Here is a 250,072-nt window from a genome sequence, read left to right as displayed (position 1 = left end):
ACGCAATACTTCTCATACTTCCTTTACTTGTCGCATTTTTATTTAGAATTTCTCAGATTTAGATTTGCACATTTATTCTTTTACTGTCTGTTGTTGTTGCTAGGTTCTGCTCTCTGTACACCAAGTCAAATTCCTTGTGTGCACTCACTTGGCAATAGAGTCTTTTCTGATTTCTGATATTCACACAACACAGAAGATAAATCTTAACATTTGTGCTGACTTCTTGACTTCTTCTTATGGCAAATTTTCACATATCTGGGGAACGTATAGTGACATAATGACTTTTCCTCAGGGCACAATCAGGAGGTCAAAATTTTCATTTTCATTCTAATGACGCTTCCATCTGCCCCAGCTATAGCCTCCTTTGGGCTTAATGATAATTAGCATAGCTCTGCACTTTTATTCTTATTTCTTGTGCTAGTTAAGATCATTCAAATCTATTCTTTTGGCTGTTTTTCTGTTATATACAACTAACCACGTATTGCTCCTAATTTCTGTCCTTTTTTTTATTTATCGTGGACATAAACAACATATATGACTGAAATCATTCTTTGTTCTTAACCATTCTTTATATCCGTTATTTACTGCCAGCTAGAAATATACTTTACATGGTGACACTCGCTCTTTCAAGAAGCAGATAAATAAACTCTGTATTTCAGCAGCAGCTTGCTGACGCCTTAAAACTCTGCGATCACTGTTCTGGATAGCTCTCTCAGATTTATACTTCTTCAGTCCCACAAGAAATTTACAACTAAAGCTGCAAAGAAGTGCAGTGTCCTTTTGTTTTCTGTTCAGTCCCCCAGTCTGAGGTGAGGAGGAAGACATTAACACACACTTTCTCCACACATACACACTGCATTTCCTCACAGTAAGCAAAGGCAAACATCAGAAGCTGTTACTGTCAGGGCTAGTTGCTTAATGCCCTGCATCTGTGAGGGGTCAGCTTTTGCAGCGTGAAAAGGTTGTCTAATAAACGCATGCTCTCTCTCTGCAGACATAATGTTCTCTGTTGTGCTGGAAGGCAGAGATAAAATGCTAAGTGAATTAGAAAGGCCTCTATTAGGACAACAGGGCAGCAGAGCCAAACACCGGTGCAGGTGGTTATCACATCAATATTATTGCTGTTGATCATTTTAACCCTCATGTTGTCCTTTGAAAATGTGGGAAAATATACATTTTCACAGTGAAACTTCTGATGTCCACATTTTCATCATTTTTGGGAAATCTTTGAACATTTTTTGGTAGAAAAAAGGAAATGTTAAAAATGTTTCTTTAAGAACATTGGCATAAAAATCAACCAAAATCCAGTGAAATTTGCTGGATTTTGGTTGATTTTTTTGTGAATGTTCTTCAAGAAAATATTAGAAATTTCACTGATACATATGTAATCATTTTAGATATTTTTAGCATTTTTTGGAAGATTTTTACTCATTTTTTGAAAATATTTTCAAAACTTTTCTTGCCACATTTGGGGGATTTTAAAAAATAAAGCTTTTAAGGGAATTTTTTAAGTAATTATTGGAATTTTCTTCAATTGTCAGAAATTTGGGGAATTTTTTTGCTGTATTTTTGGATTTTTTTCAGACAAGGAAACAATATTTTTTGGTGTCTGTAAATGAGGACAACAGGAGAGTTAATTTTAGAGACATCAAACACGTTTCCAGTCTAGAGAGAGAGAAAACGTGTGTGTTCCTGCAGAAACCATATCTGAAGGCTTTGCAGCACCAGATCATGTTGCTGTGAGGTTGTTTTGTTCATTTAGCATGCATGATAGCGATCACCACTCAGAGACTTGGTAAGCTGCAGTGTAATTGCTCCGGGGGCTCGTGCTTTCTCCTTTAGAAAATGTCCAACAGAGACATTTACTAGTAGCCTTTCAACTTTAACAAGCGCCACATTATGGTTTACACTCCCCAGCCATGGAGATGGGGAAGTTACAGTGTGTGGACTATTAATCTCCTGCTTAAAATTTACTTACTGCCAAGATTAATCAAGTTGTGGACATGCAGTCAATAGGAGGAGGCTATTTAGATAAGTGTAAGCCATTATAATTACTTTAAAAGTCGGAGGCCTTAAGGTGTTATAATTGATTCTGTTATCACTGTTTTGTCAAGCACTGCTGCAGACTGTGGAGGCACAAGAACACCTTTTTCAGAAGAACACCACATTTATTACACTGCAAAAATTCAAAGTCTTACCAAGTCTATTTGTCTTATTTTTAATAAAATTGTCTCATGCCACTTGATTGAAGATAAATTCTGACGTTTCGGCAACATAGAGGGACTTATCTGAAGACAATGCATCTTAAATATCTTGTTAAGTCAAACAATGTTGAAATGATCTTGTTTTGAGTTGTATTTTACAAAAAAAATCAAAATAAGTTTAACCCTCGTGTCATACTGCGTGTCAAATTAACCCGTTTTAAAGTTTGAAAATGTTAAAAAAAAAAAAAAAAAATCTATTTTCACAGTGAAACTTCTGATGTCCACATTTTCAACATTTTTGGAAAATCTTTGAACATTTTTTGGTAGAAAAAAAAAGTTAAAAATGTTTCTTAAGAACATTCACTAAAAAAAATCAACCAAAGTTCACCGGATTTTGCTGGACTTTGGTTGAGTTTTTTTGAATGTTCTTAAGAAAAGACTAGAAGTTTTACTGATATCTTTGTAATCATTTTAGATATTTTTAGGATTTTTTTGTAGGATTTTTACTAATTTTTGAAAACATTTACAAGAATTTCTTGTCAAATTTGTGATATTTTTTTTAAATTAAACTTTCAAGGGAAACATTTAAGGAATTATTGGAATTTTCTTCTTGAAGGTTTTGCAAATTTTCAGAAATTTGGGAAATTTTTTTGCTGAATTTTGGGGGATTTTTTCGGACAAGGAAACAGTATTTTTTGGTGTCCATAAATGAGGACAACAGGAGGGTTAAAACATCTAAAATTAGGAGGTTACATGAAAGCAATAATCTATTTTTGAGTGAAAAATTGCTAATTTTTTTTAGCATGTGTTTCTTATTTTAAGACACCTAAGCTTGACAATCCTGGTAAAATAGAGCTGAAAATAAGCTTTCCCAGCTAATTTTGAGATCTCAGCATTCTAAATATCACTTATTTCAAGGTAAAAGTTCCTTGAAATAATCATTTTCCTTGTTTTGAGAGGGGCATTTTTTCCCAGTGTATTGTATTTTAAACTGTAGAAGCTAAAATGTTGCTAAATACAATATTAATAAGAGGTAGCAGGTTAAAAAAAGGAATTATTTGCAGGATAAATTGTGGTTTTAGCTGTATGTGTGTGTGAATGGTGTGTGCAGAAGGAGGGGGAAGGGCTGGCAAGCGGCCCGCAGTCAATATCATCATCATCATCATCATTTCATTAGACTTGCCTCACACAATGGGAACGTCAGTATCTATCAGGAAGCTAATGTGGCAGTGATTCCCAGGGGCGGGAGATGTATCTGGCACGTCGGGAAACCACTGACAAGATTCATAGATGTATAAGAGAGAGGAGTAACACAGCTGAGGAGGGATAGATGGGGGCGAGCCGCCTATTGTGAAAGTTTTACCTCGAAATATTCAAGCAAACCAAAAATGTGTCAGTTATGGAAATGAGACGAGCGCAGGGCGAGGTGTTATGCAATGAGCCCCATAAATGTGAGCGTCTTTGTTGCAGATGCGGTGTTATAATGAATCCTTTGTGTGTCTGTGCCAGGTGTGAAATGGAGGGTGAACAGACTAGTGCAGAGACAGACATTAAGTGTTTCACAGTCTGGTGTTTCAGCCAACCTCCAGAGACTGCTGCAAAAACAGAGCTGCTTCTTCGCCCTATTATTTTACAGCCCTGATCTCCACTTTATCAACTTTAATTATGACTGCAGTTAAAATTGATGGAGATACTGATATCAGATTAAAGTGTCTTCAAACACTAAATATTGATCTTACAGCCTAAATCAGCTGTAAATCTACTCTCTCCATACATTTTTCCCCATCACTATTGCCAGCTTAATTAATCTGATGTAATATTTTGCATTTTTCCGAATAAACCGGCTGATATTCTGCAGGAGGTGATTGATCCTGTGGCTGTGCTCGTGGCCATTCGTTCACGTCCAGAGTTACTAGACTGTGACAAACTACAGGAGCTGAAGACCGGGTTTCATTTGCATTCAATCATTGGGATATTCTCCAGCACCTGCTTCCAAATTAGCCACATTTTTAAGCTTTGGCACTTTAAACCTTCAGTGACACCACTGCCCATAGCAGACAAACAAAATATCAAGCAATAATCAGAGGTTATTATTCCTATTAGACCATTATGAGCGGTTATTCCTCTAATCCTCTGTATCCCTGTAACTTCACAAAGCAGCCATTGACATCGGGTCTGTAATGATCGCTGCACTGAAGCATGAAACAAAGAAACAGCGTCTGCCTGGTGGAGGAAGGGAGGAGAGCTGCTGAAACAGTCAGTCTTATGGCTGCGCTGAAATAAAACACAGCCAAGCACAGCCTCGAAATAGGCTCTGCGGGAGGAAAAAAAATGTATAGAGATCACAGTCTAATGCATTTTATGAGAAAAGTGTGAGTAATGAGGGAAGCGGAGGGATTGGCAGGAGGTGCTCATGAAATCTCAGCTGTGAGATGATCGGCCAATAAAAAGTCCCTTCAGGGTGATTAATCTGACCAGTGGTTGGTGACAGCTAAGTGGATTGAAAAGATGTACCAGAAAAGAGAGAAAGGGAAAAAAACGAAGTTAAAATAGATTACATGCACATTTGCTCTGACTGCAGGATTCTATAGATGGGGGACAGATTAAAGGAAAAACCAACATAAAGTGCCACCAGAACTCTGAAACAAAGAAGAGCTTATTTGGTGTTTGGAGCAAAATCTCCCAGAGGTGCTCATTTGGTTGAGATCTGGTGACTCTGATGTGATTCACGCCTTCTTCCAGTGACCCCTGGTGCCCTGTGGATGTCACATGTGTGGCCGCCCCCATCAAATGTTTCATCAGAGGAGAAAAGCGATCACTCAGATTAGCTTTTGTATTGATTTGCAGAGATCTTTACCTCTAAGGGCACAAGCTGACCAAGACTGTACCATAAAAATGTCCCCCACAGCATAACATAGCGTTTAGGCTTTTCCTTTAATTTGTCACACGTCTGTATATAGACAAAGACTGATTAATGATATGACCAGCTCACTGCTCTTTCTTTATATACCGAATGTAATTGTCTAATGATTGGATATCAGCACAGAGATGATCTTCTATTGTCAATTTGTCCGAAGCTCACCCATGTTGATATATTCAAACTGTCAACCAAGTCTGAATTTGCCAAATCAGAAAGTAAAATGAACATTGTTTAATCAGCCTGATGGGTGGCACAAAATATCTGTACAGCGATATATTGTATCAGATACTGAAGCACCAAATACTGAGATTTTAAAAACATGCAGACACCCTAAATGGATTGGACTTGCTAATTCAGGAGTCCTCATCGTGGCACTTACCAAATGACTGAGTGTAAAGTGGAGTTAGGTTAACTGACTTGCGATGAAGAAGAAGCTCATGGAGTAAAAATGGCAGAGATTATTAAAAACTGAATACACACAGACATCACAATGCAATGAGTTGATACATAACTCCCGCTTCTTGCCTGTTCAGAAGTATCATTTCATCTTCAGCTACAAAGATACTGTGATAGATGATAGTCTTCAATGTATCACAGAGTCACTGTATTGTATTGTGATACTATATTGTGAATTCCTCTGTGATTCCTACAACAATATGCTGAAATTATGACATGAAAATGACACATTTGATGTATCTAACAGTCCTTTAACTGACCTGAATGTAGCAACACTAATCAGGATGGGATTTTTTTTGTTGTTTTTTAAATCTGTGAGCTATTTTTTGGCAAACAAAAGGAAAGGGAACAGGATCAATGTATAATTGAGGGACTTTTGAATACATTTGTCTTGAAAGTACAAAAACCTAATATTTTTTTTATGTTCCTTCTGATCATGTCTTTGCAAACTGCATAATTATTTATTCTGGAAACAATCACCAATTAATAAAAAAGACCAGATATCACTAAAATGTTCACTAAATAACCGTCCTAATTTAATAACAACCACCTTCTAATCAGCTAAACAATAATAAAATTAGCTTATTCAAAAATAGTTTTGATCGTGTTTAAGCTGAGATAATCGTGACAGATATTTCTTTTTTGGCAATATATCAAATTTTAGATGGAAAATAACTAATTGTATCTGTGTCCAAGAAATCACTTTTAACTTAGTTTCCCCATTACAAAAACACCTCTCAAGGAAGTGTGTTAATTCCAGATCACATGACCTGCTCCACATGATGTCATTTCCTCCTGAAGAAATGACTGGCAAGAGTCCGCTTTCTTAGTCATTTAATATAAAGTAGTGTGTGAGTCAAGTGTGGATTTATCGCATGGCAACAGGTATATCTTTACAAATAACTTTCAATTTTACTCAATTGTACGTATATTGTAGAAGAATCTTTCTGTAAAAATGCCATGTGGTGTTAATTTTAGGTCTGAAAACAGCAAAAATGTCAACTACGATGCAAAAAGAACTGCAGTTATATATTGACCCAACATATAAACAAGGCATTATGGTCATTTCTGGATTTTGTTTCTGTATTTGGTTGCTATAAAGCAAAAAAAAAAAAAAAAAAAAAGGTTAAAAATTACTCTTTCATGTAAAACTGTGGATTCAGTGAAACCTCAAACAAGTCACTCAAAATTAATTTTAACTCCTCTCCCGCATTAGCCTAGCCGCGCTAGGCCCAAGTTCTGAAGGCACAAGGGTCTAGGACCGCTCGACAGGGAGGGAGGCGGGCTAAAAGGTTGTCTATCAAATCACTCTGCAGCAATTGGGTAGGTATAGAAACAATCAGCACAACGAATAGGCTGACGGAGTTCCTAGAGCGCCGGCGGATTGTGGCTAAGTCCCATTAGCTTCCCCAACCAGCGGAGCCAACTGGTATATTAAGGATTTGCCATATCCCATCGGCATAAGTCCAAATACGTCTTTCTTCTCAATGAAACACTTCAGTGCCGTCCTTTGTTTATCTTTCAAGTTGAATTTTAGCTTCAAATCTTTAAGGGCTGTGGCCAAAGCCGAGTCGAAAGATAACTGTTTATTGTGCACCGGTTGTTTCTGTCAGAATTGTCGCGCCTCTGTTGTCACTTAGTTACGCCCGCCTTCTGACTCTACACTTCATGGTGATTCGTCCGGCCAGTTTTAGGAGAATCCAGCCTCGAGCCTTATGGAGGGTAACTAGACCCACCCTGGCAGAGAATTAAATTTGTTGCCGTGGGTTGTCTAGCACAGCTAGGCTACTCCCGCATGCTTTCACATCAGTGTTGTTCAACTCACACATTTTATTTGTGAAGCTCCAAAGTCTTTTTTCACAAACTGCAGACGATTGTGCCACAGATGTTCTACAGCTCATGTCTTTATTAGTGTCGTGGATACACCAGCAATACTCTGTAAATGATTCGTTAAAGTGCCTACACTGAATGCAACAAGGGACGTCTCATCCCGCTATTTCAGGAATGTACAATTGTTCAATAAATCTTATTACAATTGCAAACTCTGTGCATTTCATTGTTCAAGCAAAAAGGCTTAATGATAAATTATCCCAGTTTCTCACATAGATTTGGTCAACAGAAAATTGTGCCCACAGTTAGCATGTTAAGACAAACCAAAATTTTGCATATTATAGTATAACTCCACCTAACACGTTATAATACAGACAATCATAAGTCCCTAGAATAAAAGCTGCCCCATGATCATGGTTTAGCGTTGTGCTTTTTATCATTAATGAAGCCCACATGTAGTGTCTGGACAACATTCAGTCAGCGAATCACAATGACATTGCACAGTTACACAACATAGATTGCACTTAAAGTTAAAGGCGGTAAATTAAGTACTCTTATATAAACATCTGAATCCTTCCTTAAGGGAGAATAAGGGCCATAAATGTAACTTTGCCCTTCTTTGGTTCACAAATACACTAAAAGATGTAAATGTTCTTCAAAACATTGCGATATAATACAGCGGAGTTTCCAAACAGCAGGGAGGTTACGTTACAAATGGAACCGAATAGCAGATATTCACAATTATAATCTCTCCATATAAATAGTGTTTAATCTAGCACATACTGTACTGTATGATCCATTTACATATAGGAGTTTCTCACTGGAAAACTAGGACACATTTGGCACAAAGGCAAGTTAACAATACTTTACACAGTCTACACAAAGATGTCTAAAAACACAGCATTCGAGTACAGTGACTGTGCTCTATGTTCCCATATATGGAATATCAAAGGGAAAGAACAGCTACAATGTTGTGGTGCATTTATTATAATAATTAGCTTATATCAATGCTGTTTATGTCAATACTATGCTGTTTCCTACACTGTGCTTTGTGAAAAAATATTTGGATTTTATTCTGTTTTTAATACCGACCATCAGTAATATTTTATAGCTGCTTGATACAGAATCAACATGTTTAGATATTCTTGCTGCTCCATGTTCCCATTAAACTCATCATATTACCACTCCACATAGCAAGAATACCACTGTGCTTTGTTCTTTTTTTAACCTGTTGTGCTAATGTTTGAAATATACGTCACTGTTGCTAAAGACAGAAAAGACGGAGACACACAGGGCATATCGTTATTTGTTGTGCGCTGCCAGAAAAGAGCAAACATCTCAATGTCTTTATGAGACAAATGGGACACGAAGCCAAGCTCAGGGCTCTTCGGAGTTGGAAAAGACAGATGTTTGGAGGGGGAAGAAAAGGTTTTATTACACAGGTGCGGCTCTTACAAGTCGTGGCCCAGTCGCTCGATCTCCTCGACCAGGAAGTCGATGTCAGACCTGGTGGCGGCCGGGTTGGAGATGACCATGCGGAAGAAGTTGACTTTGTCTCCTTGTGGCTGGTAGCCGACCATCGTAGTCCCAGACTCCATCATCATGGCCTTGATCTTTGGGGCCACCTGTTGCAGAAAATGTGCAGAATTAAGAAAAAGTTTGCTTTGACCCTCGTGTTGTCCTGAGGGTCAACACTGAACCGTTTTAGTGTGAAAATGTGGGGGGAAAAAAATTCACAGCGAAACTTCTCATGTCCATATTTACAACATTTTTGGGAAATCTTTGAGCATTTTTCGGTGGTAAAAAAGAAATTTAAAAAAACATTTCTGAAAACATTTACCAAAAAAATTATTTTTTTGGAATGTTCTTAAAGAAAATAGAAGTTTAACTGATATATATGTAATCACTTTAGCATTTTTAGGATTTTTTTTGGAAGATTTTACTCATTTTTTGAAAACATTTACAAGAATTTTCTTGCCCAATTTGGGGGATTTTTTTTAATTACTGGAATTTTCTTCCTGAAGGTTTTGTGAATTTTCAGAAATTTGGGGAATTTTTTTCCTGCATTTTTGGATTTTTTTTCAGACAAAGAAGCAATATTTTTTGGTGTCCCTAAATGAGGACAACAGGAGGGTTAACTTCTAAAAATGCATAGGCTTTATACTTTACTGTACAAGTCCTACATCCACGCATTGATATACTGTATAGGGCAACTAGAAATTGACTATAAATGAAGCTTAAAAAGGAGATTAACGAGTCATTACCTTGTGCAACCTCTCGCGCCTCTCCTTACCATCAGACAGGCCTCGCAGGCTCAGTGGAATGTACCAAAAGCAGACATTAGTGTGCTGCGGCTGATAAGAGAAAATGGGAACAACATTTGCGGTGAGCGCTGACATAAAGCCTTCTGTAACTTCAGCATTTTCTTGTCAACGTGTCAGCAAACCAGAATGACCCAATCAATCGTAAAGCCAAGTCAAGACATGAAGCACGACATAATGTGGTGGTAAAAATCTGTGTTTTGTACGGCAGGACAGCAGCTCAGATAGAAACGGTGTAATTGTTGCTGCAGCTCATTATCTCGACTCTGCATCTCACCTCTCCGTTGAACACCATCTCAAAGCCCTCTCGGTTTTTTATTTTATCGTAGAGGTACGCCGACAGATCCAGGCACTTGTCGATATGCTGCTCAAATCCTACTGTTCCCTTTGAGGTGGAAAAAAAAGAATTATCATCATCGTATTCTGCAGAGCTGATGGAAGCAGTGAGTTCACATGTAGCCGTAAATAAATACACACTTTTGCCTTCCACATGAGCCAGAACTTGAAGATATCAACATGACGCCCACACTGGATGGCCTTGTCGCCTGTGTCATAGGTAACATCGTACTGCTTGTCCGGCTGGAAAAGGTATCCAGCACACATGGAGTTGCAGCCTTGTAGTAAGCCCTGCAATGCAAACAGTCGTATTGAGAGATATGCGCAGGATGAGGGGAAAAGAAACTGTGCAGAGGCGGTGCTGTGTGGAGCAGGAAAATGAAAATCTCACCCTCTCTCTGACCAGGATGGCAGAGCACTGCAGCGGCACTCCCATCATCTTATGAGGGTTCCAGGTGACTGAGTTGGCCCTGTGCAGATATTGAAACAGTAAACACAGCTCTGTGAGGGATGTGTGCAGGTGTGTTTATCACGTCTAGGAATGGAGAAGGTAATCTAAGAAGAAGTCGATCCTGTCAGGAGCTGATTCAATTCAAAAAACTCTGCATGTTTGTCTTTTCATAGATAAGGTTTAACCCTCCTGTTGTTCTCATTTATGGACACCAAAGATATTGTTTCTGTGTCTGAAAAAATATCCCAAAATTTAGCAAAAAAAAAAATTCCCCAAATATCTGAAAATTTGCAAAACCCTCAGGAAGAAAATTCCAATAATTCCTTAAAGTTTCCCTTAAAAGTTTTATTATAAAAAAAATCCCCCAAATTTGGCAAGAAAATTCTTATAAACATTTTCAAAAAATGAGTAAAAATCTTCCACAAAAATCCTAAAACTATCTAAAGTGATTACATATATATCAGTAAAACTTCTAATATTTTCTTTAAGAACATTCACAAAAAAATCAACCAAAATCCAGCGAATCTCAGTGAATTTTGCTGGATTTTGGTTGATTTTTTGTGTGAATGTTCTTAAAGAACCATTTTTTAGCTTTTCTTTTTTTCCCACCAAAAAATGTTCAAAGATTTCCCAAAAATGTTGAAAATGCAGACGTCAGAAGTTTCACTGTGAAAATATGTTTTTTCCACATTTTCAAACTTTAAAATGGATCAATTTTGACCCGCAGTTTTACTGATATATATGTAAACACTTTAGATATTTTAGGATTTTCTTGGAAGGTGTTTACTCATATTTTCAAAATATTTGCAAGAATTTTCTTGCCACATTTGGGGGATTTAAAAAAAAAAAAAAAAAAACTTTGAAAGGAAACTGAAGGAATTCTTGGAATTTTCTTCCTGAAGGTATTGCAAAATTTTCAGAAATTTGGGGAATTTTCTTTTGCTGAATTCTTGAATTTTTTTTCAGACAAGGAAACAATATTTTTTGGTGCCCGCAAATGAGGACAACAGGAAGGTTAAAGTCTCCACACTCTACTGTTGTTGCTGTGTCCTAAAATGATTTGTGTCACTCGAACTCTGAGGCTTTGTCTTCTCACGTGATGTCTAGCTTATCAAACCTGATTCAGAAGGAGACAATATCAGTGAGTACTACAGCGTTAACATGATCGCCAGCCTTCACCTCTCTACTCCATTCAGCTTGTGTCGGTGTTTCCTGGACATCAGCAAACCTCCTCCCCAGGCTCCCTGCAATCAACCCAACACGGATCCTCATATTGATCACAACAGCACGGCAGAGAGCTGATATTGATAGGTGGTGGTAATTTTTTACATTACAACTGATCAGCGTTCTCTTACGTCTACATGAAGCCACATGTTGTACTTTTCGCAGATGTCTGCTATTTCATTGATGGGATCAAAAGCTCCGTAGACGGTGGTACCGGCGGTGGCGTTCACAAACATGGGAACATACCCCTGCAAGGCAGAAGTGGAGAAAAGAACAATTTTGAGTTGAATTCAAGTGGTTATGTTGCTGTTCTCCCTGTGATTGTTGACATCAAAGCGACGGGTTAAAACACACTGCTCAAATAATGCACTCTTCCCTATTGTTGGGGCTGAATTGCTTTCTCATCTCTGCTCGTCATCACCTTTGAAGAAAGACTTCCAGGAGAGGTACTTTAGACCAGAGCAGCTTCACATGTGAGCAGACAGAAGCATTAACCTTATAGAAACGGCCTCGCTGCTCCAGCACACTGTTCCCTCCACGGCTCAGACTGTATTAGAGTCTTTCATTGTATGGAATAACTGATAGAAGGGAATATTTTAGTCAGAAAGGCGACGTCTGAGTGCTGCTGACATTTACCTTTTGCTTGGCCTCTATTACTTTGGCTTCCAAATCAGCAGGAATGACTCTCCCTCTGGGAAATAAGAAGACATAAGTCATCCAGATTATTTAATACTTTCTCAAGCGGCGGTGCTTGCAGGTTAAACTCAAAGCAAACCTCTCATCTGTGTTCAAAAGAATCAGGTTCTCTGTTCCAAAGCCCAGAGCTGCACTCGTTTTCTTGATGGAATAGTGGCTCTGAAAAAACAGAAGGTCATCGGTCATGCTGGAGGTACGTTAATTGATGTAAATTAGGATCGGTAACGCAGAGCCGGGGTTGGACTGACGTGCTCTGAGGTGAAGAGGACCAGTCTGGGAGCAGCTGCCATGCCTTTGGTCTTGACTTCAGGGAAGAACTTGTATCTGGCGATCATCACGCTGTACATGTTGGAAATGGCTCCTCCTGTAAAATACAACAAAGTACTGCAATGAAGTTCACATTTGAAGTACTTTATGCTTCTTCTCCTCTACATTTTAGAGCCCAAATGACACTTTATATTCCGCTGCTGTTGTCTGTCGGCCTTAGATACCAGCTTGCAGATTCATTTAGATATTACAAAATCTAATTAAGAAATAAATTCTGCTTTATTATAGATGAAATTACCCAGCAGTATAGTGAAAATTACCTCCACCTATACTGGCTGCTACATTAAAGTGATGCATCATCCAAATACATGGTATCTTTACAAATAACCTGACCTAACCTTGTAGCAGTGGATGCTACAGATCCACAGCTAAAAGGATGGAACATATGGTAGCTATCTCAGTTAAAGGATGGCAAAATAAGAGGGTGGCATGTTTGCATAAAGGCTTCGATCCAATTTAACTGGCTGCTGAGCTCCTATTACAAGCTGATCACTGGTTGTTTTTCTACCTGGAGAAAATATTCCATCACCCTCTCCAACCGGCCAGCCGATGATCTCTCTCATCTTTTTCAGTGTCAGCTGCTCCATTAGCACGAAAACAGGAGCGATCTCGTAGGTAAACCTGGAACAAACAAATAAACAGTTTAACGATGTGAAGCAGGCCAAATTCACTCTCGACTCTACAGGCTTCACAGCATATTCTGGTTTCGCTTTAACCCTGCAAAATAAAAGCTACTGTTGCAGAAACGCAACTTCAGTTTTACTTATTTTTTAATAATATTTTTCTATTAAATAGATAGTTTTGCAAATTTTTTCTATATTTGTTTTTTCTTTTATGTTTTTCTGCTCATTTTCTTCGATATTTTTGTTTGTTTTTATCTTTATTATTATTCTTTATTTGTTTTGCTTTATTTTTAAAAAAATAATTTTCTCTCTCTCTCTCTCTCTCTCTCTCTCTCTCTCTATATATATATATATATATATATATATATATATATATTGCTCTTTCCCCCCTCATATTTGGGTGTTACAGGGTTAAATGGACAGTAATAAATCCTTCCAATTAAATTCTCCTAAAATCATCTAAAGTTAACCAGAGAGACTGATATTCAACAACTTGCATATATCAGATTAATTACTACAGCATCAGAGCATTTTTTCCTGAAAATTAGCAAGAAATGTCAGTCAGATAAGAATATTTCAAATATAATCACTGCAAATTTAAAGGGTTTATCATTTAGTGTAATTATTGCAGAAATAACAACTTGCTGTTAAACTGAAAAAAACCCACAAAGTTGTTGCACGTGCCATGAATTTCTGTAATGTTTCATCCTTTTAGAGTGCATAAGTTTCTCCATATAATCATTAAAACAGTCCGCCTCAGGGCAGAGCACAGTCAATTTGGGATTACAGCAGCGGCAGCCTCATCCATCTTCTCCAGACCAATATTCTTCTAATTACATAAGTAGCTGTCTATTCATGCAAAGAAAGTAAATGAATCAGTGGAATATTACAGTATGTCGCATTGTGCCTCTCAGCATCTTCAGCATATATACAGAAACACGGCAACATGGAGGCAAAAACCAACGAGTCAGATGTCACCTCACAGATGTCGCACATTAATTTCACCACATTCATTCATGCAGACGAGGCTCACAACAATCTGATTATGTAAGACCTGGATGTGATTGTCAGTTTATTAATGTCAGTCAATATCTGCCAGGGGTAATTAGGGTTGATGGAGTAATTAATAAAGGTAAATTAGAGTGTAAGCAACCTCCACCCTCTGGTTCAAGTCATCCACGCTCATGTTGCGATAACACACGAGGTAACAGCAGCAGTTTTCTAAGGAGAAGCTTTGTGGTGAAGCAGCAGGAGGGAAGAAGAGTCAGAAAAACATGCGAGACGACTGTTTGCGTGAGCAGAAGTTTGAGGATAATCATAGAGGCTCGTAAAGCCTGAGCTTGTTAAACTTTTAACATTCAAATCTAATCTTCAGTTGATCAAATAGTGAAGGAGAAGCTGTATTATTGATTAGAAATTGATTTAGTGACAACAAGTAGATCCTCTGCATTTTTTCTCCAGAAGGTAAAACGCCTCACAGACCAGTAAGTCACAGGAACTCTTCAACCTGGCAACTCATAATTTATTCTTTTTAATGGCTTTTAATTAGGGATGAACAATGAGGTCAGCTGAGAAAAGACTTCAAAGTTTAGAGTTTTGTTTGAATATTTGACATAAAATAAAATAGTACATTTCACATGTAAGTTGATGGAGTTTTCCTATTTTGCTCCATAAATGTGTAGATTTAAAAAGCATTTAGTTAATTAATATGTTAATTCAACTGCACTCCAAAAAATACCTATCCTTTTATTTATTTAAGTGCAAAGCTGCAAGATAAAATTCCAGGTTAATGAGTTACATAAGATAACTGAAGTTATAAACATTATTTTTGATGTGTTGCAGTGACACAATAATGCTAGTAATTACATCAAGTTAAAATTGTGTGCAGGTTAAACTCAAATGTCCACATTAGTTGATTTAAAACTAAATTTAACATGAGGTAGCCTAATGAAACTGAAATGTCTTCACCTTGAATTCAGGATTTCAAGTCCCATCCCCAGCGACTGAACACTGGAGTTTTATTTTGTCAACTTAAAACTTCAGAATTATGCGACACATCACACAAAAAAATCTGCTTAAACAATGTGGAAAAACTAGCTTGAGCAGCTATGGTTTTATGGATAATCAACTTAAAGACTTGGTTTTATTCTGGCAGTCATTCTGTAGGTGGTAATTAATAAAACTTGATCAAACAGAAACAGCTAATTCCCTTTGCTCAGTGTGGGTTTTTTTGGTTGAACAGAATTTGTCATTTTGTGTCATGCTATTGTCGTTTTGTGGCTCAATTTTGTCATTTTGTGCCTCGTTTTTGTCGTTTTGTGTCTCGTTTTTGTCATTTTGTGTCTTGTTTTTCTCATTTTGTGTCTTGCTTTCGCCATTTTGTGCCTTGTTTTTGTCATTTTGTATCTTGTTTTGCCATTTTGTGTCATTTTTGTCGTTTTGTGTCTTGTTTTTGATATTGTATGTCTTGCTTTTGCCGTTGTGTATCTCGTTTTTGTCATTTTGTGTCTCGTTTTTGTCGTTTTCTGTCTTAGAAATTGTCATAACTCGAAAAGACTGGTACAAATTGTTGCATTGATATTTCTTGTTGAGCCTAAGCATTATCTTTTAATGTGTCCAGGAAAGATTTTAACTTGGAAATAACAAAATCATGTATCACTATTGGCATCAACAACAAGACAAATCCGGCCTGAAAATATCGACATATTGGATATCTGCAAAAATCCAATATCATGCATCTGTAGTTACCACTGATCTATAACAGATTACTGGAAAATGATTTATTATAACTATTAAAGGGTCCTTAATTTTGAATGTGGCACTAAATGATTTTCACAGACTTTTAGACATTTTTATGTAGCTTTATAATCATATAAATGGTTTTGACTCATGGATGGATGTATTGAAATCTGCAAAGAGTGCGTGTTGTTTTTACTGCTTTCAGTGAAAGATTATAGTATGTGTAACTTGTGTGACCCAAGTTCTTTCCAGCTGTTTTCTTCACCTTTAGTTGGTGGTTTAATTTAGAGATGAGAGAGGCAGCTTTGTGGGAGAGAGACAGGAAAGTCATAAAACAAGGCCTCCGACTGAAACCAAATCATCACAGACTCCTGGCCAAGTGTTATCTACACATCATACACTGAGCTATGTATTTATGAGTTACTAGCACAATAAAACATAATCTCTTACAACAGCTTTGCAGTATTTGTTATATTCCGTCACATTTTTCTCACAATGGGAGACAAAATCTGACAAATACCTCATATTATATTCAACATAATGTAATATAACACAATAGCTCCACAAACTCCAGCTCCAAAAGTGACCGCCTCCAACAGCTTCTCAATAAAAAACTAAATACAAGTTTCACAGGCGAAAGATTTATTGCAATAACAAACTCTGCTCAGATGGCTGCTCACATTAAGCCCAGATGGTCTGAAGGGAAGAGGCTGTTTTTCCGCTGCTGGCATTGTTATGTCACAGGAACTGGCTTTACATGAAACAAAGACACCATGTAAACTGTGAATGCTAATCAATATGTAATTTAGTTTGCCTGCAGGGCTGAATTATGTGACCACAGCCTGAGTGCAGGCCGACGCTGACAACACTGCCGGGGTGAAGCTGCACAAACGTCTTCTTTTGTGCTCCTTGCTTTCTTGCTTGATTGACAATCTATTAGAGCATGCTGGGTATTCCTCAGCCAAAGACAGTAATTACTGCGTGTCACTTCAAGTATTTCTCTAACTGAAAGCCTCTGCTATTCATGGGCCATTGAAACACAGCGAGGACAAAAATGGCTTCGGAACAAGAAGAATAAAATGAACCTAATGACTTTCAAAGGGGCGTCTAATTGTCAGCACTCACATGTTGGTGTTTGCTGTGGAGGTGAGCCACTCTCCTGCCAACCCCACGATGTCTAAGCCGGTGGACAGCTGGTTAAAGAACCTGGGGTGACCTGCCATTGATAAAGAGACAAGAAAGCAGCGCAATCCTCAGAAAACAATTCATCATTTGAGGGTTGGGAGAGTAAACTAATGAGGGTTATTGATCGGAGCTGCACCTCTCCGGCCTCCTACCTGTCCTCACTCCGTACTTCAGGGTGTCCCTGCAGTCCACCAGGATCTGCTCCAGGGACTCTGGCTGGTCGGAGAGCTCCAGGTTGAAGCCCTCCATCCCCTCCAGTAGCTGGTGGGGGTGGTGGAAGTCCAGCACCTTGGTGGATCTGTCAAAGGTCTTGCGGATGTAGTTGGTGAGGATTTCCACGACCTCCAGCAAGAACTGCATGGTTGGTTCCTCTCCATTTTTGGCAGGTAGTAGATCTATAGAGATGAATAAAAAGCAACGTTTGTTTGGATATTCTGGTTAGTTTTCTTATAGTCTTTAACCAAAATTTAAAGGTTGATTGGTTTTTGTAAATTCTGTTTATTACAGTTTTTGTTTTTTAACACAAGACAAATGAACAAACAAACAAAACACAGTAAACAAACATCAACAGTATAGGAATGGTGTTGCGAAACCGGTCCTTATGATCGAGGACTTTGTGGCAATTGAAACACAGAGAGCAGTATCCTATATTATGTGGTGAAGTATAACAATTAATCAAACATGTGCCCTCTGTATATTCAAAAATATGGCAACTGACCATCATATTACAATTTAAGTCCAGGTTATAGTCAACTCCTAAGAGTCTCAGTGTCTTCCTCCATTTCTGCAGAAAAAGATGAGTCCTTCCATTCCTATAATGTCCAAGTTTTTCCAGAGTCACAGCCTCTGAGATCAGAGATTTCCACACTGAGATAGAACCCACGTTACCAATCTGGCTTTTCTTGCTGACATTAAAAGCAAATGGATTCTATTTTCATTTGCTTTAAGAGAAGCAGGAACCTTCCCAAGCAGACACAGCAGTGGGCCTACAGACAAAAGGTTGCTTTTAACAGTTTATTGTTGAATTTTCTAGTAATCTCTCGGATTCCCAACAGGTTGATGGTTATTTTTACTTGTTTTTAAGCATCAAGGAAATAATACTCACCACCAAAAAGCAATAAAGATAGTTCAAACGTAAAGTGTTACATGATACTCAATGCTGAATAATAATTTTGGCAACCACAACTCTTTTTTTTTTTTAACATTACTTGAATATTTTGGTTGTTTTTGCTCAAATTGATGCTAGATTTCTTGGATTTTACGCATACAATAAAATGCGTAAAATCCATAAAAATCTAACATCAGTGTGAGTGTAGATGCATTATATGTTCTGTGTTATGTTTAAGAGTTAAATGCATTTAATTTGCAGATCTTTGTCTCCAGCCTACCTCTGGCGAACAGATTGGAGAAGTCGGTCTCTGTTCTCCTGAAACGCGCGTCTCCACCGATGTTGTCGCAGGACAGCAGGTTTTTGGCTGCGCGCTCCTTGAAGGAGCTCACGATCCTGCTCCTCTCCTCCAGACTGTTGTTCTTCTGCAGGAATCCTAAACGGTTACAAGAAGAAGAAGAGTCCGGAGGATGATCACACTTCCCATACATGATGAGAGCTGAGCTTTATCCACTGCAGGCCAACTGGAAGCTACTGCTCCTCTCCCATTTCTCTCATTTATCTCCACTTTCTCTCTTTCTTTCTCTCTCTGAGGATCTACTCTGTACTTTCTCTGTCTTCTTTTTTAATGAGAAAACGGTCCCATCCTGACTATTTATGGGCGGAGGACTCAGTGGGAGGTTGAGCACGGTGACATCAGCACCAAACTCCATCCGAGCAAAAACAAATCGCTGCCATGTAACGGCTGTAAATTCCTATTAAAGCTCCTCCGGCATTGTGCACATCAGTGCGCAGGAAGAGATATAGGCCAGAGGCGCATCTGAGGAGGCCGCGGAGATGTTAGGATTTATCAATAAAGCCTGCCTGGATGGAAAGAAGAACCAAATTTTACGGAAATCACATCTGAAAATTGCGCAAAATCAACTTTTTAACACCTCTTTGATATTAAAAACAAGACAAATCATTATTTTGATGTTGTTTTTTAAAAAAAATACGTTGTGCAGTTTAATATCCAGGATAATTAAATGGCTTTAATTAAACCACCGGAACGTGTCGGTCAAAATACCAGAAAATTGCAGCCTAGCGCGCACTGGTGCGTGACATTCACCATTATGGGAGATGTCAGATCGTCCTTGATTGGTTACTATGACACTGGAATAGACTCTCAACGTGGAAATCGGAAAATCCATCTCACATAATTCCCTATTTAATTCCATCAGCTCCAACTCAAAGGATAAATTGACCATTTTGGCAGCTGATGCGTCTTTTACTATTTTGGTTGAGGAGATCAGACGTGGTTTAATAAACTAAAACAACATATTTGTTTTTTTGGATGATATTTAAATCTTAATTCGTCCACTTTGTTTCCAATGAGCTGCTGGTAAAACGATGCAGGCCTTGAAGATACTTAAACCAGATCTCTGTCTTATAATTCACATTCTGCACAATTTTCATTAAAAACAAAACAAAAAAGCTTACCACATATCTTCATTCCCAATTTTCTAGTGCATCCATGAGCAACTCCACACCATGCGTCATAGCCTGGCGTCATTTAGGACAAAACAAACAAAAAAGACATTAGAAAATGTTTCACAGAAACCAAATTTCAGTGCTTTTAAAATGTTTCTCTTTTTTTTTGCCTTGAACATTTTAATAAGAAAGAAAACAAATGAAGAAGCGAATGAGGTCGAGTGATGCTGAAACAGAAATAGGGCTGTCTGGGGGATTATTTGAACATTTAGCCGCACGCTGAGGGCCCCTGTGCGTCTGGATGAGCTATTTCCACTGTGCACCACCCTGCGTGACCTATAGGCGAGGACTTCAAATTAATTAGCCGTTTGACTCGGTGCCAGAATAAAGATCTAATTGAGTGGAAATAAAAAAAAAGAAAAAAGATGCCGTTTTATTTTAAACGCTGGCATCAGTAGACATGAGCCGGCTGGCCGCTGACAGATAGAGAATTACTGCGTTATCAAGGGCTTCCAGCCACAGAGGGGATGGGGCACCTTGGATGGGAGGCAAAGGCGAAATCCTCAAAGCAGCAATTTGGGAGGGAGGGAGGGAGGGAGGAGGAGGAGGAGGGAGGGAGGAGGTGATCAGTCCCACATCCCAATTTAACCCTAGATTTGGATCATTAGATAAATCATTGCCCTCACAGCTCTGCTCACTGGGACACATTTCTTTTCCTCCTCTCCAAAAAATGGAAATGAGGAAAACAAGAGCAAGGAAAATGCATTTGCAGATGCAGCTTCTAATATAAGACAATCACTGCTATTCATTGTCTAACAATGCAAAATCCAAGAGAAATAATAAAACTTGCAGCATAAATTAAACGCATGAGATTTAATGCATTTTTACAGGCAAAATAAAGAAAAAAAAGTAGCATTTTTATCTCCTGTGTGTGTGTTTCTACACCTGTCACATGATTTTAGACCTCTGTTGATTGAAATGATCTTTTATTTTTTGCAACCAGCTGACAGATAAAGGACTGTGGTGGCTACAGTGGCCCTGCTTGAAGGCTACAATGCTTAAGTGTGCCATTAGGGGCAATTTAATATGGGTGAATTAACAGCCACTTCAGGGGCAATTTTCTTTTCCTTTATTTTTCCTCCTTTCTTCTTGCATGCAGGCACTTCATTCTAACAGAGCCAAAAAAGGTGAAAAAAGGAATCACAAAAAAGGGAGTGCATCATCCTATCACACCACAAGCACCATAATAATGATAATAATAATAATATAATGTTAATAATAAGATGCTCCGGTGCTGCAGCTTGTTTTCCAGCCTAATTGTCTTCGTAGGAACGTTAGCAGAGGACATCATTTGGTGACAGCAGCAGCATCAGTGTGTCAGCAGAAGCCGGGAGGTCTGGATGTGAATGAAATGCAGCCGTGATTTGTGGCGAAGGAAGCTCTCACAAATGGCAGCGGATTTTTCCTCTCTCTCACTCTCTTTTCTCTCTCCCCCTTTCCTCCTCTCTCTCCACCTCTCCGTCTCTATCTCTCTCCCTCTCCCTCGATGAAAAATGATTAATGGCATTGCCCACAAAGTAAATAGCACACGTGAAATAGCATTTTATCTGTGATGGACCTACTTGAGCCCGGTGGCCGTAAATTTGTCGAGTTGGGATCCGCTTCACCGCCGGAGGAGGAGGGTGCAGACGCCGCCATCACTCCCGAGACCCTGTGCCAAAGTCCTCACCTCAAAAAGCCTGCTCACTTTTTTTTAACCCCCTATTTTATTTTTATTCCTCCCCACCTCTATGAAAAGTCAAAACAAGGAGGCATGGCTTTTAAAAATGCGCCTCTTGCTCTTTAACATTAAAAAGATGCTCAACTTGCAGACCTGTGGACGACAAGGACGCAGCCTGTCTCCCAAGTTGAGATTCAAATTCTCCCCACAGCATGCAAAAAAAAGAGCACATTCTGGAACTAAAGTCAATCCAAATCCAACCTTTTAACAGGAGCAGATTATTTCATGATGCTGCTCAGGATGGATGGTGGTAAAAAAAAAACAAACAACAACAACCTGAGAGTAAACCTGAAAAATCACAGCTCAAACTGTATTTAGATTTGAAGCCATGAGAATAAAAAGGGCAGCAATAATTTTATCTCATCAAATTAATGTCATTTTCCTCACTAATCTGACTTTTACTCCACGAAACTTGAAGGATAAATAACACTTCAAGGTGATTTACGCACCGGTGACCGTGATGCAGGTTAAAGTCACCCACTGGAAAAAAAAACATCTTTTACCAAATTATCAACCATATATTTAAATAGTTTCATTAAATTCTGATCATCTTAAGAAAAGACACAATTCACATGCAAACTACCCACCAATCAGACCACTTAAATGTCTCATTTTTTCAGACAGCACCTATAAAACACCTGTTAGAGCATCTCCAATGACAATAAAGAGGAGTTTAGTTGGGATTAAGTTAAAGCCCACAGATGGAGGAATGAATGAAAGGAGCCTCTTACCGTGGAGGTGTCCAGGTGAACAGGTGCAGTCCACGACAACCAAAGTGAATTTATCAGCAAATTAAATCCTGAAGGAGAGACCGCTGCGCTCTTTGGTACACTCCAACAAGGCGAGGAAGAGAAAAAAAAAAACACAAAGCCGAGCTTCAGTTTCTCCGCACACAAGGTGACCTTGCTTTTGTTCAAGTAGCTTTGATTTGCTGACATTTAAAGGAAGACTTGTCTGCTGGTCTGTCACTGCGCACGGATGAGTCACGGTGAGTGGACTCTACCTCCACGGTGCTGCACGTCTGAGGAGCAGAGCAAACCGTCTGCAGGTTGGACACTGAATGGCGCCTCTAAAGTGTGACTTTGTTTTTCTTTTTTGGGGAGGTGGAGAAGAAGAAGAAGTGTGGATTGTCTCCGGATCTACAGAGCTCTGGTTTGAATCCTGGTCACGAACATGGACTTGAAGTTTGATGCTATGAGCAACACATTACGTGAGGAGGGATCAGGATGGAGGAGGAGGGGAGAGCTGGTTTTGTTCTGGTGGCAAAAAAAACAAGAGGACATTAGAGAAAGCGCCACAAAACACTCCTGTGGTTGTTATTCTTTATGTATTTCACCTCCTCTACAGTGTCATAAATGACTGAGCAGTCTAGCATTATTAAGAGACCACCAAAAACAAAAATTAACCCTGCTCATCAATAAATGCAGATCTTATTCCCCCCACTTTCTGTGCGCACAGTCTGGTAAAGATGTAAACCTACGACATCACTGGAGGAGGAGAGACATTTAAATCCACAAGGTGGCAGTGAGAAACCAAGAATGGTCCTGCAGGGGCACAAGTGGTCCACTTCCAGAAATACTCCATGAATCTAATTATAAGGCGACCCATTAATCTGGAACACGTCAGCATCACACATGAAGCAGAGACATGAGTGGACACGAGGGCCCGCAGCCCAATCAGAGCCTCCCCGGAGGTTTGTTATCTGTGTTCAGCTGGTGATGGATCATCTGGATACTGATGAAAGGTCAAATCACAAACACTGTGTCACAAAACTGCGACTTTGAAAACTGTATCTGAGTGTTTTCAGCACTGGATAGCTCCATCACAGTCATTATTCTGGATATTACTGCATCTCTGGCCGCTGTCCAGTTCTGATTCAACCACAGAGGAAAATCCCTCTACACTGTAAAAAAACTAAAGGTTATCAACAGCTGTTAGTTGTAAGTTTTATTTATTATTTTGGAACAGTATACTGTTATTTTACAGATGCATCCTGTTTTGTTGAATTACATATGAGTACTAGTAAAATCACAGAATAAAGTGTTAATTTAAATGTTAACTGTAAAAACACAGGCCAAAAACTGTACCAAAGTCTTTATTCTACAAATAGTGATTCCTTATTTTATAAAATCTCTAAAAATCACACTATTTTTGCTGCATTTCAGTCAGAGAAAAAAGATTATTGCTATACTATTTTTTTAGTGCTGTATACATCATTTGCCAATATTTCAATGAGAATTAGTATATTTCGGATTGAGAAACGGTAAAACAAAAACAACTAAATGTTATTTTTAGAAAATCACCAGACTGTAAATATCAAAATCTAATTTTACAAATAGTATTTGTATTGTTACATTACATTGTTTTTGCTGTAATGAGACAGTGATAATGTCTTATTTCACATATATTTGCAGTTATTTTCCTTTTCTAAGTTTTTTTTAAACTTACAGTTTTCCATATTTTTAAAAAAACAAACTACACTATTCAAAAGTTTGGAGTCACCGAGACAATTCCATGCTTTCCATGAAAACCCACTTTTATCCACTGCTAAATATAACTGCACAAGGGTTTTCTAATCATCAATTAGCCTTTCAACACCATTGTAGTGTTGTAATGTATTGAGTTTTGCAGGATTACTGTTTACCATCATCATCATTAGCAGTGTATCATGATAGTATTAAATCCAGTTACGCTGATGTTCACCTGCAGATCAGCAAAGAAACACTAATTCTGTACGAAAAGCACATAACTTTAGACAGCACTGACTGGTATTAGAACACATGGGGAAATGCCAAATGCCTGCCTTTGGAATTGGTGAAAAATGTCCAATCAGAGAATCACAAAAACAACATTTCCAATCATCACCCTGCGCTAATGAACTAAAAAAATTTATTTCATGTGACAACTAATTGTTTTTCATAATAGTTTCTCTGTGATTTTCAGGAAATGAGGGGTAATATGTTTCTCAGGTTTAGAGAAAATGATCTGTTATTTGGTATAAACCAAAATTATGAATTATTGTCTGATAAGGGAGAGATACAGTGTGGAACATGATGTGAAGTATGCTTTTAAGCAAAACAGAATGTGCACAGCCACGTTCAGCAAAGTTAGCGTTAGCTTTAGAGACTGGGAGGTTTATGCTACTCCAGAGAAGGACAGACTTTGTTTGCTGTGTAATTTAGTGAAGTTGAGACTGAAGACATTTGTATGTTTACTATCCTGTTATAAGAAGATATCAGGGTGGTACTTTCAGGAAGATGTTCTCTGTATATTTTTGATTTCTTTTGGTTGGATAACCGTGAAAACTAGAGTTAGATTTTACAAGAGGAACCTTTTTCATGGCAGAATTTCTTTGTCAGACCTGAAATAAAAGGCAACATATTTTGTTTGAGAACTGAGCAGCATGAGTAATGTGTGTTTATGGATGTATAGCTGTAATGCTAGTATGTTGATCTCTTGTAGCATGACACAAAAACATATACTATATATGGGCATTTCTGCATTTCGTTCAAGACAGGCCTTTAAAAAATCCACATCTATCCTTTAAATTGGGTGCCTTTCAATTTTCTATTCTGCTGTAGTAATATACAGGTAATCAAATATCCAATAATGCAGCTGTTTTCTTCCAGCCTTGTGTATTCTATAAACTCATCACATGAACTGCGTTTCTTTCTCTTCTCCACCCCCCTGTTGTTCACCTATTCACTGCCACGAGGTCTTTGTTATGAGGCTTCTGGTGGAAATAACGCACAAGCACCATTTTGTTATGTTTGCACTTCAGGCTGTGAAGGAGGGATTAAAAATACAAACAAAGGCTGTAAAAATCCAAAGAAATAGACTGAAGTTGATTTCCACCAGGAGCCACATGCAAACCATCCACAAGGGGGAGCATAAGCAAATTGTAGGGGCTGAGAGAGAGAGAGGAGGGAGCTGCCAGGGAGCCAGACTGTTCCTGTGCTTCTGTTTGTGACATTGATTATTTCCTGCAGCCTGTAGCCAAAGATCGCGCTTAAGTTGTCTGTATCGGCAGTGGCGTGGTAAGAAATATAGAGAACCTCTTTGAGAACACAAAACAATGCCTGTTGTTTCTCTGTGGGGCTGTAGCTGTCAGAATTTCCCTCAGCTGTCTCACTTCAGTCATTTTATAAGGTTTTGACCTCTGTCTTTGAGTCAAGACCAACACAGGGACAAATGTGAACGTATTATGTAATGTACAATCGTAGTCGTATTGTGCATTAAAGCATCTCTCCACGCAACAATGACATATTTACATGTCTTAAAGGTTATATCCGAAATCAGGACAAATATGTGGCCTCCAGCAGACAAACAGACACCTGCTGAGAGATGAAGCAGGGTGATCGTTCCACTCTTAAGCCTGCAGCTCAGTGCTGGGGATTAAAGATAAAAAGGCCTAATGCTGCACTGTGTGAAAATCCCTGTTTTGATCTTATTAAAGCAGGTGAAACTATGATACCATCAGCAGCAATCATGAAAGTTTCAAGGCCGTAGCCAGAATTTTTGAAAGAACTGAGCAATGAGTCCCCAACCACCCTTCTCCATCACCAGAAAGAAAGCTTTCAACATTAAGATTTCGTATCCTTTCCCCAATTTGTTCAATCTGTATACAGTAATCGATATGAAATGCTACATAGTTTATATAGAAGTAGTGAGGAACAATTTAATCACTCAACGAAAGCTAATAAGAAAGCTCCTGAATTACTGTAGGGAATACGTAGAGCGATCAAGAAAGTTCTGGAGCTAGACGTGAAATTTAAATCGTACCTGATTTAAATGTTACCACTGTCATCTTTTAAGTTGTCGTCTTGTGCAGAGATGCACTGCTCCAAGTGCTTCTGTCGCTTTTGGAACAATCCCTGGAAGTCCTGTTACACAAGTACCATCTACAATTAGTGCTGGATCTCTTTCACTGTGTCCAAATGACAACCCTTCGACTTTAATTGGAGCCTGGGGAAGAGGAAAAGACAGACTGGGGCGGGACAGACAAAAGGAGCCGCCTCCAGAGGACAGCCCAAAGGCTGGGCAGGCCAAGGTTGAACAGGCTGGGGCAGGACAGGTAAGAGGAGCTGCTCCGGAGGGCGGCTTGGGGGTGGACAGACGGGAGGGACCGCTCCGGAGGACGGCCCCGAGGCTGGGGCAGACGGGAGGACCGCTCGGAGGACGGCCCCGAGGCTAGACTGGAAACTGGGTTGGGAGCGGCGGCGGTGGACCCCTCCGGGGGCCGGGCCGGTGGCCGGACAGAGGACCGGCAGAAGCGGACTCCTTCCGGCGGTGCAGGATCCAGGGGACCCTCCGGGGGCGGCGCAGGAGGCGGGGCGCCGACCCCCACGGGAACTGGAGGCGGGGCGCCAACCCCCACGGGAACTGGAGGCGGGGCGCCGACCCCCCATGGGCGGAACTGCGTCTGGGCGCCGACCCCCATGGGCGGAACTGCGTCCGGGGACGGAAGCCCCTCTGGGGGCGGAACTGGATCCGAGAGCCCCTCCGGGGGGTGGAGCAGATCCGAGAGCCCCTCCCGGGGCGGAGCAGGATCCGAGAGCCCTCCGGGGGCGGAACCGGAAGCCTCTCTGGGGGTGGAATCGGAGCCAGAGAATCCTCCAATGTGCAGGGCTTGGCTGGGGACCCCTCGGGGGCAGTACCGGGTAGGGCTGTGTACCGGGGGGAGTGTCTAGGAAGTCCTGCATTTCCTTCGGTAGGTGACAGATCAGCCCGGGCCTCTGGGCTGCTAACCTGCACGCCACAGTTACAGTGCTGTCCTTATGATCTTCCTTCCAACTCCACCAGAGATCACTTAACGCGTAAAAAAAAAACCCAAAAAACAAAACACTGTTCTCCCTGCCAGAAAAGAAAAAAACATTAAGGGAAGAGTCTGAAGTCTGGGTCGGGATCTGGTTCAGGGGAACAGAGGATTGGGTCTGGTTCTGGGCAGCTGAAGACTGGGTCTGATTGGGGGGGAACGGAGGTCTGGTTCTGCTGGATTGAGATCTGGTTCTGGGGGCCAGAGGGCTGGGTCGGGGTCTGGGTCTGGTGTTGGTTCTGGAATCAGAAAAACTGGATCGGGGTCAGAGTCTGGTTCTGGGGGCCGGAGGACAGGAAGATGGTCCCCATGTGGACAGGAAGCGGAGGGTCGGTGTGGGGCAGAGGAGCGGATGGGAGACACAGAGACAGAGGAACAGAGAGGCAGAGAGACAGAGGAACTGAGGGAGAGAGAGGAGCAGAGAGGGAGAGGAAGAGAGGAAACAGATGGGAAACGGGGTATTTGGGATGCCAGGTCGGAAGGACGGGGGTGAGGAGGGAGCCCTGACAGATGAAGGGCGTCTATCTTGCATGGCAGCCTCTCAGCTAATGGTGTAAAACACAGCTGACACACTAAGACCATCTTCTATTTCATAGTTGACCTGCTTTTGGTGATCTTGGTTGACTTTGGACCATCTGACAAACTGTCTCTCAAGCAGCAGGTGATAGTTTGTGTTTTCTAAACAGTTGCTTGCAAAGATGATTTGGGGATTCGTAGCTGCTTTGAAATGCCTCAAAGTCACTAACTTGTTAAAGTCAATGATTAGTTACTTCAGATCTGTATTGAGCTCCTCCCACTGTAGCATTTGTGGCTGAGTCTGATTAGTGAATCAAATGGATCCTATTTAAAATGGGCTTAGAGGAGTCAGCAGATGTAGTAGTCACTCGTGAGAAGTTAAAAGGCCATGTCATGAAGAAAATTTGTTTAACACAACTTTCTACATCACCAAAAGTGAGAATTCAAGTTGCTGTACGTATAGCAGCAGATGTGTCATATTTCCAGATGATTTCTAATATTCACGAAAGGACCAAAATACATTCATGGTGACATAGACGCAATGATTCCATCATAGAAAATTATGAGTTATAAGAAGTCACCAGAACCTCAATACTTCCATGACATACACAGTCTTTATAAGTGTATTAAAGTTTTGCTCACAACTTTATATGTTGATTGGTGGGAAGACATTTTGAGATTCTAAAACTAATGAAATTATTTTAGTGACACACAAAGATCTGAAAATCTCAATACATCTTCTACTGGGATGTAAAGAGGAATAAGTAAATATTACAAACTCGCCACCCTTGAGCAGACAGAACAGACAAAACATCACAAACTCACTCATTTGTAATTACTGGCACTTAAATATCAGTCACTGTGTTAGTGCTGGCTCAGGTTTCCTAGTTATCACTCACTACTTCACATCAATTTACATACTGTTCTCTGCACAACCTCATCCCTACATGCTCTTCTGCAGCGCTTTTAGTTAGAAATGTGTGAAAATTCAAAACAGAAACAACAAAATTATATAAATGGAATAAATTAGCTAATTCTATTCCAAAATTCAGAGGATGTGAGCAGAAATAGACTAACTTTAAACTTACTTCTACACCATAACGCATGTCCTTCAGTGATTCTGCAGAAACTGCATGACAATATCACACAGTAGTGAGACAAAATGTAACATTTAGCCACCAGGAGCTGCTGAAAACAAGCTAAACATGAACAAAAATGTGGAACAGGACAACAGGGTTTGTAGTTTTCCATTGAAGATTGTTATTGTGAAAAATTCTGTAAAAAGCCAGTTGATGTGTGTTATTTTTGTACTTAAAGGATTACAAAAATCCTATATGATCATATATAATGGTAAGGACAATAAACCTGCAGTATGCGACAACAGTAAGTACATTAAACAAAACCATGTACATGTATTATACTTGTTTATATTATTGTGGCTTTTACACAACTACATATAAGCAACAGTTTTAGAGATTACTTACTGACATATTTAACTACTTTAATTCATAAACTGCATCATTACCTTAAAGATATAATTGACTGTTTTAGATTAAATCACCCAACAGCAGTTAAAACTTGCTGGTATTCAACTAGATGCAGCTTTAACAAACTGCTGAGTCACAAATGTATTAATATTAATAACAAAAAACCCAATTTTATAACGTTAGTACTGTTAGTTTGAGTATTAAACGGAGAGGAGCTCTGATACTTTCAGTACGTTTTGCTGATACATGTAGTGCAGTATCATTTTGAGTTGTAGTTGCTTTGTATTTATAATAGTACTGACAAATAGAAAATATTTATTACAATTCTTCATTTTTTCATTTGCTCCTAATGTGTTTCTCAGTCCGTTTTTCTGCAAAAAAAGTTGTAAATGTAACATTTAAATGGGTTAAGGTCTGCTGGAAATATACTGAATGAATTTATTTTTTCTGAGAAATATTCACTGAGCTCGGCCACATCTGCACAAATGTTGTGCAGAGCTTTTTTGTTTCTTCTGTGAGAAAACCACATGTTGTTTCACTGTCAATCACAACACAATAGGGCTTCAGTTTTCAAAATATTTAGCTAAATCAGAAAAAAGCAACCGATAAACAACTATAAACAAAGAAAATAACCCCCTAAGAAATCAATAATATGTTTTGAAGTTTTTTAAGGAATTTTGGGAAACACACTTTCTGCCTTTATGCGTCTCTAGACTGTAAAACCTGGATTTAAGTGGAATCAGCAGGTCTTATCTTATTAAATTAATGCACATGTATGAGTTAATTCATCTTTTGATATCTCATGTTGAGACCATGTTAAATTTATAAATATTCCAATTACCTTTCGTTTTTGTAGTTTGAAGAAACATTCATGAATTGGAACTTGCTGTGGCGTCCTTATTGGATATTAAATTAAGTTGTGGTTGTTTCTGGTCATCATAATGAACAAAATGAAATACATTCATTATTTGGGTCAATATATAATCTGCGTGACTTTTTGTATCATTGCTGACATTTTTGCTGTTTTCAGGCCTAAAATCAACATGGCCGCCTATAACCCAAACACCAACGCGGCATTTTATAGAAAGATTCTTCTAAATATCACATGTACAATTGAGTTAAATTGAAATTTAAAGTTATTCATAAGATATTGTAGTAAACCTGTTGACATGCCATAAATCCACATTTGAGTCGCCACACTACTTTATATTAAATAACTCAGAAGCCTTGGAGTCTTTCCAGTCTTTTCTTCAGAAGGAAATGACATCATGTGAAAGCAGGTCATGTGATCTGGAATTAACACACTTCCTTGAGAGGTGTTTTTGTAATGGGTAACTTAGTTGAAAGTGATTTCTTGGACACAGATACAATTAGTTATTTTCCATATAAAAATCTGATATATTGCCAAAAAAGAAATATCTGTCATGATTATTTAACTTAATAAAAAGAACACAGTGAAACTATTTCTGAATAAGCTCATTTTATTATTGTTTAGATAATTAGAAGGTGATGTTACTAAATTGGAATATTTATTTGACATTTTAGTGATATACAGTCATTTTTTCATAATAAATGATTATTTCCATAATAGATAATTATGGAATTTGTAAAACATGATCATAATGAACATAACAACATTATTTTTATTTTAATAAAAATGTATGCAATACATATCCCATGGACTTGAAAATTATATTTTGACTCATTTAATGTCAATGACGAACATACAAGAAGAAAGCAATTTGTCTGTAAACAGTGACTAAACAATTAATTCAGTTTAATATCTTAAGTTTACTGAGTTTATTTTCTCAAGTTTAGTTAACTTCTGATGTTTGATGTTTGCAGAATGATGACTTTAAACCTACTGATAATTCTAAGGTCAGTGAATTCATATTTTTAAGGCAGCAGAGGAACCTATGCAGGAACCTAAAACATGTTATTTACTGTACTGAGCTTTAGAGTTGCTGGGGAGGCAGATCGTGTTCCTGGACAAAGTCAGACTAGTGGTTTCTGATCTTTATAGGCCTAAGCTAACAGCTGCTGGTCAAAGTTATGCTTAATGTACACACAAAAACAGTGATGAACTTCTTATTTAACTTCAGATTCAGTGTAGAGAGATGGCACAGATAGAATATGAATAAATTTCACTTTTTAAAAGACAGGAAAAGTCCTTGTTCATTTGAGGTTCGGAAAAACCAAACTCTCAAACTAAAGTCAAAGAGGGTCAAGGATTAAATAACAACAAGGTCGATTTCTGATCGCTGAGGGGATAAAATAAGTCTGCAGGGTTTAGCTGGGTCAAGTGTTTGCTGTGTTGTATTATATGTGTGGCACTGAGCAGCTACGTAAGGCTCATCTGCATCTAGACGTATTTATGAATTATATATTGTGTATAAAGAGGGAGAGAAGGGGGAATCAGTTACAGAGGAAATGTTTTAATTACGTTTAATCACTGTGTACTGATGTATTAAACACAAATCCCAGCGTGGGACTGACTCCGTCTGACCCCTGACACATAAATCTCCATTCAAGAGCTGCCATTTTAATCAGAACTGGCATGAAATTTCCTCTTTATCCCGACACTTTTATATGTCTAGATATAACAAGTCAAAGTTAGAATCCAATTTAACGGATTTTTCATGGTTTAAATACCCAATACCCCCTTTTCCTTAAGAGCCAATTAAAATGGACAAAAGTACAATCCTTTAATTTTCTCATAAAAATGTAAATGACTGAAAAAAAGCCTGGTTAGAATCAGAGAAATTATTTAACACCAGGAAATGAATCTGAATGTGTGCATGAAACTGTAAAGCAAGGACATCTGTGTGTTAGGTAAAGAACAAGATGGACGTTCTGGTGTTCTGCTTTGTAAATGGGCTGGGATGCAGTGTGAGGTCATCCCGGTTACACTCCAATATGAGCTTTATTGTCTTCGACTGAGTGAGTCTGTTGTGTTGATATAACCACTGGGTGTAGTTTTAATGGGTCTCCTGTGAGACATGAAAATCACTATCACCTTCTCGCAGCTAGAGACACTTAAAGCTCGACTGTGAACGAGCAGAACTGCTGAGCTCGAGTCTCTTATGTGGTTCACTTCAAAGAGCGTCTATAACTCTGCAGCGGTTACAGGTGCCAGCAAGCATCTTTCCATTTATTCATAGAGACGTAGCTGCAGGGTAGAAATTAGGAATCACTTTGGATATTCTGATTGTTTTGTTCAAAGATTTGTAGTTATTCCTGAGTTCATTTATTTTTAATCTAAGCCATGTTTGTCATTGTGCAAATTCTCTTGATGTATTCAATATGTTTACTTCTGTTGAAACAAACAAGTGAGGCCTACTATCTAGAAAAACACCGACATAATTTCATAATGTGCCGTCTTCAACCCACAAAACTGTTACAGATCATTGCTGAAAAATAAATCAGTTTTATGATGTGATGCTTGTTAATTAGAATTTGGTTTGATAAGTTTAATAAATCAATAAACTTCCTGGTTAGACTCCGTTTTGATTAAAATCCTTGCTTATCTAAGGCTCATTGTCATACAAACAACAGTAAACACACTATATTCAATGGTACAGAAGCACTGAAAATAGAAGAAAGATGTTATTCAGCCAGTTTAACTTCAGCTCACAGGTTCAGAATCTATCAAATGTCCAGATAAACCTTCTCCACTTGCTGAACTAAATGTAACATCAGCTGTAAATTTTCAGGCAGCACATTAGTATCCTCCTTTGAGTGCAGCGGAGTTGTTGACATCAGGTATTCATTCAGGCCACAGTGAGCGAGTGATTTTATTTTTTAAACCTCTGCAGAGCCAAAGTGAGGTGAAGCACGATCGTGTCTGATGAAAACAGACTGAGGCTACTTTTATGGTTCAATGCAATTATAACAGCATCACCATTAATGCATAAACGCATATAAGTTAGGGATAACCTCCTTAAACAGTATTAATTTTTGACAGTGTGATCAATGTTTGCACAATATTTCTGTCACTGAAATAGGAAATGCACTTTTAAGATCTATTTTACATTGAATTTTTTGCACAAAGTTACTTTTTCTTAGTTACTTTTTTCTTCATGAATTGTGTCCAACATAATGTAACAGCAGAGAGTTAAATGTGTGGTAAAGCTTTTACTAACTGTCCACTGTGACTTGTCCTTTACAGACAAAATTAAATCTGCATTTATTTAAAACTCACGAGTCCATTTTGATTAGCAGCAGGTTTTGACTGAAAGTCCACTTACTAGAACGTATCTGGAGCTTTAAGCTGCATCCTCAGGACTTCATCAGTGGATCCTGTTAGTTGTCGTTGAAAGTGAAAAAGAATGAATGAAGAAATTAATTCTTATTCATATAAAATATGGAGCAATACAGCACATGATTGTGACCATTTAGATTATATAATGATTCCTTATGTTTCCAAACTACAAATAACTGGGCTACTTGACTAATAACATATGTGCTGTTTTGACCCAGTGTTAAAGACATTTTTTAATACTACTGTTGTGTAATTTTACCAAACTGGTCAATTTTTCCCACAATGAGACACAACAAACTGAAGTTTTATTTTTAAAATTGTCATAAATGTATCATTAGCTGTACAAAATAAAGTGTATGTGACATTCAAAGCTACAAATGAGACACAAGTTATTAAAAATTCGAATAAAACGATGAGCTAATGTGGATAGCAAACATGCCATATTTCAGTTTGGATAAATAATCCAAAAGTCAAATAAAAAACAACACTAGCACTGGGTGAAAACAGCCTTTGATTGATTTCTATGAATAAACACAGTAAATGAAACTATCTATATGCTATGTCTAAATGTTCTGTAATGGGGGTTGACTTACACACTAACATCCTCTGCATTAGCTATGCTAATAATGTTTTTCTATAAATCACAGTGAAGGTTAGGAAAAAACTGGAGTACCATTCGGACGGGGCATTGGTAATAGAAAATTCAGAAGTTTTTAAACCCTTCATTCAGTTTCGCAAAATAAACTTAAGCCACAACACATTATGTGTTCGCTGCGAACAGCTAAGCATTGCGGCCTCCAGCAGAGTTAAAGAACAGTCGCTCTATCTCGGACAATGAAGCCAAATCTTAGCCTTTGTGAGGAGCCAGCCTGGGAGCATTCAACGCATCCATCCATAGGCTTCGTTTATAATAGGATCATAAAATGTGGATAAAGACTTTACAGTTCAAATGGTCACATCTCACCCTATGCTGTAGTTTCTTCCCCTCATTCTTCTCCCTCTGTGATGAATGTGATGTTAATATCATGCAGATTCTTTAGAAAACTGGAAATAACTCACAGGCTCACTGGAACATGTAGAAACACATCACAGGTTAGTGCAGAATAATGTGTCAAAATGTGCTTAAAACACTAAATAAAAACAGCATTAAACTGAAACAAACAATTCTAAGTGTGTGTCTGTAATTATTGACCATCTAAATCCGTTGTCTTTTGAGCCACAAATATCACAAATGTAAAGAAATTTTAGACAAAACTAGCATAAGAATCTGCTTTATATTATTATTCTGCAAGGGCTTTCCTGCTGGGATGAATTTTTGATGAAGATTTTAGCCGGCACCAAAGGAAACAATGATAAGAAGTGAACAAATACAGTGAAAAAACAGATTTTGAAACCAGTTTTGTTTATCAAATGATCTAATAATGCCCAGATTTTTGTCCAGTAAGACACCACAAATGCAAACCAATCATGCTTGGTCAACTCTCGGCTTTTGAGTTTGGAAAAACCCTGTTCTACATACAGCAGATGAATAAATGAAACACATATGGCGTATTTATCTGAGGCTAATATTCACCTTCCGTCTCTTGGTCCGTCAGTTTGAGAGTGATGGCACGTCCAAATCCTGAATTTTGAATTTTGGTGCATTTGCAATAGTTGCATTTTGAAGTCAACAGATAAAATAAAAACAGTACAGGATGATAAAGTGAACTAAACTGGGGCAAAAAAGGGCAAAACTTTGCAGCTTTACCCTACAATCATAAAGATTGGGCAGTACAACTTGAACATGTGCACCAAAAACGTGTACATGTTAAAGCTTCTAAAGAACAGAAGCAGATCTTTGAGAATAAATATAATCATCTCACCTTACTGTCATGAGCTACATTTCTCAGAATAACATCAATCTGCTCAAATAAACCACTGCAACTTACAAAAGGGGGCGCTGTTGAGGCAGAGAACCGCAGCTTAGCATTCCTCTGAATGGCAGCCCTCCTTCTTTTCATGCTGACATTTTCAGTGATCCCACATAAGACAGACAGACAGCAGTGTGACCGGTGGCGTTACTTACTGAAAGACTAAACTGGAGGCTCGGATCACTGTGTCACCATTCAGAAACGTCTGAAGAGTTCATCGCTGCTTCTGTGCGTTGATTAGTTTCATGGAAGGAAGAGCCTCGAGGTTAGAGAGTCTCAGAACACTTTAAATCCCCACTCACAAAACAAAAATTATGGATGGAGGAAGTCAACATGAAATACTTGCAAACAGTAGAAAACAGAACAGAGTGAAAAGTCTTTGAGCAAGGCACTGCTGCGGTGAAGATGGCACATAATGTAGACTTTCGGTCAAAAGAGATGCAACCGGACTGTCATCAAGTGTCCATTAAAGCTCTAAACTAACTCAATCACAAAAGTAAAACCTGCTGCACATCCACATCGGCCACCTGTTGTAACACGAATAAAGCTATAAGAGTTTGTTATTGGCTCAGATCTCAGTCTAGTGTCACTGCAAAGCAAAAGAACAAATAACACACCTCTATTAAGAGTGCATTAACACATTAGAGCATCCCTACAGTTGACTGAAATGGCAGAAAAATAACCAAACAGTGGAGAAAAAGTTGCTCAGCTGTGTCTTTTTTTTTAAAGCAAACTGTTTGAATTTAATTCTGGATTTTTTTTCTATGAAAGGAGAAAAAGTTTCTATTCTGAAATATAAAGTATGGAGTTAAACTAAATTAAATTTCAGGATATTGTCACGTAAATGCACCTTTGAAGCGCTCATGATGAAGAGGAATTCCTCATGTTATATTATTATTATACTTGCATAGCTATGCTTCCCTGTCTCACACTAAATTCTAAATTTGTTTTCCAATTATTCCTGTGAAGATTTCCAAATACACCCCCCACTATCCCAACTTCAGCCCCATCCTCGCTTGAAGATGACTTGATTTTTTTCTGCAAAAGGTTAAACAACAGAACAAAATGAAATTTTCAAGGAATTACTTTCATTTCTAGAACATCCAAAATAACAAACAGTGTTCAGTTTTGGTTAAATTGCTTCTTTTGTTGAGCAGAACCAACAGCTGGAATCTAAATATTACATTTTTGCTGCTGATTTTGAATTTTTACTCAACAAAAAGCTTGAAAATGTACGAGTTGATTTCAAACAGCAACGGTTGGCGAAGCACACACACCTTATTCCAGGTGAAATGTAATCCATCTCATCTAACTGAGGGACGTTAAAATGAATTCTTCTGAGATGAGGGAAAATGTTATAACTTTTATTCTCACACAGTATTTGGGTCATATCAACAATAGCAGATCTTTTCAAGAGCATGCTTTTTAAAAACACCCCATATGGAGCAAAAACAGACACTTTCATTCAACAAAAGCTATTAAATATAATTTACAGGGGAGTGAGATCTTCCACCGAAGACAACGATCAAAACACAAGTTGAAAACTTGTCTTCCTTGATATGATATAGACAGTGAATTCAAACTTATGAGCTTCCTCCATGGTCCCAAATTAACTTATGAAACTTTATATATATACAAAAATGTGCTACACAGACCAGCAATGTTAGAAACTATTGTCAGGATGTAAGAAATCAACCAACAGAATTAACAGAACTCCCTCTAAGCTGCAGCTCACTGGATAACTAATGCAGACTGACTGTATTGCACTATTTAAAGTCTACTGATCGGATGAACTGTTACAACATATTCCTCGTGTCCTCTCTTTTGACGTGATCGAGTGTCTTGTCGTGGCATTTGCTCTTTTTGTTCTGGTGAGTTTTGACATGTTTTGCCAAGTGGTCACTCCTCATGAACCTCTTGCAGCAGTCCGGGCAAACAAAGCGCTTCTCCCCAGTGTGAGTCCTCAGGTGTCTCTGCAGCTCGTCCGACCTGGTGAAACTCTTCCCACAGAACAGCCAGTTGCACACAAACGGCCGCTCCCCAGAGTGCCACCGCAGGTGCGCCTTGAGGTGAGAAGTTTTCCCGTAAACTTTCCCGCAACCTGGTATGTGACAGATGTGCTGCTTCTTCTTGCCCGGCTCGTCGCTGGACGTGGAAGACTGACAGTTCGGACACCTGCACCTCCGGCACCGCCGCGCAGTGGCGAGCGGAGACTTGGTGTGGAGCAGCGCCGCGATCTGCGTCTGGTACTGCGCAAAGTCCGAGTGTCCCAGAACCAGACCTCTCTGCAGCTGGAAGCGGTGCGGGGCCAGGGAGGACGAGTGGCTGACGTGGTTCCCCTGCTGGAGGCTCCACCACGGAATATCCTCCCCCGGGTTTGGGGACAACTGTCTCTGCTGCTGGTGGACAAGGCCGGACGGTCCCGTGACAAAACTTGGCATCGCGGGCGGGATGGGGGTCGGCGCTGCGTAGCTGACGGCCGGGACGTAGGTGGGAGGGCAGGTGGACTGCAGGGACTGCATGGAGCAGGGCAGCATCTTCACCGGGGAGAAGTCATAGGGGTACGAGGGGTCCGCCGGAGGGGTGAGGGGCAGTTCGTGGTGCGAGCTGAAGGAGCTCTGGATGTGCGCAGACAGCTGGGGCTTGGAGGATAGTCCGAAAGTGGAGTTGCCGGCCAGGCTGCTCTGAGGGTTGCCCTCGTTAGTCCACGGGTGAAACAAACGCGAAGGGGAGCCCAGAGTGGGATCGTAGGGCACCTGGAGGAAATCTGTGGGGTTTGATCCGTGGTGGTGCCCGATCCGGTTACAAGTGGCAGCCAGGAGAGCCAGCGGAGAGTGTTTACAGTTCTCTGGAGAGGAGTTGGGAGTGCGGTCCTGGAGAACAGACATACACATTCTCTGTTATTTAACCCATTTATGAGGTAAAACAAATAACCTGACACTTTTTTATTACCGAACCGAGTGGTGAAATTGTTGCAAATGCGTCCAATCCAATAGAAAAGTTGGCGCTAACAGTAAACGGAATCACAAAACAACTGCGCCATCAAACTTTTATCTCTTAAACATAAATCAATGAGAAGTTCACAAAGTGGTCAAAGTGAGGAGAAAGTTGCGCACAAACCTGCAGAAAAGCCTGTAGTGTTTCATTCCGCAGTACAGCCACTGCTGCCATGTCCTCCTCCTCTCGATGGAAACAAACAAAAATAAAAAAAAGGCGCTAATTTAGATAAATATGTGCATTCGCAGTCAAATATGTTGCGGAGCGAGTCTTCAGTGCGCGCTGGCTCCTCTCTCCGATATATCCTTGGTCTATCTGAAGAGTGAGGGATCACTTCTTAGAATTTGATAAGGACTTTGGTGGGCCGCCAGCCAGTCAGAAATAAGATTTATTACTTTGAAGTTTGCCGCTGCCCAATCATCAAAGAATAGCGGCTCTTTGAGAGGGGAAAGCAAATCCTTTGAATCCACAAAGCTCCTATGGTGTGTTTGTTGGTCTGGATAAAGGAGCTGATTATTAGGGGGGTTGGGAAGGGAGGAGATAAAGGCGGGACAATTAATGAAGTAATCACTATGTGGGAAATGTATATACACAAATAATTGGATTTTCTTGATCAAAGACCCCCATGCCGCCTGGAGACCCCGGTATTGGATGCTGTAGTCATCTGATCCTCTTTTTGTAATTAAGGATTTGTAGCAGAACCCTATGTGACAATGTGACATTGTTATCTCTGGAGATCTCCAAGAGCTGCCTGTTTGATGGAGGAAAGAGAACCAAAATCAAGTGACTCAACACAAAGTTCCCATCTCGGAAGAATCTCTTTTACATTTCTAATTTGAATTCTAATTTCTTTGTTGTGCCTTTGAACTACAACACAGCATTAAACACTTAATTATGCCCTCTCTGAATTATTTAAATGCTTAGTTCCCCTTCACTCATTTCAATCAGTTGTTTTATCACAGCCTCACTCCAAATTTAGATTTTTTTTCAAAAACACCTTCTCTTTGTTGAGCTTTAAAATGAGCTGCAACTAACATGTAATGTTAAGGAAACCTCTGTTTTAAATCAGGTGACAAAAGCAGCACTTGAGATCTCTCAATTAGTGTTTCCTGCATCTAAATAAAACACAGGTGAACTATAGCACAAAGACATGGTTGGTTTCTCAACATTTAATGAAGGCAAAACTATGCAGTTTTAAATGAGATATCATCCAAAAAAACTTTAGTGACAGAGCTGGAGAAATGGAAGTTGTAGTTCAAACTCTCTGATCTTTATCTGGCTTCCCTGCAGAAACAATCACTGTCCTCTCAACTAGTTTGGAGCGGCAGATTTTGAATTAGATCTGTTCCTTTGAAGGGATTAATGTTCCCAGTCCTCTCCCACGGCTTTACACACAGTCGTGAGGGAAAGGGGGAGTCCTGCTGGGCGGCACTGGAGCCATGTTAAACTACAACACCGGCTACAGGAGTAGTGGTGTAGTTACAGTGGCTGATTTAAATCAAAACTAGCGCAGATTAACCTTGTTATGGCTGGTTATGGTCGCCGAGGCTGATGTTGATTAGGGAAATGTGCTAAAATTGAGCAAACAGGAAGGTCAAGGCTTCGAATCCTGAGTCTCATTATAATATTTTCTCAAAGCATGTGTCTACTTTTGTAGCAGCTGGTTGGAAAATCACCTTATAGGTGTAGAAGCCCCTGTTTGTGAACATTTTAGGAGTTAGAGGCTTGGCCATAAGACGGCACAGGTTTGGAGCCGTCAAAACAGTTGCTTTGTTAATGGTTAACACATCTTTTAATGGTTAACACATCTTTTAATCAGCTTTGTTCTTCACTTAGAAGCCATTAATATGAAAAACTGGGTTACCACAAACATCCCCTCATCATCCACCTTCAACATGACATGATGTTATTAATTTATCAGTCAGATGATTTGATGACTTATTAACCTGCTACCAAACTGAAAGAATAAAAAAGAGAAGATGGATTGTAAACAACCTGGTACCCAAAACTCTCTAAGACAATATGAAAAGATGTCATCCACTAATAAATATGTGAGCAGCAACTCAATGATGAACATGCTTTCACTTTGTGTATTTGCTAAAAACGGTAAAAACAGAATTAGCTAATGGCTCAGTGAGGATCAGTGGGGTTTCTAGGTTGTGAAAAATGCATTTGATTTGTGTTTATCCTTTCTATTTGGCGATCATGCAGTTATAAATGTTGGCAAACATTAATAGACGCAGAAAAACATTAATAAGCCATTAATAAAAGGGTTTTTTGCACAAGTTTAGTTGATTGGAAAGATAGAAATGTCATGTTTGTGGGAGATAAATACCTTCAAAAGAGTTTATTTTTTTTACAAGTTGACAACCTCAATGTTGTTCTTGTTTACTGCAGTTGATTTATCAAATATTTGTAAATGGTTTCTAAGGTACTTATAAACCTGTGACAAGTTAAAAAGCCTTCACAACAAATACCTAATGACAAAGTGACATCAAAATAAGACTCATGCAGTTTTAAGGTGGATTGTACTTACTACCATCGTACTACTTGACACAAAGTACCTGAAAGCAGAATTTTAAAATGACTAAATGCTGTAAACTTAACCAGCAGATACCAGACCCCTCAAACATCACCGGTAAACATTTTTACAGTCCACACCGTAAAGTTTGTATTTGTGCTGTCAGCTAGTTTTTGCTTTCAGGTTTAAATGTCAGATAAATGTCAAATGTTGTAATCTGCTCTCTTACTGTATGTCAAACCAGACAACTGTTAAAGTAAAGGGAGAATCTACACTTAAACAAAATTCTGATTTTTCTGTGATCCCCAGCAGCAGCAGCAGCAGCAATGAAGTATGGACATTAAAGTAGCAGATATTAATTCTGATTTAGGCTGGATTTTCAAATAAATCTGCTTTACACGTGAGCTGTCATGCCATGCAAGGCAAATTTCAGCCATACATGACAACTGCATGAATTTTGTGAGCCATCAGCATTAACAAATTATTGATATGTTCCTTTGAGATGCTCGGTTCAGCCCTAAAAGCAGGTTCTTACATTTTAATGCATCTCAATAGGACTCCAGCTGAGGGATGGATTTGGCTGAGCAGGACTTTGATATAGTTTGTAAGAAATTCATGACTGTGTGCTTGACACAATGTCCAGTCCCCGAGGTAATTTACTTGCTCCAAACCTGTGCCGTCTTATGGCCAAGCCTCAAGTTTTACAGGGTTACCTCAGCAGTGGTTTGGCTGAAGGAAAATTTTTCCTGCAGCATTTGATGGGAAAATTAAATTGGAGGAACCTCCATTGCAATAGTTTTCTGCCAGTATACTCAAAGGTTTGAACATGGAATCAGTCAGAACCATCCAAGTATTTCATCCAGTCCTTTAAAGCAGAAAGCAGAGAGTTGATCAACAGAGGTGCTGCTAAGAAGAGCAAACGTGCCCAAAGCTGCATTTAGGGAGATGCAGAGTATTAAAAATTATGGAATGGTTTGTGATCAAAGAAAACAAGGAGGTAAACAAGAACGGAAGAATCGGTGTTTCAAAAAATATATATCTGCTTTAAAAAGTTCAAGAAGTGACTCATTCTGGTAAAGTTTGTTATTTTCATCCCATTAGTTGGTAATATATGTGTAAATGACAGCAGGTGTTTATACGATTCCATTAGTTTTAACGACAGAAAGATATTTTCTAAGTTAAAGAGAGATAAAAACATATCAAAGTTTGAGCCCTTTATGACCTACGTAATAGTGTGTAGAAGAAATGACCGTAAATATCTGTATCATAACATTTTTCACACAATGGGAAAATATCAGGAGTCACCAGGGATCATAAAAAGAAACACACTGACAAACAATAGTAGTAGTTTAAACACATTTATTTGACTCTTAAAAACAGCAGTTTAGTAGAAATAAATAAAAATTTACAATAGATGTCAAGTGTGATGTTGAGATGCAGTTTGTTTTGGTCCTGTCCGAAGGAGAAGAAGGCAATCTGCAGGAAAGACAGAAAAACTACATTATGCAGCACACGTAAAACACTTTCCACTCCTTTGTTAAATTTTGCATTAGGATCATTGCAATAACACCTTATTCTACTGACCCACAGTGGATGTGAGAAGTGTGTACGATCTTGATATTCTGACAGTGAGAACTGTAGATCTGACAGAGTTGTGGAGCAACGCCACAACGTGAACCCTTTTTTTTTTTCTTCTAACTTTCCATATTCTCTGGACAGTTGGAGAGAAAACAGGTTCCACATCTGTCTCATACGAGAGATATCAGAGAATTGGGGATGGGAGGGGGGAGGGCGGGGTGAGGGGGTGTGAGAGTGAGAGTGAGTGTGTGGGAGAGACAGAAAGAGAGAGAGAGGGGAGGAGGGGGGAGGGAGAGATGCTTGAGGCTACTGGGTACTTGAGCCGCTATAATGGTGTCTCGTATGAGAAAACATCTGTGAATTTCCTCAGTGATCTACAACAAAGTATAACTCAGAGCAGTCACTCAGCAGACCTTTGAAGTTGCTGTCTGACAGAAAGCTGCCATTGTTCGCAGCCCCCAACACACAGAAACTCCAACTTTGGTCTCACTAATTTTCCCTGCAACGCGATACAACTCGTTTTTTCCCCCTTTTCTCTCTTCTGAGCCTATGAAGCCGGGGATCTCTGCATATTCAAGAGCAAACAGCAAAGCCTCGGCAGTGTGCAGGGTTGGCCCGGGGTCACGTAAGGCGGGACAGGTCATTTTACCTTCCCTCAGCCCACCCTGGATGCGTTAATCCATCCTTAAAGAGGAAAATGCTCCCCCTCTATGATGATGTACAGGGTTACAGCCTGCAGTGCTCTCCCAGGAAAAATTACAACAAAAAAGGCATCACCTCCAATCATCAAACTGAGACGCTGCAGACAAAACAACCCTGAGATGTTCAAGTGCTGTCAGCTTTTAAGGGCAACTTGTTTATCATGCTTGGGTTTTTAAATACTTGTTTACTACATATTTCTGGTGCTGGAAAAGCTTGTGTTTTGTTGCTGCTCCGGGGTGATTGAGCAAAACAGGTATTGCTAAAAAAGAGCCTTAAGCTTGTGCTGCTGTGGAGCAGGTGGCAATGACATAATGTGGGAAATCTGAGACACTTTTTTTTTATCAATAGACACTTCAACATCAGAGGAAATTGTCAGAAATAGGCAAAATAACAAGAGTGTGTTAATATTTGCGAAAATATTTAGCATCAGTACAGGTTTGTAAGCATGTTCTGACATTACAGCATTTAATGATGCACATTGCAAAACATTTTTTATATTAGGGAGACGATTACTTGGATTTTTGGGGCCAATATGAATTTTAAAGAGTAAGAAATTCTGGCATAATTAATTGTTGAAACAATTTTTAAAAATGTTATATATATTGTAAAGGATATATGATGGGGTCATTTATATTAACAATCCAGCAACATATTTCACAAACTAGTTAGCAAATTACAAAGACAAAGCTTGAATCCACGCCATCTTCTGCTCATCTATGATATGTTCTCTGCTACATGTGCTGCTGACAGTGCTGAATGCATTATAAAAATAGAGTCAGAGCTGCTCTGCTGGACAAACTACATGAGATCATTTCTAAATGTCCTCAAGCATGTATTTCTGCATTGTGTTCTGTAAGAGACAGTTTTGATCAATATATATCAGACAACACATAACCAGTGATACGCTGGGATAGTCCAATAATTATCGATAATATCAGCCAACTGATACATTGGTTGGACAAAACTATAATTTGCAGAAATGGCAGAGGAGTCAAGGTGTTCAGTTCAGAACTCTACAAGACCTTTGGCAGATATGAAGGTACTTCTGAAGAGCAGCATTAAGTGATTTTTTTTTTTTATCTTTCTGTTTGTGAGGATGAATTTCCTTTCATTTCCACTGTTGAAGAGTCATACATCTGGAAAAGGTTAGTTGAAGATTCCTAATCCGATTTGATCAATGTGAAGCTAATATGTTGAGCCGGCTCTTTAATGAGAAAATCTTTGTTTTGTCAAAATTAATAGAAAATGCAGCCTCGGTTACTTTCAGAGATACAAAAAATAAGAGAGAACTTAATGGAAAACTTACCCTTTTGTTAAAACTGTATGAAAAATATCTCAAACACTGCCAAACCCCACCACAATTTTATATATATGTACTCAACCTGTTACTGAAAAACACAATTTGTGTATAAGCACTATGTAGCTCTTTAATAATATCAGTAAATGTCAATGGAAAAAAAGACAACTGCAACATATTAGTACAGTTGTGGTTGTGGCTGGTGATGATTATCTTTGGGGAAATAGAGCGAAAACAGAAACAGAAAATAGACAAAACCAAGAATAACTGAAATAAGAGACCTATTATACACATATTAAAATACTTACACTGGACGCTATTTTAGTTTGACCGCAATCAAAAGGTCTTCTGGTTGAACACCAGGTGACCGTTACAGTCCCTCCTGGCGGTAACAAAAAAGACAAGCTTTCTGTTGTGCATCCCAAAACTGAAACAAGGTCGTAGTAATTCTCACACTGTTATCAGTCCAGCGTTTATTCAATGGCAGCTGGTCCCACCATCTGGGAAAGCAATGCTGGGGCAAAACAAAACAGGTTACACCTTTGGCCATGCCAAGTCTGCTAGTGCCCCGCTCCGTCTACAAACTGAGAGAGGCTAATCATAATTTCACGCTCTGATTTGTCAAATCCCATTCCAGCACCGGAGGCACCAAGAAAACTTTTAAGTCAATAAATTTCATGGCATACAGGATAACAGCTTTTCCAGATTGTTTCTATTGTTCTATGTAAGCCTTTTCTAGCTTTATCCCTCTTTACAGCGGGAGGAAACTGAAGGGTTACATGTGTCTCCTGCAAATGAAAAGGAAGCTGTAATTCTGACCAAAACATTTGGCCACCTCTTAAGATTAGCAGCCGGGAAGGAACTCTTATCCCCACATGCATGCATTTTATAATCATGCAAATGTTAACAACAAAACAGTGCATAAAGCGCCCTCAACAAACTGCAGGTGAGAGGAAGCTGAAACAAAAGCCACTGTAACCCTAATGGCATCCCTTGTCATTAAGAGACCTTTGATGTATGTACTCAACAGACTCTTTTATCTCCTCCTTCCTCTATGCCTCTTACTCTGTGTTGCTACCCGGCTCAACCAGTTTCTTTATTAATGCCGTCTTTAGGGAATGTTTCTTTTGCTCAGAGCCCTCCACGTACATCTGGCATCTGGTTGACGCTCATGTGTGTCACTCTCTTCAATCATTAGCCAGCAAACAGCATCACAATGCTGAGTTTGTAGCTATTTTAGGTATTTGTTCGTCCTCTGTAATTGAAGTTTGTGGGAACAAAAAAACATCATGAAACAAGACCTGGCATTAATTCTTTCCTTACAGAAAGAAACTATGCAACCAAAATAGAGTGTGATATATTCTAGTGTGGTGAAAATCTGACACATCTGGGTATCAAAAGCACGTAAACTGCATTAAAACAGTATTTGAAAAGGCTGCACATGAAATGCTGTATTGAAACTCTCCCTTTGAACTCAAAGGATATAGAAACAGGACAATGTTGGCCTAATCGTGTTCTCTCTTTGAAGTGAGACATCACTATTAGGTGAAAAGGTAAGTATGCTTCTTTAGAAAATAAAAGCTTTTCATCATTTGTTAAGGCTGCAGCTCGAGCGATTTTCATGAAGGTGGTTTAAAACTTTGGATAAGAGTGTTTGGGGCTGCCTTGGATGTAGCTTTAATGAAAGTGCGGCTCATGAAGCAAATAGCTAAAATGGCAAGAATAACACCAGCAGTAACGTTAGCCACATTAAAGAAGTGCTCTCCCGCACACCAGATGTTGTCAGATTTAATGAGGGAAAACAAGAGGGAGCTGGATTTACGAAAAAGTATTAAAGAAAACACAGGTGTCAGGCCTCGAACGCTGACTTGACACTGCGTCTGTTCCTCGGCGTCCTGCCTGCAGACCCGTAAGACAACCAGGAGTCCGTGCAAAACACAGAAGCTTCGGTTCATCAGGTCAGAACATCTTTCATTTGAATGACGACAGCATTTCATAACATTTGCCTTTTGCAGCGCATAATCAGCTATCCAAGCCAATTACATACACACCTCTGCTCACCTCCTCTCATATGCTAAAGCAGGCAATCAGCCAGGGAGTTAATTTGGCAGGGAAAAACAGGAGAAGAAACACCCACTCTGGCACCATTTGTCACCACAGTCCAACCTTGTTATTCAAACTAGCGAGCCTATTTGAAATTCCTCTCTGTGGTAAAACAGGGCCAAAATAATCAAGGGAGCATGATCACACTTAATTGATTCAGTGTACTTTTAAGATGCACTACAGGGTGCTGGGGTGACCTATTTCAGACTGCTCTTCAGAGGAACCAACTATCCCAGCAAGGGAGTAATGCACAACGAGGATTTTAATTATTGCAGGATCTGTGGCTACGACCGGAGGTGAAATGCTTCTGAACTAACTGTGACACCACATTATAACACTGCCAGTGGTCTGGGGTATTACTCTTTGAATTTTTGCATGTGACAATAAAGTGAAAGGGACATATTTTAAAAAATCGATTATGTGTAATTATGCAAACTCAATTAACATAAGACAAGAATGTAGCTTTTAGATCAAAATTATTTTAACATTTAATTCAGTAATGACGGATTTTTCTGCCTGTGTAAGAAGTACATTTACTCAAGTACTCTTCTTATGTATGGAAACTTTACTTATGTAATTCTATTTAATGCTATTACTTTATACTTTTACTTTACTATATTTCAGTTTACTCCACTAGATGTATTAAACAGATGCAGTTATTAGGAACAAAACCTAAAATAATAGCAAAAACAATGCATTGTTGTAGATTAACTGCCAACACTTGAAATTTAAAAAAATGAACTAGTGATAAAATGCTGCTTACACATCATGCATTATTGATTTGAGTCCAATAATATAAAAATGACTGGAGTGACTTTCTGCATAAAGAGTCCATACTTTGAACTTAATTTTCCTGCCATCACTTTGGAATGTACTGCAGGTCTCTTCATTGTAATGCAGTACTTTTAAATTGTTGTATATCTACTTTTATCAATGTAAAAGATCTTTATACTTTGTCTAATACTAAATAGTCTGTTTTACTTCAGGAGATGTGTCAAAAGACGTTTCAAACTGTCTGAATTAACCGCATTCACTCTACAAGCATTGTGGCTGTTTGAAACAACAAACAGCATAGTTATGGTTGGAAAATTACAGGGTTAGAACCACAATGTTGTCAAGTGACAAAACCAGTGGAGTCAAAACCAACTCAAATTTCTCTTGTAAGAAGTTTTACCTATAATAAAATTTCAGAAGATCTGGACTTATAGTTGGAAAAGAAAGAAAATAGCACATATGATCAGAGATGTTTTGGTGATGAGTCAGTCGTCAGTGTCTCAACCTGAGTCTGACCCTCACAGATCTGAGCTGCAGGACTTGATGAACACTTTGGGCCTCTTTAAACCCACCAGGATTCCTGCGAATCTGAACCTAAGTGAAGCCGGTCTCGCTATCAAGGCAGAGCTCTAATGTTTTCCCCGCTGAGTATAAGGAGGATGAGATCCTCAGTCATACCACCCTACTCTTCCTATTAAGATCAAAATCTCCTCTCAGGCCCTCGGGTGTCAACAAAGGGAGATGCAGTAAATGATATGCAAATTGAAAAGAAAAAAAAAAAAGCTCTACAAATCAACTCGCCAGCCCTGCATTTCCGACACTTCACATCTTAAAAGAAAATTCCTGTATTTAGGGTGAAATTCAAAGTGAGGTCTAGCTCTGCCTCTGTGAAGCTCTGTGTGGTGATTCTAGCACTCAGACAGCACAAAGCCCCTCTAACTACAGGCAACTCGCTGTGGGAGAACTCGTCGAAAGAGTTTTGGGTTTCACGAGGATTTGTCTCTGGATCCGTCTTAGACAGTAGACATAATGCTCGAAAATTCAGATGTTTCCACGTCAGGTTAACAGCGCTGAATTTAGAAGCATCCAGCCTGCAAAATGAGGAGCTCCTTGTTGTGAATGTAGAGCAGCTCTGACATAATGGGCCAATTATTCCATTAGCAAAACAACAGAAATGAATAATAACAATTACTATTAGTGAACCCCAACTCTTGGCTTGCTTCAGTTCATGTCGTTATAAACTGGATTTCTTTTTTAATGCAAACCAGACAGACGAGGAGACAATTTTATCACTAACATTTGTCATTATCTTAACGTCATACATTAAATAAATGTATCAATAAAGCCATTAACAGATACATGGATGATTGAAACGATCGCTAAAAATCTGGCACAATATTTCAGAAGAGTGGATGCTCTAGTTCAAGTGTTTCATTGTGACTTGGCAAAATGTTTTTATTAATGAGTCCCCTCCTCCCCTCATAAACCCCACGATGGTGCATTCTTTGTTATGTCTATTGTCATTAATTTATTTATTGATGCAACATCTGTACCATTTCACAGCAGTTTGTACGCTGAATGGCAATTTCTTATTTAGTGCAGGATTTCAGCCTCTAGAAAAATGACAAAACAATGTGATAAATTTTGCCACATGGTAGAGGCTCACCAGCAGCATGAAAAGATTAGAAGTAAGTTTAGTTTTCTACATGAAAGAGTGGATTCTTGCAAAATTTGAGCAAAAAGAAGAAGCTATCATAGTTTACTAGAGAGAAAATGGCACAGTGTTTATAGAAAACTGTTGTAATACTCCCACTGACCACTTTGCATCGCCTGCACCACTGCTGCTTGCTCCACATACCAAAGCACATCCAACACTGAGGATGTTCTTTGGAGTGTCTGTCTACACGTCTCATGCGTCTGTCTTACCGGCTGACATGGTTGTAAGGCTCAGCTCTGACTGACGGGAGGCCCACTAGAAAGGGTGGGAGTGGGGGGCGGTCGCGTACTCTTCCTCAGGGATTGACTCCACAGTTGACAGTAATTTGTAGTACTCATCTTCTCCATCCAGCACTTTGATTTGACTGTGATGTGAAAGAAGACAAGAATGTGGTGAGAAGTTACTGGGATACAGAACAGAGAGATTCAGTTAAATACTAGACGTTTAGAAGAAAAACAATATTTGCAGATGCAGCAATGAGGCGTTCAGGCGTTTTCTTAAGCGTACCGATCTGAAGCGGGGTGTCATTTATAGTACAAATACAAATCAGACCTTCAACAATTAAAATTAGCATGCTGACAAAGGCCTAATATGTAACCCGTTCTCTAATGACGCAGAGCATCTCCTCATAAAAAGCCTGTTATTTTCGGCTCTCCATTTACATTATAAGAAAACAACTCCATTTCTGGATTCTCCTATTCCACAAAGGGCCTGCTCTGTTTAGAGTTGCTGTAAGTAGGAAAGCAGTTATTTACCCAAGTTTTCTCGGCTTCCTCTTGCTCCCCTGGTAATCCAGAGTTCTCTGAGGAAAGGGCCAAGAGCACACAGTCAAAAGATGAGCAGAGAGTCATTAATTTTTAATTCAAAGTGATTTTGTGTTGAATGCGAGCAGATGCTGATAATATCAGAAGTCACAGCATAATTTTTTTCTGATCAAAGGGCTCAAGTGAGTCTGATGAAGCATGCATCTTGCTCAGCTTTGATAAACCACATCAATTATTCACCGTGAAGGCAGACATCCTGACATGAAAGCAACAGATAAAGAGCATAAGCACATGTTCAAGACAAGAGGCAGAGAAGCGTGGGGGTGGGGCTCCAGGGTCTGGCACAGGTAGGTTTAATTGTATTATCATGTGGAACCAAAGTCAGACAAAGGCCTTTATCGGCACTTTGAACTCACATTTAGCTGGTTGTAGTACAGGCTGTCTTCAGGGCTGTTGAGCAGCTTGGGCTGCTGGCCCCGCCGGCGAGGAGTTCTCTGCTGCAGCTTCATCACTGGACCTGCAACAGAGGAAAAATGAGGGCATTGATCCAACCAGGCAAAACAACAACAAGCACCAACATGATACTGACGATGACGACAGCAGCAGTAAACACATTCTGCCCTCGACTTTCTAAATCTGCACCCTTGCGTGACAAGGAAAGTCACAGAAACACTTCAAATTTACTTAAGTGAGATTATGTAATTTCATTGATGAGATGACTCAATACGGGCTTAATATTACCCACATATAAACCACATCTAATTGTATCTCTGCACACAGGTGCACAGCAGACCATGTTTAAATTTGCCAAATTGCTACAATGGAAACAGGAAGAAGTGAAACTAATGAGAAGACTAATCAAATCTTTTTACTGCCTTTGAAAAACCCCACAGAAAGATAGAAAGATACGTTCTTACAGATCAGCTTTTACCATCATACTATAAATTAACAGCTGTGAGTATCTTATAAACCTTCAATGTTTTAGAAAAACCACCTACTGAGATTAATACTCAGAGACACAATCATTTGCTGACAGTCCCGGATAAGTGAACCTCACAGAGTGATGACACTGAAAAAGTGGGTCAACATTAAAAAGTGCAGATAATCTCATTTATTGTATTTCCGTCAGGGTGTCCCGGGAATTGTAAATATTGTATGGATGTGTGAGTTTAACACATCAAAATGGAGCATTTGAGGTTATAAGCCCTGAGAGTAAACAGACTCTTTAAATAACTGTCTTTGCTGGATGAGACATCTCAATGTATTTAGTTTAAGATGAGGAAATATATTTCTTTTACTGCATATAACATTTGTCTCAGTATTGAGTTGCATGTCCATATTAATTGTAACTGCAGCAGTAGTCAGTGGAGGATTATTTAAGAGCCTGGTCAAGAGCTGTTGTTTCATTTTTTGTCTTTTAGAAGGAGAGGTTTTCTAGCCGAAGACACTTTTCTGTAGGTAGAACGTTTAGCAACACAGAGTACTGTACATGTAGGGTTAAATATTTGTGGTGTAGGGTGGTATTTTTCTGCGACCTAGAAATGCACAGCAGTAAAATTCAATCTGGCTCTGGTCAAGCAAAAGCACACTGAAGAATCCAAAAGAAAACAAGGGTTTGTGTTCTACAGTGTGACAATGCAAGAAACACATCAATATCATTACTAGTTTTGTATTTAAACATGAAGCTACAGCAGATGATTAATTTAGCTGATCATAAAAATATTAGTAAAAGGTAGCTAGCCTGTTTTTGTCTATAAGCTTCTTGAAGTCATTAATTAGCAAGCAAAGATGACCCTCAGCGGCTTCATATTTTGCACAAACTGATGCAGTCTAACGTCAAAATGTGTAACGTATTAGTTTCATAATAAACGAATGCAATAATGTGAAATATTACTTTTTTTGGACTATTTTGTCTTTTAAAGTGGCCTGTGCCCACATCATGACTTGCAAATTTATTTCACCTTACACATAAAAGGTGCAACAAAGTCCAAATAAGCAGACTGGAGGCATAAATCACAGGACTTACACCCATGCAGGGTTGTGTCTGGTGTGGTTTGGTAGTTTTACGGTGTTTAACTCGCTGTTCGCTTTTTTCATCTGTTTGGCCTTGTTTAGACACCAGAACTAGTGGGTTGGGTTTGTGAAGGAATATGATCAGGGTTAAATATACTTGTGCAAATACTGAACACAAAGCTCTGTTTGTTTTCTATGCTGCTAGGGTGATGAGTCTTGCCCTAAGAACAGCTCCAAAAAAAGGTAGGCATCTCACACATTTTAGTTATAATAAAGAAACAATGGAGCAATGCGCTGACTACATTTCTGTTTTTGTGAGACTGGACTGCATAAAGACATAGTTCTGTCAATCTCCAATTCTTAGAAAATGTCAAATGTTCCTTTAAAAGATCAGTTTACCTAAATAAATAACTATAATTTCTTAATTGCCCACTGTGGTCTTCAGTCGAGCAAATAGTTTTCGCTTTTGCCTTCTTCCAAGATTTTTGCTGCCAACCCAATACACTGGAAGTAAACGGAGTTTAATTTGAAGCAATATTACTAGACTGCCCCTTTTAAGTGAAGTGAAGTCCAAGTACTGGCCTATCAAACATACATTTCTAACACTAAGTAGATCTACAGGGCTTTATATGTAGATTTTCAACCTCCCACCTCTGACTCACTTCAGAAACATAAATGTGAGCTGTGTTAAATCTGTTAAACAGAGGAAAAAGCTGTTCAGCCATTTAGTGAATGACTTCTCTTTTCTTTCTGCTTCTCCTCCAGCAGTTGACTGAATCTTTGGCAGTGAACGGTTGTTTTCCCTGATTGTTCAAAACAGTGTGTATCAAAGAATGAATTATTCATCGCACCGCAGAAAGTGAAATCTTATTGACGACTTACCCAAGATAATGAGCTATGTGATAACGTGGTTATTTAAACATAAGATAATTACGGGCGCTTACTACGTTCTCGTACAAACGCTCACCCCAGGTTTCAAAATTCATAGGTTACAAAAGTGTGTTTTAAAGCTGAGACACCTTTACAAGGAAGCATCTATATTTAATGTCTGATAACGTTTCATCTTCTTTGCCTGCGTTTCGGGTGAGACAGGACATTTCTTCATCATCTCTTGCTACCTCTGCTTCTCTACCTTGACTAAAGCTGCATTTGCTTTTTCCATCTTAACACTACTTTGTACTCACTTTGAACAGACCTCATCACATCTCAATCCTATACATCAAAGAGCAGGGTCCCCCTCCACCCCTTCAATCTTTCCTCGGCTTTCTTGATGTTATTCAAACCAGCACAGGTTTACTAAAGTCACACTTTGTAAATGCCCAGAAAGTTCCTGTCAGTTCTGAGATATTAGCCAACTTTTACCGTGAATCTTATCCATCTATGCCTCAGAGGTGTCAACTCTCCACTGTGAGAATCCTTGTTGCCCCAGAATATTTGAGCATATTTGCAGGAATCTCATGCATGGAGGAAAATAGCTCTGAAAAACAGCTGTGCACGTTTCTTCTAAACAAAATAGCTTTGTGTGCATCAAAAGCATTTAGGACTAAATCCTAGGTTGAGACAAATTGTACAATATGCTGCTGCTCAGCTTGTGAAACCTGAAAGAGCTACTGTATCTGCATGACATGCTGCCGTGGAAACAAAACAAATCAGCACAAATAAAATGATTGCACCTTGCATCTTGTTAAACAACGTATGTAGGACATTGTTCTGCTAATGATGCAGAAATGGTTTTTGATAAGCAAATGTTTTATTCCCCTGAAATTGCATCAAAGCACTCAATCACAAATAACGAATCCTAACGTCCTTGAAGGAAGTTTCAAGTTTAAATCATGCTGCACTGCATAGTCTGTTTCTGTTTGTACCAACATATGTGTTGTGTATCTTAAAATAACAGCAAATTGACAGATTTTTAAACATGATGCACTCCTACCTGCCTTCAATGCACACGTGTGTCTGTTTGCTTTGGGCTTGACAAGATCTCAAATGTTTTCACGTTATGTTTTGAAAAAGTTGGGAGGATTGCGATTTCCAATTTACAAGGGCCCCAATGTTAATCTTAACTACTGTCTTTAAGTCTCTCTCTGGCCATTGATTAAATCCCTTTAATAATAACTTCCATGACAAAGTTGCATATTTGAAGTTTGTTCCATGGAAAGAATCCCTTTCTATGTTAAAATGGCATAGATTTAGATTTTCTATGAAGTACTTGCCTCCCTCTCCATTCAATGCTTTGGCATTTGCTGCAGCTCAAGCACACCAGCTCACCTATGACTCTGCAAACACTGTTAATCTACTCTACACTACGTAACAGACTGGAGTGATTCAACCATAAATGTTCACCTCTGAAAAAAGTGATGATACAATGACCCGTCAGAGAGGAATCTGTAAGAGTATCTTTAAAAAAAACTGTTGCAAGATAAAGCTAAACCCTGTGACTGGCTATTTTGATCCAGTAAGTTTACTCAGCTGCAGCCTAATTAACATTAATTCTGTGAGTGTTCCAAACAGCAAAATGTTGGCTGTTACCAGATTATCACACCTGCTGTAAAATGGTGTCTGTACACAAATTAAAATGGCTTTCCAAAAGAAGAAACATCACTCTGTCCTTTTGTAGTCATGTTAGCAGCACTCTGGGGCTCTGCTAGTTTGTCCATTCACCTAAATCTGTCTCTATCAGACGTATTACAATAAAACTTCATACAATCATATTGAGGTCAAGATGAATCTCTCGAATCTCTTAATATTTCAGAGAGTATCATCCACTGTCAGTCTTTATGTATCATATACTATCCATATACACCATGTAATGTTGCTTGCATCATGTACATATGCTACATGTATGTTAATATGCGTCATCCTGATGAACTAATTTGCTTGTTTCCGATTTTCTCTTTTCCTTCTCTCCTCCCTCCTCCTCCGTCCCAACCCCTCTTTTATCTATCTGTCCGCCTCAAGCAGATGCTGCCGGAGGGTTTTTCCTTGTCCATTGCCACTTCAGAACTTGAAGGGGGCTGAGATCTGTAAAGTGTCATGAGAACATTTTGGGATTATATCAATAAAACTGAAGTAAATCATCATGTAAAAATATAATTGGTCTGATACTAAATGATTAAATACCCGAAAATGTAATTCCATAAACATATTAGCATAGCTCAAAGCATAGATATGCAGCCGTAAAATGCTGCTACAATAATTGTGAACTCTTTGACATGTTATTACGGAAAACAGGCCAAGTTTATTTATAAACCGCAAATCCTCTAGGTCCTCTGCACATTTAAACTGCATTATTTTAACTGTTTCTATTAATACAGAGATAAGATGTTTGATTAAAGGCCTACAGTTAAGATCTAGAACATGATTATACTTTAAATCACAACTGGAGAACTGGTTAAGAAAAAAACAATTAAGTGTTTTTCCAAAATTGCTCGGCTGCTGGATTTACTACTGGTAGAAGGTTCAGATTCACAGTTTATCCATTGTGACCTGCAGCGATTGGAGCATGTAGCAGATCAGAGGATGGGTCAGTCCTCCCATCTCTGTGCCTCTTATTTGGGAAATCACTGTCATTTGATCCAGGTCAGCCCCAGAGGAATGCTGCTCCTGCAGATATATTACAGGGAGGGAGGCTGCCAAACTGGCTTCTGGCATGGGAGTGCAGCTTGGACATGGGCAGGCAGAGCTGGGAAGGGGTCAGACAGTGGCTCACACCAGGGGTTTGCTAAATGATCGTGGGTAATGTCTGCTGTTTGGGGTGGGGAGGAATAATGGTCAAGTGGGAATACAGAGGCAGTGCGTTTCATGCAATATTGATTTCTCCCTATCAAAAGAAAGCCAAGCAGAGTTTGCTCTTCTTGGTGAGAGACTTACATATTGTACATGTTTGCTTCTTGAGATAAAAAGGGATAGAATACTTTTTTTGGAGATAGGTGCTTCTTTCATTTTCAAAGAGCAGCAGACGAGTCGTATAACATCTCTAAATACCACTTTGAAATCCCTTGAAAATCAGAATGCTCCTCAGAAAAAACATAAAAGAGCTGCTAAAAGGGATTTTTAGTGGAATAAATTAGAGATGTATTGATTTACTTCTCAAATCACGTGCTGCGATCACCTGACTTCTCCCAGACCACAGAGAACCACTTGGGCTTTGTTTATTCAGATGGAGGGAGCAGAGGCACCAAAAGGCATGGATTATAAGGAAAAATCATCAACAGGGGCCTTTGATGTCTAAATGAGGCATGTGCAACCCAGACCCCTCTCTTTACCTCACAAATGCCTCTTCACACACACGCACACATAAACCCTGATACACACAAACACGTGCACACAAACGCACTCGCAAAAATACAGACATTATTCTTCAGAGGCAAACAAAGAGCCGCAACATATTTTCAGCTGAAGAGGATTTCCAGAACTTTACAGGGAACATTTCATCATTCTGGACATCATTCTTAAATAGGAACTCATGTGCTTTAAATTAGTGGACAAACTGATCAAGTCCTGCAGATAATGCCGACAAGGGGCAGTTCCTGCATCTGTTTTCACTAATGCAAGGAGAGGATGTTGTTACTTACAAGCAATTTTTCACAGTGAAATCAATCATTTCCCCTGACAGCAATTTTGGAACTTTGACTCCTGAAGAAATGTTTGCATGGAGGGGAAAACTCTGAACTTTGGAAGCCAATCATTTGTCAGAGACTTAAAACTATGACATAGCAGGACGAGTGAAAAGTAAGTAGCGAGGAAAGAATCATGAATGACAAGAAAGGCAAGCCAAAAATAGATTCCACATGCAAATGAGAGGTATTCAGCCTTTTCTCCCATGATCGGTAGAATCCCCAATAATTTTATTTATTAAAATATAATTAAGGATTTTAGACTTTTCACCAACAACAATAACAAACTAATAATCTGTTTGGAAAAACTTTGTTAAAGTACATCAAGTGACTCAATCTGCATGTGCAAAATCAGTGAGAACTCGGAGTATCATTTTCCACCTTGATTTTATGTCTGAGGAGATTATTCTGTTGGAATTGTGATGATGAGTAGTTTGGAAGTACATCCTGTTAACTACTCCCACTGACATTAAGAGGATTACGTAGGTAGCGTCAGACAGAGGCAACTCCTTCCGTTAAGTTGAGTCTTTCCTATCCCTTCCAAATCTCTGCTGCCGCTACGTCGAGCCTGTAATTTGCCTAAAACTGAAGGCATCCGTTTGAGACGCGGCGATATGTGGAGACAGACAGATAAATCAAAAGGCTGAGAGACAGCGAGAGGGAGGGAGAGTATTTGTCTAGAGAACATGGAGAGGGTGGATCATTTGTCTGGCAGATGCATGTTGATACTGTGATGCTGCTGCTGCTGCTTTGGTGGTGGTGGTGATGGTGGTGGTGGAGGGCTGTGGAGCAGCACCTGGTGGCTGTAAACCTTGTGGGAGGACATGAGGGAAGATGTTGAAGAGCTGAAGGAGGGAGCAAAAGGAAAGGAAAGTAAGATGTACTTGTGAGCGAGTGTGGGGTGACCTCAGAGTGGGTAAAACTGCGCCCACATTTCCAACGAGCTCTCTCAGCTGCAGCTAATAAAGCACAGAAAGCGCTCAGAGCGACAAAAAAAAAATCAATTCTTATTGACTGTACCATGTTATGCACTGAGGGGACGTAACTATAATCATTAAGCCAACATCACTTCAACTGTTCTCCCCCTTTTTACTCGTCGTTTCATCCTTTCAAAAGACCAGGTTAACTATCTTCTAAGGCACAGAGGTAATTGGGCTCTGTGTTGTGGCTCCACTTTATCACCGTCTCTCTCTTGACATGTATGTTTACCACAACTATAATCTTCAAAAAGCCTGTTAACATAAGTAGCTCAGCTTTCATAAACCATAAAGTCAGCTCTGACTGATCCTCGGCACCATCCTGTTTACCACGCTGAGGAGCATAAGCAGCCCTCTGATCATATCTGCTGCTTGCTAGCAAAGGCTTTCTTTCTGCACACATCTCTGTGACTCATTTCCAAACATGTTGTATTAATATTCAGGCTCTGGAGACAGGTGACGAGAGGTGACATCGTCTTGAGTGTGCAGCTTACATGAATACGCTGTGTATGTGTAACTTTTTCACTGACAAAACATGGGAAATCAAAGGTTGGTGCAGCAGACAACTGAGAGAGCCTGGAGTACAAAGTGTCTTAATGCTCTCTTCCTACCATAAAATGCAGCACTATGGGTATTTGCCTAAAGAGTGACAACAGTCACCTCGCCTGGTGTCAGACATACAGTGAAACAGATCTATCCCAGTTGTCTCTGCAACTGTTCTGTTTTGTTTCATACATGAAAGAAAACTGGGCAAAGCATGTCACTTGAGAGCAAGGCTTTGGTAAATCATGTATAAAAGACCCGACGTCCATCAAACACATTGAGAGGTTCCAGGTCACGCCCTGCTGTTTTGGCATTAATGGGAGCAGGGTGTAGAGAGTGTGCACGTGTCTGGAGGGGTGGAGTAATTCGATTTCCATGGCTAATTTTCTGTTTTCTCCACTGGTGTCCTGAAACACTCCAGGTCGAGCTCCAGCCCAAGAGAACTGACACGATCACCAGAGGCGACAGCAGGATGAGACACAGGAAGGAGCCTGGTCTCCAAACATCTGGCAGGGCAAGGCTTCCATGACTCGCTCAACCTCGGCATGAAAAAAAAGACCCTTAGATCTGCAGGGATCAAAGTGTGCCCTGGGTGCCTGAGCCACCGTGGCCTCCCTCATCATATTCAAATGGGGTTTCCTGAAAGACGTTGGTGCCACAAGCAGACCTTGGAACATAAACGAGGCAGGAAAAGAAGCGACCTGAAAATACCTGAAAATCTGTGCGCTCTCCACACAAAATATCTAAAGAAACCTATTTTTTGTCAGGAAATTTGAATATAACTGAGCTGTCAGATATGAAATGTTTTTCACCTGCCCAGGGCTAATTTAGTTGGTGCAGAGACCTTTTAGTTTACCAGATAATAAAACACAGTCTAATAGTGTTTGTTGTCAATGACGCTAAAATGGGCTTTAGGTTGCATTAGATTAGAAGGTCCTAATGTGGGGATCAGGACCCTCTCTAGAATCCCCAAGATTAATTTGAAGGGTCATAAGATCATTGCTAAAAAATGAAAACAGTTTAGGATGAAGATACTTTCAGATTACGAATACAGGACAATGAATGCAAATTGAAAACATCAAATTGTCTTTATTGCTTGTAACTTTTTTCACCATTTGGTTATGATTTTTATACATGAAATGAAACATCCTACATCCTCATTCTAGGCCTTAAACTGTAAAGAAAACAATAACAACAATCAGTCTTTCAGCTGTCATTCCAAAATTTCAAAAAATGTGTCAACTGACTGGAGGCTCCAGTGATGCAGGACAAAACACATTTTTGAGCAAAAATGCCCTTAAACCAGCATTCACTGCAATGCTTCCCTCCATAATCACTCTGACATTATAAATTCATCAAACACTGCCTCCCTTCAGCAGCCGTGACGCCTGGGAGCGGGGGTCACCTGTATGCAGCATTACCGAATTAGCCGCTATCTAACCCAGACCTGCTGTGGCGTGCTGACACTAATCCTGGGCCTGCTGGAGAGCCCTGTCTGTGTTACATTATCATGTCTAATCCCCATAATCTCTCAGCCGCACCGCTAAACGCTATTCCACCTCCATCTCTTACCTCATACCCCTCTAATAACATTAATGAAGGGCCGGGCCCCATTACCAAGTCTACCCTAGTGGTGGGCTGGGTGACGGCCATAATCGGAGGCCCCCTGCACAGCCACCCACTCAGCCTTCCAGGCAGCAGGAATTAATGTAATTCATCGCCTGGGGCAAAAAGCAAACCAAACATATGTTCAACAAATCAGGGTTTGTGTATTTTCTTGTCACTGTTACTGTGCAGGTCTATTAGAGTCACTGATGAGATCCTTAGTGAAGGGCCCGCCATGCGGGAGAATGAAAGCTTTGAAGTGCTCATGCCACTTTGAAAGCCCCCCACTTGCCATGAGACGTTTATGATGAGCTGACCTGGGTTATTAAAATACCGCAGAAATGATCACCCATAATGCCTCTCTCTTTTGCTGTCAACAAAGAATGGCAGCAGAGGATTGGCTGGGATGAAAGGTTGAAAGGGGTCTCGTATTAAAAATGCCACTTTATCCATTAAAGCAGGATTTCTGCTGTCTCTTTGTGTAATTACCTGCACCCGCCAGCTCTGTGCTTGGGCTTACCTTGTTTACACTGCATGTCTCGCAGTCTAGCTGTCTCCCTGCAAGGCTTCGTTACACTGTCTTCTGCTCTGCCTTTGTCTCTCTTGATGTCTTTCACTTGTCTGTCTTGGCTGTCAGGGCCAACCTTGAAAGAGGAGGCGTAAACACACCCAGAAGAGCAATGTCAATGAAAGCACTGGATGAATAGATACAAGTTAAAGCAAGCTCTGTAATGTGTTTTTTCAATTTAGTCATGTAGATGTTGTATTCATTTATTTACAATTTACAATTTGGCACTCATATAACTCAAACCCATTAATGTGCTTTGCAATGTTAATCAAATGCTAATGCAATTGCATATCCCCCTTTACTAGCCCTACCTCCTAGCAAACAGCACCACACTGACTTAATTGTGAGGGTAAAAAACAGCACATACAGACTTCCTCTCATATTTAATTTTATCTTTGAATAAAAGAGCTATAGGAAAGTATTAATCTGCTTAACATTTCTAAGTACATCCTCCAAAGGATTTTGCTTTTTTAATCTTACATATGCTCAGCAGAGTTACTGGCAAAAACTGTACATTTTCCTCATTTCATCCTTTCAACATCAAATGGTGAGCAGCAAAAATTGGATCAGACTTCAAAGACTGTGATGTGCTCCAAGTCACGGAGTGGCTCTTCTATTTCACATATTGAATCCGAGCAGGATATCAAAGTGCTACCAAAGAACCTCAGGTCTTTACTAAAAAAGGGGTCTAACATCTGTAGAAAGAGGAGCGCAAAGACAAATCACCTCAGGGAAGAGCGAGCATTTATTCTCAGCCGTGAATTTCCAGCCTTTTGATTCTCTCGTTCCTGTACCACCCTGTCTTCTCCGCTGAGATGGAGGTTGGAGCAAGAGAACTCTTTTGTCTCAAGGACTCAAAAAATTCCCAAAGAATAATCTGGGTTAAAGCTGCTTTGTGGCAGAGCAGCATTTTACATACTCGGCTAAAGGAAAGCAGAGGAAAATGCTCATTGATATTCTGTTACTTACATTTCCTTTATGTATGTAATCTGTCTGTGCCTCTTTACTCTTTGGAATGTACCTGTCAAAGAAAGAATCACTTTAAAGCAAAATCAACATGAAAATGATCATTTTAAAACAAACAAATCAGGAATCTGCTTAATAATCAGCTGACGACGATTTGTATTTGTCTTTTTGTTTCACATTTATGCAATTTGCGCAAGACAACGCTATGTTTCTCATGGTGCATTATTTTAAAAAGCAAACACCAGAGAGACAACATATGCACACACAATGCTGCATGCCAGTTGCGGTTATGCTGCGAGTCTAGAAAAACAAAATCTCATCCAGTTTGGAATTGGTGATGCAACTGAAAGCTCTGCTGTTTGGATGCAAACACAGAATTCATGCGTGGCAGAGAGGAGGGATATCAAACGGGAAAAGAACAGCATGTAGGTGAGAACATAGATCTTACAGGAGGAAAATGGGCCAGATCATGTCAAAACAAATATATATGGAGAGATTCCATCACTGATTAAACAGAATTGTTAAGTGGAGGTTTGAAGTTTCTCTCACCAAGGAATATGATTGTAAACATGGAGAGAAAAATCCCCAATGAGGCTCAGCTCAGTTTGAGTATACAACAAGCATATCATTTTCAGATGTGTAAATCTAGTATTCTGGAGTGAGGAGCCTGCAGAGAAATGCATAACGTTGACCAAAAGTCACCAAAGATTTAATCGAGATGGTTCTTGTTTGTGTGAATTAAGAAGTGCATTGATATGCGATGTAATTCAGCACACAGTCATTTATTTGTATTCTTTTTAGGAGCTAGTTTCATCCAAAAATCACCCAAGAATGTTTAAATATATTTTGTTTGTTAAGTCAACTTGTAATTACCGGTACTCATTTTTGTGACTTGAGCAGCAGTGAGAAGCTGAACACAGAGCTACAAGCTGCCATCGACACCTCATGTGCTGCTGTTCAGTCAGTGGCTGCTCTCCTGCTTAGCACATAGTTTCTTAATGACTGGCCTGCCCATATGCTGAATAAACACAAAGTCCTCAGCTCGTACATCTGGAGACCAGTGCAGCGCCCAACCCCATTTGTGGTCAGACAAGTGTGCTATCTTGGTGGAAAGTTATTTATTACATTTATAAAACCGAAAGAGGTGGTGCACAGGGAGGAGCTTTCTCCCTAGGGTGAAACAACAGTACATTATAGGCTAAAAGTAGGCTATCCAGCAGGGCTGAAGATGAATGACAGGTATGTAAGACCTCTTGATCAGCAAGTCATTTTTAATAGTGGCCTTATTTGTAGTCACATTTGACGACTATTTTCAGTACAACATGAAACAAAGAAATGAAATTCCAAAAAAGTGCGGGAAAACATGGCATCAATAAGCACAGATCCTGAAGGACAAAGGATGCCAGAACTCACCCCGTATGCTCCTCCTTGGTGGTCTTTCCTCCAGCCTCAGGGTGACATCTGTGCCTCTGGGGTTCTTGGTCCCGACGCACCCGATGGCCTCTGTAAGCTGCGCAGGATATGAATGTCAGACTTGCTATCACACGGTCAGAAACCATTTTCCTCCCGCTGTCATTCATCCAAACAACGTGCATGCTGTTTGCATTGAGGCAAGTATTAAATATAATTAAAAGCAATTAACATAAGTTACAGCAATTTATCAAAAGCTCTCTGCTGTTCTGAAATAAAACCAGTGCATTTGCTTGGAGGAAGTGAAATGTGTTTAGCATTCAAAAGGACTGCAGTGCAGCAGTGGGAAAACATTGTGTGATTATTGAGACATAGTGGGCTCAGATGGATGGTAAATGGAGCCTGCTGACTTACTCCGTCAACGGGCTTTGTGTTTTTCTGGTAAAATTATATGCACAGGAAAAGAAAACTCAAGTACATTGTTGAGCAATGGTTCTATTTTGCATGGTCTAATCTGATCGATGGTGAGCATGTCCCCTAGGCCCCGCTGAGATCTGAGAAGCCACCAGGCTCATACATTTGAAAGGCATCTGTTTATTTTCAGAATGCAAATGCAGCCCACCTCAAAGGCTATAAGCTGCAGAGAACACACAATGTGAATGTGCTGGAGTGCTCCGCCGGGGGGCTGAGGCCCCACTTATGTCAGGTTCAGGTTCTCCCCCCGTGAACCCCGGCGGCCACACACAAACACACTTCTCTAAAAAGAAAGACAGCGGCGACAGGGAGGCTTTCCTCACACCAAAACCATGTTTACCCATGCTGCAGCTGAATTTACAAGGGTTTAATGGAGGACATTTACACAAGGTGTGCAGGCGACTGAGATGCTCCGTGTGCCAGATGAGGGCAGCCCTTAGGAGAGCCAGGGGAAACAATGCCAAATCTCCTCCCCCTGCCCTCCTCTCTCCTGCCCCTTTTGGCACCCTCCCTTGTCCTCCAGTGAGAGGCTCCAAGGAGGGGGGGTGGGGCCGGGAAGGTTAATGTGCCCACTTTGATCTTCGTCAAGGCACACTGAGTAAGAATTAATTTACATTTCAGATGAAAAGGTTGACAGTATAAAAAGGCATCTTGTTTCTGGTATGTGAGAGCTGTGTAATAGGCCAGGAATTTGAGAGAGGAAGTCGTGAGGAAACAGAAGGGATAAGCCCCTCTCTTGCCTTTACTGGGAAAGAGATGAAAGGAAAAAGGGATCTCAGTATGCACTGTTCTTCTGAAACATGGGGACCAAATGCTGCCCAAACTTTCAAAAGCTTTTCTGTATGCATTATTAATTAATTATTACTATTTCGTAGGCCACTCATGGAGATCAAAAAGGTGTTTCACAAAGATGCAAGGTTTTCACGCCTTTGTCTTATTTCCTTTTAAAATGTGTGGAAAAAGTGGTGCGAATTTTCACCGGTCATGGCACATTCAACACTTTTGCACTTGAATATATGATGAACTTCATTAGAAAACATAAAATTATCTTTACCTGACTGTATACGGACAGCGGCCTCTTCTTGCTCTTTTTTTGTTTGCTTGAGGTTCTGCCGAGCAACATAGCCCCTCCAGGCTAAAAAATGAGAGACATTGAGTGTGTGCGAGAGATTGCTGACCTGCCTCTGTGAAACAAAATAGACGGCACATACTACACAAGATCCCACTTCAAAACACTGCTAGACCAGGTGGCAGAGGGATGGATCCCTTTGAACTCTCTGAGGCCTTTTTGTCTGCTCTGAAGCGTTGCTCTTAACCCTCATAGGTCAAGCTGTGGTTATCAAACTCATCTCTTTTATGAAGACTCACAGGCACACAATAGACTACAGGTCATTAAGAAACCAGTAGTCAGATTCACACCAAATATGCACCTGTTTCATCATTATGCAACAAAAGAATACATCAGAACTCCTACTCTCATTAACATACTTTTTATTTAAGTTTGAATAATGCCTTTCCTTGTTTACCGTTCAGTTACACCAGCGTACCTGACTGAATGATGATGGCTCCATGGCTTCTCTTCTCCTTCTCTTTTCGGTAACGTCGTGCCCCCAGCCAGCCTTTAGTATAAGCTTGCATCACCACAACTCGAGCTATCACCTCTCGCAGCAGCAGGTTCAGCTGCTCCACATGGTAGTACTTCAAAAAAACCTGACAGGAGATGCAGCTCTGGTCAAAATATAACAAATATGATTTTTGGTCGACGTAAAACTTAAAAATATCAAGTTGTGCTTCTGTCCATTTATATGATCTCATTCTGTTTAATGAAAGTTTTTAATCATAAACGAAATCATACACAGTTCAATGTGTTCTACAAAAACAAAATTCTACATCATTTGACTTTTTGGTGCAACAATCACGCTACCTTTGTCTTCCCCAGCACCCAGTCTTCTAGTTTGGCCCGCTGCAGTATGGCAACAGCGTTCTCTTTGCTGGTTTCAGGCATCTGGTGAGCCCGGAATGCAAGATAGTAATATCTGTGACAGGAGACGAAGGGGAAAACAATAACTAACATGAAAATTTTAGTTAGTAACACTTGAAGTTGCTGTGTAGCTGATATGGAGTAATCAAGACTTTGGATAAAAAAGTAAAAAGAGGGTGCAAAAAAATTGTGTAAAATCAAAAAACCTTGAAAATTACTTCAGTAAGACACACCACAAAATAGCTTTTATGCATGATTTGTTAGCTAAGTTAGTGGTTGCATTAAAATACAATGAAGAGACCCAAATTTTGCAAATAAATGATGATGTACATGGAAAAATGTAACGAAAATGGATGCTTCTTCTCCACTGAACACAATAATGTATATTCTTATCTAACTCTAACAGCAATTAGCAGGTAAATATACAGAGGCATCCTTAGCTTAGTGCATGTGAGTTCCTCACTTTGAGATCGTTGGCCCTGCTCCGTTTATAAAGACACTGAGAATAACCACACATACAGAACTGTAAAAGCAAGAGCCAGTCACAATCAGTACCTAATTTATCTAATTTAGGTGCTTTTATTTTAGTTCAGCTCAGCGTGAGTTTCTCTACTGCTGTTTTCCTGTTTTTTTCTGCTTTCCCTTGCCTCTCTCTGGTCTCATCTGCTGTATGTCCACGATGAAACAGACACACACTGACTGGAGTGGAGCAAAGGGGAGATATTTGTTCTGCAGATAGCATTATTTGAGCTGACAACTAATTGTTATGGCTATTCAAAGTATTTTATAACGCTAGAATGGGCTAATGGGTGTGGTTGGATTTTTATTTTTTGTTGGCTTTTGTGTGCACGATCTTTCTGGTTGCAAATGGAACGTGAATGGAGGGGGGAGGTGTGGCTGATGCACCCATTTGTTTGGTCTGAGATGTATGGGTGTGACTGTTGTACAGAGACCCCTTCAACTAATTTTGTGTTCATGTAGTGAAAAACAGAATACTTTATAGTGAGTAAACCACAAATAATCTGGGAATATTCTGTTTTGATCCCTTTATTTTGGAAGTCCAATTTTGTTTAGTTTTTACCCATGGGCCATCAGACTTCTGAACTCAAAACAAGAATGCACAGTGTCACTTTTAAAAATGCTGCTCTGATCATATTTATTCTATGTTATTGTCTTTTATTTGATCTCATTACCTCCTCAGTGTACTGTACATATCTTTCCTCTTTTGCATATGTTGGAATTCTTAATATAGTTTTGTTTTACATGAACATTCGATTTTTTAAAATTTATTGTCGTTCATTTTGCTTGTTTCAATGCACCATTTAGTGGCAGCTACTAACATTTTTGTTACGCCCCCATGTATGATGACAATAAAGCTATTCTATTCTATTCTATTCTATTCTATTCTATTCTATTTGATTAATTATAAAGCTGTAGCTCCTATTTAGTAACTGAAAAAGAAATTTACTAAACCCTACATTAGAAAATAGTCTATAAATATTAACACCGCTGTTATGAGTATTGTAGTTCTAAAATCAGCTGCTCATAAAAATCAGTCTGAGGCATGAGGCCCTTCAACAGAGGCCCATTGTTGGAGTTCTTTTGAATGGATCGTCGTCTCTTATTTCAGCGGCCTCAGAAGATGCCCATCAGCTCCACTGCTGTTTATTGCTCACATTGTTTGGATCCATCCACTGAGCCTCTTGTTATAGTTTACAAAATACCAGCATAGGACAGAGTGGCTCTAACTGTTTGCTCAGGGACATCAAGGCTCCAAAAATACTGGTTCATCTCTCGTGTTCTGGCGTTGGTCAAAAAGAAGAACAACAACAAGAAGAAAAACTTCTTTGAACTCCCCTCCCCGCCTTAGTCTACAGCCTTTCATTCTAATTCCTGTTGATACCTGTTATTTCTTTGATGGTAAATACAAAGCACTGCAACATCAGACGAGCCTTTGATATGAGAGCACAAATTTAAATCAGTTTTCACTAAAGGTGCAGTTTAGCCATTCGGTTCTGTCTGTTCGACTTCTGCCTGGCTCAGGTAGGATGATATGGATTCAATAGCAAGGTTAAAACATAGTAACATGCTCTCCTGTTCACACAGTCACATCTCATGCACAGGCGCTGCAGAGGCAACAGGAAAATGATCATGTCAGGTCATGTATGATCTTCTAGTAATCACTCGTTAATACTGGAAGGAAAAGTAGGACATGCTAGGAAACACTATGTGGCCATTCAAACTTTTAGTTCACCAGAATTAAGCACACATTTTTTAAAACTTCCCTTAAGCAGTGAGACTAACCAGCCATCTCAAAGATTTTTTTTTCCTACAGGCCAGAAGCCCAAGTTAATTAAATTTTATATCATCTTTAAGTCTCCACATTAGAGGTGGCTGGAATATTTTTCAAAGGAACACTGATCAAACGTTAAGTTTTCTGGCATTTTCCCACTGACTCGTCTAAATATGCGTCCTTTCCTTTAAATGACTGAGGATGTTTAGGTATATATACTCTGAAATCTGGGGTTGGACATTTGAATAAGAGTGTGTAGTGCTTAGTAAGAGTTATTAGATCCTGTCCCATATTTTTAAAAGCAAAAACAACACCCTTACGTAAAGTCCCCCTAATGATGAAACTCGCTTTAATTGTGTTCTAATGCAATACCAATGGGACAAGGAGACTACATTTCAGCTTTTCCAGGTCACTGAGTGTAAGAACAAACTCTTTATGAATAGTAAAAGGAAATCTATTAAAATGCATCACCCCTTATAATCACAGTTCCTCCCTGTTTGAATTTTATCCATATTTTCCAGTCTGGAGTATCCACCCAGTTAAAAGAGCTGTAGGATTTAGTCTTGCACTATCACTAATGACTGCCAATTAGTCAGCCTCTTGCTCTGCTCAACTTGCACCCCTATCTAATTAAAGAACCCGTGTTTTTGTGTGATACGGAGCACGGCTCACTTGTTCTGCACTATCTCTGGGGTTGTGTCGGCACTCAGCATGCTGCAGAGTGGAAGTGCTGCGTGCCTCAACTCCACTCTTACCTGTTGACAAACTCTTCAAACAGGATGCGGTGGGAGTAGCCTTGCCGGCGGATGTTCACAGTCTCCAGGATCCCCGTGTAGCGCAGCTGCACCATCACCCTCTCCTTGCAGAAGCGCAGTGCCTGTCTGTCGTCGTTGGGTTTGATACAGCGCACAAAGTGTGGCTGGCCCACCACCATCTTAGACAGCAAGTCCATCAGGGAGTACTGCAGAAACACAATAAGACAATGATGAACAGGGCAAAGAGGCAAGGCAAGAACACCAGAAAGCAGGTATTATAGGAATCATATTATCAAAGTCCGAGACATTTGAATTTGTACTTCAAAGAGCATCCAACTTATTCAGGCTGTCTGTCAGAACAAGCTGGATATGAATTGACAGTATTAATCAGCCCCAACAGGATTCTCGCAACAGACACAAATAACAGAATTACCTGAGGATATAAATAAAAACTGCGATAGAATTGTGCAGTTTTTTGTACCATTTTGCCATACTAATTGTGGTAATACTAAAAATCGGAACGCAAGAATAGAAGAGATTACAGCTGTACTCACTAACTTTTACCCAACTGAGAGCAGCACATCAATCCGTAAACACCATATTTTATCATCTTAAAAAGATGTGTCAGACTTGTTAGCAAACAGTCACGTATTCACAAACACCCAGCAGATACAGCACAACATTATCATTTGGTCAGTATACATTTGGGCCACATCTACTCTCGACTTCACTCCATTTTATTTTCCACCAACACCTGAAGAAAAACCTTGTCTCTTTAGTAATAGTTTTAAGTCCTTTCTGGACATGGGATGTGTAACACTGCTGGCTTCATCAATCCATGTAAGTGACAGCATTCTGTCATTCAGACATTTTCCATTAATGTTCCTCACAACTTCATTCAGACATACCCACAACAGTGACAGAGAACTGTGGTACAGATGCAGTATTTATCATTCAGGCGACAGCAGATAAAACATCAAGTGATGTATAATGGATAATACTGCATTAACAAACAAAGCAGTAATCAGAAGCAATGGTAGCTTATTAAATTGTTTAAATAACAAACAGCTCAGTTTATTTTTGCTAAAACAGTGAACCCGAAAACTGTGGACTCAACCTGTCTCCATTGTTGGGGATAATTTGTAATCATAACTAACGGATGAAGATGCTACTGTTGTTCCATGTGTAAATCCACACAGCTCTCTGACTTTGGAGACACTCAAATGGACCCTGCTGCTGTCTAATGCTGAAAATATTTGATAAACTCTGAGGATTTAGTCCAAACAAATCAAAGTGCTACTGCTTGTGCATGTTGAGCTGGTAATGTGACGTTTCAGAACAGAGTTGTGCCGTGTTGAAAGTGATACAGAAATGTTACTGCCGACCTCGTAGGATTGACAGCAAGACTTTTACGAAAAAGTGACCAGGGTGCACATTTAGACATGAGAGACATGTTCAGTTTGAGTCAGATTAATGGGACAAAATGCATATCTTAAAGGCGCTTTAACAATTAATTAATATGGAAAAGAAAGCAAACTAGAATTCATCAACCTGTCAGTAAGTGCTCGTACTTCTGTCTGAAGGGGGAAACGCGATGAGTGTGAGGTTTTTGCACTGAAAGAGATATTGATGTAAAAACGCAGATAATGCTGATGTATCATTCAAGATATTTAATGAAAATTTTAAATATCAGTTTAATAAATTTGTAGAGAATTTTTTTATACGGTAAATATGATTTCTGTTCTTTCCATTGGTTGTGCAACATTGTAGGTTTCAGACAGTCTATGGCTGAGCTTTTGAAATTAATTAAAGGTATTTTAAACATTTTCTTTTCCTTTCCTTTAAATTAAATAAAAATGTGTTTTTACTGATACATTGAATTTAACCAAATTTGTATTAACTACTGAATAAACAGTTTACATATCGGAAAGGGGTGCATTCATAAAAATATACTGACAGATTAAAAATTAAGCTTAGCAAAAGAATACAGCAGTTATTTCTAAAAAAAAAAAAAAAAAAAAAAAGACAGTTTGCTTGTGTCAATACAGTTTTAATCTTTTTGATTGTAAAGAAATGGAAACACCTACACGGAAGTAGGAGGCCACCGTCTGTCTCCTCATGTTGGTGGTTTCTTCTGGGTGACGCATCATTTCCATCGTGTCCACCTGAACACAAACATTTACTGTGAACACACTGCATCGATAAACAGGCCAGACACAGGCCAGGAACATCACTGTAAAATGCAGCACATTCAAATGAGTTTATTTGCAACATGACATCCTCAGAGGGCTCTGCAGACATAAAGGTGTTATTGCAGCAGGTCTCCTTCCTCTAAATGGGCCAGTTGGGAATACACAGCTGTACTAACTGTGCCGTCTGTATAACATAGCCCCATAAACACTTAAAGCTAACAATCTAGAGAATAATTCTGCACTGCTGTGGGGCACAGGAAAATTGCAGAGCATTCTGAGTAATGAGACTAGCCGTCACCAAGCAGACAGCCATCCTGATGACGACGGATTAATGAGGACACAATATAAGCTTTCTAATGGCCCTCGCAGTTCATGGCTTCATCAAAATTAATGATGCAATAGATATTTTATGGTAAGTCTACGTAGCAAAGTGCATATCTTAATACTTCATCCTTGCACAGAGAAAGAAAGGTACGTCAAACGTACCCTGAGTTACATGAACAGAGGAATGAGACGCTCTGACAATTTGCTATTCTGAAAGCAGATCATACAGAAGTACAAACGGCTATCGGAAACTCACTTCCAGTATTTTAACAACCATCACAACTCTTTAATCTGGCTGTACGGGTAACTTTTTATAAGTCAGTTTCTGTCAACTTTCTCCAACTCTGATTGAGAACATGACGGCATACATATTAACACCAGTCACTCTGAGCTGTTATTAAGATGTCCTTTCTTGTTGGAGAATAACTGAGTAGATTCTTAGTGGAAGTTCAAAGTAGAACTGTTGCTCCAGTGTTATTCTCCCCGTGTTTGTGCGTCACATTAGCTAATTCTATATTCTAAAAGACACATCACGGAGTATTTGTTTACATTAATGACGCAGAATTGTTGCTGTGAGGAAAAAATAGTTCAAAAGAGATCATTTACATTTTCCAAAGCCAGGCTGTGATTGATGTTAGAAGAGTGAAGCTACACACAATTCAAGTTAGTGAAACACAGCTTGAAGTTCTAATTTTGGACTACATTAATGTTCAGTTGATTTCAGTGAATCGCGTTTCTCCAGAACTGCTTGACATTTGGAGCTGGTCTTTGATTCAGGAGCGGAACATTTAGGATTCAGAAAGTTTCACCGTTTTTAACAGAAGTCTTACCTTCAATAGGTATTTGGGAGACTTTGAGTAGAGCGCATGTCGACGAATAACATGGAAATAAAGGAAGAGAGAAGTGGATAGACAAGAAGTACAGAAGCTGAAATTCACCTTCAAAGGGTTTCTACTGTAAATGTGATTTCAGAGGTCAAGTAACAATATTTTAACAATGGATGAATATTTTCATACATTATCACTTCACTAAATGCTGTTCCTTTAAGTAAAATAGACACTAAAATAAAATGAAACGGTTAAAGTGTACAGAAAGACGTAGAGAGTCAGTGCTATTCAGAAATCTTTTTGGTGACTAGCACAGTACTGGTAAAACAGATTGAAGTTGTGTACAACACCATAAAAAGTATGCAAACAAACAATGCAAGAACCTTAGAAGGAACATAACTAATACAGATTATTCTGTGCAAATTGAGAAATTACACATAGAGAATTATTATGAAATATTCATAACCTATTGCTGATGCTGCCATTTTAGCTGATTTTGGAGAATCTACAACTATAAAGCTGAAATTTACAATTCTTTACTACCCGTTAACAACAAAAAACATTCGTAAGTAAGTCTGACAAACTACTTTTATGTTGTAGACACCAAATGCCAGATGGCGATGCTGCATCACCACAAGCAACACAGCAAACATAACAGGGTAGTCAATTAATGTGGCTATGCTTCACAGCACAGGGTTTTTACTGGGCTTCTTATGGTGCAATGCCTGTGAGCAACAAATAAAAAACATTATGGCCTTGCATGTGATGATTTGTGCTACAGGAGCGGAGGCCTCACCTTGGTCCGTCCTGAACCGAGCTGCGGTGGCAGAGATCTGGAAGCAGCCGTGACCCGAGCCCTGGATGTCGCAAGGTTTCCTGTTGAATACAAAACCAAAAGCCACGAGGCGTTTAGACTTTCTAATATCACAATGTATTCAAGGCTTAGAGAAGGTTTGAACTGCCTGATGTAACAGAGAAAGCAAACGATTATTGAGAGTGAACTATTAAACACTAAGTTGCTGTAAACACTTTGAGGGTCTCTTTTTCCATTTTCGAGAAAAAAGGAAAACAAAGTGAACATGGCACTATTATGTTAGTGTTCATACAGCAGCACAGTATAAAGGACGGTTCAGAACAAGTCTAAATCTGAGATGAATCCCATGGACTCAAGAGTGCAGCTGCGTGCACAGCAGTCCAACAGCCCCACACACAGCGGAAAGGATATGAACATAGCATATGCAAGACAGTCTGAACATTTCAAAGTTTCTGCACAAGATGTCCAAATGTTTTCTCTGGCTATATCTTCAGAGGCTAAACTGTGATTAATAGCAGTGAAAGAAGCCTTTGAAGCAGGATTGGTGACATCAAAGTCCTAATCCATGGGTGGCAGGATTTTTATAATGAGTGGGAAGTATCTTAACACATTTCAAAGGGTTTACTCCATGAATAAACAATAGCTGCACAGATGTGCCACACACACCTTTAGAAAAATACGTCTGCAGACACAGGAGGCAGCATTACCCAAGCAGCCGTGTATGGCAAGGAGGAAAACCTTTGTAAGTTTTTTAAGATAAAGCTGAAGTGACAGGCCAACAATTGTTCTAGATTTTCTACCGCACACAGACGAACTTCGAAAATGCAAATATGCAGTCGACGTCTGCAATATAATTTCAAGACTCACGTCAGTTGTTAGGGACAACGTCTGACAGCAAGCCAAAAACTTAAACACTGGATCAGCGGCTGCCTTTCTCAGAGGACTTTGCACTATCAAATGTGTATTAGCGGCTTCAATCAAACACTTGTGAGATCAAAATCAATTTATGATGGATTAATTAACAGCCTGACCACTTCTAACTTTAGACAAAGAATGTCCTATTTGTGCCAGAGGTTTCTCACTGAGCAAAAGCAATGTGGTGTCTCATGGGACAAAAACACAGACACACACACACACACAAATATGTACACACACATGCTGCTGTAGTCAAAACAACCCAAAACATATGATGTGAGAGCACTTCAAAAGACTCTTTTAAGCTAGTAGTGATGCTGCTTTTAGCATTTGACAGTTATCTGCTAATTTTTATTTATTTATCTACTCATTTATTCAGCTATCAACACATTTTTTTTTACATTTGGCAAACAAGCTAAATTCTAGACACTCTGTCATATTAAAATATGCACTTTTAAATTTTTTTGAAAATGTGTTTAGAAAAGTAACCCCACATTCAGAATTAGAACCTAAAAATAGAAGAAAGGAAAGTGTAAAATATGATAAGATGGAAATGTAAGCAGTTAATTGCTCATTATGAACACATGTTTTTGAGAAGGCCTTGTGTTTAGGATACCGGGAACAGATTTTACAGCCCCTGACGGCCCTTCGGCACAATCTACACAAAAAAAAAAAAAAAAACACAAAAAAAGTATGATCTTTGAGAACAGGGGCTGTTAAACTGTGTCGGGTATATTACCAGCACACAGGCAGGGAGGGCCCTGCTCCAATTAGCCCAGAGTAAAGCTGGATGGATTAATTGGAGTGGGTCTTGTGCAAATGAAGTGTGCTCTCTCCTCTCCCCATTAGTGCTGCTGGGCCAGATCATCTGAGCACATTTGTCATGATGAATTAGCGGCTGCGAGTGGAACGGGCTCGTGGAGTGTCACTGTGCTTTCACGCCTCTCACTTCCATGACACCATCAAGAGGAGATGAAGGGGCTGCGCCACGATGAGAGAAACTATGACAGTTGTACCTAAGCCTTGCAAATGGACACTCGCTGCTTTCTTCGTGTATTCCTTGGCGGGTCGTATTAATTCATTCTTCTGGCGGGTTTCATATCCCCTACTGACTAGATGATTAGAGCATGGGTTAATAGTCAGTATCCTCAAAGATTTCTGCCTCCTGAGACATGAAACCAAGGGAACACCTGTGATGTCCAGCCTAAAAGAAGGCCGCCTAATTTAGATAGAGTAGGGAACGTGTCTAATGATGTGGATAGTAATTATTCAAACACAGAGGCGAACAAGAAAAAGGAAGATTTGTTCTTTGACAGGGGATTCAGTCAAAGAAAAGGCCACATGTGTTTTTAGTTAGAGCTGGAGACAGTACTTACTTCTGTCAGTGCTCTCAAACGACACGAAGAAAATGGAGAGAAGAAGTTGTAATGTATAAGATTAATAATTAAAAGAGCAGAGCAGGTGAGGGGAATATTTCCCATCAGGTCATTCAGTCTTGAGAAACAGGTGGAGGAGCTCCCTACTGATCGTTTCTGCTTCACGCATGTTGCTCTTGGCATGGACTTCCAGGACAAACAGAGAGAGAGGCAGAGTGGCGTGTAGGGAGGGGGGCAGAAAGAGGGGGAAAAAAACCCTTCCCTGGCATCTGTGCGTTCACTTTGAAAATTAAGCCCAGCAAGAATCCTGTAGGAAAAAAAAAAAGCTCAAGCTGGCAGTTGTATTGGGGTTCTATTGACAAGAATAGTCAATGTGCTTGGGATTAAAAAGCAATCCCACGTTCAATATGACACCTCCCTACATGCTTTTATGAGTGCCAGTGTGCGCCTTGTACTTCAGAAGCTGTGGATCGAGCTGTCGACACAGGGGACAATCAAAGTTGTAAGAGAGAGCAGCCTTCCCGAGCTGAGTGAGCAGAGGCTTGCTGGATATCTCCGCCGCTCTCCCGCTCTCTTTTTGAAAACATGTGATCTAGAAACTCAAGTCAGCAACCAAGCAAATTAGATTAAAGCACCCATAACCCCCGCTACCCTCCCCACCCTCCATAACCACCACCGTTTATGCCTAGAGATGGCTCCGGGGGCTGTTGATTTAAATGCCATCCACCACTGTCAAAGCAGATCAATCATAAAAAGCATGGTGTAATTGGCTTTTAGTGACACAACACAGTGTTGCATTTATCAAAGGATGTCGTACCATGTGACTTAGGAGAACCGGCTTCCTGCTATTGATGTGCGGGGCCGTCAAAAATCCCACTGCTGACTCAAAACATTCTCCAATACCACGATTAGGGGAGAAATTGAACAAAAGTATTACTTGGTGAGTGTCTCTCCTGGTAGCCACAGTGTGTGGAAGTCTGGTGAAAGACTGTAGCATCTGCCCACTGGGATGAAAAGGCTTCGACTGGGAGAGAACAAAGAGCCAAATGTGTCAAATCGCTGGGAGAAGCCTGTCATTTCCACACAGGAGGATCTCCTCACATGAAGGGAGACGGACGGAGGGAGATGCAGAGGATGGGAGAACTGCAACGGTGGCTTCATGTGAAGATGTAAAACCAATATGTAAATTGTTCCACACACATGATGGTCTTGAACTGATTAACCTTAATTTCACAGAGGATTATTATGGTATGAACTCGTTTCATTAACTGACACTATTGTGGCTGTAAAAATGTAAGTAACTCTACATGCCAGAAATATTTTTGTTGAAAAATGTAAGACCTGAGATTGTGGACATTGTGCATTATATCTTAAAACCTAAATGAGTAGTCTGTGTACTATTAAAACTGCAATGTAGCTAGTTATACATGTAAGTGTCAGACGAATCCAGTAAGGTAAAAAGTACAGTGCATACTTCTAAAATGTTGTAAAATAGAAATATACAGTATTGTAAAATGAAAATACTCATGCAAAGTAGAAGTGCTTAAGGTAATGTGCTTAGTTATTTTCCACTGCTGTCAAATGTACAGACTAAAGCTATGGTTGTCTGTTTTTATGGCTTTAAGAAGAAAACACTGATTGTCACAAATGCTAAAAAACATTAATACCTACAATCCCAGGGAGGAATTTTGAGCCTGATAACATTTTCCAAAGCGCCAGTGGTAAAATGTAAAATATTATGAGTAAATCTCCTTCCCTCCACACATACACGCAACAGTAAATCTGACTTTATATACATACATTTGCCACTGCTTAAGTTTAATCACGAGAATTTTTCGAACTCGACTTGCTTACTAATAATTCAAAATGGCAGCAAATTACATCAGCGCAGGTCTCGCTCACACCACTTATTTTTCACCCGACTATGGCAGACCTTTTAAAGTGTTTAAAACCATAAAAGATTTACGATGCATTTCAATGAATAAAGGAAAAATACAAGAACTTTAGCTTAAATAGAGAGACACATTGATTCACAATCACTCCATTTTCAGTGTGCTTTGACAAAGAACTGGCAGTCGAGATTTGCAGCGTGCAGATGTTCCATGCTACAATCAGTAGGGCCAGGGAGCCCTGAGGCCACACACACACACACTTACTGTGACCGCAGGCTGCCCAGGCCCTGGTAGGCCCGACTGAGCCCAGCCAATTCAAACACTGTGATCCCCCTGATCTGGGAAAGGCCCTGGCTCTGAGGAATTTGTCCATGCAAATACATCCCATTTCCTCTGACAAAACACCACCACATGTCCAAGCCTCAAGGACCCGCATTCTGCAGGGCTCAAGTGGCCTCGCTATTCACCGCCTGGGAGCTTTTTACTTTCCGAGGCCTTCCTACTTCCCTACCGCTCTCCAAACATGAACTTCATCGATGCTCAGACCGTCACATTCTGGGTTGTGAAAAAAAAACAGGTATTCTCCAAAATATAACAATGTCCACTGTATGTTTGGTTTACTCTTTAAACAAAATATTAAGTAAAGGAATATTATCTGGGCTAGATTACTTCTGTTTCTGTGTCACTGCAGTTTGATATGTGGGCCAGCAGAAACATTAACACCCGGTAGAAGCGTGTGTGAGCAGTTTGACATCCCAGATCCATTATTTTACTTCCACCAAAGCTGCAGGTCTACGAGGGTGTCCCCTAGTGGTGACACGCTGAGGAAACGACCCCGAGTGTGAAGCCACCCTGGCGTAAAACAGATTTCCATCAGATCCCACCAGATAATGGTAATTTCACAGATAACAGTGAATCTATAATGTGAAGTAAAATGCAAATTAAATCCCCCCACAAATTTTACCCTGAAGAATAGATTCATAATTTTCTTATGCTGTACTGTATCTCACTTTAAACAGTGCTCCATCTTTTCCAGAATGATAAGCTGGAGTGGAGTGTTTCATAGCTTTTATCTAATAAGATGATCTGCAGTCTCACAAATTGCAGAAAGAAAATTGGACCTCCAACTCCAAAGAAATGAGTTGACTTCATACTGCAGATATGCCACCACTAAATGAACATGTAAAAGAATATATACACCGACTGCAAGCTTTTGCAAACCCTTTCAGAATATAAAAGGTTCAAAGGGCACAATGGAGTAACAGTTTATTCTCCGACAAATCAAAACATTAACTTGATCAACCGAACTGAATGGCAGGACAGACAAAAACGCGATCGAGCAAAAGCAAATAAAGAAGCTTTTAGACCTAACTGACACTATGTCAGCAGCAGTAAACATTATAGCACATCTTAGTTTCTATTCAGTGCCTTTGTGCATCGAAATTAAGTGTTCACTGAATTTGTTTTTATAGTGTACTCCTCTGAAGCCGTTAATTGCAGAAAGGAAGTGGCTGAAGGCTCCCTTGTGCACAACCTGCAATTGAAGTTTACAGACACATCACACAGATTTCTACAGGAGTCTCAGTTAAGGTGTCTTTTGTGAATTGAAGCTCATTTTAATGCCACTGGGAGTGAAAGCAGGCATTTACAGGTCCCTAAAAAGGAGGAGAATCACATAATGTGGCTTAGCTGAAATAAAGTAGGAAGTGGGAATCTGATAATTTAAGACATCTATTAGCATTTCAGTTAAGTCAAATGACCAGGAGGCCTCAGCCAGGGCTAATGACAAGCACATTACTCTACCTTCATTTAACCAACAGAAAAGAGGTGGGAAGAGTTGCTTTTGTGTTCTCTAAATACTGTTTCTTCATCCCCTGGGTATTTAGAAACCTTATCATAAAAATATCCCACTGCACCCACAATCTGTAGATAGCATTCAGCAGTGGGAAACCAAGAGGGACAGCTTAGTGAAAATAAAAACAGAGCGCCGTGCAGAGAGCTGAGCCTCTCAAGAGATAATGGAGACTGCAGATTTATCCGAGCACGGCACACAGAGGCTTGAAATGAAGGGGGACCAGTAGATGCCTACGAGCCGCGTCTTTAAGAAACCCACTTACCTGAACATTTATGGAAGCAGCACAATTCACTGAGTAATACAGTACCGGAATTGTTAACAATAGTTTGTCTCAAAGGAAACTTTCTTTTTTTTTGCTGTGGTTAGTGATGGTATAATGTTCCTGTTGGAGGCTGAGATTTTCCCATCTGCTGTATTTTGCATTGAGGAGTGTATCATAGCAGCTGGATAGCTCAGTGACAAACATCTCTGACTTTAGCACAGGAGATCTTTGGTTCCCGGTCAGGGTACAGTTGTCCAGTGAGGTCCTGAGCGCTGCCCCACCTAGCTACCTCATTTTGCATCTACTCTCAGATGTACGCCGCTTTGGATAAAAGCGTCTGCGAAATGAAACTGTAAATTGTATCATGTCATACCTGTTTTAGTTAAGGGGCTGGAAAACAGCTGCTGCAAAAGTTTGTTCTCTGATGTTCTCAACACCACAACGATGTCTGCAGGTAGAGTGTCTCTGTTTTTCTCCAGAAATCCGTTCACATCGTACATTACCTGTGGAGTAGAAACACACACAAACAGTGTGTTTACAATTCAGGGAGTCACTCATGAATTACTACTAGCTGCTGACGTGGCTCAAATTAATATTACAGCTTTCACCGAGCTTTTTCAGACGTTTAAAGTATAAAACCAAGATTAATTTTTTATGGCCTCTTCACATTCTAACATGCCAACAGGTAAAGCACAGGCAATATATTTGACAATGCTCATGGCTGAATACCATTTAGCCGCTTCAATTCCAGTTCTTGGTATAGTGTGTGGTGTTTCGGTCAAATTGTCAGAGCTTACTACTAAGTGATTGTTAATATTACTAGTAACATCTGCGTTTTTCTTACATGACAAGTCTGTTGCTGTGCTGTAAGAAAGGCCTTTGTACTGCAAAATTAGATCACACATGTAAAAACTAATCCTGTGAGCTTTTAATTAACATTTTCTTGAAATCATTAATTTGAACAACACTACATGATCGTATTGAAGTAATTATTGCCCAGCTGAATCATGAATATTCGCAAGTTAAGTCAAATTTAAATATGCACTTATTCACATTATCTATTGGACATTAATTAGACTTATATGGACACTTTTCAAATAATATAATTATTCGGTAAAGTGTAATTAAAGCTGAACCTTTTTCTTCTGACCAAGGGACAAGTGTTTTACAAGCATGAACTCATGTTAATACACTGTTAAACGTACTTTCTCTTCACACCCACAAACAAGACAGGAGGTCATTTCAAGCACAGATCCAAGCAGTTATTGATACCTTTCCGGCATAATGTTGAATTCCAAAACAAAGCTCCACACGTTTAGGTATCCAAAAATATTTGCAGCGCAAGTTGTCCTCAAATTTATCTGAAAAAAACCACAAACAAAAGAAAAAAGACAGGGAAATGAAAAGATGTTTTATGCACGACTTAAGCTGCTGGTGTAGTCTTTTGTCATTATAAAATTCAGTTTTCATGACTTTATGTTTGATGTCTGAGCATGTTCCAGGTGCAGTTCTGGTCTTACCCACTAGGGTCTGGTCAGTGGCTTGAGGGAATCGACTCTCTTCATCCAGCAGGGACAGCAGACCCATGGGTTTCTGCAGGAACATGTCCAGGATGGGCCTGTTGTCCTCGTACTCCACCAGGCTGGCATCCACTCCCTCGCTCTGGTATTCCATCTAATTGGAAACAGCGAATGTAGAATAATCTAGTTAATGGTTTCTCTAAATGACCCAATTAAACAATCTGGGCTAAATATGATTTGTGTGTGTGTGGGGGGAAAAGAGTTTCTAATCAACAAAACCAAACAGTTGCAGCTGGCTGTGTGTGTCTATGGCTGAAGTTTACAGCATTATAGTCCTTTACTGAATGCATAAAACAGAACAGCACCAAAATAACAAATAGAGCCACTTACTTATTCATAATTTATTTCGATGTGCAAATAACCCAGAGTCATATCACATTATTGCATCTATTTAATTTCAGATCAAAAAGTTGTTTTAAATATATATTTTACTAATAAAGTGGAACCAATGAATCTAAACCATCCTCATGTTTAAGTCATTAACTCAGAATAATCAGTTTCTGTGTACAGCAAGACTGAAGACATCCACACCACATAAAAATCCCTTTTCCACTGAGCACCAGCCCGACATCAGGGGAGAAAGTTTCCCACAAGCTTAAGGCCTTATTTTCAATGATCACTGCAGTAATTAATGTGAAAAGGGTAAATATATCTTCAACAGTTCTGGTCCTGGAGAGAGCTAAAAATGTAAATGAATGAACAGAGGCTATTATCAGCTCTTATGCTGGGTGGAATCTGGCCTCAATAGATGAGCGAGTTTGTAATTTTCTTAGCCTATTCTTCTGTGTATGTGATGAGGAATGCAGCTTGAAGTAAAGCGGGCCGAGATTACTTGGAATAAAATGTTCTATGTCAATAAAATTGCACTGCTTTGTCTTGTAACTCCCTTAAAAGGACTATTGCAAAGATAATGCAAACTAAAAGGCATTATGGCAAAATGGTTCTTGATGAATGTCTATTCATTTCCATCAAGGAAAATAAAGACTTCTCACAGTTCAGGGTAAACAGCTTCATTAAATCAATTAAGAGAGTCATTTGGTGGTGCACAACAGCACAAACAATACGTTACTTATCACAGCCCGACTACAAGCAAAGTGATCATGTTGAGAACATCTCTGCCCTGATGGATGTGTAAACACACCAATGTTATTAAAATGACAGATTTCCATAATAGTGTTTTTAAGGGAATCTGTTTAGCTCAACAGATTTTGTGTTATTTGGTGGATGCTTTTATCATAAACACATTATGGCAGTATCTTGCGCAAAAATGCATTAGCACAGATGATTAATAATAACTTTCTCCTATTAATAACTCACCTGTTCGAGGGCAAATATGTGCTGGTTGAAATAAAACTGGATCTGCTCATTTGCAATGTTGATGCACAATTGTTCAAACGAGTTCTTCTTGAAGTTTTCAAATCCAAAGATGTCCAGGATTCCCACATTCATGCAGCTCTCTGCGGCACTTCAAAGGAGAAAAGGGGGACAAACAAACTTATTCTTCTATGCAATGGAACAAGCAAATTCCCAGCAGCCATATTAATTGATAAAACTTTAATGATAATCCAAGTTCAACCCAAATACGGAGTCTGGCCTGGATGGCCTAGTCTGATGAGAAATCATAAACATCGGCTTTCAAAAAATCTGAGCTTCTTAAGTTGTTTTATTTCAGTCTCTATTGATTTAACCTCAAGTCATTTTCAATATCTGCACAAACAATACAGGCTTCTCCAACACAGCATGAAGACTTAACATCCTGCATTTCATATTCAGAGCTTGGAGCTGCTACTTTCATGATCAGTCATTACCCACTGTATGTAGAGGTCACCTTTAGCCTGTGCTACCGGGTTATTAATGGCAATAAGGAAACAGCAAAGATGACTGGAATGCAGACAGGAACTCTGGCTTCTGTGCATCTCTGAAAGATGACTCCTTGACAGTCAACGCTCATATTTATGAAGGAATTCTTTTGGATCAATGAAAAGCCTCTTTGCAGTCTCTCTGAAGTCTTTTTAATCATCTGAACATTATTTTCTCTGCACGCAACTCTGTATCAAAAATTTATTAAAACTTCTTTTTGCTCTCCTTTTGCTTGTCTCGTGCTTGCCCATTGATATTCTCCTCTGCATGTTTGCATCTACCTCCACAGACTTCCATAAAGGTCATCAGAGCTTTGCAGAAACTCTCCGTGATCACCCAAGACAAACGAAGAAGAGGGAGAAACAGTGGACGTCCACACAGATGTTCATCACTAGCACACGCTCACCAAATATTCATGTCAGGCTGCAGCAGCGAGTTGATGCGGTTGACTATCCAGCTAAAGAGGCGTCCGTACAAGGCCTTGGACATGGCGTCTCGGACGTCGACGGCCTTGTCCACGGTGTTGGTGCGGATGATGGTTTCGCCCCTCGTGACCACACACTGAGAGGTCAGCGCCTCCTGGAGCTCCTCAGGGCCGATGCTCAGCAGAGACGCAGCTGAGAAAAAGGCCAGAGTCAATCAGCTTGATTATCAAGAGCTCTTCTCATCTCATAATTAGCATAAAAATAAGCCCCAACATTCTCTCACTGTAGATGTTTATGCTTCTGTACATTTTTATCAAAGTGGAAAGGGGTTTGGAAAAAATATGATTTTATCTGCTTAAAGGATTTTTTTCAACCCATTGCCTTGGTAACAACATATGATTGACTTTGGTGTAATGCACGCAAAATATATCCACTATGAAACTTTTGTCACAAAAGAAAATAAGCAATTTAACTACCCAACAAACACAATGCACATTACTGAACATATCTCTCTCCAGTTTCACAATCTACAGGTAGAATGTGCCATAAAACAGAGCCCTTCTCTCAGGTCATATAAATCCTGCATCTAGACAATGACGATTTAAGCAATAATAATATATTTATGTTTAAGTCCCAACTAAATCACACAACAATGTGTTTACTCTGCAAGTAGACAATTAAACCTACCTGCTTCTTTGACTAAAAGGAGACTTCCTTTTTGTAGCACACATTGCCTAACATATAATAACTCACCGCTCTCTAAGGCCTCTGAGTTAGGCACTTCACTTTTATCAGTCTGATGCTGGGATGTGATGGCAGCAAATTCAATATTGCCAGTGTTCAAAATGGCTGAGAGAATTCTGTAAACAGAGTTGACCTCCTAGAACAGAAATGAAAAATACAATTATTATGGCACTCAAGGGACCTGTGATCAAACGTCTGATGTGAGTGTTTAGTACCTCCTCTGTAAAGCCAATATTTCGGAAGCACTCCTGAATTGCATCAAACTGCTCCTTATACAGTTTTCCTGAGACAATGTCTTGCATCACTTTGCAATTTTCACTGTCAATGTACCTGCAGGCACACATTATGACCGTTAATGCCAGCTTCCGTGATAGGAAGGCAGAAATATGAACAGGTCAAAGTCAAGCTACAGCACAAACCTGGGAGGCGTCCCCTCTGGCAGCCTATAAGGCTTCAGCTTGTCTTGGTGGTAAAGGCCGGCATATATATAATAAAATATGTGGAAGTTTTTTTCCCCCCTGAAAGAAAACAATCGTCAGTAGAATGACAAGGATGAGACTTCAGTGACAACAAGTGAGAGGGCGACTTACACGGCCTGTTTGATGACCCTTGACTTCTCCAGAAGGTACTCTGATATCTTGGCGCCAATGACTGCTCCAGTCGGTGTGAACTTCATCTCCAGGTACTTCCCGAAGCGGCTGGAGTTGTCATTGATGGCTGTGCATGCATTTCCAAAGGCCTCAACGAGAGGGTTGACCTGCAAGATCTTCTCACGGAGGCTCCGATTGTTTGCCTTAGAAAAGTAACATATTTCGCTGATCAACTCCAGTATAGAGTTTGACATAGTTGACATAGACAGTATTAACAAATTTAACAAAGAAAATGACCACAATGCTACCTTTCCCAAAAAGGTAAGATGCTGAACAATCAAATGAGCACTTTCTGTTTTCCCTGCACCGCTCTCCCCACTGATGATGATACACTGAAACAAAAGGAAACAAATCATCAGTGAAGAAATACGGATACTCTATTACATGCAATTTTCTATTATTTAACAAGTGAATGTCTTGATTAGCATCTCATTTTCAAGAGAGACCTGGCTGCTTCGCTTTTGTCCAAAAATTAATTCAACCTCGAAAGGAAAAAGAGCTAAATACAGGAATATCCCCAACATTTTAAAAAACATGTCTTGCCTCAAAGATTTTCATAATCAGTTAATAGGTTTTACTATCACAAGGTAGGTTTTAACTCGCAGAATACCTGGTCTTTGCAGAATGTCACCATGCCTTGGTAGGCTGCATCTGCTGTAGCAAAGATGTGTGGAGGGTTGTCGGCTCTTTTCACGCCGTGGTACAGCTTGGAGAACTAAGAGGAGACACAAGCACACAGATTAAAGGTTTAGTTATCAAAGTGGAAAATTAGACACTTTCATCCAAAATTTATGAATTCTAGATTTATTGCTCTTTGTTATAAGAAACAACTTTCACTGCAGTTTACAGAATATCTTGTACTGAGGACAATTCAGATTATATGATTTCGTAATATCTAATATTTGATATCCAGTGAAGAAAAGAAATGTGAAAAACTGCCGATTCTACACTGGAGTTGCTGCTGAACTAAAAGGGATAAACCATTTGTATGCTGAAGAGGCCATTATTGACATATATTTTTAGTTATATATTAAAATGAACATTGATTAAATCACTGACTGGTACAGAAAAAACCAAGCCCTACACATCCAGCATGCACTAAGGCAGAGCCAGTGACATGACTGATGGCCACTCATTTATCATTCCCATTGCGTCGTAAAAACCAGAAGAAAAATTAGAAATTAGAGTGACTCACCTGGGGAGAGTAGATGCTGAGATTCTGGAAAGGATTGAGAGCGATGAGGATGTCACCAACATAAGTGTACACCTGCAGCTCATCATACCTCTTTTGGAGATGGCAGATTATTGTCTCCTGCGGAAAAGGACAAAAAAAAAAACAACCCACACACAGAGAATCAAGAACAATGTACCGTGGACCGATCAATAGATGATGGGAAAAGCACATTAAATCTTACCTCATCTAAGAACTCCAGGTTTACCAGATCATCATCAGGACAGCTCTCTATTATGAGGGTTTTACGAGTATTGATCCGCTCGTGCCTGCATGAAGTCAAGGACATGATAATGCCTCTTAAAGCTGTAAAGTGACCACCAAATGAGAAACTGGTTGACTGGCTGAATGTAAGACCCAGTCACTTCCAAAGGTTTGTGTGAAGCCCTTTAAGCTCTCCCAGGGGACACATCTCCCATTATCACAGGCTGTGATTGCACTTCATCTGTGATTTGACCTATCACTCTCCAATGAGGCCCAGTGGGCAGAGGTCAACACACAGCCAGCTGGCTCTACGGAAATCTCGGGGGACACAACAGAGTGTGAGAAACAGAATAAAATAAGAGCCGTGTCTGCAAGAGAAAACTGCTTTAGGTGCCTAGATGTGCATACATAGAGATATGCATAATAGACTGTAATGTATGGTGCACAATCAGACACTTCTATTAAATTCTAAAAGATCATGAAAGATAAGGTTTTTAAATATTACTTATGTATTTAAACACTGAAATTGACAAAATAAGCAATAATGTGCAGCTTCACATTGCGTTTTATTTTGAGCCAATCCTACGTACTCTCCTGCTGCCACAACTATTCCCCATGCTCCCCCAGCTTTTTACCATGTATACATATAAAGTCCTCCTTAAATTAGTGAGTACTAACTGTCCAAACTAGTTCTTTACCGAACTGAGTTGCATGAATAAAGATTTTGGCAGGAATCGCACAGAAGATTTTTAAAAAATCAAAAGCTATCTAATCTACAGTTTAAACAGGAAGGCACTAAAGCATCACAAATCCTAGCCTAACAGCAAAAAATAACACCTTCAGAGAGTATACTCATACATTGAACGAACAATCCTTTATAAATACAGATATTACTTTAGTTTGTCAATGTACAGGTTATTCTAAATGAACATATTTTATGGTACATGTATAAAATTTGCAATTTGATGTGAATTCAGCTGCTTCTTTGGGTAAAATACAGCTGAGAGATTTTTCTGTTTAGATTAAAATACCTTTTTTTTTTTTACAATAATATTAAACAAGTCAATGAAGTATTACCGTAATTAAGTTTCAGGTCAGATAGCTATATATCAGCTGTATTTCATCTTATTTCTTTGATCCTCACTCTAAACATCTCATAACAAAACAAGACAAAATTAGTTTTGACATTTAGCTTGGTTAGAAATGCAACAGTTTCACCTGGCAGTAACTGGGTAAAGAGATCCAGTAACAAGTAATCTGTACGTATAAACCAGCTAGCTTGCATGGCACAACCTGCTTTAATGCTGTCAAACTCATTTCTAAAGATTTCCTTTTTAAGCTTTATGTATGAACGAAATGGCTTGGAGCTGATTCCCACAGAGCAGGTAAGTCAGAAAATAGTGAAAGACAGATACACATATTGTTAGCTTTGGCCTTTTCATGAAGCTCAAGATTCCAAAAAAGCATCAAAACACTTATGGTTACTTTTAAGCCCTCAAAACAGCAATAATAATATCTCCCATCATAGCCTTTTCACAGGATGTATCTATATTCTGTTGTGATAAATAATCAATCACAGGAATAAAAATATTCAAGTTTCAGGTTACGAATTATTTTCTCCTCTCCTTTTGTATTCATTTTGTATTCTGAATATAGTGTAAATGCAACAGCGCAGAAATATGCTCAGTATGTGGTCCCTATAAAGTGAATCCTCGTCATCATGTCCCTTTAGAGAAGGACTTGAGACCTCTAGCGTCTAACTCTCTCCTGCTTTGAAGTAAATCACACTATTCCACCTACGGCAGCTACTTTTAAGTTCCCTATGTCTTTATTCTTATCTGGAGTCATTGTTTGCTGATCTGTGGCATGAGAGACTAAACCAGGCGAGCCCAGTTCTCGCCCTACAAGCTCCTAATCCCATTATCCACTTTCACTGTGGACAGGAATTCGGGATCAGGCTCAGGCACCGACTTTGCACACTCTTGGGAGTAAACAGAGCTGGCACGACATCAAGACTCTCAGTCAAGGGCAGGTTCAGCAAACTCCTTTATAATGAAGATTAAGCATTGCCAAAGTCAGTATTTCTCCAGTAAACAGGAGACTTTCTGCCCTGTCATTTTCTGCCACCAGAGCATCTAGGCGAAGTATGTATAATACAGATTTAACTTTCATTAAATTTGTCTTTATATATATATATATATATATATATATATACACACACACACACACACACACACACACACTCTATGGATTCCCCTACTTATAAAAAAAATACAAGGAACTTTTATAGCAGCTGCCAGTGTAATCTGAAAAGAAAATAACCCTAATTACCTCATTTAAAGTCAGATAAAAGATAGTGCAACTGCAGTGTCACCTATTTTCAAGAATAAATCTATAAATATATTTGTCCCATCACTGATTTCACTGGGTAGAGAAGTCCTCTGTACTACGTCAGATGGTTGGCACATCCACTGGCCTAAATGGGATTTATTAATCTAAGGTTAGTCAGCACAAGCACTCCTTCGGAATTAGTCACACTCCCCTAACTTCTTTTTAATCACACACTGTAATGACCATTACTGTGTATCAACTTCATTTCTATGCTGGAGTCTAAGAAGATGAGACCCTGCCCCCTACTGGACACAAAAAATATGAGCACTCAATCAATGCCTATCAGTTGAAACAGAGACACTATTTTGGTCATTAGACAATGTTATGACGTGCATAAGGGCAATTTTAGAAGTACATTTCAAGTGACTTACTTGGTTTTGGCTTTGCAGCCTATTTCTTGCTGCTCTTGGATCAGCACTGCTAACTGCTGACGGAGTGCCACATCTTTGCCATGGGCCTGCTTGATGAAGGGATGCTCCAGAAGGTGGGTCACAGACGGACGTGCCTCAAAATCCTTTATCAGACACCTGACGCAACAACACAAACATCGACAGTTAGCACAAAAACAACAGCCAGTAGAGAAAGCCTTCAGAGAGATGAAATACCATTAACCAACTGTTAAATCAGAGTGAATAATGCAGCTCACTGCAATCACCTGAACATTGTGGTAGACCAATTTGTCTGGATTAGCTCTGAATGACACTCACACCAGCGGGGAGCTCCTCGCAAGTGTTTTTAAGTTGGGGTCACTAATCTGTCGCTCTCTGTCTCAGCACCACATGGTCACTATCACCATGGCCCCGAGACCAAACAAGCCCTGCTACGGCACAGCAGTAAGTCCTATCAGTGATGTGCAGTGTTTGCCAGCAGGTGATGTCACTCTGTGATACCGGCCCGCAGCTACACTTCAGATGCTGAAGTCAGTTCACGGCTGATAAACACTTTTCTAATACCGACTCTTGAACGCCACACACCTTAAAAAAACAGGAGAACACATTTGGCTTTCACTTCTGACAGTTTTGATATATAGAAATACAGAAGGCTGAAATCACGATCTGAGTTCAATGATGTATCGATCAACTATTCACGTTTGCACTGTTCATTCCCCTGTTTGGCTTAAAGACTTAAACATTCTCGGAGTGTGTGTGCGTGCGCGTGTGTGTTTGTGTGTGCATGAACACTACAACACCAACAATTGCAGGCTGAGACAAGATAGGAGAAAAACACTAATCTAATTCCTACCACCTAATCTACACTGAAATTCTGTTACTTTTATCAGTTTGTTCGGCTCAGAAAGTTAATTCCATGAATTCATTAGCGTCAGGACATTAAGCAGAGGTTGCTGCTATTAGCAGGGCTGTGCTGCCGGGATGCTGAACGGCGGCCCACTTTGTCACAGAAGTCAGCTCTCTGGCTGCCCAAGTGCAGACACTGGTGATGGATTTATTATCACAACCCCCACCAGCCCCCCACCACACTCTAGTTTCCCCTACACACACAAACACATGGGCCTGACAGGGCTGAAAAGGCTTCACAAACAGCCTGCAAAGCTTGATAACATTGTCCAGCCTCCCCACATTGAACTCTGGTGGGCTTTGTTTGAGGAGATTAACTTTGATATGATATCAGACAATCCATTAACCCAGATTACAGAGCTGCAATCCAAAAAGTATCCAATGAAATCCACTACAACGACACCATAAAAAGTATAAAATCTAATATTACGGCAATGGGTTGGTTTAAGGGAAAATATGCCTCAACTCCATCATGGCCAATCAATAATTGAAGTGGCACAAACAAAGCCAGCAGACCTTCAAGGCAGATGGTCTGCTTGTTTTTTTCAATTACTCCTCTTCAACCAATGCAAACATAAATGTTAGCCAGAAACCATGCCTACACAAATAATTCTCCAAAGAAATTGAATTTTATTTTCTCATTATGGCTCAGGCCCACACACCTCTCTGCAGTAGATATTAAGGTTGTATATTCTGAGCACCCATTACAAGCCACCCCTGACATTATTAGCTTTGCACAGAGGAGGAAATGATAAGTTATCCGGGCCTCAGATAGAACTGATAACTCAGGTGAATTAGTTTGTTCCTCTGTGACAGATTTACACAAATGAAAGTCAATGAACAGAAAGACAAGAGGGTTGATAGAATCTGGTAATAAAATATTAATTTCACCTCCCTCCATGTTTACATGCACATTCCTGCCTGCTGATAACTGATGTCCATTTTAATCTGATTAAAACACCTTTAACGGCATATACGTTTTGGAATTTTAGATGGAATAAATGCTACATTAAAAAAAATGCTGCGTAATTTTCCGATGTTCATAATACCACGGCAGTAACGGGAACATTCACTATCTCGAGGGCTGTATTATTAAAGCATGAACAGCCAGAGTTACTACAGGGTTCTTGTCAGCCACAGATTCAAATGTCTTAGCAACAGATTTAGCACATTTAGTACATTGGTATATATGGTGAAAAAGGCTGTTGCTCTAACTTCTTATTTTCAATTTTTAATCATAATTGTATATGTAGAAGGTATGTCATTTTAAGACCAGTCTGTTCAATTGTATAATAATGTCATCACACATTTTGTGTAAATAAGCACTGACATGCTACCAATAATACCATACAATATGTACATAGGAGGATAAAATAATCTATTTTAATACTGTAAATCGATGCATTACATGATTTATAGGTTGTACATTTCTGTGTATTTGTACTTAAATTTTTATATTTCAAGTCGTATTTGAGGTTCATTGTTGTTGTGTCCCTGAGGCATTGACAGTTCAATTTAAAATATCTTTTTCCTGCCATTTTTAAGGTGTTTGAGGTAAATATCCTGCCCAAGACATAAGCAGAAGACTGTTGAAAGCAATAATCGGGCGGCTTTCTATGTGAACAGAAGTACACAAATCCTTAAAAAAATAGCTTTTCCTAAAATGTCAAGGTTTGTAACATGAATTTAAAAAATTGATTTAAAAAATAAACAGTAATTGGCATGTGTGCAAAAGTATGGGCACCCTACAAGACCGCAACTTAAACCCTTCCTTTAGGAGATACCACACCTTGCAAATATTTTTTGTGGCCAGGTAAGAGCCAATATCTTTTAGATTCATGACTTTCCACCCACTTCACAGATCACTTCAAGTTCAAAAACGTACACACATATTCTAAAATGATGCTTAAGTTGTCTGGACTGTGGAAGCCACTCCAACAGCTTCAGTCTGTTTCTGGGTTGACATCTGTTTTTGATTGTTGTCCTGTTATGGCTTTAATGTTATATTTAGTGGAATCCATTCTTCGGTCTATCCCTGCTATATTTCTTGTGCCACAGGCTGCCACACAAACCCCAAAGCAGAATATTTCCATTATGCTTAACAGAAGGCATGATGTTCACCAAATGCTGCCCCCTTTTTTCTTCAAACCTAGCTTTAGTGAATGTGGTCAAAGAGTTTAGTTTGAGCTCCTGTTCACATCATATGTTTCTAAATCAGTTGCCATTTGTTTAAAAAATAAATAAGTTATTTAAGTGGATGAACCAAAAGTTTCAATGATTTTTAATGTGTGGTTGCTGCAGGGTTCCTGCTGAAACCTGAAAATGTTTCTGTCTACAATGTGCTCTCACAACCCATTCTGGAAAATAATTGCTTTTCCACAAAGTCTGAAATAGGACAAAGCTTGACAAGTTCAAGTTAGAGGACACTTACTGGCTGATGAAATGGCTGAAACTTCTACACCACTGCTCTGGATTTCGTAATGTGGGCGAGGGATTTCTGAAACAAAATCACAGCAAACAAAATTCAGCAAATATATGCGAAAGAGAGACTTTATCAAAGGCATTCAAACTACACGGCCATCGCTGTAAATTGGACAGACTTCGAGTGTGTCTCCTGAGCTATTTGACAAATGATAGCTGGCAGGCAGACTGTGACCATCAGACTCCTGTGAGAGTTTTCAGTCCGAGGACGAGCTGGTCGGGGTCCAGGTCTGTGGCAGCCACAGAAAAAGTGACAAATGATAACTGCCCCTCCAGTGTCTGGCAGCAAGCATCTGCCATTGGGAGCCAAAAGTTATGGGAGCTAGTTATACCTCTGTCAGCAGCATTTACGGAGGCCATCTATAATGAGGCTAACACTTTTCAAGTGCGTACGATGACAGGAGGCAGGTCTGTATGAGGAGCCAAGGCTGGACAGGACCTGAGTACAGTCATCTTCACAAGGAGCTGTCAGTCTGACAGCTGGAGGCTGAGCCTTTTGTCACTGTCAGGCAAACAGTGACACACCTGCATCTTTTAACCGTGTTAATGAGCTCACGTGTTGTTCTGCAAAGCCTCTGACAAGGAGGATATGAAATCTCAAGAGTAAAAGGCGAAATCTGAATGGAAAATGGAAACAGTTTTTTTATAAATATAATTTATGACAAACAAACTAGTAGCATGTGCAGCTTAACATTGAAACAGTTACACATTTACCATCCTTTTTTTTGATTCAACGGGGGGATGTGTGAGGGTACAAAATCTGTCATTTTCCACAGCACTAAGTTAGTCAAGTCTTTGATAAGAATTCAGACAGGCAATCCTTTCCAAAGTGCAGATCAAAGCCAGTAACTGACTGCCTCAATGCAACCTCTAATATGAGCCTGAAGACACATTCTCGCCTTGATGTTGTACCATACTGCTTATACATTACAAAGTCAATATAGCAGCACACTGCTGATAACACTGTCAAGTGCGTACATTGTGCTTAGCAAGTTCAGACCTTTTTTTTTTTTCCTTTCAGTATTTGTGAGCGTGCTGGCTCATATTGTAAACACAAATGGCTTATTCAAATTTAGGTCCAGGCAGTGCTTGTACTGTCAGGCATTCCTCACTGTGGATTGAGGCAAAATCAGAGAGGTGTCAACAGCTCTTGACAGCTGTAACTAAGCCATAAAAAAAGACACAAAAAAGACAAAAATCAAGTCAAGGCAGTGTGTGAATATGGGTATCTGATATCCACTATTTTCCACATGATGTAAAACACTTTTTTTTTAATTAAAGCAATTTTTGAGATTAAATATCACTTATTTCCACAAGTTCTTCTCTGGTCACTGATGAACCCCTTAAAACTCATATTTGCGTATCAAAGTTCCATGTTCATAAGTTGTTTTTTTTCACCACCGTAAAATGAATCCCTTTCTGTTTTTAAAACCCTTGGAGGTAACTTCACACCGTTGCCAACTGTAGAAAGTGCACACCTGAGAAGTCTTCGCTTCCATTACCACCCGACACTCGCTGCAGCTCGAGCACACCATCTCACCCACGACTCTGCTAAAATATTATAAAACTACTCCACATTACAAAAAAATACAAAGTTGCAAAATTCCAGTAATTCAGCCTTGTATGTCCAAACAAGAAACCAATTCTGAAGATGAAAAATGATACAGAAAGCTCTGCCCTGCAAGCCGACAGAATGTTTGTCTGCATGAAACCTCTGCTATCTGAATTATTGGTAATTTGCAGTTTCAAAGCAGAAATGTTCAGCCATGGCACTGGCTGCTCATATTGCTCATGATATGTCATTAAGCATGTTTAAAAAAAAACACCATACAGACAGATGAAAATGGAAAAAGGTAAAGTTTCACCAGTGGTCTAAAACCTCTCTGTTCAACTCTCAATTTTTCCACATGAAACAAACATTGTGAGGGCTGCATATCATTATTATTATTATCATTATCATTACAGAAATATAAATCTGCTACTTTACCAAACAAAATATAGCCTGGTGGCCGTTCAACAAACCTTGTGAGGAAACATTGCTATTTTGAAATAAGCTTCAACCAAAACAGCATTTAAGATTTATAAGGACTAGAAGAACATTGATGTATTTATTGCTTTATAGACAAACTGTGGAGAACATTGGCTTCTTCAAGCAGAAACACATTGGCTTTTATATAAGCATACCAGAAAATGAGTACAAGGGCCCAAAATAAAGACTTACTCAGCGAATGGACCACACACTTTAAATTTAAGCCCATCCATCACCGCAGCCACGGCTCCAGCACTTCTTTGAGCATACATGCATGAACACGGAGGACTACTGCAACATTTATCATGTCTTTGGCGGCTACATTGCAGTCCAGGACACCACAGAGAGCAGCAAGATAACTGCATCAAAGGTAGAGATATTACAGCCCTTACTCACGATTGAGAAGTCATTCAACCAGCCAAAGATCTCCTGTCAGGGGTCAAGACTGCATTAGTGTCTGATAACGGGAAATCTGGGATATTAAGGTTTACGGTGACTTCACTCTGTCCAAATAGACTTTTTTATACAAAAAATGTGAATGTAGAAAATCAAGGTAATCTGACTTCTTTTAAATGATCACTGGTTTTATAGTAACATTGAGTAATTTGATGAAAGGAACATTGGTGGGTTGCACAGTTTTCAAATCAGCATTAACTCTGCCGTTCTTCTGTGACAGGAAATCTGACAGATTTTCAATTGTGATCATCCAGGAGTAAAATGTTTCATTTTTGTTGGTGCTTAAGGGATTTTGAGACAAGCTAGCAGTATCAGTATGGATCTAGAAATGGAAATGCTGGTCTGTCTAATTTTGTTCAGACAGAAATGTCCAAAAAACTATGTGGTAGATTTCTGTGAAATTTAGTACATATATCCACAATGGTCCCAGATGATATATTGAATTGGCTTTGGTAATGCCTGACTTTTCATGAGATCAACATTTCTTGTTTTAAGTTATAACAGCTTAACTATTAGATCAATTATCAAAAAACTTGGCTCCAATATTTGCGTCCCTCTCGAGATTAATTGTAATAACTCTGATGTACCCCTGAATTTTTTGATATAGCTCGTGTCAAGCAAAATTTCTTTAACATGTTGGCTCATGTCTGAATACCTGCAAAAACAATGTATTTGCTCTCAGCCTCAGGTCTGCTTTCCTTTTCCTGCAAATCAGCAAGTGTTCCCATTTTGCCAGCACTCTAAAATCATGAACATGCTAAACATCACTGCAATGCTTAGCATGTCAGCACACTGACAGCATTTAGCTCAAAGCCTAAACACAGCCTCACACTCACAGCTGCTAACATGCCTGTAGACGTTTGGGCTTGTTGATGAATAAACAACTTTTTAGCATCAGTTTTTTCCCCAAGATTCAAAAATACATGCAAATGAAATATGCATTTATCCTTGTGTGAGTCAAACATAGCATGAAATCACTTCCAAATGCCACATTGGACTGTTCACCTCTTGAAAGACCTTATTCTGTGCCATAAAAAACTAACTGTTGTATCTCTCACTCTTGGCTGTTCTGCTCCACATACTATAACTCTGGGTTTTTCCACGAGCCCCGTCTCTCAGCAGCACACTAGTCTGGTTTTCTCTCGCTCAGCCTCATGATTTCATTAGCCTTTGTTGCCTCCGACAAGCCATCATTTACTTCACCTTCTATCTTGCTTGTTCTGGTCTGCGCTCAGACAGACACACGTATTATTTAATATGTGGCTAATATCGACAGGGATCTGGACGAATAAACCCAACCTTGGATGTCTTTGCCTGCCGCCTCCAACCTTTACAACACAGTTTACACACATTTTTGTTTGACTTTACATGAACACTGAGAGGCTGTACACTGGCTCAAACAATTAACCTTTCCGCATATTAAACATCAGAGACCATCTCTGACTTGAGTACCTGTAATTAATTTTGCAGCTGATGATTTTACAACTTTGCCCTCTGACATGCTCCATTACCTTCATTCATGGGCACCATGAACACCACACATCTGTCATACACAATGTAACACACTCAGTTATTTGTAATGATAACACATGATAGTGGGGAAAAAAAACATCAAAATACCTTGGATTTGATACAGTAAAAAATATAGAATCCAGTCAGTAACAACTCATCTGATGTTTCTGAAGCACAAACAAACCCGCCAAGGTGACCCTATTTCATCGGGCTCATCAGCGTCCCCTCTGACAGGTATCAGAGCTTCTCTTATCATTTGCAGCCTGCTGGGACCACAATCATTTCCATGTGTGCAGTTTTCTCTCAACCAAAACAGTGACATAATAGCTATCTGTGATGGCAGCACTGGGTGTTTATTTGACCCTCCCCAGGAGCCACTGCCTCTTCAGCTTGACTAGAGACTTAGATGCTTTCCAGCGAAGGCATATAACATGACCTATGGCTGAGTGTATTTGTCTTGTATTTTACCATCTCCATGTGTTCCAGAGAGGAAAAATGGTAAAGTACATGATACAGACCAGATTGACTACATGACAGTGAAACCTTTAGCCTGGAAACACATTACTGTGCACAACTGTAAAATATCCGAATGATGAGAATGCTTATTGCATGTTTTAGTGCTTACATCGGTTTCATAAAACACGAACAACCCAAGGACAATACTGCAGAAAAGGCTCATCTGGTAATGGTTTGTGACGTGTTAAATTGAAAAAAAAATCTGGAACTCTATAATCATCAAAACTGCAACGATGAAGCTTTCTGATTCCATCGTGAATCACTCTCGTTGCCACTAAAGTCACAAAGGTAAAACACATTTCCATATTTAGAAAGTAATTTATACAGGAGTCTCAAAAATGCATTTCTTTGTGATTTTGTCTGCCAGGCTGCAGTGATGGAGAAAATATATTTAAGACAAATGACATGTTAACAGAATCATTTCATGGTTCAACACATTCACAGTGATTCATATCTCAAAGGCCAAAATATATGTTTTGATTGGAGCAAAGAGGGAGTTATCTCCAAAGTCAGAGTCAAAGAAATCTGAAGAAGGGAAATGGAATTGGACACTGACAAAAGAAATGCATGTCCCCTCTCATTATGATAGTTGTTTGATAGGGAAACATGGTAGCAAGTTGACGAAAGCAACTCATCCATTACTAGATTGCTTTTTAAAATTTTTGCCCAAAACACAATCCGAAAGTCGCATTTACTCATTATAAAAGAGGTAATGTGTTATTATGTGAACGCCTGAGAAATTTTGCCAAGCCATCCTGCTATCAGCCATCCCTTCTTTTATAATTATTTTACATTCTGGTTAAAATTTGGCCCTGATGAAATGCTGCGTTAGCGTCCATAATTCCTCCTACACAAGGCAGGCTCCTCTGTCTTGGCAGGGAGGAGATAATATTGTGACGGGGAGGAGGTGACAGCCTCATCTCAATGTGAATGGAGCTAATCACCAATGCAAATTGCAATCAGAAGGGCATATCTCTACCTAACTGAGAGATAATTGCACGATTGTGCTGATAACAAAAGGTCAACCGCGTGTAGCCACAAAGCTCTCAAATGATCATCAGACACACACTGTTTCCAGCAGTGAATATTTTTACAGATTGAATCACTGCATTAATTTTAAGGCCAAACACTACTAGGTTTTCTGATGATGGAGATTTGAAGCACTGATTATTCAGCAGATGCTGCCTTTCAGATAGGAAAGATGAGAATGCGGTGCTAACAAAACACGTGGATCAAACCGAAATAATCCAGTTTGCATTTTTATTTCCTAAAGTGTAATTTATAATAAGAAGAAATGCAACTGTCAGGAAAACCCAGTCATTTTTCCTTTTATCACCTCTAATGTCAAATCCATTTCATCACTGTCCTGACAGTGTTTCTGTGAAGACTACTTCCAGTTGTGTGGTAGGAGCGCCCTCTACTGGACTCACCGTGGGATCTTGAAGAGGGCTTTAACTGGATGCATCTCAGCCAGCGGGGGATCTCCATCTGCCAGCTCGATGGCTGTGATGCCAAGAGACCACACATCACAGCGAGCGTCATACGAGTAGTCGTACTGCTGTTCACAGGCTATGACCTGGCAACAAAACAGACAGGGACCATCTGAACAGCTCATTTAGACTGTCACCGGATCACAAAAAACACATTTCCTGAAGCATGTGGGGAAATCTACCACTGAAGTGAGATTAATTCAGTTTTTACGCACAGAAATTCAGAATTTATCTAAAGATTGCATCAAATTTAAAAAAAAAAATGCCCACTTTATTAGAGAAACTGAGTAAAAATAAAAGGGACTTACTAAATTACTGTCCAGTGTTATTTTGGGACTCTACTAGTGTAGCTCTTCCTAATTGACAGTTCAGAAACATCCACATATATTCTAAAGCTGCCTGTTACATCGGCCCTCTGCCTGAGTCTCAGCTCTGAGAAGCCTGCTGAGACACTGAAGACAATGTGGAGGTATTGAAAGCCAACTTTAAACCTACCAGCTGTCATAGTTTCTCATGCTTGATTGGAAATGTTAGCTTGTCAAATACATCTATACATCTTCAATCTGATCCAGAACATAACTGTGATGACATAAACACTCACAGCACCAAACATTATGGTATCTCCATTTGGTAAATATTGTGCTCATTAGCAGCTTACAATGTGAAACAATGATGGATTTAGTCTTTCAGTCATGAGTCGTATATAAAATATTTTCTACAGGTGCCACGGTAATGGGCATATGTGTGAGAAATGTACTATACTACCAACTGATGTGGAATATCCTACAGTTTCATTTAGCAGATGCTTTTATCCAGTGTAACGTATCTGAGAGGAGAAAATATCCACTGTCTCATTAATGTAGCTAGTAAAATGTGACTCTTGTGCCCAAATGACTGTGTAGTGTGTCCCTTCACAAGTTATTTGTATGCTGCAGTGCATTAAATGCCTGGAATAGTACTGAAGTACACTGCTGTGCAACAATGTGTACATACATTTAACAATAAGACAGTAGTTTGACTATTGTGGGCTAGCTGAACCTGGATCAGAAGACTTAAAAATGATGGCTGATGTTGGTTTGTTACAAAAGTGGAAACAACTATTAGAAACCAAGAGGTCAGAGTCATCTGAAGCCTGACCTGACGGTTTTATTTCACAAGGATAACATTAAAATATGCTACCTTATTAATTATTTATATATAGATATCCATCCATCCATCCATCCTCTATACACCGCTTTATCCTCACCAGGGTCGCGGGGGGGTGCTGGAGCCTATCCCAGCTGATTCGGGCGAAGGCAGGGGACACCCTGGACAGGTCACCAGTCTGTCGCAGGGCTACATATACAGACGAACAATCACATTCGCATTCACACCTACGGGCAATTTAGAGTACTCAATTAACCTCAGCATATTTTTGGACTGTGGGAGGAAGCTGGAGTACCCGGAGAAAACCCACGCATGCACAGGGAGAAAATGCAAACTCCATGCAGAAAGATCCCAGGCCCACCCCGGGATTCAAACCAGGGATCTTCTTGCTGCAAGGCGAAAGTGCTAACCACTACTCCACTGAGCAGCCCCATATATAGATATATATGACAGAAAATAAGGACAAGCATAATATGTGACCTTTAAAGACAATAATGCTAAAAGGATCGCATTCATTCTTTGTTATCACACTCTTACTTCCTGCCAAAAATCTGGCAGGCTTACAGCCAAGTATATTTACGGCCCATTTAAACACTGAGAGGTAGGTCAGTTCAGTAGCTGTTGGTACGAGCTTCTCTTTTCCACAGTCAATAATTATAACTGACACTACATTTTACAGCTGAGTTTATTCTTATTTGCCCCTGAGGTCCCTCCCTACCAGCCCAATCACTGCACCTCATTTCTGCCAAAGAGCAAGCTGAGGGGCCGCGGACTCCCAGCTATTAACCTTGATTCGACCTTAAGAGCGGCACCCGTGGAGGGAAATAGGAGAGGAATACACAATGACACAAGGAGAGAGAGTCTCACTGAAGTAACTGAGGTGCTTGGACTCTTTCTCTTTGTGTAACAAATGCATCAGACTTCAATTCTAAAAAACGTGTGCATGTTTTAGAGCTGTATTATTCATAATAAGCCTTCGATTCTGACCTCAGGAGCCATCCAAAAGGGTGTTCCGACTGATGTGTTCCTCCGCAATCGTGCACTGGTCAGTTGAGCTGAAACACCTAGAGAAAATATAAATAAAATTCAGTCACTACTTAAAGTAATTAGGATTTATATCTCACTGTGGTATGTTTATCGGTGAGAATTCTCAAAGAATGAAAGCAGGATTTATAGCAGACACTAAATGTTTGAATTAATCAATAAATCCTGGCATATAATTTAGTGTGGCAACCTGCCAGGCAGTAATAATAATGGGCCATAATCATTTCAAATTATGTAGGACAGATTTTTATCAGCGTGAGTCCACTTCATCTCCATGACACAGAGGACATAAACATGCCTGGGGGTGACTCAAAGTCATTTGCCATAGCAGCTTTCTTTTAATATGCAAAGGATCAAATAATGCAATTTAAATGAGCAATAACAGCCTTGGGTTAAGGCTACGGTCTATGAAATAAAAAGATGTTATGGTGAGCAAGGAACTAAAGTGTGGAGCACAATAAATGATTTATCCTGCTCAAGTGTTCGCCTTCACAAACAATGCTGCAGGTATCTGATGTAACATTTCCCAAATACCAGTCACATAAAAATAACTGATTTCTCTAACAACCAATTGCAGAGAAAAGGCAGGATTTGTTAAATAGCCTCTTTCAAAGACCATTACCAAAGTCAACCAGCTTGACTCCTCCCTCAGTTGTCAGGAGGATGTTGTTGCCTTTGACGTCACGATGGATAATCCGGTTGTTGTGCAAATGCTGGAGACCCTTTTAAGTTCAAGAACAGAAAGTACAAGGTGGTTTGCATGAATCACGGTCACAGTATTAGTCATTAATCATTGGTAAAAATTATAATAATATGCATTAAACGTTGAGCAGTACAAACTATATAAAAGAACTCCCACAGCTGTTCAGAAGCAGAGACATTCATAACTGCCTGCCACACCTCTACGGCTGAAAATAAATCCTCAGCACGCTCTCTGCATGTTTGCATCCCACCTCCTCCCCGACATCAGCAGCTTTGCAGTGGGTCGTCTTACCAAGAGGGCACTGTATAAGATGTATGAGATAACGGGCTCCTGCAGACGCTGGCCGCGCATGAGCAGGCTTTTGATGAGTTCTGTGACAGAGCCGCCGTTGCACAGCTGGGAGGGAGACAGAGAAACTCCAGTGACTCGTCCATCACTCACCACTCCAGATTATGATTCATGGGGAGTAGCTTGGCCAAACACACAAGCCAGAGAAGGCAAAGCAGCATCATACAGCAACATGACAGCATAGACACCGGTGTAAGTGGTTGCCATGGCAAACTGAGGCCTATTTCAATCCTACTTTCACATTAAAAAGGGTTTCAGGGTTCTAAACACTCCTTAAGACATGGGCGGTCTAATTTTATTTGAGATTGATCAAATTAACAGTGCTAACAAAAACAACACAAATACTATACTATATACGGCATGCTGCACAAGGTTGTAAGGTAAACCGGAAAACAATTTTAGGGTTCTCCAGCAACTGTACAATGCAAATAAAATACATTATAAAGAACTCACCTCTAGTACCAGCCAGAGTTGTCCACCAGATAAGTTGTCAGACTTGTAAAACATGCCATAAAACTTCACCACATTAGGATGGTTGGAGAGGGACCTCAAGATGTTGTATTCAGCCTCGATCTCCTCATCCACATCCTTTAAAGGGCAACAAGCAAGATTTAAAGACATTACCAGAGATGAAACATCCATGACGTGTAACAACATATACATTTATGCGTAAATATTTCAGGTTGATGTTCATTTTCAACAATAAAACAGGTAACAGGTTAAATGTAATTATAGCGAAAAAGGTGGGGTGATAAGCTCGGTAACAAAAGAAGGGATGGGTCGGCATGCTGAACTATTTCGGGAAGCACTTTTCTATCAAAGTAAATCTCAGAGGGAGGGAAGATCAACAGTCAGAGAGGCTGAATTTCTCTTCCCGGATGTCTGAGTGATAGTGTCAGCAGTCTAATCAGGGAGAGGGATGGGAAAGGAGGCAGCTTCATCTTCATGGCCATCAGGGGAGCATCATGGTGGATAGCACTGCCAGGATGGGGATTGTTCCACTGACACAATCATGGGCACGCCTCAGACCAAGTCTTATTTCCACAATATGCTGCCAATGCAGAGCCTGCAGTGTCCTTATCACACAGACAAATGAACAGATATACAGAGAGGATGCAGCCAATGCAGGAGCTACACTTTCTGGTAAGAGTGCGTTCGACTTAACATGACAGGAAATAAATGAAAAGGGGAGACATTGATATATATCACAGGAGCAAGTACAAGTACAGCTGCATCAAGATGGAGAGGAGGGGGGAAAAAAGTACTGGCAACTTACTCTGTTTGAATGGCTTGAATGCTGAGACAAGTCACATAGTTATAAAGAAAAACACAATGGGTTTAGTCTCTGCTTTTTTTTCTTCTGTCACAATATTATGAGTTCTTACACTCATGAGAAACCTGTCAAAATGAATGGCTGTGGGCACTCAAGACTGACAACAAAAACTTACAAAGGGGAGCCTGAAATGTCAGATCATTGTTTGAATCATATAATTTAGCCAGAAAACAGGAGTCTTGCAACTGTCCATCAAGCTACCAGCCAAATCCACTACACATAAACTGTTATATATATTTTTTTACAGGGCAAGTTGGAAAAAGATACAGTAGCACACACCAGAAAAATATAGACAAGGTACGGTCTCATTTAGAGCAGTTAGGGAGTGGTTTTGATATTAAAGAGAGATGGAAAATGCTTTGAATATCAGGTCGCTGTCACTCATTATCTTTCGTTTCCTTATTCTTTATCCACTCACAGCTCTTTAACTTACACTAATAAATGAAGGAGACCCAACACAGATGCACTAATGTGACAATGATGCACCTTAAATTCACAACTCGTGGATCAGAATCCTCTAAAAAGGGTCACAAAGTAACCGTTCAATAAAGAATTAGAAAGACAGAAAGCAGAAAACAAGACTTTAAGAGTCTCCAGTGACTCTATAAGGCTGTACTTAGGGAGAGTAGTTCTGCCGTAAATCCAGTCGCTAACACGTAGTCTATGTTAATGGTAACACAGTTTGCAGGTATAGTGCAGGCAATAAGCTAGGTTACCTTATTTGACAAAAATAAGGTAATACAGATCTTGTTTTTCATTTAATGAAAAACAAGATCTGTATTATGCTGGAGTGAATTCAGCCTTATTTAGCAAAAATGGTCACTTTTTACTTACTGTGGGATAATTTTTCCTGTACATAAAACCATCACAACAACGGCTAAAGTAGACAAACTCATGAAAGTTTTTCTTTTTTTTGTAACAGAAAAAAAGTTATAATGCCATAAATCATTTAAAAAAAACAAAAGCTGAATTTCCTTAATAATATATTTTTGAAAAATAAACTTGATTCAAAACGTACAACAGTTTTATAAGTGCCCATGCATGCTTTCAATACTATAAAAATGGTCACTGTATATACTATAGATACTTTAGTATTTACATTTTAGATTTGTTTCAGTACCTGTGTCCTCTCTGTTTAAACACGGCCTGCAGTTCAGACAAAAAAGCCACAAAATTCGTGTTATTTGACTTTTGATTAACGGTTGCAACAAGGAAGGCCACAATTTTTGTTTCTACATCATCTGTCTAATGAAGACGATTTATTTTAATTCATTTCCCCCCCAAATTTAAGGTAAGATGTAATGAAGATTCCCAACTGAACATCAGATCAAAGAGTAGTTCAAGGACAGTCAGAGAGTTTTAGGCAATACATGTCAGAAGTTTGCAGATTTTTTCTAAACACAACATGCTTTTATAGTGCTAGAAGCCAAATAAGCTGGGCACCACTGAGTTAATGAATGTCCTAATGGAGTATATAAACTGTTAAAATGAAGTCCTAGCTGTTAGCTCTTCTCCCACCATTAGCTCACAACAGCTTAAACAGCTGAGTGAAAGATGAACCTTACATACATTAAGTGTTAATACTTGGCACTGCAACATTATATTTCTGCACATAAATCAGTCTGTCATAATATATATATCATGGTAGAGACTGCGATTTGGTAGAATTGGAGTTTCTACCAGTAGAGATTGCGATTGGAGTCTCTACCAGTAGAATTGCCAATTCTACTGAATTGGTTAAGGTTAGGGTTAGGGTTAGCAATCGCAATGTCTATGAGGAGAATTGCCAATTCTACTGAATTGCCATCTCTACTGTGACATATATATATCATGGTAGAGACTGCGATTTGGTAGAATTGGAGTTTCTACTGGTAGAGATTGCGATCGCAATCTCTACCAGTAGAAACTCCAATAGCAATCTCTACTGGTAGAAACTCCAATTCTACCAAATCACAGTCTCTACCCTGACATATACGTTATGTGGACCCTCATGGTTTACATATCAGACAGGTAACTGAAAATCACACAACATGGAGATCAAAGGTGCATTTAAAGATGCCACAGTCAAAGCTTTTATCTGACTTACATTGATCGGGTCCAGCACTTTCACTGCAGCCTGACTCCCGTCCTTCTTGTTGGTCACTCTGTAGACTTTGCCATATGTTCCCTTACCAATGGTCTCCACTATATCCCAGTTACCTGAGGGGTCGCCCAGGTTCTCCAAACCAATCATGCTGGACTTGTAGGGGTAGAGTCCATACAGTGACCTCCTAGAGAATAAACAATGCCAGACCAGCAATGTTAAAGCTTTAGACAATGTCCAAGTGTAATAAATTAACCTTTGCTCAAAATACTGTTATGTCTTGTTTGTAAAATTTAAAGAAATGTCTAAAAAGAGAGTTTTTTGAGTTTTTCAAAACACAGTAGTCAGACTTCTACACTCACAGCAAGACAGAAAAACATACCCAGTCTTCCATCTACCATTACAGATAAGCAAGTAATTAAAATGTATAAACTGTGCACAAACCAGTGTGTGGTATAGCACACAGAGAAGTACATTTGTTCCCCAGGGCCTTTTCGTTCAGTTCAGTGTAACGACTCTATTCACCAGGGGAGCCACTTAACAGGTTTAAGGCAGAAAAAAAAAAATCAAAGCAAAAACAAAGCCGACAGCTCCAGGTGGAGATGACAGCACTCTACTTACATGGCGAGTGTTATTTTCTTCTGAGTCATCAGGGCTGAGAAAAATTACAACTAAAGAGTCTCTAGTGACCATAATATAACAACACCAGTAGCAACGGCAATTGCTTCCTCAAGAGAATGGGCAACAAGTGGCATTTCACTCAGTCACTGAATTAGCTCTCCACAGGGGCCTTGTCACTAAGAAGTCCAATCTTCTAAAGATCAATTGAATTGGATTGGCCAGAGATTAACTTGAGAAGGGCCGTCCAGAATGAACTGTGAACTGGTGCCACGCCTCCAAACAAGCAGCTACATATAATGAGTGTTTTATAAAGTGATTTGCATGTTTTCAGGTTATGACACGTTGCAGTGACTAATGATCAACAGGGACAGCAGAGTCTGACATTAACCATCCTCACCGTTAACATGTGATATTTCCATGACAAAATACAACATATAAAACCACTGATGCAAAGCATTAAGTGTCAAAATAGCTAAAACAGAACCGCATGATGGATTAGGAAATGGTGCTGCCCTGTTGGGACACATATATCCTATTTTTAGAAAATGACACATCTATCAGATAAATATGATGAAGAGAGATGTTTGTGTACAATCTCAGAACTGCTCCTGTTGTTTTAAATGCGGTATGAATTACAGACGCTGTGTGACCCTGTGCGAGAGAGAGGAAAGCCATTTTTTTTGGGAGATCAGCAAATTGATGAGAAAAACGTTGAATGATGTTTAACCCTCTGGAGCCGCACAGCAACTCGCACACGAGGACAGATTTATGAATTATTGTGCATGCGATATGAGCAACGGCATGCGGGTGGATATCAGATGGATATAGCACTGCTCTCTGGGGTCGCTCAAATGTGCAGCACAGAGATACAACTGATATCCTTCACTGTGTCCTTCAAGTATGTGGCAGCAGTCAAAGCAACCTCTGTAATTGTGCATTTTTATGTCATTTTAAAAAAAAAATATATACCAAATCACCGGTACACAAGGTCTGGTTTATCTTCGCTCTAATCCGTCAGTGACTCTTCTGAAATTAATCGGCCATCTTGTACTCCCCGTGAATAATGCATCACACATGCTTTATAACTCAACAAGATCCAAACCTGTTCACTTGACATTTATAACTGTTGCTCCGTTTTGCAACATGCATCTACACCCAGCACAGAATGCATCAGCAGTCACCTGTTGCCAAAACCACTTCACAAACGGTTGTTAAAGACAGCTCATATTTCTCTGCAGCAGCTTTTTGTCTCCAGTGACCAGAAGCAAGAGATATCTGCTCCACAATATCAACGGTTTTCCACATTTTTAGTCAGATATGCAGCTGTAGCTCATATGAGGGCATGCTAAGAACATTTTAGTGACTAATGTGTGTGTTTGTGAAAGGTCTTAAAGAAGACAAGCTTTCAAAAAAAATTAAAACAAAGCAGTTTAACAGCAGTCACACTTTAACATCTGATCAGTCAGGCATAACTACAGGTTACTGCTGCATAAATATTTTTCTTCCTTTGACTATCAATCATAAAAAAACACTGAATTCCCAGCAATAATCATTACACAAGCACATCGCATTACAGTTCACTCATCTGTGTCTATTTATTGTTTTAAATAGTCTTCAAAGATCAATAACGCTCAGATCATGAAGCCAGAAGTCATACATACCCGCTGTTGTGAAAGTGTGTCTGCCTCACACCAAACGCGCTCCGGGCTAATTCACGCCAATCTATGGGGATTAATAATTTACTAGTGATCTGCCACCTGATCTGCAGTTAAATATTCAGGTGGCAGATGTATCCACTCATAATGGCGGCTGATATGAAGCATCTCGGGTTGTGAGCAGGTAACCAGGAAGTTCACGATAGTTTCTAGGTCACATGACTCCTGCCCGTCTCCCCTTTTGCACACAATGTTCTTTACACACATCACTGCACCCAGACAACTTCTGATACCCTACTCCGCTTGTAAAACATATAAACAGTATAAGAATCAACTCTGTTTTCCAGTGTCAGCGATAGTGGATATGTTGGAGCTAAAGAATCCCCAAACTACAGCATTTTATTGAACTTATGCGACTACAAATATGGAGGCATTCCTGTTGTTTCTTCTAATTGTAAGTTATTATCCCTGAGCCAGGATCTGTCTTCTGCAACAAGACATTATTCTGCCACAAGACTGCATGCTGCTGTTGCCATGAGCATGTTGCGCATGTTCTAACAACAATAAAAACACGATTTACTGGACAGCAACTCTAATTTACTTGATGCTCCCAAGATTTGATTCATGAGGATTTGGTTTTCAGTGTGTTTTTATATAACTGACAATATAAAACTGATATAACCTAATATTTAAATGACAGAAAAACCCTCTGCCATCATGTTGTAGAGTCCTCAGGATGTCTTATGAGGAGAAAGTGAAAAAACGACCGAAATGCTGCTCTTTAAATGTGGGGGCAGAATACACTGGAATACTGCTGGAGAACTGGACACCACTGGTCCTCAATGGCAACGCTCAGGTTACCCTTTGTTTATCATACTGTCTGCATACCTGAAGAAGGGATGTCGCATCTGCTGTTCAAAATGCTGGTCAGTGCTCTGACACTGTGAAAAGGTTTGCTAAAAAATTCAACATTATCAAACTACACATCACTTAGTGTAAAAACTGGGTTTAGTGACGCGTATTTCTGTAATTAACACCCTCCTGTGCTCCTGCTTTGCACATGAGGTGTTTGCATTTTTATGTCCATCTACAGAATGCCAAGTATACGTACAGGTTTGAAGCAGTGACAGCGGTAGACGATGCGACCGGCTGCAGCACATCTTCTGTCACCAGAAACAGTGCAAAGTGAAAGTGAGTAATCTAATTTTCTGCTTCCATCAAACGCGCACAATTCTGCCCTCTCTGGTCAAGCCTAGTGGGATCTCCACTTGGTAAACCCTTTGGTAAGTCAGTGGAGAGAGAAAAAAAAACTATAATCCCTTTTAAGGGGATATGAAGAGGCTTTACAGTAAACCTCCACTAGCCACGAGTCAGGCCTAAAGCAATGTGCCCTTGTTCTCACCCTGGATGGCCAAAGCCTCAGCCAAGCAGACACAAACACATTTTCTAAACTTTAATGCTTTTAATCTTAGCAGTGTACCTCGGTGATTAAATATTCCCAAGCGATACCTTTAGATACATGACATATTAACCTAATGAACAAAAAGCCAACATCATCCTGAGCTCAATCAATCTCTGCCATCTAATCACAAACACCACAGCGGTGCCACTGTGGTGTGATGCAGGGCAGCACTCAACACGACAGCACTCTTATTTGTGTAAATATAACAAAACCAACGGCAATGCGCAAAACTGCAATGGCATTTGAAATAGTAGGAATGCTTCTTTTTATTCCTGCATAGCATGAACAGCCTGTGATAGTAGACATTACCATTTATGAGTGGAGCAGATAATATTTAATGTCTTGAGTAAAAACTAACATCACTGCTAATACAAAATGCTTCTATGAATGTCAGTTTACTCAAGTGTTAAGTCAGACTCAGTGCTTCATTCTCTATAATCCTAGTAAAACAGCTCAATAAACAAAAAAATAAAAGTTGTAAAAAGCAGCTGTTACTCCATTATATGCAACACTGACTTCTGCAGTGCAAACGACAAGTAGTGAAATTTTGACTTTACCATTTCATGACCACTTTCTCGTTTAACAATGCAAACTATAAACTGTTGTGATGCTCTGATAAACCTACTGTGTGATATAATACCCAATTTAAACACTGTTCTGTGTGCTTTGTGAGTTCCTGAGGCCAAATTAGGTGCATTACATCTGACATTTAAGCTTAAGTAACTGTAAAACTCTACAAAAGGGCACTTGGCTTAGAAGGGCATAAACCTGATTAAATAGCCACTCAGCAAAAATCCTGAAATATATCCTCCCACTGCAATTTTTGCCACTATGGAAAAAGATATTTAAAGGTTCTACTTAGATCTTTAATCAATCAGAGTCTATTTCTTTAACCCTTTACAACAGGCCAAAGTGTGACCAAAGTGCTTCACAGTGAAAAACAAGAAAATGACTTAAAAACATTTTGTCAGAATTATGCCCTTCTCCAAAATTTGCAAAATTTATACCAAGCCAATAAATGGTTTGTCATTGTTATTGATGATGTATTTGTAATGTGGACATTTCATCGGCCTTATATAGTGTTACTCTTTTTTTAACTGTTCAAGAAATGTTTGCTGATACCATAGCCAAACAAAGTTGTATTAAACATTATGCACAATATTTCAGTGTAAAATAATTAAGTCTAGCAGCACCAGAATTAAAACTATCCTGAGAAGTTAAAGGTGTAGTTGTGTGTATTTTCAGCAGGTCTACAGATAAGGAAACAGATTTCCTACCTTGACATTGTCGTCTCCACATTTCCGTCTCTAACATCTGCAACAAATGGGAAACGGTTTCAGACATCAGATGATCACTCAACTATTGTCTCCATCTCTTGATATCTGGGTCAACACAGCCAGCATTTGATATAAACCATACTGTCGCAGCTGCATAAAGACATTCTTTACATACTGCTTACCGTCCATAGCAACATATCCAAAGTGATTTCCCTCTTTACTCAGTTAAGGACTTTAATTATTAACAGTACAGACACCTGAGCATGTTGTCCTGCAGACCGGAAGCAGTTAGCTGGCTGACCAATGTCACCTTATAAAGCCTTCACGCTCTGAGGAGAAGCAATATACCTACCTGCATAGCGTGCAAATGAGGAAATGTCCAGGGATGCCCGTCTTAGGACTGCCTGTAACACATACATCTCCCAGCCTGAAACCTGTCGCATAACCTCAGTGGTTTTCACCCAGATAAAATTCCTCCACTCGTCCACACTATAATTTTTTTCTTTTTGCCTAATTGGCAGAAAACAGAGGCTCTGTGTGACTGTTGGTCATTAGCCAGAGGGCCTCCCTTGTTTATGAAACTCAGACCAATTATCCTGCAAATCCTCAATCACATGGCAGTGAAACCTCTTTCACAGAGGCAACAAAGGGCAGTGGACGAGTTGGATAAATTTGAGAAGTAACCGGAGAGATCACCACTATTGACTACTTGTGGAAATATGTTACTAGAATATCTACACCAGTGTAGCACTTAATATAATCACTAGAGATGTGTAATAAATAAGTAGGAATCACTAAAGAAAGAAGCAACAAGAAAAAAAAATCTATACAAAGCGGTGATGCCAAATTGTATACAGGAGTCTACTGCATGGTTCCTGTGTGTGAGGGAGAAAGGAGACATTGTAAATGATTAATAAGATGATCAGTGTCTTCTAGATTAAAAAAAAACCTTTGCATCAACTGTAAAACCACACAAAAGCTAGCAACTAAAAGAGCACTGTTAACCCTATAGCTTACTAAATATACTATACTATACATCGTACTATAACAAAAATGGAAACACAGCATGTGATAGCTCAATAAATTCCATCCATTCTGATTAACAGAGAAATAAGGATTTGCAATGCCAACACACAACATTTCTACAACATCATATAACAACTAACTACAGATTATACTAGAAATAATAAGGGGCTGATTGACAGCTAAACTAAATTCCTTCATTTCTACTCAGATTGTACCTTTAACTGGAAGATAGATAAGATAGATACTCCTCAAACATTTTTAAGTGTAAAAAAATTACAAAATTAACAGTTTTCAACACACACAGCTGTAGAACTATGTACCCTTTTAACAATGTTTACCAACAGTTAGCCAGCTAGCATCAAGCGTTTGTTTTGTTTTGTACCCATAAATTCTCTACCGACATGGTTTCGTGTTTAGTATTTTCACCTTTTTCCACAGTTGCGCCATTTCATAAAGGCTGGAGCCCAAAGGAGGGGTGTAAATAGATAATTGGGCGGGACCAGTGTCAACAAAGATTTAAATAAATAAATACAATTATAAACAAAAAAATACATTTTAAAAATTAGCTGATTGACCTTTTTTGGGTTGCAGACACAAGAGAATTCTAATAATTAAAATAAAAAAAGGCCCAGTCTGCCAGTAAGCATGAATGCTGTTAGAGGAATTTTGAGAATATATATATATATATATATATATATCTTTTTTTTTTTTTTACAGTATATAGAGTTAATTGTTTTTCAAAGGGTCAGATGTTCTCTATAAACGACATACTTTTTCAGATTTGAGCTCCAACCATAGACAGTGTGAGACCCCTGGTGGTCACAGTTTGAGGTGAAGGTGCCACTTCCTCCATAGTTCACATTATTAATAAAAAAAAACAGAAGAGAAGAGAAACCACTAGAGAATAACATATTTCAGTTTTATGGAGCCAAATCAGCACCAGCGTCATGAAAGTCAGACTCTTCTACTTAGCAGTCATGCCAGATTTCCAAACAATTGTTAGTCTTCATGTGTAGACACAAAATGGTGGCATTATCTGCTTTTTCCAACAGCACAAGAGCATGAAGAGTGAGCATGAACAGTTGACAAGGGTAGCTCAGAAATACCATTTACTCTTGTAGCATCACTGAAAATCATGCCATCTGCAGAGGGAATAGGGTTATGTAAAAAAAAAAAAATCCGAAACAGAAAAACAGGAGACAAATCTGTGTGTTTATATTTTATTCACATATGTTACATTTTGCATTAAATGTCCAAGTCACACTTTCTGGTCAAACTCAGAAAGTTTGAGTCAGCACCTACAGTAATGTACTGTATTCTCTCTTCATTCATACAGGAGAACACACAAAAAGCTTTCAGTTACAATTTACACCCATTACTCATTGGCTATTTGGTTGCGGTCATTTACAAAGTGGGTACTGCAAAATAAAGAAGACAGGAGAAACTCAGTAAACAGAAAAGCAGCATGCATGAATTCAAGAGGAAGTTTTTCAAGTGTTGACTTGCTCCTTAAAGGTTCCTCTGCAGCACAATGTAGCCCAGCATTTCAAAACCAGACATCAGGGATACCAGCTGTTTGCCGTTTATCACTCAAAGAATATTCTTGCAGGCACAACTGGATGAAATTTTCTCTCCTCCAGAAAAAAAAGAAAAGATGATTATCTGAAAATTAAGAAGCTAAGACACTTAAATAAGGGTGGCTTAAAGGATGTCATGCACAGTGCGTAACAGATAATCAAGTCTGATAATCTTGCAACGTTGGAATGCAACTATAAATCACAACTAGATGATGCATGAGTAACAGATAGTCTTTATAATAAATGTTCTGTACTGCAGTTATGACTTCACAATCAAAAGCATAAAGGGAAAAAAACTTTTGACAGCACAGAAAGATCAATGAGTACTGGCATTTCTTCTCACAAGCAATTTATACTTCATATCTTGACAGAATACTCGGATAGAATTGATGCAGTACTTTTACTCTTATAAGGTGTCTAGTTTTGCCAATGCAGCCGGACACCAAATCTGTGTAGTGACATTTCCTTTTAAATATTGATATTTTATTCACGGCTTGCAGTTTTAGTCTCTCTAAAAGTTGGCATTTGAGTTTTTTCTTCAGAGTCAACCGGAAAGAAAAACGCAGCGAGCATGGGGCTATGAAAACTGTAGTAGGTGCAATGTGGTGACCGCATACCTCCTTAAACATTAAAGTGAGTTTGAGTCAACATTCTCAGCCATCTACAGTAAACTCAAAGCACAACTTTAGAAAAAAAGAAAGATTCATCATAAAAGTTAAAATTACTTAAACAATGAGCAGCAGCATTTATTTAAATATCTAAAATGTATTTTTAAACAGCAAAAACAAAAAAATAATTCCTGAGGATGGATTGCAACTAGACCCATAAAAAGAATCTTTGCTTATTTGCAAAAAAACTCTAGTGTGTTGATGGGTGGACTTGTCCTGCCTACCATCACATGTCAGCAGACAATGAGTGCATATTGCAACATCATCGCTACACTCATCAGGAGCTTGAAACTCATGCCAGCACAGCAGAGCACATTTTGATAAATAAAAGGGATATGCACTAACTTCATCATAAACGGTGCAAAAAGTAATCCAATTTTGCAGGGACATTCAGTTCTTGATATATATTCTTTCTTTTAACCCAAATAAATAAGACAAGCATCAAAAGCCTGTTCCAAACCAATTGAATTTCTGGGCAAAGTTGTGCTTTTTACTTTGATCTTACCAAATTCTGTTTTTTTTTTTCCTGTCAAAAACCACACAATAAATCACTTGAACACACACACGTGTTAATCTTGAGGCATGACTGTACACCAAACTTCACATAAACCAAGGCTGTGGCAGCAATACCCTCACAGGATGTTTGTGTTTATCACGTTAAGAGTTCCCAAATATTTTGATCAAGGCAGACACATAAGCCAGAAAAAAAAATCTTCTCCGTCGCGAGTTGTGGTTTTTTTCCAGTGGAGTTTGGAAGATCTTAGAGTCCATTATAGTGAGGCCCCCAACGCTTATTGATGTGATCAAAGGTGTGAGAAACCCACTGTTGCTCCAAAACTCGATACCTCTCTTCACATAAGAAGAGAGGTTTGCCACGACTGCAGAAAGGCCAGAGGGAAAAACAAGAGTGAGAGCGGTTTCTTCACTGCAGCAACAAGTATTAAAAAAAAACTAGATACTGATTCTAATAAAGTTTTACGTTTTGTGTTTGCACTGGTGAATTATTTACATTAAAACCCTTTGCATACATATACACTCACCAGCCACTTTATGAGGTACACTGATTCAACTGATTGTGAACAAATATCTCATCAGCCAATCACATGCATTTAGGCGTGTAGACGTGGTCAAAACAACTTGCTGAAGTTCAAAGTGAGCATCAGAATGGAGAAGAAAGAGGATTTAAGTGACTTTGAACGTGGCTTGGTTGATGGTCTGAGTGTTTCACAAACTGCTGATCTACTGGGATTTTCTTGCAAAACCATCTCTAGGGTTTCCATAGAATGGGCCAAAAAAGAGAAAATATTCGCCAAGCGGCACTTGTGTGAACAAAAATGCCTTATTGAGAGGAGCATGGGCAGACTGGTTGGAAATGACAGGAAGGTAACAGTACGACAAATAACCAGATGTTACAACCCATGAATGCAGAATACCGTCTCTGAACAACCACACCAGGTGCCACTCCTGTCAGCTAAGAAAAGGAAACTGAGGCTACAATTCACACAGGCTCACCAAAAGTGGACAATAGAAGATTGGAAAAACGATGCCTGCTCTGATGAGTCTCCATTTCAGCTGCGACATTCAGATAGTAGGGTCAGAATATGGTGTAAACAACATGAAATTATGGATCCATTGTGCCTTAAATCAATGGTTCAGGCTGCTGCTGCTGGTGGTGTAACGGTGTGAGGGAGATTTTCTTGGCACACTTTGGGCCTTTTTACCAATTGAGCATCGTTTGCTGCTAACCATCATGACCACAGTGTACCATCTTCTGATGGCTACTTCAGCAGGATAATGCACCATGCCACAAAGCTCAAATCATCTCAGACTGGTTTCTTGAGCATTACAATGCGTTCACTGTACTCCTTTGGCCTCCACAGTCACCAGAACTCAGTTTATTAGAACTTTTGGGATGTGGTGGAACAAGGGATTCGCATCATGGATGTGCAGCCGACAAATCTGCAGCAACTGTGTGATACCATCATGTAAATTTGGATCAAAATCTTTGAGAAATATTTCCAACACCGTGTTGAAAGTATGCCATGAAGAATTACAGCAGTTCTGAAGGAAAAAGAGGGTCCAAGCTTTTACTAGCAAGGCGTACCTAATAAATTGGCCAGTGAGTGCATGTTTTTTAAAGCCTTATTTTTTAAACAAGTTGTTGCACACAATACAATGCACAAATAATCTGAAGAAGCTGCCCACAATTCGAGATCATCTATCTACAAAGTATTTGTAATGGAACTGGGATGCAGCACTATTAATATGAAGGTTTAAAATGAACTGCATAAAACTCAAGAGTGCAATACGTGTCTTTTGTGACTGTGTGTGTTGTGCGTCATACCGTAAATCGCGATCCTCCTCTCCATGAGCATCTAAGTAAACAGAACCCCACAGACAGAAACGATGTCCACGGATGATGATGATGACCGAGGCGTTTATCAGTAGAAAGATGCCCGTAGCTGTGCCACAATGTTTTGAGTGCTACAAAGTGACAGAAAACAATTAAATTCTGCAAAAAGTGACCATGACACTGACATGCATCAGTGAAAAGGCAGCTTCTATTTTGGTCTAGGGTGAGTTAGCACTCATACGGAGAGCTTTAAAGATGATAAAAATATGAAAACATAGAAACTTACCAAACACATTCACAGATACCCTGCTGCTTGCAGCACGTGCCTTTGAGGCACGCGAATGCACCACAAACAAGGCAGAGTGCAGGGTCTTTTGGCACCTTTTTGCAGGAAGTGCAGGCCTTTCTGTGATAGTACTGGAAGATGATATTGTAGTTGTCGGGTAGTTGGAGAAGGCGAGGGGCTGCCCACTGAGGATCCTGGATCAACAAGGTCTTCAGGGGAGAGGTCAGACACAAGTAGGTGAAACATCTTGTAATCATGCCATAGGATTATCGAGCACTAAAAAATAATCAAAATTATCTGGAGCCCTTTCCTTGTTGTCCCTAAATGGCTGCTGAAAAATAAAACCAATAATGCATCAGGGCCAAAAACTGTAGTTCCTCAAAAGGCCACTTCAGGCTAGCACCAAAAGTGAATCAGTCTGCATAGACATCATGTTAAAATGTCAAACTTTAAAGCACATCAAAACATGTTTACAGTCTGAAACAAAAAGATTTTGGTCTCTAGACCCAATTTCCTCATTCATGACAACTGCACAGGGTGTGAATTTGCATATAATTCAGCCATGTAGACCGTATTATGCCTTAAAGTTATGTATAATGAAAGGCATAGCCCCTCTGAGTGACAAGTGGGTGCCGTCATTGGACAGTTCATGGCCCTGAAATGTGTGGATTGCTGACCGCAGCTCCATTTATTAGTCAGAAGTTAGCAGAATTCAGGCACTGGATGACGCCACGGAGGGATCGTCTATTTTTATATACAGTCTACGGTTTTCTCTAAGCTCACAGACTCTTGATTGCGAGACTCGTCTTTAGTTCTCTTTGAACCTTAAGGCTAAAATTGATTTGCTGTCAGCCTAAACTGAATGCATCTAGCAGGTCTCCCTACTTCTGAGTTTTTATGGTGTCCTTCACTGGGGTAATAATAAATAGTGTCCTATGTAAAGGATTATGTCGACACAATCTAAACTGATATACAAGACACCTCTCGTTTTCACCAAATGATGTACAACACCCGAGATTACTGCAGTGCCAAATGACGAGGGCATAAGGCACGCAGAGTTGTGCAGTCACTCTCCGGCCAGACACAAAGCAGCTATGAACCTTGTCAACCAAGGCTGAAACTAAATTCAAAATGTCTATAACAGTTTAAATACAGGAATCATTCACAGGACATTAACTTCAAAATACGCGCCTTGAATTTGTCATTGCTGTGAGAGTATTTAACTTTTTCTATCCAAGTCCAAAGCAAATTAGTCTTAAACTTCTCATTGTCAACAGCCAGAACTTCTCTAAATTGTTAATTGCTGTTTTACATGAACCTTACATGCTTTATATATAACTGTATACAGTTCGAAATTCACAAAAGTACCAGTGATTGCTCAGCCTGCATCTGAGAGAGCCCTGTGACCTCAGCACACCACTGTGTCACCAAGTCAAAGGCGACCACTGCCCACTCCAGACATGAGGCACTGTGCACGGTGTTGGAAGGCTGAGGGGCTGAGGGTAAGAGCCCTAAACACACAGCCAAAGACGCGAACTCCTCTTCCTCCTGGGAGAAGGCAAACAAGAGAACAACTGGTGAGTTCACTCATATCTGGATACGACAGGATCTCAGAGGATCTACACTCTTGTCTACTGAAGAACTGAGATGCCTCATGTGTCTTGTAATGTTGCAGCATGAGAAATTGAAAAATATTACAAGCAAGATTTGAGCATTTTTGCTGCAAGGGCACAAGATTAGGTTTGGTAGTTTCAGTAAGTAGAATGACGTTTATGATAACACATACCAGACAGCCAGTTAGGTTGTCTCCATAAAGGTGGTGCTGCAAAAGGCAGGAGAGGCGAAGGAAAGGCAAGCAGAACTGCTGAAGACTGAACTCGATAGACTGTGGGGACCACACACTGGAGCTCAGCTGGAGAGGGAAACAGTAGTAACACCTGATCAATACCCAGCCAACAGCTTGCTGATAATACAGTGATGTACATCTCCCCTGGAGATTGGTAGAGATATTAGACCGTTGTCTCTCAGGATAATGGCCAATTTATTGCTCAAGAGAAAATGAAAAGTAAAAAAAAAAATGCTGGGAGGAGAGAGTGTGTTATCCTGAAGGCACTTATGCTCTGAAGTGCTAAACAGTCATTTTAGTGTCTCACCATTGTTGTTTCTTTCCGCGTTCACCTTGTAGACACTCTTGTCCTTTGAGAGCTCACTGATAACATGACTGAGCAGCGCTTCAAAAGACTTCTCAGAGCTGGCGGTGTTCTGTGGCAGAAGAATCAATATGCAGAATTTCAAAAAGCTGACAATGTGCAATCAAACATTTAAAAAGATTTTCCCTTTACACCAACATATAATCTTGTCTGAGGGTCAACAGATGTATGGCTTTCAACTAGAGGGCAGAACAAGAATCTGAAATATTTTACAGCATGCCCTTTCTATACCGTTACATTCTCTCCAGAGTTCATCTATGTCCAGTCTAAAAAATTACTTATTGATAGGAGAAAGAAAATTGAAAAACTGTGGTACACCTGCAAAAGATCGGTATTATATAAAGGCCAAGCACCAAAGACAACAACAAGGTTGGATCTTCAGAAATCAGAAACGATCACATAACTCTTAATGTTTTTCAAAGTCCATACAGACCAATTAAACATCCTCCTTTGGATTCCTGTAAGTGAAAAAAATGATTAACAATCTGTGTCTTGAATAAGGTGTGGGACCACTGCTTTGAGGCTCTATTAAAGTTTGAATGAAGCTGCTCCAAAGTACTGAGAATCGCTGTCCACAATTCAACCAAATACCAAACAGAACCAATAGAACTTGGACAGTTTCTGCCTCTGCCAAACCCTGGAAAACCGCAATCATAGACAGATTTCTTGTCTAAATATAAAAGTCTGTCTAATATTGACAGAAAATGGCCCCAAAACCAGCTACAAGTGTGGATTTTGCAAAAAGAGCACATGATGTTGTAAGCTCACTATTTAATCTGCTTTTTTCTTCAGTGTAAAGAAACTTTTACTTTCTCCAGAAAATGCTGAAGAAGCTTAGTCTGGGGACCAGATGATTCTGAGAGCTCATGTTTCATTTTCTCTGGCAGTGCGTCTGGCCTCCCTCCTGCTCACACAGATTTCCACCTGGCATTTACCCCGCCAGGCTTATCACAACTGTTTATCTAATTTGTGGCAGGTTGACACAATAACTGTACAGAAGAGCACCAACAACGGTATTTCAGGACTGTATGTTGCATGTTTCGTCGGTCTGATTGACTGTTCGTCTTATCCAACAGCATCTAAAAGCATTTCGGCCTGTTATAATACCCTGTGGAAAAACTGAAAATGAAATGAGCACAGAAGCGTCCAAGTCCATTAGAAATGACACCAGTTGGATGGATATGTGACTTGCTAGGTCAAAACGTAACAAATCGGCCTTCCAACGGTAAAAAGCGGCCAACATGAACACAGTTGCGACCTGAATAATAAATGAAATAAACTAGAAATTCAGTCTGATATCAGGTTGATCCCTTCGCACTGATTCTCCAGTTCTTTGAAACTTCAGTGGCAGGATAAAAAAAAATTTCAAAAACATATCTCTTAATATTTTCGAATGGAGGAGGAGAGTGTTATCTTACACATTGGTCCAAAATCTCCCAGAGATGCTTAAATAGGTAATCTAAAGATAGTGAAAACTACAACAGATTTACTCATTTCTGCACTTATATAACATAGAAATATAACATATAAAATTAACCTTCAGGTTCTTCCACTCATCTACTCTGTAATTTGAAGGATTTCACAGTCAGGTATTTGCAGTTTCTTGCTGATAACATATATGATAGCTTGTACAGGCTATAGAAACTCATAATCAGACAGTTAATGACCCTTAAAAAACAAAATGAATTAAAAATAGAAAACTTTTTTTGTTCATTTTTCTGCCACATATCAGAACATACATGTTGCATCACCTAGAAGTCCTCCTGTGCATCAAATATATTACACTGTAGAATATAAAGACTTATGCAGAATAGGTAGAGGATAATTCTTTTCTAACTATAACATCTGATAAGCAGTAAAGACATTACTGAACGAGTGTTCTGATAAAAATTCAACTGGTTTGGCTACTATTATATATAGAAGAAATGCTGCAAACATTTATCAAGCTGAAGGTGGTAGAATATAAAACAGCAGTCTTATCTCGTCTGCTGTCCTTTGTCATAGATTTATAGGGGAGGAATTTCAAGTCTACTGATTTGCCTCCTCTGGGCTCTGATCTTTCTTCAGACTGCATCTGTTTTTTAAAACTATTTCAATTTAATGACTACAGTATTCTGCCAAATATGGATGCAGTTCTCGTTGTATATTTGAAATCCATGTTAATGGAAGCTCGTGAATGCCTGCACTATTGTTCGTGACAGTGTAGGAGGAAGAAACAAATCCACACTTCCATTACGGATGGAAACACCCTAAAGAGGAGGGTTTCAGCTATTTGTCTTAGACATTCAAGCCAGCCACTCACTAATACAATCTTAATAGACTGAAGACAGATAGCCAATTAATGCAACACTCTCCAGCAACGCCACTTTTCCAGATAATGAAGATTAATACTGTCGACTGTGGAAATCACATAAATGAAAGTGGAGGGCTTAATACGACTCAATAGCAAGTTGCACACAATGATTTACTGTGATGGAAGCTGGTTTTTGGGAACAATCAGAGGATTCAACTCGTTCAACAAGTAGGACACGCCAGATTTTTAACAGCCTTTAAAAATGCTTATAGTTTTAGAAGGCCATAAAATAGTGAAAGCTCTCTTTAGTTTATCAGTACTTCAGGGTTTAGGCTGTCACAGCATGATCATCCTTTTGTGCTTTTACCAGAAATTAACATGATGATTTGTGACAGGCAGTGATGCAGCGACTAATGAAGGCAATCCACACAACAAGCAACATACAGAAAACACACAAAAAAAAACAAAAACAAGAAGAAACCCAACAACAGAGAAACAATATGACTACAAAATAAGTAGTAGTCAGCATAATGCATCACTAACAGAGAGGTCAGAACTTGGGATGTCCGATGTTGGATTTTTTTTGGCCAATATGCCGATATCATCCAACTCTCAATGTACGATTCTGATATCAACCTGATACCGATAAATGTGCACTATTTAACTAATTTTAGGTAACATCACATATCTCCTGTGGTGGAATCAACACATCATGACTAATTTTATTATGATGCCCCATTGGATGCATTCTCAAATGCAGAAGGCTTACCAAATGTAAACATTGTCTGTGCAAAATAAGAAAACTACTTTAACTTAAGTTATGGAAAAAATGCCAAATTTATTTATTTTTTTTTAATTGTCTCAAACAATAGTTCACACTCTCCATCCCTGTATGAGTTTGGTAAATGCCGGCGAAATCCAGGCATTATTTTATTGGCAACCGATAAAGACAGTGACCGATATTACATTTTTATGCCAATATTGGGCCGATAATGGCATCCCTAGTCAGAACCTGTACATGGTCCTATTTGCTGGTAAACATAAGTAAAGCACCTGAGCACTGCAGAGTACGGATAAAGGGATAGGAAAAAAAGATACAAACATTTTTTTCAATTATCAATATAATTTTTTGAAAACAAACAAACAAAAAACCCCAGTCCCAATAAAATAAGCTGACTTAGAACACATGCAGCTGCCTCTCTAGTCTCTGTCTCTGGTCACCACTTTGTGGTCTCAAGCAATATCCCACTGACAGCACGATTTGATTGGATGGACATCACAAGTAATAACCTATCAACTCTGAATGATGAATGATCAATAGTTCTCTTTTTATGACACCTATGTAAAACACTAAAAATAGGTACTGCAATGACGTTTTGTGGTTAGAACATTGATTTTAATTTTTTACTGCAATGTATATTCATTCTAAATACCTTTGATTGGCCCTATTGATGACTAAAAATCAGTATCATTATTGCCTAAAAAATAGCACATCACAATGTCAGGTTTCAGGCTACTGTATGTGGTTTCACTTTTACCTTCTTGAGGGCTCCAGAAGTGCTCCATGCCTGCCTTTCCTCTGAACTGAACTTGGTTGACAGAGCAGCCAGAGCCTGAGTGAACTGCAGGTTGTACAGCATCTTCACCACACAGGTAAAGTGTTCTGCAAAGGGACAGAAGCAACACTGTGAGCGCGTGTTATTTTGAAAGAAAAAAAAAATGCTAGCTGAAGGAGGATGGCAGCTATTCACAGAGGTATTGTATTAAGTTTTTCAGTTCAGCACAGAGAGCCTCCTGAGCAACATGCATAATAATTAGCAGAGCATTTCAACTGAAAACGCAGCCTGAAAGATATTTAAGTGTGGTTCAGAAAAGGACAACAAAGAGTGCAATTTGTTTCTCTTGCAGCAAAATAGTATCTGACAGCTTCTGTCCTGGTCACGGTGACAAGTGTCACTACACACAATTAATGGGAAGATCGTGAAAAGCAAACCATTCACTTTACAGGACTCACATGTCAAGTTCCTCAGGCACAGATAATGCTTCGTATTTTGTATTTCTTTAAAAGAAATCTATTTCGGGTGATCCAATAGCTGAGTGGTTAGGGCGCATACCACATGGGCTCATCCTCTAATTTATTTCTCCATATTTCCTCTCTCTCCACAGTTTCTTTCAATACAGGCAAAAATGCATAAAAAGAAATCTATTTGAAAACACGTGTTTCCAATGTTAGCTTCTAATGCTTTGTGCGTATTAATCCGTGTGCATCTCTCACCTAGTTGCAGTAAAAAGTAAACTTATAATATAATAGATTCTCTCTATATTCCAAAGCAGTGGTAATAATAACATCACATAGCCTGCAGGAGTGATGCACCATGTGCTATAAAACGGTGCCATCTTGAGAACAATCTGGCAATCCTAACACATTCTAAATCTTGATTTATGAAAGCATGAGGGATATCTAATCAGCTTAATGTTGAATTTGCACACAAAATCTATTCCTTCAAATAAATCTCCTTTTCCAAGTTTTTTTTTAAAAAAAAACAAACAACTGAATTCTCCACTTCATTCACCAGTCGACCTATGCCACCATCAACGAAATGATGATTTAGCCAGGTCTCCAGGTGGTCCCCTATACGGACGACACGCAGCAACAAGCCAGAGATGAAGGGGAAACAAAGGAGATGCAGCCCTCCCATTGTCAGGGTTGTGGCTTCATGATCCTCACAGCCAAAACAGCAACAAGGGCACAGATAAGTGCTATGAAATGCTTTTCCCCAGCACTCAGTCTGGATTAACTGATAATGGGGCTGTCCTCGTGGAGCAGCCACTGACAAGATCCCCGCTCTCTCGAGGTGTCATGATACAGAGAGAGGGACTTTACCTTTACGCAGAGGCTGTGGCATCGTTAGCACAAAGATAATCAGGAGGGACGGGACATCTCGGAACAGCATGGGTACTTCAGGTCTCTCTTCATCAAAGCCACTGCAAAGAAAAAAAATGCAAAGAAGCTTTTCATTATTCAGAAGGAAATGCATACACTTAGCGCCATGTCAAATAATTATAGTGATGGGATATTCTATAAATCAACTAAAATGTGTAAATGGCGAGGTTCATTCTTTAACAGAAAATAAACACCCATTAGAAATATGGTAAATTATGACTGTACTACTTTTACATACTCCAATTAGACATAATCTTAAAATAAACGACAAGTAAAGTAAATAACACTAATTATTCCCCTACAACGCAATGCTCTGCTAACCATGGGTCCTAGCATTAATGTGAACGTAATTTTGACAGGTACCATCCACCTAAACACTGCTGCAGACCAAGCAGTGACTTCTATAAGCTTCTATAAGACTACATTCCAGGCCACACTGTGAAACTGCTTGGAAAACAGCTTGAGACCAAGAGCCAAGGGCATCGATCCCGGCCTCAAAACTCCCCAGATTTAAAACTGATCTAGCATCTGGAGGATGCTTTGAAACAATTGTGATCCACAGAGGCCAAACACCCCTAAACCCACACGACCAAAGTAATCTTCTGCCAACATCCTGCTGTCAACACAGGTCACCCCTGGTTAGAGCTGTTTTGGCAGCAATATCTTCACAATGCTAGTGTTTTAATGTTCTGACTGAGTGCGGTGTTGGTCCCTTTTTAGAAATCCATTTTTAGTATGGTCGTGTAAAGGGTTTTTCATGTCTGGCTCATGTTTAAACACAAACTTAGCTGTGTAACTTCACATTAATGTCAACAGCAGTTTAACATGGTCAGGTATAGCATTATTTATTCTAATGAAAAGCTGTAGGGGCACAGAGTTAAAGAAAGAATTAACTTTTTAATCGATCCAGGAATGTCAATAGAGAAATATAACATGTCAAGTAAAACATGATGCACAACAAGGTATAAAATCTGTTTAATATACCAGTTTTAACTTGTGGAGGAGACTTTTTGTATCAGAATCGTCTATAAGAATGTTCTCCTCATGTTGACGGTGCAGCAAAATAGCTGGAAAACAACAATTTGACCAGAAGTCACTTTCTGTGTCTTCAGTTTTCAATCAAGCGAGTTCCATACAAATAAATAATTATCCAACCAACCACTTTAAAAATGGCAAGAAAACAAGACAGAACTCTAGTTTCTTATTGTTTAATGTTTGAACTTGGTTAATTTATTGAAGTAAATGATGGATCTGATATGAAAATTCTTCAAAAATATCTTTGTTATTTTACTATGAGAAGCTGCAGTGAGCACCCCTTATGGTGACAGTGGTTGAGAAGACTTTGACAGAAAAATAAAGTATAAAACCCAATTGTGATGCAGCGCATGACAGTAACGAAACCCATCTTTACTGCTTATGGCTCTCCTGTGTCAGGTGTCAATATTACACAAACATTGGGGTGCTTGCTGGGAACATCCTATCATGTCTGAATGAAGTCATAAGAAACATCGGCATAAAAGTCACCTATGTCTGAGAGGAAAAAAGACACCAATTTAAGAGATATATGAAGACGGCAAAGCTACGTAATGCACATCTGAAAATAGCTTTAAAAGGTACAAGAGTAAAGGTCTTGCAGTGTATATCATTTTAAATTTGCTCAACAATAAATGGCTTGAAAAGGCCCACGACTAGCCTCCTTAATGCAACCCTAGTTACATATTCATATTGTGTGCCATCTCCATTTAAATGCCTTTTGTTCTGTTGACAATTTAGTGAGGTCCCAATCTTCAGTCTACCCTTGAAAGGCCTAGGGGTGGGAGGGTGGGGGGTTTGAACAAGAGAAACTGCACTTAAAGAATAATACCTTCCATTACCAAGGCACTCACCAGTTAATTCCTCTGCGCGTTGGAAGAAAGCCTTAAAGGACAGAGCTTCCATCCCTGTATATACCATCTATAGCTGCACACTGAAATACTGTACTGATTCCTCTTTGGTATCTCTAATAAAAACAAGGTTAGAGCAATGTTGTGCGGCTATATAGAAACATCTCTCTATGTCCTATTTAACCAGGCTGGATCAAGTTTACTGCCTAAGGGTGTCAATGACACTTCTCCCTCTTGAAACCCCAACAAAGTATTTTTAAACGGCAAATAGGACCCCTGAGAATACTGTGTGGCTAAGAGCACTCTAATAGTAACAGGTGTAAAAGCTGTCTTACAACACTAACAGGGTGGAAAGGTTGTTAAAGCTCATCATGTACTGTTAAGTGCACCTCTTTTCCTTTACACTGGTTTTTCAGCAAACCAATCTTTACATCCGAACACATGTAGAAAATAACATGTTCTAATTACAGTAGTAATTGTAGAAAGACCGTGAGTGTGTGCATGCAAGAAACTTAGTATTTGGTTAAATACAGGTTTCTGTTGAAGGTATGAGGACAGCTGGGAGCTGAGACACCGTGCTGGTGTGGTGCAGTTGTTCTCAGTACAGTGCATTTGACAGGGTCATTTTGCTCTCTGTGGAGTGCCCGGTAATTTACCAGATGCAGCAATTATTGGTATCTATGGAAACCACGCATGGTCCCTTTTCTGTTTTTAGCTCCTCTTTGTGCAGATGAAAAGCTGTTGGGGGGGGCAGGAGGAAATGGTGGCGTTTAGAGAGAGGACAAAGTGGCACTTTGATTGCACGCTTATGGGAAGGAAACATTGTGGGAGTGACAGTAGAGAGCAGAAGGTATGAGTAATGTATGAACATGTTTATAGATTTACTGCTAGTGGAGGTACTCAAGACAAGACGTCACTCACTCTGCTTCCCTGTTCTGTGTAATCTGAGTCAACTTCGTCCAGGGGTTGTAGGCTGAATCGATGCTGTACAGACGCATGTGCATGGCCAACACATGGAACAGCTGATCTGTAAGATGTAAAAAAAAACAAAACAAAACATGTCATTGTTATGCTTCAGCAGGCTCTGACAGGAACAAAACCAGCAAGTGTTTATCTCGGTGTCTATTGTCACAGCAGCAAACAATGCAGATCAAATGATGAAAGCACTTGACTCAAAGTGACTGCAGGCTAATGCTTGGCTCAGATAAAACCAGGCCAGGCCAGATGGATTCATGGTCGAGCTGGATAGCCTTGAGCAACTCTTTGGTCAGGCCACACCTGTTCGCTGTGAAACTAATGGAACATGAAGAGAGACCCCCTGTGCACACACAATCTCACGTTTATACGCAGCTTTTAATAGTGGGACAACTCACAGCCTCGAATGTCTCCTTTTTCTGGAGCAAGCGTGTTACAAATACCACAATTTATGAATTTACAGCAAGCAACAAGAGGCAGAGACTGGCCTATTCGTTTTAGATGTTAAGTGATATATTTCAGACTGAATAAATGTCCTTGTCTTTCTTATTTATCATAATTATAAATGCAATCCAAAACCTATTTAAGTTAGAAATTACAACTGTATACGAACATTACCTGCAAAGCACATACAGTATTAACCCGTTCTGAAACCAGTGCTACTAAACCACCAATTTAATATTGTTTCATTATTGGGTAAATGTAATACTTTCTGTGCAACTTTTCTAATGAACAACTCTAATTCTACTTGATTTGATTTGCGGGGAATTACGATGCTGTAATGCAGCAAAGTGCTTCAAATAATCAGCACTGCCATTTGACTTTGTGTGGAACGTATCAATACTTGGAGCAACACTGCCCTCCACAGGTAAAAAGAGACACAGCACAACAAAAGCAAAGTCTGTCAGTCCTTGGTTGCATCCCATTAGTCTTCACTACAGCTTGTTTCCTCTGCTCCGTCTTCACTGCCACCCACCTCTTACCAGGAATTAACCAGGGAGAGGCAAAGAAAGGAAATGGGAAACAGAGGAGAGGTGAATCTAATGAGAGCTGTCATTTCCTTTGCTACTGTCACACTGAAATTATAAAGAGATAGAAATGCTTATTTGAAGCTTCAGATCCATTTTCTATTTACTGTTGTTTATCATGAAGAGCCACTTTCCAGTGAAACAGCCTTTTCCTTGTGTGTTAAAAACAATAAGTGAGAGGAGCTTTCTCTGAGAGACAGACGTCACGGCAAGTGACGCCTGTTTCGAAAAGGTTTCCATCAGTGTGCTGACAAAGTTGCTACAAATCAGTATCAGTAAAGTGTGTTACTCTGCTCTCAGACACAGAGGAAGCCTTTCCCGAGTAACAGGCAGTCTCCTGTGCCAGAGAGGTGTAAAAGTCCTCCGTGATGAGATGAGTAAACACCATGGCACTCCACCAGCTAATGCCTGCGCTCAGGACCTCTTTCTTCCTTCGTTCAGTCTTGTCAATCGTACTGAACAATTTGTCCACACAGATCTGTTCAGTTTGAATAAACAATCAGTTTCCTCTGCTTTACTTGTCCTCAAATAACAGATTTCTTTTTGCATTATTTCATCAACTATTTAGATTATAGGTTCATTTAGGCCAAACATTGTGTTGTGTAAGCCATTTTCATAGTCGACATTTTGATCAGCTATGTTTGTTCTCAAAAGATCTCCACTGACCTGAAAACGCAAAAAAACAAACAAACAAACAAACAAAAAAAACACAATTCAAGCACTGTCAAGACAATTTTAAAAACTACAACCAGAGATATAATTTGAACCCAAACACTCATTTTGGCCAATTAGCCAAAAAAAAAAAAAAAGACATTACCAGTTCTGGAAGGCTACCAATAATGACACAATAAAGCTAATACTAATAATGGCAGAGAAGGTGGGAATCATATATATTTCCTCAGCATATAGGAAAACTAACTGTATTTTTGTGTCTGAGAATGTACAAGGCCCTGTTAGCATGGACAGAACCAGAATTATTTTGGCCAATGAGTTTCAGAACGCTTTCACCCTGGATGAAGTATTCCAAAAGCTCCATTTTGAGAGACCTAAAAAGTATTTATATGTGGACAAAAGACCAAAATGCATAGAAAAAGTTACATTTTGAACACACTCAAATAAACAGACAGGTTCTTTGAACACAGGTATTGCTAATACCATTCATGTGACAGTAGGCAGGACCCTGAAACCAAAGCAGCTAAAATTAATGCAGTCATCATTGATATTAGTCATTACACCTGTGCTTTCCATTCACTGTGGCCTCAATGTCTTAAAATGAAATAGATCCTGTTTCAAGACCTTCCAAACCACCACCATACATGTTCATAGAGTGCATCTGACATGACAGAGATAGTATGTAGCTCAGTGTATTTGTAAAATATTGAATATAGAGTCTCTGTGGCACGCTCTTATTTCATTGCAGATATTTGTCCTCTCAGGATGTGTGATCATACAGTGGTCTAAATGTAAAGTTACATCAGCCACATATAAAATGAGAAAGGTCAAATAACAAAAATATTGCTCTCAACACTCCCAACTTACTGCAATTCTGCACAACTGAGGTCAACTCGATTTGCCTTTAAACTCCCTACACAGTAGCAGCCACACAGTCCCCAAGATTAATTCAAATATTTGCAGTTAAATAAACCAAGGCCCGATGCTATTTGAAGGCTGGGCTCTCTGGATTTAGCTCATTTCAGGGGCATTGAAGAGAGCTTGCTTCTCTGGTCAATCGTATCCTCATCATTCGAACACGGGCAGAGTCTGCGGGGAAACAGGCTTAGAGAGCCCACGGGCTCGCACAGTTAGCGGACGTCTGCCGTTTTCCTTTAAATCCATTTCCCTAAGAAGAATGAACACTAATGTACTGCAACTGAGTAAATTTGGCTGTCAGCATGGCTACACGGTTAATGTAGCTCAAAAAAGGCAAACCTCCAGTGTGAAATCTCTTTTCAGCCACTCAAGGATGACAGGCCATTTCACTGCCGCCGCCGGAACTTTGACAGAACAATTAAACAAACAGAAAACGGGCTGTAGTGTGCACAACAAATATAACTCTGATCAGACTCACCTTACTGTAGCAATATCTCATTCTTCATTTATATGTATTTAACAATGAATTAAATTTGAAGATTTTAAGTAATCTGTGCTTTTAGTAGTTGATCACTGATGTTCAGTTTCTCCTTGGAGATTCAGCAGAGACCACCATTCTCCTCCTGTCCTCCATGCATGTCCTTGTCAGCAGTGACACAATCAACTAAAACAGCACTTGACCCATCTGTCTGCTTCATTTACCCTGACTGCTCCCTAACGGCTCACCTGGGACAGCATCTATCCTTTCCTGCCATTGCTAATCGACCCTTTGGTTTTTTTTTCTAAGGCTTCAGCTGTAACATGGAAGAATGAGTTTGATCACAAGTCAGACAATTCATCACACAGAGGCTGATGGGGAATGACGTAGAGCCACCCGCAGTAATTGTCATCTTTAACAGCAAAACATTTGTGACATTGCACCACTTGAGGCCCAACACTGGAGCTCACTGAAAATCCACAGATGGTGCATAAACAAATGGCTAAGCTGTTTTTCTATTGCATGGTAGAAAAGACAAAGATGAATATTATTAACAGGAACTGGTCACTTGTCTACTGAATGACCCTCTATTGTAATTCTACTGTTATCAGGTCATAGCTGTTCCAGGTGCCATAAAACATCAGATTAACGTGATCTATATTTATAAATAAATGAAATTACAACAGATGAGGTAGATCTAGGATTAAATACTCACTCAGACATGAGCGTTTGGCAGCTGCACTGGCGCCTCCGGAACACAAGTTTCCTCCCCGATGCACAAGTTCCAACTCCAGGTTGGTCCTGCAGTGACAGTCATGAGCATTAGCAGGCAGAAAGTACACAAATGAAACAGTTTAACTGGTGCATATATGAAAACACACTATGTATACCACAACTTTAAAAGGTACAATCCTGTATGGGTAGTCGGGCTGCATGATGATATGAAAAAATACAAGCATTACCTCTGTTTAGATTGAATTAATTATTCTCGAATGAATAGGTGGACTTCCAAGAAGGAGTGTATCTCAATCAAAAATTTAAAAAAAGAATTACAAAAAAACAGACCCAAACAAGTTTTTTCATTTGGATAGCATTCAGATCTACATTTGAACTCCTCCTATAGAGCTTTGTAGTTCTGATTTGTCTGTTTCTTTTTGCAATCAAACTTTTCTTTTCGACATTTCTCTTTGGTTCTTTGTTCATTTTTCTGTGCACATGCAGAAACTGTGTGTTAACTAAAGCCATGTCTTGTAAATTAAGTTGTTTTTTAAAAATTATTGTGCATCCTGTAACCACTAAACTGGAGTAAGTTTTGTTCACACAGACTTCCTTTGTAGTATGGTCATGGTAAATGAGAATCGCGTGAGCTTTCTTTTTGCATAAAGCAGGAAAAAAGTTACAGCATGATACGTATAAGTTGATTTGCCTTACTTCAATGCGAGTAGTGTGTATGGGTACATTGCAATAACGATTCTGATATGACATTTTATGCAGTCTTTGTAGGTACTGTACCTAAAATTGACATTTCTCAATCATTCATCCATGTTCAATAGATTTTTGACCAAAAATTATAATGGTTACATTCACTGATATGTAAGATGAACTTTCTAGCCTACAAAAAGCTGCTCAAAGAGATCTCGGATAGCATCATAGTTTACATGGAGCACTTGTTGACCACAGCGCATCAAACTGTTCTACATCCTGTACTATGTTCACATATTCCATCTATATATATTCTCAAAATTGTGTTGATAACCAAACATTCAATGAAATATTTGTTGCAATATCATTAATGAATGCGCTGTAGGCTAGGCCTCACTTGTAGATTGTAATAAAGCCCCACTTCAGGCTTATTCAATAGTGCAGAATGCTGCTCAGTAATATTATTACCTTAATCACAGCCGTTTTATACTCTTTACTAGAATGCATATTAAACAAGAAGCACTGGCTTTTCATTTGCTCAAATCACACAGCGTTAGGTAATACTGAATGTTACATCTGTTTATTACTCTACATTAATCTACAGTAAAAGTGAATCATCAGTCATTGTATGGGGCTGGTCTGCATTAGTATTGTATAATTTATGCATTAACTAATACATGGACAAACATTTTTGGATTAATATTTGAATTGTATTGATGCATTAAAAAGGACAGTCACAGACACCATCTCTTGGTTAAGCATTGCAGTGACCGGTCAAAGATTTGTCATTGGTAAAAATGATCAACTTTGGTGCAGTATTCCTTTAAAGATGACAGCAGACAGAGTGCAGATGTGAGAGAGGATGTGGGCCCTGGAATAAACGGCTGAGCATCATCATATTCAGTGTTCGGTGGCGTAGCCTGCCTCTTTTACCAATTTGATTAGGAAGATGAAAGATGCTGCCTAGTCAAGCCATTTGCCATTTAATGCGCATGTTTTGCAGCAGCAACTCCGTGTCAAATAAATGACAGCTTTCCAAGACTGATTTTGCACAAGCTGGACCATTAGCATAAAAGCTGTTCTAACCACAGTTCATGCATAATCCCTAATGTGCGTTTCCCATGCATATCCAAACATATTTTTCTCCTGCATTTTAATTCCACAATTCCAAAAGTGTGAAAAAATAAACTAAAACCTTTAACAAAATACATAGATGGTGAAAACAGATAGGTATCACTAAAATAAGACTGATCTGGGCCTGTTCTCATTCTACCACTGGCCATTTCTTCCTATGGGCCAGGGAGGAGGGGGCAAATCCTCGGGTTTCCTGGGAGAAAAAGCAATTTCACATAGATAATGCAGCCACGGTGAAGCTCCATCTGGCTTTTGCTGATAAGAGCACCCCTGTGACAGAGGAATTTTCCACTCCTCAGGCAATTTGCGCTGTTCATTGAACTTCAGAGAGCCAACAGGCAGCCAGACACACTCAAGGGATCATTCTGTTCAGGGTGGAGGGCTGAGGGAACCACGTCATTGGGTGGGCAAAAGGTCTGGATGGTTACGCTTCAAGAAGGGCAGAGTTTGTGGAATGGGAGTGGTGTGGAGTCAGAGACCCCAAGGTGAACTCGGGGGCAGTCATTTCTCTTACCTGTGACCATTCTGTTGAGAAGATACAAATATCTGAGAAAGGGCTGTGTAATTTTTTCTTTCTGGTCTGTTTCATTCTGTTTTGTGGCTAAAGGGTGACTGACATGCAATTAAGATTTCTGGCCAAAATCAAACTCAGACATTACATCATCTGTGTCTTTGACTACTAGTCCACCCCAAGATAACCCACGTTACTATGTAACGTGAAGAACTGCAAAAATATGTGTGAATGGTAAGAAGCAGAACTGCGATTGTGACTGAACAAGCTGAAGAAAGGCCACTTGAATTTGAGGGTGTAATAAATCTACGCTCAATCTGACCTAATAAGTAAAGACAGAGCAAGAGTCAGTACAATTTAAGTGCAGCTAAAGTGCCAAAGCTGCTAATGCTGTTAGAGAAAGACGGCGTCCTTGCAACACTTGCGGGACCAATACACCACTTTAATGAGAAGTATGAAGAAAACAAATCAAACACACCTTCACAGGTCTCTGAGCAACTTAGAAAAAATGCAAAGTAATCCATATATTTGGTACAAGTGCTATGTAAAAACTCCAGTATTGAATTTCAGTTCCACTTCAAGGAGTCTTTCAGGAATAGAAAAAAAAAACCTAAGAAAGTAAGAGTCTGAACACTGTGGAGAGGACCTTACAGTTTTTTTTGCTCGGACGATCATAGTTATTCAAGCTGGGGAGCTGACATTAACAGACAAATGGAAGAACAGACAGGCTTTTATTCCGCTGGTCTAAAACAGTCAGCGGTGTGTGCAGGTGTGTTAAAATGTGTGAGGTGGTGCAGAAAGAGGACCTTTAAGACAAAGACTCTGAGTGACTGCACACATTTGGAGATGCAGAACAACTTCTGAGGTAGTAATCTGGCAAGATCCCAGAACAGAAAAGCACATGACAAAGCAAAGAAAGCCTTGACATTATGTAACTTGGTGCTATGACATCCTCGTTTCATGACACTTGAGGCTTTAAAGATCATTCAGCGGATCCTTACTGCCTTATGGGATGACGCAGAACAAATCAAATAAATCAAAGTATATTCTTGCATGTGACTATTAGTTTTCCATCAACTCCACCCAAACCAAGGAAACACAAAATCATAGAACTTGTATAGTCGTCATGTGCTTCCACTGCATCATTTCCAAGATCTGTCACAATCTACACAAACTGATACATAGAAGGGTTCTGGGTCCTTTACTTCATCATCACAACAGTCTGCACCAATCTGTCTACCTGACACACTCAGACTTCACAAGACTGTAACGGACTCTCACCTCAACACTCAACAACAACCTGCCCCAAAGTTAAAGGCCTGTTCAATGAAGACAAAATGATTACATCAAGCTGAGCCTGGAGATTCTGTCTATGAAAATCTCAAACAGAATCAGTAACGAAGCAAAAGCCTCATCTGCAAAACACACAAAGTGAGTGGTCAGCATCTAAATCGGGCAGCACTCCCTGCAGGAAACCAATAAAGCTTAGATAAAAGTTTACCAGGTGGGAGCTGTTGCACCACTGAACACAGCTCCCAGGTTCATTCGGACATTGTACAAAGATGAGAGGTGGATCTTCTCAATTTATCATTGACACTCACTGCTTCCTTGTATTTTTGCACTACAGGTTTAAATAACACAATTTTTTCATTGTATATGTCCTAAAAACACATCCAAGAATAAGTTAACCACTGTGACTCTGCTCTTACCTTGCTACTGAATACATGAAGAGGAAATCGTTGTCAGGGGAGCCAGGGTTCTTGCCGTAGTCCATATATTTTTTCTGGGTGGTGTTCTTGATGTCTTTGATTACCAGCTCCATCTCTTTACTCAAGTTGGACTCCGTCTTAAAGAATAAGAACAAAACTAATTCAAGATTCTCTCTAGAATAGATTGAGTTGCTAATCTAAGATAGGAGAAATATTTTTAATAGTGATATCCAGATTTAGAGCAAGAAGCTACAGTGCAACACAATGACACTGAATTAAAGTTATGTCTGTGTTTTACCTTGGAAAGGAGATTTTACAAATATCTGAAGGGCAACTAAAAATCAATATGCATGCATGTAATGGTCCATCAAACAAAGAATGGGTTTCAATAGATGCTTTGAGCAATGCAGTTTGCTTGTTGCTTAATAAAATATCTGAATGTGTTTTTGAGAAAGTGGCATGACAACTTAATGGTACAAAGTGTTCTGCTGCAGTTACTGCTTTGATCTCTGTTCCAGTTTCAGGTCAAAATCCTACTGTACTCGGTCCAAAAACCGATTTGGCTTTATGTTTTCATCCAAAATGTTTCAACATGTTGTAATATTTTAGATTTCTAAGTCTATTTTGATGCATCCCGTGGTTTCCAGTCAACTCCAAGTATGATGAAAGCTAGCTTACAGAGAAGTGAAATTCCATTTGATTTTGTGCCACATTTCGTGGTATTGCAATGCAAGGATTTATTAATGATTAATGAATTTATACATGGGCAAGCAACAATAAATGCAATTTATTTAATTAGCACATGCAACACTAAATCTCAAAACAGCTCTTGGACTAGTCAAGTATACAGTGATTGTACAGTGGTAATAATTTGAATAAAATATACAAAACTCAGATGCTGTTCTTTAACTTTTTAGCTGTTTTTAGAGGCTGTACAACTTTTACAGCGTTGTCCATATTTGATTTTGACACTTGATTCATCTGCACATAAATTGGATAAAGCATACTGCCAATATAGAGAAATATGTTCAAAACAGCATCCATTCAGATGTAACACAATCACTTCAATGAAACAGGAGCTAATTTCTTAACCGTCCAATAAAGCAATAGTCTCTCCAACACAGATCCTCACTGTTTCCATTCACCAAAGGTCAATGTTTCCTTCAGTTAGGAGTGAGCTGATTGTTTCTCGTAATTATAATTACTCGCTATATCTTCACCAGTAACGAGTTTACAGCGTGTTCACAGTACAGACGTGAAACCATACAGGGTGCTTTTAATGATGGAGTCTAGCACATTGTAAAACTTACTGGGAAAAGGCCAAGTTTCTCCTGAAGATCCTCCACCTCCTTTACAAGCACACATGTTTTCTTGTTTGTGGGTGTGTGCCAGGCTCCGGCCTCTGTGCCACGTCCGGGGCGACAGGGAAGGACACTATTGGCAAACTGTCGACACAGTGGGCAGGTAAACTCACCCTTGTCAACAGAGAAACCCTGGAGGACCTGGTCATTCTGAAGACAAAAAGGCACAAGAAAGCTAAGAGAAAAGTGTCACTCTCTTTTTTTGAAAGTAAATGAAAACAGGAAGTATCTTTCTACCCAGAGCTAAAATGATGTTACTGTTTTGTTGAAATTTTATCTAAGGTAACTCACTGCAATTTTGTTGAATAACAAGCATCAAGTACAAAACTCACATTTGAATAGCGGTAATTAGAAAATGTTTTGCATTTGCACTTGACTAATGATCTAAATGATTAATCAGCTGTCAAAATTGTCACTGATGAACTTTCTGTCAATCAAGTAAACAATCAAGCAGCTAATAAATAATTGTTTCATGAGGTCAAGCTTTTTCTTACCCTCAGAGACTCCATGTATGACTTGTGGCAATCTATATGCAGAGTGTGTCCACAGGTCTGGACGTAGACGCCCCCATCCCAACCTATGGACACAGACTGCAGACAAGAGCTCTGCAGAATTCACAAGAGAAAAATCACATCCATTAGAGTATGCAAATATATCTTGAGGCACTCAACCTCCAGGAGCTCTTGTTTATTCTGTCGCGCTGAGAATAAACTCACTTACTTTGGGTGAGAATTAATAAACTGCATCAAACAAATGCAAACGAATAAGTTCATGTCAATTTGCTTTGTTTGATGAGATGTTAAAAAGACAGCAACAAAGCGTCGTAAGTGAATGTTCAGCTTTTTATTTTAATATATTCACTTCTACTAGCGCAATCACTGTTTGGAGATGTGCAGGAAGTTAATCTATACACAAGGTTGGCATAAGAAGGAAATTAAAGTAGCAATTTCGAAAAAAGATTATTAATGTGTTTGTCACATTATGTTGCGTCTTAAAATGCATGTGCCAGCCATTGTTTGGCCCGTGAATGTAAATATCACAGGCATTTTAGTATTTTTCAGCAAGAGTCTTTTAGCATTACACATTGTCTTAAGGATTAGTGCAGAAGTCAACACTTGCTTTTCCAAGATGAATATAAACCAAATGCCAAGAAGCTGTTATTTTACACAGACAAATCCATATTCCTAAGGACAATAATAATCTCAGTGCTCTCAGCAAGTTCACCCAGCGTTCTGTGAGTCACGTACGTCTTTGAAGAAGCGCTGCATGAGCGTGAGCCGGACATCATGAGCCACTCCACACGTGTCTGCGAGGTATATGTGCTCTTCGTCACTCGTCGGCAGCTTCTTAGGCTCTTGGTTTTTGCAGCGGTGCCCAAGCACTGAAAGATAATCACAGCTGTCAGTGATAATGACTCTGAATTATTGTAATGAACATTTCATATACCGGCCATAACTGTATTTCAGTATTCAAGTAAAAAGCCGAGAACTGTGGCTCTGACCAGACTTCGTATAGTATCAAGGCTGCAAGTAAAGATTATTTACACTCCAATTCATTGCTAATTTTCTTAATTACCAGCAAATGGAGTGCTTGTGTGTAATGTCCGTTCTTTTTCTTAAAACCCAAGCTGACATGTTTAAAGTGTGCATCCAGAGAATGTTCTGGCCTGCACTGAAGTCAACTAAATCTTTCAGCTCTGTATAGTGTGCTGATAAATCACATAACATAAATCAAAAAACATGAGATCACGTTTGAAAAATTGACAATTCTAGATGCTGACGTTTTCTGCTCACTGAAGAGGATGTAATTATGTCACTGGCGGTAGATTGCATGAGAGTGTATTTTTGGCGCTGAGGTCAAAATTTTCCAAACCATTTTACAATGTCACAAATTTGTAATCAAGCACGCCATTGATTCGGATGAGTGATCTTTCTCTGTCATCCAAAATGGAAAAAAATGACCTTTTACAACAGTAGGCTCCATGTACAAGTGAACATGGATCACCATGAATGATAAATGAGCCAATTAAAGCAACGGTTTCTCCCCCTGCATACTAAAAATCTGATTTCCACTATGGTGGATCAAAGTTGCTATGAATAACTGTTGGTCTGCAGAGTAATACAGTCCACAGAGAAACAGTGACGACACGACTGCTTGGTTGAATTGTACAGATTTAGGACAGTGAAGAATCATTTCTGTAAATTTTAGCATTTGGAGAACGGAATAGAAAAATGGTGACAAATGCACTACCTGAGGACGCCTGCAGGAGAACCACGAGACCAGTGGGTCGGTCCTCAGTGGAAGGTCCGCTCTGGCCACAGATAACACAGTCATAAAGAACCTCGGACTCCATCACTTCAGATGCTCCGAGATCCATGGCTGCCTCAGTGTCAGGGGATTCTGGGGGAAAAAAAGCAAAAATACATTTGTACAAACTTCACACAAAATCGTACACAGAGGTGCTGAGCATTACCGATACTATAATAATAGAATACACTGTGGCAGCTAAAGCTATTACTAACTCATGATTAAAGACACTGAGGAAATTCCAGCAAGTTTTAATTTATGTCCAATAATCAGAAAGGATTATATTCACCTGTAGGAAAGTGAAAAACATCTTACACTATTAGAAACACTTAGGGATAATGACGTCTGAAAGGCTTTCCTTTGGGTAGATCAGAAACTGGGGTAATAATCTATAATGAGTACAAATCACTGCAGGCCATGCTACGCTCAGGCAGCAGATACTATTCTCTGAAATGAAACAACTTTAGACTTTCATCTATTGTTGTGTTCAATAGTTCCTATGCTTTTGCTTTGCTGCTACTGGAACGAGCTGCAACACTGCTTTGAATTAAAGGTGCTCATTACACTCAGAGATTTTAAACCTTTACTAGCGTATTTTTTGCAAAATATTTGTGACTATATTAAATAGCATAGCTGTTTGTGTGCCGATGATTTTTTTTTTGCATTCTTTCAAGTTTATTTGAAAAAGGATAGCGTGCAGTTACATTAAAAAGATGGCTGCACCAGATTTAGCATCATCCTAATTTCCATCTGTAATCCTTGGTCCATAAAAAACAAACATTCATTATTTAAAACAATGCATATAAAACACATTACATTAACAAAGCAAAACAAAATCAAAATCGATATTAAAATATTTACAAGCGTGTGCAACGTTGTTGGTTTATAGTACAATTATCAAAATGCAAAAGTATAGCGAGGAAGACTGTATTCAAACCAATTACAATATATTTAAAGTGCATTTAAATGACAAAAACAGAGTGCAAAAGTACAAAGTTAAAGTGCAGAGTTGTATGCGAAACAATAGTTTCGTCGATTTTCATTTTTCATCTTGTGTATGTGTAATTTGTTCTTAGGTCTCTCATGCAAAAGAATCCCAGTGATGAAGAAGAATGCAGGTAGACTGCTGAAATGAGGAGTGATCCACATACAGTGTTGTCCAGATGTTTGACACTGCAATAATAATTTGTTATGTTTTCATGTCAAGAAATGTATTTTTTTTAAATTGTTAAGACATTTAAGTCAAGGAAGAAATATTCAAGATGAAGTTTTAGCCTTCCAATGCAGCAGCAATTCATACGACACGTTGAATTTGATCAAATCAAGAGAGGGTTGTTCAAGTAAATCAACTGCAGCCATTGTATTGTTTATATGTTCCTCATTATGTGGCACTGAGAAAGTGGAAAACATGGCATCAGAAATAAGACATTTTAAGCTCAGAAGCAAGGTTTCTAAGGGGGATGGACTGGATGATCAGTCAGACTAAAACTGAGAACACCATCAGCAGATCGATATATGAAGTTTTATCCTGAGAGACAGAAAAGCAACTTCTTGGCAGATACAGAATCTTCCAAGATTTCAATCATCAAAAAAAAGGCTGTTTGGCTGTGTTCTCAAATGACACATACATCTCTTAACCACTTCTTAGGAGGGAAAAATGGCCAAACAGTGGATGGCGAAAAAGTCCTATTTACTGATGAATCCAAGGTAAAGATTTGTGACGGTAACAGAATGATGTAACTAAAGGCGTGTTTTGCTATTCTGGAGATGAACACGTGCACCAAACAGACTTCAGACATTACTGCAGAGGAAAAATTAGCCCAAACAAACCCCAGAGCAAGAACTACTTTAAGGCTAAACGGTGTGTGGCTGTCATGGACTTTCCTCCACAGACACTTGACCTCAACCCCGCTGAGCATTCATGAGGCCACTTGAAGACTGAGAAAGCAATTCCTGACACCACAGGCAGCCCTTTAGAACATTATCACATCATGCTGCTACAACGTGGATTATCAAGTTTTGAAGAAGCAGCTCGAGTGCAGCTGTTATTAAAGCAAAAGGGGGCAAAAAAGATTCCGATATTTTTGTTTTTCACAACACTGATATCGCCATTTTTAATTAAACATTTTGCATTTAATTAAAAATAATTGCAAAATAGAATTAATCTCAACACTGGTGTCAGACTTTTGGACTCAAATGTGTACATATCAGTAGTTGAAACATACATGAAATTCACACTGCCTGATTGGCTAAGCACTAGAAAATAATTACTGATTTGAAATGAGTTTTAAATGTTAAGAACTGTGTTCAAATTGAGTGGTAAACAGTGTGCAGAAATGCCAGGCTGTGTTTGAAATTGATTTATTGCTTTTTGGAATAACATGTTCTCAGGAGAGGTCACTGTGTTCCTGGGGAAATGAAAGCTGTTTGCATTAGATGTCAATGCTACAGCCTTCACCTCAGGCAGTCCAAGTGCACGGAGCCACCAGTGTGAGTCTGCGCACACACAATCACAAACACAAAAGCTCAGACAGCAGCAAGTGCACCAATAGCAGCTTGTGAAATTGCTGTATGACTGCAATTGGATGGCATTACGAAATTATTTTTGGGGAATTATTATTATTGTCTTTATTACACAGAAGCAGTGAAGACATATAAGAGACATATACTGTGGTATACTGTGGTGTATAGTCGTACCATTTGACTGCTGGATTGCCCCAGGGTTGGCTTGTTTTTTTAGAATATGAACCTGAGAATGCTGGTTAGGTTAAAACTGCAAAATACATCTAAAGCCATCACCCACAAGACCTGGTGATTTAAAAGTCTTGGTTCACACGAATTAGGATTTCACTAACCTATTTTGAATGCAGATAAGTTGTTTATCGTCTTTGAGACTTCTGTCTCGATTCCAATTTACTGGGAGTGACAAGGATTTGATGTGTGCTGCATTAAAACGTGACATTTAAAATTTAAACTGCAACATTTGTTTTTCCAGAAGACAGCTTCCAGATTACTAAGAATAATCCCCAGTACAGCTTTTGTAGAGAAAAATTCTTCAGGAAAGAGTAGTTGCAATGACAGATAAACCTGCTTTTCCAGAGTGACAGGAATACAGACTGAATTACTATTTTTATCACTCTGCCATGGTGATTAAAGCATGTGAAATTCCATTCATCTTAATTGAATTGAGATGGAAGCAGAAATCTGTGAAATATTTCAACTCCTAAGCAAATAAAATTAAACCCAACAACGCAGAGCGATTGAAAAATGGTTAACATTGCATTGGTTTGATTCCGTAAACAAGCACCTCTGCATCTTATTTGATTCGTATTGTCGTGCAGGTTACGCAAATCTGGCACTGAGCTTGAAGTAAAGCAACTGAAGTTACGGCTCAGCAGGAAGTGCGCAGAAAGACGTCAGAACAAAGTCCTGCCAGAATGGCCTTTCTGAACACAGCAGCCATTATTCATTCGCTAACCATGCTGTGTCAGGGTGGGCCCTGGGAGTCCAGCCTACTATTAGTGCTTTGATCCTATGTGCCCTCGCAGCCAGCAGCCACCAACGCTCCCACAGGATCGCCCTCCTCTCAATTTCTCCTAAAAGGCCTGCAGAGACCGTACGAACAGACCCGGCCCACTGTCACCTTGCCCCAGTGAAAAAAGAAAAAAATTCAGCAATGATGGGTTTATTTTAGCCAACAGCGCTTTTCTTCAAGGGCTACAGTAGCAAAGTGTCCTTCAAACAAAAGTGTTAATGTGTGTTCCTTGCTTTTAAAAGGTCTTGTACATTTACAGCACTCTGCAAAAATATTCTGCACTAAAAGTAATGTGAGGATGCTTTTAAAAATGAAGGCTTGAGTAGTGTTTCTATTTAGCATTTAACTGCATACAAAGAACAGAAATCAGAAAAACAGTCAACCTAAAAACACCTGACCACCGTTTGTCTTTAAAACAGCTGCGGTTCTCCTTCAATCATTTTTACACAGTTTACCACATGTACATCTTGGAAAACATGCCACAGTTTTTCTGTTGATATATTCAATTTCAAATGCTTCTCTTTCTTTATGTGATCTCAGACTGACTCAGTGATGTACAGATTAGGGCTCTCTCGGGGGGCATATGATTTACTGCAGGACTTCTTGTCTCATGCTGCAGAATTATGTGCCCAGAATCATTTAGGTCCAGAGAGAGGGATAGAAATCTAAACACATTAAGTGGCTAAAGGTTTTGCATAGTGCTCTCTATCACAGCGGCTGTTGTAGTCGAACACAGTCTGTTGATTTGAAGACATAAATATCCAAAGCAGCGCTCCGTGAAAATTGCAGCTAATCATTCTACATTTTAGTCATTAACACTGCCCAGTAAAAAGGCAACAGGATTAGAAACTATTTGCGTTAAAGGTGAAGAGAGAGCAACTCAAAAAATACATTCATCATAAAGGTTCCAGTCGACTTGATGTGTGTCACTACTTGTGCAACACTACTGCTGTGACTGCTGTGGCTGCTTTTCTGCTTCTGCAGAGTGTCCTGCCATGAACTTTTTGCAAACAGAATTTGAGCAATGGCGGCTGAGAACGCTGTCTGAGGAATTTAAAGCTCCAAGTGTACAAAAGGAATAAATTGACAAATAAGGTGAGCTGGCCTTTTCTTACCAACATCCATGGCTGTTTCCATGAAACTCTTCTGCCTGGAGGCAAACTCAGCCAGCAGTTTCTGCTGTCTCTCTCTGGCTCTTTGACGTCTGAAAAAAGAACAACGAGTGAAATCCTATTTGCTGAATAGGCAGTTACAGGCGTAGCAACCAAGTATTAAGTGTGAGCTCCTAAACAAATGAATACCAACTGTGTGTGTGATTATAATAAAACCCAATTACTGAAAGGCCTTTATAAAGCATCCTAATTTTACCAGGCAGATTGTATTGAGCAAATTACATTATTACCATGAGAAAAGAAACACTAAGGGAAAGAAAACATGGATTTCTTACAACAATAAGCATCGCTCACATAATAAGCTCCTGGTAATGACTTGCATCATTTAAGAGCATAAATCACTGGACTTTCACTTCACAACTGTGTATTACAGTATCCTGGGAATGAGTCTGTTGTGGAGGGCTTGTTTCCTTCCATCACCCACAGCATGTGCAACAAATCCTTCCATGTTACAGAGGATACTGTCACATACATGGGAGGTGTCTGATTTCAACACGATCACGGTGTAAAAGTTGGAAAGGTTGATTACCAAACTAATGCGCTGGGTCAAACCCCAATCTGCAGACGTACGGGGTGAGAGCTGACTGTAAATTAAGTCCCTAATAAGAGGACATAAACAAATGCTGACAGGAGCGTCACAGCTCAATAATTTTCACTGATGGCTTCAGGGCTGCCGACAACCAGCCTGAAGAATGGGCTTCTCTCTGCCACTGACCGCACTGCTGTCTGATGGTTGCCCTGGAAACAGGTCTAGTTCATGGGAACGGGAGAGGTTCTACCTTTAATTTTGTCTGTGAGGTGAAGCGAACCCCAAAAGCAGGCCATTATCAAATGGTTACAGCCCATTCCATCATCATTAGAGTAGGGAAATGGGAAGCACACACTAGTGGGTGAATCTGAGGTGAAAACCCAAAACAGAGTTTAACTTTTTGAACAGCCAATGAACCGCATTGTCATGGCAGTGCGAAGTTTACAGTGTTATTGACAAGGCATGTGGTAAGTGTGTAGGTTATTAAAAGAAGAAAACTGGAGATTTCTGATATCATCAATTAATTAAAATGGGATAAATTTAGTTTAAAAAATGAGTAATTAGCTACAATTTGATCACATATTAGTGGTTAGGCAAAACATAATTGCATTTGGCACCTCCTCACGTAGAGATTTTGTTACTCGGAGAAGCGACCTACACTCTCCATTGACCCATTTCGTCTCTGCCCCACAGTGATTTGCCATTGTTTATAATAGTATATTCGTTATAAACAACTCTGGCTGACAGAGAAAGCAATGATTTATCACTTCTTTCACATTCTGTTTGAAACCTTTTCCCTGCAGTGCAATATGAAGAAAACGCTGATGTGTGATTCTAAATACATTCTTTCTCCTTGCACACATGGCATAGCACTGTAATTGCAATCCAACTGTAATGCTATAATAATAGTATAGATTATGTTTGGATCATAAATTGTAAAACATGTTTCTTCAGACAGCTGTTTGGATACAATCCCAATGCACAACAACCACAAGAGATAATGAGCAATAATATTATAAAGAAATAATGAGAAAATCCATAAGCTATTTTACTAAGAAACACTAAACATGATTGTGTTACCTCTCTTCTTTATCCATGGCTTTCTTGTCAGTGGGACTGTTCTTCTTTGGTGGGACTGGAGGACACACTTTTCCACAAATGTCCTGGATGCTACGCTTGATTTGGCAGCTGCGTGTGGCTGCCTTAGTAAGGATGCGCTCGATGGCTGTAATGCCATCTCCGTGAGCGTGACGGCTCGTGTCCATGTCCTCCAGCCAGGATGCCGACAGAGAGTTCTGCTTGGACGACATCTTCTGGTGCAGCTTGATGAGGAGGGAGAGCATGCTTTCTCGGATCTCCAGGATCTCAGTCACCAGCTGAGGCGGTGTGCCTGGTGGAACCCAGCGTGTTGAGGAGCTTTTGGGCCTGACGACCTGGGTGGCTTCAGTGTTGCTGCGGTTGATTATCTCCTGGAACTTCCTCCTGCGCTCTGCCACGAGGCTGAATACCTGAGCTTCACGTAGGTTCTAAGAAAGCATGGATTATATACATGTATTTAAACAAAATTACACATTTAGTGAACATTTTTACGTAAAACATCTTGAAACATAGTAGGGGTACACGATTGTTTCTGTATGGGTGAGTTCGTCCATGTTCTATCATTTAATTCATAAGAAGTTTGTGAACACATTTGGTACAGAAAGAAATCCTTTTTCTGCACTTGATGCATATCAATGGCTTGATACATGTCAAGTGACAAACTCACACCAAATCAAGACAATATGCAAAGAGAGAAAAGAGAAAACCCATGTGATCAGCATCAAGTTCCACCTGCATCTATATACTTTTTCAATTCCTAAGATTACATCCTTATAGTCTGATAGGCTGATGGATTGGAGGGATGCATAATTACTATATTCAGACAGGAACAAAACACATAAAAGTCAAATTAAATGTCCATTATAAAATTTCCGCTGACACGTCTGAATATATTTGCCGATAGCAGTCAGGACAACCATATTCCTGGAGAAAATCCAAATCATCCTGATGTAAAGCACACAAGCAATGTGAAGGATTGCCTTGACCTGACCTGACAAAAAAGGACCTGAGCTGCTCTGTTAAATAAACATACATCATATAGCCCACTCAAGGCAACATCAATCATACTGACATGCAGTTAAAAAGCGTTTACCCCAAACCTGCATTACACACGTAATTAGTTTCAGCAGTCAAGAGGGAGGGGAACTGCTGAAGCACAGCATTATACACACGCCATAACACACCAAGGCAGACCTCCTTTGAAAATCCCAAAACAAACACGTGCAAAGAAATTCTTTCATAATAGAGACCGAACATATACAAGTAAAGCTGCTAGTATCATAAAAGCCAGGAGCCTTTTTTTTTTTTTTCATAGAAACAGGTGCAGACAGACAGCTACCTCTCTCCAATTCCCTGAAAGACGCCTGGAGTTCTGTGGAACGAGTACAGCAAAATAAACAGTAATAATAATAATGATGATATGAAAGACAAACATGAAGGCACCAAACCAGCATTGCCAGATGAGAAATAAACAAATGCATGTCAAGGAAGAGCTCAAAGAAGGCCTGTCGTTTGACAATTAGCAGCCTGTAGCCATAATCGCAGAATATTCTGGCACGTCAGTCCTGACTCTGAAATCAATGACATCTGTTCACAGTCAGTCAAATCCTGCTGTTTATTCGCCTGTTCATGCAAACATTTCGAACAGTACAGTAACAGTTAAATTCAAAAATCATCATATTTTGATGATGACTTCCTGGAGATTCAACTGGATCCCCAACACATCAAAAAAAAAAAAAAAATCCAATAACGCTGCTGATGTTGGTTTGCACAACTCCACACTACTAAATCAGTTTGCAGAACTGATGAACTTGGGAGCTTTGAGCATTTGTCAGAAAAATTAATCAGACCACAATGCACTCTTCAGACATCAGTTTGTCAGACAGTATATTAAATGTACATCAGCATCCGTTGTATTGACTAAATAAAGCTGGTTTTAGGCCCATCGCTGGATTCCCAGGCAATCTATCTATGTCACTCAGTTTCTGTATATTTATAAAAGTACATTTGCTGACACAGAATGTAGAAACAGTGAGGAAGTTAATTCTTGTAACATGGTGTCATCAATAACGACAGAGTAAACGTCATCCCTTCTCTTTGTTCTTTAGCCAAAGTGTCACTCGGCAGCTTTGTGATTCCATCCTACTCTTTTCTGATCTCAGAGGACTACTAGTGGTGAGATAAGATGCTCAAGTGAACACAGCCTCCAATATGCAATTTTATTCTTTTATTATATACACAAAATTTTAAAGCTTAGCGTTTTTGAAAATGTGTTTAATTTTTTGCTCTGAATACCACTCTCTTGCCTAAATATGAAGCCAGCAGCTAGCTAGGTTAGCTTAGCACAAAGTCTAAAAACCAAGATCGTAGCAGACAGAAAGATAAATAAAATCCAAACAAAGCTGGCACAAACTGACTAATCTTAAAATGAATTTTAATACAACCAAGCAGATCTGGAGCAGCACTGGCGGCCCACTGGAGTGTTTTTGGCCACTTGATGAATTCAGGTCCAATAATCATTTGCCGTTTAGCTCGAGTCGGCTGTGAAAAACATCTGGGTCTATCTAAACCATTTACATATTCAGCTTTTATCCACAGTCACCAGTGTAATTCACTGCCACTGTGCAAAGGCGGGAACTATGCAGTCAATAACATATTATCAGCTGTTTTTATTACAGTGAAATTGCTGTAACTAATGGTACTATAATCCAGCTAAGCGTTTGAATGAGCTGAATACTACCTGGCCATAAGAGGAAGCTTCAGTGCTGGTGCTGGGAGGAGCCTCTCTCTTCACTTCAGGAGCCGTCTCAGGAACCCGAACCCTTACAAAGTTGATGACATGGTGCAGATTGGAGAGGAGATTGGTGCCTGGGAACCAGCTGTCATGACAGTGCTCCTCAATACAAGGCTCCTAGAAGCATAAGGCTCAGTGAGACACTGGTGGACAGTAGAAGTCGACAGTGACAAAAGGTGTTGTAGCTCAACTCTCCTTATATCTCACCTCATCCTCCTTGTTGTCTTGAACCTGATTGTCCAAGCCCAGCTCAATCAGGTACAGCACCATGCACAGCACATGTTCAGACATGTTCTGGTGATCCATCCATATCTAGAACATACCAAACTATTAGTTCACACTGAAAAAACAATGTAACTTAAAGCTTTGAGTAGTACAGTTTATAGATATCAAAATTATTATATTGGGTACATTATAAGGTATACTATCATCTGTATATAACATGCTGTATTCCCGTTCGCATTAATGACACTAACCACAAGTCTTGTTACACTTGAACAACTGCTCATCAGTCAGTGAATTTGTCTTTTTTCAATATATTGTGTCTCATCTACATGACGAGGTCTCTTCATTTTCTGCACTTTGTCGGTCCTGTACCACTATCTTGTAACATGTCAGCACCAATTTATAACCAAGTCATACTACTTGTGCTCTAATTGAATATGCCAAACATTTAGCTCAAGGTGTAAACTGAGATGCAAGGACAGCGCTGTATGATACTGCATGAATAGTCGTTGAAAGGCTCACCTTGTAAAGCAGAGTGAATATCACAATGTGCAGTGTCTTGCAGTGCAGCAGTCTGATTAGACCTTTGTAACACGGGTGCAGAGGAGTCCTCTCCTTGTACGGAGGCCACGGGTTGCCAGTGTGAATGCCAAATTGTTTCAAACTACGTAATGTCATCATCCACAGAAAGAAAAAAATAAGAAATCAGAGAAACAATCAGCAACACAAAGAACACAGCAATTACCACTCCCGTACATAAAGTTTACATATAACATAAGCTTCAATTTCAACAGACAGCAAGAAGCAGAGAGAAACACACGCTTGGTGGAGTGACACCTAACATTGTTCACAGAAAATCACTGTACAAAAGATTTCAGTCTATGCAACAGAACAACCAATAGGCAGGACTCTATTAGTGATGATGGGATCATTATTAGACGAACCAGGGCCAGCCTGACAGGCAATCCATCATATTCAAACAGAGGGAATGAGCAACATGAGGCTGGTATCAGAATCTGAAGGTGGCACTGGCAGCTTCAATATGTTTGAAGGAGAAATATGCCTCAGTTTCATCTGTATTGAACACACCAAATGCTTCCAGAGAAAAGCTCACAGCGCGATCCATCCATACATCCATAAATTACTGCTACACCAGAAGAGGTCTACAATCCCATTACAGAAAGGCTACCTTACCAGCTGCCATTTCAAACACAGAGGCACTCTTGTAAGCGACCCTTTCAGTATAATTAGCATCTTCACAGCTTCGAGCAACCTGAAAGAAAATTAACCCCAAGGTATCTCCTTCCACACCACGCACATGTTCGTCATGGGAGACGTCTGTAGCACAATCAAAGAAGAGAGATTTCCTCAGTTCTGTTACAATTTAGCCTGAATTATTGATTTTTCTCGACAGCTTTCTAATTGGAACCAATCTCTAGCAGCGGTACCAGCCAGCGGGCCTGACCTCTCTTATCATGTCTCTGCATGAGCAGGTGAGAGAGGTGACCCTGGGAAACTGAACAGAGCTTGATGTCGACTGGTTTTTATCAGGGCTGACTGAACTTAAACGCACCAAATAAAGTACTGTGAAGCTAAAACAACATGTTGTAGACCGTGACAGAAATGTACACAAAGTGATAAAGAAAGTACCCAAATATGACAAGTATGACACACTTATTTGGGGGAAAATAAGGGCAGCATTGTTCACTTACAATGCTGAGTATCTGTCCATTGCTGACTGGACATCACGCCGATAGACTGTTCTGAGAACGACCATGATGGGGTCAAACTCTTTCTCCCACACCTCGGCTAGTTGAGAGAAAAAAAAAGAAGAGAGAAATGCTTTGCAACCTTCTGAACAAAGTGACATTGATTCCCTTTTTTCCTGTTGTGATCTTCTCTATGTAAGTGGTGTAAGCCTGCCCCCATGTGGTGTTCAGAGGACTGATGACATAGCAGATCTACTGCTCAGGCCTTGTAGCCTCAAACTGATCATTTCCAGTCATTAATAAACACAGTTAAGAACGTAAAATGAATGTTACAAAAAACAATAGATTAAATTTGATATAGATACCAATATAAAAGTGAACATTTATTCTCTCAGTGCAATGTGTAGAACATTCAAACCTAACAAGTAATGGACCATTCTTGAAAAATACATATTCCCTTTTTACTGGAGAAAAATGCAAACTTTATACACACACGTGACATCTAATACTTGCTAGAGACAAAAGTACTGCTGCTGGATTCATTAATTATTTGCTATAATTTCTAGGGCTGGACCTGAATATCCCAAATATCCGAATATTCGTTTGCTACTGCACTATCCGGATATTAATTTTGGTATCCAAATATTCACCCCCCCCCCCCCCCCCCCCCTCCCCTCCTCCCGCCGTCGGACGTCACCGGGCGGAAAGAATATGCAGCGTTACTGTCTTCCCTCCGCCTTCGGCCCACATCGGCTCATCTCACCCTGTGATCACATAAACATATACACATATGTCGATGTGATCACCCCCTCCTCCCCCCAGACGAAAATATTCGGAGCTCGTCTCTTCCCTGCGCCTTCGGCCCATTTCGGCTCATCCCGCCATGTTCTTCGGCTCATTTCGGCTCCTCCATTCGTGTTTGTAAACACCACCCGAATGGCCGGGTGGCTGCCAACTCTGAAGCCACGCTTCACTTCGTTGCATAAACACAAGACAAGATGCTGAAGACCGGTGTTTGGGAATTCTTCAGTTTAACTAAAGACTAAACGAGGGCAAAATGTGGACCCGGGAGACCAGACGAACGGATCCGACTATTCGGGCCGTCTCCGCCGCCGCTGCTGCGCCGCCGCACGAACGGATCCGAATATTCGGGCCGTCTCCGCCGCCCGCCCGGATATTCGTCTTTAATTGGGCCCGAATATTCGGAGGCCAGAAACCACTATTCGGGCCAGCCCTACTAATTTCAGCCAAGAAATAGCAAATAAAGCAAAACATGTGTTGCAATAAATCACGTTTTATCATGTCTCTATTGAAATACAAAATAAAACCCAGTGACTTGTGTAATACAAATTCTAAACTGGGAGTGTTTTAAAAATCTATTTTCAGTTTTTCTCCATTTTTACCCAATTCATAATGCCCCTGAATCTCGCAGTCTTTGCTACAGCTAACGCTACTGATGGCCAGTTAAAGCCACACACAGACATATCTTCCAATTTACAAATTAAAACACTTAAAAAGCACTAAGCAGAAAGGACAATAATCAAGGGCACCTTCAAAGTCTTCTAAATCCATAGAATCGTGCAAAAAACAGGCCTTGGACTCACAACTCAGCTCTTTGCAGCGGCAGATATTAACTGTACACATGTGCCAGTCCTAATCCTAAAATCAATGCACGGCCAGCACGAAGTATTTGATGCACACAAGAGTAATAGGCTTTAGATGTGTTTGAAAATGCCTGAATAAGTAACCTGTCTGATATCTGGACTGGGATGCTGTCCAGTCCTGACAGCTCACTGATCACTCATACAAAAAAAAATAAGAAAATGCAGCATCAGTTTTAGCATCACAACCTTTACTTGAAGTTCTGCAGTTCTTTTGTCAACACCTGACAGTCATCACATTGTCACATCTTTAATTTCGTCCACAAATTTGCATTTTCTATGACAGAGGTTCATCAGTTTCTGTCCAACAGAATCATCCTACCTTTTGGGGTGTACATTCCCTGCTGCATGGAGCCTCCAGGCTCAAACACCGGTGCTTTGAAGTCGGCCACAGCAGAGAGCATATCCTCGAAACTACAGCTGCCTGGTACAATGCCACTCTTTGGGTTAGGATTCTCAGGGATCTAGGAAAACACTCTTAAGGAAAGTACAGTTTTGGATAACTGCAGAGAATTGGCCTTTCATGCATGTGTTCAGTAATAAAGGATACAAGATCTAACAGCGCACTATGTGTACGATCATTCATACACAACTGAGAAACCATCTCTGCACGAAGGATTTCATCATCCGTCATCCCTGTTGATAAAAGGGAGAAGAACGTAAAGACAACCATGTAATATTTATTTGGACAAAACAACAGAGACGCCTTACAGCACCACAGTGTAATCCTATATTACATCAGTTTTCAGTATTGGTAAGACTATGATTAATTTAATAGTCTTTTTAAGAAAAAAGCCTGCTTGTGCCACCGTTACTTTAAAAGTTTTTCGTGGTCTGCAAGAAGGATGAGTCGGTGTCACTGTAAAACAATTCAAATCAACTAAAATTTCTTGCATGAAGTCAGAGATACATTGACTTTTAGAAAGGACTGAAATAACCTCGGTTTATCTCCACAATGAACAAATTACTTTAAATCAAATGTTCTCTTAAGCCAAGACCGGCACTTCATAAAAGCGTTGTACGTGATAAAACAAGTTTTCTCCTTATTGTAGTAAAGTAAAACTCTCAGACATCCTGGGATATAAGATAAGCAATTAATAATTTACGAGTTTAAAGAACTGTGTAGAAAAGTAGTTGCTACTTTGGTGTGCAGCTTCTGTTGTACCACTTACCCAAATGAATACGAAGGCTCGTGAGTATAACCAGAAAGGTTAGCGCTCCTTCCAGCATCGGTCTCTCCTGCTCAGAGTCTAACACGGCGTTCTGATGCTGGGATGCCATGGTCAACAGGTCAACCACTTTAAACCTGTGGACGAGAGGGCCGTGTATAAAATACCAGTCTGTGAATTAAAATGTTTAATGCAGTATGGTGATATTAAAACTGGGAGTTACCTCTCGAAAACACTTGAGATAAAGTAGTCAGGATCTAGTCTTGATGCGCAAACCTGCAGAAAAAGAAACGTTTTTTAAAATGTGATTAAAAGGTGAGAATAATGATAAATATCGGCGATAGTGAGCACAGTCTGTGATCCAGCAACCCTAACCTGGAGCAGATAGATGTCTGGGTCAATCATGGAGTTGCAGAAGTGTGACTGCACATACGTCATAGCCTGTCCCTTGATCTGCAGACCATTCCTGACCCACATGTTGCTGTGGATCTCTGACAGGCATGCCTACAACCGCCAAGAGCAAAGTTTTAATCAGCGCATGGGGGCAGACTTGCAGAGGATATGCAGGGAAATGCAAATGGTAGATGTGTGTATGACCACCTAGAGTTATACCTGGATTTGAAGTGGATGCACCATGATCTTCATCAGCATCTCCTGGTCAGGCAGCAGGCTGTCCAGATCCAGGCCTTGGCATTTTACAGCCTGACAATTTTCAACCAAGCAATTAGCTTTTAACCTCACATTAATGCATGAGAATAGATTTCAGATTAAGATATGAGAGCTTCTGACATACCTTGCTGAGGAACATGGCATAGTAGCGGTGGAGAGGCAGGTGAAATGTCACTTGATTTGGAGCAGGCTATGGGAGATTTACAGGAAGTTATGAGAAATCGGGGAGGAGAAAGTTTGCTTGTAAATACAGCAGTTTGCTATCTAAAAGTACCTCATCAATGAAGCCAATGGCATCAAACCAGATCTGCAGGGTCTCCAAACAGTAGCGAACCACAGTTTTAGTGTATTCCTGTGTCTCCTGTTCACAGACAGTTTAACATGTAACAAATGTATACAGGATTATGCAGTGAGTGCCTTGATGCTTGAGATACACACGTGGACAAAATTGTTGGTACCCCTCAGTTAAAGAAGGAAAAACCCACAATTCTCACTGAAATCACTTGAAACTCACAAAAGTAACAATAAATAAAAATTTATTGAAAATTAAATAATCAAAATCAGCCATCACTTTTGAATTGTTGATTAACATAATTATTTAAAAAAACAAACTAATGAAACAGGCCTGGACAAAAATGATGGTACCTCTATAAAAGATTGAAAACTATTTGACCAGAGTGACATGATTAACTCAGGTGTGTCATTTAATTGACGCCACAGGTGTTTCCAAACTCATAATCAGTCAGTCTGCCTATTTAAAGGGAGACAAGTAGTCACCCTGCTGTTTGGTGAAAAGGTGTGTACCACACTGAACATGGACAACAGAAAGCGAAGGAGAGAATTGTCCCAGGACATCCGAAAAAAAATTATAGACAAACATCTTAAAGGTAAAGGCTATAAGACCATCTCTAAACAGCTTGAAGTTCCTGTGACAACAGTGGCTCATATTATTCAGAAGTTCAAGACCCACGGGACAGTAGCCAACCTCCCTGGACGTGGCCGCAAGAGGAAAATTGATGACAAATTGAAGAGACGGATCGTTGGAATTGTATCCAAAGAGCCCAGAGCAACCTCCAAAGAAATTAAAGGTGAACTCCAAGGCCAAGGTACATCAGTGTCAGATCGCACCATTCGTCGTTGTTTGAGCCAAAGTGGACTTCATGGGAGACGACCAAGGAGGACACCACTGCTGAAAAAACTCATAAAAAAGCCAGACTGGAATTTGCAAAAATGCATGTTGACAAGCCACAAAGCTTCTGGGAGAATGTCCTTTGGACAGATGAGACCAAACTGGAGCTTTTTGGTAAGGCACATCAACTCTATGTTCATAGACTCAAAAACCAAGCATACGAAGAAAAGAACACTGTCCCTACGGTGAAACATGGAGGAGGCTCAGTAATGTTTTGGGGCTGCTTTGCTGCATCTGGCACAGGGTGTCTTGAAAGTGTGCAAGGTACGATGAAATCTGAAGACTATCAAGGCATTCTGGAGAGAAATGTGCTGCCTAGTGTCAGAAAGCTTGGTCTCAGTCGCAGGTCATGGGTCTTCCAACAGGACAACGATCCAAAACACACAGCCAAAAACACCCAAGAATGGCTGAGAGAAAAGCGTTGGACTGTTCTAAAGTGGCCTTCTATGAGCCCAGATCTGAATCCCATTGAACATATGTGGAAGGAGCTGAAACATGCCATTTGGAGAAGACACCCATCAAACCTGAGACAACTGGAGCTGTTTGCTCATGAGGAGTGGGCCAAAATACCTGTTGACAGCTGCAGAACGCTCATTGACAAATACAGAAATCGTTTAATTGCAGTGATTGCCTCAAAAGGTTGTGCAACAAAATATTAAGTTATGGGTACCATCATTTTTGTCCAGCCCTATTTCATTAGTTTGTTTTTTTAAATAATTATGTTAATCAACAATTCAAAAGTGATGGCTGATTTTGATTATTTAATTTTCAATAAATTTTTATTTATTGTTACTTTTGTGAGTTTCAAGTGATTTCAGTGAGAATTGTGGGTTTTTCCTTCTTTAACTGAGGGGTACCAACAATTTTGTCCACGTGTGTATATGCTGTGTTAAGCCTTTACATAATCAGGAATGCACACAGGGGCAATGACGGAGAGACATCTGAGTGTAAAGACAGGACTTACTTTCACTTTGCAGTGTGTTAAGAGACCCCACATTGGCTGTGCGCAGGCCTCAAGCTCTGCTGCAAATGCTGCATAGTATGTCTGAGACTCAAATTCCACATGTTCATTCAACTCCCGCTTATTGAGGTTCATACCTATCACAGCAGGAAATGGATTCAAAGGTTAGGTAATGACCACATGACACACGGCTTGTTAATGCTCATAAATCCGCCCAATGGGATAAAGAAAAAAATCTTTGCCTCTTAATCTATTTTTCTGTTCATGCACAAACTAAAATGTCTGCATGTATGTGCACAGCATAAATTTATAAGTCATAAATGCCAATTAAATATGTCAGTTACAGCAAGAGCAGTGCAGTGCACATTGATAAAATGTAATAGTGACACTGTGCTCAAAGCGTCAGCAAGAGGATACTGAAGCCCACTGTAGAGGGGTGAGTGTTATTTTTAGGATGGTGGTGGAGTACGCATGGCAAGAGAGCAAAGAGTGAAACATTTCCCATCTCACTTTTCTATGAACTTTTATTCATTTTAGTGAAGAACAGATGAGGTCCATCTCTGTCTGACTAAGCATATTGTAGGTACATAAAGCTGAAGCAGGCGCAATCATTGAAATCAAGTGCTGTGTTTGAACTCATAACACTTGAAGGGGTTTGAGAAAAGTGAAACCACTGAACCCAATACAAATGACCTAGCTTGATAAATAACTATATGAAAAGATAGTTTCAGATGCAGTCTTCCCACACAGAGAATATTCAGAGATCAAAGAGCAACACACTTTCATGAACATCTTTCTCACTTATTCTCTGAATTACCAGGTAGGTATTCAATAGGTCACCTACGCTCACAGTTTTTCTGTAATTCTGCAACAAAAACACTCCATTTATGGACCAAATACTTTCCACAAATGATGCATGGGCAACGAATTGCACTCAACTGTTATAAATGCCCTTCAGCAAGCACAATGATTCCTGCACTCCACTACCATCAGTGAGTGAATTTGTGTGCAAATGAGTAGATGAGGGATACAGTGCAGCAGAGTAAGTCCTGAGCCTTACCTTGGAAAAACGACACAAAGCTCATCCACAGCATCAACAATGAGTGGTCCTCCAGGAACTTTTTCGCTACACTTTGGTGTGAGAGGATGTTAATAAAATCACTAACTAGGGGCCAGTAGGTGTTGTTCTTCAACAGTGCTTCACTGCAGTTCACCACAACATGACGACTGTTCTCTTCATCTAAAGGAGAAACAGGGAACACATTCATGTTAGCTAAATGACATCTGGCCTCTAATTCTACTTAATAATCTAAAAGAGACAAATACATATAGAAAGACATGAGCTAATGCACAAGTTACACAACTCAACACCTGACGGCTATTGAAAGTTCACAATGATGTCTGCAGCATTAAAGACTGAACTAAAAAATGAAAAATTCACACGTTTTTCACTTGGAGTCTGCAAATTGTGATAGGCCAAAGGGATGAAACATCTGTGCATGCTTTTCTAGCAGAGACAATGATTAAAAATACAAAGCAGAATTTGCAGCAGCATTTCCTTCTTCTGAAAGAAACCCAATTTTCTTCTTAGGACATTTAACATGCTTTATGTATGAGTTATGTGTGATGAATCAGCTACCAACATACAAATAAAAACCTCCTGGCATAATGGATCTTTTTTTTTTTTTTTTTTTTTTTTAAATCAGATATAAAGAATTTTACATTTCAAGCTGAGATACTAAAATTCCATATTGCATGTGAATTTTTGTTTCACCAGTCATATTACCAAAGAAGTTAGAAATATGAACAATCTTAAAAAGCTAGCTATGTTGCTCAGATGTAGTGAGATTTGGTGGTTCAAATTCAGACCACTTGCTTTTTTCTTTACAAACCATAACAATTCCAGAGCAATGAAGCATGCTAGATCAGAATAATGAGATTTCCGACACATTTGGGCAACTTACCCTGAAGTTCACTTTTAATAAGGCAACTCTCCATCATGTAGAGGAGGACAGTGACCATGATGTCCAGCAGCTGACACTCCTCTGTCACATGTCGAGCCAATTCCTCATTGCTGAACAGCTGCACGCTAATATGCACAATGCGGTTGGACATTGTATCCGACTCGTGGCTTTTCATCAGCGTTTTCATGATGAAGGCGTAATGCTGAACAAATGTTTTCGTAAAGGTGATCTGCCAGATTGGAAGAGAATACGGCAAAAATATAATTAAGGCTTACTGTTTTTATGCTGTGTGTTTTCAGGAGGTTTCAGTTTGCCGTAACACATACTGTATAGCAAGCATCATTTCAGTCAACTATAGAAGATCCTATACCGTTATATGCAAAAGAATTATATTACAACAAATGATCAGAAATGTTTTTAAAAGCAAATAAAAACAGAAAATACCTTGTAATCTTGATCTGGCAACATGTTTAAAAGGAAGGTGACCATCTTCTGAGGAAATTCGTATTTTATTGTCCAGAACAGCAGCTCTTCCAGAAAGCATTTATGCTTCAATGATTCAATAATACACGGGTCTGCAGGGAAAAAAACACACAAAATAAATAGGCAGTTCAGTTCTCTTTTTAAACCAGTGTATTCATTTTTTCCCTTCTCATATACCTTTGGTACTGCTACTCAGCTTAACCCTCTTCCTCTGACCAACAGACTGCCCTCCATCTTGATCCTCCTGTGAGGAAACAAAACAATGAGAACTTCAACATATCTTCAAACCTTTCAAATCTTTAAGATATCACTGTGTGCTCAGGAAAGTGTTGGAAATTTATCATTATGTATATCATATATTTTACAAACAAATAGACAAAAACAGAACAATTTATTCAAGGGCTGATCGAGTCTAAAGAATGAAAAATGATAACACAGTAATCTTTTGAAGACTAAACTAAATTTACATTTAAAATAGCGATCTAATACCTCTTTACTAGACTCGTCTATAATTCCTGGTCCAATGGTTCCTAAAAATACAAAGAAAAACATTTAGCCACAAGACAAGTAGCCATTAGTAGCACTGAACACCACTGCAAAAACACACGCACAGATACCACAGAAGAAAAAATGACAATTTGTGGTTATGGTGTTTGAAACAGGAAGTGGCACATTTTCCAAGTCTCTCTAGGAATACATTTTATTTGAGCTTCTTATTAAAATCATATCATACAAGAAAATTATGTGGCATAATACAGCAAATTGTGCATTCTGTCTAAAAAAAAAGGCATAGAAAGAAGTTACAGCAAGTTCATAGGACAGGTTATTTTAAATGACAAATTTGTGCACTGCGGTGTCAATTACTTTTTGATTGCTTTTCGATTTGTTTAACATTAAGCATAATAACATTATGCTTCTAACTCCGTTTCCTTGATGTAAAAAGGAACGTTTATTGATAGCTTATCGTTTCTGTCACACACAGGACCAGAAATCATTCAAATCAACAAAAGAGTCTTCTTGAAAAACATATGAAGATGAAAACTAATATACAGCCATTTTCAACAGCTTGTAGATGGTTAATGAAAGTAAATATGTATGCTAGCTTACCCAGTAAAACCATCGCACCTCCTTCAGCGCCAACTGTGGCATCAGCAGCAGCACCTTGAGCTTTCTCCTCCACAGACACCAGACCTGAATTCTTCAACGCTGACAAATACTTGTCATAGTTCTTCTTAGCGTACACATTCTCTTCTTGGCCTGCAAGAGCGAAGCAAAATAGAAACTGAGACAACATCATAATGACAATTCAAAGTGGAAAAAAAATCCCTACATATAGGGTTTTTATTTTAAACTGGTGAAGGTGTTTAAATATAATGAAGTAGAATATTCAGCATGTGCAGTACTTAAATAAATGAAAAGCATTGCTATGGTATGACAATGCTTCATTTAACCCTTTAAGCTTCAGTCATTTCCAGCCGTTTTCAGTACAAAAAAATCGCTAATATTCTATTTTTAAATAAAAAAAATTACGAAAAATACGGGGAATATTGGACGTGCATCGGGAGGTGCATTTCCTTGAAAACGACCGATTCGGGGATTTTATACGACTTCAGGACATGTTTTGGACAAAATAGTTTACTGGCTTGTGTCATCTGGATGTAAAAGGTTGGATTATGGCCGTTTTTTGTGGAATCTTTTTTTGTGTGTGTAATAATAAACCCGGAAATGTGAGTCGCGCTGTGTGCGTTGAAGCCGTGTATAGAGAACGGATGGATGAATATTTGTTTTTGTCGGACAAATGTGTTTTTCTCACCCGCTGTGGTAATCGCATCTGAAAGTGGTTTATACCGGCGGATTCATGAGAATCTAAGCTTTCCATCGGTGTATAGTGTTTGTATAATCGCGTTTGCACCCGTCGGACATTCTTGAAATTCCTATGCAAATTAGTAGGTGTACCGCCGGCGGTACACTGAAGCTTAAAGGGTTAACAAACTACAGTACAGATATTTACCCATGCTCAGCTCCTTGAAGGTTTGCTGATTGGTCAAGATCTTTGTCAGTACTGTCCTCATGGCTCCTCCCATCTTTGTCAGCTCCTCCAGGAAGGTGATCTGAGGTTCCAGCTGTTGCAGAACTTTCTGTAGATCTCTCTCTGTTGAGGTGTCTGGTGAAGCAAGATAAGAGACACGAGGCACGAGTGCCAGCACATTATGAACATCATTTTGGCTGTAAACAGTTGTGTAACACTGGTATCTGGTTTCCACAGCAGAATCTTATTTGCATCATATACTCAACAGGAGGACCATATCATATGCAAAAGGTGCAGTGGAAATGAACAAAAGTATATGGTTTCATGCTTATGTTATGATGTTTCTGAAAGACACAAGCGCATTTCAAATTAAGTTTTCCTAGTTACAGGTTTGATTTCTGTTGGTCAGTGGATCAAAGTATCCTTTACACAGATCGTCCTCACCTGGTTCGACGTATCCATCTCTCAGGTACTGTATGATACACAGGATAAAGCGAGGAAGAACCATCTCTGACATCAAGAGAAGGTCTCGAGGTATTGAGGGGACATTTTCCCCAGTTCTCAACCGATGCCGTCGACAAAACCTGTCAGAAAAAAAGGCTGATGTCACTGACGATTATCTAAATAGCCTTTACTCTCTCTCCTTCAGGAATCAGTTTTTGCACTTTAAATCATTCAGCCAAAAATATCAGTAGGGGCTCCATAACAGTCCTGTCAAACTGGAGGGCTGAGTTTTAAGTGGAATTTTAATTCTAATTTGCATTTGCTTTCATAGATGTACTAAGAGTGTTTACATCAAGATGTGTAGTTTAACATTGTTAAATAGTTGAGGTGAATGATGGCGTGATGCAAAGCAACACACTTATTACTACATCCCTTGCTCATATTGCTCAAGGCTGCACTTGACCGAGATGAGTCGGCAGGACAGTCTCTCCAAATATTTTAGAGGACAATGTTTTCGGCATCAAAATTTCCTGAATTATTCTACACATTTGAGAATTAGAAAAATAGACAGAATCACTGGTTTTCATTCCACTTGTAGGTTTACTGAGAGTACAAACAAAGTAAGATGGTGTCAAGAGCAACTATAAAAAGTTACATAACGCTTTTAAAAAATTTTTACACAGTCCGATGTGCATCACAGCCCAATCAATGTACTGTACCTAAATTATCTGAGTCACCTTTCACATTCAGGAGCTGGATGTGATGTTTAGGTCAAAGCCTAAAGCAATCTCTGTTCAGTCTATCTTGTGTTCTGAACATTGAGGCCTTGCACTACCTCTCTTAGCAGGCAAAATGATGTAACGGGGCTTAAAAAAAACAAAAAAACAGTCTTATCAAAGGTGTCTTGGACAGCTCACACATGGGTCTTCCTCATACAATATGATTTTCATTACATTTAGCTCAAGTGATTATAAATGTCAACGTGGATTAAACATACATAAACGCATGGTTCAAATGGTTTGAAGGGGTATACATGTCATTGTATATATTTTTTGACAATAGAGGCACCAAAATTTTGATTATAAGCAGGGCCTGACATATTGCTACTAGCTAATAGTCCTAAATCACAGTAATTTGTTAGTGAAAGCATTTATATGTAAATGCTGTTACAACAACTTGTCTTTTGGATTTTACTCAGCCTTGTCTATCTCATAATTTTATTATTTAACAGCATTTTATTTAGATTATGATTACTCATTAAGTTCAATGATAGGAAACAATATAAACAAGAAGATATTTAAAATGTTGAGTTTGCTACAGGACAGTGTTAGTCACAGAAGGATGAAATTAACGTTATAGCGGCATAGCTCAGTGGGTAGAGTGGCCGTCTCGCAACCGGAGGGTTGCAGTTCGATCCCCCGGCCTGTTGTGGTCATGTCGAGGTCTCCCTGAGCAAGACACCTAACCCCTGATTGCTCCTGATGGATCGTGGTTAGCGCCTTGCATTGCAGCTTCCACACATCAGTGTGTGAATGGGTGAATGTGATGTATCATGTAAAGCGCTTTGGATAAAAGCGTTATATAAATACAACCATTTACATTACATATATATAATTCAGGCACATTTATATAACAATAATTCAACTCCAAGACCATCTAATATATAACTACCAAGCAATCATTAATGGACATTAAAATCACATACATAAATAAACGTGCAGCTACATCTGATTTGATGACTTGTGTAGAGCTGCCTAGCTTTCCAGTTAATGACAGGAGCATCGTACTGGTCCAGTTTGTTGCTGACTGGCATTAATTCGTGAGCACACCTCCGACAATGTTATAAAGATACTGACACGGACTACGTTACTAGCTAAGTTAGCTCACTTCCCACCGAGACCTGTCAAAATATACAAGCTAACCTGTTAGTTAGCTTAGCTTAGCTAGCGGCTAGCTCGGACTTACCCACTCTCTCGCATGACATTACTGTCTCCACAGTCACAGGCCCCACCAGCCTGGCTCCGGAACATGTTGAAGTCATGGCCTGTGTGGTCTCCGTTATTGAAGCACTCGGCACACAGTGACATGCACGGAGAGATGCCACAGGTTCGGCATCGATACGCCACGAAATTAGCCGTCCAAACCAGTCCACACAGAGTAGCGTTGTCATAGGACCGGACCGTCTTGCAGAACTCCTCGAAACCTTCGCCTCCTGCAATCAGACATTTACACCAGTCAAGAGATTCTGTGTCCGCCGCTGGTTTTTCGGGATTTAGCACAGCGTCGAGCAACTCCTGAAGTTGTCGCACTCCAGAGGTATTGTCAGTCCGGTTTAAGTCTGCCTTCAAGTGGGCGGCAGTGGCTCTCTTGTCCCGGCGCAGCAGCGACGCCGCCATCATGCACTCTGGCTTGTTGTCCACAAATTTATTTTTGTTGTCTTGTTTCCATGTTCTCGGGATTTCTCGCGATACGGCTCGTTACGTCGTTGTTGGCGAGCGAATTTCTTAAAGTACTTTACGCTTCATGTGCGAAGACTAGAAATAAATCCAAGTTAAGTATTTGATCTAATTTGATGTTTAAGCCTTCTGTAAGTATTTGATCTTGCCGAGTCGAAAGCGACTTATTTGTGCAATCAGCTTCACCCAAGCAGTCATCAAAGTACTGTTTTGTTATACTGTTTCCAGGCAACTAGAAGCTTTAGGACCGTCCCACCTTCATTTGACTGTTTCTCTGCGTTAGAACACTGTGGGGTGAGGACCATGGAGAATCAATTACTTCAGCATTAAATAGATGAATTAAATAGATGAATTAATAAATAAATAAGGGTATGATAAATCTCTAAAAAAATAAAGCTACAAGTATATAATGGAATATTATAGGTAAATGCATAGTTTTTTTTAAAGTAATATTAAATTAAACTTTTTTTTTAAATAATACCACATTCATTTATTCCAGAGGACTTTTGTTTCCTAATAAAGCATCTAATCAAATCAGGGGAAATTGACTCACTATGGGATTTTACTCGATATTAAATAAATAAATAAAGATATATACAGAAATATTCCTGTGAAATACCTCTTTCCGAAATAAATAAATAAAAAATAATTAAATAGCTTTATTTTCCATACTGCCACATGTATTTATTATAGAAGTCTTTTATTTCATATCCATTTTTACATTTATTTATCTATTTATGTTATGTGTTTGTTTGTTTATTATAAGAATAAAACTGAGTTCCAGGAAATGTGATATTAAAACATGACACAAAACATCATCAAACACTGTGGAGTCTCACTTTTCTAGCAAAGAAAGCAACCGAGAAGCTCCACAGGTACATGTAATACTTGGAGAAGAACTGCAATATAGTTTAAAGCCCACCTCAACAATGTGCTGATTAAAAGGTATATCCTGGATAAAGAAATTGTTTGATGGATATGTTCATGAGAAAGCTGAATATTATTTGTTTTACTTTTGATATTAGCCTATTTTCTTTGGTGTAGTTGCCTAAATTGGATGAGTTCAGACTTGACATGAATATATCCATAAAATATTTCCTTCCTGCTTATTTGTGAGGCAAGTTATAGAATAAACCTTTAAAACCAAAACTTGTTTGTTTGAAAGTACCATTTTTCCATTGAATTAACCTTCAAAACCATATTTAGAAAGCACTATTTGGGTCGCACAAACCTTTATAAATATATGTACTTGTGCAGAAAGTAGCTTTGAAAGTGTGAATAAATAATATATATTAAATATTTGTATAGACAGAAACTATACGCTGCCCATTTTGTAACAAAGAATATATAATTAGATTATCATTATAGTTGTTGTTGTTAAATTAATAACAAAAATACATGAATTAAATGCAAGAGGAACACACTTCATTTGCATCGGGTCGGAATGTTTTGGTTGTTGCACACAGTTTTGCGGAAGTCGTCCAGAAGTCGTTTACAGCCATGCTCAAAATGATGGCTGAAAATATGATTGTCTGCCTATGATTTAAACTAAATCGCATCGAAATAACGTATCAGGAGTGTGCGTACTGGTCTGGGACGTCGCAGATATGAAATTAAAAGAATTAGAAAGCTGCTTACAGCAAGTGGACACATTTGAAGAGCCTAAAATCCTCCTGGAGCAATATCCAACCAGCCCTCATATAGCAGGTGAGACGATGGGTGAACTTTTACTGATAGCTCACAGTTCTTATTAACTGTATGTTTGTTTTATCTTCTTAGCGTGTATGCTTTACACGATCCACAGCACGTTTGATGACATTGAGGGGAAACTAGTGGCGGATCTGGGATGTGGTTGTGGAGTCCTGAGCATCGGTGCTGCCATGCTGGAGGCAGGGTGAGAACATTAAACTGTTAACATGTTGGAAAGCTGCTGTCATCTCTCTGTCAGCTGCAAATCTTTCCTAGCAGTGACTGTCAAACAGTAAAACTGATCCCTTTTCCACAGAAATCTACAGCTAATACATTATTCACTTATATATAAACATTATTATCAATATAATTGTAAGATTACTTCTCAGTGGTTTGTGTTAGTTTCCGCATCACGTGTAGCATTTAATTTCACATGCAGTATTTTCATTTCTCGGGTGTAATATTTCCATTTGTGTATTTTTACTTTCATGCACAGCATTGTCAGTATGTGTAATATTTATTTTTCATTTAATTTTTCAGGTGCAGTATAATGTTTCATCATTTTTTTTCCATTGTCATGTGTGATATCTTTTATTACCCCCATATAATTGCGAGCATTTCTTTTTACCCTTCTATTCTAGCCATCTTTTAGCTCACCTGTCACTTTCAGTAATGTACCATACTCGTATCTTACTGCTTTTTTTTTTTACTTCTTAGGCACTGTATTTCTTACAGTATGTATGTTTGTTTTTTCTGAGCAACAACTGACACAAAAATTTTCTTCGGGATTAACAAAGTTCTATCTTATCTTATTTCTTCTGCAGTTTGTGTGTCGGCTTCGACATTGATGAAGACGCGCTGGATATATTCAGAAGAAACGCAGAGGAGTTTGAGATTTCGAACATAGACCTGGTCCAGTGTGACCTGTGCTGTCTGCAGGCCGAAGCTTACGCCAAGAAGTTTGACACAGTGATTATGAATCCTCCATTTGGGACAAAACACAACCAAGGTGAGTGCACGGTTTAAAGAGCTACTCCACTGATTTAGTGTTTGAATTTTTTCTGTGCCAATTTGTTCATTTTTTGCATCAATTATAGGTGAAAATATCTTTATTTATGTAAACACATAACAGAATACAACGCAGTCGGGCTCTCAGGCATTCTGTACTGTGTTCAAATATTTTTTTCTCTTGTGGACCAGCTTTTGTTATTCAATGTTTTCCCTGCTGAGTTAACACATAAAGGTTTATTTTTTCAGTCATTATTATTTCATTACTCTGCTTTTTCATGCTTCTATTGGGGGTGACAAATGCATGTTTTCCAAATATATACGTCTATGCATTTTCATAAAGTTGTAGAGATTAAAATTTATATAGCAGAGACTCAGATATCCTGATTCAGTCCACATTGTGGGTCAAGATTCAAAAGCATTTTAGAAATTTTGTATTGCAATCCAGTATTGTCCTCATTGTGTCCTTCTCCATTTCCATTCAACCCAGTCCTAAATAACATTAATGGCATCTACTTTTTTGTCAGATTTTAAAACGTGTTCAGATCTTAAGAAATGCATCGTAGAGATTTGAAGTTTTCAAGTCAGCTCAAGGTCCCCATACCATCTTTTTCCAGAGCTTGCAGCCATATTTAGTCTTTTCCTGTTAGATTTGAGAGCTGCCATGTGACGGTTAATACACAGATCAGTGTCTATTAGGATCAATTTAATTACCTGAAAGCTTAGATCTATCATTTTAGAACTCCACTGAATTTAACTCAGAAGCCTCAGATAAATCTTTGAATATATGTTTGCACAAAATGACAAATATGGATTATGACCTCTATCACTTGCACTGGAAGCATAGTAGATAATGTTCTAATTAATGCAAAGAAAAAAGGCACAATGTAACTATTCTTTCAGGACACACATTTGTGCATTTGATTTTTAAATGGGAGTTTCTAGCTGATGTTTATATTTGGTTCACTTTTCAGGTTTTTCATAATCAGATATATTGGATACTTTGGAAAAACTGCCAGTTGTAGTTATGATTTTGACAATGGTAGCATTTACGAGTCAGAAAACTCCTTTATATTGTATAATAAATGTTCCCTCCAGATGAATAGACGACATTACTCGATTTATCTGGCTGTGGAATATCCCTTTCGGTCTAAATGTGGCCTTGTTTTGTGTTGCATGTAGTCTGACGTTTTATTCTTGGTTCAAGGTATGGACATGAAGTTCCTCCGAGCTGCTTTAACGATGGCACAGACGGCTGTGTACTCGCTTCATAAAACATCAACACGAGAAGTAAGTTTAATGTCTATCAGTCGCGTGAACAGCAGTTAGATCACAAGTCTTTGTGAGGAAACCGACAGCTACAAGTCTCTGAATAACAATGACTTCATATTCAAACATTTTCTATTCAGAGCTGTTGTTTTAGAAACTGATTTCACCATTATCGCCACGTCCTCTCACAAAAAACGGTCAAGACTTGTGATTTGTTCATCTTTTTTTTCTTTTTAATTCCAGTCAACCTCAAATCCTTCTTATGACTTTTCTTCACTCAAGTCTCTGCCACACCAGTTGTAACGCTTCATGTGTCATTTCTCATCCGATTACAGCACATACAAAAGAAGGCTAAAGACTGGGGAGTAAAGATGGAAGTCATAGCGGGTAAGAGAAATACTGTAAATCTTTACATTTCAAATGTTGATATCCTCACTATATAATTCCTTTACAGAACTACGATATGACCTGCCAGCATCTTACAAGTTCCACAAAAAGAAATCGGTGAGCTCATATGCTGCTTCTGAACACCTTCTCCATCAGCTGTAACTGTCAAGACACACTCAAACTGATCTGAATTCATTTTTACAAACCATTTATTTGCTATTAACATATGCAAACTTTAAAAAAAAAAAGAGCAAAGCAGATATTCTCATCACTCCATGTAGGAAATCTACAAAGAAAAACAGTGGCACACAGATTCTAGATGTCACACAGCGCATACAAAATCAACTAAAAATATTCAGGTGAAATTAAATAACTGGCAAAAAAGCAACTTTATGTTGGTTATGTTAAAATCAAAACATCTTAAGAAGAGAAATGAAGGTACACAAATAATGAGAGGCACAACATATAAGGACTTTATCAAGTCTGCAAACTGACTGAGCTTTGCACTTATTTCTCTAGGTTGACATCCAGGTGGACTTCTTGCGATTCTCCAAAACCTGAAGCTTTCACTGGAATGGATTTAAGTTGCCTCTTTTCTTTTCACTGTTGGTAATAAATGTTTTTATCAAAGAAAAATTCTGGGTGTGACCTCGTAACTAAGAGCCGTTTTCAGTTTTGGCAACTTTTGCTGCAGGTGCTGGAAGGGGAAAAAACAAAGACAATAAATGATTAATGACAGTGCAGATGGGGATAGTTGGGTAATTTTAATCTCGTTTGTGTTGAACTTACCGTCGTCCTCGTCATCGCTATCAAATTTCGTCTTCTTTCCCTGGTACTGAGTTCTGCCGTGATCTCTGCCACCTCTTCCCCTTCGGCCTCCTCTTCCTCTGCCACCTGATCTTCCTCTTCCACCTTTAGAAAGACAATTAAATCATAAACGTGTCTACGTAAAATACAGATTTGTAGAGGTGCGTTTTCATTTTTTGACCAAGGGATCCTTTCCGTTTATCAGTTTACTTTCCCATTCATTCATAAATATTGTAAAACATGCAAATGAGGCGCTGCAGTTTGAAAATAGATCTCACCTCTGCCTTTGGACCTGTTGAATGATTCCTGCTGAGCTTCAATTATCTTCTTCATTTCTTCTTTCTCCTCATCTCCTTCAAGCAATTTCCACGTAACGCTGTTCTCCTTGATTTTCAGTTCCCCTCCGTACGCCTCCTTGGCTTTCTCGAACGCTTCCTTTGCATTCCCATCAAACAGAAGGGTGCCCTGCTCAGGAGTAGAAACACATTAGTTTAACCCAAGGGTCGTTTCTTGTTCTCTGCATTTGACATTTAATTAGCAGACAGATAACCTTTACCTCTTTGGCTCCTCTTGTGAAGTCCACCCACTTTATCTTTCCATGTCCGGAGAACAACTCGTGAAAGTCCTCTCGTGAAACATCTTCAAGCTCTCCAGAAAACTTCAATAAGCAACCTGTTTGTTCATCCAAAAGCAGACCCTGCAGCAGAAAAGATCAATTTGTCATCAATCGGGTACATTAAGACCTCGAGTTTATGAGCTCTTCGTGGATCTTACCATTTCTTTCTCTTCTGCATGTTTCTGCTGTTGTTCCTTGTCCCTAAATAACATTTTGGAGAGATTGGAGGTCATTCATTTTCCAAACATTTTTATGATATAACACCATAGATCATATATAAAAGAAGTGGATGTAACAACTGTGATGTAAAGGACCGTTTTAAAGCTTCACGTTTGATATTTTGGAGCTAAAGTGTCGGGTGAGGTGTGGATCTCACTGAGGACACTACGCAAGCCCATGTAGCAGCGACTTCACAACATCAAGATTTTACCCTTAATGGGTCCAAAATGTACAAAATAATCATCATGTGTACTGAGGGAGGTTTGAAACTAGTGGCTGAAACCATAAACTCTTTAGGAAAATGTTTACTTTGCTAACAAATCAAGCGAGAATTAAGGTAATTTTCTCTCTATGTTATCAGATTTCTTCTGCCAATCAGGAGAGTCGCCCCCTGCTGGCTGTCAGAGAGAATGCAGGTTTTAAGCACTTCCACATTGACTTGACTTTTCAGACTCGGACCCTATGTCCACTTGTTTTATACAGACTATGCAGAGAAAGCTCCAGCTTGTGTACTCACTGTCGAGCTTTTGCTTTTGTCTCTGCTTTGAACTGTTTTCTCTCTTCTGCTTTCTTGGCGTGGTAGTCTCCCCTGAAAGAAAATCAGCCGTTACTCGATTAATATATGCAGTCACATACAAAGATTTGCAAAGTCCTGGTTGAATTTCTAACTGAAAAGCAAAATTCTGCATTTTTTGGAAGTTATTTTTAATGGAGTTCATGCGATTCTTTTCAAAGAACATTTCCAAAAGTAAAACAGTGAATCGGTCATATGGCACAGGTAAGCAAGTTTAGCACAGTAGAGCTGTTTTCTTCCTCTTACAAACCACCTGTGGCACATCGGTAGTTGAATTCATGATCACAACAATGTACTTAAATTACCAGAATTTGAAACATCTTTGTCTATCACTCGTCTGAGAGAATAAACAGCACCAAAGCACGTGCACGTTTCAATTTAATTTTCTCTCCACATCTTCTATGGGTGTAGATCTATCAGTATGTCAAAATCTTGTGCCAAAAACACACCACTAAGCATTACAGCCTACCTTGATAACACAAGCATCTCATTGTCTTTGAATGATTTGATGTCTGAACGCTCGAGGAACTGCTTAGATGACTCTTCTGTCTCGAAACAGATGAACACAGATCCCTGTAAAGACAGAAGCACAAGCAATGATTAAAAGAAATTCCCAAAATTCTAAGGAGAAAAAAATGCATTTTGAAGTGTGACATGATGCGCTGCAGTGACCTTGAACTGCCTTTGCAGATTTCTCCTCATCTGAATGTTTTCTATGTTGCCTTTTCCATTCAGCCACTCCTGAATCTCATCCAGGGTAGTTTCCAGAGGAAAACCTTTCTAGAATAGAAAGGTATTAAAGAGACAGCATTAGAAAAACAAACATCAAAAGTACAGAATAAAATGTGGATATACACAATGAAAATGCATTACAAATACATGACATAAAGCATTTATGCTCACTAGGAGAAAAGAAGAAAACACACCTTTATCTGTAGTTTTATGTAATGTAAATATTCACTAATGCAGACCAATGCAACATTTTGTACGTAAGGTTTCAGTATCCAGTTTTTATTGAAGGCACTGATTCATGTATGGCTATTTTGGATGCAACAGTTGAACTGTGGTGTATTATACTGTCAGGAGTTTCTATTCTTTTTCTGTATATGTAAGTAGGACCCCAGTGTGCATCTTCATCATGCAGGTCAATTATGTTCATAAAAGTAGCAGAATGTGGAGTTAAACTGCATTAGTGTTTGTTTGGCCTGTCAACTAATTAGTTAACTGATTAACATAATGTAGCCACAAAGATAAATACTGTGTTTAAACATCTGATTAAGTGTGCATACAATTTAAACACTTACAATGTACACTGATTTGTGTTTGAGTGCGTCTTTGTATTCGTCGTTCTGTTCTGGTAGCGGTTTGTTTGGAGACCTCCTGATTTTAGTCTTGTCTTCACTGATCTCCAAGAGGCCAGTTTTTGATTTCTGGAGCGCTGCGACAACGACGCCGCTGTCCGAAGTCAGAGACTTCAATCTAAAGGAAAGAATGCAGATGTTTCAACAAATACTCCAAACCATCCCTGCTGTAAGACCGTGTGTTAACACTGATAACCTACATGAGCACACATTTTTATTTTGCAGGAGACATCGAACTGTCATAGCCACCAGAGATGCATCAGCACAATCACTCATAGCCAGGATATTTTCAGTATCTGCAGGGATCCGTTTTTAGCGAAAGAAACAGCTAATGAAGTCCACAAGCAACTGGATTACCGCTGAAATGCTCCCTTAAGTAATTTGGCTGGATTAGAAAGCAAATGTGCCGATTCACTCGGTCTAATAGCATTACATCGATTCCTCTTAAAGTCAGCACAATTGTTTTTAAATGATGCCTGCCTGTTTTCGCTTGCTATGGTTGGACGTCACCTGGAGTATTTCAGGTCACACACTCATCTTGTCCTGCCACTCCTGAATCGCACAATGAATCCACAGAATGATTAGTCATCACTGTCTTTCTATTCTTGCTCAGTCATGCAAAGCAGCCTTTTCTTCTTCTCTCCAACCAGCAGCTAATTTTAAAAACTCCCCACCTCCCCCACAAAGCCTTGGTGGGGTTTTGCTTTTTGAATTTTTGATCTTGTTATTGAAGCTTCCATATCAATTTGGTGGAGAAAGGTATGTTCTGCACACAATGCCATTTTTACACAACAATAATAATAATATTATTAATAATAATAATAATAATAAATACGACACTGATGCTACAGTAGCTCACTATTAGCCCTCAGTGATCTCACACTACCTTTAGATTCTACAGGTGTGGTGAGAACAGGATAGAGCCACACAAACAATGCCATAACAGCAGTCTGATTACACATTAATGCTAAAATTAGCCACACATACAGCCCGCCCCGCCTGCTTTACTTTTAGATCCTTTTGCACATGTATGGGTCAACAACCAAAAGACAGCTACAACTCCTAGAGGATGGCAAAACACTGGTCTAGATGGGCACTGAAGCAGAGATTGTCAGATCATTTCACATCATCAGTTAACTTTTATTTATTATTTTACTGCTGATGAATTGTTGGTGCGGGCTCAGCATTTAGCAGGCAAACTAAGCCAACAATTCAATGTTAGAACAGCACAGCAGAGAAAGAAAGATCTTTTCATCACAATGTATGGTCGATTACAACCTCATTAGTTGGTTTGAAGTTATTTAGGGTGACTGTGAAAGAAACCGTCAAATGAATAGGGAATTTTGTTCAATTCATTTATTACAGATTCTATTACAACGCCCCAAAATTTACGTCTGGGTCGCTGGTGATTTCCAAAACTATGCTGAGCTTATGCAAAAATCTGAATACGCCTAGATGTCTATCAGGTGTCAGTGTATCAAAAAGACTGGCGAAAGACTGTTTTCTAGCATTTAGACGGAGAAATGACACAAACCTGTTGAATTTAAGCATCGTCTCCAAAGTCACCCAGCCGTCATCGAGCTGCAGCTGCTCTTTGAGGAACTTGTCTCTCGGAAGATTGTGATCGCCAAAGTAGTACTAAGTGGGAATAAAAGACCATTTTAGAATGGAGTTTAGCTGACCTCTGCAAATGACAAACGTATACCATCAATCAGGCTTACCTCTACTTGTCGAGCCACTTTCATCTCAACTGGAGACATCTCTTGATTTTCTGCCATGATTGTTCTGTGGAGAGAAACAAAAACAAGACATGCCTCTGAATGAAAACTCAGTCCTCTCTTGTTAAAATGATGCATGTAAATATGTGAGCAATAATTAAGTCAATTAAACAACTTAAATATTTAAAATATATACAATTCAACAAAAAATTGTTTATCAACTAATGATGTAAAACAAAAATGTTTAGATGTGGACTTGTAGTTTTTCTGTTTTTATATCAAATTACATACTTTTATCAGCAGAGGGAAGCAACCTTAGTCTGTAAAAGGGGGCATTTTTACCATGATCTAAACAAATCCTTTGTAATACATTTATATATATTGTAAACATTAAATATTGCACTATACTAACAAGTGTTTATCTTTCATATGTGCAGAGTTGTCCACAGTTCTGGAGCACACCCCCAATCCTGGGGTTTAAAACAGGGCTGCAACTAACAATTATTATTCACTGTCAATTAATCAATTAGTTGCTCAATAAATAAAATGTTCGAAAATGGTGACAAGTGCCGTGTTTCCCAAAGCTCAAGATGATGCCCTCAAGTGTCTATTTTTAGGCTGTGGATAAAACTGAAGTTTATTGTGACCGATTGATCAAGAAGAACCTCAAATACGAAGAAATTCATTCTTTTTTTGAACAGTTCAAACTGATGAATTGATTATGAACACACATGACTAGTTCAAAATTACAAAATCTAGCCATTTTGGTTTTTCTGGCTTATCTGGTGCAACCTAAATAATGCTGATGTAATATAAAAAAAAGCTTTTATTGAGGCTTTTTCTAATCAGTTAAATGTTTTGGCACATTCAGAGCACACAAACTTAGATTTAAGTCACCTCCACCAATCAATTAATCAATCGAACTCTCATTCAATAGGGCAGTTTAAAGTTCTCCACGAATGACTGATTAAACAACAAGACAGAAAAAGTAGAGACTGAATTAAAACTAGGTTTAAAAATTTATAAAAAGAGCAAAATTGCAAAGTATAAAACAAACCAGATAAAATGCATAAAAAAAAGACAAGGCATAACAATCAAAGGTATGTGGGGCAACGCAGCTGTGTGCCTATTTTTATAATACTGCATTTCCAAATTATCTGCAGAGTCAGATGGCCTCCATTACTTTCAGATGTACTGAGATTTACAGGATCTTACATCAGCTTTTAGAGATGTGATCCACATTAGCAACCAGCTCTGGAGCTAACTGTGTGTATTATTCTATAATTATGTTTAATAGCAAGAAAACCCACCCAACAACCAAACTAAACAACTGGACATACACCCTGAACACCTTGACCCAATAAGGAATATCACTGTTAACAAATCACAGGTTTAGACTGAAAGTTTTCATTTATTTATCCTGATGTTATCCTGCTGTTAACATGATAGCTAACTTGCTAGCATAGCTGATATGCAGCATGATATGCAGCTGTACAGCGGCCACGCTTCTCTGCTCTTTGGTGCCTTTCCATTAAACGCCAAATAACAGAGCTGCAGGATTACAGCCAAGCTAGCAGTGAAGGTTTTATTCAATGTGGGGACCAGTTAGTCGTGAATTAACTAGCTGGGTAAAGTTAAACTCGTTTTTTAGACTAACAGAAGACTAGCAGCAGCACGCTGTTCAAACCTGCTACATGAGGATTTCTACTCTGTTCTTTTGTAACATTATAAATTCACCTCGTAATATTAAAAAAAAAAAAAACATCAAAAAACAGTTTCACCACCATGAAAGGTTGTACTTACGGTATGTAGATTCACCGTTAGCAGCAGTTTTAGCCTTTCAAAGCAGAATCACTTCTCTGCACGTTGTGGAACTGCGTGCTACGGAAAACACCGAGAACCAAAAAGGCTCGTTTGCGAATCTGAAATTCCGCAGTAGTTTGAGTCGCATGGCAACATGTAATGGAGATCACAGCCTCAAGGTGGCGCTGTCTCCCTGTAGGACAGTAGTCTGGCTTTCTTCATGTTAAAACACGTGGCATTAATGATTTAATTAGAATCTAATATTATTTTACTACGCAACTGGGACACACTTCTATTATTTGATATTTTATTAGAGTTTACTCCGTTTTTATAGAAATGTTTTCATATTTTATTTAGTTTAGTGGTCTTTTATTGCACTATTATTATTTGCAATATATTGTATTTAATGCATTATTTTTATAGCATTTTTCTATTCATTTGTGCATCTGTCTGTATGTGTGTGTGTGAGAGAGAGTCATTCTAATTATTGTATATGAATGAAGGAATGAATGAATGAATGAATGATATAATAAATCCTCGTTTTCCAGTTAACTAAAGTTCCCTCCTCAGAGAGAGGCTACTGCATTTTCTGACAAAGGCAAAAGTCAAAATCTGTTTTGTCAGTTCATTAAGCTGAGAAAACATCCAATAAAATGTTAACAATGACATCCTTCTTTCATTATTTTTACTATGATTTGTCATCTTTGTTCCTTTTTATTATTATTATTATTGCTTTGAAGAAACAAACACATTGCATTTTAGTTTTTTTGTCAATTTTGCACTCTACTGAAATTCAGTGGTCGACTTTATAGACTTGCTTGTTTTTATATTTTTACGTTTAAGCTTGTGCAAGTCATGTATGTCTACCATTTATTTATGCAAAATCTTAACAGGTGTCTTTTGATGTTTCTTGGTTCTGTTTGGTTGGTTCTGTTTTGCTTCTATGACCAATAACTAGAAACTCCAAATCCCACAGCACTCTCGAAGCATAAATATGCATGACAATTTCAACAGAAATCACATAATTAGTGAAGTGATGTATTTATTTATTTACACCCTAGTGGTACATCTCTACTAATAAATATACATTTGTGCATACATTTATCATGTGGATGTGAATAACACTCAAATACATTCATCTTTAACCTCTTAACATCAACCTCTTCTATGGAATTTTTGGCATAGCAAAATGGACAAGCTTAGAACAGAAGAAATCTAGTGTGTGACACTTAATCTGAAAGGTAACATCTTCTACTTTCTTTAATGTGCCTGTTTAGCATGTGGCTAAATCAAACCTAAAGTGGTCGCCTGCGACCTTGTGGCTGTTAAAAAATTAAAAGGTCCACTAAAATGCTCATCTCGAAGCCCCTGAGTTGTAATGTTTGCTCGTCAGTGCATTTACAGTTTGGCAAAAAGCTCCCTAAAGGCATACGTCCAGAGCAGCTTTACTTATTGCTCAATAGTGCACCAACATTTGCACACTTTAGTGAATACCAGTCACCATTTGATCAATTTGGCCCGATAAACAAAAAGATTTGTCACTGGACACCATGAACACAGATACATCCATGAGATCTGGTCGGGCTGGGAAGAGTCCCCACAATCTCCCAAGAGTCCAGCTCAGGGTCGTACTTCTCGATGCTTTGCAGGTAAGTTCCTTTCGTGTAGGAGTAACCTCCCGTCACATAAATACACCCGTTTATCACCACGGCTCCACACTCCATCCTCCTCTCCTTCATCACTGATATGGCCCTCCATTTGTCTCTCTCCGTGTCGTAGCAGTCGGCGATTGTCGTCTGTCCGCCCACCAAGTACAGCTTGTTGTTGAGAGACACAGAACACAGCCCGTACTCTGAAAACAGAAGATTTCAACTTAGGAAACAGTATTTATCACACATGATGCTCATAGCGTCTCCATCATGTCCGCTGTGGGATGCTGCTGCTGACTTTCCTCCAGTCCACTGCTTCCAGCTGCCCATTTCCACCGATCTACTCTGCATCGCCCTCACTATGTTTGATATGCTCATCTACACTCTGTTTGCATCTTACTACCAGTACCAGCTACATGTACAGTATATTTAAGACCAGAGCCTTATACCAAAACAGTAAACTCATGACAGTTTCAGTCAGTTTTAATGTTGGCTTCTACTTCGTATGTATCATCTATGTTACTCTGATCATGCATGTATTCAGTTGTGTGTTATATGTTCCTTCTTCCCCACCCTCCTCTTCTCCCACTCCTTCTACCTCTTCTGCCCCTTTCAACCCACCAGTCAGCAACAGATAGGGCCCCCCATATGAGTCGGTTTCAGCTCAAGGTTTCTTCCCATTAAAAGGGAGTTTTTTCTTGCCACTGTCGCCTTGGGGCTTTCTCTGGCGGTTAAGGCCATATGTGTTTTGTAAAACGTCTTGAGACAATTTGAACTGTAACTGGTGCTATATGAATAAAACTGAATTGAACTGAATATTCTGTCTTCCATTTACCTGGATGGGGGCTTATTGTAATGATGCTCCACTCGTTGACATCTGCTTTGTAAACCTGGATTTTTTCATAGGTGCAGCTTCCTCTGTAACCGTAGTGACCTCCAGTCACGTAGATTTTATCTCCCACAACACACGCAGTGGCATTTCCTACACCTTGAAAAGAAATGGAGAGAATTATTATCACTTCAAACGTCCCTGGTGTTTATCAGCTTAAAGTCTGATGCATCCATTCATTGTTCTTCTGGCCATGTGGGACATAGTTTCACCTTGTAAAGCTGATGAGGCAGAATAATTTCAGGTAAGTTACACATCTGACAACAGAAAGCAACTTCATCTGAAATCTACTTTTCGAACATTTTTTTTTGGCTCTCCACCAACTCCTGAGGGAAATATCTGCCTCTATAGCTGTTCAACAAGTAGTCACTAATGTTGTCCATTGTTTCTTACTGAGCAGATACTGTGCGTACATTAACCCTCGTGTTGTCCTGCAGGTCAAAATAGACCCATTTGAAAGTTTGAAAATGTGGGGGAAAACGTATATTTTCACAGTGAAACTTCTGAAGTTCACATTTTCAACATTTTTGGGAAATCTTTGAACATTTTTTGGTGGCAAAAAAAAAGGATTTCGCTGGATTTTGGTGATTTTTTTGTCAGTGTTCTAAAAGAAAATATTAGAAGTTCTACTGATACACATGTAATCACTTTAGATATTTTTAGGATTTTTTTGGAAGATTTTTCCTCATTTTTTGAAAATATTTACAAGAATGTTCTTGCCAAATTTGAGGGATTTTTTTAAAATAAAACTTTTAAGGGAAACTTTTAAGGAATTATTGGAATTTTCTTCCCAGAGGTTTTGCAAACTTTCAGAAATTTGAGGAATTTTGTTGCTGAATTTTTGGACTTTTTTTCAGACAAGGAAACAATATTTTTTGGTGCCCATAAATGAAGACAACAGGAGGGTTAGTGAAGCTTTTTTTTACTGAATGCAGCTGTCTGATGCTGCTGGAAACAATAAGAATTAACACAAACAGTTAAGTGGCAGGCGACAAAACCAAAAAAAGAGCACAATCCTTAACTCAAGGTCTACTACTATGTTTCTTGTCTGTATAGAACCACAGTCATCCAGGTCTTGGTATTTCTAAGAGCGTCAATAAAAGGTAGCTGGACTTTTCTTTTTGGTTTTTGAAGATGTGACAGCTCTCATCCAGACGGCTTCTTCAGTTAAAACATTAGAAGCATCTCGGGACGATTCAAAATGTTAACGGTGGTGAAACTATCTGGGGAGATTTCAAGACTGCATTATAAGTACCTGATAAACTGTAAGAAGCTCAGAACTCTGAACTACATCTCATGGCTTTCCTGTCATGGTGATCCTATCTTTTGGTATTGAATTGTTTGTGATAAAATGCAGATTCCTTGTGATGCTGTCATAACAACGGGACTATCTCCATGACAACAGTGCAAACTCCATTTACTGATGAGAGAGATGTAGCTAAAAGCTCACAGACAACGCTGGTGCATTTGTTTTTGTCACAAAACTACACCCAAAGTCAACAATGAACAATTAAGCAAATTATTTAGGTTTTTAATGAACTGCATGAATTCATTTTCTTAATTTGTAGACGTCAAGTCAGCAATCACAAGTTGATTTACTGATATTTTCCAGAAAAGCATCAATTTATGTAGTTTCACGGTTCATATTTGACCTTGAAGGAGCTGCTGGTAGAACAATCTGACCATAAGTTCCATTTAGAAGCTGCTCAGGACCTTTCAGTCAAATCACATGATCTTCATCAGTGGATTAAAAATGTGCTCTGAACCGCAGCTTCTAAGCCAATATGTGCAAGAAGTCTTAAGTGCTCAGAAAAAGCCACTAAATGGATGCTGTGGTGAGATTGCGTTCTCAACTTTCATTCATTCATCTCCCCACTTTGACGTCATAATATCTGAGCATACCTTGGATCATTTGGGCCCTCGGGAACCATTTCTTTTTTAAAGGATCATAGAACTCAGTCTCTCTCTCCGGAGCTCCTCCTCTGTACCCTCCGATGGCGTAAATGCAGCCGTGTAGAGCCACAGAGCAGTGGTAGTACCTGGCTGTGATCATGGGGCAGCCCTCGGTCCATTCATCATAGTCACAGTTATAGATGGAAACAGCGTCCAGGGCCTCGACGGTGTTGGACCTGTAACCACCAGTCACGTAGATATTTGCTCCCAGTAGGCTGACGCTGTAGCTCTCTCTGGCGGGGTCTGGCATGTCTTTTCCCTGCACCCAGGTGTCGCTGATAGGATCCCAAATGTGAACTTCGCAGAGAGGGTGCCAGTAGTAACCTCCAATGATGTACATGCTGGAGGACATTTTTCTGCTTGCAGGAATCTCTTTCCCGTTGGACCTCAACGCCTGAATGATCATCGATTTTAACTTCCCGTCATTGTTTATCAAGTACTGTCTGTGCACCTCTAATGTAGCCTTGAAGTAAACCTCATCCAGGTCCAGGTGGATGGAGCTCAGCAGGTCAGGGACACAGCGAATGCGGTTGTCCAAGTCGTGGCTTACCCATGTTGCTAACGCATCTATCAGCACTTCATCTCTCTGCACAGTGAGACTCTGAGCGGCCAACACCGACCTCATCTTCTCCTGGTCCAGCTCTAAGAACTCGTCCTGCTGGATGAGCTCAGTGAACCTGTTCAGCATCACCCTGCGGGCCTCCCTCTCCAGCCCCGGACACAGGTGCAGCTGGGCAAAGGTGTGCATGCCCAGGCAGTTGTCCACATCCAGGAGGCGAACCAGGAACTCCTCACACGCCTGCTTGACAGAGATGAACTGCAGCAGATCGGCGGCCTCCAGCAGACTCTGCACGTTGCTCTCGGTGATGCACACCTGGGCCGTGTAGACAAAGTCCACCAGAGCCCCCAGCACCCCACTGTCCACCCCGGTCAGCTTGATGATGCTGTTGGACCTCTCCCTCATGTCAGCCGTGAACATGACTTTGAAGTAGGAGCTGCGGGCTGCCAGCAGAGCTCTGTGGCAGTGGAACACCTGGCCGGACTCGCCACACTGCAGAGTCACATCTGTAAACAGGCCGCTCATGTAGAAATGCCTGAGAGCATCCAGGAGCTCTGCCGGATGCTCTCCATCACAGAAGTCATAGGTGTAGATGTCAGTTTGTTTATGTGACATGGTGATCTGAAGGGAATAGTAAGCATACATTAGTGTACAATAAGAATATAGGGTGGTGAGGTGGGAAGAATCAAAGCTGCTTTTATAATCAGCTGTAATGTCCTCATGTTCACCTTTTGATTAATAAGCAGGAGGACGCAGAGAAATACAGGCTTACCTTTCATCCTATTCAAACAGATAACCCTTGTTATTCCACTCTGACACTCCGCTGTGTCCTCTCTCTTCTCCCAAACACATGAAACCTCAATTTAGCTCACGGAGGACGGTGGCAGGCAGCTCGGTCCTATTTTGGTGTTTGTGCGCAGCGTCCATCCCCCTCCTCTCCTCTCTTCTGCTCTGCTCTGCGCTTCGCTCTCCAGCAGCAGGTCCTTGACAAAAGCCAACAAGCAGCCATTCAGAGGAATCCCCCAACACCGCTATTTTCTCTCTCAGCCTAAATATAACCTCCGTCCACGGTCTCATGACGGCCACTGACGGCGCATCGGTGCGTCCAGCAGGGAAAGGCGCAAACGGAATATTGATCTGCGACAAAAACGAGCGTCGTCTTCAGTGCAGCTCGAGCAGGAGTCGTCGCTCCGGTGGTCCATTCATGTTTTCCCCCATTCTTACTGTTGCCATGGTGTTCTGAGCCCTTTTCCACTGTGTCCAAGGCTTTAGCTAATCCTAACGAGGATTAACAGCACACTGCTCCATATTCCTGCAGGAACATCTCAGACATGTGACCACTCAAGTCTGACTTTTACTTTCTTTCTTATTTTTTTTAAGGTTACCGCAGATTTATTTGATTACATAGATTTGCCTTCACTGTAAAAAAAAAAAAAAAAAAAAAACTAGTATTTCTTGAAAAATTCCATGTTCCTGTTCCATTTCAGATTATAACTACACTGGAAAAAAATGCTGGAAAAAAAAAACGGTGGAAAAAACATGTTTAAAACACTATGGAATCATGTCCAAAAAAACAGAAAAAAAAATGGGAAAGTAATGGCACATTTCTGGAAAATAAAGCTGTTTTAGCTGATTTAAATACAGCAAAACTGAATGGTTTTTTTTGGCCAAACACTGTAAAAGAAAAATTGCATTTTTTATGTGGATATTGTTTTTTGTTTGTTTGTTTTTTTACAGTCAGTGTTTACTTTTTTTATTTAATTTTTTTTTACTGTGAATGTACTAGGTATTTTCTGTGATTTACAAAACAGGGAAATTTTTTCTATAAAATTACAGTTTTTATGTGGATATTATTTTGTTTGTTTTTTACAGTCAGTGTGTTTTTATCATTGTGAATGTACTGGGTTTTTTTCAGTGATTTACAAAACAGGGGAAAATGTAAAATTACAGCTTAAAGACTAACCATTACCATTTTCAATCATTAATATACATGTTTTCTTAAAGTAGCAACAAATTTGTTTGTTTGTGAATTTGAATACAGCAAAAACTACAGTCAAATGCTGAACAAGAATACAGATTTTTGATGTGTACATTATTCAGTTTTGCCCCGTTTGTTGCTTGTTTTTACAGTGAAAAGCTGATACACATTTTCACAATTATTTTTTACAGTGGCAAAAAAAAGGAACGTTAACTATTGCTAACCATTTATACTATAAATTAATTGTTTTTACAAAATTTAATTATAGAAATATAGTATTAGTTTGCATATTTTTTTAAAAAGGGCAAAACCGTAAATAATGTCCATGTGAAAAATCTGTATTTTTACAAATAGTAATGCAATCTTTTGCAAGGTGACTGTAAAGTTCCATGGCTTTCATTTATTTAAATCGGCTAAATATGTCTTCATTTTATTTATATCTGTCACTATTTTTTTTCCCTACATTTTCTGCATGGTACAGTATTCCACTGTTTGTTTTTCTTTTTCAAAACGACCCTCAGAGCACCACAGAGTCAGTGGATCTCTTCACTGTGAGGTCAAGGGTTCAGTTTTTTCCTGTGATTTGTCACTGCCTGGTAACAGCACACACTGATTACATTAATCTGCGACTGTGGACCGGACTGATGATGGTGTGTAGAATTTCCTGCTGCTCTTTTAAGAGATACTTGTTCCTGCTTGCAAGTAAAACAAAAGCTACTGAGAAGATAAGAAGCAGAGTTTTGATTGTCTCACTTTATTGATGTTTTCAGTGATGGTCTTTGAAAGTTTCTATGACGCTACACAAACTGAGTTACACTTAAGGAACGTTTTCATGAAATTCAGACAGACAGCAGAGTAGTAAGAGTACATGAAATGGTTTAAGAAAAACACTAAATGCACAAAACATCAGCAACGAATTTTAAATTCAATGGTTCTAAAGTAATCTTAACATCTGACTTACCTAAAGTCTTGCAATTTAATTGTGATTAGTGGTTTTCATTTAGTAGTAAATTAGCATGTAGAATCTGAAAAGTAGTTATTTGTCATTAACACTGGAATGTTCATTATGTTCCCTGTTCAAAGCAATCTGATGAAAAATTAGAACCTGTGAGTTAAATGAACCACATGAATCCCGTGAGACAAACCAGGCCAACATTGTAAAAGTACAAAATAGTAGTCATCCTGCAGAGCTGCTGCATTAAGGTGTACAGGTTTGTTTAACAGGCCAGCATTGTAGCATCGACCCTTTAAAATGTAAGGAGTTGGAGTGTTTGTGTTTTTCCCCCAAACAGCAAACTGAGCAGCACATGACAAACATTTTATTCAGTTTTGACTACAACAGGCTCATAAACCAAAGCTCTACATGCTGGAATGTTATCAAAATGCCAGTTTTAAACTTCAAGTTTTCAACTTCTAAACAAGTTGTTAGCTGTAAACACAAAGACCAAGACGCATCAGTTATATTAGACACTCTTGTTAAGGTTTTCAGATACTGAATGGTATTCCAGGACCTGTGGCTACTGTAGCTTAAATGCTGAGCTGCGCCGCGTCTTTGACCAAAGGCTTCAAGGCACTGAGATCTCGCAGGAGAGACGACACCCCGACGCAAAACCACAGATCCCCGGTGCCGTCTGCAGGAGCACTGAAGGACTGGATCTGCACTCCCTCTGCGGCCAACAGTCCTAAACAAAGAACAATCGAAAGAAGAAAATAGGTGTTCATTTAAGAAAAAGAAACTCTCAGTAAATACTGCAATTTAGCACTCGTAACTCAAAACAACCTTTCATCTAAATTAAATGTATTTAAGAGGAGCTGTGGGAAAAATATGGCTTACAGCTCGGCTCTAAGGACAGTTACACACTCCCCACCTTTTACCACCAACTCCAATGTTCATTTTGGTTACAGTACACAATGTAGTCCAGAAGCAGTCTATGCTATGTTTAGCTCTTTTCAGTCATGTGATACGTAACATTGCTGCTTCATCAGCCCTGCTAAAGAATTCACTCAGAAATAGGTCACTTTTACATTGACGTTCCTCACAGCTTCTTTCAGACAAACCCACAAAAGTGTCAAGAGAACCAAGCATGATAACCAATAATAATGAAGCACCATTAAACAAAAGGCTAAATTCAGTGCTATGTGACAAATCTGCTATTTAACTACAGCTTATAAACTGTGGCTCCATGTGACAGAGAAAAGTCCACAGTGTGACCTGCTGCTAGATTCTGATCTGTTCTGTTTCCATGTCAGGGATCATCTATAATGAATTAGTAATTAATGAAGCTGTTCCTCGTGCACAGAGACCTCTTGCTTTGGAGACACTCCTACTGATCCTGCTGCTGTCTGCTGCTGCAGTTACTCTATAAACTCAGAGGAAAAAAACAGCTGGAAGCAAAAAACTAAACTCAAGCTCATGTTAATGTTTTGTCAAAACTCAGATTAAATAATAATAATAATAACAATAATAATTTTATTTGCAGAGTAGCCTTAAGAACATCGTTCATAAAGTGCTTTGACAGTTAAAACATGCAACACAGAGACAACCAAGCAAGATATAGGAGACAAGTCGGAGCAGTCAGTTTAAATAAAGAGTAAAAATGTTAATAAATTAAATGAATAATTAGCTAGATTAGCAATCATAACAAAAGAACTAGGCAGTTTAAAAATTAAAGCATAAGATTGAGGGTTAAAATTAAAAATGTCAGAGAATTTAAAAAAAAATAGAGAGACGACGTCAGACCAAAGAAACCAGGCAGCTAGAAGTAAAATCAAACGAGGGAAAACATCTTAAATAAACAGGACAGAATACAAAATACAGCACTAAAACTAAATAAGGCTAATAGTAAACCTCACATAAAAGCAAGTCTGTAAACGTGAGTTTTCAGAAGTCATTTAAAATAAATTATTTATGTCAATTTTTGGGGCTGCTCAGTGGAGTAGTGGTTAGCACTTTCGCCTTGCAGCAAGAAGATCCCTGGTTCGAATCCCGGGGTGGGCCTGGGATCTTTCTGCATGGAGTTTGCATGTTCTCTCTGAGCATGCGTGGGTTTTCTCCGGGCACTCCGGCTTCCTCCCACAGTCCAAACATATGCTGAGGTTAACTGAGTACTCTAAATTGCCCGTAGGTGTGAATGCGAGTGTGATTGTTTGTCTGTGTATGTAGCCCTGCGACAGACTGGTGACCTGTCCTGGGTGTCCCCTGCCTTCGCCCGAGTCAGCTGGGATAGGCTCCAGCACCCCCCGCGACCCTAATGAGGATAAAGCGGTATATAGAGAATGGATGGATGTCAATTTTTGGAGTAGTAAAATTTTATTTTTATGGACATTTCAGTTTGCAATAGATGTGAGAGTGGCAAAGTGGTTGGAAAGGAGTTTGACAGCAATCTCTATCTTTTGACCTTTTCTGTGACGTTGAAGATGAATGTTGGTTCTGAAATGTGGAGAAAACTTTCCCCAAATCACTTCCGACAACTGGAGGTTCATCAGTTATGTGCGACTTGTGTTAAAACTAGGGCTGGGACTTTAACCTGTTAATTACGATTGATTATTTACAGAAAAAAAAATAACACGTTAAAAAAAAATAACGCATTTCATCGCACCTTTCTCAGATCGCTAATTTCTGGTACATCGGTAACACTCCAGGACAGTAGATGGCGGTAATGAACCTAAAGTCTGTCTGCCAGCTGTGAAGAAGGTACACTGAGCGCAGAAACGTCAGACCAACATGGCGGCACAGTCACAAACTTTTTCTTTTATTACAAATACGTAACAAACGGTGTAGCCAGACCATAATAAAACACTTTTGAACAGACTGAAAGTGCCTGAGTTTACAAAAAGTCTTAAAATGTTGAATATAATCGCTATAATTGCACGTTGAGTTTGCAGTAATCTGTGAATGTAGTAGACAGGTAAAAAGAAACATTTTTGTTGTTTAAGTTCACATAAATGTCTATTAGGGATTCAGTCGTCAGCCAAAATTTATTTGAATTAAAAACTTTGCTTATTGTGTCAAATATTACTCTTTGACAAAAACGCGATTAATTCATTGCAAAGCCTCCAATTCATGAGATAAATTTTTTAAACTGCATCCCACCACTGGTTGAAACTGATCCATAGAAAAGTGACCGGGCTATTCTTTCAGACATGAAGCCAACGAAGTTCAGATGCCGTCAGAAGTCTCTACATCCCATCAACAATCAGTGAAGCGAGTACTCAAAGAATGCAAGGAAATAAACCCTGTCCAAGCTCCACTAAATACACTATGTACCTCTGTGCATTCTGCTTGTGCACTCATCACCAGAGTCATCCATGAGCCTCGGAGGACACATTTCCAGAGCAGACAGGATCATCACACCAGACAAAGGCCACCACTTAAAGTTACAACATCTTATGCTCCTAAACAAGCCTGCTGATTCCTGTGGATCTTTCAGAGCTCTTTGTGGTCTTTATGCTCCTCCAGTTCCATTAGTTCATGTTGTATCTGTGTATACAATCGCTGCCTGAGTAGTAGTCTAGTTGTGTTGTTTAATGGGATTCATCTTATATTAGTTTACATGAACTCTGAATGGGATGTTTTCCAAATGTGGTGACGAAGAACATTTGTGCTCGTCTGTGTTTTTAAGGCAGTTTTAATTTGTGTATTTTTTTTCCCAGCAATGCTCTCTCTGCTGGATTAGTCCCTCAGCTGTACTTGGAGGATGAGCATTTATGTGTTTTAGACTTTTGAAGGAGACCTTGAAGGGACTGGGCGGGCTTTTCTTCAGTTTGTAGCTTTCAGAATCTGGTTTACTCTCGCTGTTTTTATCATCCCACATACTCTAGCATAAACCTAGATATATTTTGTCTACTCTGTGGTGTTCAAGTTTCTGAACTTTGCCCTTAAAGCCTAGAAAATAAGGGGAATGTGTTATGTAACAAGTAGTGTTATGTCAGTACTACAACAGATGTTTTGAACTTGATGTATACATTTGCGTGATGATCTAAAGGTTCACTAAAAGGCTTATGGAGACAGCAGCTGGAGGTAAAATCAGTCTTCAGACCATAAATGGACTGTAAGGGGTCGTTGTGCAGAGACTTTACTCTGTCATTTTATAGGCTGACTGTGAACGCTGTCTATACATTTATATCTGGAGAAGCTGGTCAATACAGAGACACAAACTAACTGTTAGCTATATGGCTTCAGATTTATCGAGCCGATTGTGATTTTGATGCACTCATCTGTATTTCTTACCAGCCACTGAGGACAGGAGCTGAGGACTGGCGGAGGCCTTGAAGAACAGCAGGTTCCCGGTGAGAGCGATGGGTTGTCTGAACACGCTGTCACTCAGCTCCAGCAGAACCGGAACGCCGCCTTGAACCGAACCGCTGGCTTTAAAGCTGCAGCCGTTGGCCACGATCTCCACTTTACACACACCGTCAGCCGCCCCGTCAGACACACAGTGGGTTTGGTTTACCTGAAGAAAACATGTACGAGCATGTATGAAAAGATCTGTTTTCTAGACACACGCTCATAGTTGATATGTGTTATTTGCCAGGCTGAGGTGGTGTGTTACCGTGATTCCAGTGTCCTTGGCTAAGTTCAGGACATTGATGAAATTCGGGCAACATCCAGAATCCTGATCAAGGAGACCGACCAGCACAGCTGAAGTCATGTAACCAGTGCAGGCCTTCATGCAATCCCCTGTTTGCAGAAAATATAACAGAATGTAATGTTAAGCTCCAGTACCAGCAGGCGCTTCGTATTTCAGTACAACAGACTCGACATACACACACTAGACCAGGACGTCTTTGCAAAGCATCACAGAGAAGACATGAACTGCAAATTTGTAAAACTATGAATATAAAATATTTTCTAAACTTTGACAAGTTATGTTCATCATAAAATAAAATACTAGATTGTTCTTTTGTCATTTTGTGTCTCATTTTGTAATTGTTTGTCAGACTTTGTCTCATGTTATTGTCATTTTGTTTCTCGTTTTTGACATTTTGTGTTTCCTTTTTGTCTTGCTTGTATTTTTCTTGTCATTTTGTGTTTCACTTTATCTGTTGTTTTGTTTCTTTTTATCATCTCGGTTGTGTCATTTGTGTAATTTTTTTCTCGTGTTCATCCGTTTTTGTTGCTTTGTAAATATTTAGTCCCTTTTTTTGTTTCGTGTCGTTTATCTTTTTTTTTGTCATTTTGTTTCTCGCTTTTGTTGTTTTGTGTCTCATTTTTTGTAATATTTTGTCTTGGTTTTGTTGTTTTTTTGTCTGACTTTTATTATTTTAATCATAAAGTAAAATACTATATCATTCAGTTCCAGATACTTGTGACTAAAAGTTTTGTGCCTTTTCGTAGACAAACTCTAATCTGTAAGTTGTAATGTGTGAATGATAAACTGAGGCATAATGCTGTTGAAATTGAATTCATAATCAGGTTGTTCATAAAAGATATTTCCATAAATGTGAACATTTTCAGAATGTACTTTATGGCACTAAAACAAAGTAAACATTTGGAGTTGTCGGTATTTATAGGTTATTATGCTTTGATTTTACTGGTACGACTCACTTCAGATCAAACTGGGCTGAACTAAAATGAGTTGAACACCCCTGCACTTGACCGTCTGATTATCAGACACAGCGCCAGTTTCACAAGGACACCACTAGAGGGAGACAAAACCACTTCCTACAATCTTCCCTTTCTATGACATGATCCCGCCTTCAAGTCTCTGCTTTTACAAACTGGTTAAACCAGTAATTTTACCTTGAGTAGTGATCTGAACACGACTGAAAGGTTTCTTAGAAGCACTGCACGACTGCAGGACAGCGCCGACCGCTTCTCCAAGCTTGATCAGTTGGTGAGATTCCTGGGAGAAGGTGCTGGCTAAAACCTGTGCGTTTACCTGCACAGAAAAACAGAAAGCTTCAGTGAAACGACTCTGATGACAAAGTTTAAAAACAAATGATAGACCTGTTACTACCTCTGGCTGCCAAAGTATTGATATCTGCATTTCATTTCACTGGAAGTGGCGGGTTTCAAAGGCAAGTTATCTTAAAAAAAAATAATTAAAAATCAACAGAAGTCCATCATTTATCAGAGCCAGAAATTGTAAGAAGAGAAGGAATTATCATGAAGTCCAAATGAAAATGATCAAAATCTGAGCTTAAAGTCAATGTCTGGCTTTAAAATGTGCCCAAAATAAATCTTTTGCAGCTGTCCACTACTGTAAAAAAACAAAAAATTCTGCCTTCTTCAGTGTAACCATGAAGCCTCGACTTACTCCGCTGTGACAAATAGTGGAGGAACATGACAAAAATTTGAGGACTTTTCAGCTGAACTGCAGGCTTTGTCACAAAGAAGATAAGAGATAAAAATTTAAGAAGTACAATATCTATAGTACAGAGAGTCACCATTTCCTCCCAGTACTGGCAACACGTGTGGCATAAAAAGCTTCATCATAATGATCCAAAGACATTATAGTTCAAGTCATGGTTGTGCTGTTTCCAGAGAGGTGCAGGACTTTATATTGCTGTGAAAAATGAGCCCACAGTGAAGAACAATGTGACTGGGGCACTAAAAAAAAACATGGAACCTGTTTGGAGTCCAGAAAATTACATTAAATAAAGTCAGCTTTAACTATGCATTACCAATGTGTGAGCTGTTGTTTCAAATTCTGTTGTTACATATGGTGAATTTAATAATCTATGCTAGTTTAAAAAAGGGAAAGAATCACTTTGTCATGTATTGCTTTTGAAGCTTAAGCAGTCTCTTTTTTTTTTTAACACAACTCTTCCACAATCCCTGCAGCAGCCCTCCAATATATTTTGCAACAATAAAACTATTTGTCTGAGAAGTCAGTCGTTAAAATAGTGCACGAACACTGAGTGTGACTTACTGCTCCAACCAGCTTCTTTCCCTTCACCATGTCCACGATCTGCAGAGCGATGTCCTCCCCACAGCGAGCCTGAGCCTCCTTCGTACTGGCGCCCAGGTGAGGACAGCTGATGACATTAGGATGATCCACCAGTGAGCGGTCCTTCGGTGGCTCCTGTAGCCAGAAAAAACAGCAACATGTAAACTAGAGTGCTCCTTTTGTTGATAATAATGTGTCAAGTAGTTTCTGGGTGTCATGTTATATTCACTATGGCCTTATTGTTTGCTGCAAGATAAAGTCCATCACCTCACTGGAAACAGCACAGCCATGACAAATAAATCAAAAATGTATTTTGTGTAATACAACATACAATTATAAAAACAACCTTGATTTTCCCCATTTGTTTGACCAAAGTTGACAAAACCCAGAAAGAACACGTACAACATTGTTCCATGTGTCTACAGATGGGACAGAACTGAAGAAAATAATGGTTACTCTACATGTTATTGATATTTTACTGCCTAAAATTTTAGTTTCTGTCCTAACCGTTCTGTGTAAACACAACCTGCAGTTCAGCCCAGTTTAGCTAAATAGTCCTTGAATGTTTGTTCCAACTGTTGGTCACAACTGAGTCACTCATGACTTTTTGGTTGTGCGCAACATATTCTTGTTTGTTTGTTTTTGTTTTTACAAAATTTGTTCCTTTATTTTTGACCAAAGTTTTACAAGACATGTAGAAGAAAGTGATTTAGATTTTTTGCTTGGATCTGGCCATTTTTTCTAATGGGAGTGGACTTCATACATGATTAGTTCAAGGACAGTCGGAAAGTTTAAAATCTGACAAGTCTTTCTGTTTTTGTGGTTTCTGGCCCCGATGAAGTTGTGCAATTTCAGCAGTTTTTTGAAAATATTTACTATAAAGAGCTTTTCAAGCCTACTTGTGGGTTTTGGGGTTCAGAGGGTGAAAGGAAACCAGATTATTTGTAAAATCTGTGCAAACTGCAGTAAATCGGTACAGCATTACAGATTTTCTTGCTGCGATCTCACCTCAACAAAGACATCCAGTCCCGCTCCTCCACACTGTCCAGACTCCAGAGCTCTGAGGAGAGCGGCCTCGTCGATGATGCCTCCTCTCGCACAGTTCACGACCTTCACTCCTTTCTTGCACTTGGCAAACGTTTCATCATTCAGCAGACCTGGGGCACAAAAACACATGAAATCCGTGAATCCAGACTGTCATGGCCATGCGATCAGGTAACAGAGAGGAGAGGCAGAGTGAAGCTCACCAACAGTAGAGGGCATCAGTGGAGTGTGAACAGTGATGTAGTCACACTGAGGCCAGAGCTGCTCCAGAGACATCTGCTCCACCCCCCAGCTGGCCGACACCTCAGGTGGAGTGATTGGATCGTAGCCAATAGTCTGACAAGAAGAGAACTTTGTTTCTGCATGTCAGAGCCACTGATTATTGTGAGCATGCAGTCTCATCGTGTAACCTCGATATTTACCTTCATGCCAAAGGACTGCATTCTTGAGGCCACTTCTTTTCCTATTCTGCCAAGTCCAACTATTCCGAGCACTTTGCCGAACAGCTCCGCACCCATGAACTGTAAAAATTAGAAACAAAACAATGACCCACACGGCAAAATGGAAAACTGCACAGATCCAAGTGTCACATTTGATTATTAACAACTGGACGGACAATGGAGCCAACCACGCAACAGTAATTGCTTTTCGTGGCCAAGCAAAAACAGACATCCCAAGAGCAAACAAAAGGGGCAAATCAAAACTTCTGCGCACCTTTTTGCGATCCCAGTTTCCTTGCTTCATCGACATTGTGGCTTGAGGCACGTTTCTGAAAGCACATTGGCATATTGATGGAATTTTACAGGGCCTCTGTGCAATTGAAACTGCCAAGTTATTATTTGTGAAAACATGTGTCGTCTTGCCTTGAAAGGCTCATGAGCAGGGCACATGTGAGCTCTGCAGCGCTGATCGTGTTACCACTGGGTGTGCTGAGAAAACAGTTAACGAACAGGAAGTTATATGGGAACTGAAGAGGGGGAAAAAAAACCACACATTTGTGCATAAAATGGAGACTTACTTCATGACAATGATGCCCTTTTTGGTGGCGGCGTCAACATCCACGTTGTCCACACCGGTCCCAGCTCTGCCAATGATTTTGAGGTTATTAGCAGCACTGATAACATCAGCTGTTACTTTGGTCGCTGATCTGACCACAAGGCCATCGTAGTCCTGGGAGGAGAAAAACACACGCTTGATGTCGTCTTTCAAGTGGGCACACAGAGTCACTGTGCAACGTTAATGTGGTGCTTCAATAAATGTAAAGTTTTTTTGTAAAAGGCACAACAGAATGACAGAAATTGACATTTTAAGGCTGTTAAATCACTGATTATTGCCTCATTTTTCATCTTAAGCAGCTGTGTGTCAACAATTATGGCGCACATTTTGGTCTCTTTCAGTTTTCATTCGACATCTTTCACTTTTTGCCTTGTCAAAATGACCTGGCATGTTTTCCAGGTTTTATGGTCTATTACGTCCAACACATCCCATATTTACTATGACAGCAGATTTTGTCTTCACAAACTGTTTAAAGCTGGTCTGTATAATGGACGGATTTCCTATTTTTACACCAGCTCTCTGTGTAACTATGGTAACGTGCTGTTGAGCTCGAGGAAGCGTAAATTTTCCCCTCATACAGCAGAAAGCGAAAGGGATGTGTGTTGAGCTTGTGAAGTGAAATGAGGCGTTCGCAGCTGAATGTGTCGGCTTCATGTCTGGATGAACAACCTGCTCAGTTATCTGAAAAAGCTGCAACGGTATCCTCACTAGATCGACTAGCATTTACCTACTTACTTCACTTTCAGCACGGCACAAGACTGAACTGCATGTTGCATTAACATGACAATATGAGCAAAGCTGTCCTTGTGCATTATACATCACCTGATCTACTGTTCAATCTTGCATGTAGAGTGAATGTTGTGCACTTAACATGGCTCCATCAGCTGTGAACATTAACGTAAAAGCGTCCTCGAGTATGTCTTTACTTTCATATGTTGATGAAGCAGCAAAGTTACGTATCTGAAGTCTGAATATCGATTAAAAGACGCCAATGTTCTGCTGGAAATTTATATAAAATATGTATGTTTTGTAAATTCGGTTTGTCTGAAATGAACACTGCTGGGTTTAACGGGGTGGTTATATAACCAGAGGAGGGGCAGTGGGTAATAACAGCCCACTGCTCAATTTTGGCCTCAGGGTCCCGACAGATGCAGCTACGACTCTCCTGCAGAAAATCACAGACTCTCCAGTTTCTGTGAAAAGTGTTCGGTTCGGGGTGATGTGGTGTGAAGTACGTGCTCCTGCCAACTGAATTCGAGGACAAATAACATATAGTAAGAAACTGGGATATTACCAGTGCAGAACTGAATTTGTCCCAGTTTCATCTTCAGTAATAACAAATGTCCTTCTGACAAAGCAGATGCTTCAGGTGCTACTCGCTGAGTTCAAGAAGAGAAACCTACGTGTGTTTTAACTGTATAGGTATGAATCTTTGCTTTTCACGCTTAGAATTTGTGCAATATAGGCGTAACGTTACTTTTTAGCTGTCGATAATATCAAACTGTTGCAGTTTTTGTGCTACTGTTTTAAGTAAAAAAAAAAAATCCTGCTTTGGCACATTTATAAAACGCAAAACTGTGCAGCTGTTTTACGGCAGCAAGGCGTTGTTTTAAAGGAAAAACTTAACGTTGACTTCACGTTCTCGATGTGCAAACCTGCAAAAATATTCACAGCCAGTGTTTTCTCTGTTCCATTTGCACTTGCTGAACATTGTTTGTAAAATGTAGTTTGCACTGCCATCATCAGGGCTGGATGAATGTTTTATGAATGGCCCTGGATCGTTGGGTTTTTGAGTAATAGAAAAGTAGCTCTGGATCTATTTCAATCAAGCATTTAAGAGTCGATCAGAGTTTATTTGCACTAGTATGTTGCCAAGTTGTGCTTTTTTTCTTTTCATTCTATTTTTTAATTCTTATTATATTACTTGTTCTACATTTGTATCCTTTTTTGTTTTATTTATGCTAGCTATCTTTAATGTCTTTGTTTTCTACGTTATTGTTGCACTGCCTGCTCTACCTGCCGTTTTATTTGGACACTGGGGGCAAATAAAGTTTTCTGAATCTGAATTTATCAAAACCACTGGGACATTATTTTAGAGTTCGTAAACATCTGATCTCCTTATTAGATTCAAAATATTAACAGAAATTTTCCATAACAGTCTCACAGCAGGACAATGACATTATTGTGTGTATGGATGCTTCCCCATAACTTGTCATATAATGTGCCCTTTTCTAATTATGAACCAGAAAAATAGGGTTAACAAGTAGCTGAGCGGCTATAAAAACACAATTATGATTTTACTGTCAGTTGCAGTAGCTGGATAAGTTAGGATCAGGCTATGGACATAGCTTCTTTAGTCAGGAATAGACTACATTTTTGCTCTGATTGTTATTTATTTATGATAAGGAGCTATTGGACTATCAAACTTTATTCCCCTCATCGGCTCATGCATCTGTTCTGTTTGACTACTTAAGGGTTTGGCCACCCAGATTACGGTTAAATGGTTTAAATATTAAAAGTTTGACAAGTGTTTCCAGGATACACCTTCACATATGATTATATCTGTGTAATCGGGTAAATAAGACTAATTCTAAGGCACACATCTGTGGAGAATGGGCAAAGAATGAAAAGAAATGCCCTTAATTTGCCAAGAACACTTCATAAGAGTGCAGCTGTCAGGATAAGATCTACAGATTTCTTATCCATGCCTTGAGTGTGCCAGGATCCCAACAGCTCCTTTAAATTAGTCTAATATTGACTTGTATTAGTCAGACTGTGATGGGAGTAAAGTCAGAGATGAGTTGCATCAGCTTCCCAATGGGCGGTACTAAAGCTCAATTGGCACACCTCAGACTCATAAAAACGTGCCAGTATCTCCGATTTAGAAGCAAAAACGACAGCTCTGATTAAACTGGTATAAAACTACAGGTGCCGCTCGGTTTGTCTTTCAGCGCACTTCCTCTTGAAACAAGTGCAGCGGCGCACTTCTAGCGATGCTCGCTAAAGTTTGAAGAAACCCGCTGAATCCGGCGCACTTACAGCAGCTTTACAGTGAAAATCCACAGTGTGAGCTTTACCTTAATCTCTGCTATCAGCTCATCCTTCTTCATGCTGGTCTTCTCGGTCACTCGGATGCCGTTTTCCTCCAGGATCGCCCTGCATCGGGGGTCCACGCTCTCGCTGATCAGCACCGCTCGGATGGAGATCGGGGCCATCTTGGGGGGTTTTGCTCTCCGGGTTTGGTCGTCTTGTGCTGGTCCACCGGCGGGTGATGAGTGGCTGATGCTGTGGTGAAATGATGGACAACAGGAGGATCCCTTTCCCTCTGTTGGTTTTGAATGGTTGTGTCTGGTTTAAGACGGCCCCCTTCAGCATGAACCCGCCTCCTCTGAGCCTGACGATCACTGGAGAGCAGCAAGTAGAAACCAGTCTGATGAGCTTAAAAACAATTAGTTTGATGAGGTTTAATAGCAGCACAACATGAGAGATCACTGGAAGTTTTTGTGTCTTTAGACCTGGCTGTTCAAGGCTTTTAACATTCGTGTCGTCCTGCAGGTCAAAATCGACCCGTTTCAGTTAGAAAGTGTGTGAACAAAAATGTTTTCAAAGTGAAAATTATGATTTCCACGTTTTCAGCATTTTGGGGAAATCTTTGAACATTTTTTGGTGGAAAAAAATAAATGTTAAGAATGTTAAAGGTTAGTATATACGCTCTGAAAATCTAAAAAAACTTTTCTAATTTTGCAGTCTATAGAATACTAAATGTAATTACACTTCAATATACAGTATCTACACATTTCAAGGCACAGTGATTTAACCCTCCTGTAGTCTTCATTTATGGGCACCAAAAATATTGTTTACTTGTCTGAAAAAAAAAATCCCCAAATTTCTGAAAATTTGGAAAGCTGTCAGTAAGAAAATTCCAATAATTCCTTAAAATTTTCCCTTAAAAATTTATTTTAAAAAATCCCCCAAATTTGGCAAGAAAATTCTTGCAAATATTTTTAAAAAAATGGGAAAAATCTTCCAAAACATGAGTAGGAATATGTAAAGTGATTACATATATATATATCAGTAAAACTTCTAATATTTTCTTTAAGAATGTTCTTAAAGAGAAATGCAGTAAAACTGAAGCATAAAATAATAATCCTACCACAAAAAATCTCGAAATTGTAATAAAATACAGTCAAAATCACAGAGGAAAAAACATATTCTGTAATTATTTCAGTTTAAGGAAAAGTAGAGGGACATGATGTCTTTAGCTTAGACATTCAAAGTTCACATAAAGCTACTGGAATGAAATATAATAAAGGTATTTATGTTTAAATACAACAGAAATAATGTAAATCCTCCAGACATCCTCAGTCTTGTTCATATCTGTCTTCATTTAACAGTAAGTGAGCTCAGGCGAGTCCTAATTGAACAGACACTGTTCATCACCTGACTCATTAGACAGCACATGATAGCTCCTTATTTTTCACTGTTGGCCCAGTAATACGTCACATCACTCACAGTCACGGTGCCACTTTATCTGCTTGTAACACCAGACTGAAAATGGACGTAATTTGTTTCTGTACAGAGTCTGGATGTGTCTTTATGTCACAGTCTGCCAGCTCTGATGGACTGTTTTCCTGATTCCATGAACTTGAGCAAATAGAACCAAAACAGTGGTTTGATTTAAACTTGTAGAGGTTTTATTGTAGACTGGATTTGCAGTAATGGACTTTCGACTTACTTTAAACTTTTACTGTATGTTTTCACAAACACTGGAAAAAAAACAAATCTATACTGCACATCAAAAATACAGTTCACATGTATTGGTATTAAAATATATTCATTTTGCGCATTTCAAAATAATCTGTTTTATACTTGATTAGAATTGTGGATTCATTAACGTGTACATAACTTTAATGATGCAGCTGAAGCTAGTTTTATCTACTTTAAAGACTGCTATATAATACAATAATATAGCATTGTTTAATAATTAATTTGTATTTACTTTTTATTTTTCAATAATCTGAATCTACTAAAAATAACTGATAACTAAAGCTTTAAAAATGATGTAGTAGAAAGTGTAGTATTTGCTTCAAAAATATATCAGAAAAAAATCAAAAGAAGATTTTAAATACTTAAGCAAAGTACAAGTAAATTAAAACTGTACTTAGGAATAGTATTTGAGTAAATCTACTTAGTTACGTTCCACCAGTGATGCTAAAATAGTCGCTCCAATTTAGAAACGTTAAAAAGTTCTACCTTTTGAGAGACCAGAGATGAGTCGTTATGTGCTTATTGAAAATAAATAGATAAATCTTTAAAAATAACAATAAAAATCATATTTATATTGTAGATATCACAAATTTATGACAGGTTTAATAAGAGTTAACTTACTAATTAAAGGTGGATGATCACTGAAATCCAATTATACTCAAAAATATTTCAAAGGTGGCAATAATATTGCACTGCACTGACTAACATTTTTGTGTTCTTTAAAATGATTTATTTGCATTCTAGGCGGACACAGGTATTATTATTTTTATTAATTTCAAAACATTCTGGAAGATTTCAAGCTTTGTTGCAATATCTGAAATATTGATCAGTCCACAACATTTTCATGCAAACCAAGAAAGAGAAAAAAATGCATTTATTATAAACTGAGGCGTCACATTGAAAGATGACTGAATTAAACAGAACACAGCGTCACCTGCCGGTAATCAGAGGGAAGGCTCCTGATTGGCTCCACCGTTGCCTGGATACGACGCAACTAACGTAAACTCGAGCTCAGCTGTTTGAAGTCGAACTAGCGTTAGCTAATTACAGTCAAAAACGGCATTAATTATTTGTTCTTGAACTGCCAGCGAGTATATCTCATGCAAATGGCATCAGCGGTTCAGCCCGGCCGTCGGAGAGGATCCAATAAAAGCGGTAAAAGCTGCAGAAACTCACCATAATAATAATAATATTAACTTCTGTGTATTGGTTGTATATTTGATAAGTGGGCGGCTGTGGCTCAGGTGGTAGAGCGGGTCGTCCAATGATCGAAGGATCAGCGGTTCATGTGCTGTTGTGTCCTTGGGCAAGACACTTTACCCGCCTTGCCTCCAGTGCTGCTCTCACACTGGCGTGTGAATGTTGGTGGTGGTCGGAGGGGCCGTAGGCGCGGATTGGTAGCCACACTTCCGTCAGTCTGCCCCAGGGCAGCTGTGGCTACAAATGTAGTTTACCACCACCAGAGTGAGAATGAATAATTGATCCATTGTGAAGCGCTTTGAATGCCTAGAAAAGCGCTATATAAATCTAATCCATTATTATGATTATTCAGTGGGATGTTACAGTGTCTTGTATATAATAACAAATTTGCTTCTTTTATTTTAGATCTAAAACAGAGTTTCATCCATTTCATGTGATTTATCTTGTCTGTAAATCCTATTTAAAACCCATCTCCACAATAGACATAATTCTAATAATGTCAACAGTATCATCTCAGGTACAAACTGAAAAAAGAAAAACAAGGACAAGAAGGTATTTCATTGACAAGGTATTCACAAGGGAGGTTGTAATTTATTTAAATTAAAAAGTGACCCACTCACTTGATCATGAGTGATTAATTAATATCACTTAACATTTCTGCTATTCTAATTAAAACCCACTAGTTATTACAGAACATGAACAGCTTTATAAATTCTAAAAATAAGAAATTTCCCATAAACAATACAGAAGACTTGACGTCAATAGTCCAGCAATTGTTATCCAGCATACGAGAAATAAAATGCATTTTATACCATCCTGCAGAAAGTCATCTGGATTGTTCTAACTACACAAATTTGCCCTCCTTTTTGTTTTAAAGAGCCAACGGAGGAAGCCATTACGATAATCCAGCCGTCAGACCTCCGTCAGGTCACTGTGTTGAGCAATGCTGAATGGCGAAGGATTCAAGATCGACCAAGCCGGCTTAAAAACGAGGAGGAGCACATGAGAGAGGCAGCAGAACAGAGGGAGGCTTTGCACCGGCAGTCAAAGGAGGTGGTGAAACTGTGGTCCAACACCATCACTGTAAGTTCCCTGTACAGATTGTTTTTTTAAACTAAATCTGATGTGCAAAGAGCTGAATACACTGACAAAAAAACTGCACATCTATCACAGGGTCAAATGCAAAAGAAGCTGGAAGCAAAGAAGATTCGAGAGCAAATTGAGGAGGAGAAAAGGAAACTGATGGATATTGAAGAAGGCAAATACAAGGAACAGAAGCGGAAAGAGATCATCGAAAGAGCAAAGACTCAGCTGTATTATCAAACCGACCGGGTCAAAGGATTACATGTGAGTACTGCTCGACGATTACTGTAGCACATGTGCGCATTACATTGCATTGTGGAATAACAAATGATTCCTGCTCCTTCCACAGCGGGCACTTCTGCTGACGGAGGTGCTGAAGGAGAGGGACGCTCAAGTCGAACTGAAGCAAAGACAAAAGAGTGCCACGAAAGACGTGGACAAAGAATACATGGAAATGGTAAAGAGAAGAGAGGAGGAAGCCTTGAGACAGGAGCAGGAGAAAGCAAAGCAGAAGAAGCTCGAGAGACAGGCTGCTGAAGAAGACCTGAAAAGCCAGTAAGACTCATCAAATTAACTGTAAACGGCCGTCGGTTGGCTGAGATGTCGGTGCATTTTGTCAGTTATGTGGTAAAACTACATGAGAACATGCAATGAACATCCTGCTTTGTTACATGTTGCTGGATGAAAGACAGATAAAGATAATCATGAGGGAAATGTAAGTTTTAAAAATATTACAATTGTAAATGACACATTATTCCTCTTCTTCAGAATGAAGGAAAACAAGAAGGCAAGGGAGCAACAGAAAATGGAAGACAAGAAGGACAAAGAAGAAATTCAGCGTCTCCTAGAGCAATACCAGTTGGAGCAAATAATGGAGTCAGAAAGACAAGCAAATGAGAGGAGAAACCTCATGCTAGCTCAGATGGTAGGGTCTCATCAACACAAGCCATCAAGTATTTGCATCTTTCTTGTGGACCACAGTAAGTTTCTTGAGCGTTCTGTGCATTTACAGGAGCAACGTCACAACAGAGACCTCCTAAGAGCAATAAATGCACAAAAACAGGAGGCCGAAGAGGAGCAGAGGAAACTTTTTCTCTCCACCAAACAAAAAATGATCAAAAAAGAAAAAGAGCTGTTTAGGTAAGACCCAGCGTAACAATAGATATCATTATCATCTCTTTGGCACTGCTTTTGTAATTGGAGTTATTTTAATCGTCAGGGAGGCACAGACGCGCCGAGAGAGGATCATGGACAAACTTACAGTGAAGCAGAAAGAGGAAGTTGTCAGCGAGGAGCAGAGGATCGCGAAGGCTGTAGCTGAGCGGGATGCAAAACAGGCACAAGAGCAGCAGGAGAAGGAGGAGAAGAAGGCGGAAATGTTGAAGTCCATCGCTGCACACAGAGAATCCATGGTAACGCTTTAGAAGCTTCAGTACATTTCCTCTGTGCTTTAAATAATGTTTCTACCCCGTGGGTCTGAAGATCTAGCAACTGTTTTAAGTGTTTTTCTTTTCCCCTGCAACTTACTAAGTGTCATCATACCTGTAACATCAACTGTGTTTCACCAGAGACAAGACAAGGAGCAGAGAGAGAAAACAGCAAAACAGAACAAACAAGAAAGACTGCAGATAATAAAAGAGGAAGACAGAATATTCTCTGAGAAACAGCAACTGGAGGCAAAGAAAACCAGAGAAAATGAAATAAAGTTACAGGACTTCAATATTACACTAATGGTAATGATGGAAATTTGTACCGTTTAATTTAAAAAGGAGCAATTTTGGCTAAAAATTGCTTGTTCTCCTGAGAAGAACTCTGTTTATCTTTCGTCTTTTAAATACAGGCGGAGAAAAGCGCGAGGCAACAGCGGCTGAAGGAAGAGGAACGCGAGTTTCTTGTGAAAAATGCAGGATTCATGGCTGAAGAGGAGAACAAGTTTCAACAGTATTCCCAGAGCGTCATCAACGCCGCGGCAATGGCTCAGAAAAATCTGTTTCCTCTTTGCAAAGCTGCAAGGGAAGGAATCGGAGGAGGGCAGGGTCCAGTGTTTGGTGGGGTCAGACCGAGCTACCTCGTCCAGGACCGCACCGGTGCTCAGATGCCCAAATATGTCTCCAGTACCACAGAGGACATTAAAAAGCGGAATGAGGTAGTAGATATACAGGAAGCAAAGAGGAGGCTTGGATTCACTTGGTGATAGTTTGTTCTCAGCTGCCCCTAATCATCCTTGAAAATGTTACATTTGTAGTGTCTACTGTGAAGTCCACAATAGACACAATACAGCTGTGCCCCAAAAATAAAGTCAATATTCAGCATTTTTGCAATTACTGATGTCACTGCTTTTATTTTAAAGGTGATTCCTGATTAAATAATTTTAAAATTTGAAGCCAGCTCTCTGTAATGTTGAAGTGCTGTTAATGTTGAAGCAGGGGCGGCATGGCTCAGTGGGTAGAGTGGCCGGTTCGATCCTCGGCCTGTAATTGCTCATGTCGAGGTGTCCCTGAGTAAGACACTGAACCCCTAATTGCTCCTGGTGGGTTGTGGTTAGCACCTTGCATGGCAGCTTCCGCCATCAGTGTGTGAATGAGTAAATGTGATATATCATGTAAAGAGCTATATAAATACAACCATTTGCCATTTAAGTGTCCCTCCTACAGCACCATCTGATAAGTTACACATCATGATTAACAGCCTATTAACGTTCAAGGATGTTAAATATAAACAAGCTAAGTTAATAGTAGCTAAGGTGTGCTGGCAGACATGGATCCTGCCAGCAAGGGTTGCTGTTATTTTTTTTACGTTCATTCTTTGTTTACTGCTACACCCAATGGGAATGATTCAGTCAAGTAACAGGAGGGGACTGGCGTACGTGTGCGGTTGTGGCTGTCAATGACAGAGGTCAGAATTATCACAGTTCAACCTGCATCCATCCTTCTTTGTTGTACTAAGGAAGGCATTGCCTGTGAATATTTTCATTTATATCTGGGGCCATTGTGATATTGCAAGCGTTGTTTTGTTTAGGCATATGTTCAATGTCATCTTTATCTTTATATTTGTTTGTGAAGAGGTAAAACACACCATTGTTATTTTTATGCTTACAATATTACGGCCCAGAGCCTGAAAAATGTGATTTTGTTTTTCTTAGTTTTACTCTGTTGGCTTGTGAAGGATACGTCTCATTAAAGAAGACAATACACCTGCCATTGTGTCAAAGAGTTATCTGTCTGCCTAGCTGTGCTCACGTCGAACAGTGAGGGCAGAACATAAGTTTTTTTTTTTTTAAACTTATTTTTACGCCATTTTTTTGGCTTTGACAGGTTAAGTTGAGAGGCATAAAGGAAAGTAGGGGAGAAGACATGCAGCAAAGGGCTGTGAGCTGGAATCAAACTCTGGCCAACGCAGGGAATTCAGCCCATTTATTGATGGATAGTCTGTTTGACCAGCTGAGCTATCTGTATACTCATAATGCTAAGTTTCGGCACCACAACTTTCACTGTTTTACTGCAAATTTGTATCAGTACTAAATATAAAATATTGGTCTCCCCGATTACTAATAATCTGAATCATCGGTCCTGATAAAGCCCATCAGTTACCCCATTATATGCGCAGAATTGTTGTATGAAATCAATCACAATAATCTGAGGTACAAATAGAAACCTCAACAAAACACTGACCTGACTGCCACCATACAACCCCTCAATTATTAATCAGTAACAAATCAACCCACTAGACATCCAAATATTACCAATACATGTTCCTGTAAGAATATGTTCACCATTTATTATTGTAATTTCGACTGCAAATGTTTGGGACTTCAGAAGATACTTGTGATTATGATAGCATTTACAGATTATTAAAAACAACAGAGTAAAATCAAACTGAGGCTTTTAATTCCTTCTGCACTCCAGCTGAGTTCTTAAGACCAACTTGCACAAAACAGAATTTATACAAATTGGCTTTATGTTGTAGTTACAGTATGACATTTAGCTCTCAGAAAAAAACCGGTAAACAAAGAAGAGTACAGTAAAATGTTTATGAATGTAAAAAACAGAATGAAAAGTCAAGGGGGTACATATTTTGTCAAACGGTGTCAGATAAGCATGCAAAATATTATGGCCGACGTGTAAAAATATCTCACTGATGAAGGTGGGCTTACCAATAAAATCTTTTTTCCTTCTTTTTTTTGTAAAGAAATGGTCTGAAATCAGAGCTACTGTAAAGCCAAAATATAATTTACCAAAAATCTTAAAAGAAAACAACCTTCAGTCTGACTTTCTAGGGAAAATTTGAAGAATACCTTTACAGCTGCTGTGAGTTCCAGTCACAAATCCTTTTCTTTAAACTGGCTTTGGAGCTTCAGCTACCCAGCAACAGTGTTCATCCACCACAGTTCAGCTAAAGCCCACATGATGCCACACAGTCTGTAATTATGAAAATGTTTGTAGTTACTTTTCCAGGCCTTTTCTCTATGATTTCTGTCTGCTGTAGTTCAACAGCTTGGAAAATAGCTTTCAAAGACTTGTGGAACCACGTGAGCTTCAGCAGAACTGTGTTTTTTTTTTTTGTTTTTTTTTGTACTGATTGAGGACTGCTGGTGGTTCAGTCGCTGTCAGAGCTGGAGCTGGAGCTCGACTGATTCTTCTTGCTGTCATTTTTATCTTTGCCTTTTGTACTATCTGGTCTTGGTCTGGCCGGGCTTCTTCTGTCTTTGGATCTGGAAGCGCTTTTTGCTCGTCTTTTGGAATCTGGGCTCCGTTGACTCTTCCTTTTTTCTTCTCGGTCGCTCTCAGAACTGCTGCTATGTCTCCTCCTTTGGCCACCAGTTTCTCGATCTTTCCTATGAGAGGATCGATCTTTGCTGTGGTCTCTCCTACCACTCTTGCTTCTAGAGCGCCTGCCTCTATGTGAGTCTCTGGTCTTACTTCTGTCTGGACTTCTCGTCCGATGTTCTTTATCCCTGGATGTCCGTCGTCTCTTATTCTCTCTGTCACTGTTGTGTCGCCTCTCCTGACTCCTGCTGCGTTCTCTGGCCCTCTCTCTGTCTTTATCTCTTTTTTCTTCTTTGTCTTTTGATGCTGCATGTCCACCTCTATCCCTGTTTCTGCTGCTTGATCTGTGCTCATCTTTTGTACTTGCCCTTTCCTTGCTTTTTGACTTTGTCCTCGTTCTCTCTCTGTTTCTCCCTTTTGTGTCTTCTTTATTCTTTTTATCGGATTCATGACCCTTATTTCTATCTTTATTGTGATCTGATTCGGACTCTTTTTCTTTCTTATTAACATTTCTGTCTTTGCTCCTCGAGCGACCTCTTCTGTCATCACTTTTGTGCTTGTGACTCTTATCTCTGCTCTTTGACCTGCGACTCTTTTCTCGGCTCTTACTGCGGCTATGAGATTTATCCCTTTTCTTTGCCTTATGTTTGCTATGCTTCTCATCCTTTTCTTCAGTGTTCTCTTCTTTGCTTTTAGATCTGTGAGACCGACTCTTCTTGTCTTTTTTACCCTCAGCTGAGTGTTCATGCTTTGTGGCAGAGCTCCGTCTCTCTCTTTTTGGAGAGAGACGCTTAGCCGCTTCATCCTTAGATTCGTTCATGTCGCTCCTACAAAAAAACAAAAAATGCAATTGTGTCATTTGTTCATTATAACGTAAGATAATAGTTATTTTTTGTTAACAAATTTAGATAATTCTGAGAATAGGTTAATATTTTTGTTAGAAATGTTTCATCTGTCACCCAAAAATGTTTATTTCATGAAAAAAACATTTCATTGCTGCAAGGCACGCTGCAGGGTGGTTAGTATTTGCCAGTTTAGATTCAAATAAGCCTATTTAGACAAAGTTTATTCTCTATTGTATCACCTTATAGATGTGAATTATATACTGCTTTGTCATTTCTGAAAAACTAGTACAAGGACCAATGCAAATCTACCTACAAGGACATTAAAGTATATTATATTTTACATTCTCTGGGACAAAAACTCCACACTGCAATTCGTTTGTCTGTTCACAATCTGTAGCAATTTAGTAGCACTTCACACTGTCAACTTTACAAACTCTTCACAAACAGTATCTTTTTGTTTTTTTGAACAGGACAGTGCAGATTAATGAACATACAGTCTCATAATAATTTTCACAAGATTGCAGTAAATATGCCGGATTTAGCACAAGGCTAATTTCCATCCGTTGTCCCACACATAAAACAAAAACATACAGTGTTATAGACGTATAAAAAGAATATAGTCAAACAAAGACAACGACTAATTAATAGTGGCTGGGTTAAACCTACCCTAGAGTTCTATTATTTTAGAAAAGTACATTCTGTGCATAGCTCTTAGTTAAAGAGCCTGTTTTTAAAGTGTCTGAATTCCTCGATGTTCACACGTTTGATTGTCCATCAGCCATGTCTTGTACTGTCTCTTAAAATTGACTAAAATGGAGCTTTCTCTGATAGCTATAGGTAAAGCATACCAGTTTGTGCAACCTTTAATACAGGAGATAAGGCATTCTGTGCAAAGGAGGACTTTCTAAATTTTACTTCAGTCACCCCTGGTGGCTGACCTTGTAATACCAATACCATTTTTCTTTTTGATAAAAATCCCCCAGGGGCAGTGATTCCATCCCATTAACAGACAAAGATTAAACAAGCACTTTTAAAATGATTTGAAACTCTCCAAGCTTAGAAATCAATATTTCTTTAAGATTGCACAATAATGAAATGACTGCTGTTTTTTCTATAAAGCTGTTTAATAGGTTTTAGAGCAGTGACACAAGCAACCGACCAGGTTGTGAGGTCGTGTTCGATATGAGAAAGGATCATGCAGTGGAAGCAGGATTTAGTGGCTTCCGTTGTTATGAATAGTACGAATTTGTTCCAAATTTTGCAAGCTAAATTTTATTTAAATGACTAACATAAACTGACCTGTCACCCTTAATCCAGCGCTCCCCTGTGACTGCCCTCATCCTCTGACGCTGCATCTCCTGACGCCAGTGTGGAGGAGTTTCACTGCGTCTGAAGCGATCCCTAGACCTTGAACGAGAGCGTGACGGAGTGCGGTATCTCTGTATGGGAGGAAACAAAAATCACTTACTTCCATCCAAAAATGCAAACAAATGGGACCCAACACGAGCAATACCGTTAGTTCTAATCTGGTTATTTATTAACATTATTTAATGTCAAAGTATGAACTGTGACAAAGAGGACAGAATTTTTGCATTACTGCTGCAGTGCACCTACCCTTGGACCTCTGCCTTTAATCTTCCTGCCGGATCGAGTCATCACTAGTCTTCTGTGATATGATGACTGAGAATTATAAGTTATGCCAGTACTGCAGAGTGACAAAAGACAAGGCATGAAAATGAACACCGACGACATTACGTTGGATGTTAGTCATAACGGCTGTTTGTAAGACATGCTAACCTGTCTCTTGATCTTTCCTCTTTATTTTTCTGATCCTTCTCAACCTCCTCTTTTGACTTCTGCACTGTCTGGGGGCTTCTCCTCATGAGGAATCGATTCTCAGGGATGGGCGGTATTTCTTCGGGACGTACAGTAGACGTAACCAACTCTTCTTGTTCTTTCTCTTCGGCACTTTCTGCTTCTGACCTGTGAATATATTCCAGCTCAGACTGGCAACACTAGGTGTAGACCACAGTAGACAGAAGAAATCTGAAAATAAAAAATTAGGTACCTTTCCTTCTCCTTCTTTTTCTGTTTCTTTTTAAGCTTCTTTGCCTTCTTCTTCTGCTTCTTAGATTCTTTTTCTGACTCTTCGGAGTCTGAGGATGATTCTGAGGAGCTCTTCGAGTCACTGGAGCTCCTGCTGGAACTGGAGGAGGCTCTCTCTTTCTTTTTTGCATCTTTCTTTGCTGCAAGAATATAAATAGAATCATAAGCATTAAAGTAAAGTTTGACAATCATTTTGAAAAACACTGAAAGTACAACAAACCTTTAGATTTTGGGACAAGCTCTCCACAGTTCAAAACCTTCACCTCAGCATACGGTTTGCTGTTATGATCCGTTTTCTGGTTCTCCATAGTTTGAACAACCTCTTGGCCAGAGATCACATGACCAAAAACCACATGAACACTGTAAGAACAGAGTGACAATGAGGTCCAGCTATAGCAACATTACATATACTGTTTGATTTGAACACTATGCAGTTAGAATTTCAGATTCATGCAGAACTTACCCATCCAGATGTGGAGAGGGTTTTGTTGTTCTGTAGTGTCATCGCAGGCCATTCAAGAAAAAAAGAGCACATAATCACTTGTAAAGCTTAGGAATGTTAAGTAATACAACAAAAACTACATGAAACTAATAATAATATTCAGCAAAAGACAGTGCTTACATGAAAAACTGTGATCCATTTGTATCTTTGCCTCTATTGGCCATAGACAGCAGGTACTCCTTGTTGTGTTTAACAGCAAAGCTTTCATCTGGGGGGAAAGGATAAAATTGTACTGCCATCTTGAAGCCAACGTTGGTTTGGATAACAACTGACAGCTCTGACTGCGGCCTCTTTACCTTCAAAAAAGCCTCCATAGATGGATTCGCCTCCTCTTCCATTACCTATGATGTCAAAGAACAGAATCAGCATCTATAGCACATAAAAACTAACAGCTAAGTGATGCTACCAACACAGAGAAACTTGCTGTAGCTATATGCTTGAATTTCTTGAATTAATCACATATGGACACAAAATGTGAGCGTACTAAGCTAAGTACGCTCGATGTTTTCTGAACTCACCTTCACTGAAGTCTCCTCCTTGAATCATGAAGTCTTTTACAACACGATGGAAAAGGCATCCTTTGTAGTGCAGGGGTTTCTGAGTTCCTTTACCGATGCCTTTCTCACCTGGATGAAACAGGAGTGCTTATTAATAGTGAACTTCATCACGAATTAGAACTAATTTTGACATAATCTTACGGAGGATATTCATTTACCTGTGCAGAGGCATCTGAAGTTTTCACATGTTTTGGGACAGATGTCAGCAAACAGCTCCACTACAACTCTACCAACTGTGAAGAGACACCAAAGAAGAGTTTACTTTAGTTTAAACTACAGTGAGACACCTACTCAGTTGTTACAATGATGATCCACTTACAGTAAACTAATTAATTAGTAATTAATGCAATTTAAACAACAGCCCCACAATAAATCCTTATCACATGAAGGCTACAATGTTCACTCTTTATTAAACTAATCACATGGGTTGATAGTCACTATAAAGGCCGTAATTTGTTTTAGGTGTTGCTGAGTTGTGTTTTTAATGTTTTCCATCTTATTCATATCAGTGTACAGCTATGCAGCACCACAAACTACTCCTTCCAAAATGACTGTATTGTAAACAAACTTAACACCAGTTTCAACCAAAAATGAATATTACAACTTTCATTAAGTATAATATATATCGTAAAGTTTTCTCGTGAGGTTGTACTAGTATAGGAAATGTTTGCCTAATAAGCTGTCAGTTTAGTAAATGTAGTTGAGATTGCCTTCTTACCAAGCACATTACTGATTCCAATGTCAAAGAAGCAGCGAGGGCGCTGAACCTTGATCCCCATGATTTACTAAAACACCTGCAGGTGAGAAACACAGATAAGACATAAGGATGAGTACAACTGAAGTACTCATGTTTTATTAAGAATAATCATGTAATTACATAAAAATCTGATGTAAATAAGTGTTCTATTTGCTGCTGTACAATGTAAATTTCCCCGCTGTGGGATTAATAAAGGTTTAATCTATCTATCTATCTATCTATCTAATCCACAACCGTTCCAAAAACTGACAATAATTGACTGTAGTCCATTTTATGTATGTCTCCATCTGCTTTTATCTGAATCCAACAGTCACAACATGCAAATATGTAAAATTGTATGTCCGTGGAGATAGCAAAAGGATGTCTTTAATATTTCTTGTGACTAACAAAATGTTTATATTCATTTACAGTGTAATCAAGCGTGGCATTTTTGATTATAGGCAGCAAAATGGTATTGCTTGTGAAGTTTAGGCTGTGTGCGTTAGGTATATTTCATATTTCTGTAACAAGACTGTCAATAATATGATTTACAGATGTGTTTCATACATAACTTATGGGCCATATCATTTAATTTGCAACACTCTTGAATTAAAAAAAGTCATTTTGATGCATTGTAAAATTTCAGGTACTATGTACGGACTGCTATAACTTTTTAGCAAAGGAAAACTGCATTATATTCGTTGAATTAGTCCTTTATTTCAACCGGAAAAAACTGGATCGGGTATAGCATACGGTACATAACACAAAAGAGTAATTGCAGTCACGGTGGCATTCACTATTTGGCAGATGATCACTTTTTTTGGCACAACACCTGTAACGCTGTTGCAACGTAACTCGAAACCGAAATGAGCTCCAGTAAGCAGCTAAACGACTTCTTTAAAATGCTGCAGAAAACCATGAAGAAAAACAATCCCTGCTGCTCGCTTGCGCAATAACAAACGTAAAAAAATGAATTAAAAAAAGACACACACAGACAAAGGTTAACTACAGACAGCCGACGTTGCGACAACAGCTGGATTCCCACAGAATTTGGCTACTTTACGTTCGCTTGTTTGTAATTCTCAAGCTAGCTTTGGCTAACTAGCGGCGCGTTTAAACTCTCACTTGACCTGTTGAGCCGACTGCAGGGATAAGTTTTCATGCATGAGAATCACAAGTATCAACGTCTACACATTCGTTTATTTGTATTTTACCGTTGCTGTTTCATACAGACACATGTCCACTCATGTATCTATCTTAACGCTAGGCCTAGCGTTAGCATTAGCAAGTTCTCCAAACGTTAGCCGCAGCCAGACTTGTAGGGGGATCTTTCTACGTTATGTAAATCGCACTATTTCAACATATGAACCAAGCACATGCCACTAAGACGTAGATAATGTGAAAATGCATCACCTGGAACAGCAGGGCTATCACTCCATGCAGCGAACAGCTCTCACAAACGACGAAACCGAAGTTTCATTCAGTGTTGAGCTCAGTGTTTTCTAAAGATGGCGCGGCGGGGACGTCAATTACTTCGAGGGTCGTGCGCCAGTTGACTAGAAAGAAATTGTTCCCTGAGTCTGTCCTGGCAGGTACAAGGACCCCCAGGCTGCCTGAATCACTCATTTAACTGATATTAGTCTGTTTGGTGATCAGTGCAAATCGTTTTCTTTAGCTGGGCAATGAGATAGATTTAATAGTTTTAACATTTCGTACCTTTTTTGTTCCACTTTTGTTGCTACTTCATCGGTTCATAGCAACGAGATAAAGAAGTTCTGTGCTAATTTTACATTCTCTAGTAAGTTATTATGACAGAAAAACACTCAACAAATCCCTCGTAACTACTATATGTCATTATTAAATCTGCCAACAGGCATGAGCTGCCGCCTGAAAGGCTAACCCCAGGGTTCAAAATACCGTCACATTATGTCACCGGCTACGGAAGTGAAACTTAGTAGCACACATGCTAGGTAATGTTGACTTTGAACGATTTTAATGACCCCTTTCTGTTTGTATCAGGTTTATAAGGCGTAAATCTGTAAAATATGTATAAATCTAGCCTTGGATGCAGCACGCATCGATAATCAGAGATTGTCAGTGGTTTTAGGTGATTGTTTGTGTATCCACGTGAACACCGTGTTAGCATACTGGACTTAGCAACAGGCAGCTAACATCAGCTCTGTGTGGCACTGGCAGAAAGTCATATCTCTGAATGGGTCTGTTTCTGCGCTAATTTCATATCAAATGAGGTCAGCAACATGTGAGCTGTCAGTATCATGCAGATGCTTGCTTTTGAACAGAGTATAACCATGCGTGATATTAAACATTTTCATACAGGATCAAACTGTATTTCAGGTGTTTCTATTTTGTGTTTTTTCTTCAGTTGATACAGATCCCTAAAGGATCACCTGGTCTGCTACCTCCAGACTGTAGTTTTATAGTTGTGATCCCAGCTGACTGAGTCTGTCAGTGGACACAGAGATTGACAGTGGAGGCTGGTACAATGAAGACCTCATAGTTAACTTGAGCCCAGAGGTCTGTGGTGATGTTTCGCCTCCGATCTGTGAACTCCTGCCTCCGCAGGCTCCTTCATGGAGGGGCAGTGAACAGAGACCAGGTTCTGGAGCAGCTGCGAGTTTGTGCTGCCGAAGAGCAAGTGTTTGACGTGGTTGGGAAGAACAAGGCCAAGCTCACAGTTGACCATGTGAACTGTGCTGTGGGGCTGCTGTGGCAGTTTCAAAAAGAGAGACCTCAGCTGCTCCGGACTGTCGATCTCACCAGGAGTCACCCACAGTTCTTAACTCTCCGGGTTCTGGCAGAAAACAAAATTGCACATATGGATGATTTCATGCTGATTGACATGCTTTATGCTTTCCTCAGGTATTGTAACAAACACAGTCAAATTAATGATCATGTTTTTGAATTATGCAGTTGTAATGGCAACTTATTGTGTTTTTCTCCTTGTAGGCTGAATGTGGAGCCACATGACTCTCTTGTTCAACAGCTGGTTTCAGAAGCATGGCTAAGAGTAGACAGGTATGATCACATTGTAATTTTTTGAGTTAATGAGATGATTATAATTTTGTCAACTTAATACTTGAGAAATACGTGAAAAAAATATTATAGAGGTGATGTTTGAGCGGGCTGCACAGTGATCAGTGGTTATCACTGTCACCTCACAGCTTGAAGATCCACGGTCCGTGTCCCTTGGATCTTTCTATCTGTTTACATATTCTCTCTGCGCACGTGTGGGTTCTCACCGGGTTCTCCAGCTTCCTCCCACAGTCCAAAAACATGCTGAGATTAATTAGTGATTCTAAATTGTCTGTAGGTGTAAATGTGAGTGTGCTGGTTTGTCTCTATATATCTTTATATGTGTAGCCCAGTGATAGACTGGCGACCTGTCCAGGGTTTTCTCTGCCTTCACTCTAAGTCAGCTGGGATAGACTCCAGCCCCCCTAATGAGGATTAAGTGGTGTATAAATGATGGATGGATGGATGTTTTGAGCTGCAAAAACCAAAGAAACAGAGAAAGGAGCAAATCTTCACCTGAAAAAAGCTACAAGCAGCATTTGTTTGGTATTTGTGTGTCACAAATTACTAATAGGATAATTGGTATCACAATTGTGGTTTAATTTTCTGTCCAGTCAGAATAATTATCTGAGAATTTAAAGACTAACAAGATTTTACACAAATGTGCCTCATTACAGATTTCCCATGAGATCTCTGTCCAAGTTTGCTGTCTGTTTACACGATCAGCATCTTTCACACAGCCCTCTAATGGGCCACATCACCCACATCGTGGATCAGAAGTTGTCCTCTATTGATGAGGCCAGGTTGGTTGTGAGACATATAGGTTCAATTTTCTTTTGCATCTCACCACCTCATGTTGAGTATTACCTGTCCCTGACAATGTTTTTCCAGGGTCCTAACTGCTCTGATGACCAGCGTGTCATCCCTGGTGTCTCCCCGGCTGCGGGATGCACTCATCAGCAGAGCGGATCAACTCCTGGACACCACGGATCCTTCACATTTCAACGTGCCCCGGAGAATGGTACAGTTTTTGCGCAATGTCAAGTACGTTCACCGACCTCTGCTGGAGAAGTGCAACGAGGTCATCTTGCGCAACATTCCCACATTGGATGCAGAGAACATCGGCATCATCTTGGGCTTGTATCAGTCACTGCAGTTCAACAACTGTGACTTCAGGCTGGCTGCTAGACAAAGGCTGACCGAATTGATTGACTCGAGCACTGATCATGTGTCCTTCATTAAATTGTTTGTGGCTCTGGCTCCCATGGCCAGTCCAGAGATCAGAGAAGGGTTCGTATCATTATCAGTGGAGAGGTATATGAGTGGAAATCTAATGTTTGAGTTTCCATGGTCTAATCTGTGGTTTCATTTCTCTCAGATTGGAGAACACTGCCCTCCTGTTGGCCGACGAGTTCAATGGACAGCAGGCCCTGGCTGTAGCCGAAGCTCTGGAAGAGATTCAGAGCAGGAACCTTAGTTTACAGAACAAGTGAGTTTATGTCTCTGTCCTAAAGCACCAACATCACTTAAATGGAGGAGCAAATGTATTGACCAAAGTCAACTTATTGCAACTAGATCTGTATCATTCTTTATATCAGCTGAAAAGTAAAGACATCCATCCATCCATCCATCCATCCATCCATCCATCCATCCATCCATCGTGAAATAGAAACTGAAAATTTTCCCTTAAGATTGGAAACAGCAGCTGACAAAAACTCACTGCAAGGTCCGTTCATTTAAAGTTCCTCTCAGGTGACAGATTAAATCTGTAAGAACATATTTATGTGTCTTTAAAACGGATTAGATATAACTGTAGACTGCTTCCTTGAGAATGTGCAGATCTATGAAATCCCCTCTGTCTCCATACACCTCTCTCCAGTGCAGCTGAGGCACACCAGCTCACCCACAAATCTGCCAGTATCGTCCTTTCCATGTCCATATCTATGCCAGGGTTCGGTCAAGTTTGCATGACGTAAATGTTGTCATCCCCTAGAAGTAGACAAGTTGTAATACTGGAGTAATTCAGCCAAACATATATTAGAACTGGAAACTGATGAAGATTCATATGTGGAAAGTACTGGTTCCTTAGGTTTATTACATAATAAACCTCAGAAGTCTGAATCTGTGTTTTTTAAGAAGTGATTATTTGGTACATTATGTGTCCTCTAGCATATCAAACTAAGAAATACACATGTTAATTAAGTTTTTATAAAACTTAATTTTCACTGAAGGAGGCCTTTTAAAACAATTTCAGGTTAAGTTGTTCACTTTTTTTTTTTTAAATTCAGTTAAGAAAAGATAAACTTTATCCCTCACTGGGGGAATTCACAAAGTTTAAAGTATCCTTATCAGAATACTGTGTAACTGAATGCTTTCCTGTTACAAGACAAATCTTCACAAATTAAAAAAAAAAAAAAATCTCACATGTTTGTACAATGTACTTATTTGTGCCTAAACTCTTTTCCAGAATTGCTTCAGTAATCCAAAGGAACCTTCATGTCTACAAGTCAGTGGAGGTGGCCAGAGCCACCCAAGCCCTTTTTCTGTTGCAGCATCAGAACCCCAAACTCTTCACTAAACTAAGAAACAGTTTGGTTGAGTAAGTATTTATTAAAGACAAAAATGGTTATTTTATTGTTTTGTTAAATAAAAAGTAGACTGATGACACTTTACCTCTCAGCTTTTTGGAGCGCAGCGTCTTCCCTTATGAGGTGACCATGCTGACCCGCGTTCTGTCCATGCTGCCCTGTCCACGTCTTGAAGATGGCGTGATCTCCCGGGTGGATGCAGTGGTGGAGCAGTGCAGTCTCAGCGAGCTTAGCACCCTGTCTTTCGCCGTTGCCAAATGGGTGCGGAACGATCCATCCTACCGGCACGACACTCGCAGCAAGTACGTCCGTCTGCTGCAGACGCTGAACCGCTGCGGCCACGAGAGGCTGCAGACGGCCGACCAGCTGGACCTGGTCCTCGAGGAGCTCAAGTTCATCTCGGGGGAGTGGTTCGAGGAGATGCTGCTGGAAGAGACGATGGTCACATTGCAGAGGTTGATGGACCAGATAAACTGGAGCAACGCACCTGAGCTTGCCTTCTTCCTAACCAGGACACATCATCTGTGCCCTCCGCTGATGGACCGAATCGCCAGTGTGGCCATAGAACACATTGACAAGGTGCTCTAAGAGACATCACAGCATGTTATATCCGGAGTAAGTAAATTTTTATGAACTGTTTTTTTCCGGTCTTTTTTTTCAGATTCACCACTCAGCAATGTATGCCACCCTGCTACCCTTTTCTGTCCTGAACTATGATCCAGTGCAAGCAGACGAGTTGTACGATGCTTGTATTAAGCGCTTCACTCCTCATATTAGTAAGTAAATAGTCACATTACAGATTTCTTTTTCCTTTGTAAGCTTACACTAACACTTTTGTTAACAGTGCATTGTAGAATGTCCATGCAGCTTTGGTAGTTCGATAAAACTTTTCCTACTACCTGTCAAAGCCACTTTATATCACTCAGATTCACTTTAACCCTCGTGTCGTCCTGCGGGTCATATTGACCCCTTTTAAAGTTTGAAAATGTGGGGAAAAAATATTTTCACAGGGAAAATTCTGATGTCCACATTTTCAACATTTTTGGGAAATTTTTTGAACATTGTTTGGTGGAAAAAAAGAAATGTTAAAATGTTTCAAAAGAACATTGACAAAAGAAATTCGACTAAAATCCAGCAAAATTCACTGGATTTTGGTTGTTTTTTTTGTCAATGTTCTTAAAAAATATTAGAAGTTGTACTGATATATGTAATCACTTTAGATATTTTTACTCATTTTTGGGAAAATTTTTACTCATTTTTTTGCAAATATTTACAAGAATTTTCTCAAAAAAATTGGGGGATTTTTTTTAAGGTGAAAATTATCTATCTATCTATCTATCTATCTATCTATCTATCTATCTATCTATCTATCTATCTATCTATCTATCTATCTATCTATCTATCTATCTATCAACTTTTTTATGTTGTTCTAGGTTCCTTTGAGCCACATCTGCTGGTCCTCCAGGCGTACTCCTTGGCAGTAGCTGACAGGTTTCCTGAAGAACTAATCAAAGAAATCTTCAGCGTCGACTTTCTGGGAAAGCTGGACACCCAGTTAGAAAGTATGCACTGTGTTGGTTTAAATGGATTTTTAATGAATATTCAACTTTGTGCATCTGAGCCGTAAGTACACACTTGCTCGACAGGACTAACGTAGCTGTATTTCCTTCAGCCCTCTCTAATGCCCTCAACATGCGAACACGGCTGCGCCTCATGGAGCTCAATCGCGCCGTGTGTCTCGAGTGTCCCGAGTTCCAGGTGCCGTGGTTTCATGAGCGCTACTGCCAGCAGTTGCAAAGGAGAAGTAAGAAGATCCACCAAGATCTGATTTTCTCCATGGGTTTGAATTCAATTTGAAATACATATATTACATACGTACATGCTATCAGTTGCTTGCCGAAATGTTTTTTTTAGGGAACGGCAGTGTCAGTCCTGTTCAACAGCAAATCCACAAAATGCTGGGGGAAGTTCTGGGTGGAATTAACTGTATCCAAATAGCAGTCGTCACTCCATATTTTTACACTGTAGGTAAGTAATGATATTTTATCAGATGTTGTCCGTTCTTCTCTAAAAAAATAAGGTCTTTGCACCTGAGGAAAAGCAGCTACTATTGTGGTTAGCTCTTATACAGGTTGTGAACTATTGAATGAGTGAAAGGACAGATACAACATTTATAGAGCTCTTGGTTTAGATTATATTTATCACTTTTTCTATTAATCACAATATGAATAATAAGCCTACATGAAAAATAATAGCACCATAGATGGTTAGGTTTGGTCTTCTGTTTTTTTGTACAACAGCTGGCATTTTTTTCTTTCTAATTTTTAAGTTACATTGAGTGAAGTTTATAGTACCGCACTCCTACACTTTATTGGTGAGACAAGAACAGCATGCATTTATTAAAGTCAGTCACGAGTCTGCACTGCATCAGTAAAAGCCTGGTTTTACTCATGATCAATGGTGATAAATACATAAAAAAATACATGGCGAAAATAGCCCAATGTCAGTATTTTAGAGACCCCTGTAGCTTGATCCCTGCTCCTATGCTTGCATGCTATAGAGTCACTTCATATCGTTTAATTTCAGTTCATAATTGAAAGCACAAGCATTGAATAAAACCACAATACGTTTCTGTTCAGTGAATTTTCTTGATGAGATTGATGAAAAATTGTAAACATTGTGTGACAGTGATGCTACAGTTTGAGGTTTGGTTGTGAAGAATCAAGCAAGAGTAATAACTTCTCCACACCAACTAATAAATCTGCACTAGCACATCGCCGTCATCACTGATTAGCATGACAAAAGTGCTTATGGTCGATTAGACCTTCAAGTCTTGGCAAGTACTTCTGCGAAACCCTTGAGCCTTGACACCAAAGCTCTGCAAATGTTATCTTTTATGCCACATTTTCCGCATTTTTCCAGACTTTGAATGCAAACTGGACAAGCACTCGCGGCCGCTGCCTTATAGCGAGCCGAGTACGATGCAGATGTTGGACAGAGGAACGGTTCACTGGGACACGAGCTCGCTGGAAAACAGCAGGGATGAGCTGCCACCTGGAGCTCAGCGGTAGGAATTTAAATGTATCCCTGTATAGAATATATTGTGAATATCAGAAAAGAATAACAGCACCACTCAGATATTTAATATGTCTGACATTCTGTTTTTTTTTATTGTCATTTTAGTGTTGCTGTGGACTTTCTAGATTCGAGGTCTTTCTGCAAAAATTCTCCTCATATGAAAGGTGAGGCCCTGATGAGAAAGAGGCACCTTGAAATTCTGGGATATCGTGTTATTCAGGTGAGAAAACATATTTCAGCATGATGATGAATGGAATTATACCCATTTAAATCTTAACATAGTTGTAAAAGGCAGCCTGAAGTGACTGTTGTCTGTGCTTTTACAGATCCCTCACTTTGAATGGAACTCTATGGAGCTTTCAACACATGATGCCTGGAAGGGATATCTAAAGAAGAAAATATTCAGATAGCTTTCCCTGTTAGGCTGTTATTCACAGAATAATGAGAGAAGTGTTACCTGCAGCGCTGAGCTATTAGCCTGGTTTTGAAGAAAGTTTTGCCAGAGTGACTGAACAGAGTTTTAAATACAGTATGTATGCTAATATATGAAGAGTTCATTTGCAAAAACAGATAACTCCGTTTTGATACATTTTCAGAAAACATTTTATTTTCTTTAATATCAATCAAACTAAAGTTGAGTGGATTTGACTCAGTAGAAAAATACATGACAAAATAGAGAAAAAATAAATTATCAGTGTTATTGCTATTATTATCTCAAGTAAACAATAAAAAAAGGAGTTTTCTGAAAACGGAATTACCTGTTTTTACAAATGAACTCTTCGTATATAAAGTGCTCATTAGTTTTGGTTATTATAGTAAAAAGTTGGCATGAGTCTACCTCATTCATGTTAAGTGACGTTGTACCTTATGTGCTTTTGTATCAAACACTTTTTAAAAAAATAAAACAGAAATAATGCTAATGCTTTTCAATTTCCACAGGGCTTCAAATCCTAAGTAATGAACATCAAATATTTAATGAACTGCAATTGAAAACACAAAAATCCCCTAAAATGTCAAATAGACACAGTAAATCTGTTGACAATAATGTTTTAATTCTAAAATAAGTGCAATGGGGAATACTTCAATATGCTGCAGAGCACATGAGGAAGCAAAGACCTGATAAAATCACAATATTAAAACTAAAAATGAACAGAACAGCAAAGTGAGATGTGTTAAAATGATAAATGACAACAATGATCTGCACAATAGGAGCATGTACAGTGCATATTATGTGTCCTAAAGCAGTAACATGAATGTCCTTGAATTGCAGTTAGAGTTTGGGCATTTTGGCAGCGTTCAGCCGCATTGAGACGCAGGAGGCTCCAGCAGCGTAACGCATCTCTCTGATCATACCGGTCCACTCCTTCTTGTCATCTTCGTACCTGATAAGAAAGTCAGATGATGTTACTGAAGTACACAGTTGAATGTCTGATGAAGATTTTCCTTATTCAAAAACATGAATTAAATTTTCATATGCATCATCATCACACATACTGCCAAATGTCGATGACTTCAGTAGGAGCACACTCTTTGTTCTCGTTCTCCACCATGGCGAAGCCTCCGACGGCGTACAACAAACCTCCACAGCTCACCAGGTTCACTGAACTCCTCTCCTGAGGAAACTCAGTAAATGGTGCCCACCTGCAACAAGGCGGTGTATTAATGGTTTGAATATGACTGTTGCGGGTTTTCTTTCTATAACATTAGCTTAAAGAAGGGGTTCTCAGTCAGTGCACAACTGAGGGTCATTACCAGATAATTACATAAAAATACATTATATACAAGAACACAATATAACGTCCTATTAATAAAGCAACATAAAAACACTATCCATCACCACACAACGCCTTAAACTCTTTGAATCCTAAAAACCGACCCAGTGAGAATTGTATCTTTAAAATAAAATCAACATTAATCGGAGCCAGAACAGATTTTCAGCCTTCTATTAGTCCATGAATGCATCATTTGTTACATGCAGTTCTGATGGGGAAATCAAACATTAGTTAACCATTAATATTTTATGAAACTCACATAACTCTACAAGTCTGATTTAAAATTTTGTGAATGCTAGAACTGACCAGAAATCATTTGCCAAAAAGTTTCCAACTGGGCTGAACTGCAAGCTGTGTTTTCACAGAGCGGAGAGGAGATAAGCATGGCAACAAATTAAAAATGTATGTTGTAAAATATATAGGTTCATTCTAGGTTTGTTTGTTTTATAAAATAGCCTAAGAAACGTAAGTTTTGTTTTTTTCTGTTCTTTAGGATTTATTATCCCTCGCCTCCACGAAGTGGAAAAGGGGGATATAGGTTTGGCCTCCGTCCGTCCGTGCTTCCGTGCGTCCGTCCGACATGAAGGGGACAGCTTTTCTCCGAAACTCTTACAGCTAGGATTACGAAATTTAGTGTGTAGCTTCACACCATGGACACCTTGATCAAGTTCGAAAATGAGACCTGTGCGATAATATTTAACAGAGTTATGGCCCTTGATCACTATTTTGGATATAGACTCATAGACATCACATGTGGCGGGGGATATTGATGACCATGTCGTCTTGTTCCAATTTAACTGTGCCATACACAGAGGGCATTTTTGATTATTCTCTGACTTCCAGTCATGGTTGAGTTGTTTCCATAGAAGTGCAGGACTCTATAATGCAATAAAAATGAGCTCACAAATTATTTACTGAAACTGGCCTGACCATGGCTGAGTTGGTCTAGTAAATGGTCGTAGCAACTTATCTCATTCTATAGGCTATCCTTTGTTTTGTAGTGTGTTATATATTTTATAACAGATGATCTCACATTTTGGGATTATTATAACAATTAAAACATAATAAGTCTTGTATGTTTTCATAATACCAGCACATACTTGTTGGTTCCAAAGTCGTAGGCCTCACATGCAGCTGTCAGGCCTTCTTCATTAACTCCCCCAGCAACAATGATCCTCCCTTTGTGGATAACCGCCCCAAACATCGACCTGGGCGTCTTCATGGAGGCCACTTCCTTCCACTCTGACCTCTTGTGATTGTATGCAAACATCTTATTGGTTGCTTTACTTTACCAAAAGACAGAATGATTTCCAGGAAGCATTAGTATAATATTAAAAAAAAATCATATTTTGGCCTAATAGTGGTTGCTTTGATATTGCACTCTTACTTGTCATCCGTTTTTCCTCCGATACAGTACACCAGCCCGTTCTCTGCGACCACACAGTGGCCGTGAATTTTCAAGGGAAGCTTTTTTGTTTCCGACCACTTCATTTTTCTAAATGTAGGAACAGAATGTGTTTAGAACAGCTGTACTCTCAGCAAGAATCCACTGAATTAACATTCAGATGTCTGAACTTACTCAATATCATAGCACAAGACAGTGTCATGAGACTCATTGGACTGTAAATCTTTTCCTGCTACAGCAAAGATGAGATTTTCAACTTCGCCCATAGCGAAGAGACACCTGGGGGAGGGCATCGGTGGCAGAGCCATCCACTCAGCAGCAAGACTGTCCAGCTGGAAAGAATGTTTCAGAGATACGTTTTAAAATCAAAGAGAAGGGCTTCACTCATTGCTGTTACATGAGTTAACCCTCCTGCTGTCCTCATTTACGGGCACCAAAATATTGTTTCCAAAAATTCAGCAAAAAAAAAAAAAAATCCCTAAATTTGCAAAACCTTCAGGAAGGAAATTCCAATAATCCTTTAAAAGTTTCCCTTAAAAGTTTTATTTTTAAAAAATCCCCAAATTTGGGAGGAAAATTCTTTCAAAAAGTGAGTAAAAATCTTCAAAAAAAATCCTAAAAATATCTAAAGTGATTACATATATATCAGTAAAACTTCTAATATTTTCTTTAAGAACATTCACAAAAAAAATCAAGCAAAATCCAGCGAATTTCGCTGGATTTTGGTTGATTTTTTGTGAATGTTCTTAAAGAAACATTTTCAACATTTCTTTTTTCCACCAAAAAAATATTCAAAGATTTCCCAAAAATGTTGAAAATGTGGACATCAGAAGTTTCACTGTGAAAATATATATTTTTTCCACATTTTCAAACTTTAAAACGGGTCACTTTTGACCTGCAAGATGACACAAGGGTTAAACGAGGCTTCTCTACCTGGTAGAAGTAACACTGCAGAGGGTTTTCTTTCTCCTCCTCATCTACAAACAGTCCTCCCAGCACGTACAGATTGTTCTTCTTCGATGCCAGACTGACGTGGTTTCGGGGGATTTGCTCAGACATCGCTGCAAGAAAACACTCATTCTCCTGACCATCGTAGGCCACGGCTGCAGTGTCATTGATCATCAGCACCATGTCTTTAGCATACATGCCAAATCTGCGGGTGTCGTTCAGGTAACCAGGCAGTTTGCCCTCCGCTCCTTCCTCACCATCTTGCCCCTTTTCCTTTGGAGGCAGCTTCCCCGCAAACGCGTCTTTGATGACTTTAATCTTTTTGAGAAGCTCAGGATCAGCCTTAATGAGATCATCTTTCTCCACTTTCTCCTTGAAGTACTTCTCTGGGAGCAAACGGAAACGGATGCAGTCAAAGGCCTCCTCCAGTGATTTCACTCTCTTGTCTTTGTCTTTTCTGATCCACCTCATGAGTGTCTCAAACACCACCTCTTCTTTCTGCACATTTAATGAATCGGCTCCGATAATTGCGAAGAGCTCAGGTGGAGCAAGCTCTAAGAACTCCTCATCCTTGGCGATGGTCTCGAAGCGATCTGCGATGTAGTCTCGAGCTGCTATTGCCAGTCTGGCAGAGTTCAGCATCAGTCCCAGTCTGTAGATGGCGAGGCAGCTCTTCTTGGACATCATCTTCTGCAGATAATTCACACAAACTGTGAACACTGAGGGGATCTGGAAGCGATTGGCAACAGCCAAAATGTCCTGCACATTGTCGTCATTGATGTCAATCTCAGCGGAGTACATGTAATTCACAATCACCTCCAAAATATTGGGCTCAAGGTTTTCCAGAACAACTTCCTTTTTGTCCTCTTCTTTGCCGTCCTCTGAGAAGAAAAGCTCCCGGAAGTAAGGACTGCATGCTGCCAGAATGAGCCGATGGCAGGGAATGCTTCTGTCTCTGACCTTTAGGATGCAGTCAATTAACTTATTCTCATTCAGGAGTTCTTTGAGTCCATCCTGCAGCAGGGTGCTCTGGAACAGACGAAGATCTTCCCTCAAGCCTTGGGGATCCATTCTTTGAGGACAGAAAGTGGAGGGAAGTGAAGCAGATCAGGATGGACTCTCCAAGCTGCTGAAGACACACAACTATATGCTGCCAGACCTGAAGCCACATCAATATAACTGTGCCCCTCTAAATATAACCGACCACCCCATCCATGAAGAATTCAGGTTGGCCCAGTCGGAGAGCTCACACAGCTGTCATAGAGTAAAAACAACCGTGAAGCCGTGTCACAGCGGTGATGAGTAGCAACATTGTTGTACAGGCACACAGAAATAACTTGATTTATTCATTTAATTTAGCCTTTTCTTTCTGATAGAATAAAACACATAGTTTTCACAAAAAACAGCAGATTTTTCAACCCTTTTTCACACATATTTTATGTATTTACACGTGTCTGGCATCTGCTACAGCTTCTGGCGACATCTACGTGTTGAATGAGTCACAGCTCATGATAGTAATGACCACTTCCCAACAGTGAGGGATTCAGTATTTATGTTCAGGACATTCACAGAGGCGTTACCTGACAAGCAGACAGGGTCAGTGAACAGCTGCTGCCTCAGCGGGTGACAGTTCGTCCTCTTTTAGCATTTTTTAAATAGTTTGGGTTTAGCCTGAGATCATTGTGTTCCTTCTACATACAGTAAAAATGAGACACAGTACAAAGCTACTGTAGCTATTTGATGAAGTATTAATGAGATGTTTTTTTAATGAATTGCTCCACAACATCTACTTTTTTATTTTACATTCCTGTCACTATACAAATGTTTTATTCAATCAACACAAAAAAATACAACTTTAAATTTACTGGAGTAAACTGTACACCTTTTAACTTGACCTATAAATAAGCATACTTGTTGTCTTTATAAACACAATACGTATATAAAGTAAGCACATGTACTGTGTTATTTCAGCCCATTACTTCCCACAGTCCTTGAAGCGTAAATCCATCCTTCAGCTTTTCAATGGCGAGGCCGAGTTCCTCTGAGAAAACCGGCTCGCGGTCTTGTTGCTTTGGAATAACAACAAATAAATTAGGTTTCCCGCAACAAGTTTCCAACAACTTAATGAATAGAAATGTTGTGTGAATTTACCTTATTGCCATCAGCAAAGTAGGCCTGTAAGAAAGAACACACACAAAGACATGAAATTAACACAGTTAATGAAAATAGCCAGAGCTGTCTGACTGTAATAATAGGTTATTGTTGTCTGATGAGTACAAACATGAGCTCTAGGCAACATAAATTCATGTTTGTTCATTTAGCTGAAGGGCATTAGCTAACGGCTATTCTGAGAGTCTGAAAACTAAACCTTTAACTCCCAGAGGAGTGATGAGTGTAACTGGTGGAAACTACTCACAGTGAAAGCATCAGTCTGCTCGTCAGGCTCAATTTCCACATCATCAGGAGGCTGTTCCACTGTGAGCTCTTCCAATGGCTGGGGCTGGAATCATTGTTAGGACAAACAGCACTATGACAACATGATCAGTTAAAACGAGTGGAGAAGCCAGCTACATTATAGTATTCAAAAATATTCAGTGTTAACAGCTGTGAATTCAAAAATAGACACATAGGGTATTTTTACACTTCAAGTTTCAGTGTTGTACTATTGAGGCATTCAGGGGCAGTGATCATAAATATTGTGCGTGGACGCCTACCTTTTCTTCCATTTCGTAGTCCACTCCAAAGATGGGGTTGGCAGAGTATACCTTGTGCAAGGAATTAATTTCCTTGAGTGCATCCTGAAGCTTGTCAACTGGATCAATCTTAAACCCCAGCACGTAACCTCCGCTCTAAAACCACAAAGGCAGCATGTGTTACTGTATTATAAGCACTAAAACTGAAGAAGAAATCTCTAACAATGTGATCGCATCAGATAAATGTGAACAGAGAAGTTACCTGGCGGGAACTCTCAATGACCAAAGCCAAACCAAACTTTGAGTCTCTTATTCTGATCGACCACTTGAGGGAGAAAACATTTTATGTTAAACACATAATGACAGAAGACAAGATTTTAGAACAGAAACAAGTGCAACAGGACCATTTTGTCAGAAAATCAACACCAACAACCCACAGAAGTTGCCCTGAACTGTGCCACTTGTATTGAATAATAAATAAAGCAATAATAAAATAAAAACAGAAATAAAGCTTCTCTGAGAGAGATGCTGTGCAGGTTTGTCATAACATTACATTCACAGTGATAGGAGACATTTTGGGATAAGCTCAAATCATTAGAATAATAGATAATGTTCTTTATTGAACTGTACTTACAATCTGGAGGTAAGGAATGCTGACATTGAAGCTCTCATTCATATTAGCATGCCACACAATCCGTACGTTGGTAATAAAGAAGGTTCCAAGGTTACCCTAAAACAAAGAAAAACAACAGTCAAGTAAAATAAACTGTTACACATATTGCAAATTAATTATCTCCTATTATGACAATAAAATTACATGTAACCTTCCATGTATATATAAAAAAAGAGAATTAAATTAAGTATTTAACAGAGAAAAACAACTGTCAGCCAACAATAATGCTCATTAAATCAAAATTGTACTTTTTTTTATTTATACTGTGTAGAGCCGGTTCATTAATATTCTGCACATTATCAAACAGACACAGAAAAGATTTTGTACATTAAAATAATTTGTGGAAGCTGAGTAAGACTGAAAAAAGTGACTAGACAATCAAATCACAGAAACAACACAAGTACCTGATCACTGGATAAATTCCAAACTCCATTAATTTTATCATACACTTGTTCCCGGGGCAGGAGTCGAAGCTGCTTATTTTGAATAAGAGCAGCTCGCAATTTCAGGTCCCGGTACATTTTAGAAGTCTCATAAGCCCTAGAACAGCATAAAACACATTTTAAGATAATAAGTAAGAAATAAATTTGGCACAGAATGTATTTAAAGAATCCAACACTGCCTCAGTGTTGTTTTACCTGTGTACAGCAATGACAGAAGTAAAGAGTCTTGGACTTCCTGGAACCACATTTGTAAATATGAACTCAAATCTTGTGTTGTTGGACTTTGTTAAGATGTAGAGAGCTTCGGTTTGGCCTCGTAGTTTCTAGAAAGGAGAAGTTAATTCCTAATTAGCATGTTTATCTAACTTTATCATATTCCATAAGCATTTGTTTAAATTATAGTCACCATTACAGACTTTGTCCTGCATATGTTGGACATTTTCCCATTTGTACAAGTGATGCATTTGTTCAGTTTCTACTTTAAGTGATGTGTGAGAAAAGATTCTTAACAAATACACTTGAAGAGGAAAAACCAATAGTAAAACAGATTTACTCACTGAGTTAGCTGTCCTTGTTGTGATGTTAATGATGGTGTTGTAACCCACAGCTGAAAAAACAACAATTTAATTTAGATTTGGTATAATTTTCATATTGTTTCACAGTTACTGCTTATTCTAGTCATGTTAGTGCACACTTGTAAAAGTGAATATCCAAAGTAAAGCAAACAGCCTCAGTTGTATATCTGATATGGTGTCTGGTAATGTTTAGTTTAGTTTTTCCAGATGTGTAACTGTCCAAAAGACAGTAACTTTTGAGACTTCGAGTTTCAAGTTACAGTATGCTTTCTTGCATCTTCAAGCACTCTATATTAGTTGAAGTGCTCATTTAAAGCGGTTTTGAGCTTGTACTATTCCACACATCTCCAAGAGAGGGCATAAATATTCAGCTTATGGAGACACATGTACTCACATAAATTGACTCTTGGCAGGGCCAGAGAATGCCAAATGATTCTCAGATTTGTTACCAAGAGTCGTCCTGCAAAAAAAGTGACATTATTATCAGTTATCATTCAGTAGGGGCAAGACCGATTTGTGGCACTGGCAGCTAGCAGTGACACTTTTTGTGGCACCGCTGCGGTGCCACGGTTAATGCCACTGTGCAGTGACACTTTTTGAAATGCTGGAAAAGAAGAATTGAAATTGTCATTAGAGAATACCACAAATGGAGAACATACTTTAAGAAAAGGCTACAGAAACACAAGGATGATGACCTGTCACGATTACACTGTGCGGTGCCACATAAAGTGTCACTGCACAGTGGCATTAACCGTGGCACCGCAGCGGTGCCACAAAAAGTGTCACTGCTTGCTGCCAGTGCCACAAATCGGACCTGCTGTCTCTCTTATCACTAGCCAAACACAAGTTCTCCAGATGTACTTAAGTCCCAAGGTGGTAAAATACCTCGGTCTCCGTTGTTTCCTTTCGTGTCTTCAATTGAGTCCAGGCAATCTATCAGCACCTCTCCAGGACGAGTTTTCATCTGCCTATGTGTCGAATAGATTGAGATATCGATCACTGATAGGTGTAGCGGGTGAAGGCTCATTCAGTTTATCATAGCTAGTCACAGCAATGCTGTCTTTAAGGTCATCTCCACACAAAGACACAAGTGATATAGAGCTACCATAAAACGGTATTTCTCGAGAGAAGATGGAGCTAAGCGCACAGTTAGGAAAACATTGCAGCGTAGTTTAAATATTATAGGTAGCGCTGATTTATTTAGCCACTCAGCTTAGTTGAGCTAGGTTAGCTAGCTAGCTTGCACGACGGTGAAATAATCACAAAAAAGAGCGTTAACTTACTGCGCTGTTATATCGAATCTAACATCCCTGTCTTCCCAGAGAGCATCTAAAACAGAAGCCATAACTGCAGGTTATCACTGCCAAGGGTTATTTTAATAAAGTTCAATAATCTCCCACCGCTTTTAGCTAAATGTGAGACTGGCTAATCTGATGAAGCTGTGTAGCGTCATCATCACCGGGGCAACAGACGGCGAGGCGAGCGGACAAAAAGTGCCTTGGACCCGAACTCACATTTGTTTAGTATCGGAAGTAACAGAAGTAGGTCCTTTAGATACTCTGCCCACTGGTAAGAAGTTCTGACAGTATTCCTTTTTTTTAATATTAACATGTTTTGTTTTAAGCATTTTCTGCTGGCAAGCTCTATTAATCTAATATAACTTAAAACACAAGATCAAAACATATTTGTAGGCTACAGATAGGCCAGCTTATTTTAACACATACAAAACACACAGCCATCTTTTTATATTTTATTATTACAAAAACATTTCAATAACATAAATTCAGATACACACACTGCCAAAATAGGAAGGCCTTTAATGGACAGATCGCAGAAAGCCTCAATCTTCATCACAAGATGATATTCGCAGTAGACCTCTGAAAGCAGTGCCCAGGTAAAAATGGCCCTTTACTACAGCTGCCAGTTGTAATCCAAAAGGACACGTTGCAATAAAAACAAACAGCACACACAAAAGTACTCAAAACACATTTTAGCAAATCTTATCAAAATAAGGTAAAACTCTCACTATTGCTGTCAGACTAAAAATATATTCTGTGTACATAAAGTACGTGGCTCAGAGAGGTACAAGAATGTTCTATAGGTTAATGTCAACAAAGTTGTCACTTTTAAACCAGGACAGGCAAACCCTGAATAAAAAGTTCTCCATTTCAGGTGTGTTAAGTACAATACCATTTTTCTGAGGTAATCGTCAGTTTTTGTAAAGGTTAATAAGATCGTAAGACATTAATTGGGTTAAACCAGCATCATGTCAGCAGCTTTCCTATTTGATGAAAAAATGTATTCATGTCTCAGGACTGAAGTGCTCGAAAAGTGCATGAAATTTTCCAAACACACGGGACATAATGCATCACATTAAACTACAAATCAGCAGATTTCAGAGCAGTAAAGTCCATTTTCGGATGGCTTCTCCTCCTTTTATCCAGCTGAAAGGGACAAGAAAGTGTGATATTCATAAAAGAATCATTTAAAAAAGATCATCAAAAAGAATATGCACATAAAAACAACAAGGGTTACCTGTTCTGTACAGAACACAAGTCTTTTTGCATTCGTCTTCTGTTTCATAACGGTTGTCATTTCCACCACAGCCTCCGTACCAAAACTGTGCACAGGAGTTGGCCTGCTTGTCATAATACCAGCGGATGCTATAGTCTCGGCAGGTGCCTTGGTCCAAGCTGAGGTTACAGCGGGGATCAAGAGGAACGACCTCTGGAGAAGAAATAGTGTGTGAGATCCATGCTTTCCAAAGGATATTTTTGTAATAAACAAGTGCAGCACTGTGAACCAATTCTATGTCTACTTATTCTAAGCAGTTTTTGTCTAGTATGTGTTTGCAAAGAAGAAGTACAAAAACAAAATATACTCAAAGCAGTCGGAATACATTCTAATTACATTAGTTTCTGAGAGCTGTTGATGGCTGCTATTATGATACACTGCACAAAAAAACTGAAGGACATACTCATATCTGTAAAATTTAAACAGATGGCAGATTCTGATGGTGTGAATACATGTTTTGCATAGCTAGAAAAATTGTTGCTTTTGGTTTTTGACGGTTATCTTGTGGTAAAAAGTAATCTTTGAAGACCCATTCTGGTGAAAATCAAATGTTTGAACTTGTTAATAGAACCATATGATGTTTTTTTTTAGTATCATAGGGACAAATCATGAGCAAAAAGTAATGAACGTTGTGGCTGAGCATCCTGAAACTGCAGTGTACCATTGACAAAAACACAGATTCAGACCTCCAGGGTTTCATATGTAACAAACCTTAGCATCAAATCCTGCCCACTTGCAGGGTGGAGCTTTTTGTGTTAGAACTCTTCTTCAGAATTGGTTTCCTGTTCAAATATGTATGACTGATTTACTCCACTATTTTAACTTGCAATGGTGCAGCGTGGAGTAGTTTTACAATGATTGAACAGTCATGGGTGAGCTGGTGTGCTCAAGCTACAGTGAGTGGGGAGGGGTTTTACTTTGCATCTTTGTTGTTGTTGTTTTTGTTTTGTTTTGTTTTTGTTGTTTTTGTTGGTGCAATGTACGTTTTTACAATGGAGAAGATTCTGGTGAAATAACTTCTGGAATATCTTGAACAAAAAATATGAAATTTTAAGTAAGACCTTGTGCTTTCTGTTTATAAGTTTAACAGGCAGTGAGATTTCAAAGTCACAGGTAGATAGAGTCCTGTTAATATAAGGCAGTTAATTATGTAGATTGTTTTTAATTATCATGAGATAGATACTGTATAGTATTCATTTTCACAGTACACAGCTTAGGAAGTTTTCTACAGCAGACATTTCACTTGTTCATAGCAGGTAAAACATCTGATGATATTAGTAATGTCTCAGTTTTATTCAAGGGTCACTGATAGTGTGACTGTGAGCCGTTATACAAACTAAGTTGTTATATACAACAGTATAGTCAGTTATTATAAATTCTATTATTTACCTGCTTTTCTTACTGTGATATGTCAAAACAAAGCAGGCTGAGGAGGAGTGCTGTACTCACCCTCTGGCTGTGCTGGATTCACCACATTCTGCAATTGATCAGAGTTAAAGGTTGAAACCGAGTCCGGTGTTGACAAAGACGACGACGACGACGATGATAGGACGACATCACTGGAGTCAGAGCTTTCTCTCACCGGTGTTTTGTTCACGGCAGATACAGTTCCACCAACTCGCAAATGTGCCCTTAAGTCTAAATCTTCACCATCATCATCTTCCACCTCCTGCAGTAAACCAACATGCATTATATCAGTATTTTGATCAGTTCTCTACCATTAATAAAGACAGTAAAAAATACAGCAAAGACCTTAACAGGGAGAGGCTCAGCACTGATGGGCAGTGCGAAAGTGTCTCCACGAATTCTGCTGTTGGTGCGTCTTGGATTTTGGTTCTCCTCTTGGTAATTGTAACCATTCCCATTGTGCCCGTATCCATTATTCCCATAGCCATAACCATTATTACCATAGCCATTATAGCCATAAGTATTCTCTCTGTGTCCATTGTTTCCATTAAGACCATCATTGCCGTTCCAAGGTCCATTTGTAACACGATTGTAAATAAGGGCGCCGTTTTCATCTTCACAGAACTGGCTGACAAGTTTAGACTCCAGTGCTGAGAAAAGAAAGAAAGAAATCTGTTATTTTTATGCACTTTACAACTTCTAAACCAAACATACTGGTGAAGGAAATAAATTTACAACATGTGACTGCGATCATCACCTGGCAGAGTATTGAAGTCATCGATGAGGTACATGTGTTCACTGTCTGGGTCAGAGGCAATGAGGTTGAGTTCTCGTAAGAACTCAGCCTGTGTTGGATCAGAAGAGTTGACAATCCCCAGAGCGTACATCTCAATGTTTGCAGCATGAGCCTCCCGCACAGCGATGTCAAGCTTGACCAGCTCTCGCTTGTCTGTCTGACCATCAGTGATGACGATGGCGACTTTTCGTACTCCTGATCGGGCGCCAAAGAAAGCCTCCTGAGTGGCCTTTCTGATGGCAGTGCCGGTGTAAGTGCCCTCACCCATGTAAGGCATCTTTCGGATTGCCTGCTTGACGTCCTGTTTGGTCCTGTGACGAGCCAAGTTGAACTCTAATTGGACATCCAGACTGTAGAGGACCAGTCCGATCCTGGTGGCGTTGTGTCCGACTGTGGTCCGGTCCACCAACCTGGTGACAAAGTCTTTGATGATCTCAAAGTTCTCAGGTCCAACGCTCTCTGAACTGTCAATGACGAACACGAGTTCCATTGGTCTTTCCTTGCATTTGATGCCACATCCTAAAAATAATAAGATACTGTTACAAATTCATGTAAGCCCGAAACCTTATACCGGGCTTTGCAAAAGTTCTGTTACACGGTTTCATGATCTTTAGAGACGTTTACATGTCGGAGTGAAAAATTCCATTAAATAAACTGAAAGTTCTACCTTATAGGCAGGTGTCCTTAATACAATTATTTTCTCCGGTGAAGTTGTATCAAGATGGAAGTCAAGAGTTGAGATATCTGCTCTCCTTCATGCTGGCCACAACAAGTCTGACAGAGCCAAGCAGCTGAACATCAGCCGGATGACCGTCCACAGAGTCGCGGAGAGGTTCAAGAATGGTGAAGATCTTTCAGTGATCTTCCAAGAATGGTGAAGACCTGAAAGATCTTCACCATTCTTTAGCCTCTCCGCGACTCTGTGGACGGTCATCCGGCTGATGTTCAGCACAAAGGAGAGCAGATATCTCAACTCTTTTGACTTCCATCTTGATACAACTTCACCGGAGAAAAAAATTGTATTAAGGACACCTGCCTATAAGGTAGAACTTTCAGTTTATTTAATGGAATTTTTCACTCCGACATGTAAACGTCTCTAAAGATCATGAAACCGAGTGTAACAGAACTTTTGCAAAGCCCAGTATATATTCTCCCATTTGATTTTGGCTTTACATTCATCCAAGCAATTGATCCAAAGTTTCTCCGGTAACAGATTTATCAGATCTTGCAGATTTTACATCACTACACACTCTTCCCTTTACACTCGACTAGGTTTGTAGTCTTACCACAGATTTCTTTGATCAACTTAATTACATCTTCTCTCTGAAAAATGGAGAAAACTTATATTAGTAGAGAAACCTGTACAAATCTTTTGAATGGTCAAGTATTCGTTGAATGAACGAACTCACAGTGAGGCCTGGGTCTCCTTTTGCTCCGTTCCTCCCCTGGGATTTGAGAAAACAATATTACTCTCAGTCTTGCATCATTAAAACATCTATACCTGTAATTCTTTAGATGGTTGTGTTGACAATGGTTTTGATGATATGATTGTGATAATTATTCGATCTTTTGCTAATATGAAGCACCTAATCTGTCTTGACAGTGTACTAGCTCGCATATACTGTACACAAATTTCTTTAAACATATATATTATTATCCATATTATGATACCATTTCGCCAGGAACTCCAGGATCTCCCAGATCACCTTTTGTACCCTTCATTCCTCTCTCACCCTGTAATCCACGATCACCCTGCAACAACGGAAGAGTAATCAATCAGTCAGAGGTTAGATAATTGGATATCATTAAAATGTTGCAAAAATACGTGTAAATCCATCACCTTAGCTCCAGGAAAGCCGTCTCCTTGAGGCCCTCTGGGCCCCGTCATGCCTTGAGATCCTGGCTCACCCTGAAATAAGATTTAAGTTTTGTTGAATCATACAGAAGAGTTCCAAGCTTCCAAAAGATCATAAATCATTGTTCCATTTTATCCTGCAGCCAATTTGTCAAGCAGTTCTTTGTGTAACACCAGTCAAATACATGAAGTCTGCTTCACTCTTACTGCACTTATGCACAATGAGGATTTACCTTTGGACCTTGAATGCCTTCCCCCGGAGGTCCATTTGGGCCAGGAGGTCCTGGTCTCCCAATATTACCCTTAAAACAACACAGTTAAAATTGATGAATTTCATGAAGATTTATGAATCAATAACCCTCAAACCTGAACAAAGCAAACAAACAAACACATTACTACACACACACCAAGCTCTAACCTTATAGTGTTGTTTAAGTATTGGCTATGCTTCAGATGTAATTGTTTATTACAATTAGATCACACTGTATAGTTGGAAGTCTTTCTTACTGGTGGTCCTTGTAAACCCTCTCCAGGTGGACCAGGCAAACCTGGCAATCCCCGAAAGCCAACGTCTCCCTGGAAAGACATTATGTTACTAAACGTGCACACACAATCATGCATCTTCACCATGCAAAACATGTAAACACAAACCTTAGGACCAGGAATTCCTATTCCTTCTGGGCCGGGTTCACCTGGTAAGCCCGGCAAACCTGGAGGACCCTGGATAAAGTGCAAAAATAATTTTTGTTTCAGCCAATTAGCACAAGATTTGACAGTTACTGGATTTTGGGGCATGCAAATTATTAAAAGTTTGCAAAATTTTGATTGATGATACTAACCATAAGCCCAGGCATGCCTTCTCCTTTTGGGCCAAGCGGACCTGGTAAACCTGGATGACCACGACCACCCTGATAAAGTTAAAGTCATTGATGAAGACCAACAGGACAGTGCTGCCTTTATCAATATGTTTAACACTCTGAACCCCAAAGCCATCAGTGAGTTTGAAAGCCATGTAGCTTTTTACAATAATACCAAAATTACACCATTTATCACAGTCAGAAGTTGCCAAAACAGAAACAATTGTTAAAGTTTCAACTTTCTGACACTTCTACTCATGTGACAGTGCAATCAGATCTAAGTTTAAAATCATAATAATACATCCAAATTACTTTATTCTACAAGTCTCATTCGAAAAAAAATGCAAAAAATGAATTGTTTGTTCTGACCAGATTCTGTAAACTAAAATTCTGCGGCTATGACCAACAGCCTTATGTGAAAAAAGGAAGGGACCATTCAGCTGAACTGCAGGCTGTGTTTATACAGAGCAGAACCCCATTTATGCAGTAATGTCACCATTTTTCTCAGTATTGGAAACACTTATGGGTAATGGGAAAATGTTTTGTAAATAATTTTAAAAAAATCTACTTTAGTTTTCATTGAGGTGCTGGACTTTACATCACAATGAAAAATGAGCCCACAGCGAGCAAAAAATGTGACAGTAGCAAAAAAAAAAAAACACCCAGAAAGCACTTGGAGTTCAGATGGATAATAAATGATCCAAAAACATCGTGAATAAAATATTACAGGATTTACCTTCGGACCAGGTAGTCCGTGACCCGTCTCCCCGATAGGACCAGGGGGACCAGCAGAACCAACATCACCCTGAACACAGTACAGATACAGTGATGACTAGTGGAAACAGTTTTTGATGCATTCCACTGCATCAGACTCTAGTTGACAGTTCTGGCTGCCTGCCGAGATCAGCGTGTTGGATTATTTACCTTTGGACCTGATATGGACCGTCCCGGCTGCCCTGGCATGCCCTGCTGGCCTGGTACCCCACGTTCACCCTGGAAGGTAAAAGTTGGCAACAGACTTAAGATCTAATCCATGCTTGTCTTTATTTTAACAATGCTTGTGCTGCCAGAAGCTTCTGAAAGATTTGTTTTGACTCTGCTCAAAGGCTGTGGCATAAATCAACAACACACTGATAACGGAATAAATGGAACACACAGAAATGACAGGAGTTTCCACTACTTCACCAAGGAAACTGTCGAACCATCGTAAGACACCATTCTACAAGTTCACTGAGTTCTTACTTTTGGTCCAGACGGTCCTGAGATCCCAGGAGGCCCATGTAACCCACGGATGCCCCTCAGACCCTGGTCACCCTGGGAGGGAGAACCGCAGACATCATCTCAGTTACATTTGTTGTGATGCAAAGTGTGAACTACACAGAATATATAAGCTGAAACATACCTTCTCGCCTTGAGCGCCAATTCCTTGCGCTCCCTCAGGCCCTCTTAAACCAGGTAAACCAGGCTCCCCCTGAGAGGAGAAGGCAATCAACCCAATAAATAATCATAGTGTTCTGGCTATTTATTTGTAGGGCAATGGGTGAAGAAGGTTAAGGGTCATGCATGGCTGAGAAATAGGGTAATGAAATGGAAGTTTTCCACAAAGCTGGCAAAATAGGCTTCACCTTCTGTCCTGGAGCTCCATCTTCTCCAGGAAGACCAGGCAGACCACCCAGTCCTGCAGCTCCAGGCTCCCCCTATAACAGCAGAATTGTGTTATTGACTTATTTTTGGGGGCATTTCTGCCTTTATTGTTTGGCAAGAGTCAAGAAAGCAACAGCATAGTGAGAGAGACCAGAGGGATGACATGTAGCAAAGGATTCACTGGGCCTCAATGCTGATGGCGTCCATAACAATGCAGTATGTACCCAATGGCATGTTGGGTCCCCTCACTATTATCTCAGTGATGATATATTCAGTACATTGACACTCCCCTAACATCATATCATAAGCCATAGATCATGGTAAAGCTGACAAATTTGTTCAGGAAAGCCATCTCACCTTTGGACCAGGTTCACCGATGCCTCTCTCTCCTGGAGCTCCCTGCTCTCCTGGTAATCCTTGATCTCCCTTAGAATAGAAATAGAACGAAAACATACGTCATTACAACAAATGTAAAGTCTACACCCAAACAGAAACTGTCACCTTCTCCTAATTTTGTTGTGCTAGGATAACTTGAGCCTGAAGAAACACATCAGAGGAAATAGAGTTGCAAAGTGAAGAGAGCTGTTTTGGAAGTAAAAGTGCCGTTTATTATTCCCCATAGAGAGGGACGGTCTGAACACTTCTTTGGTTTAGCTCAATATAAAATGATAAATAATCCGTCCAAAAGATTCATGACTGTCTTAGAACACATGTGGGTACTTAACTACGACTTCCAAGGTGCATGGCAACAAGAAACATCCAGTCACCAAGTTGTAAATCTAAGAGTGTTGAGTAAACTCTTTATAGAAACTGCAGCTTACATCAAGTTTGGCTGAATTTATGGCACCTTGATTCTTCTAAAAATCATAGCGCTTAAAAGTTTCAGATTTTTTTAATTTATGATTTTACAATATTCTGTTTATAACAAACATACAAACACGACATGGCACATCTCATCGTGTTAGTTACCATTCAATCAGAGAATTAAGATCACTTTGTTCTAAAAATCTTTACCCGATTACAGTGTAAAGTTATGATTCTATTGTCCTGGAGTCAAACTTTTACCAAAGCTAACCGTTGTGTAATCTGAACATTTATTTTACAAGCCTTCTAACAAACCTTTGGTCCTGGTAAACCTTCTCCTGGAAGTCCTCTGACCCCTGGCGGACCCCTCGGTCCCTCAGTTCCCTGTGTAATAATAATAATAATGATTGGAGGTTGTCAGTGCAGAATGTGATTTTACTTAATTTTTGTGTGTAGAAAAACTGAGAGTGTGTAGCATGAAGTAACGCTTAGATAACATTTTTCTGCTGACCTTCTCCCCTTGTATGCCTGCTCCTACTGGTCCAGCTGGCCCTGGAGAACCATGGGGCCCCAGTTCACCCTGGAAGTAAAACACCATGATCAGTAAAGTATATAGTTATCAGTTCTCTGTTGCTCACCTGACTATTTAGCAGTGCATATACAGTCTGTCCTATGTGCACTTTTTGCACTTACTACAGGTTTTTCCTTATGTCTGAATTCTTGCTTGTGTTCTACGTCGCTTTGGACAAAAGCGTCTGCTAAATGAAATTGTAGAATTGTAGAATGTGCACTCAGCGGCCACATATTTGGGCTACTCCATAGAAATCACAATTCAGCTCAGCATTTTTTACATAAATTCCACCTATACAAAACTGAGAAAATGTGTTTTTTTTTCATGGATAAGATACATAATGCAGCCCAGTACAACACCACCACATGCCCTCATTGTGTAACACTGAACTAATACCGCTATCACGGTGTAATAAACAACGCCAATCAAAACTAACAAGAAAAAAACAGCAAAAACTGATTATTACAGGCATCACAAAAACAAATTTTTACGGCAGAATAGCTGTATTGAAATGCATTAAATTGCAGAGACAAAAGCAAAAACATAACAAATCCCCCAGTGTAGTGAGGATCTTCAAGGTCTAATAATCTGCGCATTTAAACATCATTTTCACTGTGAAGGGACCCTAATCCTGCCACATACTGTAGAAAATGTGTGGTATGAGGAAGAAGACTGTGCAGAAAAACACTGAAGTGAATCTGTTTTTCATAGGTTTATTGTCTTCGTAATATATTCTCAGTTGTGTGTTTGACCCTGTCCTGACTTCAGTGGTATCTGTAAATTGTCTACTTATTTGACCAACTTTGCATCTGCATCCTGCTTTTGGGTCTTCAGTGTAACTTATAACTGCACTGTAATATTTTGAATCTTTACTCAAAGCGTAAATTATTCATATTGTCTGTCCATTTTAGCTGATTGTGCATACTCAGACCTGCAGTGCACAGCTGTAATGACAAACCGACTGACTGAAATGTTTTAATATACAATAATTACTAGTTTTAAATGCTGCAATAACATGCAAAACAGCATGAAGTGGAATAACCTTCTAAAAGAGAATCATTGATATATTACAAATGCATATACTAATATTCCTGTAATTGTACTGCCTGCATAATGCAACCTCATGTGCTACTTTTAACTTCCCCACAGGATCCAGATGTTTACCTTTGTACATTCCTATCTGCTCTGGCCTTAATCAGTCTAGTGTTGTAGGAAGAATTTGTTATAATTGTAGCCTAGAGGTGTTTTGAGCTCCTTTATGGATTTCATTAGCGGCTTTGTTGTGTACATGTGTCGAAATCAGTTTGTTAAATGAGTTAACAACCCACCTTTTCTCCTTTGATTCCTACGCCCTGCTGTCCCCTCGGCCCCCTCGGTCCTGGGAGCCCTCGATCCCCCTGTTGAACAAAAAAAAATCTGTCAGTTACATCACAGCAACTTAAGATTGGGTCACAGCCAAATCTGCATTGTTCTCGAGAAGGAGTATGGAAGAAGAACATGTTGCCTCTTGTTACCACCGATGCAAAATGACTCAATGCATGAGGAACGACACAGTTTCTTGTTTGTTTGTTTTTTTTGTCTTTGTGGAATTTCTGAACTGCATGTTTGTTTTTTCAACACTTTTCCAATAGCAGTGAATTATGAAATGAAAGAACAGGTGATTGGAGAACAGAAGGTTTATTCAACTCTCAGATATGTAATGCAGCACAGGAGCAAAAATTATGACTGCAAGGATGTCTGGCACAGGTTGAACAGATGTATAATTGCTTGAGGATATTTCTACTGTTCATTTTCCAAGACGTTCCTTCAACAAATAAAAAAAACAAACATTCAGATGTCTTGACTTCAACAGCCTCATAAACATGATCCTCCTATTGTTCAATTCACCCACAAGTTCTGTCTTGAGCAGCATTAGTGAGATTGTACGAATCCAATTCATGTAAGCTTTTATTTTTCATTGGATATTAGACAAAGAGAATCATACTTTACTGAGGTTAGGCTGTTTTCTTTACTGCATCAGTATTAATATCCATCTTATTGCTCCTGGTCTTGTGTTTCCCAGTTATCTCTGTTTGAAGGATGTGTCTATTTCATGGTGCAGCATGTTACAGCATGAAGAAAGACAGTTTTTAAAGGCTTAACAAAGGGGCGAGTGGTGACACCTGAATGAACACCTGTGTTGTGAGTCAGTGAGCTGGAACAGAGGTGGATTTTGATAGATGTAGATTATGAACTGCAGAATGGTCTGGTTCTGTGCAACGAGACACACTCAGAGTCTATTAGCAACAAAATATTCAATTTCTTGTCACGCTGCAATGTGCATGAGATTAATGCAGATTTATTTAAGTGTAACAGAGCTCAAGGGCAGATTTAGTTCTATTGGACTAGCTTACCTTTCTCTTCTGCATTTTCATGGATATCTGTGACTTCTATTTATTCATATACCATAGATACTGACGTTTTTACTCATCTCAGTGTTTCATTCAGTATTTTGCCAAATTGGCTGTCTGCTCTACTTGATAATCAAGAAGTGTCCATTGTCAATAATCCTTAACATTCTTTAAATGTACCCAATTAGACTTGAAGATCCGAACCCTGTTCATAGGATATCATGATTTTTAAATCATTAACAATAGAAGAGAATATGCTTTACTGCAACAGCATGTATCAATATTTTTGCAGAATTTAAGCAATACTAATCAACAAACAACCCACTGTAATTAAATTAGTCTGTAACTCAAATGCTTTGAGAACTTCAAAGGTTCTATAAGCAAGATTTTGAACTTGAGCATATAATGAAAATATCAACAAACATACAGGGAAGTATTGAATGAAGTCACCAGTGTGTGTTCAAAGTTTCTCTGTTCCATCTTTTGATAGCCAGTCGGTCCATGCCTGCATATTAGTGCATGTGAGTTCCGCTATTTCAGGGGTCGGCAACCTTTAACACTCAAAGAGCCATTTTGACCCGTTTCCCACAGAAAAGAAAACACAGGGTGCCGCAAAATCCTTTTGGCATTTAAAATGAAGACAACACTGCATATATCGCTTTTTTTTTTTTTTTTTTTACCTCTATGCCCCTGTTAATCAGTCGTGAGTAATTAATTACAAAGCCTCTAATTAGATATAGACCTTTTCGCAGTGACGTCAGAGTCGGGGACACGTGACCATACCTTCCTTAGCAACGCACGCCGCCATTTTAAGAGGGGGCAACAAAGTCATTAGCAACCATGATTTGACCGCCGAAACCACGCGGTTTTGACCCGGAGAAAAACGTCTGGTGATTATTTCGGAAATCTTGAGCCAAAAGCCAAGCTACGGTATAAAGAAAAAATAGAACTGGTTGGTTTGCAGTCATGTCCGTACCAAATTCCTCTGGTTTCATGGGAAAACGACCCTACTACGTGTCCAGATCTTCATTGGCACTCCATTTACGAGTACCTTATCAACAGCCCAGGCATCCACACAATGGAGAAGATGAAGACTTATAAAAGCCTGGACTCATACGTTTTCTTTGAGGTATGCTTATATTTATACGTTTTTGTGCATACAGGTCAATGTCAGAATGATAAATGCTTTGTAAGATATGGCTACACCAGCTCCGCTATGCTAAGCTAATGTTAAGCTAACGGGGTGAGCCATTACACCTTTTAATGTCAAGTGGAAGTAGTGTATGTATATTAGTTAGATGTACATTATCAAAACTAAGAGTCAGATACCTGTAAATGAGCTCTACCCACCCTAGGCCCAAGGGTATGAGGTGCTAACAACAATGAGGACAATGCTGCTGATTACAGCATAGTAGTTAGCAGAACGAAAGGGAGGAGAGAAGGTTTAAAAATAGCAGTGTGAGTAGAAAGACCCCTGACTTTTTGTGGGAAGCACAGCTAGCACTAGCCTAAGTTAAGTAGCTAGCCCTCAACATTTCAGATAATTATAGACATCATAAGCTGCAGTCAATTCCAGCCACTTTTAGTACAAAAAAATCGGTAATATTCTATTTGTAAATAAAAATATGGCGAGAAATACAGGGAATATTGGACGTGCATCGCGAGGTGCATTTCCTTGAAAACGACCTATTCGTGGATTATATACCGACTTCAAGACATGTTTTGGACAAAATATGTTACTGGCTTGTTTCGTCTGGATGTCCAAGGTTGGATTATGGCCGTTTTTTGTGGAATATTTTCATCTGTGTGTAATAATGAACCCGGAAATGTGAGTCGTGCTGTGTATGTTGAAGCCGTGTACAGAGAAAGGATGGATGGATATTCGTTTTTGTCGGACAAATGTGTTTATATTACCCGCTGTGGTAATCACATCTGAAAGTGGTTTATACCGGCGGATTCATGAGAATCTAAGCTTTCCATCGGCGTATAGTGTTTGTATAATCGTGTTTGCAGTTTCAGACATTTAGCAAATTGCTTATGCAGATTTCAAAGTGTACCGCGGGCGGGACACTGAAGCGCAACTGGTTAAGCTTATTAATTAATAATTTCAGAAAATCAGTTAAGGGTTAATAATTGCATGAAACACAACATACCATTGACGAAATGCTGACTGCAAACATAGGACCATTTTGACTGTGGGCTCCATGTGGTTCCATTATTGTTAATCCGCCTCAATGCTTTGAGCCATAAACTCCTTTTCTGGCCCTTTTCAGTCGGAATCCTGTAAAAGGAAATGTTCTTGTTGCTCCATGACTGAGAACTACAGCCAAAAACATCGCAGGTTTTGGGCATATCTGCTTTTGGTCGTTCAAATCGGGAGGGAAACGTGGGAAAGTAATGGTCGTCAAGGCAAAGCATACCCCTCTTAAAATGGCGGAATCGCGTTGCTAGGGCCGGTGACCGGCGGTGACGTTCGATGATGACGTTTCGGAAAAAGGTCTATTCATTTTTTTTAATTGTGTCCCACTAATATTTATCTTACTTGGTTAATGTCATTTTTGCTCCTGGACCTCATATGTTACGTAATGTTAGCTGGAAATCAATATTTTGCGAATGTCTATTTAACTTGTAAAATCTATTTATATATTTATCTTAAGCTAAGAACTTTTCTCATGTAAGTCGCTACCCTATTTTCCAAGACGACACTGACTCTCTGACCTGCTGCCTGGACATCGAGCCGTGTTCTTGCGAGTAACGTGTATTACCCTATCATGAGTACTTTGACTCAAAGACAAGACGTGTCTTTCTTGGAGTGGAGCTTTAATATACAGGCTTGCCATTCTTGAGTACAAAACGATGTGAAACTACAGGCGTTGTTTCTCCAGGAGTAAAACAACAAAAAAAAGGAATGAAACGTGTGGGAACCGGAAGCTCCCTGTTGTCCCTCTGCAGGGGGAAAACCCCTCAGCACATCCGGTGGAGTGACATGTCAAAATAAGAGCGGTAATTTCACAATAAAATTCTATATTAAAATGCATTGAAACGCGCCTGAAAGGCAGAACAATTTATTTTCCAAATTTACAGGGAGCCACAACAGAGAGCTGAAAGAGCCGGTTGCCGACCCCTGCTCTACTTGAAACTGCTGACCCTTTCAATGACCACCCAAAGCAAACTGTAAAGATGGCAATGCAGTCCGAAATATTCAGTTAGTGTCTTAAAAAAAGTATTTTAATTTTTTTTTAACCCAATTTATGTTTCAATTCAGCTCAGTGTGAGAGGTTCTGTTATTATTTTGCTACTATCCTCAGCTTCCTCTTCCTTCCATTTTATGTACTCCAGTCCAGTGTGTGTCTGTTTCACTGTGTGTGTCTCTCTGTGTGTGTGCAAAACCTATCCGGTAGTAAATGGCATGTAAAGGGAGGTGGAAGTTGTGCCCATTTGTTTTGGTCTGAGGTTCTGGTGCTCTACAAATATCCAGTGATTTCTGAACATTGTATGTAGCACCTTTAAGAGCTGAATGTTTTTAAGAGCATCATCTGTTGTTTGCTCATCTAGCCAATAAGAAGTTCTTGATTTAATTTTGACAACAGACGTTTTTTGGAATTCCTCTAATGGTAGACTAGAAATAATACCTTTGGTCCAGGAAATCCTTCCCCATGGGGTCCTTTTTCCCCTTGAACACCTTGTGGTCCTTGAGGTCCCTGTTAAGAGAAGCCAGAGTGTGAAAAATGTCACCCAAACAGTGCCAGATTAATGCTATTATAAGGGCTTTCCCAATAGATCACACAATATGTGCTTCTTAACTTACAGGAGGGCCAGGCTCACCCAGTCCTGGGGGACCATGAGGACCTGGTCTGCCCTGGAATCCCATGTCGCCCTACAGGGAATGAATTTAATAGGAGGAATGTAGATACCAACAGAGAACCACAAATAATCAGTTATCTCCAGAATGATCCATAACACAACTCACCTTTGGTCCAGGAAGTCCAACACCAGTTTCCCCCTGAATTCCTGGAGGGCCAGGTGGGCCCCGTTCACCCTGTGATCACAGACATAATGACACTTACCACCAGCGTTCACTGCACCTTTAATCTTGGTCCAACAGACGCAAGTACTTGACCACAAATTTGGTAATATCCTTCAAATTGCTTTTTATCTTTTAATTAAAAGAAATCCCCAGAAAAGTACTACAAGATGCTCCTTTGAAGCTGATAATGAGGTTGTCAATTCTTTAGCTGTTTTGTGTATTGTAAATATGGGAGTGAGTGAGAGATTTGATTGCTTCCTGCAGATCAGATGACTCAAATGTTTTGCAAAACTCTGTCTTGAACCAAAGAAATGTCTCAAGAGACCTGAATGACTAATTGAAGAGTTCAAACTTCAGTGTGGTGGCAAACAAATCCTAGATGGGAATAGATATCCTGTGCAAATTTCATGAGTTTGTATTATTTGGACAACACATTCTGGGTACTAAAAACAAATTACACTACATGGAGACCACCAAGACTGCTGTTAATGTTTGCAAATGCAGCCTTACAGGTCCTCACATGGTGTAACACTGATCATACAAAGACTTTCCATGTATTTTATTGCAGGTCTTGCAGGAGAAGCTGACAATGCTGTAGGCACTTCCTAGTCTGTATTTAAAAACAGGATACATGGCATTAGGAGGCCCTGTAGTGAGATTTTTTGCTGATGGTTCATCCCTTATGCTTGTGAATAATGGTAATGATGGGGAAGACTTTGGCTCGTTGCCAGATCCTCACACAGGGGTCTATTACCAGACATACGGGCCGTCTGTGCTGTAGGGTTAGATCCAAGGTGGTAAAGCTCCAACCTCTAGTTTAAAAAGGAAATGTAAAGGTCACAGCAGATGTGCACGATGAGGTGAGTAAAAGTTGTCAACAAGGGCTGACCTGCTTCCCCTGAGGGCCCTCTGGTCCCATGTCCCCATTTGGTCCTGGCAAACCCTGAGCAGGAGCAACATATAGACATTAATGAAGAAACATCTGCAGATGTGTTTATTATGTGTATTTAAAGGGGAACTTCGTTTTTTTTTTCCAACCTGGGGTCTGTTTTCATATGTCATTTCATACATGTGAGTGATGGAGAAATGAATTTTCGACATAGCTCCAGTATTTAGCCAGGCAGGCAGCTTCGCAGCTCAGCTAGCGAAAAGTATGGGGCAACTTGCCCCCCTGCGTCAAAGTCCACCCTAACATGCTTTATTTCCCACACTGACCAGCTTTGATAGTCTCAACGAGTGTCCCACAACATACTAGAGATGAGAAGTGAACGAAAACCTCCACATTACTTGGCGATCGCTCTTTGTTGTGGTCTGTATCCAAATCTCAGGACGCTAGAAAGCAAATCTCGTTCCGAAATCGCGTGATAGCTCGCGCCAAAACACCTATGGGGGGAAACAGCTGTTTGCTTCCACCGGTGTTTATGACATATGAAAACAGACCCCAGGTTGAAAAAAAAAACGAAGTTCACCTTTAACTGGTATGATGATTTATTGTCCAAGAATTCGCAGACACTATACTTAAAACACACAGCGATCCAGTTGGCATATCTACTCATACACAACTGTCATGCTGAAATTAATCAAGATGCTCTTTAATGACAAAAAGTCACCACAAATTTGTTGCACTATACTTTAAGTAACTGTGGTTCTGCTGTGTACTTGTCATAATAATACTATGTGAACAGAAGAAGACATGTGTTAGTACTAACCTGCAGACCTCTCTGTCCTCTTCCTCCAATTGAACCCTCTGGACCCTGAATCACACCACACAGGAAAGACACAGACTATAAAATCAAATATAGTGTGCAGACTAATATTCAGCATTTGCATCGTTAATGCTGTTGTCGTACCCGGTCTCCTTTGATTCCTGGTGTGCCGCACTCACCCCTCTCACCCTGTACAGAAATTACATGTATTATAAAGGCTTGAACTGTATCCAGCACAATAAAATGTCAGCATTGTCATTAATGCAAATTACATACCTTCTCTCCTTTGTAACCTGGTTTGCCCTGCAGACAAAAATGAATGATATGTCATGTGTGACCAAACTACAGAGACAGTGATGTATGTTTTATTCATTTTTGTCATGAATGGCGGCATTTACCTCACCGCCATGCCGCCCAGGTTCTCCACTTAATCCTGCTTCACCCTGATGTAACAGGATTACATGGTCTTATCACATCATTTAATGTGCGTTCATCAAAGCTCTTGAAAACTAAACAGAATTTTGAGACTGAAATTGAAAGTAAAGCCAAGTTTAGAAGAAAGACAACAAAAGAAAAGCATGAACAGGCTTGTATGATTAGTCAGGGGCTCTGAATGATCTGGAAGTGTAATAGAGGAGGTAAGAAATGTGAAATAAAAAGATCTCAGAATCTCCTATCTATGGGTGGCAGACAGTGAAGGAAGGCAAATTAAATTGTCAAAGCAGACACACATAAACTGAGTACAGCTGCCAAAATGTACTGAAAGAAAAGTGTGTAAAGTAATAGTTGAACTCTTTTGAGGACATGGGAACAAAATTTAAAATAAAACATGTTTATCATTCTAACCATGTCTAAAATAATCCTCAAGGATGTGAAATGCTGGCTTCATCAATTTAAAAGGTGCAGAGTAATTTTGCTGTGTGTGAGACAGTAAAAATCCTCTGCTAAAAACAGACCATGATGGGAACATAAAGAAAATAAAATAGGACCTAGAATTGAACCTTGTGGTACACCATAGGAGGTGAGTGTAGAGGATAAAGAAAAGTTAGCAGTGATCAATTAAACTATCCTGTAAGTACAAGAACAACAGTGACAAAATATGAATGTATCTATTATTATGAATCACCGAAAGTAATTAGAGTCTGGGATCTGTCTGTCTGTCTAAAAAAATATTTTTGACGTAGAAATGAAGCACAATCCGGATGTGTGTTATAAAGTATTAGCACATCCCTGGTAATCATACAAATAGATCAAATAGTGACAAATTTTACATTAATTCATTATTACCTGTTGCTTACAATCATTCTCTATTGAAGCAACAAACGTGATGTAATGCGTAAGTTCAGGAACGCCTAACAAAGACTTCAGGTGTGACCCACTCAGGAACTATTAAATAACTACTAAGTGAGCCTGCAAGCTAAGAAATTCATAATGCAGACGTCCATCTAAAGGCACGCACCTTTTGCCCTTTAAGCCCAGGGGCTCCATCATCTCCTGGGCGACCTTTCTTCCCCTGGAGAATGAAACAAAATCTCGGTGAAGATTTGATTAATTTCCCTCTCTGACATTTTACTTTCTTGTTGCCGGTTGCTAAAATCACCTTAACAGGTGACGTTATGATCCATAGCCTGAAAAGTAAAGGTTATCTCGACCATATCACTGCAAAGACAAAGGTGTTTCTCTCTAGACAGGCATTGTTGGACACAGAGAGGAAAACAGGTCAGTGGCCCGATGTCTGACATGGATGTATGACAGCTGAAGCTACGGGACATGAGGTATCTTGTCCACATGGCCAGGAGTCATAGGCCTGAGCTGCACCTGGACAGTGTATGTCAGTTTCCTACCACCAGAAATCACTAGTTTGTGGTCATTAAACTAATAAAAGCAATTATGAGAGTCTTTTAGTCTGAGTGTAAGAATCTGAGGAATGTCTGCAGAGCGAAAGCACCTGGTCACACAGCTGTCTGTCAGCAACACGATTGTCTGCCAGAGAGCTTGACCTTACCTGAGCTGTGTCATCTAAGGAGGGGAGGGGAGGGAAAAGGAAGCTTGCCGAGTTAAAAGTGGGTGTCTAGAGCTGCTCTGATCGAATGATTTAAACATAATGCTGAAATTAAATGGGATATCAGGGGCTTAATACTGCACTTCGTATTTCTGTACAACCCCTATGTTATACTGACAACTGGCAATGGCGACATATGCATGGAAATAGTCCCTCTAAGTAAAATATCTAATACCAGAGTGTAAAAATAATGTTATAAGTAACATCTATGCAATTGAATATAACAAAGAATGCAAATGTATCAGCAACAAAACACATATATATTACTAAAAGTGAAAAAACATCCATTAGGCAGAGTGAAAGATTTCAGAATATTGTGTATTTTGGATTATGGTTATTGATGCAATAATGTGTCTATAACTTTAATATTGATGCTGATAAAGGAAATATAGCTACTTTTAATATTTGCTAATTTCCTCTTGAGGATCAGTAAATCTTTACTATAATTTAGGATTTTTCTTTATTTTCATGACTATTTGCATGACAGATTCTCAATAAAGGCATCAAAATATGAATGAACACAGATGGAATTATGTAGTGAACAAAAAACTGAAATAAGTTAAAACATGTTTTGTATTTTAGATTCTTCAAAAGAGCCACCCTTTGCTTTGGTTACTGCTTTGCACACTCTTGGCATTCTCTGGATGAGCTTCATGAGGTGGTCACCTGAAATGGTTTCACTTCACAGGTGTGCCTTGTCAAGGTTAATTAGTGGAATTTCTTGCCTTCTTATTGGGGTTGGGACCATTGGCTGTGTTGTGCAGAAGTCAGGTTGGTACACAGTTCACAGCCCTATTTGACAACCATTAGAATCCATATTATGGCAAGAACCAATCAGCAAAGTAAAGAGAAACATCAGTCCATCATTACTTTAAGAAGTGAAGGTCAGTCAATCTGGAAAATTGCAAAAACTTTGAATGTATCCCCAAGTGCAGTCACAAAAAAAACATCATGCGCTATGATGAAACTGGCTCACATGATGACTGCCCCAGGAAAGGAAGATCAAGAGTCGCCTCTGCTGCTGAGGATAAAATCATCTGAGTCAACCAGCCTCAGAAATGGCAAGTTAACAGCAGCTCAGATTAGAGTCCAGATAAATGCCACATAGAGTTCTAGTAGCAGACACATCTCTACATCAACTGTTCAGAGGAGACCAGTCAGGCCTTTATGGTCAAATAGCTGCTAGGAAATCACTACTAAGGAAAAACAACAAGCAGGAGAGATTTGTTTGGGCCAAGAAACACAAGGAATGGACATTAGACCAGTGGAAATCTGTGGTTTGGTCTGATGAATCCAGATTTGAGATTTTTGGTTCCACCTGCAGTGTCTTTGTGCGATGCACAAAAGGTGAACAGGTGGTCTCTACATGCATGGTTCCCACCGTGAAACATGGAGGTGGTGTGATGGTTGGGGATTGATTCAAAATTGAAGTCACACGGAACCAGCATGACTACCACGGCATCCTGCAGCGGCATGCCACTCCATCTGGTTTGTGTTTAGTTATCATCATGTATTTTCCAACAGGACAATGATACCAAACACACCTCCAATCTGTGTAAGGGCTATTTGACCAAGAAGGAGAGTGACAGAGTGCTGTGTCAGATGACCTGGCCTCCACAGTCACCTGATCTAAACCCAATCCAGATGGTTTGGGATGAAATGGACCGCAGAGTGAAAGCAAAAGGGCCAACAAGTGCTCAGAGTCTCTGGGAACTCCTTCAGTACTGTTCGAAAACCATTTCAGGTGGCTATCTAATGAGTTCATCCAGAGAATGCCAAGAGCGTGCAAAGCAGTAATCAAAGGGTGGCTATTTTGAAGAATATAAAATATAAAACATGTTTTGACTTAGTTCACACTTTTTTGTCTACTACATAATTCCATATGTGTTCATTCATAGTTTTGATGCCTTCAGTGAGAAGCTACAATGAAAATAGTCATGAAAATAAAGAAAAATAATCAAAAGAAAAAGTGTGTCCAGAATTTTGACTGGTAGCGTATATGACATGAAAATAACAAGTTAGAGTTATTAAATAAATATAGACTATATATAGTGTAAAAAGGTACCACTGAATTGTCAGAGCAGAAATGGAAAATTTTCAAGTAGCTCATTGTACTTAAGTCCAGCACTTCAGTAAATCTACTTCGTTACTTTCCACCACTGGTTGTGAGATTTATGATGGCCGAAGGTCCAGTTTTATAGGGAGTCAAGCTCTCAATGTGGTGCCTCTGGTTTCCAAGGGGGACATCTCATGTCGCATGAAAAATGCACAATAACTAGCAGAGACAGGTCACACAGATATATTTCTCAGAGAATAGTACACTACAGTGCTTCCCTTCCTTTTCCTGTTGCCATAGATTTGTCGACAGAATGTGGGTCGGGACCACCTATCCACTTAGCTGTGCAAATGGCTGTAAGCTATACAGAGAAAGCAAGCAATTATCTTGTCTGAATAAAAAAAAAAAAGCAGCACAATTACCGTTTCTTAAACCTCAGGATCCAGTTGAATTTCATACAAGATGTCAGAAATCCTTACTTGTGACGGATGACTCTGCAAAAGAAACTGGGGTATTTTGAAAAGCTAAATACTCACCGCAGGCCCGCTGGATCCCCTCTCTCCTTTCTCACAAGCACATCTCTGAGCCAGAGGACACTTGAAAAAGAAGAGACATGTTTGTTAAACTGTCCTGAATGTAAATGTGTACAGTCAAAGTCAGTCCCTTCGGCTAATTCCGCTTTATTAAATGTCAAATGTATGTGTGTGGTTCCATAATTGTCTTTGTACTTACTCCTTCATCAGCCAAGGTAGTCTGAAAAGAAAACAAAAGTTGGACAGGATTTAAACAGCAGCCATATATTGCAGACATTTATCATATTTGCTTTTTTATTGCAGATATATGGATGTGTTAGCATGGCTTAATGTTGCACAATAGGTATCCACAATAGTTTTGGGAAACCAAGTGGATAAAGTCAAGGAGCGTAAAATCAGTTCTTTCATTTTGGTGCAGGAGGTGGCATCTTAAACTGTTTTTTTCCCCCCATCAAATATCCTTATATTTTGCTAGATGAAGTTGCCTTTCCCATTAAACATTTAATTTGGACGGGATAGTGATACAAAATAGTGCAAAGAAAAGAAAAAATTGTGAGCAGTAAATCTGATAAAGACACCTAATTTCCTATATCTTTGGTCTACATTTAGTAAAAAAAAAAAAACAACAAAAAAAAACATCTGAGTATAATAGATCAATTGCAAAAATGCATGGGACATAAATATATTCCGTGTTACTGTAAAGAAGATATCACTGTGTAAACCCAATTGTTTGTGCTTAAAGGAATGCAACAAGAGGTTTCAAGACAGTGTTTCCTGAAAGAGACTAAAAAAGAATCCCCCACTATCAAAGGAAAGCCTGAGGGCTTTGCTCAGTTGACATACAGATGTCAGACAGCTTTTTTCTCCCAAGAAGCTGCAGAGAAAAGCTCAAATCCAGATCTGTCATGCTCATTCTTTCATTTGTTTCTCCAGAGCACTGTCATCATTCCACGTCTATACAAATACCTGAACATGCCTGTCCATGTGCCAGCAGCAAAGTGACGTTTATTCAGAGCTAATACATCAAAATTCTTCTCAGCGCACTCTGCAGGCAGACAAGGCATTATACTCACAATCGCAGTAGCGATTTTTTCAACTACGTCCTCATCCTGTAAATTATGGAGGTAGTGGGAGGTGGGGGAGCTGGCGAGCAGACGGAGCTGAGCTGTGTTGGCTGGCTCGTTGGCTGTCCTGGTGATGCCCAGAGTGAAGAATTTGATGCCCTGGTTCTTGGCGTCCGCAACGGCAGAGAAAATGTCAGGGTTCCTCGGGTGGGAGATACCATCTGTGAGCAGCACTACCACTTTGATGCTGCCTGGGCTGGATTCCTCCAGATAGATCTTGGTCATGTTGGTGATGGCGTAGGTGGTGTAGGTGCCGTGCCCGATGTAGATGATGGGGGCTATCCGGGTCTTGAAGTTCTCTGAGCCCCTCCATTCTGAGAAGGTTTGCTCTGTGATAACATGGCTGCTGTACTGCAACAGGGCAACCCTCAAACTCAAGCTGCGGCCGGTCTGCAGCCGTACGCCCTGGAGTCTGTCCACCATGTTCATGACAAACCGCTTCTCCTGCTCATGGTTGTCTTTGGCACTCTCAGAGCTATCCACCAGGAAGGAGAGCTCCAAGCTGCAGTCCTCATCAAGGATGGCTGTAAAGACATTAGACAAGATTCTGCAGAAGTTACATGAATCACGGCTATATTTTAATCTAATTTAATGAGCAACCCTGACAGTTTTTTCTAATAAATCTAAAAGTTCTCACAAAGAAGGTCTACAGCAGGTATAGAGCAGCACATTCAGTGTGAGAAGGGGATTTTCTGGTATTATCATACATTCAAAAAGTTGACAAAAGCAAGGACACACCGATTCGGTACTAAAAAGGTTCCAATAAAAAGAAAAAATAATCACACTCGTTATTCATTTTATTCATTTTCTTACCTTGTCCGTCATAAATATTTCTTGTCACTGGTTTGGCCCTGGATTTCTTGTTACCCGTCCTGCCTTCGTAGAAGTCCTGGGCCCAGACGCTGCACAGTGCTGTGACCAGCAGCACTGACGCAAAGGAGGGGAACATCCTTGACCCCTGGAGAAAAACAACAACTCAATCAGTGCTAAAAGTCAACACAAGTGATTCAAAAGTAAAATTAAACTGTTAAATATTTGTTTAAAAAAACTGTCTTCACACTTACTCACAATCTAACCTCCTTTGGAAATGTTACAGTTTCTAGTTTTTCAAATGCAGACTTGGAAAAAGGAAGCACGATCCGCAGAGGAGCACAGAGCACAGCAGCTTCCAGTCAGTGCATTGATAGAGCAGCAGCAGCAGTGTCAGTCATTCTGGGAGAAAAGAGTGAGAGACCCTGAGACACTCACTCCTCCTTTATAAGGAGGCACCAAAGGACCAGATCCACTGGAGCCGTGCCAAGACTCCTGCTCTTGCCTCGGGGCAGGGGAAGGCTGCTGGGATATGTTTGAAAGGGAGAAACAACATTGTGTGTGTTTGCTGAAATTGGCATTTTAATCACTGCAAGTACAATCAACTGCAGATGTACAACTTTACAAGTACAAGGGAAGTCAATTTTAAATGCTACAGAATTACAGTCATTTTGAATTAGAGGATATAAATGAGAAATTCTAAGAGCTACAAACACATACATTCATTTATGAAGGTAAATGTGCAGACATTAGATATAAATGACTTGTAGCTCTGCAGTTGATTGTACTTGCAGTGAATAAAATGCCAATTTCTGCAAACATACACAATGTTACAAGTATTAGCAGATATCATTTTATTTGAATGTTGAATTTAATGTAGTTGTTACACTTTGTTTTGTTAATAATTATATTCAAACTCACATTAGAGGCAAATACAATTTTGCTGGCTGCTTAAATCTGTATTTTATTCCACAGCATTTGCTATGACACAGTCGCATTGATTGTGATAATTTCTCTCAGGTTGGCACGAGACTAACATGCACAGTTAAAGTAAGTTTAAATAATAAGTGGCATTAATGCCAGTGGAAACTACACATGTAAGGGAGTTTTAAAATTTAGAGGCCCTAATGCCAAATGCTTGATCGCCTTTGGTCTCTGCCCCGGACTTTGGAATGAGCTTAATGACCATCCTGCCTGAGGAGGGTTGAAAGGTTTGTATAAATTTCAATTAAATTTGAAATACCAAGCAATAATAACTTGTTTAAAGATGCTAAAAAAAACAACAAGGAATTAGATCTATGACTTTTAAAATGTATTTACGAAACAGAAAATAATCACAGAAACCTCGACTAGATCAATCCATGAAAGTTGCAGTGAGTGAAGATCAAAGGCTCTATAGCAGGGGTGTCAAGATCCGTTCCTGGAGGGCCACTATCCTGCATGTTTTAGATGTTTCCCTCTTCCAAC

The 250,072-nt window shown here is 39.5% G+C and overlaps 14 protein-coding genes across 21 annotated transcripts; 3 read left to right on the top strand and 11 right to left on the bottom strand.

The window, feature by feature from the left end:
* Positions 1-7,466: 7,466 nt before the first annotated feature.
* LOC110968272 (glutamate decarboxylase 1) lies at positions 7,467-23,124 on the bottom strand. Of its 3 annotated transcripts, none has more exons than XM_051958637.1 (17): positions 22,402-23,124; positions 21,513-22,150; positions 19,900-19,962; positions 18,701-18,856; positions 17,465-17,707; positions 17,253-17,343; positions 13,274-13,386; positions 12,687-12,802; positions 12,518-12,597; positions 12,379-12,433; positions 11,874-11,990; positions 11,698-11,762; positions 10,459-10,537; positions 10,209-10,358; positions 10,009-10,116; positions 9,675-9,764; positions 7,467-9,035 (listed from the first exon to the last, which is right to left on the bottom strand). In XM_051958637.1, the coding sequence occupies exons 2-17, from the start codon at positions 21,586-21,588 to the stop codon at positions 8,862-8,864; spliced, it is 1,776 nt and encodes a 591-aa protein (XP_051814597.1). In that variant the 5' UTR covers positions 21,589-22,150; positions 22,402-23,124; the 3' UTR covers positions 7,467-8,861. The 3 variants fall into 3 exon arrangements, with proteins under 3 accessions (XP_051814597.1, XP_022073804.1, XP_022073806.1); XM_022218112.2 differs by having other exon boundaries at positions 21,513-21,601; XM_022218114.2 differs by lacking the exon at positions 21,513-22,150 and having other exon boundaries at positions 22,402-23,122.
* Positions 23,125-37,002: 13,878 nt separating this feature from the next.
* On the bottom strand, positions 37,003-39,169 carry sp5a (Sp5 transcription factor a). Its single transcript, XM_022218118.2, has 2 exons — positions 38,780-39,169; positions 37,003-38,532 (listed from the first exon to the last, which is right to left on the bottom strand). The coding sequence occupies exons 1-2, from the start codon at positions 38,828-38,830 to the stop codon at positions 37,456-37,458; spliced, it is 1,128 nt and encodes a 375-aa protein (XP_022073810.1). The 5' UTR covers positions 38,831-39,169; the 3' UTR covers positions 37,003-37,455.
* A 3,352-nt stretch (positions 39,170-42,521) lies between these two features.
* On the bottom strand, positions 42,522-104,530 carry myo3b (myosin IIIB). The gene is made up of 35 exons (XM_051958636.1): positions 104,295-104,530; positions 101,329-101,463; positions 100,819-100,923; positions 100,447-100,546; positions 99,768-99,844; positions 97,575-97,720; positions 91,582-91,647; positions 88,227-88,382; positions 85,445-85,529; positions 85,225-85,341; positions 84,640-84,744; positions 84,278-84,361; positions 83,970-84,172; positions 83,799-83,897; positions 83,595-83,709; positions 83,389-83,515; positions 82,617-82,827; positions 81,668-81,815; positions 80,291-80,444; positions 80,043-80,131; positions 79,144-79,273; positions 72,453-72,532; positions 71,660-71,680; positions 70,401-70,478; positions 68,314-68,519; positions 65,209-65,320; positions 64,832-64,994; positions 64,339-64,419; positions 62,814-62,910; positions 61,404-61,455; positions 60,387-60,510; positions 50,529-50,629; positions 50,104-50,150; positions 49,558-49,712; positions 42,522-42,653 (listed from the first exon to the last, which is right to left on the bottom strand). Exons 1-34 carry the CDS (start codon positions 104,439-104,441, stop codon positions 49,604-49,606), a joined length of 3,870 nt encoding a protein of 1,289 aa, XP_051814596.1. The 5' UTR covers positions 104,442-104,530; the 3' UTR covers positions 42,522-42,653; positions 49,558-49,603.
* Positions 104,531-115,327: 10,797 nt separating this feature from the next.
* ubr3 (ubiquitin protein ligase E3 component n-recognin 3) lies at positions 115,328-161,227 on the bottom strand. The gene is made up of 37 exons (XM_022216701.2): positions 160,658-161,227; positions 158,693-158,832; positions 158,231-158,383; positions 157,327-157,476; positions 156,709-156,749; positions 156,397-156,463; positions 156,181-156,311; positions 155,737-155,965; positions 154,833-155,012; positions 153,776-153,909; positions 151,897-151,983; positions 151,747-151,812; positions 151,566-151,655; positions 151,329-151,457; positions 151,177-151,229; positions 150,957-151,090; positions 150,335-150,420; positions 150,107-150,248; positions 148,127-148,223; positions 146,937-147,078; positions 146,397-146,501; positions 146,136-146,306; positions 143,378-143,823; positions 141,712-141,800; positions 137,005-137,154; positions 136,002-136,135; positions 135,249-135,359; positions 134,704-134,904; positions 133,394-133,530; positions 129,333-129,418; positions 125,468-125,573; positions 122,604-122,704; positions 121,258-121,382; positions 117,370-117,478; positions 117,003-117,128; positions 116,585-116,764; positions 115,328-115,425 (listed from the first exon to the last, which is right to left on the bottom strand). Exons 1-36 carry the CDS (start codon positions 161,089-161,091, stop codon positions 116,649-116,651), a joined length of 4,998 nt encoding a protein of 1,665 aa, XP_022072393.2. The 5' UTR covers positions 161,092-161,227; the 3' UTR covers positions 115,328-115,425; positions 116,585-116,648.
* A 1,368-nt stretch (positions 161,228-162,595) lies between these two features.
* On the top strand, positions 162,596-166,137 carry mettl5 (methyltransferase 5, N6-adenosine). Of its 4 annotated transcripts, XM_022216689.2 has the most exons (7): positions 162,597-162,855; positions 162,928-163,042; positions 163,662-163,846; positions 165,053-165,135; positions 165,450-165,501; positions 165,569-165,618; positions 166,021-166,137. In XM_022216689.2, the coding sequence occupies exons 1-7, from the start codon at positions 162,756-162,758 to the stop codon at positions 166,060-166,062; spliced, it is 627 nt and encodes a 208-aa protein (XP_022072381.2). In that variant the 5' UTR covers positions 162,597-162,755; the 3' UTR covers positions 166,063-166,137. The 4 variants fall into 4 exon arrangements, 3 of the variants coding, with proteins under 3 accessions (XP_051814547.1, XP_022072381.2, XP_022072380.2); XR_007946295.1 differs by having other exon boundaries at positions 162,596-162,855; positions 165,358-165,501; positions 165,569-166,137; XM_022216688.2 differs by having other exon boundaries at positions 165,569-166,137.
* On the bottom strand, positions 165,693-172,715 carry ssb (small RNA binding exonuclease protection factor La). Its single transcript, XM_022216687.2, has 12 exons — positions 172,600-172,715; positions 170,800-170,863; positions 170,613-170,716; positions 169,022-169,196; positions 168,390-168,497; positions 168,187-168,290; positions 167,661-167,732; positions 167,083-167,125; positions 166,865-167,005; positions 166,587-166,773; positions 166,291-166,413; positions 165,693-166,198 (listed from the first exon to the last, which is right to left on the bottom strand). Exons 2-12 carry the CDS (start codon positions 170,854-170,856, stop codon positions 166,158-166,160), a joined length of 1,155 nt encoding a protein of 384 aa, XP_022072379.1. The 5' UTR covers positions 170,857-170,863; positions 172,600-172,715; the 3' UTR covers positions 165,693-166,157.
* Positions 172,716-173,624: 909 nt separating this feature from the next.
* klhl23 (kelch-like family member 23) lies at positions 173,625-179,014 on the bottom strand. The gene is made up of 4 exons (XM_022216698.2): positions 178,422-179,014; positions 177,040-178,270; positions 175,084-175,236; positions 173,625-174,451 (listed from the first exon to the last, which is right to left on the bottom strand). Exons 2-4 carry the CDS (start codon positions 178,262-178,264, stop codon positions 174,138-174,140), a joined length of 1,692 nt encoding a protein of 563 aa, XP_022072390.2. The 5' UTR covers positions 178,265-178,270; positions 178,422-179,014; the 3' UTR covers positions 173,625-174,137.
* A 1,346-nt stretch (positions 179,015-180,360) lies between these two features.
* phgdh (phosphoglycerate dehydrogenase) lies at positions 180,361-193,007 on the bottom strand. The gene is made up of 12 exons (XM_022216694.2): positions 192,697-193,007; positions 189,582-189,733; positions 189,427-189,492; positions 189,278-189,332; positions 188,986-189,084; positions 188,767-188,899; positions 188,528-188,676; positions 187,502-187,654; positions 186,370-186,508; positions 185,180-185,307; positions 184,858-185,080; positions 180,361-181,309 (listed from the first exon to the last, which is right to left on the bottom strand). The coding sequence occupies exons 1-12, from the start codon at positions 192,832-192,834 to the stop codon at positions 181,155-181,157; spliced, it is 1,590 nt and encodes a 529-aa protein (XP_022072386.1). The 5' UTR covers positions 192,835-193,007; the 3' UTR covers positions 180,361-181,154.
* A 1,782-nt stretch (positions 193,008-194,789) lies between these two features.
* On the top strand, positions 194,790-199,867 carry cfap210 (cilia and flagella associated protein 210). 2 transcript variants are annotated; one of them, XM_022216693.2, is made up of 9 exons: positions 194,797-195,541; positions 196,464-196,669; positions 196,760-196,933; positions 197,019-197,224; positions 197,438-197,594; positions 197,682-197,809; positions 197,889-198,081; positions 198,238-198,402; positions 198,510-199,867. In XM_022216693.2, the coding sequence occupies exons 1-9, from the start codon at positions 195,487-195,489 to the stop codon at positions 198,861-198,863; spliced, it is 1,638 nt and encodes a 545-aa protein (XP_022072385.1). In that variant the 5' UTR covers positions 194,797-195,486; the 3' UTR covers positions 198,864-199,867. The 2 variants fall into 2 exon arrangements, with proteins under 2 accessions (XP_022072384.1, XP_022072385.1); XM_022216692.2 differs by having other exon boundaries at positions 194,790-195,541; positions 197,438-197,809.
* A 667-nt stretch (positions 199,868-200,534) lies between these two features.
* ppig (peptidylprolyl isomerase G (cyclophilin G)) lies at positions 200,535-207,734 on the bottom strand. The gene is made up of 13 exons (XM_022216690.2): positions 207,595-207,734; positions 206,164-206,239; positions 205,604-205,678; positions 205,407-205,514; positions 205,185-205,229; positions 205,009-205,096; positions 204,850-204,879; positions 204,607-204,746; positions 204,349-204,526; positions 204,078-204,263; positions 203,895-203,985; positions 203,580-203,719; positions 200,535-202,262 (listed from the first exon to the last, which is right to left on the bottom strand). The coding sequence occupies exons 2-13, from the start codon at positions 206,222-206,224 to the stop codon at positions 201,266-201,268; spliced, it is 2,139 nt and encodes a 712-aa protein (XP_022072382.1). The 5' UTR covers positions 206,225-206,239; positions 207,595-207,734; the 3' UTR covers positions 200,535-201,265.
* Positions 207,735-208,103: 369 nt separating this feature from the next.
* fastkd1 (FAST kinase domains 1) lies at positions 208,104-215,800 on the top strand. Of its 2 annotated transcripts, none has more exons than XM_022216695.2 (15): positions 208,104-208,151; positions 208,565-209,061; positions 209,149-209,217; positions 209,892-210,017; positions 210,106-210,504; positions 210,593-210,703; positions 211,682-211,813; positions 211,895-212,381; positions 212,464-212,578; positions 213,236-213,364; positions 213,475-213,606; positions 213,717-213,830; positions 214,725-214,869; positions 214,986-215,100; positions 215,207-215,800. In XM_022216695.2, the coding sequence occupies exons 2-15, from the start codon at positions 208,727-208,729 to the stop codon at positions 215,288-215,290; spliced, it is 2,493 nt and encodes an 830-aa protein (XP_022072387.2). In that variant the 5' UTR covers positions 208,104-208,151; positions 208,565-208,726; the 3' UTR covers positions 215,291-215,800. The 2 variants fall into 2 exon arrangements, with proteins under 2 accessions (XP_022072387.2, XP_022072388.2); XM_022216696.2 differs by lacking the exon at positions 208,104-208,151 and adding an exon at positions 208,170-208,430.
* A 109-nt stretch (positions 215,801-215,909) lies between these two features.
* On the bottom strand, positions 215,910-220,239 carry klhl41a (kelch-like family member 41a). The gene is made up of 6 exons (XM_022216699.2): positions 218,991-220,239; positions 218,232-218,389; positions 218,040-218,147; positions 217,753-217,938; positions 216,375-216,521; positions 215,910-216,262 (listed from the first exon to the last, which is right to left on the bottom strand). Exons 1-6 carry the CDS (start codon positions 220,074-220,076, stop codon positions 216,151-216,153), a joined length of 1,797 nt encoding a protein of 598 aa, XP_022072391.1. The 5' UTR covers positions 220,077-220,239; the 3' UTR covers positions 215,910-216,150.
* A 99-nt stretch (positions 220,240-220,338) lies between these two features.
* On the bottom strand, positions 220,339-224,871 carry bbs5 (Bardet-Biedl syndrome 5). The gene is made up of 12 exons (XM_022216700.2): positions 224,673-224,871; positions 224,275-224,357; positions 223,784-223,849; positions 223,372-223,421; positions 223,010-223,137; positions 222,776-222,911; positions 222,333-222,428; positions 221,961-222,023; positions 221,720-221,854; positions 221,422-221,505; positions 221,157-221,180; positions 220,339-221,074 (listed from the first exon to the last, which is right to left on the bottom strand). The coding sequence occupies exons 1-12, from the start codon at positions 224,732-224,734 to the stop codon at positions 220,973-220,975; spliced, it is 1,029 nt and encodes a 342-aa protein (XP_022072392.1). The 5' UTR covers positions 224,735-224,871; the 3' UTR covers positions 220,339-220,972.
* Positions 224,872-225,125: 254 nt separating this feature from the next.
* col28a2a (collagen, type XXVIII, alpha 2a) lies at positions 225,126-249,082 on the bottom strand. The gene is made up of 36 exons (XM_051959254.1): positions 248,860-249,082; positions 248,609-248,753; positions 247,745-248,319; positions 246,871-246,891; positions 246,675-246,734; positions 243,480-243,533; positions 242,419-242,463; positions 242,297-242,323; positions 242,165-242,209; positions 242,024-242,068; positions 241,204-241,257; positions 240,258-240,326; positions 240,096-240,164; positions 239,920-239,988; positions 235,226-235,294; positions 233,838-233,906; positions 233,642-233,710; positions 232,880-232,948; positions 232,504-232,575; positions 232,281-232,349; positions 232,121-232,192; positions 231,803-231,871; positions 231,615-231,683; positions 230,861-230,929; positions 230,673-230,741; positions 230,529-230,597; positions 230,255-230,323; positions 230,007-230,075; positions 229,838-229,918; positions 229,576-229,611; positions 229,453-229,489; positions 228,128-228,685; positions 227,716-228,020; positions 227,413-227,632; positions 225,925-226,116; positions 225,126-225,833 (listed from the first exon to the last, which is right to left on the bottom strand). Exons 2-36 carry the CDS (start codon positions 248,742-248,744, stop codon positions 225,826-225,828), a joined length of 3,678 nt encoding a protein of 1,225 aa, XP_051815214.1. The 5' UTR covers positions 248,745-248,753; positions 248,860-249,082; the 3' UTR covers positions 225,126-225,825.
* Between the last annotated feature and the right edge of the window lie 990 nt (positions 249,083-250,072).

This window comes from Acanthochromis polyacanthus, chromosome 14, assembly GCF_021347895.1.
Source record: "Acanthochromis polyacanthus isolate Apoly-LR-REF ecotype Palm Island chromosome 14, KAUST_Apoly_ChrSc, whole genome shotgun sequence".
In the NCBI taxonomy this organism is placed as follows: domain Eukaryota; kingdom Metazoa; phylum Chordata; class Actinopteri; family Pomacentridae; genus Acanthochromis; species Acanthochromis polyacanthus.
The sequence above is the reverse complement of the archived record's forward strand: the minus strand, read 5'-3'. Positions and strand labels throughout refer to the sequence as shown.

What these genes read in the sequence shown, in the direction of transcription:
- LOC110968272 (XM_051958637.1), bottom strand. Translation starts at nt 21,588, where the DNA reads ATGGCGGCGTCTGCACCCTCCTCCTCCGGCGGTGAAGCGGATCCCAAC. An exon ending in TTTACGGCCACCGGGCTCAA is followed by an intron (nt 19,963 to 21,512) that starts GTAGGTCCATCA and finishes AAATGACGCCAG; the next exon opens with GCTATGACGCATGGTGTGGA. An exon ending in CTTTTGAACACAGATGAGAG is followed by an intron (nt 12,434 to 12,517) that starts GTTTGCTTTGAG and finishes CTTATTTCCCAG; the next exon opens with AGGGAGAGTCATTCCTGCTG.
- sp5a (XM_022218118.2), bottom strand. Translation starts at nt 38,830, where the DNA reads ATGGCAGCAGTGGCTGTACTGCGGAATGAAACACTACAGGCTTTTCTG. An exon ending in CACTACAGGCTTTTCTGCAG is followed by an intron (nt 38,533 to 38,779) that starts GTTTGTGCGCAA and finishes TCTGTTCTCCAG; the next exon opens with GACCGCACTCCCAACTCCTC.
- myo3b (XM_051958636.1), bottom strand. Translation starts at nt 104,441, where the DNA reads ATGATTGGTTTGGAGAACCTGGGCGACCCCTCAGGTAACTGGGATATA. An exon ending in CACTGACCAGACCCTAGTGG is followed by an intron (nt 80,132 to 80,290) that starts GTAAGACCAGAA and finishes GGTTTTTTTCAG; the next exon opens with ATAAATTTGAGGACAACTTG. An exon ending in GGGTGCTGGGGAAGACAAAG is followed by an intron (nt 64,995 to 65,208) that starts GTAGCGTGATTG and finishes ATCTCCTGTCAG; the next exon opens with GTTTTTTTGAAGTACTACCA.
- ubr3 (XM_022216701.2), bottom strand. Translation starts at nt 161,091, where the DNA reads ATGATGGCGGCGTCGCTGCTGCGCCGGGACAAGAGAGCCACTGCCGCC. An exon ending in ATGCCATGTTCCTCAGCAAG is followed by an intron (nt 151,656 to 151,746) that starts GTATGTCAGAAG and finishes GAAAATTGTCAG; the next exon opens with GCTGTAAAATGCCAAGGCCT. An exon ending in ATGGACAGATACTCAGCATT is followed by an intron (nt 147,079 to 148,126) that starts GTAAGTGAACAA and finishes GACATTACGTAG; the next exon opens with TTTGAAACAATTTGGCATTC.
- mettl5 (XM_022216688.2), top strand. Translation starts at nt 162,756, where the DNA reads ATGAAATTAAAAGAATTAGAAAGCTGCTTACAGCAAGTGGACACATTT. An exon ending in AACCAGCCCTCATATAGCAG is followed by an intron (nt 162,856 to 162,927) that starts GTGAGACGATGG and finishes TTATCTTCTTAG; the next exon opens with CGTGTATGCTTTACACGATC. An exon ending in AAAGATGGAAGTCATAGCGG is followed by an intron (nt 165,502 to 165,568) that starts GTAAGAGAAATA and finishes ATTCCTTTACAG; the next exon opens with AACTACGATATGACCTGCCA.
- ssb (XM_022216687.2), bottom strand. Translation starts at nt 170,856, where the DNA reads ATGGCAGAAAATCAAGAGATGTCTCCAGTTGAGATGAAAGTGGCTCGA. An exon ending in ATCTGCAAAGGCAGTTCAAG is followed by an intron (nt 168,291 to 168,389) that starts GTCACTGCAGCG and finishes CTGTCTTTACAG; the next exon opens with GGATCTGTGTTCATCTGTTT. An exon ending in ATGCAGAAGAGAAAGAAATG is followed by an intron (nt 167,006 to 167,082) that starts GTAAGATCCACG and finishes TTTCTGCTGCAG; the next exon opens with GGTCTGCTTTTGGATGAACA.
- klhl23 (XM_022216698.2), bottom strand. Translation starts at nt 178,264, where the DNA reads ATGTCACATAAACAAACTGACATCTACACCTATGACTTCTGTGATGGA. An exon ending in GAGGGCCCAAATGATCCAAG is followed by an intron (nt 175,237 to 177,039) that starts GTATGCTCAGAT and finishes TTTCTTTTCAAG; the next exon opens with GTGTAGGAAATGCCACTGCG. An exon ending in TACAATAAGCCCCCATCCAG is followed by an intron (nt 174,452 to 175,083) that starts GTAAATGGAAGA and finishes TTCTGTTTTCAG; the next exon opens with AGTACGGGCTGTGTTCTGTG.
- phgdh (XM_022216694.2), bottom strand. Translation starts at nt 192,834, where the DNA reads ATGGCCCCGATCTCCATCCGAGCGGTGCTGATCAGCGAGAGCGTGGAC. An exon ending in CCAAGGACACTGGAATCACG is followed by an intron (nt 185,081 to 185,179) that starts GTAACACACCAC and finishes TGTTTTCTTCAG; the next exon opens with GTAAACCAAACCCACTGTGT. An exon ending in GCTCCTGTCCTCAGTGGCTG is followed by an intron (nt 181,310 to 184,857) that starts GTAAGAAATACA and finishes TTCTTTGTTTAG; the next exon opens with GACTGTTGGCCGCAGAGGGA.
- cfap210 (XM_022216692.2), top strand. Translation starts at nt 195,487, where the DNA reads ATGCAAATGGCATCAGCGGTTCAGCCCGGCCGTCGGAGAGGATCCAAT. An exon ending in GAAGAAGACCTGAAAAGCCA is followed by an intron (nt 197,225 to 197,437) that starts GTAAGACTCATC and finishes CCTCTTCTTCAG; the next exon opens with AATGAAGGAAAACAAGAAGG. An exon ending in AAAGAAAAAGAGCTGTTTAG is followed by an intron (nt 197,810 to 197,888) that starts GTAAGACCCAGC and finishes TTTAATCGTCAG; the next exon opens with GGAGGCACAGACGCGCCGAG.
- ppig (XM_022216690.2), bottom strand. Translation starts at nt 206,224, where the DNA reads ATGGGGATCAAGGTTCAGCGCCCTCGCTGCTTCTTTGACATTGGAATC. An exon ending in CCCTCTCCACATCTGGATGG is followed by an intron (nt 204,747 to 204,849) that starts GTAAGTTCTGCA and finishes CTGTTCTTACAG; the next exon opens with TGTTCATGTGGTTTTTGGTC. An exon ending in TTAAAGGCAGAGGTCCAAGG is followed by an intron (nt 203,720 to 203,894) that starts GTAGGTGCACTG and finishes CCTCCCATACAG; the next exon opens with AGATACCGCACTCCGTCACG.
- fastkd1 (XM_022216695.2), top strand. Translation starts at nt 208,727, where the DNA reads ATGTTTCGCCTCCGATCTGTGAACTCCTGCCTCCGCAGGCTCCTTCAT. An exon ending in ATGCTTTATGCTTTCCTCAG is followed by an intron (nt 209,062 to 209,148) that starts GTATTGTAACAA and finishes TTCTCCTTGTAG; the next exon opens with GCTGAATGTGGAGCCACATG. An exon ending in AGTCCAGAGATCAGAGAAGG is followed by an intron (nt 210,505 to 210,592) that starts GTTCGTATCATT and finishes CATTTCTCTCAG; the next exon opens with ATTGGAGAACACTGCCCTCC.
- klhl41a (XM_022216699.2), bottom strand. Translation starts at nt 220,076, where the DNA reads ATGGATCCCCAAGGCTTGAGGGAAGATCTTCGTCTGTTCCAGAGCACC. An exon ending in GTCTTGTGCTATGATATTGA is followed by an intron (nt 218,148 to 218,231) that starts GTAAGTTCAGAC and finishes TCCTACATTTAG; the next exon opens with AAAAATGAAGTGGTCGGAAA. An exon ending in GAAGTCATCGACATTTGGCA is followed by an intron (nt 216,263 to 216,374) that starts GTATGTGTGATG and finishes CTTTCTTATCAG; the next exon opens with GTACGAAGATGACAAGAAGG.
- bbs5 (XM_022216700.2), bottom strand. Translation starts at nt 224,734, where the DNA reads ATGGCTTCTGTTTTAGATGCTCTCTGGGAAGACAGGGATGTTAGATTC. An exon ending in GGAATTTATCCAGTGATCAG is followed by an intron (nt 222,429 to 222,775) that starts GTACTTGTGTTG and finishes TCTTTGTTTTAG; the next exon opens with GGTAACCTTGGAACCTTCTT. An exon ending in ACTTTGCTGATGGCAATAAG is followed by an intron (nt 221,075 to 221,156) that starts GTAAATTCACAC and finishes GTTATTCCAAAG; the next exon opens with CAACAAGACCGCGAGCCGGT.
- col28a2a (XM_051959254.1), bottom strand. Translation starts at nt 248,744, where the DNA reads ATGTTCCCCTCCTTTGCGTCAGTGCTGCTGGTCACAGCACTGTGCAGC. An exon ending in CAGGCATACAAGGGGAGAAG is followed by an intron (nt 233,711 to 233,837) that starts GTCAGCAGAAAA and finishes ATTATTACACAG; the next exon opens with GGAACTGAGGGACCGAGGGG. An exon ending in ACGGACTACCTGGTCCGAAG is followed by an intron (nt 230,930 to 231,614) that starts GTAAATCCTGTA and finishes TAACTTTATCAG; the next exon opens with GGTGGTCGTGGTCATCCAGG.